The sequence below is a fragment of the Metopolophium dirhodum genome, chromosome 6 (genome assembly GCF_019925205.1).
Source record: "Metopolophium dirhodum isolate CAU chromosome 6, ASM1992520v1, whole genome shotgun sequence".
Taxonomy (NCBI): domain Eukaryota; kingdom Metazoa; phylum Arthropoda; class Insecta; order Hemiptera; family Aphididae; genus Metopolophium; species Metopolophium dirhodum.
Genome location: NC_083565.1, coordinates 21,716,087 through 21,967,256, shown reverse-complemented (window position 1 = coordinate 21,967,256; position 251,170 = coordinate 21,716,087). Strand labels below are relative to the sequence as shown.

The 251,170-nt window shown below is 30.2% G+C and overlaps 2 protein-coding genes across 2 annotated transcripts; one reads left to right on the top strand and one right to left on the bottom strand.

Moving 5' to 3' along the window:
• The first annotated feature begins 21,638 nt into the window (after positions 1-21,638).
• LOC132947280 (potassium voltage-gated channel subfamily H member 8) lies at positions 21,639-233,672 on the top strand. The gene is made up of 15 exons (XM_061017541.1): positions 21,639-22,305; positions 32,418-32,503; positions 74,687-74,920; positions 104,010-104,147; positions 133,440-133,573; positions 147,746-147,974; positions 189,753-189,916; positions 197,393-197,606; positions 222,825-223,004; positions 223,806-224,005; positions 224,106-224,355; positions 224,636-224,943; positions 226,450-226,619; positions 228,236-228,344; positions 232,718-233,672. The coding sequence occupies exons 2-15, from the start codon at positions 32,428-32,430 to the stop codon at positions 233,528-233,530; spliced, it is 3,219 nt and encodes a 1,072-aa protein (XP_060873524.1). The 5' UTR covers positions 21,639-22,305; positions 32,418-32,427; the 3' UTR covers positions 233,531-233,672.
• Positions 38,094-42,597, bottom strand: LOC132946397 (uncharacterized). The gene is made up of 2 exons (XM_061016387.1): positions 42,425-42,597; positions 38,094-39,123 (listed from the first exon to the last, which is right to left on the bottom strand). The coding sequence occupies exons 1-2, from the start codon at positions 42,443-42,445 to the stop codon at positions 38,602-38,604; spliced, it is 543 nt and encodes a 180-aa protein (XP_060872370.1). The 5' UTR covers positions 42,446-42,597; the 3' UTR covers positions 38,094-38,601.
• Positions 233,673-251,170: the final 17,498 nt, after the last annotated feature.

Genomic DNA, 251,170 nt, shown 5'->3' with positions numbered 1-251,170 from the left:
GACGTTTAAGCACAGATAATGTTCTTACCTAAAATTTGATAATTGGTCAATACATTCTAATTTCAAAACTAACAGAATACTAGTGATCGGAAATTTGTATGTCGTTCGTGTGTAAGACAGAGACAACAAAATGCAAGAGTAGCGTCCTCTTAAACATTTTTCTGAAATGATAAAATATATCCAAGAACCTGACAAAAAAATATTTTCCATTTTGTGTTTTTCATACTTAATATAAATAGCTGAGAATTCATCTGTATACAATGTATTTGTGACTTGTGTATTGCTAAGTATAAAGCTTTATATATGTATTTTGGATCTCGTGATGTTTGTTATTGAATCTCATTTTGGTAACGATCGTAAAACCAGTTTTCGAGATTGGTAGAATGGTAGATAGAATGTAGATTGTAGGTAATATACTATACGTCTATACGCACAATTCTCAAGTAAAATATTAAACTTGTCAAAAATTTACCCACCGTCGTGAGAAATCACCAACGATGACAAAATGTTTAGTCAAAATGTAGCCGGCCGATAAAAATAAATCGAAAATATTTACTTTTTTCTTCATCTTGAAATTCGTTTACGGAAAAAATACATATAATACCACTCTCTTTCAATAGAAAATGCATTTTGGCAGTCTGTGATTCAAATCCGACGGACAATAAAATACTATCTGCCTTCAAAAATATTGCACCCACCAACACCTACCTACTTCATCGCCATTTTATCAAAGAGAATCCATTAGTCAGTACACAGTTTATTTTTATTTTTGATTTGTTAAGCCTTTTTAAGCTCTTTTGACTTCCACCTGTAAAACGCGCAACCTCATATTTATTTTAAGAAAATCTAAACGTTTTTTATGATTTTGTGTGGACCATACCGACGTGTACCTACCTACCAACATATTTCAGAATTTTTACGGCAACGATCTGTTTACCGGTGTCTTTTTAAAGGTCAATTTTTCTTTACAATTCTATACGATTTGTTTTATTGGCTGCAGGACGCAGGTATACCTAAACGATGTTACAATGTCGTAATTAAAAAATAAGAACGAATAAAAGTTTAATTATTTTACGATCACAGCACTCAGGCTCAGGGGCAGGACACGTCCTATTGCTTTATATTTGATAATTACATACTACCTATACCTATATCGGTGAATAATATTAAAGAGATGAATAAAAGAAAAAGTTTTCACAAGACTATGCTAATATTTCCCCCCCCCCCTCCTCTCAAAAACTAAAATGACGCCACTGAGGTAAAGGTGAGATTAAAATCAAAATTTATACGTGAGTTGTTTCTGAATTAATAAACTTTGTAGTTTGTATATCATAAAAATAATAGTTCTAATAATGGTTTTATGCAGAATATCAAATCGATATACCTAAAAATTTTACATTATATAGTAGGTATACCTACCTAGATGTACTCAGGCACGTAGCCACCGGGGGGTGTTTTTAAGGGTTAAAACAACCCCCGTCAGCTATATAATCCAAAAATATGTTATGTGCTAAAAATTATTATTTAATATTACTATATTAGGTATAGGTACGAAGAGATTTTTACAGGATACCAAAATTGTTATTAATTTATTAAACAGCAGTTTTAAATTGTTGATTTGTGGATTGTGGCACTAGACGTTAGCTACAGACTACAGGTGTAACTTTGCAGCACTACCTATACTAGTTCAAAATCAACATTTTCCGTAAAACCTCATTCATATTATATTTATATCATCTGAAATTTAGGCATATACCTACGTATTAATATAATAATGTAATTATTGATCATATATAGACATACAGTATGAATCGTTTATAATGACACCGATTGTATAGTGACAAACCGAGTTAAATTACCTAACCCAAAATTAAAGGTCCCAGCAAGATTTTATATGCTAATTTTTATCGGTTCTTATGACGTTCTTATATCTAACGACATCCATTTTGGTGAATTTAGATAACGTAGGTATTATACCCATCTACCATCTATATAACAAGAACAAACGACGTGTTTCTAAGTACCATACGAGGTTAGTAGGTACAAAATTACAGCTGCATAGGTTCTTTGTCGGTAAAATGCGCATGCTGAACATATCCTTTGAAATTGTTTTTGTGTACATTATTTATAAGTCAGCGACCAATCACCGCGTGTTGTCACACCTACGTTGTTTGTATATTGTTCGTAAATGTTATACGGAAATACTTACCTACGTTATAATCCACAAAATATAAATTTTATCTTATTAATATACCTACAGCTGGGTGATTCGCCATGCATGTTTCACCCCATTTTTCTTTATTAATGAAATTATTTAGATTCTGATTTTTGGAATTTTTAAAAACTTACGGATCATTTTTTTAAATCCTTCAATTTTTTTGTACTTTACGGCAAAAACTTGTTTTTCAAACAAACACCCCCATTTTTGGCTATACATTTCTCTGAAAATGTTGACGTATCACCAGAGACCAGAGTCAAAATTCGAACGAATAGTTTTTTAGTTATTTAACTTTGTGTACTAAGGTCTAAGGATAATAACATATTGTTGATTTAAACAACTGTGGTGATTAATAATAATCTATCAACATTAATAATTTGGAAAAACGGTCCAAGTATGGTAAATTGTTGTTACAATACAAACTACTGTTTTTAAAATACTCTTTATTTACTTTTATTATTCGACAGATATTTTTTTTTTTTGAGAACTTTCGTGCATCTAAATCAACATTCGAACTAGTAGTTTTTGAGTATAACTTTGTGTACCTACTTAGGATAATACGTATATGGGAATTAGCTAAGTAGATTTGGGGGCTTAGATGATTTGAAAATGTTAGTAGTTAGTTGTTAGTACTAATTACCATTGATCTATCAAGATAAATAATTTGTAAAAACTATTAAGTAGGTATACTGATAATAGTGAATAGGTAGGTACCTACTACGTTATTAGGTACTTATAGTTTTTTATTGTACAACTATATTTTAAGGATTATTATCCTTATAGTATACACATTTTAATAATTCAGCAACTACTTATTAAAAATTTTTTAAAGGAAAAAATGGGGGGCGATTATGTTGGTGAATCACTCTTGCTTGGTGAATAATATACCTATAATAGGTATTGACGTATTGTACCTCGTACAAATTTTCTAGTAAAGTTATACATTTTAACAGTCATAATGTCATAATTCATAAGTCTTCTCGTTTTTATTGAACATTTTGTATTTTATAAGTTCATTAAATAACTATATCAATACATTTTGTCATGATGTGGGTATATAGGCAGTTGCATAATTTTACCAGTCGTGCAGAATTGCACGCACAACATACAGGGAGAGGGGAAGAAAAATTTTAATTTCTCTGTAATGCAAACAGGGTTTAAAATAGTTATTAAAAATTACCTTCTTTCTTTTGCCTTTTTTTTTTTGACATTAGGATGGTTTATCATGGGGGGGGGGGTCGAGCCACCCTTGTCTTCTATACATACACCATATTATTATATATACATACAAAACCATTCCTCCGCATTAATTAGTGTTGATAAAACAAAATACAGAGTACATATACATCAAACAAATCGTCGGGGCTTTCATATTTTATTTTATTTATTAAAAAAAAACACAAATAAAATATGATCAGTTGTGGTTAATAATTAAATGTAAATTACTCTTGACTTATATTATAAATAAACTGAAAAACATAACAAATATGTTCAAGGTGGAATTAGTATGCAGAATAAACAACTAAAACATTTTACCATGTGATATACCAAACCAACATAATATATTATAATATCAATCATCAGTTTTTTTAGTTAAATTATATTATTTGCAATTATTACTTATAAGTTATTCGGTCACAACTTACTTACAATACATATTAATACGTTAGTAGAAGATTTAAATTAATTAAATTTACGATGTACTGGCCGTTTTTCACCATGCAAGGTGAAATAACACGTAATTATCGAGGAAATGTTCTACGGGAACGCGAGCTGAAATATTTCAGTGCAGCATAATATCTATGCACCGCTCAACCGCTGAACTCGTTAGAATTTCGTTTCACAAAATTTTTAACTGCATGAAAAATGTTTTCTGCATTTTTAAAAGGACCACAAAACAAATAAAAATTTTGTTTTTATAATTTTATAAATTATGCAGAAATGAAAACTAAAATGTTGACTTTTAAAAAAACGTTTCCGATCACTCTTTCGAAAGAGATCTGCGTCAAACAGCGATCGTACGTATACTTATCATACTTCACTGGTGCGCAAAGATTTTTGTAATTTCTGATCAATCCCACTACTTTATTAAGTTCTATATGAAACTGATTTTTTTTTGTTTCACAAGCCTAAAAAATTTTTAAACTATAAATTAAATACTTATTAGGTTTTTTTTACATCACTGATATTATGCAAAAAAAATTAATTTTCAAACATTTGAAATTCATAATGATCATGGTAAATATGATAAGTATATCTATTGAATTATTGGATTGAGATTTTTGGAAACAATTGAATAATAAATTAATATCAATAGACAATTTTTGTGAAAGGCCAAGTATACTAAGTGATAAGTATACTTATACAATAAAGCTTGCTAAAATGATATTTATACTCTGAGAACATTTGCCGGTGATTAAAATTTAATAAGTAAGAATATTCGCCATGCCTGCAGATCTTCTTTAGCACCAAAATAACCTAAAGGCACGACATTTTTATTACTATACCAATAGGGGGGGGGGGGGGGGGGGTCGTTCCATAGGTAGATTCCATTCTCTGGGAACGGTTTGAGTGTGATAATACCCCGCAGTACAGCTATATACGCTGCAATCGGAGGCGACCATCGCGCCGAGTCTTGGTATCGGTGGTTATAGGCGAAGGACCTGCAGGCCTTTCCGGAACTTTCGGATTTTCGCGTTGGCCTACTATATACGGCTATGCAGTATGCGTCTCGTCACACCATCGTGGAGGGTGCCAATCCTAAAGCAAGTACACCGACCTGGGAAATTTGAGGCGGCCGTGGTGGCTGGTAATTCGTGACAATCATTATCGGATACTGCACCCCGGCGGGTAACGGGATTACGCGGAAGCGCCGGTCTACACTAATATTACCAATTACGATCAATCGAGCCGGCTCCGGTACCCGACGACTGCATCAAGAGTGGCTATATATATAATATACGAAGCCGCCGACTGCATATGACCGCGTCGGGACCCACACCGCACCCACGCCCACCACATGGCGAGTTGTATGTAATATTCGCCGAGCGTGCCGGACTAGATGGATCAATACAACAATGTGTGTTCGGCCGTAGGTATCACTGCGCCTCATCGAAGCCTGGAAAAATAAACCACAATATCATATTATAATGTCGCGATGTCACAGTATAATATAGCTTCAAAATCTAAAGGTAACGACGACTGAATGCCGTCGTCGCGAAGGTGATCGTTTAAATCACACGAAACCGCGGCGGAGGAATGCGCGACCGAGACCTGCAGCATCTGTGGTATAGTGATGTCCGCTGCCTGCGATGTACTATTATTATAAATAATAACGTGTCATTGTGGCAGGCTGTGCATAAAAGTTTTGAAATACCGAAGCGAAACCGCCCACATGTCGAGGGTTGATTTTGGATAGACAATAACGCAGTAACCCGTCATAATATTTAGTGTGCCATCCGCCCGATTCATTTCTTCAACGTGAATTATTATATAATACTATATTTTACGGTTGTATAATATACCTCGCTACCTCGGTACCTAGCTAAATGAAAATCTAGCAAAAAATAACTCTTTTTTTTTTAACTGTGAAAAATGTTTAATTCAACATTTCGTATCTAATTGATAGTTCAATTCTTAATGAACTATCAACCAACCCTCTGGCTATCATAGTTTAGGAGAAAAGTTAAAAAATAGAAATCTCGGGACTGTTCTACGTTTGACGTGTTCATCCTGCAGTGGCCGGTGTGACGTTCACCGTTTCGTCATCCGGCACTATCCCGGCGTCGCCACGTCCATAGATAAGCAACCGTTCCTTGGGTGTAGCCATCATCTGGCGGATCGGCTGCTTCGGGGTCGCAATTGGAGCTTCGACGACACGACGCCGGCCGTGACGGAGACCGAACTATAATGGGTGCTATTGGAACTCGGACGTCAGCAGCGCCGGACCCGCGGGGACGAAACGTTTCAGGGTTTGGCGGTGCGAGACTCTGCTTGGCCGGTCCACCGGACGGACGCCGGCGGGGCGCCAGGGCGAAAACCACGGATAGTATTAGGTGTCACAGCGGTGCGTTGCGTTACGGTCCGCCGATTATCGCTCTTTTTCGCCCAGTGGTCAGATCCCGCCGCCCGAGTAGCGCCTCTTCCGGTCGCCGCCGATTCCGCAGCACGCCGTCATGGTCGTCATCGCGTCCGTGCAAACGCACCCACGACTCTCGCCCACCCATTAAGATCGCCCGTTAGAACGCTGTATAGGACAGTGGTTCTCAACCTTTTTACTACCCCGGACCACTTCGATAATATTTTATAGGTCGCGGACCACCTTAATTGTACGAAGACCTTTTTTTTGTTCATCAACAAGAATAAGAATACACAAAATTAATCAAAACATGTTCATTTTTATTACTTTACTATATACTTATTACTATATTACATTTTATCGAATCAATAATGTAGATACGAAACAAATTGGTGCGATAGTATACGGGTAATATAATATACTATAAAATTCCCAACACTATACTAAAAATAGTTCAGATAACAACACAATACGGACCGGCATCTCTTTAATCGCGGACCGGCACCGGTCCGCGGACCGGTGGTTGAGAACCACTGGTATAGGTGACATGCAGATGCCCAAAACTTACAGACGCCATCGGAATCTACTCGCCTTAACGTATAGCCCCACCACCCCTATGCACTGCCTGGATTGACGTCTTTTTAAAAATAAATTATATTTCTGGTTTTTTCCCGACAATTTAATGACGAAATTGCTATATGCAAAAAAATGAATTGTAGCACTGTAACATATTATATACCTGTTCAAAATTAATTAAAAATACTCTTACATTGAATACTTATTGGCTTCAAAATTTGAAATGGAACATCCATACAAAAAACTTAATAATAATAAATTAAGACAACTATTATAAACTTTTTCACTGTAGCGAAAAAAAAAATAAGAATTTTATTAGAATAACATGTTTTGGATTTACATGGTTAAATTTTTAATTGAATATAGGAACGGCATAATAGCCTGGGGCGGCCAACTACCAACTTAAAACATAATATTTTATCAATTAGACAAAAAACATTATCAAAATCATTTCAAACAAACCAATATCATTATTAGAAGTATTATAATATATTGAAAATGTATACAAAAATTAAACAATATTATGCTTTGTTTACAAAAATTATTTATTTAAAACAAAAATTCAAACATATTATAATTTAAAGAAAAATTATTTTGAAATACTATTTGTAAGCACCAAAAAAAAGCATCGATATGTCATACTCACAAGTTACAAGTTTAGTTTTATTGTAAAGGTTTCTAAATATGATTAACTACAAAAAAAATATTAGATGGTTAAAATTATTCAAATTGTAAATACAAACTTAAACGTTGGTTTAACAATAAATATCGTTGAGAATACCAAATAAAAAAAAATGTCTCCGTTTTGTGGAAATTACATAATAGGCATGTCGTATGGCAGTAAAACATATATTACAAATTACGATATATTTTAAAACCGCGGAGTTTAGCAATAGCAATATTTTAATATAATATTTTGATATTATAAACTATAATGGTGATTTATATTTTATCAATTTACTATGCAGGGTATAACATATTTTTTTTGACAGAGGTAAGTGTTCAAGGTGTTTTATAATGTGATTCGACGGATTCGCTATGTACATTCAAACATTAATTTTAACTAGCCCCATCTATTTACGATATTTTACTAATTATATAGATTACTGTGCATTTAAATCTTATTTTTTTTCGAGCTGCATATTCACGATATTGTGGACTGTACCTACACAACCACATCACCAATGATTTTTTTTTACTGTAAGTCACGTGGAATATAGTGTATGATTAACATAATTTTTTTTTGCAATAAGTACACGGATAGTGTTGTATTGTAATAGTAATGTAAATTCGCATAATATGCTCTTTTTCATATTTATCTAGCGTGTCCCGGGTATTTTGATACTACTGATTAACTCCAGGTATATATCGACCTAATAATTAACATCTCTTTATTTATTGGCTCTTCTGCAATATTGCCATTGGTTTTCAACGTTTCTAGAACATCATGTCGAAAACAATTTTCCAGAAATTCGCAGATTATTGGTGAAAACACCACAGGCCCAAAACTACAAGTATAAGGTACTTCAACATGACGTGTGCAGTGTGCACCAGACAAATACAAATCTGTGTACTGAGAATTCCTCTAGAAGGCGTAGTTAAGATGAGAGTTGTTTTTACTTAATTCTTGAATAAAACAATACTAATCTGTGACTAATATAGACAAATAATACAAGAGTCTTCTATTCATATTTCATATTATTTATGATTATTTTAATATTTATTATAAAATTCTTATATTATTATTCATATATTTTTCCACGTTCGGTAAAAATAATAAAATAATTTTGTTAAAACAATAAAATGTTTTTAAAAAAAACACACATCATTGTAAAATCAATACATCACCTCTTATTGCTAAGAATCTAAATTTAATGTTAAAAATAAATTCGAACTGTATAACATCTATTTAAAAAAATAAATTAACTTTGCAGTAAAATGGATTTCACTGTGTATAAATAATATAAAATAATAATATAATTGAATAAACATGTGTTTAACATTAATGTTTTAGTTAAAAGCAAGAGTAAACGTTATTAAATTATTATTGAAACTTTATTATTTATAATTTTTAATACTAATGGATTTTATTCATCTGGTGGATAACGAACATTAATACTTTAAACTTGGATACTATTAATTTTGTATCATAAATGAATCAGAACACCGTAACGAGTATAAGATAAGTATTATAAAAATATGTACATTTAAGCCTTATAAAAGCGGTTGAAGAATAATACAAACAAAAATAATATTTAAATATTATAATAAATAATAAAAAATTATTTAAATTTTTTATATATAATAAATTCATATATTTATACAAATTAAATATAGATATTATTTATTCGTTATATAAGCAGTAAGTATAGATTTTTTGCTTTTTTTATTAAAATATAATTACAATCTATACACACATTAAGTACAATAAGTAATTTTGATTTAGGTTACAATACATACATAGCGAAACTGACAGATTGGGAGAGCACTCATTTGTGCCACCCGACAAATATAGCTATAGATAATATTATGTGTTTATGGAAAAAGCATAGAAAAATAATATATTATTAGGTTTTATTTTTTAAAATAATTTATTATTCAACTGGCTGATTTAAATTTTTACTATATAAAAAGTTGAAAAATTAACTCCTATTAATGTTTATAATATCGTTGAAAACAATATTAGATATTATAACGCCAACTTGATAATTATAGCTATAATAATATAGTAGGCAGAGTTACAACAGGTGGTGTGTTCAAAAATCGATAGGGGAAATTTGAACGTGGATATTTGTTATAAATTTATACCCTCATTGTAAGTTGTAGCTTCTATGTGATATTTGCTTTTAAAGATTTGTGATTTAAATTCCGACGATATTCCGATAAAGTAAAATATTTTCTTGCGAGTAACAGCGTAGTAAATTGTATTATTATAAGGGAAATTAAATATAAATTGAAACAAACTATAGGCGCTTTTTAAGATGATTTTGTTATCATCGGGTGATTAATGAGTACGGATTGTGTTTTCGTGCTCATAAATATTAAACGCGTCACATTTATACGAATAATTAATAATATCTGTACGCACTTAAATATAAATCAATGAAAACGTTTTCAAAAAATGTTTAAAAGTAATATAATGTAACTTTATTTTATTCTCAGATATAATATTCGACTGTGGAATTGGCGAATACGCCTATAGTACATAGCACCGGCCGCAGTGTCGAGTGATTATAAGAGAAAAATCAGTTTAACATTTACGGGGAGCAATCTGAGTGTGTATTTATGCAGCAAAAGTGCAGCGGAACACTATATAGGTACTATAAGGAAACGTTATCAAGCGTATCGGAATAATATTACAATAATATTGTGTAGGTATAGGTATACTATACAATAAACTATACCGTATAGCTTATTGTGGAATGATACAATATAGTATAGGTATATACTGCGGTAGCGGTATAATAATAATAATAATAATACTGTACAACTTCGCTATTATCTACTTAGGTTCTGTGATGGGTATAAGTCGTACGATACTGTTCGATAAGACGCGATCGCGCGCATCGACGGTCCGATTGAGATCGGTTTAATGTTATTGCATTAATTTGCAGGACATTTAGAGATTATGAAAGCGAAAAAAAAATTTTTAAATATCGTCAGAACGTTTATTTCCGACGTCGAAACCTATAAAAAACGGCGCGATGGACTTTTGTGTGAGAGTAAAAAACTAAAAACAATTTTACTGTAAAATAACGGCTGGTGGGAGGGGGGGGGGGGTGGTGGAGATCGGTAAGTGTATGAATCGTTTGATTAGATTTACAATAATATATTATGCATGATATGCACTATTCAGCCATATAATATAGGACATGGTTATAATATTATAATGACCTGTGTAGGTATATATGATATACTGTAGTGTAGCTTATTGTGGCGTAATGTAATAATATAGTAGGTATAGACAGTAGTGGTAATATATAATATTACACTTAAAATTCTATCGTCTACCTACGTATCTATATAAATATTATTCTGTGATGACGGGTAAGCCGTACAATTTGTTCGAGTAGTGATCGCATTGACGTTCCAATTGATTTCAGTGTATAGGTACTTATAATACTATTGTAATAATTCGTGGTACATTTCGAGATTATTAAAGCGAAAAAAAAAAATGCAAGAACATCATCTATAAATACCTACGTTTTTTAAATGCCGTTTTTTTTCCTCCGACGAAACTTAAAACTGCACTATCTAATGAACTTTTGTGTAACAGTAAAAATTAAAAACAATATTGTATTGCAAAATAACGGTGGCGAGGGGGGATGGGGTAATCGATAAGACGTGTTAAGTTGATTAGATTTACAATAATAATACGCTTATGCACTATTCTATTATACAGATATATCATAATATCGCAGTGTATAGACTATAGGTATATTTTATTATAATATATAGTTTAGGTACAATATATTGTAGTTTATTGTAGGATAATAATATATACATATACTATATTATTCACTAATACAGTATAGTGGTAATGATAAAACAGTGGTGTAGCCAGGGGAAGTTTTGTTTGTATGAGTGATGGGGGGGGGGGGGGGGGGGGGTGCCGCAACCCCACCAGAAATGTTGAGGAAATTAAAAATTATTTCTACTGCCTATGAAAGTTATACTGGAAATACAAATTTTGATAGCCGTAAGGATGATGCGCAGAAACCCAAAATAAAACCTCGACATTATAGTATGCTAAACATGTGGGGGACTCTAGCTATAGTCAAACTAACTCTGTGTAAACACATTATTATCCGGCATAAGAAAAATCCAGGCTACGCTACTGTAATGTGATAATATCGTACTAAAAATTCTATTATCAATCTATTCTGACATTTCGAGATTATTAAAGCGAACAAAAAAATGCAAGAATATCAACTACTTATACGTTTTTTAAACGTCGTTTTTTCGTCCGACAAAACTTAAAAAAAAAAAAACGATCCGGCTTGAATAAAAACAATCGCAAAGCAGTGAGAGGGGCCGGCGGGGGGAGGGGGGTTAATCGATAAGTGTGAATCGCGTTAAAGTGATTAGATTTACAACGATAATAATAATATGTTTATGCATTATTCAACTGTATAGGTATCTGTTGCGGTTAAACAACCACAACAATTCGCGTTTTCATCATCAGTCAACCCGTAGTCATTAGTAGTAAATCGTTGTGTCTATGTGCTGTAGTTGTTGATGTTGTTGTTGTTGTTGTTGTTGTTGTTGCTGACCAATAAGAAAATTATATTGACTTTGTCTACGTGAGGGATGAGCGCGTGTGTTTGCTGTAATGGCGCGTGGTTGTGGTTTAGTGTTTTTTTTTCGTTAAAATGTTCACTTATTTTTTTTTCGAAATGTAACGTAGTTTAGTGTAGCACACCTTACAAATACCTGCAAGAAAGACATTTTAAGTATTTCGAGTTTTAAAAGTTATAGTTAAAAACACCATGATAAAACATCGTGATAGTCCCGACTTCTGAATAGTATAACTGTTTAGATATCTTCAGTGTGTTATATTTAAGTATATATAGGTAATCAACTTATTGAACAAACGATTTGTAAATAATAATATTTGGTGAAATATTTTTTAGATTTTATTGGTTCAGAGTAAATTAAGAACTTACGTGGAATCTTGTTTTAAATTTTCAAGCTTTTCGACTTAGCATACATTTTTTTTTTTGACTCATTGAAATAAAACAAAAAAGAGTCAAATATTTGAAAATTACACCAAATTGTGTACAAAATTATAATGTAAAAATGTTGTGGAAATTTCAAGTGTCTACAGTTACCTATTAATTTTTTGAATAATTACAACAGAATAATCTATTAAGTTGAAAACTGGTTTTGCGTAAAATTTCCCGTTTTTTCTCAACTTTTCTTTTGTTCTTAATTATTTTAAAAAGTATTGGGAATTTTTAACTTTGCCCTCCCAGAAGTTCCAACTAGATATAATTTTCTACCAGAAAAGATATATTTAGGTTGAAAAACAAGCATTTTTTATTCTATATAAATCGTGTACGAAAAAAACATTATTGTTAAATCAGTAAATTCATCTGCTCAAAACCTAAAATTCCTATTATAATGATTGTAAAATAGTTTTTAAACCGTTAAAGTATAAGTTTTTAAAATGTATGATTGATTCTTGTATGAATAAAATACTATACATACCGATTATTATTACCCTAAACAGCCTAAACTTTAGGGCGCAATAAAAAAAATTCGAAGTGCAATATAATTATAGACATTCTTTACTTACTAATAATGGATATGGATAGACATTATGCATTCTTATAGGAAAACTTTTAAGTCAACAAATCTAAAGTTTTCATTTTACGTTTTTTAAATTCAAAAGTATTTTTAACATATTAATAAAATATTCCAGAATATATTTTTTATATTTTAATATTAAAATGGTACTTTCCAAAACCTTTTAAGAAAAAAAAACATAATATTATTGAAGAATAACATTATCTTGTTTTTTTTTTTATAATTTATGTTTTTATCTTTATAAAACCCTAGTTTTGAAATCCATCGCACAAATCCATAATAGTTACTCGTTGGCTCTCAATGTAAATCCGATTCTGAAAAGTTCAAGCCTTATGTACTTTTCCATTGAAAAATGTTCAATTCTAAACTTTATACATTTTATTATTGAGAAATATTTTCTATCCCTATAGAATATCCAAACTCATAATAAAATGTAGAGATAGGATCATAGAACTGGTGCGAGGACTTGTTTCGCTTAGGTCACATCGGAACAGTTCAGTATTATACTAATATTAATTATCATAATATTGTTTTTTTTTACAATTTGAAAGCATCGATAAATCGTTACATTATTACGTCTAAACCAATTTAAAGTACAACACGGGATCTTAATAAATGGCGTTTTTGAAATAATTTTAAAGTTATCAATACCAACGGTTTTTTTTTTGGTTTTTTAATAGAAAGTCTAATTGTATTGATAAAAATATATCACTTGGTGATCAGATAATAATTAAACATAATAATGTGGATTCAGACAACTACTGGAGGTCCTTAGATAGGATAATGCATTATTATGATTGATCGAAGGTCACTATTTTTGCACGGTTGTTACATGATTGAAAAAAATACCATATCATAGAATTCTTACTAACAGATTACTCGATAAATCAATGTGTTTGTCCTCATACATATTTACTAATATAAAATTGTACCGTACGTACCTAATAGAGTTGGCATCCTCGTCTACTTTAAAATAGTCAATTAATACGGGGGACATCGCCCGCAATCGTTTGGATTTTGGAAACACATGAAAAAAGAGTAACTCGTGGTAGGAAGCTGCCAAGTTGGTGTACAAAACATGAATAATCAATGGCAAGTTGCGAGAGAATTCTTAGAAAGTCTAGAAATAAATTCTAGTCTGGTGTATACAATTTATTTATTCACAAGTATTGACACCCCCCCCTCCCCTACAATATCCCCCCGATAACATAAAAAATTATATAATATAGAGATAAAATTTTATAATCAATAATATAGTTGTCATATTATAACTCAGCATCACGATTGTAACCGGTGGTATTATATACAACTTATTTTAGTTCATCTGTTCATGGTAATTATGATGCACATAATATAGGTAGGTGCCTATCATTTTGTTTGTTTATAACAATATTTGATTTTTTAGAATATGGGCTACTTATTCGGTTATTGGACGTTAAAACTGTCCAGAGACAATTTATAGAAATAACTCAGTCCCTAAAATTGTGTGTAGTAGGTACGACACACTTTGTGTAGTACGAAAATATGTAAATTTAAAAGTAGTGTGTTATTCTAATTAAAACTTTATAATAATATTATGTATAACTTTATATCTTCACATTTTTTTTTTATATTTTAATTGTTTTTTGCCAAGCCACATTTTCATTATTATCTACTACACAGACACACTGCAGTAAACAATATTTTGTGTTCTTACGTCTTATAGTTATTATTATTCATTGTTAGCTATTGAGAGTAGCTATTTTTATTATTATCAGTTTAGTAGTGAACGGTTAGGTTAGGTATACTAGTGTTTATCTAGAAATAATTTAGATTTGACCGATCCGGGACTATGTGTGTAGTATGAAAATTGGGATATTTTAGGGACTGAAATAACTTGTGTAATATTGTTCTGGAGAATAATATACGTATACGTATCTAATGATTTCGTTAATGGTTAAATCAAAGAATTGAGCTGTACACTGAAAAATAAAAATAATTGTACTTAGGAATTAGGACTGTAAACTTCTGGCCGAATCAAAAGAAACTTTTTAAACAAAACCTGAAGTTTTATACATTAAATGTATTGCTATAATATATATACACACACACCTATACATCACCCAAATGATTCAATCCATTGTATCGAGCAGTTTTTTTAAAACTTTTAGACGAACCCAATCTATTATGTTGTTACTTTTTGTTTGTTTAGCTGTTATTCCGGACGTTCCGAGTATGCTTTTCCAGTGTTACATTTTGAATGGAAATACAATATTTTAATAAATGTACAGCGAACATTTCCTATTGGAATTGGAGGGATACGTATTTTGATGAGATGTGAAATTCAAAATTTCCCCAACAATGCTGGACAGCTCGGTTTTTAATCGAGGGGTTTATTGATTGAAACACTATCTTTGCAAATGTGTGCAAATGAAAATGTCGAATACATATACCTCCTACGCCATTGACGAATTTGGAAAATCTGTGTTGAGCATTCATGATTCTTCAAAAATCATTCTACAACTTATCTAAAAATATATTCTACTTATTTTTGATAATATATGTTAGGATATCAATCAGCAGATAATTACCTATACAAATTTATTCAACTATAATAAATTGGCATGTGTATTTTAGGTACCTATGGTTTATATTATGTTTTGTATATATTTATATTTACTTAATAACATTTTATAAATTAAATGATAACTACGATGTATTGTTAACCGTAACCAATATAATCGAGTAGCCTGATTATTTATGTTATGGAAATTATGTGTGTTTTTTTTATCTGTGTGTCCGAAGACAGTTTTTATAGTATAATAAATACTTAAATCTTAAATTTCGAGGGTGGTCTATGGTAGAAATTTGAATCCTACTTTGGGAGGAGGGTCAAAAGAGAAAAATGATCAGTAGGTACTTTTCAAAATAATCTGGAAGAACAGGAATTTTGATGCAAATCCTGCAGTATTAGACAAAATCGGTATTGTTTTTTTTTTACCCGACAAATATTTATACCTATTAACATTTGCTAGACATGACATAGTTTTCAAAATATTAATAAGGCTCTTTTTTGCTATTTATTGATATTTTAACTTTTTGACTTTTAGATTCTGAGCTGAGCGAGGAATGTGATGGTTTTACAATGATGTTTATTTCTTTTTCTTTTTTATTCTGTAAACACTTTTTCTCCCTTTAAACTTGCTCAAAAGTATTAAGTATAGCATTTTTTTCTGAAAGGTAATGTTCTTAAGCTGGTACTTTAGAGAGGTAATTTTTCGATTTTCGAAACGCTACTCGAAATAAAAGGGGTTAAAGGACGTACGATTCAACGATTTTATAATATTAAATAATTACGGATGACGTTTTCTACCAGAAATATTGCTTCAAATGAAAAATAACAAGAGATATTTTTTGTTGTATTTTGGATTTTGTTTCTTACGGTTCAAAGTTCGGAAAATTTTAGCCATTTTTGAGCTATTTATAGACATTTAAATTTTGGGAGTTTTTTTTGTTGTAATTCGGTTAAAAACATTCGTAAAAACTTGAAATTTGGGTTGTTTACTAATATTAGATTTACCTAGACATGGTAAATTTTTCAAAACATTTGAGCGACTTATGAGATTTTTCTTTTCTTTTATATTTTTTTTCATTTTTATGATATTTCCTAATTATAAATTATAATTATAATTATATAAATTTTTGTTAAGCTGTCTTTAAAACGCTTTGTTTATCACCATAGAAACGAATAAAATTAAATAAAAAAGATTCCCTCGTCCGCTCAGAATCGTTTTTTATCAAATGCAACCATTGCATTCAAACCGAATACAGTAAAATCACACTATCCTGTCCGAGGCCCGAAGGGACGATGGATAAACATCCACCACCGAAATGCGCTGACCTAATTTTTTTAGCTTATAATGTACCTAGGTAGGTAATATTTAAATTTCTGATTGATAAATCTTGAACTAGGTTCCTTATGATATTGTGCTGTTATTATCGCAATCAAAAAATATCATATTACACAATGTACATAGTCACAATTTTTTTTATAATCGTATGTAGTTCAAATTTCGACGGGATTCGTCGAAATCTGAAAATCAATATCAATATAAGACGTACATATTTAATACAATATCCCTAAAAACATAGGCCGACCTATATGTATAGTCTCCGCTCTGTAACGTTTTTCGTGTGCAATGATTTCTCATTGAATATTAGACTTTAACACATCCATTGCAGTGACCTATACTCAGGGTCCACTCAACACCTAGAGTATAGAGTACAGCTAACCGAATTCTGTGATTTTAAGGTTTGATTTTGTTGTTGATAATTTTACATTTAATTAATTTAATTAACGAACGAGTCTTGGGTGAATTCCACTGTCAACTCCGACAGCCTGAAAATCGATATAGTGTGGTATAGGTATACTGTAATCATTGGAATAACGAGAGTAAAAAATTAACCGTCGATATATTCTCCGTACCAGCTGTGGGAGACACATTGCATTAATAGATTATATATAACAGAATAGGTAGGTTGTAGATAGCGTGTCTTACAGCGAATATCGGTAAATCTGGCATTGCTATCGCGTCAATAATGGTGTACGCCGTCCGCTCAATTTAACAATTTTCTCATTAATTTGTCACAATAGTATTATAATGGCAAAACAACGACGAATAATCGAGTAATTAGCTGATGGATTCAATATTTTGGTAATATCATGTCAAATAAATAAAATATATAATATGTACATCATTGTGGCAACAATAGATATCTTATAATGTATTGAATAATATATTATATTATATTGAACATGTGTTTATGCATTTGGTAAGTAGGCGACAAGGTTACAAATTTAAAATTATTTAGAATTTTTTAAAACTTTTTGTTTTTCTCTTAGTCCATTGTTGTTATTATTTTATATTTTATAACTTATGCTCGAACAATAATCACGATAATAGAAATAACACAATTCATTCGTTTTGAACAAGTGCTATTTTTTCGAATTGTTAATATTTTGTCTCCTTTGGTCTTTTGTTTGTCACGTGAAAACGATTTGATTGTTATCACGTTAGTCAGTAACGGTCGTTGAAGTGAATACGTTTAACTTTGCGATAATAGTGCGACAGCCGTTATCAGCCGTATGGACCGTATACTTGCTCAATGTTTTGATACGTCACGTAATAGTTAAAATAGTTTTAAACGTTTTTATTTTTCCTTATTTCATTTCGGATATTAATTGTTGAGATTGTCGTAGAATAATTGTTGATCTTGTTACCCAGTAGTGCATACATTAAAGTCACATAATACGCGTCATACAGTAATATTATTATGATTTAATGTAAAAGCAAAGATGGTTATTATTCTTTAAATAAAATTAATTTGTCGTGTTTAATTAGGTGCATTTTATTGAGTTAGTAATTAGTAGTAATTAGTATATAAACAAACTGTAAATAAATCAACTCGGCCGAGCTTTTGAAAATGCATATGGCTTATATAAATATAAAATTATTAATTAATGTTAATTTTACTCGTACCTACCTTTAGCAGTATGTGGATTTACTTTTATTATTCATCAAAGTTCTGTTATTATTAACTTACGTGGAAAATGTGACTAAACCTTATTATTACTTTTTAGAGTTATTTTCGTTGATACATAGTAATAATATGTTATACATATATAATATATATTATATTATGCAAAAATATACATTTAAATTCAATTAGGTACGTAGTTTAACAGGGTAGTATATGACGCGTGTACTAAATTGTATTATGCAATCATTTTATTATGAACAATTTGGATTTTGATTTTACAGAAAAAAAAATAAATATGGTACAGTGTGATTATGTATGTATAGATATTACAAGGCAGAATATTTGAAAAAATGTTTACCCATTTAACTGTGCATTCGATAAGAATAGCCATTTAATTACACAATATAATATAGTTCCATATTAAATGCATATAGGTATACCACTTACCTATATAATATATCTGCAGTACACAAGTATACCGTAAATAATTACATACCTAGTAAAAACCAAAAACAAATAAACTAATATTCTTCGCACGTAGAACGCAGTACATAATCTAACCAGTTAACCTACATGTTTATTATACGACAGTTTCTGTTATGGGTGAGCTACAGGTAGGTGCGTAAAAGTTTTGCGATCATAATATTATTATCATTATTCAATTTAATTGAAACTATTAACGCAGCCAAGTTATTTCAGCACCCTACAAGAATTTTTTTCGTTAATAACGCTTATACAATTGCAGCACTATACTTACAGTGTTGTTACTTATCAAAATGGCCATTTTTTTTATCGTGGTTTTCGAAAACCATTGGGATTTTTAAATCTAACTTTCAATCGACGCAGAGAGACACGGTAAAACGAGTTTGTAGAAAACTTTGTCTTACATCGAACAGCAATAGTTAATATTATATTATTTCTAAATTTGCGGTGTAAATAAGAAATAAATAAAGCGTTAAACAGAATAAAGTATAACGACGTGTAATATAAATCGTTTATTTGACGAGATGTCACGGTTTTTTTAGTACCTACAAATAAAAATTTTTCACATTTTTGATAAAACGATTTATATAAAACAACGCGTTTCTCTATTTGACGTTTTCTCTGCAAATGTATACTACCTGTTAGGTATATATTTTATTCAAAAACCACCGAGGTCTTTTAAAATGCACGTTGGACTGTTCTGTTACAATAAACTTCTTATATTGTGTTGTATGTATTTTTTATCAAGCAATATAGATCACGTGGGAACGAAATGGAGTGTCGCGTCGTGTTTGCCATTAGGTCTATTCGAAACGACGCAGTCGGACTCTGTTTGTCGTGCGGACAACACAACCGCATCAATGTGCCACCCCGCATGTTAAGACTCCAGAGTAAAGGCATATTTGGCCATTTTGGGGGGGGGGGATTAGGGGGCAATAGCCCCGGGCGCCAAATTCAGATTTCCAAAAAACGGTGGCGGTACTTGAGGTTCAAGTCAGCTATTACCAATGATGCGTTTTTTTTATTTTTACTATACGTTACGTTAATTGTCTTGCAACAACAAACAAGTTTGGAAAGCTCAATCTGCGAGCGTGCTAAATTCCCGGTTTCTAAACGTATTTGAACAAAACGCAATAAATTATAATAGGTACAATTTAGGTACAGTAACTGCGGACGATAAATAAATATAAATCAACAATATAGGTATATATCAACAATCGTAACTATCTACTATCTAGGTACTGACAATAAATAAATAAAAACCAACAATCGTAACTAACGGACCGTACGGACGGACGGACACAACGGGGATATAAGTTGCAGTGCTAAACATATGTCTAGAAACCTAAAATGTATTAGGTAATAAAATGTTCGCGAAAACAAAATAAAATAAATGTCGAAAGTATAAAATGTTCAGGGACTATAAATAGGTATATAGTTGTATAAACAATTTGCAATAAGACTCGTTTTGGAGCGCGCAGATTTGACAAATATTATCGTGGGGTTATTTATGCGGTATCGTGGGAAATTACGATACCACCTAGCGCCCCCTTGTATTTGGTGTACTTGGGGTTGGGATTGGGGAGTATTCCTATTCTATATAAATAGGCCACTTTTTCGTTTGGCAAACCGCACGCTACACGAGTGTCCAAGGTAATCACATCATAACCGGTTGGGAGAAAACTGTATGTATCTCCTCGTACAGTTGTTGTAGTTCTATCATAGGCAAACCCAGATTAAGGGGGGTCCAGGGGGGGACCACTGCCCCCGGGCCTCGATAGTTTATTTAGATTTATTTAATATATTTATTTAGGGGCCTCAGATTTTTCCATTACTTTTTTCGTTATAGGCTATATAACACCGCATAAATCACCTAAAAAAAAAAAAAAAATCATTTAGCGAGGAAAAAAAGCTTGTAAATTATAATTTATAAATAAAGTGATACCTATGTAGTTATTCATTATTTATTGCTATGTCCCTAACATATAATATTTACCATAACAGGTGCCTAATGTAATAAATAATACATACAAAATTATTTTTTTTTTTCGTACAGGGGCCTCGTTTAAAACCTCGGCCCCTGGGCCTGAAAATGTCTCAATCCGGGCTCGATCACGGGACGTTACGACGATAATAATAGTATCGTCACAATCGCTCGACGACGAACCGACGAGATTTCTTACGTCGCTCCGTCAGATAGTGTTGCCCGTACACAACAATACATAATAATATAATAATAATAACGTACACCGACGGCGGCGGCGGCGTTGCCTAGGGTTGCACGGGGGCTCGTCGGCGGCCGGCTGTTGCTACCGCGTCCACCAGCATCAGCATCAGCAGCAGCCGCCGCCGCCGTCATCGTCGTCGTCGTCGTCGCCGCCGTAGCCACCGCCGCCGCCGTCGTGGCCGTAGTCGTCGTCGGCAGTATCTCGTTAACGGCGCTGTGCACCGCACATAGGACGCGCCTACAAACGCTCGCGACCACATCAGCGCCCGCTGTCGACGCCGCTGCTGCCGTTTCCCGCGTGCTCATCGCCGTTAAATCTGTTCCCGCTTACCACCCCCGCAGCCGCCGTTTACTCACCCGCACGGGCGACGACGACCGGGGTTGGCCGCCGCCACCACCACCACCACCACCACCACCGCCGCCGCCGCCGCCGCAGCGTGATCGTATAGTGACGTCGTCGGCGTCGTCGCCACTGCCGCCACTGCCGCTGCAACCATGACGACTGTTGCACACTCGGCTGTCGGTGCACCCGCAGTGATGCGATTATGACGGTCACCTGCTACCCCCCACTCCCTTTAAAATACGCGTCCCACTCGACTCTATATTATCATTATTATTATTATTATCATTATCATTTTAATTATTATTGTTATTATCGTAATCGTTTTAATAATTCGAATTTATTGTTTATATATAAATAATAATATAATATATATATATATATATTTACAATATATATATATATATACATACACGCACACATTATATTATTATACTATCGTCTTCGCCGACGCCACTGCGGCAACGATCGGCGCCACTTCCACCGCCGCCGCCGCCGCTGCCGTCGATCGCCGCGTGATCCGTGCGCGCGCGTGTACCATATTCTCTCGTCAGGTAAGCCCCCGAACCCCTTCTTGCTTATACTGATAGCTGCTACCATGATAATACTACCTGTTTGATGGTGGTATAATAAACGCCGTAACCGCCGTCACCACTATAATACCTCCACCGACCACCGTGCCAAAGCCATAACCGTACACTTCTATTTTACCGACGTCAAAGCTGGGTTAAAATTACAATAATAGTGAAAAAAACAATAATAACCTGCCCGCACACGCTCAACTGCACGGATATTTTTTTTCTATTGGAATTTTTTTACGAAACTACGGTTCGGAGTTTTTATGAAAAAATTTTAAGAGATGATGATCATAATATTATATGGAACAGCACATGAGACGAGTTAACAATTCATGCAATTCATAGATTCAAATAATAATTGATATTAGATAATTTAAGTTTCTATAGAGTGTAAATGCAATTAATTATATGATTTATGTATTATATAATTTGCAATAATCTACTATTGAAGGAAACCAGAAGCCAAATCAGTCAAGACCTGTTGAACGAAAATGTATTATAAAAAATATTTACCGAGCTTATAAACGGACATATTAATACTATAAAGTTTTAAGTGTTAGAAATTAATTATTAAATTAATAACGTGCAACAAATCTTCGTATGTAAATAAAATGTTGATTCGTCAAACGCTTTACTGTGAGATTAATTTTTACTTTGAAGTTGACTAAACTTAAAAATAATAATTCGGGAATTTATAAAATTATGATATTTCATTAATTATTTATAATTTTTTTTTTGAAAGTTAAGTTGTTGAACTAAAATAATTCATTTTTTTTGTGGATAATACGAATTTCGTCAAAGTTTGAACATCTAACGCTTTAAAAAAAAATATTTTTTGACCATGGATTTTTTGTGTTATCTTTTAATTGCTTGAAAAAGAACAACTTTTGAGAAATCGATTTGTATTCAATCTTCCAAACTTCTCAATTTAGAAAATTATTTTACTAACATAAATCGAGAAAAACTGAAAAAAGTCAAAAAAGCTAAATGATGTCTGGAAATTGCTCAAAAAGAGTAAAAATCTTTGGATAATTAAATCATCTCTAGCAAATACTAATCTAAAATATTTAGTGCACATTTAAAGTCTCTGTGGTTGTTTAATATTGAATTACATCAAAATATAAAAGTATATTTTTGAAGTTGAAAACCTATTACGTTAACATTTCTGTTTTCAGTATTTTTTTTTTTTAGTTTTTCCGAATTTTTTTTATAACTACTGGAAACTTTTACTTTTGACCCTCAAACTCAAAGCTAGATCTAATTTTCTACCAGAAACTATCCTCCAAATTGAAGATGTGCTTGATAAGTTAAAGTATGTATACATTTGAATGACTTTTACAAACTTAAAAATTGTAAGAATATAAGTATTATTTAATACTTTTGATTACGTTTAAGAATCGTAGGAATGTTTCAGATCAAATCTATACCAAAAATATATTCGAAAATACACACAAAATACATTAGGTATGACGTTATATTATTAGGTATGTATTTACCTACAAGTACAATGTACATTATTATTGTAAGCTATGAGATGATTATTCAATCTCCCTTGGTCAACCACGGTACTCGAATAATAATATGTTACAATTAATTCAAATTGCAAAGTTTTAATCTTTAAAATATTCGGCATACTTGGTATTCATAATACAAAAATTGAACCATTGTTATCTTTATAAGAAAGCTTCTACATCAGCTTTGTTATTTCGACATTATACACTGTAATGGTGTACCTATACAACTTTAAACAATTTTGAGTAATAATTTGGATCTTAGAGTATTTTGCTCTCTTGAAACATGATTTCGTAACGGCGGTTGGATAAAATAACTTTTGGAACTCAGTTTTTTCTCTCAAGAGACATTCAGACATACCTGAAAAGTGAATGTAATAAATTGAACTAAAACTTTTCATCGATACTTCTGTTAACTGGGATTAAAAACATATACACAGGCGATTTGGTCGGATCGAGTGCAAATGAGACTACCTATATATATAAAAAAAAAACACTGTTACTATTTTATACGTTATTCATTTCAATTTATAAATTATATGAAAATGAAATTTTGTTAATAAATTATGTTTTACGTTATGTTTTTTTCAACGATATTATTCATCAACTTTAAAATGTTCTAGTGAATAAAAATTAAGTGGGTATAATACCGCTTCTTACCAAAAATATATATATATAAATACCTAAACTTACATATTTTAATATTTAAGACCGAGCTAGAGCACCTAGGAAGATTAAGGTGGTATCAGCACACTATATTATTATTATGATATAGTTTAAAATATATATTTTTGCACCATGTTCGTAATTACGCGTAGACGGTACCTACTTATATAAAATTAAAAACAAAAAAAAAAACAATATGAGCAATTGAACTCTTGTCGCAGATGTAATTCAAATATAAAATAACATGGATATAGGTAAATAGTTAAAATATTCTTAGCAAGTATGGAAACGGTTCAACATTTGTTATCATTAACGTCATCAATAGTTATTATTGTTGTACATGAAAGACACAAACTTAGCGTTATACACGATTGCCCACCTTAATAATTAATTAATTTAAAAAATATATATTATTTAGTATAGTTATAACTATCTAATGAAATATTAATACGAGTTTTTACAGAATTGTATACATTTAAAAATAAAGTCTCTCGTGGTATTTGCTTATGGAAATTAATGCGCCGTTATTAATGAGTAATGACGAATTAAAAGACATATTGACTATCAAATAGTAATAAAAAATATATAATAGTTTTAAAAATATAATAGCACTTACTTTAATTTTTATTTAAATAAATAACAATGATGAGTGTGTTTTGTTTTTACCAACATTAGTAATAGTATTATAGTTTTAAAAACATTTTGGCTTTTTTTTTGAACTATTGAAATTTTCAACATTTTGAAATTTCTCCATTTATGCTGATAAAAATATGTTATGAGTTAAATAGTTTGAAAATTTAACACAATAATTCTCATAAGATGTTTTGATAGCAGTTACATTATAAGTTATCCACAACATTTTTTTTATAACTGTTATTGAAGCTCAAATTTTCACAAAGTTGGATACCTATTAAACGACAATTACTCTCAATTTTTCCTCTAATGGTTTTATTTTGTTTTAACTTATAATTGAAACTTTTTGCTATTAGATGGTATTATGTTCAATACATACCTAATGACATTTTTTAAATTTGTTGACTAATTTTAACATTTGTTTATACCTCTACATTCAATGGGTCATCGCCCGTTGGTATTGACTATTATAAGTCGTATGCGATGTTTTGGCAAAAACTAGTTCAATCCACCCAATAAATAAAGTGGGTAGGTACTAATAATAAAACAAATGTAAAATAACATAAAGTATATTATGCTTAGAAATATTATACGATGACCACCTGTCTCCTTTGTTTATAATCGTTTTTCGCATACAATGATTTATCGTTAAATTCAAATTTATCACATCCGTTACCGGTGACCTACTCAACGACGAGTTACACTTTAAATCGAAACCATGAACCTATTGAACCTATAGCATTTAGATACCAGTAGATACCGCGAAGCGAGTTTCGAGGTTTTTATCGTTACCATCTAAATGTGAAGTCCTATAATAACTTTTCCGTTAAATGGTAATAAAAATAAAGTGCGTTAGGCGTATGCGGTTAAACATTTTCTTATTTCCAGGATGATTAAACATTATTATTGTATCTTATATTTTGATTACCTATAGGTAGGTATAAATGTTTCGGTAGATGAGAACAACTAATAGGACTTAAAATAATAATTGCCATAAAAACAATACATCAGGCTGTGTGTGTACAATACAAATTAACTTTGGTCAAATATGTTATTTTCAAACACTTTTTTTTTCTTTTAAAAATAATTTGTTTAATGAACGGATCATTTGATTTTTGTATTATTTCATATACGATTCAAAAGGTTAATAATAATATGTTAAGAGCGTACAGATAAAACCGTATGCACTGATAAAGTATAATGTAACCTTATTTATTCAAATCCAATTCCGTAATGCCTATACCTACTACAACTATTGTGTGTCTGTGTACTGTATAGGTATACTAATACTATAATATTGTGTGGAATATTAGTAGTTGGTTAATGCGAGTATGCGTTTATACAAATATTCTGTTGTGTTTATTATAATATTAAATTTACCATTATATTTTAATGCGTTTCTAACTGATATAGTAAACAATATGTCGATATACGGATGTCACTGTTTATAGTTATTATTTCTGATGTTAAGCCGAAAATCAAATGCCCATATATTTTAAGACGCATTGTAATGAAAAAGGTGCTATAAAAAATTAATATATCATATAAAAGCCAACAGAGTAAATAAACCGGGTGCTGTGTATACAATGCACAATACCTATACAATATTATATAATATTTCTATTATACAGGTTTATATCGCCTCTTTACGTTCATCTTGGCGCAGGACAGAGGTGTATTATTACTATCAGAAAATTAAATGCAACAAATACATCAAAAGCGATTCGGAGTGAAGCTCGCAAAAAACCAAATTTTGCCCTGATTTCTTAAACATTTTTGGAATTTTTCCACCTTGATGTAATTTATCTTTACTATAACGTTTACAATGGTTATATTATTATGGAACTTTTTGAGCGTTTTCAGTGCTCGAAAAAGTGTCCATAAGAAATAATCGTTGTAAAACAATAAAATCAATAATTGGTACGCATTCACTTCACTTATAGAGCTTAAAAGAAATATTAAGAGCCCAATAATATTATATGAATTGAAATTCAAAAAAAAAAAATATGGGAAATTTATTTTACTTATATTCATGTTCTATGGAAATTCATAATCACACGATACGTATAATGGATTTGAATGATTTAATCTTATTTCTTCCGTATACATCAATTGGAATTAAATTTCAAAAATCAACTTTCAAGTAGTAAACTCGTAAAGCAGATGATGAACGATGAGTGTAATATAATTCTCTTATAATAATAGGCATAGTTATTTTTGTCATTATTAGGAATAAACGGTTTGTTGGTAATATTTGTATGATATTATGAAACTTAATTTTAACAGAATAAAATTTGAAAACAAATATTATACAGTACAATTTTTCATTTGAATACGTGCTCAGTATATTTTCGTTTAGAAAATTGTGTGGGATATTGAATTACAATACATTTTTGGCGTATTTATGGGACGACGAAACGTTTTAATGTCTGATGCGTATAATATATTATATATATTTATATAACATTATATTCTTTAAAATAGTAGAAATTGAAAAATATATAATAATATATAAACTTACTTTGTGAATTTCGTCTACAAAGCATTTTGTCTCCCCTCCCTAGTCCGCGTCTTGTTATATATTTTAAAAGTACTTTATCGGGCTAACAGGTTGCCGATTGATTAATGTCTCGGGATTTGGGCTGAAATCGACGATATTGTCTCCTTTCTATATCTTTCCTAAGGGACATATACCACGTGCCGAATAAACGAAGAAAAATGCTTTGTTATTGTGTCTCTTTTCTTTAGCAAAGGATACTCTTTATTTCGCTGCAATTTTATCTCTATCCTGAAGACCATTGCACAATCAGCAAATTCGTTACGTAGTATCTGTTCCAATTAGCACAGCAGTGTTAGACCGACACACGTACTATAGCCACGGTCAAGGTTTCAATTTATGCAGACTAAGTGTGTAAAGTGTTTGAAAGACAAAAATAATGCATAACAAATAATACTTAAGGTGCTAAGTTAAATAATTGTTATGTAAACTTACTAATGAATGTAATAAACATCTAAATAAAGATTGTTCCAGGTAGGTACTTATTGTGTTATAATATACTTATCGATTAATTTATATGATTCATATCAAATATCTTTCTCGTTACGTCTTTCCGTTTAGAGACTCCACTAGACTTGTATTAAATATTTTTAATAGGTAATATTGTGTAAGTATCCATAATAATTTCTACCTGTTTTATAGTGTTTTAAATTATTTGGTTTTTTCGATTCCTATAATAATTGTTCTATAAAATAAAATATTTAAATCAAATAAATAATAATATTGACCTAAATTAAATATAGAATTAATTTATCTTAGTTATTATTATATTAGGCTTACATATTATGATAGACAACTTATTATATGTATTATCTAACCCAATGCGACGGCAAAAACACAATATTGCCGTGTGTTCGCATCAAGATTTTTTCCCTCATCACCGTCATTGTCTTTAAAATGGTTTTTATTTAAATTTAACGTTTAAATGCTATCTAAGATTGTTAATTTATGTTCAATTGATGTTCATCGTTGTTGCGATGATGTTGTCGCCAAATCAAAAATCAACTGAAAACGCAGTGATCATATTATATTAATTGCTTAGTTTTACTTCTTACTAATACGACCGACGTAATTTTATTTATTTATAGAATATTATATATAGTAATAGTTAAAACTACCTATTTTAAGTTTTAAATTTTATTTATCGTATTTTAATCAGATTGAAGTGGCGAATGTATTAACAAAGATTTTTTTTTTTATATCATAATTCTCTCTAGTCAAATGAGACTGTATTTATATACTTTTAAATACATTTTCAAAGCTTTTAACCATTTATTATACCTACTTATTACTCTTTATTATGCGTAGGAATTATTTATTTACACAAAAAATGTTTTCAATGAGGTAATAATTTGCAAAAATAACGTTATAAAAAAATGTACTCACTACTTACCATGACAGTGTGTAGAACGGGACGCTATATACTATTAAAATGAAAACTTAACTTCCATCAAAATCTTGCCCATACTCCATTCTTCCTTAAATCAATTGGTTTAACTATGTTTAAGATTAATATCCGACATAAGTACCTACATTCGTACTTTTCACTATAATCATTATATACATTTCACAAAACAAATTATTATTGGTATAGGTTATTTTTAGACCTGTGTGGCTGTGTCTACTAATTCAAACTATACCGATTTTTCATAAACAAATCGATTGAAAACTGTTTTCGGATATGGTTTGTTAGAGAAATATATTACAAAACTCCTTAAAATTATTATTATTATTTTTTATTAGTTAAATCCGGTTATGTCGTATAGTTTTAATACTTACAAGAAAAAGGGCCCAATTTAATAATAATATTATATAGCTGCGCCTTAACATTAATCACCATACTAAACAATATATTCAACAAATTAAATTATTATTTTTGATTTATGAGTTGTTTAAAGGTTTTCATTATATTATATACGTTATTATAATAATATTGAACGTAAACGTGTTTATATATACGCGTACATAATACATACAAATTAATTTAAACCTGAGAAAAAAAAATATTTGGAAAGCTTAAACAATTTGTGACATTGTCTTTTCAGTTTTTGATCTACTTATTGTTCTCTTGGTCTTTTTGAATGTTTAAAAATGTGATTTGCATGTTTTGAAAAATAATTTGAACATAGTGTCGAATTAGCAGGTTGAACGAGCGTCGTTATTAGTTGGTGATTTGTTTTGCCGTCAGATTTTCTGAATAGACTGACTTATGAATGCCTTGCACTTATAATGATTATTATTTGCGTTCGCAAAGCTTCTTGTTTCTATCGTTAAAACAGAAAAAAACCACAGTTGCCAGTTCCGCATGCCTTTAGCTTAAAATCTTTCCGCGAGCACCTACCAAATTCCGTGAGCGATTCTGTTTTCGATTTTTCCGAAAAAAATTATCCGGTCGATTAATTAGTTTAATTAATTAGTTCGCGCTCGAATTATTAATTTACCATTTTTATGACGTTTTCATCACAATAAGTAGGTATGTACATTATTATGTTCTTTAAGACATTTTCTCATGCCAAATTAAATCAGCTTTATTGCGAGTATTATGTACCTAATATTTTTAATTCGGATTTAATACGCAGACACTTAATTTAAACGGTTTTATTTAAAGTAATGAAAGTTTCGTTTTATTTATTTTAAATGTAGGTACTTTACAGCAATATAAACTATGATGGTTGGTTTTCGTAAACATTTTTTGTTTTATTCACTGATCGTTAAGCATATAGTATTGATAAAAATATTTATATACAACTTGGTTTTAAAATATTAAACAATAAATTCTTCATTAGTTAAAAAAATTAGTTTGCATTTTATCATGCTACATTAATTATATATAATAATACCTAATTTGTATTGTTGTTGGATGGCATGTAATATTTATGAAGATCTTACAGGCATAATATACGACAGCAAATTAAGTTTTTCCAACTATACAAAAATGATTAAAAATAATAAGAGATGCGCAACCTGGAATTTATAAAACGCACATGTCACTCGTTTCAAGACCCGACGTCTCTGAAAACTCTGTCTGATCTAATCTTGAATATTGGCCTTTGATTTGGATCAACTTTCAAACAGACCGAAGCTATTGAATCAGCACGCAATTGTTTTCTGAGATGTATTGCATTAATGTTCAATATCAATAGGCGGGTCCATGGCTCTTGCCAAAATGTCCCGAATTTCCTTAATATATCTGACCGCTTAACTAAAAGGCCATCTTATTATCGGCTTCTTGATTTTTACTCAATCTAATATCTGGTATGATCGACCTCCCCGAACTACAAATCTCTGCACTTATCAATTTTAAAACAAACAGGTACCTTCAATAGAAGGAATTCAGATTCTTTCTAGTCAAATTTCTCTAGTAAAAATGATCCACTAAATAATTATCTACTGCTAACCACGTCCTATTAATGCGTGTCGGTAACTCATAATATATTATCAATTTTTAAAAATTAAATTTCTAAATCCCCAAGCCAAGTGTTGTCATTGGGTGACTACTTTTCTCACGTGTCTCATGTCATAAGTATAATATATATATCTGCATACAGGCTTATTGTAATAAATAAATTACAGACTGTTTGTTTTCAAAATAAGGTAAAAATAAATAATTAAATTCAGTAGTTTTTATAACTTCAACTGAATGTCATAATAATTTATTTATTTATTGTAAACAATAATATTATGTTACTGCATTTTAACGTTTATACTGTAATAGGACCCAGAGTCCGTTTGTATGAAAACAAATAAATAAATAAATGTTTATTATATTATTCGTGAAATTTCAAATAATTGAACTAATTCCAATATTATAACAACTATATAAGTATTTTGGATTAGGTAGATACTATTTTGTATTATTGTTTTTAATATTATCAAAAAAAATGTAATAGATACCAATTTATTACCAGTGAATACTGGTAAACATGGACTGTATATTATGATAACGATATGATCCAGGGAACAAATTATAATTGATTTATTTCCTTGACACGTGAGTGTATACAATTTGGCGTATAATCACTAATAATCTATGGTAATTAGAAGAATTTTGAGTCTTGGAATTTTCTATTTGAAACAGATAACTTTTGAGCTGTATTTTGTTAGTTAAAAATTGTCAATACCTAGTTTTGGAATTTATTTTTTATTTTCCCGGGACTTCAATTTTGTATTACCTATACCGTAAGTTGAGTTTGTTGGCTATATAAAAACACTTGTTTATTTTGGGTTGAGGTAACTGCAATAACATACTGTACAGTGTAGATCTAAAAAGTAATATCTGACCCAGTTTTGTATCGGCCTAAAAGTATTAAAACTGTTGTTTGATTACTATATTACTGTAATATTACCTTACTACCATAGAAAAACTTAGAATAATAAATATAATTTTATTTAAAATCGTTATGATAGTTATGGCTTTTGGATTTTTTGAGAAAAACGTGGTAAATAAAATATGTAAATAATTGAAATAATCCAGTTTCGGCAAAATCATAACTGATTACCGAGTTAACTGTTTTGCACAAATTTTTTTTGGAAAATTGAATGATCTATCGTTGCTTTTGTATATTTTAAAAACACTAATAGTCACCGTCCACAACTTCAGTTTCGTAGTTTTTTGTTTATTTCTTTTTTTCCCAACTTATTATATTATAGTTAATAACTTTTTTCTTATATAAAAATTTCTACAGCTTTTATTAATTACACTTTGTCAACTTTTTTTTTAGGGTATAACAAATGCCTGCCAGAAAAGGATTATTGGCGCCTCAGAATACATTTCTGGATACAATCGCGACACGGTTCGATGGCACACGTAAGTTCATAATATTGTACTTATAAAATACTAAAAGTCATGAGGTATATTTTAAGATAATTGCCCATAGTTAGGTATGTTTTTATTGATATATTTTTTAACACATGAAATAAAATATGTTAAATAGAAATAGGTAATCTATATATGAGATAAGCCAATTATGTAGAATGTAGACAGATGATAATGTTATTTAAATGTTATCAGTGAAATTTTCTTTTTAAAATGGATATTATTAGCAAGCTGCATTATGTTGAATAAGTAACCCATCCCCACTCGGAATAATTTTTCCTTCGATTTTTTGTTAATGTTTAGTAAAAATAATTTAATATAAAATATACGAAAATGTATAAATAACATAAAATCCGATAAAAGCCAATAAAAAATTGTATTAGGTATCACATGACACGAGCTAATACTCACATACTTACATAATGTTTGGTATTTATTTAATACGTTCCCAGCGCGGAAAGATGTTTGCGTTTTTATATTATTATATAATATTCTTTTCGTATTTTGCAGGTAATTTCTAATAAAATATAATGAAAAACAAAATATTGTAAAACAAATTCGATTTTAGTCAGTCCAATATTCGATGGATTCAGCTCTTTTGTTCAAACAATGTTATTAATGTCATATGCCTGGTATGCAACCCTACCCATGCGAAAACAACCTTTCCGGCGGATTCCATTTATCCTTGTCTAGTGAGCTACTTCGGTTCAACCATCTGTCCTCCTGGGGTTTTGCAAAATGTTGTTGGTTCTTTTTATCCCAAACGTATTTCTCGATAGTCATCAGTCAGAATACCAAAACCATTTTGTCGTTCATAATATTTTACATTTTCAACAAATGATTTGTTGTCTTTTGGACGTTCACACCAACTGCTATTATTTATTTTTTTTTCATTTAAGCCTCAATTTTCCACACTTTGGCCATTACATTATTACTTTGTGTAAATATATGCATTAATATTTAAAAATAATTTGTGCGACGGGTTATAGGACAAATTCTCACCGTTTTTGTTGAAAAAAATTAAGTTCTTCTATATTGGATGCAATTTTAATTTAAAAAAATCATTGTGAAGGATACATGTTATCATATTATTGTTAGATATAATAATTATTTGGTGTCGTGTTTAATTTTAAATGATGATTTCGATAAAATCTATGGATGTTGACATGTTGTCGTTAATCTAAAATACACTATTTTGATTAAGATGTAGGTTATTATTATAATAATATATCAAAAATACTATATCTATATATTATACATAGGACAATTTCAAAATTGTCACCATTTTAATACCAAAATAAAATTTAATAAATTCATAGTCAGTTCAATTCAAACAGTACCTACCTATCATAAAATCTATATATTTTGTAATTATTATTTTTTTCCATATCTAAATATTAATATGTCAAATTATTATTATAAAACTATTGTTTTCTTTTAACTGTGTTTGTTTTAATCTAAATAATTTATTTTGATTGTCACTCGAAAATTTCTTAATACCTAATTATATAAATATATTAATAAATTCTAGAAATTGTTTCAAACAATAAAAAAAAAAATTAAAACAACGGTCGGTTTCATAAAAATTATTCCTTATTTGAGAATAATTGTTTAATAATACTATACTTGAAATGCACCGAATGCATATAGTTGATTCGCCCATGTACCAAGGTTAGGTTCCTGAATATATGTAACAATATAAATTATAATATTATAGAATAATGAAGTATATTGTATTCAGTCATTCTTTTCCACCACATTGCACTCTAAGAAAAAAGCAAATTAAGTTTTAATAAAGTTTTTATGAGTGAAAAAAATTAATTTACGGCAGAATTTGTATGCATATTTTCATTAATTACGCTTCTATAATAAAATAAGTTAATAGAGAATAATTAAACGCACCTTTGCAAAGTAATGAAGTAATTTTCATTGTTAAATGATTTTCACCAAGATGATGTAATATATACCATGACTTTAAATATATCTTTATACAAAATAGTAGGTATGATAATAATATTATTAAATATGTTATCCAAAACATTTAATAAATAATAGTGCAAATGCAAAGTATGATAATATTATGTTTGTTTATAATAAATAGTTGTAAAAAAATCATCCATATTGTGTTAACAATACAATTAGGTAGGTACCTCTACTTTTAATAACTATAATATTTGATATTGTATCTATTGTTATTTACAATGATCAAAACATATAATTAAGATTAAAATCAAATACATAATTGTTCGTATCACTTATAGGGTCTAACGTACTAAGAGAAACGACCTATATTTGAGATTAATATTTGCAGATTAATCTAATATCAATAATTGTGCATACTATAGCAAATTAAAAAAATGTGCTATGCATATTTTATTTAAATTCAACACGTATTGTATGGTTTATAATCCCACACTTTTACCTATCTTCTCTAGTTATCTCGATCAAACAGTATAAAAACCTTTTTTGGTACAATAAAATCTATGATATAGTGAAAAGACAGTTTATTTTATTTTATTTTTATTTTTATTTTATAGGAATAATACTCGTATATAACTTTAATTTACAGCCATACATATATTGAGGTAGGTAAATAGTTTATGTTTACCACACGTTAGAAAAGCAATATAATGATCGAAAAATTACCTTTAAAATGTCCAAAGTACCAAATAAATAAAATGTACGATCTATGTATAGGTAACTTTATACCTACGGCCTACGGTATTTATATTTTATAAAAACGTTTATAAGAACATTCCTTCTATTAACGAACATTTAACAATAATAACTCATTAAAAAAAATCCCTTTCATTTTAAAATGATTACATATTCCACCACTTTGTTCAGTCTAAAAAAAATATAACTTATTTAAAATACGTCAACTTCTGTTGTAATTTGTATTTTGAACGTTCTCAAATAAAATAATTTTGGTCAAAATGTTTGTAATTTTCAATGTATTTGTTTTATTATTATAATTATTATTCTGTTTTGAACTCGGTAAAATAAATTAAAATAAACATTGTTTTTAATATTCACTTATATGATGTTTAAGGCGTATAATAGTAAATACATATTTTGATTAGGTTTAAAGTGACATCTTAAATACTGAATTGTGTAAATATTTAAACTTAAACGGTTGTAAACAAAATTTTGAATAGCGAATTTTAATACTTTCAGATTAAAATTACATAGAACAGCTAGGGGATTCCAATGTTTTTTTTTTAAAAGCAGGTTGAATCTGAAATGCTTTTCAACAAGCCGGGCCAAAATTGTTTGGGGAGGCGTAGAGATTTATAATGTGATTGAAAAAATAGAAAAGTAATTGTATTATCTTAATTCTACTAAGGAAAAAAATAATTTTATTATATTAATTGTATTGAGCTCGACTGATTTACTCGCCACAACTAGAATATAATATACATATATAGCTAGGATCTTAGAGGTGAAGATCAAATTTTGTTCGGTGGCCTGGTTCAAAGAGCTTGCAAAAATATATATCTAAAATAATATAAAGCAGTGGTTTTCAAACTTTTATTAAACACGGCACACCGTGCTCCTTACAACATTTCCACGGCTCACTGACCTTTTTTTTTGCACTAAATTAGATGAACAAAATTGTTTTGAATTATAACTATACACATTTAATTAGAACTATATTTTATGTTCCATATTGACTTTTTATCCGATTTCAAATGTTAGTAATAATAATTATAAAAATTATTTAATTAAAATAAAGCGAAACAAATAATAATACAGTATCGTGTCTTGTCTATTATTTAATAGCAAAACCACAATTAATTGGTGGTTTAAAAAAAAAAATAAATAATAAAAAATAAATGTCAAGTCTCCGTGATCAATATTTCCTAGGTGTGTAAAACGTAAGTGCCTATACGTATTAAAATACCATTATAATATATTATATTATTTTGAGCAATATGTTACAAAAATCTATTTTACGATTTCACTGAACCCAATTATAACACATTACATAAAATATGATAAATCCATGTGGTATTATATAATTCACTAGGTACTAGATATTAATGCAAAATCAAATATGTAAGGCACATTAAATCAGTTACATTTAAATCATCATGATTATAGTTTAATTACCAATTAATATGCGAGTAATGATCATTATTCATAGCCCATAATATTATTATGTATCATAGCCGGCTCATATACCGCCCAGGTTTAGTGAATAACTTAGGTATTGCCATTGTTTTTCGTCACTTAATTGTATCGTTTAGAAATTTAGCATTTACATCAATTATAAAACCTAATTATAAAGAACCCGAAAGTTACGTTATATTGACATATATGTTTTCAGATGTTCAGACTTAAAATTATATTATTTTGTAGGTACTTACCCTTTCATTAGTTTTATTTTTTGTACACTTTAGATTTAAGTTACCTATATCATTACATATGATGTAGGTACACAATAATATTTGATGTATAATTTACATATTGTAATATTGCGTTGAAGGCCATTAAATGTAGTTGCTTTTTACTATCGTAAATTGTATTGAACTACTAACACGTATAGTGAATAAAATATTTATTAAGATACATTTATGTACTTCAGTAGGTATCTATACTTATGTACGAAAAACTTGCATAATACCTATTTAATTTATGCTTTTGATTCAGAAACAGAATAGTCACAAAGAAAAATAATAATTTAATATATTTTGAAACACGAATAGTTACAATTATCATAAAATACATACACGATTTATTTTGGTACTTATGTTATACGATGTTGTATATGACTTATCAATACTAATAAAGTAATAACATATTATGTATATCGGTTCAAATAACTTTTCACTTTGTGAAAATAAAAATTATACCTATTATTATTTTTTTTTTACCACAGACATTAAACAAACAATAAATCGTTCATATTATTATGGTTAGAAATTATTGTGTATAGATTTTAATTTATTTGTCTATATATGGGTAGTCTTTTTATCAATAAAGTTCGGTACACACATTTTTGTTTTCAATAGTTAAATTATATCTACATTGTTTAATGCTTTTTTGTTACAATGGAAAACGTTCGGTAACATAAATTCTTAAGCACCTTAATTGAATTAATAATGTCATACATAATATGTTTATTAATACACATATTATGTGATTAAAGCCAATAAATTGAAATGTTTTTCCTGTATTTTTCGCTTATTAAATTTTGTACAAAACATCATTGGTATGTATTTAATATTTTCTATTATGCATTGCAAATATTTGTCGTATAAAGGATGTTTGAAAAGCTTGACGATTAATTAACTCGAATTAATTATTATATATACTCACGTTTAAATCGTAATGGCTGAAAATACAGCTGAAGTAAAATCTATACCCTTGAACTTTGAATTAAAAAAAGTCATTACAGTTTATTTTTATTCCATAGTTCAATTAAATTATATCAAAATCATATTAATTAAGATTAATAATGGTATACTATATTATGAAGTAGGTACTAGCTATACACGTACCTACCTATAAAATGTTATAATGAATCGCAAGGTTAAGGATCATACTTTGGTCTACTAACAACGTAATAGATCGCAAGTCGTAATAACAGCCATTTATATTAAATATTACATCATACATTGTTTTAATAATAATAGTAATAATAATCGTAATAATAAAAATAATAATAATAATAATATTATGCAGTAGTAGTAATATTTATAATAACAATAATAATATTATATATAGTGCCTAATAATAATATTTTAATGTTCATATTCGTACGTCGTACGCGTACTTATCGAAATATATTAAATTATCTTATGTGCACAATCATTATAATATCATACCGACGCAGCCAAAGGTAATATTGCTCAAACGCCATGGTTATAATATTAAGGCAGGTACGCGATATTCGTCAATAATAATAGTTAAAATAATAATAGTTGTCAAAAAAAAAATAAAAAAAAATACAGTTGAACGTTCGTAAAAAAAAATTGTAAAAGCCTACGCGAACGATTATTCAAACCGGAATGTTTTATTATGCGAAGTTTGTCAAAGACACAACGACGACAAAAAAAAAAACTGCCGTTCACATTAATATTGATTTAGAATTGCCCGCGGACGTCGATTTCGGGATCCGCTGGATCGACGACATTATCGGCCACCGATGGATAAGTCGGCACTGCATCTGCAGACTCGTTGCCGCTATCGTTCTCGGTTTCCGTCACAGAGGAGTCGTCCAATATCATCGTGACGTCGTCATCGGGGCTGGCGGCGGCGTAGCCTTCCTCTGCAGGTTCTCCTTGGTTTACGACCGAGGTTATCGGTACGTAACCACTGGAATAATCGGTTTCCTCGGGGGTGGTGGTGGTGGTGGTGGTCGTCGTCGTCGGCGTCTCGGTAGTGGATTTTTTCGTCAACCCCAGTTTGCTCTTCACCCAACGTATGACACCGCCGTGAGTACAATTTTCTTCATGTTTCGCGATTTTCGCATGGACGTTCTTTAGCCAACCGCGGATACCGTGTTTCACCGTCGACGCGGTTTCCTCTATCCCGGACGCCACCTCTTCGGTCGGATGTCCGATGGTCTGCACGACCAACACGGTTAAGGCCAACAAGGCAAACACCTATATGTAAAACCAGAAATTCGTTAATACTGCACGTCATGGACACCATTATAGGCGGCCGATAGGAAACTCTACTAAGACGTGGGAGGGTTAAAAATTGCATTCTCGTTACTTCGAGACCATTCCCCCTCTTCCGCGCACCAGATTTAATCTACTCCTTCAATTTATATTTTTGTTAGTTCTTTTTTTATTTTTATTTTATGGTAACTCGATAATTGTTGATTATTGCTATAAATATATAATTATATATTATATTAAATATAGCTAAATAAAAAATACACCAATGGCAAACTTTTCGGTGGTGAGGTAGTGGCGATCTACAGATATCTCCTTCAAACACGCGCCACTGATTAGGTGAACATCGCACACTGCGTGTACGTACATCTTTTATTATATATATTATAATATTATATCGATATGTAATATTGAAGGTTGTAGCGATACGATGAGTAATATCATTAATATTATTAATATCATATTAATATCCAGCAGTGTGTTTTTCTTTAAATTCTAATTATTATTACCAGTGCATGATGGTCAGGAAATTTCCAGATCGTTTACATTAGGTATCAACTGTCAAGGTTCTACGCTGTGTTTAAAAACCTGTTGAAACTGTATTTAAAATGAAATAAAAAAATTTGACTCACTGGAAATTGGGTATTTTATATTTAAATTTCAAGGCAGACATTATTCGCCTAAATAATTTTAACTCACGTGGGAACTCGTTTTTATAAGAATATAGAATAATATCATTCTAACCAGTATTACGTTATAATTTTAAATATAAATTAATGCGATTTAATGCCTTAATGGTATGTGTATAAACTACAAAGGTAATGAAACTATGATAACTTAAATTGTGATTATCTAATATTAATCAGAATTTTTGCTTATGAATTTATAGTGTTTAGTCAATTAAAAACGAAGACTAGTAAAGCAATTTGTAAAAGTCTGCCTATCGTTCGTTTTGTTTGGTTATAATTTATTAGTTCTCTGTAGCGAAGCCCCACATTAATTGTTTATTTTAATTTCTCTAGGGTGTAAAATAACCACACGAGTGTATTGGAATTTTTATTATGACTTTTTCTTAGCTTTGATTCTATTATGTTGATATTGTAAATAGCTCGTTTACACAATAATTGATATAATAATAATATTATTATGATACAAATTATTCGTAATAAATTATTTTTGTTTTGTATTTTACGTCGATACTTCATGGTTCATAAATTATATTATTAGTACCTACTAATAATAGGTACCTACAAGATAAATAATTTTATTTTACAATTTCATAAATTTAATTTATATAATTATAACGCAAGCGTTGAAAATTGAACGTGGATTACAAATATAAAAATAATTAATTTCTACCAACTATTATTATATATTATTACTATATAATCAGTTGTTATTGAATATTATTATTTTGTGTGCAGTTAAAGTTTATTAATAAGTCATACATTTTGATCTCTGTTATCTTATCGTTTTGATTTTTAAAATAACTAAATACTTTTTTAAGCACTGTAGTCTGTAAGATATGTTTATTATAATAATTCTATAAAGTTTTTCTCATATTATTATATAAATTAAAATAATTACCTATTATAAAGTATATTTGTATAGGTATGTAATTTCTTAGCTAACAATGAATAATATTATAGATCGCATAAATTAGCTCGTTTTAATTGTTTAATCCTTTTTTTGTAGCAAAATCAATACCATACTGGCTAAATCTGACCTACTTTTGTAATGACACTGATTAATCTTTTTTTTGGAGATGTATCCAACTAATTCTAACATATTAATATATTATAATATTCAAAATGTGTCAACACATAGCATGCTATTACAAGTTTGATATTATTTTAGTAATATTAATTGTTGAAAAAAATATAGTGTGCTATTAATGGAAAAATATACTCTTATTTGTGACGGAAAATATAGGAACAAATATACAAGTAACATAGTGTATTAAAAGGGATATCATATAAATTATTTTCATATCTTAAGAATTTTTTTGGTTGGTAAATAGCTGCAAACAATTTATCAATAGTTTTATAATTGGACAATTTTATTATTTTACATCTCAAAACACGAAATGAGCACAGCATTCGTTATGAAAATTATTCGATAGAGTTGCAAGAAAATCTATTCATTTTATAACTTTTGTTTTATTAAAATTAAATTTGCATATCACCTGTTGTGGAGTTATATTCCATAACAAGTCGTTCTAATATATTTACAGAAGTATTATATTTTATAATACATATAGTATGAGATTCATATACAAAGTTTCCCTTAGAAGTTTGATAGTAACGTATATAGAAAGTAACATAATAGTAAATCGCGCCCTCGTCTCAAACTTATCTTTTGATATCCATATTTATTTATTGCTACCTACATATATTTAGTAATATCAGTAAAATTATTTGTACATATAGTGTAAATGAGAATTTATAATAGCAAAAATACAGTTTTTATCTAATGGTTACAATTAATGTTCAACGAACGATAAACGTTTTTTGTTTTACATTTTCGTTTTAATTATTCGTTCAGTAATAAAAAATTTAAGTTAATATTGGCAAAAATTCAAATAAATAGTATATCTTATAATATACGATTTTTTTTATTTGATTTAAATAATAAACAGAAAAAATATTCAACATTTCATGTATTTTCGTTATCAACTGACTAAATAAGTATTTGATAGATTACTTTGGTTTTAAATTTATTTTCATACTAAATTACTTAATTTATTTTCATACTAAATTACTTAATTTATTTAGTGTAAATATATAACTTTATATAACGTTATTTTTTGATTTTTACTTTCTTTAATACAGTTTTTTGTCTTTTTTGCCGCTAGGAAAGCTGGTGTTTAAACAATATAATTCCTACTGTATGATGAAATAAAATATTGTTTTTATAGGAATTTAAATAAAAATTTTTTTTTTAGAACTTTTCTTTTTTTGGAATGCTTCACATTTTATGATTAAAATTTTACTATGTCAAATGTAAGTACTTAAGTTTCCCTTAAATTAATTATTAACGCGATATCTATGGATGCAAACATTGATGGTATAATAATATACCACTACCGCTCGTAACGTTAACCGCGTGTAAAACGAACGATGAACATTATAGAATATTATTTTTTCAAAACGATCATCGATGTCTTTTTAAAAAATCGTAATATTGTTCTATTATAGTTCTGAATAAACATTTGAAATTTAGTATTTATAATAGTATTATAATATATACTAATGAACAACGTAAATTAGTAATTAAACACACTTACGGCGAATTTGTTGAACATCATCTTAATATATTATTATTATTCTGTCGTCGTCGTGTGGTGCGAAATCGAAAACTATAGCGATCGTCGTCGGTCTTAATAATATTATCTGCGTATGGGGCCGTTTGCGAACTGTTATTATCCGGCAAAGAACGTCGTCTTTTTTATAATAATCGCCAACTACCGTGCTCTGCCCTCTTGTCCTGCACTTCGGGTCCACCACTCTCTTACCGGCGGCTATCAGTGCCACTCGCCGTTTATGCTGTTACGCACACAATTTTCACACACACACACACACACACACACACACACACACACACACACACACACACACACGCACGCAACGTCATGTCTTGTACGATTTAATATAACGAAATAACTGAATCGTAGTTTTACCGATATTGTGTGCAATGTTAGATTACAATATTATATATAATAATAATATGTTCCGTCAGGTAAAGGGGAATTGGCACGTCAACAGGTGGCTGCTGGACGGCTACGAAAAATCGGGAGGGGGCCATGTATACAAGTTCGCGTCATACGATTTAAAATTGGAATTAATTAATCATATAGCTTTACCGATATAATTATATTATAATTTATAATAATACTATATTAGATACCTATCACAATAATAATATCGTGGCCCGGTGTGGCGCGGCGGTGTTTGGCTTTAATGCGTGATAGATTCTGAAGTCGTCACAGGTTAGATATTTTACTGCAGTCAAGCACACACAAATTTCCTGTACTCGCAGACTCGGATATACGCACAGATACAACGTATTATGTCTTTAGATTTAATAACGAAATAAATGAATCATAGTTTTTTACCGACGTAAGGGTACGATACATTTACAATAATAATAATATTATATTCGGGAGTGTACGTGCATTGACACAATTCACGGCTGCTGGATGGTTATGAAGTGATCTTCAAGGGGGGGGGGGGGTTGGCACAGACTCACAGAATATACGACTTCGTGTAACGATTTAATAACGAAATAAATTATTCATAGTTTTACCGATATTATTATACATAGCGGTGGTTGCGAATCAAGGTATAACCGTGTCCGTACGCAAAGCTGTGCAGTATGGACAGGGAACAATAGTGATCCCGATAAATTTGAATGGAATCGAGGGGAACCCTTTAAACACGCGTACAGAGATTTTAAGTCAGTACGCTAATCCGGTCGCAGCGACACCGGATAGCCGGGTATTAATAATCCGAGATAAATAAATAAATAATATTATATTGTTGTACCGCGGACTAACATTTTATACATTATACGTCATATTGTTCTGTATTATATAGTATATGTATAGGTAATTATAGGTATAGGTACAAGGTACGTGACTGCCGAATGCATTTTCGAATCTCGCGTTTCGCCTGACGAGAAAATAAAAAAAAATGGATAGATTTTATCGTTTTGATTGCGCCGTTAAAGTACACCTAGTCGTATACGTACTAGCTGCATGTAGACAGGTTTTATTAATAATTAACGTAATTAACATCAGACACATTTTACAACGGTCTTATTAATATATTATTATTATCAGGACGATTTAGATATGCAGCATACGCAGATGTACCTATAATATGTCTGTCGTGTCGATGACGATAGGAAATGAAATAGGAAACGGGCATGCCGAATAATTGCGTTTCAGGAAAAGAAAAAATGAATCGTGCAAATCCGATGCTATGTTATAATGAAAACTAATGAGTAGATAAGTACTTATCTAAAGTTTGACTTTGACCCGATCTAATATCGATAAGTATACAAAAAAGATAAACCGACATTTACCGAAAATCAATAACTATGGAATTGTCTATTTTGTATTTAAATTATTAAAATAGTATATGAATTATTTTTTTTTATTGATCTCAAAAAATAACCCGGCGTCTAAGGCTAAGTTATGGTCATTACAATGTTTCAGGTGATACATTTGAGTTGTAGGAATGGGGTGACAATATAGGTATAACCTATTTCTGATATTTACAGTATTTACAATATTTACACATGTACTGATAGAATAAAGTTATAAAATAAATAGAAAAATATTATAGAAAACAAACAAAAAAAAAGATATTATTAAGGAGATGCGGTGCTCAGTGCAACAGTCGAAAATAATGCCCAGGAAACAGAATTTTTATTGGAAATTAAGTTGTTATCAAGTGTAATATGAAATTTACCTATCTTTCTCTTTTTTTTGTAAAAATTATGCAACTTGATTTTCCCAGAGAAAAGTTAAAACCAGTGTTTTTTTGCCCATTCGAATGTTGGTAGTTATCTGAAAGTGATTTTACAATGTGCTTAAGTCCATGTTTCGACAAGTAAAATTAAAATAGTCAGCGAAAAGAGAATATTTTACTGGTAATGAACAACTTTTGGTTAGGGATTGGATTTTATTCCATACATATTTCGTGTCGGATTTTTCATTGATACTGCTTGTGAATTTTACCCAATATTTTTTTTGCTGGATTGAATCAAATATTTTGTTCTAGCTTTGTGTTTTTTAAGTTATATAAAATTGTCTTGAGTTTTGGATTTTGGAATGATTTTAATTCCGTAGTCTTTGATTGCCTTTTTATGTTTTCATTCCACCAAGGAACTTAAGATTTTATTTTTTTTTGGATGAAGCTTTACCCATTGTTAGATTTGCTATTTTGACTATTGAGTTACTAAATGTATCTACTAGCGAGTTAATATTTATGGTTTAGGTGTTGTTTATATCTTTGATTTTTTCTTCTAATAATTCACTGAATAGTGGCCAATTGGGCTTTTTAAATTTCACAATTCATTAGTGTTAGAGGTGTCATTAGACCTTGATATACAATTGTAATGATAGGGGAATGGTTACTACTCGTAGGATTATTGTATACCTTCTATTCCAACCTTTGGGATAAGGATGCATTTGAAAATGTTAAGTCGATGTTGGACCATATTTTTCAATGTTTAGACTTTAGATGGGTGGGTTTGTTGCTATTCAATAATATTATCGCTTTCTAGTACTTTGTTAATTTCTTTTCCACTGCTATCGGTCATTTTGGAGCCCCATGCGGTGCTGTGGCTATTAAAATCCACGGTTACAATAAAATATGTGGGTATCTGATAAAGAATATTTTCTATGTCCATTTGAGTAAAATCGTGTTGGTTAGGTAAATATATGTTACATATGTTTAATTATGTGTCTGTAAGTTTTATTGTTAAAGGTATGGCTTCGAGATGGGTATTTAATGTTTAATTTTTCGCAGGGATATTCGGTTTTAGCATATATTGTTACACCACCACTGGCTCGTAAACCATCAGTGAAATTATTACGTACTATACATATATATTCGTATTATACCCTGTGTAGTTATATAATTTCCCCATCAATTATCTTTGAAATTTGTTTCTTGGAGACATATTAATTATGGTTGTATTTCTGATATAAGTATTTTTATTCATTGAATTTTGTTGATAAACCCATTCGTATTCTATTGCAATATTCTATACATTGTCTTACAATTTTTTTTTAAATTATAAATGTTCTTGGGGTTGCAAGCTTTTGAAGAGAAGGTTAGCTTATTTTGTCAATTTGGTTTCCTTTACTCGATCTGTGATTTTTGGACGAACCATAATTTCAGTTACATCCATTAACGTTGGTATATCTAAATTTACTTGCTTCTCCATGTTAATAGAATTGCTTGTGAAGTTTTCGACAATATATTGAAATTTAAGAAGTGATAGTGGGTGGTTGTTATTGTTTATGAAGATCTCTTCAATTTGATTTAGTGGATTTTCCAACTTAGTATCATCTTCATTTGAGAAAGAGTTTGACCGGGAACCAATTTTTGCTTTTTTTTGTAACAATAGGTGTGGATGGTACATTTGTTGTGGTAGATAATTTTAGCAGCAAAGACTTTTCAGATATAGGTCATTTATTATTTTTGTTTTTTAAGATATATTTACGAGTATTTGATATATTATTATGTTCAATAATTTCTTGGCTGGATTCAGTTTGTTTTTCTATTGATTGGGATGTTGAGGGATGAAGTCAATAGGTCTGCAGGGGGAGTTGTGTATTCTAGCCAGTCCACGAACTTGTGTTACACTAAGACGTCTAGGAGCTGTAGAGGCTGCTCTATCCCTTAGGTTTTTATGGAAGGAAGAGTGTCTTCTATTAGTACTTTTGAGGTAGTATCAAGAGCGTTGATATTGTTAGAATCGATCAATTACTTTTTAATTTAACTTCGTTGTTTTTTTAGAATTGGTTGTTTTGTGGTCAACCGATTTGCATAAAAACAAGTTATTTGATCATCAATGAAGAAAATTCTGAATAGGTTTTCGTTCACATTAATTAATAACTAGCTTGGAATCTTGGGAACATCTTCGTGATTGCGGAATATTAGCCGGTGAAAGCTCATTATGTGTTCTATCCTTCTACATTCGTTCCGGATTTTAGGTGGTTAATTTGTTAATTAGGTTGGAATAATATCTATATTTCTTAGGGCGTCTAAAATTGCTTGGTTAGGAATACGTTAGATATTATAATAAATCTCTTGGCCACGTTAATAAGTCTACGTATTTGAATAACATGATCGTTAATATAAATATCGTTATTAAAGTTTGCATTAAGTTGTCCAAGATTATGCGAAATTAATATTGTTATCTGTTTTGTTTATTAATGTATTATTGAAGGTATGTGTTATATTTACTTATTTGTGATCGGGAGTTCGTAGAAATAACATAATTAGTGAGAGACGGCGATTGTAGTTGAGGCGTGCGTGTTATCGGTAAGAGAAGCATGAGATTTTAATATTTAATTTGACTTACAGGCAGAGTTTAAGGTAATTTTTTATGATAACGGTAGATAACCTCATAAGGAATCTTGTGTTACATTTTAAAATCTTACATTTAAAAAGAAACATTTTTATAAATATCTAACTTTAAATAGTTTGCAAATTTTCGTGAATTTTACGTGTTTTGTCATTATTTGAACTTTAAATGCTTATAAAAAAAAAAAAATTGTGACTGGATTTTTAATATTTTTAAAATGTCATTGTAAAAATATATTAAAAGCCTTGTATTAAATTTTTAAGCATTTTTACCAACTAATATTCAACTAAAATTTTATTGATATTCATAAAAAAATAACTAAAAAATTGGAAACAGAAAATGTCCGTTAACATTTCAAAACAAATCAAAATATTTTGAAAATTTTATCTTGTATAAAAAACTCTAATATAAACAACCAGTGAAAGTTTAATGTATCACCGAATATTTTTTTTTAGAGTTACACCAAAAACCAAAATAGATTTTGTCGGAAACAGATTTTTTTGGGTAAAAAATCCCGGTTTTCCTTAATTTATTTTTGTTTTTCTCGGCGCTTAAAAAAATTACTGGGAATTTTACCTCCTCAATGCACTAACTAGATTAATTTTCCGATCGAAAAAGATATTGAAGTTGAAGCATTATTTCGACTACCTACTTATCGTTGACATAGACACACAAAAAAATAAAAAACATTGTAAAACAATACATTTATATCGCTCGGCTCAGAATCTAAAATACATTAATGTATGGTATATAAATTAATTTTAATTTTGGAAATATTATGTGTAGGCTCAGTTGATAAATATTTTTGTACATAACTTCGAATCGGGTTTGATAAAGTGACTAGGTATAGTATTGCATTACTAATGACTTGATTTGCTTTCGAAATATTTTTTTTAATCTTTAATTCTCGATATAATATTATGCATATACTTCAAAGTCAAGACGATAACGCCATTATGTACTTTATTTTTGGTTTAATGCCATATTCTTCGTTATTAAATTATATACGCTTTTTTTTATCAAGAAACCTATTGTTCAAACTGTGAGCATTTTTTGTCTGATATTGTAGCAATGGGTTTAAACAGCAACCGGAATTTAGAATTTTCTTTCGATTGAAAATTCCATCCATTTAATAGGTACTTCAATAGGATAGTAAAATATTTAAATTTTCTGAGTAGGTTTAGGTACTAAAAATAAGGAAATATAATTTATAAATTACAGAAAGATATAAAGAACTGATGGTTATGTAATTGTTGAGAAATAATAATCTATATAAAATCAAAGTACTTACAACTAAGAAAATATTGAAAATAAGTACAAAAATGTTTAAAACCAACCATTTTTTATTATTATATCGTTTTTAAACGCGTATAAGTATTTCTGTTTTTAAAAACAGGACTATCCCTTTTTGGTTTTATGTAGGTAAACAAAGATTTTGAATCAAGTGTGATCTAAGTTTTATTTTACTTATTCACATGATATATTTATATATATATATATTTAGAACTATTAATGAATTCATTCTATAATATTAAAGCAAACATACTATTATTATCCTAAATCAGCCGTTATAGGTACTAATTACCAACTTAATTATGAAATACAACGTTGGTGGCTCATAGTCAGTGGTCGGATTAGATAAGTATTTTTTTTATCTAGATAAAGAAAATGGAACTTAGATGTATCTAGATAGATATAAAAGATAACTTAACTCATATTTATCTAGATAAAAAAAAAAGATACAATTTTTTTTAAACGTGTTTTAAATTTAGGTATACTTTAGTTAGGCACTAGGAACATAATAATAATAATAATAATAATGATATAAATAAAAATAATTACATTATTTATAAACCATAAACTAGGTTTGAGAATCTGTATAATTATTTAAAATGCGTTTGTACAATTTCACGATTTTAATCAATAAAAAATTTCTCTAGATGAATTCATTTAGATTAGTAAAAAATTTATCTAAGATGAACAAATAATTATCTAGATAAGTCCGAACACTGTTCATAGTCTAGCGTTATGATCAAATTATAAATTATATGTTTTAGTTAAGAATACAACGCATAAAACTCGTGAAATTTTTTTCATTCAATATTTAGCTACCTAGTATCTAGTAATAAGTTTGAAATAAGTGTACCTATTGTGGTTATCATAGTATTCAGTCAATATTTTGTTTTAAAATAATTGAACGACTATTAAAAGTAGTTATATAACTTGGAAATAGTTTGTATAGATAACATGACGTGTTCTGTTTTAAGGAATACATGTTTTACTTGGATGATTTATCAAATCTCAATTATCAAGATAAAGACGGATACGTTTTGATAGCCAAATGCAATAAGTACTACACAATCAACATATTTTTATGCTGATATTACAGTATTGAATAAACATGAAAATAGGTAATTATTTTGAACAGCGTGGTTTATACCGAGTGGTTCAAACCACTGACTTGGTATTTATTGTATTTTTGCTGTCTGTCGTAAAACTTTTAGAGCTGGAGACAGTTGGAAAATCACCACGTGAAATGCTCATACTATTACGTCATTATAATAATATTTATAATAATATACAATTATATTTTATACTTAATTTAAAATCGTTTGAATTAACCAAACAATAGATATACTTAAGTTCAATGAAAAACAAGGTGGGTAAGTGTATGTCACTCTGCTATACCGTAAATTACAAGTGGGTCACTGTAATGGATGGTATTAAATTTGAATTCAATGATATAATAATATCATTGTATAAGACAAACGATACTAAGCGAAAACGGTCAGTCAGCCTATGGTATTACCAAGTATATTTGATGATATTATTGTGAATAAAGTAATTTATATATAACCTATTTACGTGGAGCCTTGTTATAAATTTTCAATTCTTAGCTATAAAAGTTGAACATTTTATACATTTTTAACTACAAAATAATTATTAAATTTTAAAATTGATAAATTTTGTTAACCTTTTAACTTTAAATGCTTATATAAAAAAAAAAATTGTGCCTATGTATTTTTAATATTTTTCAACTGCTATTGTAACAATATATCAGGAGCCTTGCATTCAATTTTCACGCTTTTTTACCCAACAAAAAAAATTTTATTGATATTTATAGAAAAAAAACTAATAAAATTGAAAACTGACAATGTCCGTAAACAGCTCAGAGTCAAAATATTTTCAAAATTGTCTGGTGTATAGAAAATGAAAATACAAACATTCAGTAAAATTTTCATGTATCTACAGTTATTTGTTTTTGAATAACAACAAAATAGCAAAATCGTTACATGAAAAATCGAGTGAATATCAAATGTTGTAAAATTTTAATTTCAAACGCTCATAAAAATTTAATTTGACTTTCTTGTAGAAATTTTTTTTTTTGATAAAGGTAGACAAACTTTTGGATAATCTTGTATTACATTTTCAAATCTTAAAATTAAAACAAAAGAAATGAATTATGAATTCTCGACTCAAAAATAATTTGCTAATTTTCGTGATTTTTCCGTATTTTATCAAGATTTGAACTTTAAATGCTTATAAATAAAAACTGTGACTAAGGATTTTCAATTTTTTTCATCTGCCTTTGAAACAATAACCTAAGAGTCTTCTATTAAATTTTCAAGCTTTTGTAACCAACAAATAAAATTGTATTGATATTTATAGTAAAAAAAATTAAATAAAAAAGGAAACTGAAAATGTCACTAAACTCAAAATAAGTCAAAATATTATGGTGTATAGAAAATGCTAATATAAACATTCAGTCAAAATTTCATGTAACTACGGTCATTTGTTTTAGAGCTGCACCAAAAACCAAAATCGATTTTCTCGAAAACAGATTTTGCGTAAGAATTCCCGTTTTCCCTTAATTTTTCTTTTGTTTTACACGTCGCGTTTGAAAACTACTAAGAAATTTTTACTTTTGATCCCCCAAAGTACCAACTAGATTCACTTTCATATCAGAAAAGTGACTGTTGAAGAAAATCCAAGCACTTTTACTGTCCTAAAAGGTGATGAAAGACACAAAAAAAACCACACATTATTGTAAAATCAATACATTCATCGCTTCGCTCAGAATCTAAAATAGATATGCATTGTTATATTATTATGCATTGCTACGTAACAGTTCCCAACTTTATGAAATGAAACGATTGGATATCTTGCAATAGCAATATTGCTTACTTTAGTTTACTATTGGTATAATAATATTTAATTATATTCAATTGATTAATTTTTTACTATGTACCTCGTTAATTATACGTTTTTGAATTATGTAGGAACTCTGTAGGACACTTCAGGTAAATTACAGTTACAGAACTTCAAAGAGCTTTCAGATAACAAATGACTTTACTCGTATTCACCTGCTTATTGACTATTAACTATTTCAAAAGTCATATCTATTTCGAGGAAAAATAATAGTTATTTGAGATTTAAAACCACGTACATACTTGCTGTAATTTTTTTTTTTATTGACGTTTTACCAATTTTTTGTCACTTTAACATATTATATCTATGTTACGCTAAGAATTTGTGTTCGATGGAGAATAACCACATTTCTGTAGTTGGTTTAAACCCGCATAGATAAATTACTTAAACTATTATAGATACTTATAAATTATAATATTGTAGTGCAGTTTCTTTGAGTATTTTTTGCAATAAATGCGAATATTTCTCTTTTTATAAACGAGATACGACGTTTTGTTTAATCAACATATAATTGTTGCCTATTACCGTATTTTAAAATTCCAATTTCATTTTCGAGGTCGTCCATGATAATTCTTTGCGATTTTCGTAACGTACTACCTAATATTCGGTATTACTGTTTAAGAACCGCATACAGTAATAATTATTATAAATTCAGCCCGCGAAATATGTTAATAATAGGATAAAGCTAAGATGTACATAATTTACCTATACTTGTAAGTTAAAAATGATAACCAAGACTGTTGTAATCAACAATATTTTTTAATACTTTTAATTTTAAAGAAATTCATATCTGTATAGGTACCTACTTGAGAAGTGGGTACTGCAATATTATAATATTTTATAAATTATAATATAATTATAATTATAATCTTATACTTCGATTTATTCTCGTCATTAAAATGTACTCGTTATAATATGAATCTTATCATGCAGTGTGGATGTTAATGATGCAAATACGACAACGGTCAGGTCTAAATTTTAATACCTAGATAATAGATACACCTACGACCTACCTACAGGACCGGATTGGACAAATTCGGCCCACCGAGTTGTCCATACTTTACCGACCCACTTTAATTTAATACAATATTCCTTGTAAGTTTCATTTATGTAAATTTCAAAAATATCAGAAATACAAAGACACGATTATTTTATATGTGTTTCAATTTCAAATTTTGATAAAATTCATCAAAATTTCGAAATTGTACAAACTATTTTTCAGTTAGAAATTCATAAAAGTTTTTCTTTTCATAGCTAACATTAGAAATGTTGATAGTCGATAGACGACTCTCCACAAATATTCCTAGCTTAATCAAAAAAAAAAAGTATACAGGACAGCAACATTAATTTTTTATGAGCGTTTGAAATTAAAATTTTTATTGTTGTAATTCAAAAACGAATAAAAGATACTTGACATTTTCACCAAATGTTAAAATTGCCATTTTATATAATATATACTATTAAATGGTGTTTAACTGGAAACAAATACTCTTTTACTGAGCAAAGCAATTAATACATTGTCAATTATATAAATATTGTAATAATTACATTTATAATAGTATATACAGTCACAGTAGTAATATATAATAGTAATAAAATCTCAATCATTAAGCAGTTCACTGTGATAATGTTGTAAATATTGTGAACGTAGTAAATTGAATTATTAATGTTAGTAATATTATTAGTTAAAACAAATAAGAAAGAAATACAACTATTAAATTATGTTTAACAATACATATCAATCATTAATACAATGCAAATAAATGAACAGCAGTTGACAGTGATATTGAGTGTACAAAATGTTATAAATATTGTGAACATGGTGAAATTGACTTATTAATGTTAATAATCTCATTAGATAAAAACAAGATTTTAAAATTACACAGGACATATTAGTAATTATTAATTCATGTACTTTTGTATGTTCCAAAAAAAAGTGATAGGTACAATTTTGAAATTTTTATATTAGATTAAACTACCTATAAGCTATATGTTTACCTATGTGGCTAAGTATATTGTATATAATATATTTGTCACACATAAAAAATAAAAATAATCTATGGTTTATCTTAAGTTTTTTGTTCATTAATTTAATTTGAATAAGAGATAATATTATATAAACAACTAACCAAAAAGAGATCATAATATCAATATAGTAAATTATTTCAAATTTCAAATCAATAATCTGCCATTTTACTTTAATATTATAATTTGAAATTTACCAATCTATAAGTTATAACCAGAGTTATAATGAACATTTCTGAGTTATAACTTTTAAATATTTTGGACAGGTCCAATATTTTACGTGTCATCAAAAAACAAAATAACAATTATATGTGTATCTTTGTGATGACTGATGTTGAATAAAAATAGTTACCTACCTATTAATTATTATATTATTATCATAAAATGTTTGGTTCCTGCATATTTTCCACATAGCTTAGTTATGCTTTTACTCGAATAGTTGTGCTTATGAACATTATCAGTATTGTTAATATATAATATAGTATTTACCATTTGGATACCATACTATCTACTAACCTAGTAATTAAATAATTTAAAGTGATGTATTTTATTAAGTATAATGTTTCAGAATTATATACGATTAAGTCACTTATATTCGAATACTGAAATCTGAATAAATCATACTTAGTAGGTAATTTGTAACTTGTTGTACCTAGTACTTACAATGATCAATAACAATACTCATAATACTCATAAGTGTATATTAAAATATTTAGCATAAGAAAAATTAAGTGAAAATGTTTAAATAGAGTTATATACATACTATACATGTTTTTATTTGAAAATATTTAGTATTTGTAAAATACAATTATTTACTGTAGGATACATATTTTAGCAATGCATTTTAAATATATTTTACTATGTTACCAATATTAGAATTTTACAAATACTTTTATAATTATCTTTTATCATATTACTCGCTGAATTACCCGGTACTGCCAGGAAAAAAATATGATTGTTCAACTATTGTTAGGTTTAAGTGTGTAGTACACTGTGGAAGCAATGTATTTTTAAGTGTAAATTATATTTTAATATATAGCCATCTTAACCTAACCTATCTTATTACCAGAGGTCTAATCTATGTCTGCACCAAAGTTCATCGTAATCGGATTTAATTTATATACCTATAATATAGATAAGACACACAATATGATGAAACAAAATCATTATTTTAAATACAATTTTGAAGTTAACACTAACATTGGGAAAATATATATAAAAAAATAGCTAAACAATTAAACGATAAATTATTATAACTAAGGTTATATTATTTTCACTTTGCCTACCTAAAGCATTAAAGCTGGTTTTCCATTATGAAAAACCTCTATCAATCACTATTGACTGGCAGCGAGTCCAACAAAAACTACTAAATGAATAGGTATACTAAAATAAAGCATAAAATTAGATTCGTGTTCGGTTCGACTTAAAAAATCAGGGTCTATTATCTGTATGGACTTACTTAAATAACTTACTCATTTACATAATATTGCTCGTATTATTTTTCAACCCACTTCCTGACCACGTTCCCTTCTTCGACGTGACCCGCCGCCGTGGTCGGATTATCATCCGCTCCCGAACCCAGCCAAATGGCGGTAACTGTGGTGGCAGCCACACTCACCGCCGGTGGCACTGCTAACTCCACGGTCGGCTCCGGTTCCATTTCGACCGGTTCGTTGTTCTCGGCCATAGGATTCACGGTTTCAGTTTCTTCGAACTCCGCATCATTAATGGGACCGTCGCGAACCCTACTACGATAAGGTGCGTTCATCGTCCATGTCGAGGTAAAAATACGGTCGAGACGACATTTTATGTGACACGAAAAAAGTCACCGATTCTAAGGAATGAGTAAAGTTAACACGTTGATAGACAGCACGTCGTGCTTTTGAATTCGTGGTTTTTAAGTATACTTCGTGCCATGAGACTATGAGAGAATGCAGCCGGCGGCGGACCAAAACTCGTCTTTTTTCGCGCATCCCCACCATTTTACCGGCCAGATCGCCACCCGTCGGAGCGCGCCGGTTTCGGCGGCAGGTATATACCATAGACCAGTGGCCGCATGGAGGGAGAAATTTGGCCTCAAGACGACGGAGCGCCGTCATTTGGATGCGCGTGCAGGATGCATTCTCTCGTGACACGGAGTTTTTTTTTATAGTACGTTTGCTGTTTGCATGACCGCTGTAGCATTCGAATTCTAAAACGCGGTATGTGCATTATATTTTTAGGTTATGATATTATTTGTTTTATCATATGGTTTATAACATGTTTAGGAACACTAATTATATCACGTGCGCTCGTTCGGCAAATCTTGTTATCTTATGATAACATATTATTCTTTCGACCACCACGGTTTAAGCGGGGGTATAAAACTCTGTGCAATGGCTGAATCGGGCGGTTGTGGCCTTGAACACGGTCTCCGGGAGGCGTGGCATACGTTATCAATTTAAAAAAAAGTAAACAGTGGAAACTGGAAACAACCCGATCCCGCGCAGAATACCCCTTTTAGGCGGAAACGGGTTTTCAATACGGGTATAACATCATGTTGGTGTACGGAAACGGTTACATTGCTCGGACTTCAGATCATAGGTAAACACTTCACCCATCAGCTGATCGAGTTTCGTTTCTATATTGTTCTATGGTTTAAGATATCTTAAACCGTGCTTTCAACATTGTTCTATCATATTGGGAAGACAGATTATTGATTAACACTGGGAGCGCTGTTAACGCCGTTCGTACTGATGGTTAGACGGGTTCCCCCCTACGTGGAGTCAGGACTCGAGTCGGGAGATAGTATATATTCTCCCGACATTTCGCATATATTTTCCTCTCAGTGAAGTGTATTTGAATGTATTTGATAATATTAATAGAACTTGTACTTACCAATGTATACAGTTAGCTATAAAAGCGTATAAAGTTTCGATACCAAAATTCATATATTATAAAAAGGAAAATAACCAAAATAAAACTATATCTATACACCCCGAATCGGAAGGTACAAATTATTTCCACCAGAGCGCGTTTTGTTGATCTGTTTTCCCAATATTCAAAATATAAAATAACGTATACGAACAACGTAAGTAGGAACCTATTTTATTATTTTTTTTTAAAAAAAGTTTAATGCACCCTATTATTATTAATTTATCATTTCAACCTGTGTTCCGAAATCATGAACAATGTCAACTACGGTCAAAACATCAACACTTAGGGCCCGTATTACAATCGTTAGTTTAACGATTGCCTTTAAGGGCCCGTTTTACAATCGTTAAACTTAGGTTAAACCACCGAATTCGGCTGGTAAAATTAGTGGGTTAGGCGCAACCGAGGTTTAAACTATGATTGTAAAACAGGCCCTAAAGCTGCGCGTCTAGAGCGACGTAAACCGATATATTCGATGTACTATATCGATGTAATCGTATATAATTCGCTTGTAATACGCGCATCTCCCATGTCTCTATTTAACGGGGTAAGTGAAAAGCATTTTCCGTTAATAATTATTAAATCATAGGCAAAAATCATGCTCTTATACGTGTATATATACGCGTATGAACGGTCGGTCGCCAGCGTCATTTCTTTCATCTCCATTTCTTCAACTTGTGACTATAATATGAACATAATATTATTATTTTCAATCATCGGCCCCTCATGACTAAACGGCCTAAAATTTTCGTGGCCCAGTGAGTTTTAAATAAACAATTTTCTTAACGCACGCCGCCGCCGTGATGTGCTTCACAATAATTATTATAGTATTATCCGCCTTTAATTCCACCGACGCTTAATATACACAGTGGATTAAAAGAACAGTGCTTCGGCTTCCATCACAGATATTAAAACTTCTAATACCTAGGTTGAACTTTCAATACCTAGGTATACGTCTTTCTTTGCATAACCATCACATTGCACAACGGTACTTCCTTTTTATATATTTTCTTTTTTACATTATTGAAACGAAGATTATGACGTGAAATATGTATATATATATATATATATATAGACTGTGAGAGGGCTGCGATAGGTGGGGGGGGGGGGGTCGAGTCGTCGTTCCCGTATTATACACATGCCCTTATACATCCTGTCAACCTTTGTGTGCCATTAGGTCGATATTCTTATACATAATGGGCAACTTTGTCAATCCTTCTACCTTTTCCAACCTTCTCTGTTTACTTATACATAAAATCGTTTCTGAATCTCGTTACCGAAATTATTGTGCTTGAGAAGTTCCAAATGAATAATATCCATCCTCCGTGTACTACTTTTGATGAACGGAGTAAAATATTTTTTATCGATGATAGGTACCTGCTATTATACAGTTTTTACTTATTATTATATACACTACAAGACGTGTAAAACGTTCATTATTATTTTTATGTCACAATAGGTGTGAGCATATATTTTTAAAGAATTTTAAAAACCTTTGCGTCTATTGTTTTGAGAATTTCGTCGATTTAAAACTCGAGTTATAGTTGGTATTTAAAATAACTACCTATTTGTATACTGATATATATCTCGTATTTTGTTTTTGTATCTTAAGCAAAGCTGCAATCAATATGGGTAAAATATTTGAATCAAGAAAATGTATCCTTCTTTAGTGTATTGTTTCGTTAAATATTTAAATCATAAGCATAATTAAACCTTTTACAGTGTGATTAAAAAAAAAATAATATATTTTATGAAATACACGCCATGACTTCTTAAAAGTTAAAAATACAGCTTTTTTTAAAATCAGCTTAATAATACCTGTAGGAAATTTATTTAGCCGCTGGTTTGTCTTATTGTCCGTTTTTGTAATAAATCATTTAGATAGGTACTCAAGTAAAATTATTATACATTGACTTTCAATCGAACGGAAATTGAAAACATGAAAAAATCAATTTCGAGTCTCATAAGTTATGCGAACGCCGTCGGTGTCTTATATTTTTTAGAAGTAGCTGCACGTATAAAGGTACAACACTGGTGTCCGTATTTATATTTCTCCTCTTCTTTTTTTAAACATTTTTTTACAAGTGTTTGTGTCTTGAAAATACTTTATTTGCCTTTTTTTTTAAAATCTTATTTCAAATGTTCCTTATTGAAATTCCATAATAATACCTAAGTAATTTTAGTATAATAGATGATAAATAATAATAATTTTATTATGAAAAAAGAATAATAATCTCAAATAATCCGAATACATTTTTCGTGACTTATTATCGTTCATTGTAGAATGACTGGAATTATTGGAAACATTGCCAACATTTTAGTAGACCGACGAAAGAACTGTTTTTGATTTACTATACCTAGGCAGTAGGTACCTATTGTTAACGATTAATTAATTTCTCTTTTTAAAACTTTCAACCAAATATACGACGACGTGCTTTCGTATTTACGATTTCCATTATGTTATTTAGATATATTAAACCTATTATCGTAGTTAGTTAATTTTTCGTTGAAAGATAACTAACATTAGAATGCAATTTGCGAAATCTCTTTATACAATAAATCAAGTAGTTTAGCCGTTATTCACTTCATATTTAAAATACATTCTCTGTCCTCGTCCACTAGGAACCCTAAATCCATAAGATGCTATCATCCATCTTAATATTCTTGGTTTAGTACGCAACATTTCTCTACCTTTCTATGCGTTTACCCTGTTTGTTGGTACTCTCGTTCTTAATGTTCTAGCCTTTCATATTATACCTCCTTTCAAAACGCTACAGGTGTAATAAATTTAGCACATATATTTTTGCCTGTACAAATGATACCTATAGACCGAGTGACTATGGTCTTAGATTTATTATTATGTCGTAATATCAAGAAGAAAAAGGATCAATTATTTCTCGTCGACTTTTTTGAATCGAATAATATAATACAGTTTCCCATATTATGACATTTAGTCTGACAATGCGCGTTTATAATATTATGTTGTAGTATGTTGTAGATCCTTTAAACAATATTTTATATACAGGGTGATTTTTTAATTATACCCATTGCTCACCCTATTTGTATGTTTAAATTATGTACTGTGACCCAGTCGGCCTATTATTATTGAAAAAAAAATCGGCCCTATACTATTAAAAATTACAACCTAAACTTTTAGAATTTTGTTTTAGAATTTTAGTTACTCACCAATCACCATAATCAACAGGTGATAAATGATTTTAAAACTAATATTTAATAGAGATAATATTAATTTGTTTGTTATTTTTATTGTACCTACTTTAAATCATATACCTAAATCATTGATACAATTTAGAGTATTAATGTGATAGATAGATGCACCATTTTTAGTTAAGTACACAATAATTTAAGGAATACTTAATTAATTGTATAAGTAGGTGGTTATTCATAGTAAACTTATTTACAACTAATAACTATTTATTTAGTTGTATTTGAAGCGGCCGATCTTAATGATTATTATTGTACTGGGTCATTGACAACAGTCATTTTTTTCTTTTTACATATTTTCAAGTTGAAACAATTTTTTTCGTATATTAAAACAGTATATTTGTTGAAGTACTTCGATTTATTAAAATTAAATTTTGGATGAGCAGTTTAATGTTTATGGGTTTATAACCACGGGCCCGGATTTTAATTCCCTAAAAACTATCCAAAATGTTCTAAAAATAGCAAATAGGACCAAATGTTTTAACAATTCTTGAGCAAAAAAAATTTTAACTCAACGAAATAAACAAGATATTGATGTAACACCAACTGCCAATTAGGTAGTGACTTGTTGGGTACCGGACGCATATAACAGCCGTTGAACTGTAAATAGATAAAGACGTTACCGACGTATCGAAATCATAAATAGTACGATCGATAAATTATGAATGGTTGGAACAAAATGTTTTAAATTAGGTAGGTACTAATAATTAAGTTTAATCTAAAAATGTATATCATGTATAAATGTGGACTAAAAATTAACAAAATTACCTAAAATTTTCAATAATTATTGCTCCAAAAATGCCAAAACTGATAAAATGAAAAATAAAAGTTTAAGTTTTCAATTCTTTAATGTATGAAACAGATTTTGTATTTGAAATACATTGCTGGGGACTTTCTAAAAAATAAAGCATTTTGCATTAAAATGCGGGATTTATAGTTATAAGTATTTACAGTTTAGTTGAGCGGAGTGGATCGTGTTGGTCAACTACGACTACCTACTACCAAAGTGTTCTAAATAGGAGAGTTCCTAAAAAATCGTCAACAATAATAATATTATACCAGGTGGCTAATTTTGTACCAACCCGGGAGACATAATACGACACCGGTTCACTGTGCAATTGCACAGTAGCAGTGCCCCCCTGATTATGCATAAATTAAAATTCTGATTTTTGAATTTTTAAATACTTTTGAAGCAGGCACGCCCGAAGGGGGGTGGCCAAGTGGTGCAGTTGCACCACCTGAGAATTTTAATAATTTGGATTTTTCAAATAAAAAATTAAATATAAAAATTCCTTCTCTGTTAATTTATAATTTTTGTCCATGATTATGTCCAATATAGTAAATACCTATATTATACCCTAATGAACCGTCGTCTGTCAAATTTTAGTACCTATAGGGTACAGTGTGATAAAAATACGGTAATACCACGTGTCTATTTTGGTCACTAATGATATTATTATTAATTTAGTTAAAGGGCCTCGCTACAGCTAATTTTTGAGGGGCAACATTTAGGCAATTTTTAATGAATTACAGTTTACAATAATATAAGTTTTAATTTTACAAAGTGTTCTGTACGATCTATAGACAATTTTCTGGCGAGATTGGGTTTATCAGAATAAAAATCGGACTAACAACGTAAACTAACTTTAATTTTGTTAAAACTTAAAGTCTTTTGAGCTAAAATTGACGACAGTAGCGAGGCCTCTTTACTGTGGTACATTATTATGGGTAGGTATCCACTCATTATAATAATATGTATTGGTGTATACTGTATAAAAATAAAATATTATGATACTATAATTATTTTTGTACACTTATAAAACTAACACTATGAATTGCTTATTGTATTGTTATACAATTATATTCATATTTTAATTGAATTGTAAAACAATTAAATTTAATGCTGAAAATTTCAATTAAAATTTTAAAATAAACTAGTGATGAACCACCTAGTTAAAAAAAGTTATACACTACATAAAATAAAAATTTATTTCCATTTAAACTCCAAATCTCTACTTGGATATAATATGAAAATGAAACTAATGTAGGTATTAATAAAGTTGGACTATAGTTCATTAAATGAAAACATTTTTTCAAACAATTAATTATTGTATATTAGAATTTTAGATTCTGAGCGAAGCGATGAATGTATTGATTTTACAATGATGTGTGTTTTTTTTTTGTATTTGTCATAACCTTTTAGGACAGTAAAAGTGGTTGGATTTTCTCAACAGTAACTTTTCTGATAGGAAAGTGAATCTAATTTATTACTTTGGGGAGTCAAAAGTAAAAATTTCCCAGTAGTTTTCAAAAGCGACGTGAAAAACAAAAAAAAAAATTAAGGAAAAACAGGAATTTTTACACAAAATCTGTTATCGAGAAAATCTATTTTGGTTTTTGGTGCAACTCTAAAACAAATGATCGTAGGTAGGTACATGAAATGTTGACTGAATGTTTATATAAGCATTTTCTATACACCATAACATTTTCCAAATATTTTGACTTATTTTGAGCTGTTTACGGACATTTTCAGTTTCCATTTTTTTTATTTTTTTTTTATATAAATATCAATACAATTTTATTTGTTGGTTACAAAAGCTTGACAATTTAATAGAAGACTCTTAGGTTATTGTTTCAAAGGCAGATGAAAAAAATTGAAAATCCTTAGTCACAGTTTTTATTTATAAGCATTTAAAGTTCAAATCTTGACAAAATACTGAAAAATTACGAAAATAGCAAATTATTTTTTAGTCGAGAATTCATAATTCATTTCTTTTGTTTTAATTCTAAGATTTGAAAATGTAATACAAGATTATCCATAAGTTTGTCTACCTTTATCAAAAAAAAAATGTCTACAAGAAATTCAAATTAAATTGTTATAAACGTTATAAATTCATATTTTTACAACATTTGATATTCACTCGATTTCTCAAGTAACGATTTTTTTATTTTATTGTAATTAAAAAACGTATGACTGTAGATACTTGAAAATTTCACTGAATGTTTTGTAAGACAATTTTTAAGGTTTATTATCTATAGTTTAAACATTTTAATAACTCAGAAACTAGATACTCATTAGAATTTTGATTTATCATCATTTTTAAGAAAATCATCTGCAAAAAAAATTTGCAATAAAAGAGTGGTTCTAATTTGAAAAAAATAGTATAAAAAATATCGGAATTTTTTTAAAAACGATCTTTAAGGTAGGTATACTTAACAGTTCTAAAAATCAGAATTTGTATAAATGCGTACTGTTAAAGTGCAGATTGGGGGCGGACATGCTAAAAAAACCCCTGCGTATTTTATTATATTTATTTGATATTTATCGTGAAATAACTATAATATTATGTTTATTAGATTCGAATGCAATCATCATCAAAGTCGTCCGTCTATTTACATGCATAAATAAATTGTGTGTTGCGTTTCTCGATTGTTAGTGTACCTATATAGTCCACCGTACCTGCAGAAACGGACGTAGAATATTATAAGCTGGAAACAAGATTTCTCGAACGCCATTTCAATTATTATTTTATAATCTGATGGGTTTAGATAATAATAATTAACACAAAGAAAATAATAACTTTTGCACTAGAGACAGATACGGTCGTTTATTTAAACTGTTATTAATGCGCTCGGTACATGTTTACGTTATTAAATCTTCAGCACCTCTTCGGTATCATGCGCTAGACTTATCTTTTTCCTTTTACTCATATCTAATGAACATTTTCAATGAAGTTTATGATTAATCGTGCGTATACCGCGTACGTATTAATGTTCGTATCTTAAACGTTCAGCAAAGAAAATCAGAAACATTGTCGTCAATAGAAAATCCCGGATACGTCCCTCTCTCTTTGATTAATTATAATAAAATAATTGATGCTTAATTAACATTATATTAGTTTGTATTGAATAATAAACTCCATCGCTGAGCATAATGTATATGGAGTAGGTAATAATAGTAATATTTACTTACACTGAATATTCTAAAAAAATCAAAATTATCATTTAACTACAACTACTATGCAATAATTAATCAATAATAATAATATGTTCCACAATTATTTATAAATTAAACGAGTTATAGCTGATTGCGAGGAATTGTTATATACCAGACAAAATCACAGCTACGTAATAATATTATGTAGGTAGGTACCACTAAAAATGTACGTCAGTTATTTCAACTGAACCATAAAATCGTGTCGAATGTCCGATATCTTTTTTTAAAACGCTCGTAAATCGGTAATACCTACGAACGGTGTTAGGATTCAATAATAAATATAATTATATAATATAATAACTATGGCTGTGAATTAGTAGGAAAGTGCATTTTTTTTGGTGATTGTGAAACGTAGCTTTGTAAGTACATAGTTTGAATTATGTAACTACGAATCCATTTATGAAACTTTTATTTTGCATTTTTAGGTCATATTTTCCTGTTTTAATTCCTATAATATCAAAATAAATATAAAAATTAAATTAAAAACCATTTTAAGTGAATTTTATACTATAATTTTTGGCAATTTTTATATTGCATTTTTTTGCATTTTGAGTGCATATTTTCCAATGGGCTACCATCATTGGGTTAGGTTAGGTTCCTTCTCGTCAATCAAACCACATATCATTTACTTATTGTATAGCTACTAAATACAGATTGTAAATATACATTTTTGTTCAATAAAAAAAAGTGCATTTTTTTTGAAATTTTTAAGGTTTTTTAGTGCATTAAATTCACAGCCCTGATAATAACAATACGACGTGTGTTTCAAACAACTGAAAGTGTACGCCAATCTATGGTGTCTCAATCTGTTTTTATTGTAAAGAACTAATCAAAGATTGCCGCGTCGTGGAAGCGGATTAAAATGTCTCGAGCTTTTGAATATTGTGGACATAAAAGTTAAATTAAATGTATTGTTACTCAATTCTAATGAACTCGAATCGTTTGAGTTGTTTGTACACAGTCATCGGAACTGGCATCGTCGGTCGTTTCGGAATTGCTATCCGTTGGCTGATGCGTATATACAATATAGTATATAATATGTACACGTTTCCTATAAAATAAATTATGTTTTAATTTAAAGAGGGGTGTTAAGGGCGCGATGCCAGATTTGTCTATTTAACGAGAACCCATTATGGAAATATATTGCACACTTAACCATTCGGAGCCAACGGTTGCCAATTTAGTGCTTTGTTGTCGGTAAAATGTTTGCCGTCGATAGCTGCTCGTGCGGATGTATATGAGCTTTCCGTTTTAGCGATCCCCGTGAAAAGTACCTATCCATAACAATATGATTAGGTCCGTCAAAATATCGTATTTTATAATTTATTCGATATTTATATCGACGTAGGTAGGACGACACACAGCGTTATAGAAACGTAATTTAGACTGGAACGAATCGGTCGTTTTTAGACACGTAACCCACCTACCTATACGTCGAGGTGAGACTTCTATAATACAAGATAGGTATACATTATTTTCGTTAGCATAGGCGCGGTGATGACCTTTAGACGTCGTCATTTCAGTCTTTTAAAAAGACTTGAAATCGTGTGTTTATAAAAACTATCGCATTATTATGTTGAGCGTGGCGTTATTTTTTTTAATCACAATAGGTTTATTTTCGCGGGGTACAATATATAAATTAAAATCCAAATATTATGTTCAAACACGAATGTTACATAGTTGTTGTATCTGCACGCAACCGTGCGTATGTCTCAAATGATAATACAAGCGAAATAAGTCTTTGAAAAATATTTCATTATGAAAATGAGAAAATAACATATACGAGTCTTTGTGAAAAAAATCATTTCTGTGATGTATGGCTGTTCGTTAACGTTTCCTTTATTCGTTTACAAATTCAATGGTCAGGAGTTTACTGCTATACTTTTTAGACGATTTCTACTGCCAAAACATTTTTGTAAGCCTCCTTTACCAGGATAACTTCTTTTCGGGGGCACCTTAAGGCGTGTACAATATACGTTTTTTTTCAACGATATTTTTTTTGTGTTTTAATTTTCCTACTTTATAATATGGTACCACTTATTAAATGAGATAATATATTTATTAGTTGCTTGATTTTACATTATAATAGATTTTAATCAGTTTTTTTTAACGATTGTGGTTTGATTGTTATAATATTATAAACTCTTATAAAAGAAAGATATAACAATTATTTTTTCACATCAAATTGTATTCATTGAATTATTTTCCCTGGGTTTATAATAATATTAATGAGTCATATTATTTCAGGGTTAAAATATTAATTTTTCGTTTTCACTTATAATACTCTGATGACTAACGTACCAGTAAAAAAATAATTTAATGTTTGCAATATATTTTCTCAAAAACTGAAATATAGTTAAAACTAAAAAAAATCTCTAGTTTTATTTTGTTATAAGGATTGAAAAGTAAAGTTTTCACGAAAAGTTTTAGAAAAAGTTTAAAATGCAATTTCTTCAAATTCATTTGTATCGCATTGGTTGTCAAAAAATAAAATATTTATTCTTATTACCTACCTATACCTTTTTTACTATTATTTCAAATATAAATTTGAAATTATTAGTGACAACAGAAATGTGACAATCAGGTCAAATAACGTGCATAAATATAATAACACGATTAATTAATAAACACTGTAAAGTAATGAGCAAACACTGTATGTAAGTTTATTAAAACAAACTACTTTAAAACAATAAATTACAATAATACATTTAAAACTTAAGCTCGTTCATACCGAACAGCATTATTTCCTTCACAACGTTCGCGCAATTTAGTCGAATTCAACACATTCGAATTTACACGTTAATTTCGTATTTTGTCTCTTCGTTTTCACAGTCGAGTTATTTCTCTTCTGGGATAACTAATAAATAATAATAACAATAATAATAATAATAAACATCCCAAGAGTGACAACTTCTCTAGCAGTCTAGCAACGTACCTGACTGACCGTGAAATGAAACTACTCTCCTCCGTCCATTATCTTCAATAAGCTTTATTTGATAATAATATATTTTTCATCGGGTCCAACGTTTGTACAGTATTATAGATAAATTATTATTGTTATAAAAATAATCCAAATTATGTAAAGGACTCGTTCCCTAACTATTATAACTTTATCGTCGATCAATTTCAGACGACCGTGACAGTCATTAGTGTTACGGTTAATAGTAGATAGTAATAATTATGATTTAATTTTTTTGGAGATTTTTAGTTAGTTGTTTAGCTTATTAATACGCATTTAATTTACATCCATTCGATGAAAGTTTATATTTTGATAAAACAATACTACTAAACAGAGATTTAACAATGTGCCATTGCAATTTATAAGCACATAATATTATTAATAATTCTAAAAGCAAAAAACAATAATTGTTAATTGAAATAATTTATTATTATAATGTTCTTTTCTTAAAAATTATCCCTTTGATAATCGCAATTTAAAGTGATAATCATTTAATAAAAAAAACTATATTTCTTTTTATCTGATCGGAAACATTAATAATTAGAAAATGATCTCGATAAAACTTTCAAGACCAAAAATGTGTCGGGAGTGAGTTTTATATATTTTTATATTTATATTTAAAAAAAAAACACAAAACGCACACAATGAGCGTTTTCCCACGGATTACTTTTGTTTTTTTTGAAGGCTGATAAATGACATAAACCTAATTCTTTTTTTTAACATTAATCTAATTAGTTATCCGACATGGCTCGTGCCAAAAAGGCTTTTTCATAATACATTTTGGAGACCTATAGTGTTGTACAACTTTACCATTATAATTTATTTCTGAATTATTTTAACTACAAATTAATAGTATAAGTACAATGACAATAGTATAATTGTAACAATGTTTTTAATATACAAATAGCGTGCTTAAAAAATTAGTACATTACTTTTATAATTTTGGTAACTAAGTTCGAATAAAATAAATTCCTCGAAGTTTCTGAAAAAAATTATAGAATTTAATTTAATTTAAATTTATTACTAAGACCAGTGCAGAGATATATGTGCATTTCCAACTGTTAAATATATTTCGAGATTCAAATCAAAGTATAAAATAACTTAATATAATTACTTAAATTGAATTAGTATTAACTAGTATTTAAAATTTTTAATTTCTCATCCTTTTTGTGACTTATCGACATATTTAGATGTTTGTTTGATTTATAATGTTACCAAATAGTCTTGTATTTTGCCTGAGTCTATTTTAAACAAATGATTCCGTGTTAAGCTGTTTAAAACTGAACTATATCATTCCATGATAAATCATACAAATTTGATCCATTCTAGTATAATTATTACAATTATTAAACTATACCTATTCAACTTGTTTAAAATTTACAGACGTAAGAAAAAACCATATTTTTAATTTTAATTTTTTATTTTAATTACTCAATTAAAACCTAAGAAAATAAAAACGTAGAGTAATCTATCTGTAGCTTTGTTCTGGACACCCTGTAATCGTGACATATTATACACACTGTCGAAGTTGATTTCGACATGCGTTATAACGAATGATTGATGAACCTTATCCGAGCAGCTATGAAGCTCTCATTTCCCTTAGAACATCGATACCGGATATTTTCTTCCTCGGGACCCTCCCCGCACGAAAACAGAGTGAAAGTACACACAGTAGACTGGGTCTCGTTAAGAGGTCAACGACGTAAGGGGAAAAAACCTTATGGTCGTTTTTTTCTCCCGCTTGCTGTGTGATTTTTCACACCGTTTTTTCACTAAATTTCACGAGTTTTTGTGCGATCAGTAAACGTCGTACTTTTTGACTCAGAAAAAAATTTATGCCCGCACGATTAGCAATGAATGATTTCGGTTATTAGTTTCTTCAGAAAATAATTGTTTTCGATTTTTTGGCGAAAAGTTTTTGTAAAGACTTCACCGAATATAATATTTTAACGTGTATAATATGTAAATCGAACAACCATAATTAATATGATAATACGCATAATAGTATTATTGTTATGATAGTTATATTATGGATACTGAATTTTTTTTTAAAATTTATTATAATTATAAATTATTTCTTTGTCCTTTTTAAATATTAAATAAGGTTAAAATAAAAACAAATTGGTAATATTATATTTTGTATTCAAAAAAAAAGTTTCTAGTTTGAAATATTTAAAGATTATAGGTATTCTGAAATTTATCTCAAATCCAAGTGCCATTACACAATATTATGGCATACAAAAATGTTGGGTATTGTTTATCTGATATGTTTTGTAAAACAGCACAGTCAACTCTTAAATATTCACTCATTTATTCTCATCCTGAAACGTGAAAATAATATTTATAGTTTCTTTATCATCAACAATATTTTATCGAGTAAAACTGAATGTCTAGAATTTATTATTTTTAAGACTACCGGGGTAGACATTTTGCTTACAATGCCATGAGAGAATATTAGCTAAAGACTAAAAATTACCGAGGTCAATATTCAATATTTTTATTCTGAGTTAAATCGGCGTTGAGAAAATATTTGAGTTCTCGAATCCTAATTTGTTCGACATACCTAACTACTACGTGTTAGTATAATTTTTAAGCAAATTCTTGTAATAAAAGTTGTGGCGGTGTATTTGTTTAAACATTTTCATATTATGCTATAAACTTATAAATATATTAATTTATGTAACTAAATAATTCAACTAGATAAAGATAAAGATGAATACTTATTTATCCGAATAAAAAAAAAGATGCAATTTTTTTTTTATGAGTTTTAAATTTAGGTATATTTTAGTTGGGCACTAGGAACATAATAATGATAATTATATAAATAAAAATAATTACATTATTTATAAACCATATATTTGGTTTGAAATTTTTATAAATATTTAAAATGTGTTAGTACAATTTTGCGATTTTTATCAATAAAAAATGTATCTAGATGAATTTATTTAGATTAGTAAAAAAATTATCTAAGATGAACGTTTAGATACCTTATAACTATTTATCTAGATAAGATAAAAGATGAACAAATAATTATCTAGATAAGTCCGAACACGGCTCGTTAACATATGTAACACATATTAGTTGTTCCTTTAAAATCAACCTTTGAAGTAAATTGACTTTTTGTTACCTGTAGGAATACCATTAGAAAACTTATTGTTATGGCAGTATGACGCGGACGTCGCGTCGTCCTTCGTTAATCCTGTCATAAATTAGTGATGATAAAAAAAGTATATATCTAATAATCTATATATTAATACGTCATAAAATATTCGCTATTAAAACATTTCGAGGGAAGTGTATTTTATTTATTAACCACCTGATATTCATTGTATTATGTTATAATATGTGCAATATTATTAATAATTAATATTATTATATGACAAAATATTATAAATTTGCGTTTGTAGTTGTTCAACAGTTATTTCTTACAATATTATGATTTTTATTTTTACACAATAAGCTGATATTCCTAACTTTTATATTTATACTAAAAATTACGTACCTGTGTCGATATTTTTTTTAGTCTGAGTCATCGGCATTAAGAAAACATTAAAGTTCTTGAATCCTAATTTGTTCGACATACCTTTGTGTTGGTATAATTTTTTAAACGAGTCCTTGTAATAAAAGTCGAGACTGTGTATTTTTGTTTAAACATTTTCATATGTTATAAACTTATAAACATATTTCTTCAAGTAGGTAACCAAATAATTCAACGTGTGTTTTTCTCTTCTCTTGACTCTAGTCATAGCATATATAGGTGCCCCCTTTTGGACAATCACTCGTTAACAAATAACACATATTTAATTAATACCTTGGTGGTTTTTCCTCTATATCAAAATATTATACATTTTTGAAGTTAAGTCGCCTTTTTGTTACCTGCAGAAATACCATATAAGAAATCGTATAGATATTACAATATTAATTGTTATGACTTATGGCAGTATGACGCGGTCGTCTTCCTTCCTTAATTCTGTAATTTACGAATAATAACAAAAAAAAAGTATTAGTCTGTACAATAAGTATTAATACGTCATAAAATAATAATTATTATTGAAACGTTTCGATAAGGAAGTGTATTATTTATTGACCACCAGACACCCGTTGAATAATATTAAGATATTGGTACCTACATACCTACATACCTACAGTATTATAAAATGGCAAAATTTAATATTATAAATTTGTTGTTATGTAGTTTAATAGTTATTTCTTACACTTATAATTTTTGTTTTTGTTTTTTATACAATAAGATTTTCCTAGCTCTCATACTTTAAACAATAATTTGTTATTATACAGGATTTAGTAGTTGAGAACTCGTGACTGAGATTAAAGGGTTTTCTTTTAAATCATAATTTCTTTAAATAATTAATGTATAATATTGTAATATTATAATAACAAGGGTATTTTTTTCGAGTGACTGTTAGAATTGGATTAATTTTTTGAGCGAATCAGGAATGTTATGAAGTTTAATTAGTAAATAATTATACATATACGTTTAAGTGGTTCTGAGTAAGGTTATTATTAAATGTATAAACAAAAATGCAGGTATAATGGTATATAATAATATGTAAATGTAATAAATATGTTTAACCAAAAACATTTTCTCATATCATCTAGAATAATAATATTAGTAAGACTAAACTCACAAGTCACAAGTCTCAACGTATCTTAGAATGGAGGAATTATCATCGAGGTACAATATTGGCTTAAAATTTTTCAAAATTTAATATTGTGTATAATAATTAATAATAATAAACGTAATGGCGACAATTAAAATTACAAGTAACAGCAAACTAACTAAAAGCGTTAGGTTGGTCAAGATTTGAACTTTAAATACCCTGAAAAAAATTACACCCGTTTAATTTTCTATATTTTTAAAAGTAAAAGTACTGAAAAGTATCTACAGTTATTTTTTTTTTAATCTCGACAAAATCGATTTTGTCGAAATTTGGTGTTGCCTAAATATCTCATATATATATATATATGTCAGTTATTTCGTAGTTTTTTTTATTTTCTATAGAACTGAAAACTTTCTACTTTTGAATTCTTAAAAAAAAAAAAAAATTAATTATAAATAAAAAACACACTTTGGTGTAAAACTTAATACCACTCCACTCAGAATCCAAAAATTAATTGTTTACTTTTCGATAATAATAGTACATTCAAATAATGATTAAATACCTAAACATTTTGTGTCACACTATGAAACTACAGGTATAGGTACATAGCCATTAAAAATTAAAACATTAATGATCATGCTGATGATACCTTGAGTTTTGCTAAAAAGTTTATTTTGAAATAACGACAAGTGTTCGGTGTTCACTGTTAGAACTTAAAATAATTACTTGGTAAAAATTATGAATGCAATAATCACATAATAATATAGATTGATATGGTATGGCATATATTATATTTCGACACATTATATTATGAGGTTACGTGTTGTAGTTGATATTATCATATTCGTTTTACGTGTAGTTAATGACATAATATATGCACAAATACAAATTCCTAATGACCGTTTTTAATTTTTTGTAACTGGCTTGCCGGGTTTCTTCATAAAACGTTGTTGCCTTTCTTTTTCGTTATTAAATTAATTTTTCAAAATGTTAATTATGTAGCTGCTACCTATATATTGGTCGTAACCTTTGGCTCTGCCGAAATCGTCTACAAGGTGAATCACCGAGCACAATGCTCATCCCCTTTCAGATTCTCAGCGGAGCGATGAATGTATCGATTTTACAACAATGATGATTTAGACTCTTTTTGTTCTATATTAGGTGGACATAGTATATTACATTTTCGATTTTTTTTTTGATTTCGTTGGTTTTTTTTGCTCGATCAAAAAGCTTGAAAATTGAATACAAAACTCCTCATTAGTTGTTATTAAAGCTCATAAAAAAACAAAAAATGAAGATAATATTTTATTTTATAAGAATTTGAAGTTCATTTTTGGACGAAATTAGATATTATGTAGACTTGTAATTTAACAATGTTATTCGTAGGAAATTGAAACTTTTGCGTGTATTATTTTATTTTATATTCACGGTGACATTTTCAAAATATTTAGATTCATTTTAATCCATAGCTCACTACAAACCTATTCACACCGTTGTATGGTGGTATCGACTCAAAAGTTAACAACAATAATAAATTATATTAGTAATAATATTATATACTTCGTAATAATTTAATATTAATTATCTATGTATATAATCGAATGTGTGTTGACTGACTAGCCTAAACTATGCTATCCAGAGACTTGACATTTTCGTGGCAGTCGCCTACCACCGTATAGGGGATGCACCAAGAAAGGGTTTTCCAAAATTCTCATTTCAAAGAGGTGCTCATAAAAAGATTTTGAGATTCACGATGGATTTTAAAAAAAAAATTTTTATTTATAAATAGTTGCTATTGGTTACTGGGACAGACGAAGTAAAATCATTCATCATAATTTATCATCGCGTCTATGGCCTCGAATAAACAAATTATATCTTAAAATAAATATGAGAGTTTATTAAGAAAATTATTCATCTAAATGTTTGTTGCCTGTATACTCAGAAACTACTCGACTGATGTTGACGAACATTTCAGAAATCGTTCTTAGAGATATCAGAAAAGTTTAGATAGTACTTTGAACCGCGGTCGGAAGTACACCAAGAGGTATAATATCTGAACTGAGGTACACTAAAACCGAAACACGCCAATATAATGCCGTATTTCATATGAGTTGTTAATTTTTTCCAGGGTGAAGTAGGGTCATACCGCTAGTATTTAAATAAAAAATGTGTGCAACGTTTTCGGCGAAAACTAAATCAACCTACCATAATATTAATACTATAATAAATCACTATATATATGCATTATATAGAGTTATACAAGAATATAGCAATATCGGAAAACATAACATCAATTAAGCGGCAGCGTTCCCAAAGTTTCAGTTTATACCCCAGAAATTATACCATTATTACCAGTAGTAACCAATACGGAACTATTCTGACTTATCACTTATTACTATGCACCTACCTACTAATATGTAGGTAATTGTCATAAAATAAATAACATTTATTATTTGCTGTTTGGATTTTGAATCGTTCGTAAAGTTTTAAATTTTGAAGTTTGAAAAGAAGTTTATTGACATAATAATATATTGGTTCAAACTAAACAATTACAATAATTATTAATTTTAAATAACTTATAATTTTTTTTAAGTAAAAAATAAAATAAAAAATGACTCGTTCGTGGTATAAAAATATATTAAGCCATACCTAGCTTATCATTCAGGATCGCTAGGGAAGGCTAATCAAGCCTATCTGTTACATATTATCTTTGAACTTATAATACATAAATTATAGTGACTCACTCAATGATGAGGTACATTCGACACCTTAAAACTATATAGAAAACAGCAGAGCGGTTTCCTACTTTTCCTCTCATTTACATTCTGAACGGAGCGATAAATGTATATTTCTGTAATGCAGTTATTCAAAATTTGATTTTCGGAAATAATAAACATACTTAAAGACCACAGTTTTGAATACTTTAGACTGTTTTGTACCATTTAAGGAGTGTTCTATGGCGATACGAACTTCAGTTTTCTAATGAAAACAACCCTTTTTTACTTTAAACTATTCAGCAGATAATATTTTTGAAAGTTTGTATGTGTATACCTTAATCAAGATTCGAAAATTTGAACTAATAGTTAGCTTCTGATTTCTTAAACTTTACGTACATAATCTCGGAAAATGAGAAATTGGGAGGGGTAAGCATTCTTGGAGAAACACACTGTAATAAAACATGGCTCGTTAATATTTACAAAGCAGTTTTTTTTTATTCATAATATAATATAAATTATAATATTTTATTATAATAGATATAACATAATATTTTAATAATATAATAAAATATAATAATGTGTTGATGTAATTGTATACAAATATATTTAGTTGAATGGCTAGTACCTACCGCAAAACGTTTTTGTTCTGATTGAATTGGAACCTTATATAAATAATTACCTACGCCATAATAATTGGAGCTGTGTTATAATATAATAATATTATGTTGTAATTTCGTATGTTTATGGTATATTATATAGTATGTGTTTTGTTGATTTGCAGATAGTAATTTCGTGCTCGGAAATGCTCAAGTGCCATCACTGTATCCGATAGTGTACTGTTCAGACGGATTCTGCGAACTCACTGGGTTTGCCCGGGCGCAAATTATGCAGAAGGGTTGCGCCTGTAAGTTTCTATTTGGACCGGACACTAGTGACGATCACGTTGCACAAATCGAAAAGGCATTGGAATGCAAAGCTGAACTAAAATTGGAATTGATTTTCTACAAAAAAAATGGTGAGTCGAGAAAATAATATAAGGTTTTCTTTTTGTTATTGTACGATATATTATTATTACGACCGTCATAATTAATCAATCAATTAGGTATTAAATATTTCACCTGCATATTATTTTAGTTTAATGGGAAATATTTCAAATTTTAGCTGATATCTTAAAGTGAATATTACGATAATTATTTTTACGTCTAATAAGTCTAATAAGTTAATTCAATTGCGCGATAAATATATATGCGTGTGTATAACGCTTATAAGTATAGAATAATTCGTGCACTGTAGTGCACAGTGTACGTAATACTTAATAACATGTATTAACCATATGATTAAAAAATGATTTAAATTATAAATCTTGCACGTGTTTAGTGAGCGGTTTATTTATTTATTTTTAAATCGTTGTTTCAGCATACACTTTTGCTATTGGTATTACTTCAGTTTTCTGCGGGTTGCCGTTAAATTTGGTGACCGTTAAAACATATATTTCGACCAAATTTATTAAATTACATTTCGTGTTTAGTCATTCTATGAAATATTTAATGTTTCCGTTAATATTAAAGTAATACAATATTATTCGGATAAGACATTGCCTGGTTCACGGTTAAAAAAAAGCCCCACTGAAACATGGTTTCTAAATACGTATATTCTAATAAGAAAATGAAAATATGATTTGTCTCAATGCTTAAATATAATATTAAAACAACGAATTATTATCCTCGATAAGATATAGGTATGCTACTTCTTGTTTTCAGATCAAATTTTGTCGTGTTTGTTAAATTTTAATCGGTAAAAACTAAAAACTATAGGGCCGAGTTAACAATCGACCTTTTTACTATCTACCCGAAATTTCGAGGTCCAGTTAACATCAAAAAAGATAATCCTGGGTTGAATTTTCATCTGCCCATGGGTATAACATACATATACGACATATATGACACTTCGTATACATTAACATTTGACGACCACAAGAGTAATTGAGTGTACCTTAGAGTAAGTCGCTACTAGCTTATAATATAAATTTTACTTCAGAATAAACAATATGACAATATCTATTATTGTATGCATTACCATACCGAAAATAACAATACTTTTAGATTCTGAGCTGAGCGAGGAAGCTAGTGGTTTTACAATGGTGGTTATTTTTTTTTTTATATCCTGTATGCAAAATTTCTACCAGATGGAGTGCTTCGATTTCAACATATTGTTCCTTCTTTTAGCAAATTGGATCAAGATGGTACTTTAAAGAGGTCATTTTTCGATTTTCTCAATAGTTATTTAATGACAAGGGAAAAACTAATGACAAATTACGAAAAACTGCTTAAAATGGGATTTTAATTTCTAACGATTTGTGTATCATCGTAAGCAACGAATAAAAAATTATAATATTATAATATTAATTCTACTTAAAGGTTATAATAAATAATAAAAATTTAAAAATATAGACTGATAAACTGGCTCCGCTCAGAATCGTTTTTTTTATACAATGATATTATATCATTGAATTCAAGTTTAATACAATCCATTATACATTGTCCCACTTATAACCTACTGTACAGCAGAGTGACATTTACTTACCCGCTTTTTTTGAATATGAAGATAATATTTTACTTAAACTTACACCTATGCGAACGATTATTTATCATTCATCATTTAACTGTGCGGTGGATGATGCACATTGTGCTGACTGCAGACCTTCATCTAGACACCTAATATTGTTGTTCATTTTTTATAGTCGAATCGTCAAGCCCATTTCACGTAAATACGTAATAAGTTATAAATGTAAACAATATTAAAATTGTTAATACAAAAAAAGAAAATATTTATAATTTTTTCCCGATTCGAATACAATTTTGACTGAAGATGTGCCGGTTGAGATTTTTATGCCAAAACCTGTCTTGACAGTGCTTTTTCTATGGCTGATCAATGTTGATGTAATCGAAGAAAATTTATATAAAACGCGAGGATTCTATGATAATGTAATTAATTAAAATGTAAAATCCACAGTTTTAAAAATATGGCCGCAGTATTTTATCATATTTTGAAAAAAGTTTAGAATGAAAACAAGATTTAGTGTACTCCTGCGCATATTATGCACATCGTCGTTCATTTTGACAACATAACATAAACGCCGATAAGGAAAATTGTGTGTACCATAGAATAACAGTTAGTAACACTAACTGTTACTCTATGGTATTTACAATGTTCATGATGTAAATTTAACTTAAAAATACATAATATAACAATATATATTATTATTTATAATGAAATCAACAATATTTTTAAGGATGAAGATAACAATATCTTAAAACCTAGAACTATGTGATCAATTTATTTATTATTTGAAATTTAAACGTAAACGCCGAAGTTTAGATTCACTATAAAATCATCAAGAGTAGATTATTAAACACGAAGCATATTATGCGTCATTTGGGTTTATTAATACTATAACATTGAGATTGGAACGACACATAAAAGGTAATCTTAAATCTGGTGAAAAAAGTTGGAAACGATTAACCTGTTTCTTCTAGAGTTTTGGGACAAATAATAATATTATGTATCACTATTAAAACTTAAAAAATAAATTATGCATCATTAAACTTTCGTCTGGAGAAAAGTGAGTACAAACCTAACATCAAAGCGGGTTCCTTTATGGGACAATTCATCAGAAACTTATAAGATAAGTATCTCAAGGAATAAGATTGTATATTATTCAAACTGCTTATGTGATCAAACTGAAATGGATTCCATGCACTACCTATGGCGTCAGTATCGAAATATGAAAAGTGAAAATGTTAAAAGCGTTTTTGTCTTATGCACTTTCCTCATTGTATATTATTAATTGGTTGGAAAAATTTAAACTTTAGATGGACGGTGTCAAATGACATGGTGGTACCCCGCAAAATGTTGATCTACTACTCCGACCATCAAATTGTAATCTGAAATAAACAAAAAAAATACCCGTCGTATGATATAAAATATACTATGTTATAGTAGAATAAAATTGAATGTGTAATACATTATAACGAAGTCGAGTGAGTTCGATTTCGTGTGACAAAGTGAATAATAGTGAAGTTCTTATAACCGAAAACATGAGGCTTGAGCAGCTTAAGTGCTGGTTTTAGGGTGAAATCATAAATCTTTTTACCCTCTCACAGCTGTAGTATACACTATAGATATATTATGTTGTAGTACACACCATTTTATCGATGTCATAACATAAATATAGTTATTGTATTGTATATTCACGGTTATAAGAATTATTAATGATTACATTTATTTGATATTTAAAAAGAGAGAAAAAATAGCAAAACATTTACAGCAAAAATCAAAAGATATCCTATACTCACCTACTAGATGTGTTAAATTGTCAAACGTAAATATTTTACAAATAAAAGGAAAATACTTAAATACTGATTTTCCAGAAGTTTTTAACGCGCATTTCATTGTATACGTCTTGCATACAGCATGTCAGCATGCGTATATAAAGGATATCCTCCAATCTATTATCATATTTAATGCAATATGTAAGGAAAATATTGTACAAAACAAAAAGCTTCTTAATGTAAAATCATTTGTTTGAATCGTGAGTATTGAACTTTTTTTTACTCGTATGAGGTGGTGGCTCAATTCAAACGTAAGATATGAGAAAATGTTGAACGTATTATGGGCTAGGCGAAAAACGTAATATTATTATATAACTATAGCCTATACATGAAATTATGGAGTTTGAGCTCGGAAAAATATTACATTCGTCCTTTCCAAATTGCCCATTCTACGCTCATGTTATACATAAATTATCATATGATATAATATGACGAGTATCGTTCGTTCAACGGGTACAACACATCTATCATCAGAAGATGTAGTTGTGAGCAGCCGTGTGCAGAGGTTTAAACGTGAGTCGTGAGAAATACGAAGAAATACGTGGAAATACGAAACAAGAGACTTTGACGAACTTTTGCGACGGGTTCGCAACGTCGTAAAACCAGCATTGCCCCGTGAGATGAAGAAGGACAGTGGTGGACTCGATTTAAGGGCGATAGACGGTCGTTCCAGGCACGTATAATGTGAAAAACTCGGTTGCGCAGATCGCAGACAAAATAATAATACAGTCGTGTCGAGATAACTCGAAAAACTTGTCAATTAGGGTTTTTATTACCCTCGAGGTTAAATTCGAGTTAAGTATCTCGAATAATACAAATTTTGAAGCGATTTTTTTTCACCTACCCTTCGAGTTATCGCGACTCGACTGTAGAATGTACAATTATGAGATCGGGCTTATTGTGGATCGTGGAATGTGCGTCGTTCGAACTCTGTGAAACCCTGCAACTCTCCCACGCATTTCTCTTAAATTGTGCACGGTGTTCATTTACCCCCGCCACCAAAAAAAAAAAAATTGCAAAGGCCTAGAGTCATTTAACCATTTTCACACGGTCTCACACAACAGGCAATTCTGTTCTCCATTCATGTGCTGTTGTCGTCCTTGGCGCGAAAACTCGGCATTGAATGTGTTACCTATTGTATTACGACCTTTAAATGAACTAAAAACCACCGAAAAATGCTCTAGAACTATCTGATATTACCGTTAAAACACGCCATTTGACCACAGTATAATTTTATAAAAAATAATAATTTTTTTTTTATTACAAAACAAAATGTAATACTAATTGTATTCTAAAGAAAGTGTAATAATATTCGATGATTGAAAAATTATGACGAAATATTCAGTGACAATCATCTTTGTATTACTTCTAAACATACAGTAATGCGTGGAACTAAGATTATCTTAAATTAATATGTTTGATTATACATTAAACTTAGGTACTATTTTACACCTGTTAAACGATGATTAAACATTTTAGATTAACCAATTTTACACCAAAACTTAAAATGTTTTTCGAGGGAATATAATGATAGTCGGCGCACCTATATTCTGTACAGTTTTTCGTCGGAAAATTGGAATATGTGAAACGAGCACGTTCTTGATATTATTATATAACGTGATGGCCCGAGGCCTAAAGTGTGTGTAGGTTTTTTATTCGTTTTTTTCTGTATTCGTGTTATTATAATAATCAAAGTTTAGCAAGTTATAATATCTCGCTATTACGAAAAAAATCTCAAACCGATCGATCAAAATGTGGGCTTGAAAGGGTTTTAATATAAAATATTTACTGTAATAATTTCATAATTTTAACACATTAAAAAAGTACATATTAAGCTAAAAGCTTATTCCGAAAATAACTAATGATTTAATTAAGTTAACGTTTTAACTTAACTTTGGATTTTAACGCATTGATTCTCTTGATTCGTTATTGGTAATGTGCTTGATCTCATAAACTTGTAACCACGGGTTTGTCTATAGAGAGAGTTGTACTTTGGTATTTGATCACCCCTATCCTTGTATTTTCAATCGAATGATTTAGATTTGAATTTGGCTATTTGAATTTTTATATGATCTGAAATTATTGAACGTACCTATGTTATAGTGAGTGTTTGACAAATACAAGACATAATATAATATATTGTATGAATTCTTAATATTTATTGTTCAGAGACGGGTTACATATTATTTACCTCTTTTTTACTATCTGTCTCTATTACAATGATCCCGGGGTAACATCGAACGTATTTTCTCGTTCACTTGTAAAAAATAAGAGTTTAAATTTGTATAGCCGAAGGTATCCGAGCGTACATTATATTTAAAATTATGTGCACTAAGTGAATATGAGTAAAAATCAATTTTCTGCTTTGATGGCTGAGTCAACACTCGACTCCTTTTTGAAGAGCTGAAATAAACTCTCGGCTACGTAAATACTCATGGTACTATTATATAGATAGGTATCTTGAACGATTGGGAAATATTATTGTTTGCTACAGCTAGTCATCCGGTCACTTCGTTGGGTTTTGAAGTATCCATGTTCCAGTGAATTGATGAGTATATTTGTTGATATTATTGGTACATAACTGTGTTCTGATTCTTTTTTCTGACGGTATTCATCATTGAAGATAGTTGAGATAATTTTCGATATTCAACATATTATTATTGTTAAAACATTTTCAACGCCATTTTTATTTCATTTTTATTTTCGAAGGTTTTCACCTTCTCAAGAAGAGTTCAAATTTAGTCACTCGATGCATTAAACTGCAATATTAAACTATTCTTGAGTTTTTAGACTATGCCCAGCAAACTTGCATAATAGATGTTTAATTAAGCGATAATTTGGTGTGGTGAATAGAGTGACTTCTTACCTACGGATTGGAAGTCGTGTTTTTGGGCTGATACGAAAAGTACTTTGTCACTTTATCACTGTCCAAAATTCAGTCGGTAATATTCCGGGATGTGTATTAAACAATGAGAATCATAGACAATGAGACGAAGAAAAACATATAATGCACATATGTTTCCCATGATGGTAGAAGTTTTAGATGCCCCGGATTTTAGCCATCCCACAGCAATCACCAAAATTCCATCACGAGTTTAAGGTGATCTTGGCGTCGTGAACCTGTAAATTTGAATACTTCCTATAGATCTATCACTATAATATACATATTATGGTTTGATAAAGTTTGATGATGTTTCCACGATTTTAAATCAAAGAATTCACAGTTCAAAAATAATAGATTACTATTATTGAGAAAAGTATCAAATCTAAATAAAATTTAGAATTTAGAAATTTATAGATTTGAATAAAATAACATAACGTACAAATTATTTTGGTAATCTTTATTCGATGATAACGACGTCATTATTATTATTTTTTATTTGGCACGGTAATGTACCTATATTGTCTACACTTTACGCCGTGTTACACATTATGTTAAAAAAACCACATTGTGTTATATAGTATCGCAATAATTATCCTATGACGAACAGATGTCAAAGTTCATTAGACTCGGTGTAATTTGACCATGTATGCTGTATACTATTATTATTATATTTTGTTATAGAGATTATAAATCATTATCTATAAGATTAATATCTCGGACATCAAGTTAATAACTAGCGATAACTAGCGAACAAATTATTATAGTTATCGATCAATTATATATCTGTTATCCACGTCATTCTGAAAATCGTGTTGAACGTTAGTAATTATTTCGAAAGTTTGTATTTGAAGATATTTCACTTTGAAGTTGGCATGACTGTATCATAATTAAATACTTGACGTAGGTATATCGAAACTACAAACTATTGCCGTATTTTAACGAATTTGAAGTAAATCTGAACAATTTTGTAGTGATTTTTATTTTTATGTTATTCAGTCTGTATTGTAAGTGTATACCTTTATTTTATAAAAGCCATTCCGAAAGTATGAAGAACACAGGTACAGGTTAGGTACTTAGGTACCTAATGAATAAGTTATGATATTATGCTCATTTAATGGTCACACTAAATTCGTATAGTATTAATTAATGTCACATTCTATTCCGTTTAAAATGTTTAAATATTTATAATTTTATTTACCATGTACCCATTTATGTTTTTTTTTTTTAGTATAATAGCTCTATAATATAATATGTATTTATTTTATACTTTACACTATGTTTCTGTTATTTATTTTCTTAATTCTTAGATTATTCTTATCTAATGAAAAACCTTGGCCGAACAAAGTAATTTTAAATTGTATTACATTTTCACTAATGGTTATAAAGAGAAACAGCTCCCATTGAAAGATCCTTTAATAAATAACTATGAATGTAAAGTTAATACTGTACAGTTATGTTGTTTGTTAAAGGTACTATGTATAGTGTATTTTAATGATTGGTACTCTAAAATTAATTAAAAATTCAAACTTTTATCGGCTTAAACGTAATTTTGTTCTAATTGATGTGCCGTAAAGGTCAACTGTTTCGCATTACTTATTAGTTAGGTATACTATACCATAGTATTTAGAAATTGATGAGTGTGTTAATCGAATAAATAAATAAATCTGTTGGTATGTTTGTCGAGATTTTAATGAAATATTAACTATGAAATTGGAAAAGCAATCAACCATTCGAAATTTACTACGATTGTACGTGTGTTGTACTAATAATCATAATATTTTTAGAATGCGCTATTGTTTGAAACTATTATTTGAAAAATGTGACACATAATAATATAATACCTATTCCGAAAATAATGCTAATATTTTCCAAAATATGAGACGTGTCAGATTTTATAATACTAATTTTACTGTTCTATGACAGATGGATGTATTATGAAAAGCTGTGAATTCAAAAATCGCAAACAACTGAAAAATTATTTTAATGTTGTGATGAGTTATTAGAGATACTGACTTTTTTTAATTATATGTAAATAACGAAATGTATTAATACGATAAATTAAAAAAAATAATAAAATTGGTATATAATAAACACACATTACATACAATTACTGTTGAGTTTAGGATTATTTTTGTAGATCGATCCAGACAAAAATGACTACCTACACTGCTAAAAGTCAGCCTTATATACAAGTGACAGTGACCTATTAACCTTGTTATTGCAAAATGTATGGCGTGATTCGCAATTTGTGAATAACAACGATGTTGTTATTATTTACACAATTTTATGTTACTTTTTATACAATATTAAATTATATTGAACACACTCCCATGTTGTAATATTTCAACAGCGATCATTTTTGTCTTATTTTTTCAAATCTATCTTTTGGAAGTGGTTTAGTGAATATATCTGAATTCTGTTCTTCCGTCTCAATGAACTGTAGTCGAAATAAGTTTTCTTCAAACTTTTCCCCGATGAAGTAGTACCTGACGTCGATGTGTTTAGTCCTTTTATGATACTCTGAATTGTTCACAAGTCGGATTGCACTGTGGTTGTCCGCGTAAAATGTTGTGTGTTCGCTCGTTATACCGTTACAGATTTCCTTGACTTATCTATTGATCCAAACCAAACCTTTGACTGTTTCGAATGCCAAGATATATTCTGCTTCGGCTGAGCTGAGCGTTACTATGGATTGTCTCTGCGCTTGCCACGACACCATATAGACCCTAGCATGGACGTCTTGTCTCTAAGTCCCCTGCTTAGTCTGAATATACTAAATAAAAAAAACACACGTAATTATAAAATCAATACATTAATCGCTCCGCTCAGAATCTAATTTTTTTATCGTTATAATTTTCAATTTTTTTTTTTGACATGCGTTTTTAATTACATATTTCAGAGCAGAATATTTTTCTGAAAATAAATTATTGTCATGTATAAAAATTAAATTCTGAACGAGTAGTTAATTCGTTATAACTAATAAGTATTAAAAAGTATAGATGAGCTGAGTGGAAGGGCACAGAGGTATCCATTAAAATGTTAATCCACTATACCTCGTTCATAAAACTTTAAATATTTATGACTAATTATAATGGCTGTCGATCGAAAGTAGATTTTCATATTTTTAAATACTCAAGTTCTCAAATTATTCTTTCGGATATGTAATTAAAAAGGTTTTCTGTCATTCATAAAAGTAGATGACTTTAATATCGATAGTGAATTGTTAAACACAATATAATTAAAGATTAAAAAGTGTTTTGCAACAACTTCAAATACTTCGCTATACCTACTCCAAATTATGTAAAAATAAATATTTACAGAAACGTTTCTATACTATTCAAAAATCGAGATTGCGAGTGTTTGCTTAAAATGGTGGCCCAGTTTATTTTATAGTAAAATATCTTAACGGTGTTTTTTGTCTATATTATGTTTCTACACGGAAATTTTATTCAACCATTGGAAGTGCACGATTCCCGAACTGAGTTGCATTTACCGTTTTCCAGTATTCATGAAATCGGCATATTATTGTGAATTCTCAATCCACGGTCCGGGAAGAGTTTTAAAAGTATTAATAAATGTAAAGTTTTCTTTGCTCTTAAACGAGTTTTAGTTTTTATAAAACATAAAACATATTAATTGCCGTACAGCTGTTAAGTTTAAATAATAGGTGCCACGTCCGAGAAATGTAAATTTCTATAAATGTTGTAAAAATGAAAATCATTTTTAATGTTTAAATCGGAGTGTACAATGTTCGAAACGAATAAAAAATAGTTATTCAGTAAAAATATATGGAGTGAGACGTACTTAGCGAGTGCCCATCATAATATCTAAGGTGAAGACTTGAATCTACGACGTAGTAGAAATTATTCTCTTGGATAGTAATAGGAAAAAAAATCAACGTTTTTCTATATTGTTCTCGCGTTTTATCGCCGTCGTTGCTCAAGAATTTCCTAATGTTATTTACCACTGAAACACGAATCTAAACTTATATAATATAGTGACGTTATTTCCATATTAGTGTAAGGAAAAAATAATAGTTTACAAGCCCATTTCGAAATAAAATTTTGTTAAACTGTGAAATTATAGCCAATTACGTGTCTTACATTTCCGGTTACGCAGTGGTTTTTTCCTCAAACCGTCGGATATCCTTTTGGTTGGTTTTTACCTGCGTTATCGCATAATATTATAACATTGTGGAGTAGAGATGGTCATTCACCTCATTCTTAGGCACTGTATTTGAATTTCAAACAAGTTCAATTGTGTTGAATCAACAATTTAACAATTTGAAAAATTCGTTTTACTAACTCGAGTTTTAAATCATTATTATTGGTTTCTAAATTGTTAGCTTGACGGTGGCTATTGGGTATGACGTTTTTCAAACGAATTGTTCAGTTTGTTATTTGTTTTGGTTTTTTGCGACTATTTTTCCACAAACTTAAATTCTTTTACTTAGTTTTCATCTCATTCTTAAATATTTATTTGAATTTCAAGTGCAAGTTCGGTCGTGTCGATTTAATTTTTGAGAATTTGTCTAACTGACTAGAGTTTTCAACCTTTGTTTGGTCCACACATATTGTTAGCCTTAACCACGAATTTGGTATGACATTTTTCAAACGGATTGTTCAGTTCGTTCGTTTTGGTTTTTTGAACGTCATTGTATCAGTTCTTATAATAATTGATTGTCGATGTTTTAAGAATATTATACAACGTTTTAAATAAAAATTATGGTGTAACACGTAATTTATGTTTCATATTATTTAGGATGTGTACGATTGTAGTCACAATAGACATTCAAATCGTATTAACCAAATAGGTAACTAGAAGTAATTTTTTACACAATATGTATAAATATCTTTATATCTACATGTAACTTAATGAGAGACACAGCTAGAATTGTAAGAATGTTTTAATTGACGAAAAACGTTTATTCTTCATCAATATTGTCAACGAAATAATGGGTCTTTATTAAATTTAAATTTTTAATTGGTATTTAATAAACGATTTCTTTTTTTTACTTTTTATAGAACAGTCGACTCCATAATTAGTATTTAATTATAAATAATATAAATAAATCCATTAATGAAGTCGTTTAGAGCTATTTTTTCAATAATAGTTTTATAATGAAAGCTTTGAATACTTCAATTTATTATTCTAGTTAGTCGTAGTCCGTAGATATCAAATACATCATAAAAAAATATTATATTCAATGATGTTAAAATTATAATTATTGTTTATACATTTTAGGACATTGTGGAACTTTAAATTATTACTGCGTTTATTTAAAAGTAGATTTTCATAATAATATATCGTTATAAATAAAGATTTTATTTATAACAGGTTCTAAAACATAATAATTTATCTTGTTCATAATAATTGTTAATCATTATCCACCATAGCGGACATATTCAGCATCCAGAATATCGTGGGTATAATTTACGACATTATTTGAAACCATATCTTCATTAATCATAGCTCTCGATACTTATATATCACAAAAAGAAAAAAAAATGCTCTAAATTCATATGAGCGTAATAATAATAAAATAATTATGGTTGTTAAATTTTTCATTTTTGAACTTTAGTATAGCGTGGGTGGACTCAAAGAATTTTTATTCCAATTCAATTTAATTTCTAAAACTACCTGTTTACACTGCGTTTAGACGTTTCCCAGAATATCGTGGTATTATTCCAGGTATACATTATGATAAACATCTGATCGACGTTATCAAAAGATTAAATGTCTTGGAATTAGGGAATGGTGATTTTGTGGCGTAATTGGTTTTCATTTTCTCTAAGGCTGTATTTGTATAATATTACGACCTTTCATGTTCATCCTCTCCATTATATTAGTATCTACTTAATACCCTGTACAATGTTCTGTTCCAAGCATTATCCTTGTATATTTTAGGTATAACTCAACAGAAAGTGAACACTTGGTATCCTACACACGACCGTGAAACTTTCTATTGCACTGGTAAAATATGTAATAACCGTGATCAACCGATAGAAGACATATTATTTTAATGTTTAGACCGTGATGAGTGCACAGAAGACATATTTTTACAAATATTTTCTAATTGTTCAATATTATACATAATTGGTATATATATATATATATATATTGGGTATATTTATGAACAGAATAAAAAATAAATAACAAAAGAAAATTAGCAATAAGCAATACGTTGGCGTTGTATAATATAATATTGTGACCATTAGTTTAATGATCGATACATTAAAAAGTATAACACTATAAATTATAATGGGGTAATAAATAGGGGATTACAATTTTTTGAACAATTTTCCGTACAATAGTAATTCTCACATTTCATGTTACCCTTTTGTTACCTAACAGACGCGTTTGTTGTGGAAACCACTATATTATCAACTATAATTAAAATTATTAAATGATGAACTATACATATATTATGTTTTCAGCAGAATACGCACGGTTTACACACATTTTGGTATATATGAATAAAAAATATTGAACAAACGGGTTTTATTTATTTAAAAGTATATGCAATTTGGATGAGCGTAGGAGTGAACACGCGTTATATACGCGGTCACTTTAGTTTTCCAATTTTAACTTCAAACGGTCTTTAAGCATTTATTTAATATTAATGTATTATATCCCGATTCTATTATGAAATTAAAAACGTATAGTAGGTAATTTATACTTTCCCGTGTACCATAATTATAACAATACAATAATACAGGTATGCGCATTTAAACGACATTTTTATTATGATAATAATATTACGCGAATACAACAATTCTATTTAGGATAGGCAGGTACTGCAGATGCTTTTATACATTTTTATTTTCTTTCCATAATTCGTTGGTCTACCTACTGTATAAAAAGAATATTGACAAAAATAAAACATTTTTTAATAAGAAATTAAAATTGTATATCCCGAGAGATCAAGTGCACAGATATCGTATATGATCATCGTTTCCGTTGTTTGGACTTATTGCGACTGTATTAAGTAATAATATTCCTTTACATCAATATAATGACAATAAAAAAGTTTTGAATAGGTATCTCTTTTGTAATATTTAACATTATCCACTGGATAAGTGCCATTGAATATTAGAAGAATACGCGGTTATACATGTATATCGACATAAAGTCGAAGACAATTCGACGCAACCGTCGCGAATATCTTTTAAGCCGCCACGAAATCCCATTTCACTCACTATAAACCAATTACTGCGTGATAGAAAAACTTTTCTCTAAATCCCTTTTGAAACTTATTTATCCACCCCCCGCCACTGATGATTCAAATTTTCAGTACATGAAATTGTTTCGCTACAGTTTTCCATTACACGTACCTACATAACATATTATAATATTATACGATTTCGGTAAGCCTGCCGCTGTAGCAGCGGCAGGCTTACGGTGAAAGATGGTTGTTTAGACATTAAAATATTGCTATTTTTATCTGTTTTCGTTATTGGTTTCACTAATGATCGATGTAACAAACTATCCGATTTCCACCTAGTTTTCATTTTAATAGGTGTTTGCACTTTTTCTCCTCCGCGTCGGTACAGTAATAAAACGTAACCCATCGCCTTTTTTCCGTCTTAAATTTTTTTCCGTGCCATTAAAACTTTAGAATTGCTAGGTTCTTTTGTGATGGAATGAAGATATATATATATGAGTGTTTGTATGTGTGTGTGTGTATGTATGTGTGTGTGTGTGTGTGTGTGTGTGTGTGTGTGTGTGTGTGTGTGTGTGTATGTGTGTTTAGAAAAAAAAAATACATTGTATTGTTTTTATTTACTTATATTTTTGCTTTCAAGAGTAATAGGAGAATGTTTCCCTTTATTTCTTCTCGAATTTATTAAGAGCGTTTATAAACCACACACACATACAATAGCGCACATTTAATAAGAATAATTTGAGACAAAGATTTTCTGGAAGAATATTACATAGACCTTTTATGGAAATGAAATTTGATCAACTTTGAGGGTTCGTTACATTGTTGTTCGTGCACTTGTATACTGTTTATTAGTTTGTTTTGTGTATAGAAAACACAAAAAGAACAACAGCTAAAGGGACATTTATAGATGTTCGTAAATGATTTGAAATACATTTTTAAACATTTTGTTTTTGTTTTTAAATTATTTAGCGCTTCATTGGTGTGGTTGTTAATTGCATTTTTAATTGAGTTCAATTGTTTTCATTTAATTGAAATTTCGGTATAAGCACCGACATCAATAAAGATTATAAAATGTATAGTTTTAATAAAAAAACCAAAGCAATATTAATTAAGATTTAAAAAAAAAACTGGGAATTCACTCTGCTGTATAATAGTCATACGCATCACGTTGTTATATTATATAATATACCTCGTTCGTCACTAATTCACTGAAATGGATGTGCTAAATTTGAATTTAATGTTGAATGATTGAGTACGAAAAACCATTCTGAGTGGAAACTGTCAGTCAGCCTATACTATACTAGGTATATTTTATGATATATTTATTTATTTTATATTGCTGTTGTAGTAAATTATGTAGTCGGCCTCTATTTTTAAAGATATTTCATACCACTTTATTAGTAGTTATATTTCACCTTAAATAATATTTCTATTTGTAAATAGGATAAAAAATTCTCCAGCTTGTATATTATAATTTTCAGAAATAATAGTTATTAAAATCAAAATGATTGTGCATTTTTATCTTTCTAATAAATTGTTTGAATTTTTTGAGTGTACCTACATAACAAATTACGCAAATATTTTAACTTCTTATGTTTACAAAACAAAATTATGTAAGCGAATTTTTAATTTATTAATATTACAATCCTAACAACTATTATAGGTAACTACCTATATTATAGCTTATATTAAATTGTTAAACCTCGGGTGTTGGCATTTTAAAATAATACGAATTTCTATTAACTTTACACAAAAATTGCATATTTCAATGATTTTGATAAATTTTATCAACATTTTAACTTCAAACGTTTTAAAAAAATGGTGCTAGTTTATTTTTGATATTTTTAAGTTAATAAGAGTACAACTTATGATGAACCTTATATAACTGCATTTTCAATAATTTTAAGATTAATCATTTGAGAGTAAATATAAATAAATAGATTAATATAAGTGTTGATATTTTTTTTAAATTTCACTGTTTATTGAAAATAATTAACAGTGGAATGCTTCAACAATGATGTACGTTTCTATGTGATTTCTACTATCTGTTCTAAAACGTGACGACAGACGATGTAAAAAACACACTTTGTAAAATCATATTATACATTCCTCGCTCCGTTCAGAATCTATAAATATTACACACTTCGATATATTTTATTTACTAAACAAACTATTTTTTTGTTTTTCGTGTTTTATAATATTATGATGTGTACCTCTACTACCTAAGTAGTAATAATCAAAATAATTTTAATGTCTAAAATAGTTAAAGATTTTATGCGATCGATGAACAATTCTACTTTAAGAAGTTTGGAGTTAGCCGAGTAGCCATTTGTAATTTTCCAACGCGAACTTAACAATATTATTGCTATCCTTTGATATTAAATTATTTACTTATCCTCGAAGGTATTATATAAATGATAGCTAACTTAAATGTAGGATGTATGGGTACCTTGCAGCGAGCCCGTATCAACTTCAATCACATACATGAATGAAATGATAACCACATAAAAGCAATTATTAGTTATTGCTCTAAATAACTTCGCATCGGCATTGCACGGCAAACACGGGTAGGATGATGCAGACTAAAAAAAAAATGAGACGTTGATCCGTTTTTAATTTGGATTATGAATTAAATTAATACGTCAGTCTTTCCATAAACCTACCTACTATATTGACAACGCATATTCTACAACATGCAATATTGGATAGTGAAGTAATGTGAAGTTCCCTTGTCTAGAATATAATATAATAACATAACGCGTACCGTCGGTTATATTATAACCAATTTATTATTTAATGCGTGACGGACAAATTCTGATGTGCGCTCATTGCAGATATCGAAATATCGAAAGTAGATTTTTGATAAAAATGTTTCTTTTTATACATTTGATAAGTTCGATATACCTAGCACGCAAAGAATGTTACACACGTCCACGGTTAATCTTGAGAAGGGTTATAACATGTGTTATATCAACTGCAGTATCCCACCAATGGTTTCGGAATGTTATCATCAACCTCCTCTAACACATATTATTATTTTCTGACCCACACGTATATAATTCTTTAGTGATATGCGATTCTCAACTGGATTCCTTCCTTGGCCTTATACCTATAATGTGCACCATAATATTATATACGCACGGCAAGTGAGTCATCTATCACTGGTAAAAACCGTGAATTTATATTATTTTTTATAAGCAACACCTATAGTAACTTTTTTAACGATAAGATACCTGCACCCACGAAGAAAGCGACGTGGAATTTGTGCACTTATTTCGCACAGGCATCGAACGAGGCTGTGTTTTATTTTTATTTATTTACAATCAATAATAAGTCAATCACTTAAGAAATCGATTCCAAGGATATATCCCAGTATTACTATTATTTTTTTTTATCGTCCACGGTTAATCTTGAAAAGAGTTATACCATGTGTATAGCTGTTGTACCAATTTCAGTATCCCACCAATTGTTTCGGAATGTTATCATCAACCTCCTCTAACACATATTATTATTGTCTGACCCACACGTACATAATTCAAGAGTGATATGCAATTCTCAACTGGATTCCTTCCTTGGCCTTACACCCATAATGTGCACCATATATATACATGGCAAGTGAGTCAGCTGTCACTGGAAAAAACCGTGAAATTACATTATTTTTTATAAGCAAAACCAATAGGAACTTTTTTTATGATAAGATACCTGCACCCACGAAGAAAGCGACGTGGAATTTGGGCACTTATTTCGCACAGGCATCGAACGAGGCTGTGTTTTATTTTTATTTATTTACAATCAATAATAAGTCAATCACTTAAGAAATCGATTTCAATAAAGATATATCACTGTATTACTATTATTTTTTTTCGTTCAAGTAGTTTCATTAATTGTAAGTGCTTATAAAACAAAAATAACGCGTAATGCGTATAATAAAACATGAATTTTAAAACTAAAAAAAATTATAAGTAAACAGTTTTTGAAAATAACTCAATATATAATATATAGTGACCCAGACGTATTTGCTGTCGATCGATTTGTCGTTTTTAATACTATAATTGTTGAAAATTATAACCATATAAGATGTAGGTACATAAAATCAAAAGGTTAGATTATTATTTAGTAATTTTCCTCACATAGTCTAAAAATGCATTAGGTACTTTATGATTTTTTTCATCGAGCACACAAATTACTAATTAGTGTCTGACATACGTCGTGATTTAAATCACACCAAAAAATTAGTCATTCGATACATTTTTGTGGTGTAAGTTCGTATAATAATGTCACCACAATCGAAGAAAAATAATCACATTACGCAATCGCTTCAGTATATCGTTTGATAAGTTTTTTTTTAAACGTTTAATTCAATATACTTTTTGCCAGTGATTTATTAATGACCCACATTTAATTAATTTAAGTTTAAATAATATTTACACATGTACGTAATACAGTCATCAAGTTATGTCGTATCAGCTAATATATAATATTATAAGCGATGTGCAACCGACAACCGTGTATAGGCGTACTACATAAATATAAAACAATTAGTTGCATTTATTATGCAAATGTTTGTTGTGCATTTTTATTTTAGTTAGGTCATACCTCGTCATTGTTTGAGTGTCAAAGCATATGTATAATATAATTTATTATATCTAAGTGTTTTCGTATATTACGGAAAGCGTAAAAATAAAAAAAATGTATTGCTTGTGTCGACGATGAATTAGGTTTAACCAGTTGAATTGGAAAATGTTTTATTTTGTTTTCAATGAAATATTAACATATAGTGAGCGTTTTATTTTTTATCCAAAAGATCTTATTTACATACGTCTCATATTATTACAGCGTGTATAGGATATAATAAATCAAATTTCCTTTAGTCAACCGGCGTTGTGAAGAGCGGGGGGGGGGGGGGGCATAAACTTGTCTTTCAATAAAATAAAGTGCTGATACTCTATATAGTTGAGCGGGTATCTTTAAAACGGAAAGAAATGATAAATCGTTGAATCCGAAAAAGATCAAATCCGGATTTCGGTTAACCAAAAAATGGTCAAGGATCTTATTTTTTTTATTTTTAAAAATAAACCCCGGTGCTTATGCTTACATCTATCCGGTTGTTTTACCGCATATCGAAAACAATAGACTCTATATAGGAAATTTAAAAAAATGAGATATTATATTCAAACGTTTTGTTTGTTTTATAATATTATAATATTACTATATAGATACTAGCCCAAAAGGGACGACCCCTGTCGGTTGTTGAAGAAAAATGCACACTTTGTCTTTAAGCCAACAACCTTCGTCTTTTATCCGCTCGTGACGGGTTCTAAAACGGTAGGAATATGACGTCACGTGAGATTAATGTTTATAAAATAATTGATTAACGTTATAATATTAGTATGTGTGTCGCATGCAGACAATTAGCTTGTTGAGTCCACGAACCGTAGGGCTAATAAAATAATTTTCCTTCAGGTCGGATTGGACCCGGTCCCAGGACGAGTTTGTCCCCCTCCACCCCCCCCCCCCCCCCCCGTTTGCCGTTTCTACACTATTTGCCGTGTCGTCGGCACCACATTTAAGTAAGATCAATAATTTGAATATAATAATATTGTATAAACAAAATTGAAAAAAAAACCACAAAACGAAATTTTCCACGTGCCTCTATCGTCATCGGCACCACATGTTATTATTTTAAGTAGAACTACTCGAATAATATTGTATAATAACCGAAAATGAAATAAAAACCCACAACTAAATATTAATCATGCCATGTTCGATATAATATGTCGATAGTAATATTATAATTACGACAAGATGTGAGATTCGTGTTAAATATTAGAATTTAAAATAACCATCTCAATACTTATTTTTATCATCTATATTATGACTAAAATATAATAACATAATAAATTATGATATTGTAATAATAAAATGTTTTTATTTTTTGGTATAAAATTCCACGATGAAAATATTACGTTCACGTGAAATTGCGTTAACGTCGTGGATGTTTACCTCAATAGCTCAATTTACAATTTCCAGAATGAAATTTTCTAAGTACTACTCTGAATAGTTTTAATTACCATTTCTCGGAACACGGTTATTTATCCTTGAAACAAATTGCTATGGAGCAGTGTTATTTTTGAAAACCTTCCTTACTAAATAGGTACATACATTTAACACACTGTTATTAAAATGGAATAAATCATATTATATAATATAATTTACATAATATAACTTTTGTTGGTACACTATTAACATTTAACTCGATACCTACCTACAAATCGTTTTAAAATTATTAATTTATTTTTATTTTTAAATAATAATTATTATTATTCGAACTCGTTACATTATTTATTAGATTTATGTACGATGTTCAAGATTTATATCCGACCTTTGTTACGAAATTAAAAATGTTAAACATTTTAAAATGAATGTTTTCAGAGTATATATATTTTTTTTGTACACGATTAGAATTGTTAGCTCTTAATTGTAAGATTAAATCAAACTTTTACTCATCATACTCAAAGAATAAATTATTCAGAAGAGAATGTAAAGTTTTTACTATAAAAGTAATACAATTATGATTGAATGCGTGGTTAGAGATTCTTAAAATATAAGAGCTTTGAAGTTTCTTAAATTAGAAATACCTAACTAGGTAAACTTAATTAATTACGAATGGTTAAAAAACGTTCATTTAAATCATATTTATACTTACATTAAAATATATCTCGTTGGCATACTTTTGAAATTAAGTATTATTTATGATGATTTAATACGCAAAATGTTTTTTTGTTTTAACAAACATTAATTTATTATACTATTATGTATTTTATAATTGAGTGGCTGCGGCTGTTTATATTTTTAGAAATTATGACATAATATCTTTTCGTGGTTATAGTAATGTTTAAGGAAATTTACATTTTATATAAATCAATTTTCATTTATAAGTAAAAATCATACCTATATAAACGATCTTCGTAATGCCTTATAAGTTATATTTGAAAGAAATCAGATTTGCTAATTTTCAAAACTTAATTATTATTATTTATATGCATTTAATCTTTTATTAATATACTGAAGTGATTGATAAATTAAAATAACTATTATGCCATTCTAAATGATAAATGAAAGTAATGTCTTAAAAAAAGTTATGATAAATATAGGAATGTTAAAATAATAAATTAGGTAAATCATGCGTGATTTTACTACAAATATTATTTTTGAACTTATACTAATAAGTTATCGCTGAAAAATGTGACTGGGTCGCAGCTGCTTTCGTATTTTGAATTTATTTAACTTATGAATAAATTTAAATTACCATTTAAAGTTGCAACTTAAATAACATTTTTTGAACCTTCTTACACGATGGCAAGAAAAATGTTCTTACAAAGATATTATAGATAAAATTACTAAAAAATATTAATCAACCTATATTAATAAGATAACCGTTACCTAATAATTGTCTTACAAATGCATGGCATAGATTCCAGTGTTCAATAACTTAATGGTCGATAGAGAACCGCTAAATATTAATCTCAATGAAATATAATCATTTTTTTTTTTTACTTATTTACTGTCAAAAAAATATCTTAACCGTATCAATTTATTCACTTTGTCGATACGAAATGATATTATAATGTCGTTTTGTACGAATGTGTGGCGCCCAATGCCTATAAGTATTACTATGTTCATTGCATCGGTAAAACTACGTAGGTATTGGTTTTGTGGAAAACGACTACTTACCTATTCCAAAATTGTTCACTCAATAGAACCACAGAGTCTAATCACGTATCGACAAGTTATAAGACCCACTATAAATAACAAGACGGTTCGATGGATTTTGATTCCAGAATTACTTATACCTACTCGAAAAGCCGTCTGCGTTTCTGTTTTATCGAATTTTGAAAATCGTTCGTAAACACGTCGTTAAAAACCGATAGTATGCAGTAAATAAAATAATGAATATTATTATTATGTATTTACGTGTGTATGGCAATAATTTATGTTTATCACACTGCAGTTACAATCATTTCCGATCGGAAGTGTTTTTCGGATATTGTGATAATAATATTATCATTGCTCTCGAATGCGTGCAATAAAAATACACGACTATCGAGCCCCGAGTTAAGGGAAATGAAACTCGGATTCCGTATAGTTCATACCGTTCAGCTTTTTTAATTTGTAGGTAGGTAGATACTGTAAATATATGACCGGCACATTAATTGTGATTACGGTTAAGAGATACCTCTGAAACCGCCATTTTAGTCGTGTATAGACTTATACTTGTGCTATTAAACAGTTACTACAATCCATATAACAATATTATCTTACACGAAAACGTTAAAACTATTTTATTGTAATGCGAAACGCACCGCGATGACTACCTATTTGAATAAAATATATGATAATATTATTTTGTATACCGTACATCGGTGATCGAGTATAGTAATAATATTTTAAATATTACCTACCTATAATATTATAATTTTTTGAACTAAGGCTTCGACGGCTGAGGTCATTAGCCTGTTATTTTGGGTGGTGTATTTAAACACGTGTAGGTGTGGCAAGGATTTGTCACTAAATATCCGGGTGGTCACCCATCCGGGAACAAGTAACTCCGGCCGGTGCGTACATTCAGAACACGGTTCGTGACTGAATGCAAACAATGCACCACACCACACCACCTTCAATATTATATTATAAGTATCATTTTTGACGTATAAATTAAAATCTAAAAAAAAAGATGTTCCATTACGATATTAATATGTATAATAATTTAGGTTAATTTTAATACCTTATTTCAGTTGTTTAAATATTATGATTAACAATAAACATTTGAAAAATAAAATCATCTCCTCCGTTGTCAACCGTGGATCACTGAAGTTGTATATTGCAGGGGTTTGCCAGCGATATAATGGAAAATAATATGAATAGGTAGCAGTAAAATCGTATTAAGACTCGAGCCACGTGAGTCTATGATGCGAGCTTCGGTTTGGTCACCCCTGGTATACTGTATTGTTCGGCATGTACCATGGTCCAACGGACCAACCATTATTCTTTTTTAGAGTCGCGTGTATAACAATCACGAATACGATCATAGAATCATTACAACGTTGAAAACTTTCAATTAAACGAAAAATACACAGGACATTAACGCCTCATAATCAATTGAACACAACAATAATTTCCGGTGAAAAGTTAAGACCGATAACGTAAAATGTTATAAACAGTATTTTATTGGTAAAAAGTATCCCCGTAACGGGAACTCGATTAATTTCGTTTGATTTTACCGCTCTACTTTTGTAGAAAATTTCGAATTTATGATTATAAATACCCGAGTATAGTATAATTTTAGGCATCTATTTTAATTTTTAATTTAACGTTTATTTTCGATATTTAACGATGTACTATATTTTTAATTTATCATACTGAAGCATTATAATGTATTTATTGAAATTTAAAAGTTCAATACAATACTATGGAAACTTCACGGAATTGTATTGTGTTTTTTAGAAGATTTTTTGGAGAATTATAAGATTTAGATAAGAAGGAAGAATCCACTAAACAATGTATCAATTAATACAATAATTTAAATAATGAATTTTATTGTCATACATAATGGTTAAATTTCAATAGATTAGAATATTATGATTTGTAAATGATTTTCAATTCAAATTTAAATCACACAGGTATTTAACATTATTTAAAATCAAAATATTCAAAATTTTTCAAAACAAAAAGTATGGACTTCCTACAATAATATGTTAAATGAGTTTTTTGTAAAGCAATATTTCTAAAAAAAATTGTTCAAAATATTTTATTTTGCTGAAAACAAAAACAGTCGTGACTGCAGCATATATTTTTAATTGAATATTTCACCTGCCACACGACAAAATTATGATTTTTCACTCGAGATAGTACTCTACTAACTGAGTTATTAAAGTTATTACTTAAAAACCACATTGTTTTCTGTAATTTTCAAACCACGTTTTTCCGTAATTCTGTCCAACGTACTTTATTTAACGTAATCCAATTCTGAGTAGGGTGAGTAACCTAAATATTCGGGACAAATGAATTAAGGATTAGTGTGAAACATACCAAATGTGGGGACGCGAGGGTTCATTATAAAGTATTTTCGGCCGCGGACCAGTTTGAGGTTAAGCGGTCAATAAAGAGCGTATTATAAAAAGGGACAACCTCTAAAGCTACAAACTGCAGTAACTGCGTGTAAATTGACCCATAGCGGCTACAAAGATTTCCTCTACAAAGAAAACAACACACGCACAGACCTCTTTAAATACTCTCATGGTCAATCCAAATTTCAAATTTTAATATTCAAAATTGATGTTTAGTATAAAATATTAATACCCATTGATATGACGACTCAAGTCCCAAGTAATTTTTATGAAATAGTTCTTAATGCGTCGTAAACAATATTAGAGTTTAAAAACCAGTACCTGTGGTACTATTCCTACTTATACCGCTATATTTTATGAACTATCTTGACAGCTATTCTATTCATTTATTTTTGACCTAGTTGTGAATTATAAATGTTTTTGGTTGTTAACTTTGAGATATATTCACAATTCGCGTATAGACATAATATTATAGTACGATAAATTAACAATCAATGTTTAAGTTAAAACGATTATGGGTTAATCTGTTTTTGAGTTATGATTTAATAATATTATAGAAGATTCAAGAGTCAAGACAAATAAAAATTGAATTGTATTATTGTTAATAAACGAAAATTTAAAAATGCTTTTGTTATTCCAAAGGGTAAAAAAAACAAAATCACCGTTCATATAAAATTATTGAAAAAAAAAACTAAAAAGTACAGTTCATGCTTGGTTCAGCAGCAGCAGGTGCAGTTGTAACCAAGTCAGTATGAGGAAAATCAAGAACGCATATTTTTCTACAGATTATTCTAACCGGGACGGAAGTAGAAAAACTTGGTGGCAACAAAATAAAATAAAATTGTTCCACAAGTAATAATACCAGTATATTATATTTTATCGCTTACATTTTCATGCTGTTGCGTCCGAATAATAATTTTTTTGTCGATCGATTATAATTTAATTTGTAATCTTATAATATAATACGCGTTGTTTATTGGTATAATGGACTGAATTGTAATTACACAAAGTGAAGCGTATCACATATACTATATATAGCAATAATACCTTCGAATAATAAGTTTTGTAAGAAACCCAGAAACTAAAGTTTGCAATTTTCCAATTGTCGAGTCGGATAGAATTGAACTGATGTCACAATGGAGACCCGGCTCCGTGGACAATTTCCCATCTGAAAACCTATTCTTTACTCATCTATAGAAAAAAAAACTTTTTCTAGGTAACCTTTTTCTCTATAGCCATTGAGATACCAACTATCGATATCGAATAGAATAATATCATCATCATTGTAATTCTTGCTTTGTAGTAGACGCAAACAGCGTCGGCAGACATATTAAAGTAATAGGTACAATTATTATCTTATTATTGTGGCAATCATTTTTAATTTTGAACAAGTCAAAAAATTACCAAATGCGGAACTTAATAATAGGTACAGTGATTACGATTACAGTTAGATGAAGACATATTAATTTACACTATAACGTAATATTTTATTTAGTTATACGTTTTCTACAGTTAATTTATTATCCAGTCAAAAACGAGTTATAGACGTACCCATTATATTTATATTGTTTTCACCATTGTTCATCTCATTGGGCCTTATTAATTTTTTCAGTAATTATATTTTACTGTTCTACTTATGTTTTAGATTATTTGTTTTTGTCAATACTTTAAGAAGACGGATAATTTAACATTTTAAAGTTATCAAATTCCCATTTCTAAATTAGTTGTCAAGTTATTTGTTATTTTTAAATATTTTGATTAAGTTTATAAGACAAAATATTAGAATAATATAATATACACAATCACGTACAAAATATTTAAAAATTGAACTAAATGTTTAACAAAGTTACTTAATTATTGAAATATTCAAACGTATTATTAGAATAATACTTCATTGATAAGAAATAAGAATTACAACAATTTAGTTTAGTACACTGTAGTAAGGCAAAACATTAATGTTTATAGCATTTTTCATTATATAATAACGGAACAAATAAAATAAATGTTCATTACTCCTTCATAATGAATCGGTAAGCTTAAAACTATAATATAAAAACATATTATTTCATTTAAAGGTATCAGTTTCTGTTAAATAATTGACTTGCTTTTAGTAGGTAACCTACCTGCTTTTATGCTATTACTCTATAAAGTATAGTAGTTAAGTAACTACTTTTTAGTTGTAGTAATATTGTTGGTTTACGAGACACTCTTAACACTTCAATCATTTTGATAATTCAATTATATTTAAACTAGTGTCAGGGGGTAAAATCATATTATTTCATTTTGTACGAGTTGATGAATTTCAAGAATTTCGTATTAAGGCCGAACATGAGTACGCAATATTATTATACCTACTACGACTTTTTATCTCAACACCATTATATTAATATATAGTGTAAATATGAATGAAATATCGAATTGAATCATTTTACACGTCTTAGCAAAGGAAAAAAATAAATATATATTGGCATGTATTTACTATTTGTATGGCACAGAAATTAATGTTGCGTAAATGGATTGCTTGTGAATGCAATGTATTAGAGCATTATAATATATCTGTATAAAGGTAGGTACCTATACTAAACCCTACTCAAAGTCATACTTTCTCAGCGCCTATATTTATCTATTATAAAGATACTATATATAATATATGTACGCAAACGTAAATTATGTTAATTTTTATATTTAAATTTGTGTGCCATGTGTGTGCGTGTGCATTACCTAAATCATAGTTTGTTCAGTCTTCAGTGTAATAATATGTGTCTTAGTTATATGAGCTGGGTGGTGATAAATTTAATGCACTAAAAAAACCATAAAATATGCACTCGCTCATCCGCCAATATACCGAGAAATATGAATTACGACTGTAAAACATACACTAAAATCATATTCGTAGACATTCGGTCGGTCGAGTCTCATCTTGTTAAAGTACTACAAAAACTGTCTGTAATATTATATTGTGCAGATAAGTTTTTGATGATTTAAAAATATATAACTAGTGTCAGGGGTTAAAATCATATTTAATTTAGTAGTGTTGATGAATTTCAAGAATTTCGTATTAATTTGTGATATGAGCTGGGCGGGGATAAATTTAATGCACTAAAAAACCAAAAATATGCACCCTTTCATCCGCCAATATACCTGGAAATATGAATTACGACTATATAACATATACACTAAAATCATATTCGTAGACGCATTCAATTGGTACTCGGTTGGTCGAGTTGCATCTTGTTAAAGTACTATACAAAAACTGTCTGTAATATATTGTGCGGATAAGTACCTACCCTCGAATTACTTTATTAAAATTGTTATTATATTTTCTAGTTCAAATTCTATTCGGTGGGATCGTTTACACTTTTTTTTATTTTAAGCTTTTAACTCGACTATTAACTACTGTCTGCGTAATGACGAAGTATCCACTTTTTGTTACTTTTTATAATTTATAGATAATTAAAAAAACGCATTGATTATATTATTAAATTTACGATAAGCAATTTATATGCGCCTGCCATTATCATTAAATTTTAAAATAATAATCGGACAATTATGTCGGATTATATTTCATTTGCAATGGTAATTAATAAAGTACAGAAGTTCTATAAAAAATAATTAATATTAAAAACGTCGGCGGCGGGCCCCGTGGTTTCGCGACATTTTTTATGTCGAAAAGTTTTTTTTTTTTTTATAATTATTGAACTTACTTTCTTTGTTTTTACTATACCTTTTCGTCTTTGTTATCACCTCGCCAGCCATTAATTAATGGCTACATTTTTCGTCGAAAATAAAACGATAACATTTAATTAGGAAAAAAAATGTCACTACTGTGTCTATACCACCATCGACACGCTGTATGCGTTGCTTATATTATATTAATTGTCGTAGAATGGCAATAGCGATTCCGCGATTGTGTGCAAAGAGAAGCGAACTGATGACGAGGGGAGAAAAAAAAATTCTAAATAATTGACAGTAGTGGCGGTGACGTTGAAACACAACGGTAGCGGTGTACATTTGGTACTCGTTGTCGTCGTCGTCGTCACCGTCGCAAGTCTCCGACACAGGATTTACTGGTAAATGAACGATAAAGTCATTAGAGGCGTGCTCTGTTGTTTGCTGCTGAATAAATCAACGATGGGAAACAAAAAAATAATAATAATAATAATAATAATAATAATAATGGTAATAAGGCCGTGGCGTAAAAGTCGGACGTTTACACGAAGTGAAATAATTTACAGATGTTTCCGCCTTTCCATTTGTGTGCGTATATATATATATATATAATATACGTATAATATAATAATATTCGTTTTTCTTGATATCCATGAGACGTAATGATTTAATGTCCGGTTTTTTTTTGTTTTACCCCGACGATAGCGAACGTCGCGATCCGTCGTTTTACCACAAACACAGACACACAGTACTATAATATATTAAATATAATATATATATATGTAGACCTTGTCGCAAAATAATTTATTGTAATATATATTGTGGTTTGAATTTTACAATTACAAAATTATTTATTGTTCCGTCAGCACGCGACTCGTCTCCGCGGCATAATATTGTATTCAATTATCGTCAACTAAATGTCTTTAGGGACGACACTGTTCACTTCCAAAATGGTTTTATTGGCGCCGGTGGCCGCCGACTGGCAAAATTCAAAAACTTGAACTACATCGCAGTGGCAAATCTGCAGCCTTGAGTGGAGAATTATTTAAATACTTAACTGTACACTACGCACGCGCGGACTTATTTAAATATAATTTAAATTATTTTAAGGATTTTTCTTTTTTTTATTATTATTACTATTAAAGTAGACGTCCTAACCATAATATTATGTTAATTCGAACGGGGAAAAAAAGGGATTTCGCAAGGGGTTTTTTCGGTTATTGGAACATTATTCTCCAAGGAGCAACATATTGTGTGATTTACAAACGTATCTCACTCTCATGATATACATTTATGCACAAATATAAAATAACAAAAGATTGTACATTGAAATGATTGAACAAATAAATTATGGTTTATGAATTAATTATTTTTTTGTTAGACAAATGTGGCATCGTTAAACTATACAAACTCGTGTTTATAATAATAATATGAACAATGGTACCTAATATTACATTTATAATACATTTTTATTAAATTTTGATATCTTTAAAACTTGCTACTAAAAATATACTTTTAAAGTAACTTACGTCTACGGTATACCTACTTAAGTTATTGTGATCAACACATTTTCCCGTATCATCATATAAATATTAAAAATAGGTTTGATTAAAATAATTATTCTCTGGTCAATATGGTTAATATTGGAAATAAGGTACCTAACTCATCGTCTACACTACCGAAGATTGACTCGAACGGAACAACGGTATACCTATACCAGCTAGACAATGAAATATTTGCACGTGTTTAACGACAATGATTCGTCGGGTCTACCGTCGATTTGAACCGTAGTCTGTTTGCCTGTCTCGATACTACAGAAATAACATTTTGCCTTGTACTTAGAAATCAATTTTGTTCTCTTTGTTTAGGATCTCCGTTCTGGTGTTTGCTGGACATTGTGCCGATCAAAAATGAAAAACGAGAAGTGGTGTTGTTCCTGGCTTCGCATAAAGACATCACGCACACGAAAATGGCTGAAATGCACGTGGGCATGGACTACGATCCAGGTAATATAACAGTCGTCGTACAATATTTAGATACATAAAACGTCCCGTGGGATTTAAGCTATTCCTATTGATGTAAATGTATATTACGGACGGATATCCATCGGAGTTTTCGGTCGAGTTAACGGCTTAAAACAGCTATACAAATATTTATTTCCCGAGTGCATTTGGTCGGGAAGTTTATTTTCTTGGGAATCCAAAGATATATATCTATGATGTTCCTAATTCTAATATTGAAACGCCGATCAAAATTTATATCGCTGGAGCAGCATTTTGCAAAAAAAAAATTAATTAAATATACATATATATATAATAATATATTTATGTATACTTATAATATGTACATGGATTCTAAATAATTTGTCATTATACATATACTGTATTATTTTTTATGAGCATATAATAAAGTGTAGTTTGCTCAATTTTGTTATCTCTTAATTTATTATTTCTCCTGTTTGAAAAAATACTAAATACTGCAATTAAGTTTTTATTTGTATTGCCTGATCTAAGGTATGGAAATAATGAAATAATTATAATGATCAGTTATTTAAAAAAGTTTTCCTACCTGAATATATTAAAAAAAAAATGCTATAACTTTTTGTACAGACATTTTAGATAGTATTTTCAAAACATTTTTTAGCCGCTGATGTAAAATAAAAAAATATTTCATTAATAAGATAATAATATTATTAAAACTATATAAATATGATTTTCAAATAATATAATAATAATGGCATTGTCGCCAACAAATAATACTATAATAATACAATAACATTATTCTACTCAGTTTCTAATTAAATTATCATCATTAAATAACATTAGTCATTACAAATAAAATGTATTTATAATATTATTATATTATTATTTTGCTACCTGGGTATGTAGGTATGTATCATGGGTATATTGATAACCCACGACATTTAAACTGTTTTTAGAAATACAATTATTAAAATGTTAACTGACCTATTCATATTTAGTTATACCTAGTCATATTTTTCGTTGACACGAGAAATGATTGGCATTTATTTGAAATTTACATTGCGTAGATAATCAACATATAGTTTTCTCGGCAAACATAAAAATATACATGTGATATATTTAAAATCGATGAATGAAAAGCAATTTCGAAGTAAATTACTATTACTTACTTTCATTATACGTATAATGTTCGTCCCATGTACATTATGACTTAATATTACATCGTATGTTGCATAATAAAAAAATTATATGACCTATCAATTGTTGCAGTTTCGTTTTGTGCTCAATTAAATTACTTAAAAGGTTTTTTGAGAATTTGTATTTATTATTATATTTTACGAACGCTGCGACAAGCATTAATTTTTCAGGTAAAGTTTGATTAAAAATAAGTATAATATCATGAATATAGAAAATACGAATTACAAATTGAAAACTATATTATACAGTGAGTAACAACAAATAACGTGACGGAAAGTATCGAGGTCAGATTGAAGTAGGAAAGTCTTTTATGAGGTACAGTTTAATGTCATTGGCAAATAAAAAAGTCGTTCGCAAAAGAAACACAATTCAATAACAAGTGAACAAACAAGACGGAAAGAATAGAGATAAGATGGCTAAGGCGTGGGTTACATAAAATGGTATGATAATGGTATCGAAGAGGTTATCGTTGATAGAGACAAATCGTATTCATGTGATAAGGTATGACACAGGCCAGGAGAGTATAATGGATCACCGTTGCCAAGATTATCTAGGTTATTTATTTGAAGCCAGTGGTCATCTGCATTGAATGCTTTTCTAAAGTCGGCGAATGTGTAGCATACATTTGGAAATCAACTTTGAGACTATCAATCTACTCTTGATGATAGATTTCCGGGCTAAAATCCAAGCTGACTACTATCAATAATTATGAGAAGGTCGAGAAGGCTCCTGATACACGAGTCAAGGCGTTTAAAACATTTAGCCAGATGTTGGAGAATGTAGATGGACCTATCACCTATTGTTCGAAAACATCGGTCGGGCCACCGGACTTTTAAGGATATAGGTTGAGCAGGTTTTCCACACGACGGGATAAATTCCTTCGTTTTGGAAACGTCAAAAATGAAGAAAGATAGATAAGACGAGAACGACGTACGGTATTAGTAACATAAGTGGGCAGAAATGTTATCTGGTTCGATATAATGATTGTTTTATTAATGAATCTAAAGAGGAGAGGAAATTAAAAGATTAGATTTTGTCATGTACTGTATTAGAAAGGAGTAGGTGCCAAAAAAGGGTTGAAACTGGGGAAAATAATTTATATACTATATGGCACGGAGGGCAATCCGTTACCTCGTCAGAAATATTAACAGTGTTGCCACCTATTTATACATTCAACACAATATCTGCTTTAACGATTAACCTCTATTAATCAAGTAATCATAATAATATCATTCGTTTGAAGTTAATAATGCCATACATTATAATCACATTCGGGTATCACATTCAGTTTCTGTCGGTACGATGTTTAGATTGTATCGCTTTTCATTACTGTGCCAATTATTTTAACGAAACGATATGATTGTAATATATTATTTTGAACTCTAGTACAATATACTATAGTGACTACAGCGCAAAATGTTTTATGCTGACAATATAATATATAATTATCTTTGTAAAAATAAAGATTTTTTTTGTCTTCTTTAATATTGTCGTTTAGAGAATATTTCTCTATTTAATATATTTTAATCGTTTTCATCATTGGAGTACAACGAATTGCAAAATCGATCGATTAAGTCGTATCGAATTAATTTATGGTTTAAAATTTAACAACGTTATAACGGAAAATAATGAAAAAAAAAATAAACGAAATCAATAAATGGAAAACGAAAATAATCATTAAACAAATCATAATTAATGATTAAAAATAAATAGTAAACGTAACATAAAAATGTTTTTTTTTTCGAAATAACCTTTGTGCTTTTTTTAATTTAAGCTCAACATTACTATTGTTTTTAAATCTTGTAGTCTATATATAAGTATGAATCTTATGAGTTACAACTATGAACAATTCAAAGTTGGCAAACCTTAGTTAACAGTAATTTATATATTTGAAATACTTTAGGTACCCCTATTTGGTTGATAATTAATATTGAATTTAATAGTATATTAGTTTCTTTCTATAATTCAAACTTCAATTAGATACAAAACTGCAAGCGCGTTGTTTGGTGTGCCTACTTATCTACTAATAATACTTATATAATATTAACATTATTATGCCATTCCAAGTTGTATACTCGTTATAAATATATTTTTTTAATAAAATCTAATATTTCATCTTTCATTCATGCTATAATGTTTAAGCAATATTTGAAATCTAACCTAACTTGACCGTTATAGCTACTTACTAAAAACCCTAGGATGATTGAAAATAACCTATTCTGGTCAAAAACGTCTACTAATTTGATAGTTATTACCTAACTATACCAAAAATAACAATATAATTTATAAAAATTAAAAATTAAACAGAAAACAGAAAAGAAAAATTGAAATATTGTTTAAAAATAAAAAAATTTTAAACGGAAAAAAATCAAATAACGTTTGAAAGTACAATAACGATATACATTAAAATTGTATTCTGTAAAAGCGATAAATTTATTTTAAATGTAATCCAGGGTTTAAATAGCTGAACAGATATAAAAATGGATTCTTAACTATAATATTATTCAATGAGTGTTACGATTGTTAACCCAATTAAAACGTACACATATAAATCGTATAATATATCAAATATATCGTTATAAGATATTATTTAGCCACGCAATAAATAAAACTGTATTATATCCGGGCAAGTGGGTTTTCAATAACCTAATCAATATATTTTGGTAAATTTTTTATTCTGTAAGTAGGTACCAGTTTGTTAGATACTCGTTTTATTACGGCCGGATGGATAATATTATTCTGTCGGTAATAGTTGTAGTTGAATTTTTAGAGAGCTGTCTCGTAAGATTGATAAATTCATTTTTATTGGGCCCCGACGGACAGCTCTAAAATATATACCAATTATTAATTCAAGCGGAAGGTTCATAGATTTACTCGGGAAATGTGTAAAATTCATGTTATATTATAATATTATAATATTATAATATTCCGATCTATATCACTAGTTTTTTTTTTCGAAATTTATTCAGTTATAGGATGAGACGAATATTATATTGAACCAACGTTTAATCATTATGTATAATAATAGTTGCAATTTTTTTTTTAGAATTGTGAATACTTTTACTTTTTTTTTGATACTTATAAATTATAATATTTCGAAGAGAGCGGTACAAAAATAAAAATGTATCAAATGGATTTGGAGTGTGGAATATAGAAAAAAAAAGTTTTGTTTTGCGACAATATATTATATGACACGTACTATGTAGTACTAATTTTATGATCATTTAAAGTGTAATACGGCTTATGATGATTAGTAACTATCATAATTCAAAGAACCTTGTAAATATTTAAATTTAAAGTAAATAGTTTGAATGGGATTTGTTTTGTTCTTAAACAGCCGAAGTTCTATACAGCCATACTGTAACGTACAAATTAGTCCGTGTCTTAAGCTTTGAACCTGTTAAATGATGTATCTTTATTTTTGTTGCTGAATTTTTGATATTTTAAATTTCTTATCTTCCCAAATGATAATAATCTTAACGTGATGACATTTGTTCGAATAAAAATAACGCTTGTTGGTTGTGTGCCGCGGGGTCCAGTGTCAGTTTTTGTAGTGATATTAAATTCGAAAAACAATGATAAATCGTCGCATCCGAAAAGCGATTTTGAGTCTAAGCTGGGTCAAACCGAGCGCTTGCTAGAATTTCTTCATTTATTCGACACTTTTTTTGCTAGGTTTTCCTGGCGCTTAGAAAATCGAAAAATGACTTTTCAAAATTACCACGAAGGCAAGGCCGCCGATACTCTTATCTGCGTAGGACTACTTAAAACTTTTGGATCACTCTACTGCACAAACTATTTTAACACGGTATCTTTAAGACGAATAGTTATACATTAAAAATTAAATGAAAATTAGTATGTAGGTACGTATTAAAATAAAACTATATTAAAGTAAAAATGATTAACCATTATATTTTATCATCAAATGATTTTTTTATCTAAATAGTTAATTATTATAAGTGCAAAATTGAATTATCCAAAAATATTGTATTATAAGTAATGTAAATATTGTTAATGCTGTTATTATCAGAAATAGGTTATACCTTATATTGTCACCCCATTACCACAACTGAAATGTTTCATCCCTATAAAAACACCTGAAACATTGTAATGACCGTAACTAAACAGACAAATATTGTCCTTGAACCATTCAAAATCTAAAACTAATATTTAATTCTTTAAATATTACACATTTTAGTCTTCCAACTTAAATATTATTTTTCCGTGTGATTATAAATAACTTTTAATTTTTACAAGTATTGAAGTGACGTGAAAGGTGCTTATTTCAACTTTTTCGAAACTTTTGTAGTTTTGTAACCGCTAGATTGTTGGTATATTTTAAATCATATCATTTTTCAGTAATTAGTAAAGTGTATTTTCCATTAATCAAAATAGTCGTAATTCAAGCTGTTTTTCAAATGTCATGAATGTCAGTGTTGAGAATTTGTGATATAAAGTTTCATTGCAAAAAGTTAGTAGTCTGGAATAGCATATTTAAATATAACATCCTAACTAATAGAAAGTGTAGAACTTTTATTAGTATCTATATACACTAGCTTAGTTTATTTATGTTTAATTTTAAATAATTACATTTCAAATGCATTTTTTTCTGGAAATTGTTTTACAGAGAAATAGTTAATTAAGCGGGTACCTAGTTATATTATACTAACTTATATTTCAAAGTTAATTTAAAATCCATAATAGTTTTCAAAAATGAATTCTATTAATGCAATTTATAAACTTTTATGCCTAGCTGATAGGGCTTAAGAATGAGTAAATTCACTTTATTTTGATGATTAACTATGCCATCAGTTGTTTTTAATTAGATTTTTTCCAATAGAAAATAAATATTTAAAACCATACTTTCATTGTTCCACTTAGAACTTTACAATATAGATTATAATCTTTAAGTTATTGAAGGAGTGTGGTGGACTGTTATACCTAGTATATTTTGTTTACATCATTTATTTTACCGATTTTAAGATTAACAATTAGAAAATATACCATGTATATTACCCCGTTTTTGAATTTTTTTATGGGCAATGAACAAATAATATTTCAACTTGATGTATCTGAGTATATTTGAATATATAAAACTAAGCCACCGATTCGATTTAGTGTCTAACGGTATAATATTATGTTGAACAAATACATCAGACACAAATATGAACTCCATACTTATCTCTGGGATTTATGAATGTTTTAAAAACTCGTAGGAAAAATTTAATCGAAAATACTCGTTAACGTATGATTTAATTTGATAGTATGACTACGTTAAAAAAATATAACACACAAACAATTATCTACGTGTAGAAAATATAATAAATTAGCCGAACGGTCAGGGCACAGCCCATACTATTGGGTCTAAAAACTTGAAATTGTGCACTACCGATTTTAAGATTATTTTGCAGTTTTTGGTTCCTTGCATAATATTATAATGTAAGCAATTGTCAAGAAGAGATTTCGGGAAATTAAGCCCTTAAGGTGGAAATAATTGGGTATCAAAATTAGTAATACGATTATCACGCTGGGTTGGTTGTGCGGATACATACTTATCTAATCGTCGAGAGTTTTTTTCTTCAAATTTATAGAGCATGCACTGCCAGGAGCAGGTCTTAAACTCAGTAAGCATAGACACAAATCTCGTCCCAGGTACGGTTGGCAAAAAATAGACCTCCCCCCGTGGAAAATACAGCCGTGGTTCAATAAGCCTTGTTTGATTTTATGCGGTGACCGTTTAAAAAAATATTCTACGATATACCCGGGACTCAGCCGTGATTAAAATGTGTGTTGATTACATTTGTTGTTAATTTTCCCGGTCTGAGGTAAACCTAAACCAATTTACTCGTGAAGTTATTACGCCTAAGCCGAAAAACAACTACCGACGTATTTAATCCACCGCAGGCGGATTGTCCGTCTCGGGGAAATTCGTCCACAAAGCGAAGTGCACAGCGACCGAGTTGACCATAGATTTTTTTTCCAGGCCAAAGACTGGTAATACCGCAGATGGGTAATATTATAATATATTGTGTAAGTGTAAAATTATTGACGATTGCCGTTGGGCATTGGATGTATGATAGACGAATTGAATTGAACGTGGTAAAATATTTTATTGCAACCCGAAAGTTAGTTGTTATTATTATTTTCTCGTATCGCTTTTGTGAAATTTTACTGATTTATTATTTATCCGGTCGAATCCAAAATCGAAATCACTGTTTTTAACCTGCACAGATGTATTATTATCAAATAAAAAATTTACAGCGAACAATATTCTATTGTAATCGTCACGGAGTAGATATTTTTATTTTTTTATTTTTTATTGATCTTGGCAAATAAGGCCATTAGCTATTTTTTTTTTTTTTGTAGGTTTTTTGTTGGTAGGGGGAGGAACACGTGTGTGTTTGTTTTGGCAGAATTTTTAATTTGGGCACCCGTAGGTATCTGCCATGCCCGGGTGGGAGATGGCGGCACTTGTTCTCTGGAGACCGTGACTTGCTCGAAGAAAAATACCACCCATGGCCGAGGTATCGAACCGGCGTCGGTGTGCGTCGCAACCGACGCCTTAGTCCGCTCGGTTACTCCATCCACCTCAAGTAGTAGATATACCGTTACTGCTACCGTGTAGTGCTTGTGCTAATATTAATTATGTTTTTTTCTTACGGACTATCGGCGTGCAAATAAACGTGCAATTAAACTGATTAAACTTATATCATATTCATGTTTACGTTAAGTGGTAAAATATTTGGATTTGTTTAGTATTAGGTACCTATTGTTTCATTACCTATGGCGTATTATGTATAAAAATATTTTTTTTAGATTGTACACATTTGTTGGTATACATTTTTAGTAGGTAGTAATTTATGAGTGTAATTATTTATTGGTAGATATATTGGTAGATACGTCCTACCGTTTATGCGTTAAACAAAATTGTGAATTTATTCGATTTTACCTCATATAACTTTGTTTTGCACATTTTCACATGTTTTGGAATTTTTTGCACTATTATTGAATGCGTACTATTGCAAATTAAATGTATTTCATGGAATTGTTTGTGAATTAAATTCACAACTACTCTGATCATGACGGATCGACGTGTTTTTATTTTTTATTACTAGTCGGTGGTTGAGTTTATATTTTTTTTTCTAACGAACCGTCCACTTATAAGTTATATTTATACAATGTACCTGGTTACAATAATCGTTAATCAAGCGCTGCTTATAATGAAGTTTGTGGGTATATTAAGTATGATAGTATCTTAACGATTTGGCAGGTTTTGTTATCAAAACTAAATGTATTTATATATATATATATATATGTACGAACTATTTGATTAATAATTATGACGGTGATGGGGAGGGGGTAGGGTGAGAATGGAGTTTACCGTTTCGTTTGTTTCGAAAATTCTTTGTACACCATTTACGAGGATAATGTTGATCAAATAGCGATGTATTAATCTTATGATTATCTGATGTATTGCAGTGAAATGTCACTATATTGGTGGACGAGAAGAAGATAAGACAAATGTGGTTTCCCGCTTACTCAAACACGTGGAAAAGATTACTTTATCTTATAGTTCTACCGACGTTAGCCTAGCATAAAGCCCGAAGCAGAATGTATTATTAAAAATATAAACCTATATGATTATAGGGAATCGATATTTGTGTCTACTTTATAGTGTCCATTGTGACGGGAGCATTATTTAGATTCAGAGCGAGAAATCTATTAGTTTACAATGGTCTTCTTTTTGTTGTGTATGCTCTCAGTTTTTGGAAAAGAAAAAAATGTGGATGGTTTTGGGTAGCAAATTCGTAAATTGTATCAGTAACCACCTCAAAGAAGATAACAAAAAAAAAATCATAAGAAAATGGATATAATATTACTGCTCTAGATCAGTTTTTGAAAAAATAAATTTTGTTTCTATCTGGTATTTCTACAGGAACAAAATCGTCAAAATCACGAAAATTCGCTATAATTATTTTGTAATAGAATGCATACAATTTTAAATTTCAATACCTAAGGCTTGGGCATTTAAAAACAAGCTTTTTCATGATGACATTGGTTCGGGAACTTATGTTGTTCGTATAGAAAATATCTAAAGATATCACAAATACAATCAACAAATATTTTTATCGATACGGTTTAAGTTCAAATTTTGATGAAACTATAGATATTTAAACGAAAAGTAACGATTGTTTGTCGGACAATTTGAATTATTTTGTTGTGGTCGAAAAAATGTCAATCATAGGCGCTCGAAAGTTTTTGCCTATTCAACTTATTCAATTATAACAAATTGCAACTTTAAAAAATATATTTAGATTGATTTTAAGCTGTGTGGGTATCTACACCATGAACCCACCTATCCACACCATGAACCCACCTATCCACACCATGATTCTACCGCGGTACACTGTAATTGTAGACTTATGACTTGTGGATACACGCGATGCTTTTATAACGCTATTCAACTTAACCGCATCAAGAAAATACTAATAATAACATAATACTATTTAAATCTAAGACAGTATAAACAATCCTCAGGCATATTATAATATTATCATGTTGAAAAACTAAAAAGAAGAAGTTGAATATTTTAAACATACGAGTATAATATTATGTATTACTCTATACGTCATATTATTTATCATTCTATTACAGATTTTTTTATTAAAAAAAAATTAAATTTACTGACGACGATATGCGGTATGGATCGGTTTGAGTTTATTAATTAACTCTATATTATTATACGGAATAATACTGTAATAAATGTAATTTTTTTTGTTACAATTTGAAATGATTAGTAAAATATATATGAATATTATTATTATACACCTATACGTATGTCATACGATTGTATTCATAATAATGCATAATTCAACGAATCGTTTACATGTTATATGATTTGAAATATTATATCTCTGGGACAATAACGTATTCGGTCGTAGTACGCGAACGTATCGGTCAATATTTGCAGTATTTATTAAATTGGTCGCATAAAATGCATTACATTATAATAATAATATTATATAATACATGATGGTACCGAATCAGAATCCAATATATTATTTCCATTGTTTGTTATTTAGTGAACTATGAATAAAACGCACTCGCGTAAAAAACGCGTACACGACCGAACTCCGTACAATATATTATATTATAGTCCTGCACTATACACATTGTTATATTATTTTTTTAAATGCTCTGAACATCCAAACGATTGTGCTGTTTTTTTTTTTAATGATAATCCGACTCGTGCGCGATAGTCGATATTCTCTGCGAGTCTACACAGTAATAATATGAATATGAATACGACTACGAATAATACGAATAATAACGGTTGGTATGGATTAAAACGTCTTATCTTATTGTTTTCGTCCGTACGACGGATTAAATATTTTACTGTCGACCGATAAAAGTTTTAAGAGTTTTGTGATTTTTTGACTAAACCGCGTCACACATTGTATTATATTATATTTTATTACAGCAATTATTATCCGTTTAACGATAACAAATAGCGTTAATAAAATATATTAATAGTTATGTGAGTGTCTTACGCAGCGTGCTGATAATCGTAAACTATTCTGGAACGTTCAAACTTTTAAAATCACTATCGAGTTGACAACTGTTGCATCGCGTCCTTATCAATTGTATCGTTTGATAATAATAATAGGTTTCTATAATATTATATTACGCCTATAGAACGATTACACGTGTACAGTGACCCCACAGTTCCAGTGGCGTACACAGGTGTAGGGTTCTAGGGTTCTCACCCCCCCCCCCCCCTAAAATTTCTTCCTTTTACAAAAAAATATTATTTACCAACATTCAAATACACAGAGACGATCAACTGTTGGTCATTTTTAATAGATATAAAATAAATTGTTAAATATGACAAAGAAGTCGATAATCATAGTTTCAGTTTTTTTTTCGGCTAATTTAGAACATTGCTAAACGTTTTCCATAGTTGTCGTATGGTGTATCACCATGACGTATCATCGTCCATCGATTATTACCACGTTTGTGTGACCCGAAAAGGCTCTGTATACCAGATGTCCAGAATAAACACTCGACAAATAACTGTTCTAAATGTAGACTAAATTTGAGACTATAATTATAATTTGTTATAACCAATCCGATAAAAACTGTGTAGCAAAAAACCAATGTAAATTATTTACTCTGGTAAAACTCTAACCGAACTAAAATCCTGCGTACGCTACTGCACAGTTCTTTATATACGAGTTGTTATATAGTTTTTAAAACGCGTTAGATTATAGAAAAAATAGATTATGATAAAATAGAATAATCCGACTGATGTGCGCTGAAGTCGATGATATTCTCCAAGTCTATAATATAATAACAATAATATATGAATAATAAAGCAGTACCGACAATTAAAATCTTACCTATTGTTTTTATCTATATACAATGGATTATATATTATTTGTTATTTACCTGTCGAGCGACAAAAGTTTTAAGTGTTTTAGTTGCATTATACTATAATTGTTCCGTTCCTTGTCGGTTCTATAGTTTTATGTATTATATTTTTTTACCAGAAACACCTATATCCAGTTGTTCTAACACACGGGGTGCGTCGATGGTTCCCTCAATAAATTAGTCCATTAACCATTCAAAAACTGGAGGCATTTCGGCGATCGAATAACAATTTAAATCTAAATATGTCGCTGATAGGACTGTAATCTTGAGGCGGATGGGCAATGTATACACTTTGTCATATTTTCAAAACGCGTCAATATCCAAACTATTGTGGTTTTTTAAGGGGAGGGGGTGGATACCGACAGTTTTTCAAGAGTTCAATATATAGGCAATTTTCCATGTGTTTGAATTCGAGTCGTGTAAATGTGTGCGTGGTAGTAAGCGATCATTATTGGCGAATCAGTGGTGACTGTGTATAAAATAAATGGCGGAGCTCTCCCGCACGTACACGCACATGTCGATAACTCAGCACTTTACACACTAATTACAAATGTGAATTTTAGTGAAAACCGAAACTCAGTTTCGTATTTCTAATAATAATATGGCTTACTGAAAGACATTACAGTATGAACTACACTCGTCGTACACATTTAAGAGAAAAAGTTTATCTTGGCCTGTGTATATATATAATATGAGTCGATTTTCGATATTTTATTTTCAATGTCTAATTTTTAGGTCTAAAACTTTTGTTATTTTACTTTTTGAATTTGAATCATCGAGTTTAGTAATTAAAATATCGAAAATTGACATTTAAACAGGTACAGTTTAACTTATCTTTTACAAAATTGATGATAGGAGAGTTATTACTGTCAAACCGCTCAACAAACCATATTATCGGAAATACAAAAATTCATTTTCATAGCATTTTTCCACACTATTGATACCACTCAATAATAATATGACGACAATCCGACCGGAGTGTTGTAGTCACGCGCGCCGAATTTGATATTCTCCATAAGCCTATACAATAATAATAATATGAATAATAACAGTACCGATTGATATTTTACCTGTTGTTTTCGTCTACACGGTTTAATATAGTAAATATTATTTTTTATTGATCTAAAACAAAACATCGGTGACAACGGCCATTAGTTGTTGCTTTTATAATAATTACAATTATATTTTTTCAATGTATATTCTTATTTATAATATTTAAATTAAATCGAGAAATTCAGATTTTCTTAAAAAAGTTAAAATTTGGTAGGTAGTGTTTGCGTTCGGCCCGAGTGCTACGTCTAGGGTGTTGGGAATGTTGACTTCTAGTTTGAGTTTAAGTCTAGTTCTTCTGTATACTGGAGGCATTCTGTAAGGATATGATGGTTGACTGATAGTTCGGTACCGCAGGTGGTGCACATTGGTTTTTCATCTTTTGCCATGAGATAATATATTTTATTGTCGTCCGATTAACCGATAAACGTTTTAAGAGTTTTGTGATTTTTGACTTAACGGTCGTATTATTATAGGTATTATATATATTCCGTTAGTTCCTTTTAATAATAATAGTAATAATAATTATTAATAACTATTTTCGTACGTTCAAATTTAGTCGTCAACCGTTGCATTACATAATCAATTGAATTTGTATTGTTTAAGGATAAGTTTTAGGTTTCCACAATATAATAATAATATTATGTATAGATCATGTACACGTGTAGACAGTAGTTCTATATTATGCACGTTGCCTATATTATTTTTAAAACGCGTTGAACATCCAAACTATTTCGGTTTTTAATGATAATTTGACAGGTGCGCTGTATAGTAAAAGCATTCGGAAATTGATATTCTCCAAGTCTATAATACTATAATGATATGATTATATGAATAATATTTGATAACCGTAAGTACCGATTAATACGTCCTTATATTGTCTATTCGCTCATAAATCCGGAGGGTATAGCTACGATGGATTGTAATATAATAGTTTATTGTCGAGCGATTGAACGATAAAAGTTTTAAAAGTTTTGTTGTTTTTGACTGAACGGCTCGTACAGTTATATAGATATATATTGTATCCCTTTCATTATCTGTTTAACAATACTAAATAACGTCAATTAATATCAATATTTGTGAGTGTCTTACGGGTGCTGATTATCGTAAAGTATATTATTCCGTTCAAACTTTTAAATTTACTATCGAGTTGTCAACCATGTTGCGCATTACATAATCAATTGATTTTTTATTGTTTAATAATAAGTTTTAGGTTTCCATACATTATTGTTACGTATAGATTACCTTATAGCCGAGTTACGTATCCACCTGTTGGCATGGCAACCGCAATGCCATTTTCGATTTTAACATTTGGCGACAATTTCTTTATGGTGGGTATCATAATAAATTATTCTGCTTAATGTCTACATGTTTATTTTACAATGACGTTAAATTAATCAAATTTTTTCACATGATATTATCTATAACGTTCTACTATAGTAAAAAGCTATACACAATTTAAAAGTGGCTTACCAATAATTATATTACATAGGTATAGGTTCATATAATAAGTAAAACATTGAAATACACTATTTTTAAACACAATATCTATAACTTTAAAGTAAAGTAAAACAGTAAATTCTTCATAATACTATCCGTCTCAATGCAATCATAAATCACGTCAGACATAAATCAGACACTTAAATATTCAGTTCAAATATTATACGGAGTGTTAGATCGAAACGTTTGACAGAAAGACCTGACAAATTTAATTAAATTCCTATATCTAATAACTTTTGTTCTGATCGGATTTTAAAAAATATTGTCTAAATAATATATTATTATTGACGTTTATGTAAAAACAAGAGAATATCACTCACAACAAAAGTTTTTACACAGTATAGTTAGTTGTTAAATTTTGTCGGTTATTTCTGTTAAACTTTTTATGTTTTGTAACATTATTTTCACGCAGGTACATTTAATGTTTTTGAATGATATCGGTACCTACTGCCCAATATTATATGATGTATAACAGGTCGCGATATTTTTATACGCAAGTGCCACTTTTTTAAATTTTTATTGTTGTCATAATGAATAATTTACAAATTATTCGTTTCATCAGTTAAATACTTCAACGACACCAATCACGGTCGATCACGTCACGTACAAATGTTTCGCATCCGATGACAGTGCTCAGGTTAAACGGACTTCATCTGTTTCCACGGAAACCGCGCGATGAATCAAAACCAGACGGTTGCCCTCGATTTAGCCTCGAATAAAGTTTTAATATTTGTCAACAGGACATACTACAATTATACAGTGCAGTTGTGCAAAGTTTAGGCGGACGTTTTTTTTTCCTATATCGATGCGTATAGGTACCGGTGAAGAAGGCTCACTATATATTGGGTATTATTGCATTTTAAGAGAACGTTTTATAAAGAAAATTTGTAAATGTAATTTCTTTTTATTAAAAACCAAAACCCAATAAAATATTCGTAAAACAAATACAAGATGAGATGGACAAAACCTAACCTAACTTATAGCCTAAAATGGATGTTCACACTTTTCGTTTTCGTATCGTTAATATTGTCCCGTGTGACTTTTGGTATAATAATATAGTAGAATTAATGAGCATGCGCAGTGGTCGTTTAGTATATTATACAGGTGATATTTTAGATTCTGAGTGGAGCGAGATATCTAGTGGTTTTGCAATGGTGTTCATTTTTTTTATCCTGTATACAAAATTTCTACCAGAAGGAGTGCTTCGATTTCAACATATACTATCTTATATTTTAGTAAATTTGATCAGGATGGTACTTCAGAGAGGTCGTTTTCTCAATATTTATGAGTTAGTTATAGTTTTCCACGGGAAAAACCACTGACAAATTACGAAAAACCGCTAAAAATGGGATTTAAATTTCTAACGCTTTGTTTATCACCATGGGAACGAATAAAAAATTATAATATTATAATATTAATTCAACTCACAGGCTATAATAAATAATGAAAATTTAAAAAATCCAGACTGATAAACCCTCTCCGCTCAGAATCGTTTTTCTTATACAATGATATTATATGATTGAATTCAAGATTAATACAATCCATTATACATTAACCCACTTGTACCTACGGTACAGCAGAGCGACATCCACTTACCTGCTTATTTGTTACTTTTGCAACTGCTTAAATAGCGTTGGGCAAACAAGTCAAAAACCCTACGATTGACTGATGATTACAACTTACCAGGAACGTATCCAAGTGCGGTTTGATAAATAGTACAATAATATTTTAGATTCTGAGCGAGGAAACTAATGGTTTTACAATGGTGTTTATTTTTTTTTTTTATCCTGTACACAACATTTCTACCAGAAGGAGTGCTTCGAATTCAACATATTGTGGTACCTTATATTTTAGCAAATTGGATCAAGTTGGTACTTTAGAGAGGTCATTTTTAGATTTTTTGATTAGTTATTTAATGCCACGGGAAAAAGCCACCAACAAATTACGGAAAACCGCTAAGAACGGAATTTTAATTTCTAACGCTTTGTTTATCATCATATAAACGAATAAAAAATAATAACATTTTAATAATATTACAATATTAATTCAATTTACAGGCTATAATAAATAATAACAGTATAAAATATCCAGACTGACAAACCGTCTCCGCTCAGAATCGTTTATCTTATACAATGATGTTATGTCATTGAATTCAAGTTTAATACGATCCATTATACATCGACCCATTTGTAACCTACTGTACAGCAGAGTGACATCCACATACCCTCTTTTAAAATGTTATGTTATACACCGACTAAAATCGATCACGGCAAACGATAGAATTTTCAACCTTGGATTACGGTTATTTTCACTAACCACTGTTTTTTTCGTACCAAGTCAAATCTTCGATTAATTTTACGTCCGGTAATATCTAAAGGCACGTCATATTTAACGCCGATTGGGTATACGGACAAATTCCACGAATTTAAATCTAATAAAACTCATGTCTATATCGATTTAAATAGGTAGGTACCTACGTGGCATACTCTTATAAACGCGGTCAATCGCCGCAGAAGTCTCGCACCCCCGACGCTATGTGTGTGTAGCCGGTGCTTAATCTCGAAACGAAAATCATTCGATGTTTTTACCATTTATTATACACGGGTACCGATTTAAATTTATCAACCTAGCTGCAGCGAGTTGCGGCGACGAAGCCTCTCGCGAGCTATTAAATATATGCATCCGACGATAAATCTTGGTGGACGTGTCGTTTCTTCGGGCGAGTCGGTGGTTTTTCGGCTGCACAGTCTGTTGCTGAGTAGACTTCACCGCCGAAATCATAATCATAATAATTGAACGGGCAATTCCGTATAACGTTATCATCATCAATAATATAATATCAAAGCTTACCGGTGGCGACGGCGGCGGCGGCGACGGCTGAACGTCTGTCGCGAGTCCTTCCCTCATTGTTTCCCATAATAACCGCCGTGATCCACCGCCGCGTGATGAGTTTTGATTGATGACGCTTATAATACGTTATTAATTATTACAAATCCTCGTATCTTGATTATACGCACTTGATCTCTGCGCAGTTCTCGGTCCGGTGCGAACATCGTTAAAATCAAATTCGAATAATTATAATACCACTGTAGGTAGGGGGTAGAAGTGGTGTATTTACGGGGGAAGTTGGGTGGGGGGGGGTTTCGTTTTATTTTTATTTATTTATTTATTTGACGACATAATAATATGCACATATTGTATACACTCCTTATCCTTCTGTAGAATACGAAGCTCGTCCCACTATTTTTTTTTGTATCATCCATATAAGAGTTAGGTTTGTTTTAATTTTTTCCAATTCAGAATAAGCTGAATGTTTTGGTCATTGGCCATTGCAATGTCCATGTGGATGCATAAGAAGTGTCGGATGAAATTGCCCGGAGATGCCGAAGAATGGATATTGTTTTATAATTTTTTAAATTTTAAAATTGAAAATGAATAACTGTGAGACAGGGCGTAACAAAGTGACAATCGAAAACCGTTTTAGTAAAAACACAGCATGACGTGCACCTTGCATAAATGCAATATAACGAGTAAAGGAACCCGGGTCCAGGGGAGACTGCCGACAGTTCAGTGCCGATTTTTTTTTTCATGATTTCATCCCCCAGACGGAAATCGTAAATACGCCACTGGACTAGGTAGTTGGGCAGACTACGGAGAGTAAAAACGAAAAGCGTACATACGACGAGTCGCATTACACGATGGATACGTGGTCATACGAATACCGCGAATTCGTATATCATTATAATTTAATAATAACCGTTGAAAATAAAATATTTTAAATTTTAAATTTAAAAAAAAAAAACGATTTATACGTTTGCGTTTTTACGTCAATGGCAATGTATCGTTTAGGTATGCCGTCACGGTGCTTCAGATTATAAGTGAAGCGAAAGACCTATCGAATGGTGTACGCACTATATACCACGCGATAGGTCTTACTATATAATATGCTATAAAGTAGTAACTGCTACTTTTTTTTTACGAAAGACATTCAGAATGTTCGTGTCAGGTATTTTAATTATGGTAGAAAATTGAAAACAGAGTTTACTCTTTGAGAATGTCAAAATTAGAAAATTCTCGCTATAATAAGTAGTATAAATAGAACTCTGGAGAAAAAAAACCGTGACATTTCTGTCCAGTCTTAAATGATATTATACAATATAATCATACTAATTGCTCGGTTATTAATAAATATACTTATACTAGTTACTTGTATACAATTATTTATAAACCATGTTATACTCGATGTAACAATCTTTATTCATAAATAATGTTATTTACGAGCACATAAACAATAATAGGTATATGTTAAAAACGTCGTATGCACTGTAAACTCTAATGATATATCATGTTATAATATATAATAAACCGAATGTGCACTACTGCACTCAAAACCAAATGACGTGATGACTGATAACTTTGTCATCGGGTTTTACAGTAGATAACTGAAACTATCCTATTTGCAATTTGTCCAAAAATTTAGACCAGATAAACGGAAAACTGGCACCGTGTTCCGTTTTTATATTATTATCTAGCATAGTTCTGTATGTAATGTTTGCGGATTAATATTAATATACTATTTAATATCTATCGCTTAAAAATGCGTTCATTCTTACGCGAATAATGGTATGTACTACGATAATATTTTAAGCGTAATGTTGTAATGAGAGTAGTGTTGACTGATAATAATATTATTGCACGAGAAAGGAGTCACTCATTCGGGACATTTTCAACGGTGGACGAGGTTGGGGAGGGGGGGGGGATGTTAATATAACAGTTGAAATAATAAGGCTTTAAAAATAAGAAATGTGATTTAATTTTCCGACGTCGTGCAAACTATTTCGACAGAAATTATTTAGATTTAGGCGTTTTCCGAGTCAAACGTAGGTATAGACTCTGTTATTGCAGGACAATGTTTGTTTAGGTTCAATTCGTTTTAATCATACCAACAGTGTTGGCCATTATTAAAATATTTCCAACCGTCGAATACTTGACTAGAAATCGATAGGTTATATAATACCTATTACATAGGTCGGTAACGCAATAATTTTTTTCCGCCGAACTCGTCGAAATATAATATACGCGCAATGGTGATCAAAGCTAAAATTTACGATTTTTTGACCAGTAAAACAAAAAACATGTTACTGCATAGGCTGCAGGATAACGTATACGCATAAATTGAAATATTCGACGCTTTGTAATGTTATTTTCAGTATGACATTAAACACAGTAACCTCACCCGTAATGGCGTCCTATACAGACACAAAAACAATTAATTGAAACTTCAGCTTACACTCATCATATTATTATTTTATACACAGAAATTAAATGATGACAGTTAAATTTTAAACAAAACCGAATTAAACATAATATTTTCTTACATTATATTATACGCACTTACGCCGCGAGTAGGTGGTGAAAGTACCGAACGTATGCTAAAAATAAACGGTGGTAGGCGGTATAGCTTAAATATTAAACAAAAAAGTCGTTCAAATTTGAGGAGAGTATGATTTTAAAACCGTGTATTAATTTGCATTTTTATCTTATTTGTGAAGTGTGTGTTTATATAACCCTGCGTTAATTTATTCCAGTTACATAATTAATTATAAAAAATATATAGGTACCGTTGTAATATAATCAATGTATTATATATACACGAAAGGATATTGGACCTTTAGAAAATAGGATTATGTTAAATTGGTTATTTCCTTGTAGGGCATAAAGAATAATTCGAAAAAAAAAATCCAAACAATACTATTGTAATTAAAACTTTTCTCGTAATACCTAATGAAAACTTTAGAATTAAAGTTGATTATGAATTAAATTATTACACCGGCCACAATAATTATACCATACAACCTGGATAAAAGTCTATCGATGAGCTAAAATATAACAACCACTCTCTGTGTAGATTGACTTTAATTAAAATTGTATTAAAATTTTTTTAAAAAAACACAGAATAATCGTATTAGAAGAAAACATCGAATTTGAAAATTAAAAAGTTGGTTGGACAGATATATTAAAAATGGGGGGGGGGGGGGGAGTTAGGAAGCCGCTCTGCTGTACAGGTGGAGTTGAGTGTACCTCGTCGTTGAGCAGGTCAAACTATTAGTGTGAAAAATGCATGTGTTGAATTTGAATTCAATGAATTATTTTTCATTTCATTTATGAATTGTTTCAACACACAAAATGTTTTTACAAAGTCGAATTCAATGATAAATCATTGCATATGAAAACCTACTCTGAGCGGAGACAGACTGTTTGACATATAATACTACGTGTACATTATCGTATATCATATGGTCAAAGATATTAATTATTTTAGGAATTTCTTTTACTATTATAGTACCTAATACCGTATAGGGTACCCAGGCAATGGATATAACTAATCTAAATATTTTAAAAATGCCAACGCGTATAATAAAATAAAATAATATACATTTACATATTTTTTGCTTTGAATAATTATTATATATAATATATATCATATTAACACCAATGTTCAAAAAAATAGCACAATATATAAATTCAACAGTTCCATAAGAAAAAAAAAATTACCGAAATCGGAAATTAAAATTAAATATATTTTATATCACTGGTAAAAGGCCAATGCGATAAAAAAAAAAATAAGTAGTTATTCATATTCTTTCGTCTGTATAATACATAATATAAACAATTGTTGACATTTAAGTTTTCAGTTTTTTACTCTTAAATTGTATTTTCATTCTATCTATATCTTAATCCGAGTAGGGACAAATAGACGTACAAAAATATGATAGTTAAATTGATAAAAATAAAAGTAGTAAAATTAATAATTTATATAAAAAATAGTTATTCATATTATTAGGTTTTTTATTTATGATAACACAATCTTAGTCAAAATGTTTTAGTATAATAACAATATTAATGAAGTGAAATATTTTGGGTGATTTCACGGAAAAATTATAAAATTCGGTAATACGTAGTATTCAATAATAAACTATAAGGTACGACACGATGTGGGGTAATTTAATTTGTTGTATTATGAACTTAGTAATTGGTTTTATAATTTATATTATATAAACTAGAACTAAAATATATTTATTTACGTAGAACCACCAAAAATAACCCACTTAATTTCAATTAATTTCAATATTAATAATTTTTAACATTTAAAATATTAACTTTTAATAAATATTTACTTAATACGGATAAATTACGGATCATTTATTTTATAATAATGTGTTTTCATCTTTTCATTTTTACTACTGATGTTTTTATTGATTGATTCAATATTTTATTTATTTTGTCCATTCGTTCCAGATCGATCTTAATCATACGTTTAACTGTATTAGGAATACTAAATTGTTGTCACCTATAAAAAATGAAATACAAAAAAAAATCCATCAATTTGTATTATTTTATTTTTACATTAATCAATTTTTTTTCTATTAAATGGCTGTATTGTGTAAGGAAAAAGTATTGTTGTGGATGCCAGATATTTCAATATTATACAGACCCCGTTCTCTCTTATATATAGACATATAGTATAATATCATGATGTGTCCATCCCACCATTTTTAGGTCCACCAACGTTACGATTCTATTTTTAATGCACACGTCATATTTTCTATATATTTGATCGGATATAATTCTATTTACCATTTACCTAGTCGATTGTCGTTTCAAAGTAAACAAAGCGTGCAGTTGAAAAAACGCAACTTGTTAGAATATAATGTACGATTTAAACAATATTTAACTTAACATAATATAAAACGAAATATTTTATATAAAACACTTATCAAGTCCGATACAATGACCGCGTATTTCCTACTAGAAAAACACGCTCAATACGAGTACGATTGATTTATAATAATAACATAATTGTGTAACAATCGATGATTAACATTGTTAATTATAATTGATATAGACAGTTGAATTCCGGTCAGTGATTGGTTATTGTGTACCTACTAGTAGTTAGTTTAATCGTGGATGTTTTTTTGAAAAAAAGCAATTAAGTGATTCAGTTAAGTAGGTATGCGTACAACCATATTTAAACTGTAATATTGTATATTATGAATATAAGCTGTGAATCGAGATTTTCTCTTAAGATTACATACAGAGTAATTTACCGATAATGCTCTCCTGCACCTTTTAGCCTGACGTGACAATGCATTTATTGTAATCCCGATTTTTTAACACTTTTCATAAGTACAACAAAGACGAGTGCCCCGTGGAGATACTATACATTTTTTTTCTTCAAATATTAGAACCAAAATTTTTTATTGCCAATTGTAACGCAAATGATTTTTCTAAATCATCTTAATTTGAACCAAATAGATTATGAGTCATTTAACACTGTGCAGATAGTAAAATTTATAATTGTCCATTGGATAATCCTTAAATAGTATATAAAAAACTAAGTAATTGAAAACAAGTCACGGTAATACGGTATACTTAAAATTTCCAAAAATTTGAATTTGAATTAATTCAGTTAAGATAAGGATGTTTGTATAGGGAAAATCACCCGTCGTTATATTATAATAAGATATAGCTTTAAAATACATAAAAATTGGTTGATACTTACTATATTATAATGTAATCGACAAATTTTTGACATCGCGTTGTTTTAACCGAATAAATATTTGTGTTTTGCTAATCATAATATTTTAAAGTGTACCACCGCCTGCAGCTTACGTTTTAAATGGGTACCTATAAATAATTTTTTTTCTTTCATTACGGTAACTAAAATAAAGATAGGTAGTTTAATATTTATTGACGTCATTTTTAAAAACTTTTATCAGAAAGTTTGTAATGAAAATAATTTAGAGTATGCGTATAATAAAGTTTCAGATAATATATTTTTTTTAATTTCACATTGAACAATCATTTTTGATAGAGCTCTCATGGAGTTCATCTGATTTGTACCAAAATTCATTATGATAAGAATATCAATCCAATCTTTTGAGTATTTTTAAGTATTTTATTATTTTTTAAATATCTTCCATACGACATCTACCACATTTAAAATATCCTAATAGGTATTATTTATGAAAAGTACGACTAATGAGATATTATTTAAAATAATTTTGTAACCATATATTTTACAGATAGAATATTATAGTGTACTATCGACGTGGTAATTATTACCACATGCAATATTGTAAATTATAAGTGATCATGAAAAATAATAGGTAAGCATCCTGGATTAATGTTCGTTTTTTAAAATATAATTTTTTAGACAAGTAAATATTGTTTAAACATTTACGAAAAAAAAAACTTAGCTATATTAAAAAATACTTTTTATATTTTATAAGAAATAATAATAATTATTTTTATTATTAATAAGTACCTACTTATTATTATGTATTAACATATTTTATATTATATCTAACGATTCTTTTGTATGAGTTTGAAACTTTTCATTGTTAATACTTAATACCAAAACATTATACAAGCAATAGCTTTTCAAATCATTAATGCTTCACTTTCTTCTAAAAAGGCAATTATTATTTTCGAAAATAAATACCTGTTTATTATTTCCAGTTCAATAACATCCAAAACTCATATAATATGCTAAAAAGAAATAACCGCAAATCCGTGTTTTTTAGACCTACAAAATAAATAAATAGTCGGTCTGTGTATTTTTATCCGCCATAGTCCAAAATCCTTGTTATTTGACAAACATTGCTTGAAAGTCATTTACGTGTTTCTACGTATTTCTTTGGAACTGCGATTTTATAACTTTGATACATTCCTTTAAGTTGAACGGTCGACACGTAGCATTCCCGAATCTTGAGTCAATGTGGCGTGTTTTTGTTTTCAAACTAATATTTTTATACTTGCAAACAGTAGGCACCTATTACAAAAGTAAATCATACATGACGTTAGCGACTTCTGTTACAGTCGGAATTGTTGATTAATAATTATTCATATTATGTGTATGGGTTTTAAAATACTAATATTATAAGACCGATACGTTTGAGTAATATTAATGACATTAAAAAAAAAGGAAATATAACAGCTTAGTGTACCTATTTATAGTACCTACTACTTTATTCTCGAAGATTATACATATACCTAGGTACTTATATAAATCAAATTAATCCAAGTATTTTAGTAATCGTCATCACTGCAGGGTGGCTTCTTTTATTAAGTAATTCCACAGTCATAATATTACTCAATTATCACATACCTATTCTTAATGAGCCTAAGAGATCAGACTGTATATTATGATATATTATATCTTAATAATAAAATAACAAGGTGTAGGTCTAGTTGAAATTTGTTTCGAGCTGAATATAAATCATAAATGCATAGTATTATTATGTCAATTTGAAATATCATAACGCATCTAATACTCTGTAGTCTGTATTATGATCGTTTTGTTACCTGTTACAATTTTTTTTTTAAATTTTGTTTTTTCAACTACCTATTTTATAGTATTTTTCGTAATATGAAATTGTACGAAATATTTTTGTATCTATTTTTATGTACTCATACATCATAAACGCTGTCAGTATTATATTATTGGAAACAAACTTTCAGAAAAATCTATTTTCATACCAGAGTTTTATTTAACGTACTTACATAACTAAAAACCAACAATACGTGTTTTTGACAAGTTCGGAATATTTTTATATTTTATTAACACTACTCTTATTTTACAACTTTGGTGATGATATATTAATGTTCTTCTTTATTTCATTATTCATGCTTTATTTAACAACTATGTCTCAAACAAATACCATTAAAGTCCAACAGTCCAGTTCATTGCTACAGTAAAATGTTTGAACACATATGTCTTTATTAGCCGGGTAGACTTGATTTGCAAAACATTAATTGTATATTATGTATAGGTACTATTTATATTTTTATAGTGGAATTTTAATGCAAAATATATTAATAATTTTGCTTTTTCAGAACTTTGTACAAAATATCTTGGAAGTCTACTGCCTATAATCTATAATCGTTTAAATGCATATTTAAAAATTAAAATACGAGAAGCTTAAAGTATTACAGATATGCAATTGTAATAATCTTGTGCCTTTAATAATCATTATATTTTATGACCACTTGAAATGTTTAAAGCTATACCTATACGCCGTAGAAAATCGAGCTCTGGCAATTGTAATATTTTTTTTTAACACAACGCTTCATTAATGATTTTAAATTTTCAAAAATAAAATAATATAATCATCACATTACAATTTTAAGCTACACGACGGACGAATCGATAACAGTGGCAAATCCGTCTAACTTTTTATACAATGAATAAGTTTAACATATTATTGAAGAACATTTTAATTTGGCACATTTATTTTTGATTTTTAAAACCGTGCAGTTATTTTATTCTAGAAAAATTATAATAATATTTCAATTTTGTAATTTTATCTTTACATATAAATTAAAACACTTTGATAGCGCTTAACGTCAAAACAAATTAGTGGTAAAAATCATCAACATTACTGACATTCTATGTCTTATCTTGGTTTATTTTCTTTTGATGTGAATTCAACGTTGTTTTTTTTATAAATAATTAAACGTTTAAGACCAGCGCTCATAATCCTTGTTGGTTTTTGTTAACAACGTACACGTTATGTTAAATGTTCAGATTTAAATATTATATAGCCGGGGTGCAGGCAGGATACAAATTATGATTAGACTTGCGCGATTAGATTGTGGACGTAAGACATGATACGAATCGAGTTTTGACGGTCGGTCGTGGTGTATTTTTTTAATCTTGACATATTTTGATCAAAGAGGATTTTAAGATTGGAATGTTATTTACGCGGTAATAGAAAAAAGGAACAGTACCACTGAATCAAGTTAAAATACCTTGTTTGAGACGAGGATTATTATTATTTGCAAAAAATCGCTAACTTCCAATTTGCAAAATTGCTGGCATTTTTCTACAACAAGAATGCAATCGATAACCTTATTAATACTGGAGATTTCGATTGACGACACACACACACACACACACACACAACAACAACGACAACTGAAAATGTGTTAAGACAAAATATTATAGGTATTAACGTTAAAATAAATAAAACAATAATTAAACATGATTGTTAAAAATATATTAGGTATTTGATTTATAATAATTACTATATTAGTTGCGCGTACAAGTCGTTTACAATATTTACAATAATTATGACCATCTTTTGCAACTTATATAGTATTTATAACTACGGGAATACGTATTCAATTTGTACATAATATTATTATACATTCGAAGAATGTGTCGATCTCAATTATACGAAACTTGGAAATTTAGCGTTTAATTTATAAATTCAATAATGTCGGGGTGACGTGGTTTAATTTAATTTTTCACAAAAAAAAAAAATAGGCAGATGATACATTTTTTTTCGCCCTTTAAATGTTTGAGCAGTGACATTATTTCTGAGAAGAAAATGTAAATGTAAATTGCTCTGAAATCGTGTCAAATCATAAGTTTACTCTTTTAGAGGTGTATTCCTTTATATAATTATTACTTACATTTTGAATTATTTATTTCATATTTAATCTATAAATTTATACTTTAGATTCTGAGTGGAGCGATGAACGCATTGATTTTACAATGATGTGTTTCTGTTTTATTTTTATAACTTTTTGAATCAGTAAATTAGTAAATAATCCTTTAATTTTCAACTTTGGAGGTAGTTTCTTGTAGTAAATTGGATCCAGCTGATAATATAGGAAGGTCAAAAGTAAAACAAATACCAGTATATTTCAAAATAATCAGGAAAACAAAAACAAAATTAAAGAAAAGCTGGAATTTTTACGGAAAACTAGCTTTTGACCAAAACAATTTGGTTTTTATTTGGTGTAACTGAAAGTAAACAAATAGCCGTAGATACTTTAAATTTTCATGATGATGACAAATATACAATTCAAAGTTTACAAATACAAAATAATGTATAATTGATTTCTAATAGAATAAAAAATTATTTTTTTAGATTCTGAGCATATAGCTGTAAGGTTTTTTTTTGTTTGGCTGTCTACTGTCTATACAATAAGTAGGCAAAATAATGCTTCAATTTTTAACATCTGTAAGTTTTCTGGTAGGAAACAGAATCTAGTTGGTGCATTCTAGAGGTCAAAGTTAAAAATTTCCAGTACCCAGTGCTGAGAAAATAAAAAAAAAATAAGAAAAAACGAGAAATTTGATTTAAATTCAGTTTTTGATAAAATCAAATTTGGTTTTATGTGTAGTCTTAAAAAAAATAACTATAGATACATGACATTTTTACCGAATATTTGTATTAGCATTTTCTATTCATAACACAATGTTATTTTTGAGTTATTAACTAATAGAATATATAATATTATTATCTCTTTTCAAAAGTCAAAACTATTTTTAAATAAAAAATAAATTGATTTCTCCTCACGATACTACAACAAACGATTTGTCGATTTTCATTACATTTCTGTGATTTTAACATTAGTGTTCCATTAATGTGCTCTTATATATTAATATCTACTACAAAGAATAACATTTATATCAGTTTTAATTTTTTTTTTTAAAACAACGATTAAAAAAAGTAAATCAAATGGAATGGTCAATTAATATTCGTATTCCCTTGTGGACTGCAGTTGTTGGTAATAAAACGTACCTACCACCTGAGGTATATGCGATATCACGATGGGTACTTTTAAATCGAAAATCATTAAAAAAAAACTTTAATTTGACCTAGGTACTATTTAGCGAGCGAATGTAACACGCGAGTAGCAGGTACAAAAAGTACATACGTTAAGCTCCTACACAATAGAAAAAAAGTACATAATATGTAAGCTCCTATACGGTAAAAACCAGGTACGTATTATGTAAGTTCCTACTCGGTAAAAACCAGGTACGTATGTTAATTCCTACACAGCGGAAAAAGGTGCATATGTAAGTTTTTACACGGTAAAAACCAGGTACGTATGTCAGTGATACACGGCGAAAAAAATTAAATATGTTTATACGAATTTTCAAAAATGAATATATTATGATGATTAAAAAATATAATAAACATTTTTCACATTGTTTTTACATTGTTTTTTTTCTTATTTTATTTTAATTTTCATATATTTATTAGTGAAAATTCGTATATGTATACATATTTAATTTTTTCCGCCTTGTAGGAACTTACATTCGTACCTGGTTTTTACAGTGTAGGAACTTATTATTCCCATATACAGCTGCTGTTTTATCATCGGCTTGGAAGTTAAACCATAGGTGCCTAATAATAATTATATACGTTTAGCGGAGACAACTGTTATTACGGAATAAAGTATTATCGTTAATTAATTTATAATACGGGGTAGTATCATATTATATCAGTACCGTTACAACAGGTGTCTGGTACTATTTTTGCGGTTTTTATAAGTTGACGATGTGCGCCGCACGAATTTACTTCTGGCTGGCATGGCGCGTAGTACTATAATAGTTATTATAATATTTATTCGTTTTTCCGATGAACCACGAATAGTAATCACTGGCTCGGTGTGCAGCCGATGCGGTTGTCAAATAAATAAATTGAATTTCATATTTCGGCGCTCGTACGTGGAATGTGCGCTGGCAACGGAGGACTGCACTCGGCGTATGTACACGCGTACAATTCGATACAAAACCGTATTTGATTCGATGTTATGGTAATAAACATTTTACTATGACGAATTTCCATTACGTTTAGTGATACGCATTCCATGTCAAAACTCGAAATCCGAAAGGGGAGAAAGAAAAATAAAATACGAATGTCGCGTGTATTCCACAATATAATATGTTATGTATTTTATATGAAACCTTTATGCGTATTATACGTAATATTTTTCACGCGGCGTCTTTCATATTATTATTATTATTATTATTCACGACGCTCTTTTATCTAACGACGACCGACCGGAAGTGGAGCACTGTTCGGATTTATAATAATATTATGTATACAAATATAATATAATATATAATAATATTATTATCATCATTTAAACGCCCACGCTGCACTACGCGATTTAATATGCTACAGACTTTTAGCACTCGACACAGCCGTCAGCCGCGTGTGTTAAGAGGTCCACAACAACTACGATAACGAAGATTTATCGTCGATATTTTTATTATCATTGTTGTTATTACATTGTTGTCATCATCGAGATTCGTTTTTTGTGTTTGTACAGAGGAAGCCGAACCCGAAGAACCCGAACCGGCCAGTAACACGTACGGACGGCGGAGGAGCAGAGCCGTACTCTACCAACTGTCCGGACATTACAAGAGTGATAAACCGAAAACCGGCAAGCTGAAATTGAACAACGTGAGTTTTGTTTGTTTTAGTCAATAATCTGTACAATGTTAATTTTACATCCGGACATCCGGTGATATGCGATTGCGCGTATCCCTTATCATTATTGGTACTTGGCACGATTGAGTACGTCTATGTACGATTGCGATACACCTTACCCTTGAAAACATCACGAGTTAGCGCGCGAAAACCAGTGCACCGTTGTCGTCGTAATATTATAGTTTTACTATTTAATACCATTTTTTAATAATTTCAAATAACATTTTCCACCGTTTAAACCTGTTTGAAATTCAATCAAGACCGGCATTATCACACAACATCGCACTTGGACCCAATTATAAACCTAAAATAGACGTAATCAATTTTCTCAAAAAAAATCTAATTTATCTAATATTGACTTAAAAAAAAATGTTGTTTTATTACATGTATTCGTAATGCCATAATATAAAATGACTATAGAACTAATGGACCCTGTATTGACGATGTTTATTTTCGATCAATAAAAAATAGGAAATTATAATATTCATTTTTCAACAGTTCATATTTTTAAAAATAAACATATAGGACATAGGTAGTAAAATACCTAGTAAATTTACAGTCGAGACGTCGAATAAAAAATGTGATGATAAACAATGAACATAGAAATAAATATTTTTAATTCTTTATAATTTAATGGAATTAATATATTTACAAAATAAACCCAATAGTACAGTAGATTAAATGGTACATATTATATGTAATATGTACAAAATGTAATCATAAATTATTTCCTTGGTATGGTATATATAACCAGTCCCTGATAGTCCATTATCGTATATTTTAAATTGGTCATATTATATCAAATTATAGTAGCTAGTAGATGTATTACATGGGTAATTTATTCGATGTCTTTAGTTGGAATGGCTTTGATTATATTTTTATAGAAGATATTAATATTCGTTTCAGCATTCATTTACTTTCATGATTTAATGACAACATTTGTATACCGGTGGATGTGCATTGCACAATCAAGCATTTAAAGTTCGGTGAAAACTCTGGTTCATATATCTTATTGTCATGCAGACTTTAAAATTAGTTAAACGTTATTTTACGAAAATATTTTCACGATTTCAAACAACGACAACGTTTCACTAGGTTCAGTGGTAGGTGCCGACAACATATTATACGCAATCGTAATAGCTCAAAAGGTCCGTTCGCAATCGTAATTCGACCCAATATATTATTATTATCATAGTAAATTTAGCGATCGTTGACGGCAGCACGCGGTTTCGGTAAACCTTGTTTATTTCTTTTACATCGATTAATAATTTACCAGACAATTATTTTTTACGACTCTAACTGCTGCGAAAGAAATTCAATATTTATGTTTTTATAGTTTTTGTTCGACCGACTATATCATTATATTATAAGCGCTATTGACTTCGTTTGATATAGACCTGAGATATCTCATACCTGGATGAATTTAACGTTTTTCCTCAACAGTAATAATTGTTAAAAAATAATTTTCCAATGGTACATTCAAGTGTACGCGAACTTGTTTTAAAGTATTTGCTCGAATAGATCCACGGGAAATTAGGACACTTTTCGCTATAATCATCAAATATTCTTGAATTCATAACACAATAACTACGTCAAAATAATGATACTTTCAGGATGTGCATTATTTAATCGGTGTTAAATAAACATTAGAATTCCCTTAAATTAAAAAAAAAACTTCTCTGATGGATAACATTAAATATGTCCAATCCAAGATAATAAATTCGAACGGTTCACAGAAAATTAAATAAATAGAATTCCGATTGCATATAGGTATAATTAGCTATCGGTGACTAATCACATAATTATTTTGGAATTACCAGCTATACACAAATTTAATGTAATTTTTTTTTACGTGAATCACGCGAGAAATTCAGGATTTTTTTTATCTTTATTAATATAATGATTCATCGTATGTTATATGTAGGTACATAATATAGTCATTAGTCCACATAACAATAAATGTTAAAAATTATAATATGACAAAGAAAATAATTCAGAAATTGTGAATTGTTCTTCTTAAAAGCCATGATTAGAATTCATAGCTATAGTTATTCGTCTATTTTAACTAATTAGAAACTGTATTTTTTTCTAAAATTTTTTTCCTTAAATTGCATATATAATTTTTGCTTGGAAAAAATAACGAATTATAACGAAAGTCAATGTTTAGTGAAAAAAAAAAAACACTAAACCATAATTTGTTAAGTCAAAATAGGTCGAGTTATGATTGCTAAATATATTATAGTCATTATTGCCCGTAATATGTTCAAGCACAGAAATAGTATGTAATAATAATAATAATAATCATAACACGTCATGATTGAAAATCAGGACCATAGATTTATTCAATTGCCTTTGAATATAGAATATTGTTTGTGTATATTCTAAGCCCGGTTCTATTTCGTTCATAAATAGACTACCTACAGCACAATATACTAGATAATATAAAACTACTCGAGCACACGAAAACCAGATTTTTAAATTCTGAGCAGAGTGATGAAAGTATGTCAAAGCGGAGGTTTTACAATGATGTGTGGGTGTTTTATTTTTTTGCGTACCTGTCATCACCATGCAGAGAGCGGTTAAAATTCAACTTTGAGGGTGGTTTTTAGAAAAAAATTGGATCTTTCCGGAACTTCCGGGAGGGAATGGTGGGTCAGAATTAAATCATTTTCAGTGATTTCTCATATAATTGGGAAAACAAAAAAAAATTACAAACAAACGAGAATATTTACGAAAAAAGATTTTTTTTTTTTGTCAAAAATAAAGAACCGTAGTTACTTGAAATATTGACCAAACATATTAAAAATATTATCATTTTATTTTCATACAATTCTTTTCAAAATATTTTATACAATATTAGAAATGTTGACGTTTTTTCAGTTTCTTTTTCAAACTTGGTTGGAAAAAATTTTTTCCTGTTACAAAAACCGTGTAATTTTTATACAAAGTTTCTTATAAGTTATTCTAATAGAAATAATTTTGAAATATATATCAATAATACGGAACAATTTTGATTTATAAGGCTCATTTTAGAAGTTAACATTTTTGAAGGAATTCACAAAAATTCATGAAAATTATTTTTTAATTTAAGGAATTTTAAATTTTTGTACTTATTACTTGAAAATAGAACACAGATTCTTCATAATTTATTCTAATTGGAATTAAAAAAATAAAGCATAAAGCCACATAATGTATAAGCATTTGAAGTTAATTAATATAAATTAATAACTTTTTTTCCTCAATCGATTTTTGTTATTCCGTGATCAAAAAATATTGATCATATCTTAAAACGATTTATTAGCTAAATTATAAATTTCTATATAAAATTTCAATAGTACTAAACAAATTTTAAGCTAATACCTATAAAAGCATCAACAATTATATTTGTTTTTTGATAAAAAATGATTTATTGGTTAAAAAGCTTGAAAATCTAATACGAGGTAGGTCCTACCTCGTAAGTTTTTATTTTAGTGAATAAATGAAATATGTCTTAATACTATAAATCATATAAAAGCATGTTTAAAATTAATTTTAGTAATAATTAGTGATATAACATACATTTTTTTTGGCTGGCCTACAATTTGGTCAATATTTCAATCGTTTTGAATTTTAAAATATACGGGTGCTCACTCAATACAGTGAATTTGTGTTGGTCATCCTGGCTGTAGTTGTATAGAGTATAAAATATAATCAATCCGAAATATCGAAACATACGATATTATGATGATTGGTACAAAAACATACGACGTCAAAATTGTAAATCCTGACTTTTGTTCTTAATTTTTTTAAGAACAAACCAAGAAATGAATTGAAAATTTGAACAGACGTTTTATACTTTATTTATCTCTATCTTTTATAAATGAATGTCAAACGAGAGATTTAATCATCAAGTTAAGAGTAATGTCAATAGTAATGTAGATACATTAGTATTGTTCATTGATTTTTCGAATCAATGTAAGTGAAGTTACATTTCACTTACAAAAGTGCCCACAACAGAAACATTATCCTTATACCAATGGACATCAGCCAAATCCACGGTTACCGTGGTATTCAGTCGGTTCCAAAATCCAATATTATTTATTGTATTATTATTGTTTACACATTTTAAATGTATTTCGTTTTATTTGAAAACCAATTTTTGTGAACATAATAATAATATTATCGTGTGCACATTGTCGTATATATTAATATTATCATTATTAATATTTTAGTTGCAGGTAAAGGTTTATACATTTATATATAATATATATTAAATACTATCACGAGTATGACATTGTTCACAGTTAGCGATTCACCGCGTTTAAGGTCGCGGATTAGTATTCGTTTTATTAAATTACTATCATTATGAAATAATTTTTAAAAAACGTTTACGTTGATGTTTTATGCAAACAATAGCTACCACGTGTGCGGTCGGACTATTGAAATAAAATAATATTATCTTGAGACTTAAATGTTTATAATGTGTACCTAGTACTACCTACATATTGTATGAATCAAAAACATTCGGAATTCACGTGATTTTTTGCGTTGTTAAAATACCTGCATTGTTTGGACTTTGGATTTGTGCTCTGTAATAATAATATAATATACAATTTAAATACAGATTATAATACTATGGAACAAAAAATAGAAATGTCGATGTTAAACTCAATTTCAAGCGACCAATTCTTGATTATACCCAAGTTTCAAATTTTACCGACTAAAACGCCAAAAGTCAACAAAAACTGCTCGGTATCAAACATTTAAAAATTATATTGTACTTTTGCGCAGAAATGCACCTCTATTGCCTACACATTGCGCCGTACATGGTTTTATACGAACTAAAATCCTGAAAACAAAATAATATGTTGCAGTGACTGTGTGTGTTCGAATTCGTCTCGTTTCGTTTGCCTGGACTTGTAGCGTTTTGGTGTGTTGTTAAATTGCTATTATAAATACGAAAATGATCAATACATTGTATAATATAAATTTAATAGGTTTATACCATTTGAATTTAATGTTTATTATAGTATAACCATAGGGTTGCGTTTCGTCTGACAGTATCAGCGTGATACGATAAAAAATACGTTAAACCGTGCATTTGCGTAATGGGAACATAATATTATTATTGTTTATTATTTATTTGCGATAAATTATCGAATTTAATTAGGCCGATGGTATTTATATTTACAACGAGGATAGTCTCGTTGTAAATAATCATCGACGCGGTGGCAAAACGGGAAAATACAAATATTTCACAAAATATTTCGATACGTTTTATTAAAACTCGACACGATTTATCTTATCTCGTCATTATACTGCCTATTTTTTATTCTTAAAATCAATTCATTTTTTTTTTATAATCCATACTTAACCATAAGTATTTTTTAATGACGTCCAAACAATATAACGAGAGAAATTATTAAAAGCCATTATATTTTATTCATCAAAATAAACCGTATTATGTTTATGTTATGACGGGAAGATCTATCCATATCATTAGATCGTCGATGTTGATCATGTCAAACTCAAAGTATTAACTGTGCCCAATATATTGAATAGTAACTCTATGGGAGCCGGGCATAAATATGTATCGAAAAAAAAACATTTTAGGCAAATTTTTAATTTTATTCATTGCTTACAAATTACAATAGTTTAATATTATATACAATACATAATATTAAATTACAGTTTATCCGAAGATAAGACACAAAATTAACATAATGACGCATACTTCTCACGAACGTAGTTATGACACGAAATAAAAATTATGCCATTTTTTTTTTATATTTATTTGCACTATTAATTGTGAATAAATAATTCAAGGTTTCGTCGCAACCGAGAGAAGCAAAACAAAATTCTCAATCTCACACAACACTATAAATTAGCGTAAAATAATTATTTTCGAGGTATTTTCTGAAATAATAAATCGATTTTTCTGATTTCTTGACTAAAATATAGATTTAACTAGTTTTTAAATAAAGTGTGGACTTATCTGGTTGTTGCAATGAACCTTTGCTAACCGAGGGCCACAAATAAAATCAGCTGAGGGCTGTGTATTTGACATGCCTGATGTAGATCAATTTATATATAGGTAAAATTAACAATTATATAGATTACAGCACACGTGTGGAAGTAACACTGTTACATCGCTATGCAAATCTGTCAACAATTTCGCTTATTTGCGTATCAACCTGCACTAGCACGAAGCGTTTAACCCGTATCATTATTCTATATGGTAACTAAGTTAAAATCTATGAATAATATTTGGGTTGAATATTATCTATTATACTACATCGAACAATCAATTACCTGCAGTTACCTTTTGAAAACGATTACAATTTACGAGGATAATATTGTATTACCTATTTTATGTTTTTTTTTAATAAATGCAGCAGCGTTCATTAGTCATTACTCTAAACTCCTTGATGACACGTTTCCCACATAAATATACAGAAATTCGATAATCTTCTCACGGATAAAATTAGTTCTAAAATACTCCGAACCACCCCTGTCGAGAACGTTGTGTGAATAACTTAACGTTAAAACGCAAATTAAATTATAATAATATCGATACCTAATTAATGAGTTATAGATTGTGCTAACACTATCATGCTCCGCGATATTAATTATTAAACGTTTTGATACTAATGCTGTGTCAATATATGGATGAAAGGAAACCCGACAGCGATTAGTTTATTTTTATTTACCCGTGTCGATGTAGTATATATTTACATACAATTATGAATTAAAAAGTATTTTTGTGATTTTTTTTGCTAAATTAGTTCGTGCACAGCTTTTTAAATATTTTGTTTAATAATTACCAACAACACATTTTTTCGAATTAAATTTAAAAGTTATAAATTATTATATTCTATAATATTTATAAAATATAATAGTAAATCTTAAATTTTCCGAGCTTAAAAAATCAGGTTTTTTTGAATACATCAAGACTAGGTACATACTATCAAATAATACACAATTACATACCTAATTAAACAGTTTAATTTTATAACTTTGACTCATAGTTGAAACTTAAAATTTCAAAACCCAACGAATGTGAATAACGAAATTACCGAAATTATTATTATAAATAATATTAATTTGCGTTCGATTATCTAGATAAATAATTATCATAATTATAAAATAAATATCGTTCATATTTAGTACCGAAGTATGTCCAGCGGACTTTAACTTTAATTTAATTTTTTTTTTGGTCCAAAGAAAATACCTATATAAGTAATGATACAAAATATGTATTATAATAATCTAGGACTGTGTGTCATATTCTTATTACATCTCATTTATTCCGTTATTGTGTGCTATAACTTATATTTAACATCGCAACTGTATAAATTAAGTACATAGTAAGCTATGTTAAACGGAGGGGAGTATGATAAATTGTATTTTCCTGTTATAAATAATCGCGTATAATTTTTAATATGTAATTTAAAAATCTCATAGATGTACATATTATTTTTTTTCAAACCGCTTTTGGTTTCTATACACAATTTATTGTGATAGCCGTTGTAGACGATAATAATACAATACAACCTACCTATAATAGCTTGCCATAAACATCAAAAAATAATATAATACAATGTGTTAATGCCTTATTGGACGAAAAACGTCAATATACCTTGTTTATATAAAAAAATGTTAGTATGTTTATTATTATGTATATACAATGTGCCAATAGTGTTATAAGGCTATCTATGTATTTATTTATAATAATACACCTCTAAAACGTATTTAACAATTTTTTTTAAAATTATATGAAATTACACATAATATCATGAAATGAGCGGTACACCTACGTCACGCATAATAAGTTATTGGTATATTTCAAATAGGTATGTATTATTATATTTTATACTATGAGCGTTTAAACCATTATGGTCATAAAAACACAACCTGATATAACTGTGTGTACAATTGTAATATAATATTTAATTTACAATATTGATGATTTTATAATAGTATATTAATTATATCATCACTACCCCATTGAAACGATTATTTTAATCACATGATTTGTATGCGGAAACGTATTTCCCTCCGAAATTTTCAAAATAATTGAAAACTTACTAGTCATATTATCGTCTTCTCATATTATTATTATCTTCAATGCAAATCACAATATTGGATATAAAAGATAATCGATTGCCAGTTTAATCTAACCATACTGTATGTAGGTACGCCCTGCTGTTTTCTTCGTTGTTCGAATCATTGCGAAATTTACGTCAAAGATTTAACTATCTATTCTGCAGTATTCGAGTCACCTTTAGGACGTTCACATTAAGCGTAGACCTAAAAAAATAATAGTTTACATAATATGGGTCAGCAGCTCTCGACCTTTTATATCCGTGTATAACTTACCGCCGTTTGAATATGTTTACGTACCACATAACATTTTTTTTTCTGAAAACGAAATATCACAATATTATTATTAATATAAAATAAACTAATAATATTTGATAATATGAATAATTAATTACAAATACTCGTACCATAGGTGGAGGGATGCTGGTACAGGTAAAACATAAGACTCAATCATTAATATATATTCACTATTTAATTTCCTTTGTATAAAATATGAAAGTCAAAATATATCCTTCCATCAGTAATAATTATTATGATTAAAATTTTATTCATGACAACTTTAATAATAATTACTAAATATGATTATCCTTCTGAACTCGTAAGAAAACATCTGTTTTATGATATAACAATATTATATTCACTATCCCTAATTTCTTGTCCAATCCGCTATTATAATACGAGCCGACACTGAATGAACACTAACTGAAATTAGAGTCAAAGATGACTTTTATTATAACTAGTAGATTCCTTTTCGAATCTATATCATGATTATTAATAATAAAATGTTAAATAATATATAATATATTTTAACTTATTATTTTATTTTGAAAAACCATATAGTATATAATTATGGTTCAACATTTCAAGTTTAGCCTCCGTCGAAAACTTTTTCAAACCAGAATTGATATCAGTCCCTCAGACTATCTCTCATTTAATTTCCTATGTAAATATCAATCGGTTTACCGATACATAATTTATCGGTTCTGTCAGAAACTTCTCTCAGTTCACTTTTTACTTAATTAGTTTATAAAATGTGAATGTTTAACTTCCTCGATTCATCTGACGTTTAGTCTTTGAGTGCTATACACATTGGACATTTCATTACCTATTTCATCTTTGCTTTTGTTATTGGTTTTCTTTCTGTGTGCACCTAAACTCGACGAACCATAGGAATATAATTACTACGCTTAGTTTTAAACCATAGAACATTGTAAAAATAAATGATTTAATACGTATATATACTCACACATAAATAATAATATATTTTATTGTCTAGAACACCATTGTTCGTTTCACTTTATTAAAATCACGAAACATCTCGTGGCATTGAGTGTTAACTTTCCAGAATTATAAACTACAAAAAAAAAAATAAAAAAATAATACATAATGAAGTTGTTGTTTGCTAGGATAATATATACTATGGTGATTTAACAAGCATGGTCACCCCTATTATTTCTTTAATAACGAATTAATATCGTTCTGATTTTTAGATTTTTTAAAGATTTTTAATAGAACCAATTTTTTATTTTTTTTCTTCACCTGAGGCGATACCAACTTATTTTTAAACACACTTTACTGGTAATCTGCTAAACAATTAATGACTTGTTGGAAATGTTGATGTAACTAAATTAAATTCGAATAAGTAGATTTTGTTAGTTATTTTAGTTATTTAACTTTGTGAAATAAGAATGATAATTGGTTTATGATAATATAAGGCTGGAAGATGATATGAATATAATCATGGACATTAAAATACTAACCAATTAATATTAAACTGTACAGTTTATAAAATTTTTTTGAGCATAAGAAATACTGATTATATATTAAATCTATTTAATTTATTTGTAAAATCATCTTTAAGGCATAATAGGTAATAATATGATCTTTAGTTAAATACATATTTAAAAAAAAAATTTCTTGATAGAAGCAACCATTTGCTTAACAATTCACAGTGAAATAAATTGGTTCACGTTTGAAAAAAAAAGATATTTGAACCGCCGCAGAACACTCCTCAAATGGTATTGAAAAATCCAAGCAATTGAAAAACAATTGATCCTCGATTAGGTACGCGGAAATATTAAAAAAGTCCGAATTTGAATAAATTGATTGTTTAAGGGAAAATGGGGTGAGCATGCTTGGCGAATCGCCTTGTAGTATTTATCTATACCTTCTGAACAATATTATAATCTACACAGTGGTAAAATTACGTAGTCGGCAAAGAAAATAATTATGTTAGTAAAAATATATATTTTTTTTTTTTTATTTGGGTAACCCGCGGCAACATAGGCCATTGGGTGTGGGGGAGGGCACTGTAGGTTTTTAAATTGGGTAGGTTGGTACACGTGTGTGTTGTGTTTGGCAGAATTTCTAATGGGGCACCCGTAGGTTTCTTCCGTGCCCCGGGTGGGGGGATGGCGGCACTTGTTCTCCGGACACCGTGACTTGCCCGAAGAAAAATGCCAAGGTATCGAACTCGGGTCGGCTGCGTCGCAGCCGACGCCTTATTCCGCTCGGCCACTCCGTTCCCCCTAAAAATATATTAATGGTTTATACCATTCATTATTAATATTCACCAAAAAAAAATATTGTCTCAAAAATGTCGAAAGCGCGTTATCACTGCGCATAATATAAAAATATCGTCTACTTCAAACTACAGCTGCAACCGATGCGTAGTTTACTGTTAGAACTCTAATGGCAGCTTTAGGCCAAACCAAATCACGAATTTTTTAACGTTTATCACAGCATAGGTTTTTTTGTACCAGACCGAAAAAATTATAACCACGAAGGGATGGTGGTAACGGGTAGCATAACTTCGGTAGCTGAGCCTATTCACAGTGCTACGCGATCGTATAATTTTGCCATTGGAATGTTTGATAAAATATCACAATAATATTTATATATTGCGAGATTCGTCCTATAGGTATGCATAATACCGACACCAATAATAGGTACTGACAAAAAAAAAGCTCCATCATAACGGAAACATATTATTATTCTCAACGCGATTGATTTATTACGTTTTGTGATTGAACTGTGCAGTCCTAAATCAATTAAAAACCGAAAGCAAAATAATCAAGAGACATTCCGCCCCCGATTCTCTTCTTGGATAAATACTTAATTTCGTATTTGTTTAGAGTAGATACGCGCATAAAACCGAAAATCATTAAACATTTGAATACCTAACTGAAAACAAATAATTGCCATGCTCTAAAAGCGTATTATTATCAGCTGCTGCTTATACCTACTTAAAGTTCGATTACAGCCCCGCGATAAATCAAAGTTAATTTTTGTGTTATTTATCACCAACACTCAGCTAGGTAGGTAGCATTATTTATTATTACTTCGATAATAATGATAATTTATTAATTTCCCCAAGGGCAATAATAAAACATGTAAACGGCAAGTATCCAACAAAAATACCTTTACAAACATGATTAATGATTAAAATATTGTTGTCTCGGTAAAATACACAATATTTCTTACATAGTAGCGATGTTTGTCTTAAAATTATTAGGCATACATTAAAAATATATAAACCATAAACTGTACCAAGTTTGTGCAAAAAATTGGATTAATTTATTTGAATAAACTCTCTATAAATTTGGTTTATGAAGATAGTTTTTAAAACAATATCGAAATAAGCTCATTGCTTATTTTGGAATCTGAAGTATACCTACCTACATAATAATATTAAAGTAAATCGTTTCAAGTCGAGTTATGAGACGTAACTTGTTTTAAAACTATTCACCATTGCATTCACACATATTCACGTTCATTATTATAATTATTTCAACATAAAAATGTATGACATTATTATAATGAACATTTTAGGAGAAAATTCAAATTTAAGCGCATTACGATTATTTGCACTAAATGTGCACATAGAAATCGAATACCTACTCAAGTGATACTCTGTATATACATCTCAGTAAATTGATTAGATTATGAAAATAATATTAGAGATATACCTTAGTATAAAATATATTTTCAACATGTCTATACTTTTATTCGAATAAAACGTCTACGCAAATACAATTTAATTTTTATATTCATCCTGGAGGAAAAACATTTATTACATTTGTTCTTTTAAACATGCACGTTCAAATTGGATACATTTACAAAATGCATACTGAATAAAAATTTCACAAGTTTAAACGTTTCATATTTTCCTTCGTTAAATTGTTGAGCTAATACAATTTAATGTATACACTATTTCTACAGAAGTAAATATAGGTATATAAAATATTATTATAGACGTTTTCAGCCGATTTAAATTTTTATAAAAATATATAAGATAAATATTTTAATAATTTTTAATGGACTGTTGGATTAGAGTGACGCATGTCTTAAAAACAACTCTTCGCGTTAACTTGAACAAGATAGACAATATTTTATATACCAATTAATTTGGTTATGGGTTATTGCAATTTTATACGGGGTACCTACCTACTCGTTAAATTGAAGCAACAAATTGGAACGTTTCTGTAACATATAATTTCATGACTATACAGTGACTCTTGGCGTTGTTGTATCCACGTTTTTTTTTCTATCACTATTTCGAACCAACTGTTACACGATAGAGCCTGATCGTTTGTGAGATTTTTTTCGAACATTTTAAAGTGTATGTAGGTACCTATCTATATTCATTTTACAGTGGTGGAAACGAATTGAAGAAATGCCTTCGTGACCAGAAACCTATCCCATTTCCTACGTTGTTATTCTCGTTGAATTACCATTAATACTATTCAAATGCCTAGGGATCAACTAGCATTATTCATTTTGACGTTTGACTCGTGCCCTGGTTTCATAGTTTAATTTCCTCTGACGTACGCTGCTTAACAATGTCTTCGAAAGACGTTTTGCAAATTCACCTGGCGTCATGTTATTAAAACGGTGTCACGTTTTCAATATGTTTGTATTAAATTTCCAACACATAGAAACACACTTTTAATTTCATCCTCATACGCACATTTCAACACAAAGGTCATAATAATATGCTGTTAGAGCGATGTGTGACCGGCATAAGAAATTCACCAGCAACAAATTTAATTATTTTTGTTACGCTTTCATTGTGTTACACGAATCGCTCTAAATTTATTTGTGTAAAATTAACTAATTTTTATTTTTTACGTTACCGCAGCAAAACGCTAGAATATTATACGTATCGTTTTTGTTCGTTTGTTTATTGTTTATGGAATTTTCCAGAGTTTTGATAAAAACCTCGATAATTGGGAAATAATCGCAGTTTACCCACCAAGGAACCAACACTGACGTTTAAACCCTTGGTGTAGGTATAAACAGTAATAATATTAGGTGCAAGTGGATACATTTTAAGTGGAAGTGCTGATATTGCGCAATGATTGGTATTTTGATTTTCGAAAAACGCCACGTTCGTGTATGTTCCCAATCTTGTAATTACATATTATCAATATAATAATAATATTATAACGATTGAATATTATACTATATTAAAGGATCTCGTAATTGAGTGAAAATGTTGGGAAATTTCGTGGTAAAAGGGGATTTCTAGTTGGAATTCAAAGTACAAAGATAACGATACTTTTGAAAAAGAAAGACGAATATGCCATTTTTCCGATACGACATTCTTTTCCGAAACTCAAGACTTCTATGGTCTGCAGTGGTATATGCAGTCGTGGGTACTGCAGCACGACAACGAGCTGGCCGGTGTACGAAATCGAAATATCTTTTAAAAACGGTTTTAGCCCTCTACGTGAACGCTAACACGGCTGGTCGTGGGCATCCCTTTCGCATAACACATTATTACGCCTGTTTTTCAGAAATCGAATTTTTACTCTTACACGCCAACCGTATTATACCTAGGTAACACGACAACGAGCACCGCGCCTCCACCACCTGTGAACCCGCGACAGACACACGCGAGCGTCCAACAACCTCGCGCGTAATCGAAAAAGTCGTGTGAATTATCGCGTATTGTATTATTTTGTCGTAGGCGCCTCCTATTATTTGCCTATTTATTTATTTCGTATATTATTATTATTGTTATTGTACTGTTTGTCTTGCGTTTTTTTTTTTGTTCCACAGACGTTGTTGCAGGGCTCGTCGGCGCCGTTACCGGAATACAAAACGTCGGCGCTGAAAAAATCCCGATGGGTATTATCGCACTACGGGGTTTTCAAGACGTGTTGGGATTGGCTGATACTGATAGCCACGTTCTACGTCGCCATCGTGGTACCGTACAACGCCAGTTTCGTCAACACGGACAAACCGTCCATGGTCAGCGACGTGGTCGTCGAGTCGCTTTTTATAGTCGGTAAGCCCCTCTTCATTAATCATTACCGAGGTATTGTGCCACATATACCATATCGATTCGCCGACCTCCACCCCCCAGCCACCCGGCCGGGCTGATTCGATATATCCACTTCGGGTTCGAAACCCATATATATATATACAATAAACGATCATATCGTCGTGCCTGTATAGTTTCACGATAGTATATTATTACATTTAAACCGTAAACGAATCTACGGTCGCAAACTTATACGTCGAACAGATACGTTTATTTTAAACATTTATATAATATAATATACCCATACTATAGGGGTACCTACCCGTAAAATAGTTTCAATATTGATTTTTTTTTTTTTTTTATAAAAGTGATGACATATCGCATATAAATATTAAACATTTTATCTGTTTGCCAAAAACACAAACGTATTAAATGTTGCGTCGTGTATAATTATTGGAAAATGTAATAATATTATACTCAGAAAAAATTGCCCACCACCACATGGATCGTGTGGGTCAGTTAAAAAGTAATTTTCAAAATTGTAATCCGTTGAATCATGCAATATTTAAAAATGCAAATTGTTCCGCGGATCACAGTAAAAAATAATATTATGTATACTTACATGAAAATTATTGTTTTCATAAAATTGTTATAGTACTAAAACACAGGAATATTTTATTATGATTAGGTACTATTTATTAGTTACGGTATAAAAACAGTCATGCAAATGTCTTAACCGGCGTGCTACTCGGTCAAAGTTTATTATTTTAGGTGGCATACATGCACCACACTGTCATCAAAAGACTAAAACGTCGTATAATCTCTTTTGTCTTTTACCCCGCTGAATTAGCACAGTACTGATATTATACCGTGGTCGTCGGCCACGCAAATATAATAACGTTGCACATTATCTAATGTACGCAATCTTTATACCCGACTATATGACTAAAATATTATGAATAATGCGAAACGATGATAGTGCACGATAAATCTCGAAATGTATATGTCACGCCGTAACTACGTTTTTCACCAAAGTTGTACTTAAATCTTCTAAACCCGTTCATTACGCATTTTGTACTCGAAAAATACAAAAAAAAAAAAAAACACCAAATAAACGTCGTGAGACATAATGAAATAAATTATCACTATTCCCACGCGGAAACTGTTTTATTTATAAAATGTAATGTAATATCGGTAACTTTTTGCGCATGCTACCTTTACGACTTTACGAGCTACTCTCGTAGGCCGCCATTGGGTGATCCCCTGATACATTGTGCATTGGTGAGACGAGTCGTCTCCTGATCAACTTTCCGGTCTGTCATGCTAACTGTTTTCCGAGATTTATGAGACGGTTGGCATGACAATGTAGGATGCTCAAAGTCGCCGCGGCATAATTCGCTACAGGTTGTTCGAAGGAATATTCAGTAGTTTCGACTTTTTAAGAAATTCAAGTTTATCGTACGTTTATATTGTTGTATTAATATGGGCGTGCTTTGCAGGATATGCCTGGAGCACCCGAGGGAATCATTGGTAAAATAATCGAACAACATCTATGAATGTCGATATTTATAGTGTTATAGGTACGCAGCGTATTTGTTATTATTACTGTATCATTGGGTTCGCAGCGCAGCCGATCGGAAGTTGACTCGATGATAGATTTCGGTGGATTTTGAGTGATGAATTTGGGTATGACTGTAAAGCGAGTGCGTATATCACAGCACGGACACGAAACACGTACCTAAATGAACACACCAGTACACAACGCTCTGCGTCAAATCGATAACTTACCAATAATAAATTAATGATGAAAAAAAATATTTGTATTAACATTACATTTTATTATGCCATTATAATATTATATGATGTATAAGTAAATACTGTGGCTTGGCGTGGGGTGGTGGCTACAATCAGACGGGGTTGAGAGTGAGTAACGTCCGCTGCCACTATAGTTCCCGGATGGGTGACCACCCGAGTTCGTAGTGGTAAAAACCTTGCCACTACGTGTTTCTAACCAACCGTACCAACCCTATCAACCTTACAGGCTAATGACCTCAGTCATCAAAGCCTTCATAAAAAAAAGTAAACACTATATCTAATCTATACTATTATATATACATATTATAATATTATAATACGATATTGTCAAAAAAAAAAAAGAAAATCGTAATTTTGAGTTTTATTCTATGTATAAGGTACCTACAGGGCCGGGTTGGTTAAGCGAACTGCCGTGAAAATGCTACTCGTTGGGCCGCTTGAAGTTTGGGCTGGTTGTGTGAGTGTGGGTGAAAATAAATTCATGATTAAAATACGATTAGCAACCTGTAAGCTTGTCACAGTTTTAGACGTAATTTTTGGCAGTGAATATTATGTAAATGGGCCGCTTAGAAGTACAAATTTCAATGGGTCGATACATACTAATCCAGCCTTGGGTACCTATACTGGCTATACTAAACAATCTAGAGAAATAGCTGAGCACCTATATCCGTTTTATTCAAAAACTAAATTGTAATATTTATCAAGGCAAGCCCTAATATTAACATTGTGGTTAGAACTACTACTAAAAATATCTAACTAATAATGGGTGTCTTGTTTAATATTTTATCAAATACATCATGAATTATTATGCTACAAAATATAAAATACGATTCAGAATCATAACTCAAATAGTGTCTATTCTAAAATGTTCAAAAAATTATTAATGTTTATTTTACAAGCAACATGATACTACCTACCCAGTGATGGTTTGAAATATTATTATTTTTGTGCTCATGAGTTTGGTGTAACTTATAACGAGGGAAATATCACTTAATGTTACTTAGGCTGCGAGTCCCTGAAACGAATTCAAGTTGGTAGATTGTATTAAAAATATATCTATTTAGTTTTATTTAAATTCGTTTATTAATATGACGTTTGAATGTCAGTTTTATTAATTCAGTTAATTAATTGTCCTATAATATATTTATCTCCAAATACTGTTGATGTTTCGTGATCATATTACTTGGGAACCATTTCACCAATTAACGACAGAGGCAGCAGCCGTTAATTAAATTACGTCCAGGGATCAAATATAAGGGGGACTAAAATATGGTTTTTACTTAAATAATTGGTAAATTAATTTGAAACAATAATGACAACTGATTGAAATAGAATTTTCGTAGGAAGTGAAAACAAATTAAATATTTTTATGCTAAATATAATACTATCGTACACGTTACGAATAAAAAAATAAATATCTCCTATCGAATTTGATTATTATCACTGATGATAAAAACAAAATATACCTTTAAATTATGTTTTAATAAAGGTATACCTCCTAATCAAATAACGTATATTATATTTATTTTTTATCGTGTGGTTTGTTATGCGTAATGATTAAGAACTATACGAGCTGGTATCTGCGGAAAACTAGATTTTTCTAATTAGTTTTTATTATTATTATTCTTATTAAATTACACACGAACCGAAAGGTTTATTAATACAATAGAGTTGTATGGATATTTTATGATCAATACCTACCACGAATATTCATTACCCTTTAAAGTTTATTCATCCTATTCTTGAGTTCTATGTAAAGCTTACGTCGAGTTCGAATTATTAATGTTGTGAAGTGTAAATCAGAATTTAATGAATTATTCAATTATTTATCACCCTGCGAGGCGTTTATGTAATATATAAAGTATATACAATGGTCTATGTGTTCGTGCTGGTTCTGAGATTTACCCAAAATTAATGGTCGAAACGACAAAGTAGTACCTTAAACCCTCGTGCAAAATGTGCAGGATTGCGGGTAAAATTCCTTGTTAAAAAAATGATTATCACACTATGACATATTATATTATGAACACAAAACGTATACAACAGTTTTTTTTCCAAATCAATAAGTATGGAATTTGATAAAATAAATTTATAATTTATTAAATATTTAAATAGTTCTTTTTTTCCACTATCATTTTTTCACAAAAATTTACTCACGACTTCTTACATATTATTATTTTAACGAACTGTATTATGTTCACTATATTTAATAAAAACAAATTAAGTGTGTGGTAGTTGTAAAAATTAATATCTTTTGTATTTTCATATACATATAAGTATCTATAGATACGTCTTATATGCTTCTTAGACATTTAGTTGATTCGTATGCATCGGTAGGTATATTGGCGAATGGTTTAAGTTTCTAGTTCGCAGCCCGTAGGACTTTTTTTGTTATTTTATGTGAGTCGGCATACAGTTATAAACACTGAAACTATTAAAAATCGTTTCGACCTGAAATTTTTACAAATCGATTGTGAGTTATTTTTTTTTACGACAGTTTTAATTTAATACCGTATTATCTTTATTAAACAAATTGACATATTATAGTTTTGTCGATGAACATAATGTGCAGCATTATTACATTAACAGAAATTCCTAATAGTAATATTTTAAATTATTACCTAATAATTAGGTAATTATACTTACATAATTATTATGTTATTCAATATTATGTATTGATTTATATCATGTGGTTGGACTATTGGTAGAAATTTAAAAATTCTATCCATTGGTGATTATATTATTTCATTATAATAGTGAGTATATAAGGTATTTGCTATTTTTTTCGCTCCTGATTAAGTCAACATTGCATGCATTTGTGTACCTACTTTATGTTTGTAGGAATAATCGCAAATTATCATTGTTCCTGCTAAATTATTGTACATATTATTCAAATCCATAGGTTTATGCTATTTTATTCACTATTGTTATAATTATACTTGTGATACAATAATATATTCATTTTTTGTAAAAAAAATGTGGTTTTATACTTTTGTTGGATAAACGATTCGATCAAAAAATCAGCAATAATAAAATATGTATGGTGAAATATAATGTTAATAATTAATATAGAATAAAATATGGTTAAATTTGTTAAATTTACATAATTGTGGTATATTTTATATTTTACTCAATTGTGACCCGAGGCTTATTATTTTAATATATTTTTTTCATCAACAGTTGTATTGGTTTTTAATTCTATACATTTTTCAGTGGTGAAAATTGCCATTCAAACATTCTCTAAAGACTACTTTACTCATATTTGCCTGAAAACCACTCCAAAAGTCTGATCGTGTAGTTGCATATAAACCAGCGGGAAATCATATTGATTCATGGCAACTCTCCACAGGTTTCTTTAACTAAATTATATATGAGCAATTGAAAAGAGTATACTTGTATGTACCAACCATATGTTTGTAGTTGTCATTTAAAATATCAGTTGGATATGTTAACCTAACTGGAAATTCACAATTGAATAGAAATTTAATTTAATTTTCCTCAGAGTACATTATTTTCCAAATAAATATACTGTTATAAAAAAATATGATATGTATATCTGTTATAAATTGTTTAAAAAATAATACATTTTTTTTTTAAACTGACGTTTAGAGAATATTGGGTTGGTTATGTTTTTTTTGGATATTATGTATATCAAAACTTATAATCCTTTCAAGCAATTTGTGTACATAAACCAAAATAATAATTGTAAATCATATACAACTATATAGGCGCATTTGCAAAAAAGTCGTAAATCGTGATTTTTATAAATGTATTTGTAGTTCAAACATAACATATTTTTATAAAAGATTGTCAAAGATGTTTATTTTGAGATTTTCGAAATAAAATTTACTCAGCATTAAAAATAACTCGCATTTAATAATGCGCAGTACAGCTGCTATTAACACGACATTTGTTTATTTTGCACAAATAAGCCATAAAATTACGTTGAATATCTTTTGAAAATGTAAAAAAACATGTAGAAAATTGGGCTGCCAAAACACGTTAAATTACTTTTAAATTCATAAATTATGAAGTCAACGTTTGAAGTATGTATGGCATTAATATTTCAAGTACAACGAAATAACTCAAACGTAATTTCGTTAAAATATGGTTTTTTGAGGGGCGTATATGTATAGTATTTTATTTTATAATTTAACGTTTATTTTAAATATAAATATACATTATATTATAATATGTTGTATTTTGATGTTCATAAGAATTATGATAGTTTTTGATTTTTCATCTCCGATATTTGGTGCATGCTACAAACAGTTTCACTGCTATAACATAGTTCTCACGCATATTTTAAAAATCAACATAATACGAACATTTCATTTAAATATTTGTCATTTTTTAATGTCATATTTGAATATTTCAAAGAAAAAAGTATAACAGTTATAATCAAACAAAAATAAGAATTATGGTTAAAAAAATTTTTTATTAAAATTCGATGTCAAAAGTTGAGAATAATTGTGGATGACGAAGTGTTTCAGACCTCAGCCAATGTTCATTATTCATAATATTATTTTTTTATGTTATGATAAAATACCTATTATTATATTATGCATAATTTATTTGATATCGTCAATATACTTAGTTAATAATTATAATAAGACTTGGTTAATTGAATGCTTCTTTTTTGATTATAAATAATTAATACCCAAAATATAATATATAAGCTATAACGTTGTACTCAAAAAAATGTTCTATACTTATTATAATTTATATTATAGTATTTTGAATGTTAAATGCTAATACCCAAATCTGAATTCATCGTAATCAACGAAGTAATCAATGATTTTCTTTATGAAAACAATTTAAAATTAAATTAATTGTCTTCAAGTTGAGTCAATATTCAATATTACAAACTATTATTTACCTATTACAATACTAGATTAATAATACTTCCACACTGTATACTTATATTATATTGGGACTGAAGTCGTTTACACATTAATATTTATAAAATTATTATTAATTTAGCTAGTTTTGTTAATATACAAACGATAAAAGCACATCGTATATTGTGTGCTATAAATAATAACAGATACAGGCGTGAGGCGTATCAGGAAGATACGACGGTTATTATTCAAATTGCACTGCGTAATGTGGCAGATACACCCTGTACAATAAATTTGATATATTTTTTGAATTATAAAGATAATTTAATATCATAGGTATAACATTGAACAGACGTACTACTGTAAACACTAAACGCCGAGAATGATATTATACCTATCACGGTTGTCAAAATACTCATTAAAATGAATACGAGTATAATATGGGTTGAAGATGATTTTTTTATAATAAATACTCACAAGTACCCCTATTGTGTATTTTATCGATCATATTATAAACTTACTGCTATTACACAAATTCTAAGCATCGAATAGTTTTCAATAGATTTTACGATGATGTAGCTCATAGGCGTACTCATGTGTCCGACCGCGCTGCAATGGCGAGACCTGCAAATTTAAATCGACTGAAAATTTGTAATTAGAATATTTATTTTATGCAGAGAGGAAACTAATATAAATTAGCAACTTCTAAATTCGAAAATTACTTTCGTCCAGATCTGCGAAATAATTCCGATGATGAACCGGCTTATTTAAATCTATATTGTTTTAGCCCCTAACCTAATATTATATTATAATGAAATTGTATATCATAAAATTTCATTTAAAGTTGAATTTTTTATATTCCTTGTAGTTTTTTTTTTTTGAAAATCGGTGACATTTCTGTTACCTATTAAACTGTTAACATTTTAAACACGTTTCGTGTGTTAAAAGTGTTCTAAGATATTCATGTGACATTTCATAAGAAATAAGTAGTATAATTGTATTTTGTTCACAATTTAATTTTCAGTACCTACCTAAGCAATTTCAAAAAGAAAAAAAACACTTTTGTAAACTAAGTAACTATGTGATGATTTATCATTGTTTTCAAATTAAAATAAAAAATGCCACATTCTTTTGAACCGAGGCAAGCAAATCCAGGTTGTGTAATATGTACAATCTTTTATTTTGCTGAAGTTGATTTATGTCTCTTTGATTGAGTGTCACTTTCCCTGTTCAATATATTTAAAAAAAATTTAACACAGAATCACATTACACAATATTAGACAACATATTACTATCGATTAAATTTTAATAATATGATCATTAGACTACTTCTTATTCAACTTCTTTTTCGATAATTATAAAAAAATACTTGTCATTAATAATCATCAGGAGGATAGTTAAATAGAGTCATGGAGAGTCTTTTGTTTCCCTACCTTTCTACGTTCTCGTTATAATATTAGCATAAATATACAGGATAGGTAGTTTTGTGATTTTGTTGTTTACTTGTGACACTTGTGTAGTCATAATATTATGTATTTATTTTTTAAATTATATATTGTAATAATTTCATTTAAATTGTGTACGCTATATCTCAATGGTTTTTAAATCGATTTTTTTTTTATTACATTTTAATTCCTATTCTAAATTTGTCAAAAATTAAAGTAATGTTTTGTCTTATAACAATACAATTTTACATTGAAAAACATGTTACATATTTAATGACATTATAAGTACTTATATGTCTAACATTCTAAATGTAAAATGTAATGAAAAATATTTATACCCCTCATGTATTAGTTGTATCGTCTAATTATATTATTCATGATATGAGGATAAGTTGTATTTAATTAATAAGTAATAACTTAAAAGGACTTACATGGTACTGCAGGTTTAAAAAATAATTTTTTTCTTAATTATGCTGACTTTTATTTACAAATACTTTAAATTTTATAAATGAATGCATTAAAATATTTTAAAATGTACCATTTTGCAACGTAAAATTTACGATACTTTGTATTCTATTCAGATTTTTACCAAATAATTTATCTTTACCTTTTATATTTTACAAGGTATACCTTATTATTTTTATAATATAATGATAATTACGCTTTTCATAAGACTAATATTATAATATAGATGATAAATCGAAATAAAATACAAATAAGGTCATTAGTAAGCTTTATACCAGTTTATTTTTAAAATTTTTAACGAAAATATATATATATAATATATATATACATTTACATCTGGTCATAATTTTCTATTATCCGTCAGCACCCATTACACGTCTCTTTCATATCAAAAGTTACTGTCCAACCACGTTATTGTATGTACCTATATGTATATCAGTGAGGGTGTGTGCCGTTAAACAAATGAAGAAACATAATATTATACACTGAAATAGAGAGATGAAGGAGAGGGAGAGAGATAGATAGAGAGAGAGAGAGAGAGAGAGAGAGAGAGAGAGAGAGAGAGAGAGAGAGATAGATAATGATTGTGTGAAGCAGGCTGAGTGACAGAGTGTGACTAGAGATATTACTGTGTTGTTTTGTTCATCGGCAAAGTCCATCAGCCGTGAAAACATTTTGCTAACACAAACGTAACACACAGTTAATTGCACCCCTTTTCCGCGGACTTACCGCCACCGGACCATCTAAATTGCATACGTAGTACGCCATTTAATAAATCACATCCACCGCTATAATAATAATAATAGTAATAATATACTGTGGCTCGGTCGTCGGTCGTCGCACGAGACGAATGTCTCTAAATTCGATTAATATAATTATATAGGTAGACAATTAATTGCAACCTTTGGAATTTAACTCAAAACAAATCAATCAAAATCAAAATTTTTTTTTGTCTTCGTTCTAAATTATTTTCGATTTGAAATCACTTCCCTCATTCAATTACATATTATATCTAGGTATCAATAATATTTTATTTTTTTTAGCAGTTTTGCTAAAATCTTTTGGTAGGTAGGTGTATTATTGTTTGTATAATGTTGTCGAATCAAAACTATTACAGCTTTAAAGTAAAAGTACTTATTTTTCAGTAACACAGTAGATACAAACGTATTAATTGTTTATACCAAATTTCATCAATAAGTATGAGTATTACATCAAGTCTGAAGTTTTTGGAAATGTGTTAAAAAAAACAAAATAAAAACAAATACCTATTATATTCATGATGTTTTTTTGGTATTATAAATCAAATCGATTAATCTATTTTAGAAATAACAAATAGTAAGTATATATATTTTGTGTATAAATATTGTAATTAATAATTATTACAATAATGATAATTTTTGTTACTTTTTGTTTTATTTCTACATCTGAAAATGTAAAGAAAAACTGTGTAGTAAATAAAACTCATAAAGTCTTAAGCAATATTATCAAGTTCAAATTTTATTATTTTAAGCAAAATATTTTATTTTAAGTCTTTAATTATAGAATTATGAGATTGTAATCATTACTCAAGATTAGACCTTCAGAGTATTTAGTTTTTACAACTTGAACATTTTATGATTGTTCAAGGCAAACAAATCACTTTAGTTCAGCAGGGACAGGATAACCGCAATTTATCTAAACATTTGAAACACTACATTTACTCAATGCAAATGCGATTGAATTTTTTTTTAAACAAAAAATCACTGCTGTCTGTGAGAATAGTTAAGTGCGTATTTATTCAATTTATTCGAGAGTTCAATCCATGCAAGTATAATTAATGAATCATATTATAAAACCTTTTACGGGATAGTATATGTAAATAAATCATAAATGTTTATAATTCGCCTTAAAGTATAATATTCAAATAATGATATTTATGTTGATTTTAAGCGATTTGTGAAGATAACCGAATTTAGCGAACAAAAATACAACGGTAGCGTTATAATATACATATAATTTACGTTTAACTTTAAAATATTCTGGTTTGAAAATAATGTCCATCATTTGTAAAAAAATGTAATTAGATTATGTTTTGTTTTTTTAACGAGTTTAATATTATGTTATATAATATTATAGTACTATGATTACAGCGGAAAAAAAAATAATATTTACTTGTTCGTACAAATTTTTATAATTATCGAGTCGTTAAAAATATATCTGATATAATTACTGTGCAAGACACCTAATAATGTAATACTGATTGAACTCGTTAACTACTCGATATTTAAATTATTTCTTATAAGTATTGAATGACAACGAAAAAAGTCTACACCCAAAGTGTCCAAAAAATGTTTCTGAAATAAGATACACATGATAATTAAATTATAAAAACGTAGGTACCTAAATAATTACCAGGGAGCCCATTAAAAATTACCGAATTCCCCTTCAAAGGATTCGCCAATAAATTTTTTCCAGGAAAACGATTGGCTAAAATTGTCTCGTGATCATAACGAGATTATTAAAATAACTTTCGAATTAAGTCCAATATACAGCGTAGGTACTTATTTACCGGCCTTAGGCGATACGGATCGAAATCAATAACGGGAAGATTATATTTGTCTACCTATTTAGTTATAGCGTACCTGCCTATTGACTGTTATCGAAATGGCCAGTATTCGTAATAATAATAATTTGTATTAATTTTTAAACCGAAATGTGTCGCTTAGAATTTCAAATGAAAGCAGACGGAATAAAGTACCTGGACGAGCGCGTGCGTCGAATTATTTCATACGATTTCGCTTTCTGTTTCCGATCGAACTTCATCATAATGTTCCGCATAGTAATAATTATACGCCACATGTGTGTCGAAATGTGTTATCTTTACCTTCCACACGCGTAAAACACCTCATTTACGATGCATAGACTCACAACTTTACGAGCTATAGATTAATTGTATTAGAGCTGTACCTACGTATATTATGTCGAATTACTTGGGAGTTAAACGCGGTATCAATAGATTATAATATTATAATCTTTCCATTTTGAAATTTATAACACTGCAGGACACGGATTACCTATCACGATTGTTATAATAATATAGTCATACAGGTGGTAGGTAATATTAATTGTTGTAATGAAAAAATAACAAACACAATACTGTCTTGCAAAATCGTATGTATTTATTGAAATATTTTTATTTTTTTATGTACAATCGAAATTCATAGATGATCATCATATTATTATCAAATATTCATAACATGTCTCGTAATATTTTTTATCAGTTCTTTATTACTCGATCGTAGCTTGAAACAACACAATTATTTCTTGTCAAACAAAGACGGCTTATCCGCTTATGGAATGTTGCTAAAAGTGGTTTTGTCAATATCTATATGGAAAACATGTGGTAAACAGGACTGCTGAAGGGTTTTTTTTTTTTACGCGATGTGTTAAAAATAACAAAACCAGGGAAGTCGCTATCTGCTGTATAGTAGGTTTAGAGTGTATCTCGTCATCGTATAATAAGTCACAGTAATGACTAATGGATATTGTGTTGAATTTGCATTAAATTATCATTGTGTATACGAAAAGTGATTTTGAGGAGCGCAGACGGTGTGTCAGTCTCAATTTCTAAGGTTATTTTATAATTTTATAGGTAATTCATATCATTCTCAGTAAAGCGGCAGGTTGAACGAATTTTTGCCAAAATGTCCGCATGCATCATTATCAATAACTTTACTTATAAGTCAATATCGCGTACTTTAAAACGGCGTTGATAAGTTCGTCGCACAATAACAGCTTAAAAAAATTAGTCAACATATTTGGAAAATGTTATAAAATTAATTATATAATATTATAATAAAGGTTATATGCCTACAAAAATAAATAACTGCCGATAATTTCGAACCACTAGAACATGTTATTTTTAAAATTACAACGAAAACACCATTATTGATTTAATTAAAAACGTGTGCGTTGTTGTATTTCATTTGGTGTTCCCCGGGGAAGAGTGAGGGGTCTCCAATGCCCTTTGAACTTTTCGTTAATAGTACTAAAAGGCGTGTTTTCCGCCATTGTCACTGTCTGTTATTTGCAGATGACTTGAAACTGTTCCATCATACATGGCCACAGCTGACATTGATTGTCAATTATCACAAAATGGCCTTAACGTGTGGCTATATAATACACTGGCTAGCCCTGAATACCACGAAGTGTCACTCTGCGCCCGTTCAATATAAGTGTTTTGGATACAGCGAGCCAATAGTTTTCAACTACAATTCTGGTGCTCCGTGTTTGAGCATGCGCAATAGGAAATACGCGCCGTCACATGAATAACATAATATTAAAATAATATAGCTGTTTAGGACTTATAGGAGACGCATATTATATGATGTAAAACCGTACCTACCAGTTATAATAATATTATATGTACCTACCTAATTGTATTCGTCGCTGAAAAAAATAAGTATTGTAATATGCGCAATAGCATTAGTGATTCGTCGCCGAATAATTAATATGTACCTAAAATGTAAATTATGTAATTATTACCAACGAATTGTCGAGGTCTAAAAAAAAAAACATTTAGTTTTATGAAGCCGAGTTTGAGTCGATTGGGCGTAATATAATGTCTCCTAAATATTAACACTCACAGGAATCTTAGGGCCAATAGTTTTCGATAGTGTTTGAGCATAAACGCATTAGACAATACGCCGTTAGATAGATAGCATAAAATACATAAGAGACAATGAAACATATACCTATCGTACCTAACAGCAATAATATTATTAGAGATGTTAAAATACGGTATTTATTTTTTTATCTTGTTTTTTTGTAATACCTTAGTATACCAGTAATCAGTTTTATACCGTATCGATACTTTAAATCATCGGAAATTGCAAAAATAGGTTGTAAAAACTATGGACAATTTTAAAAAGGCTTAATAGTTTCAGAAAACATATTTAATTTAAAAACTACAATAATACAAGAATTATTTTAGAGTAAATTAACATTTAAAGTCATGGTACCGATCCTGATTTATCTAGTACACTCGAAATAATTTTAATTAAATACAATGTGGTTGCGATATCCATTCATAGAAAATGATATTCTCAAATAGGTCAAACCTATCAAATCAATTGGCTAATATTATTGTATACTATGTGCATAATAAACTCTCATATTTGAATATTGTTTATCGCTGAATAAATATATGTACCATGTATATTATACTATTATTACCAACTCATTATGGAAGACTAGTAAACTGAAATACGTTTAGTTTTACGATTTTTTCCGAGTTTGAGTCGATCGGGTCATATATAACGTCTCAATGATACATATTCGTCTCCCAAATATTCTAAGACCCACGGGAACCTTAAGCCTTGGGTTTGTGCGGGGACTCATTATAATTTACACGAGAGAAAAGTGGAATCAAGTGGATTTTAACGTTGACGAATTAATATATTTAATTTATTGTCGTGCTCTGCTAATGCGTATTACTCGATAGTACTGAATGCCAACCCTCAAGACAACTCTACTTACCCGTTTTCCACTCGTCTCTCGGTTAGTACTCTTCACCGAAGACGTCTGACAGAATCGTACGATTTTGTTTGTTTGCCTTTACCGAAAATAATGATTCACCTGATCTCCTAAATGTCATCGACTTCAAAGTTTCGTCTTTTTACTCGCAATAATAATTGCTGTCTCTTTTTATTATCATCCCACCGATAATGATTGTGTCGGAATGATGCAACTCGTCAATGTGTCTGTTATTCTTTTGATTTTAATTTACTTTCGAATAATAAACACGCGTAGAGTTTAACGATTTCCATTCCTACCTAACCTAGGTAATAATATTTTTTTTTATTTAAATTAATATCGAAAGATTACTGGGCCTCACTGAGAAAAACTCGTGGGAGGCCCAGAGTTATCTTAGATTATAAATAATTCTCATTGTTTTAGGTACATATAACATTTTTTAAAAGACAAATTATGAGTTTTTCATAAATAATTTCAGTATATTACGATTGTTAATTAGTATGTTACATACAATTTTAAGTTTTACACACATATTCATATCGAAGCCAGTAGGTAATTTTTTTTTTTGAAGATGGGTAGCGGTAAATTAACCAAACTATTGGACATCAAGTTAAATATCTGTGTTCCCAAAAAAATAGTTAACTTTTCGGCAACTAGGTTTTGAGGGCCAATCTAAGGAAAATTTATAACGGGAAAAAACTATAATTTTAAAAATGAATTAAGTATAAAGAGTATAAATACGTTTTGATGTTTTTGTATGGTTTCAGGTTTGATAAAACAAAGTAAATGCGTGGACTTGTATTGTATACATTTATACACCAAAAGCAATAATAATACACTTTTAAATAAACAGAGTGGATCGAAATTAAATTTGCTTTAAAAGAAAAATATAGAGTATAAAATCAAAAACATGAAATGGTTAACTACAGTTATAAAGTTCTTACAATTTATATATTGTACTAAATACTTAAACATAGATAATTCATTAGCCATAAAACATGTTCCACTACAAATATTATCAAAGTTATATTATCCCTTGAGAATTTTCTTATTATAATAAAATTCTGCGTACCTATTTTTATTATCATTTTTTTTTTTTTTTGATATCATCAATAAAGATATTATTTTTTAATGGGTTTTAATAATTTAAAAATTAATATGAAGATGATGAATAGAATAATAAAAAAAAGATAATAATTAAAGTTCAATTTAAAAATACACACTTTGAAAATATATACTAGGTATTTCAAAGTTAAATACTTAATGCGTATTTCTTCAATTTATGCTAAGTAGAATGTAATATCTATACATCGCATTATAGCTGAACCTGTATAATTTTGTTTTTTTTTTCGATTAAAAATAGATATTAAGCTTGAATAACATTTTAATAACTAATAAAAACATTAAAATAAATTTTTCATTTCTTGAATAGTAATTTATGCAAAATAATTAATATGTTTTATATATATATAGATATATGGGTAAATTTTTAAGTTTTGAACTGAGCAATGATAGTATTGATTTTACAAGGATGTGTGTGTTCTTTTTTATTATTATTTGTGTCACTGTACACAAAAGAATATTAGAAATAATGCTTTGATTTTCAATTTTAGTAACTTTTCTGGTGGGAAATTGTAGTTGGTTGAGCATTTGAGAGGGCGAAATAGAAATTTACCTGTAGTTTTTAAAAGCGTCGGGAAAACCCAAGGAAAAACGAATAGTTATAATAATATATAAACGAAGAATAACGATTTAAGTCGTTCTGTTGTAATTTAAATATATTATTACTGGTTACTCTAAACATATAAAGCGTATTATTATATTTTATAAACAGCACTTAAATCTACAACTGGGACCGGGTGCTGCTCGGTGGTTCGCCTCGGTCACCAACGTGTTCTGAGATCGAGCATCGGTCGGTGTTGCTAGTTCCCGGATGGGTGACCACTCGGGTTTTTATAGAGACGAATCCTCGCGCCACACACACCTGTTCCGCAGCCTAAAATCATGATTCCTCTACGAAATTCCAACGCACAGAGTTGCCGGTCAATCAATAAAAAAATTTTATAATTTTATAATTATTTTATAATAATATTGGTTATCGAACATATTATATACGTTTTAATATGGTGCAACCATACCGTTTAGGGTCGAGTCCACTGACGACGCTTTTTCCGTCGCTGCCGTCCATCGCAACTTCCTCTTCGACTTCGGCATTGTTGTACCTTCGGGTTTTTTTGGGGTTTTATGCAGGACGCACTCGACGAAACACCGGAATCGGATGCGTTCATAATATCGTTTTTGTTTTAGCTTCCATGTCAGCCGCCATAAAAGTAGTTCATAATTTATGTTTCACACACTATATGGACCGTTCAAAACAGAATGACAGGATTTTACGTGATTTAAATATTATCAAAACTAGACGTAATATAACGAGATGTTTAATCTGCTCAAAAATTAATAAAATACAGGGGGTATCGATTTTTTTTTTAAACTAACATTAAGCTAAATTTTGAATTGAAAAACAATATAATTAGGTAAGTATATACTAATTTTATGACAAAGTTTATTCAGATTTATTTTAATACAATTTGTTGTAGTTTAATGCAGTTTATGCATATACCTAGTATAGTAATTAATCATATTGTACGGTATTATCATGTACGATACAATAATGTTATTGTTGATTATTATTTTTATGAGAAAAATAGTCAACATATTTTTTTATATTAGATTTAAGTCGTACTGGCAATAAAAGTTACATTTGAAATCGGGTCTATACTATTATTATAGTTCTGATATAGAAGTACCTAGGTCATATTAGAGTGTTACGCGAGGGTTTACCTATTAATCACCCGCCCTGCGTGATAAAGCCAAGTCATACAACTCACATCAGATGAGTAGAAACCCCATGGGATCATCAACAAATTTTTCTTCCTCCAAAACACCACGTGTTATTCCACAGCAGGTGTGTGTACGTAAAATGAGAACAAAACTGTTTGACGGATTATTTTATCTGTGAATATGTTATAATACGTGATATTGGCCCTCATCATTTGTAAACTTATCTATATTTCAAAAATGAAAACCGTTAGTTATAAAACCACTACCATGGGTCTCTCAAAAGTAATTTTTTCATTTTTATTGTTCGAGTAACACATTTTAAGCAAAAAATATTCATTTATTTTACTTAGTGCATTCGACGATCATACGCTTACTAAGACCCATGTTTTCATATTAATACGATTTAGTTTGCGCTTATTATATAATAGTTTAATGTGAAATGGATTTTGATCAATTGCAGTGTGTGTGTTTTTAAACGTTATATTATTATTATTATATACCTGTGAAACTAAAAACTGTCGGTCGCCATTGCGATTTCCTTGAAAAGCAAAAAAAAATCGTTATTAGTAAGTTGGTTAAGTTCACGGAATTAAACATTTAGATTAAGTTTAATATAAGTATACAAATATATAAGGTAATATATACGGTTTTAAAATAAAAACTGGATTCGAATAATCAATATAATTGCGTTTATTTCGTTGAAAAAAAATGCACACTTTGTAATTATCCCACTTGCGTTTGTTACGTACGCGACTACCTACTTGTTTTTTAATCAAAATGTTCCGGATAAGGAAAATTGGTTTTTTTCATACATAAAAACCGTATTTTTTCAACCCTTATAATAATGTATAATATCGGCAAGCTTGTTAAAACAATATTACCTTAAAAATCAACACTTAATTAAATCGATTTTCGGATTCATATACAATAATTACCTATAGGTATGTTAATATATGCCGCCCGCGTTCTTCTAAGCGATTTTAAATTTTAACAATACACTAATCCAATTGTATCAGGTATTATTGCCGTTACGTTTTGTAGGTCAATATGATGGGTAGTGTAACATCTTAAGATCGAAAGTTGAAAAGACCCGAGTATGATAATAATATTGGTTAAGTATTAATTATATTTTATACTATTGTTGTACCTGAATGCGTTTCGGAGAAATCTGACAACGGCCTTTTATGCTGTTAATGTGAATCCATAGAAACAACTGCCGTTAAACTTAAAAAAAAATCTGATTTATGAACATGATAATAATAATTATGCCAGTTGAAATACACTTCGTTGCACAAACAAACAAAGAAATTAAATACAAACTCAAACATAAATATACAAAAATAATAATAGTTTAAACACAAATAGACGAAAACCTCATCAGACGAGCCCCTGGAAATCGGTATTATATACAAACTTGACGCAAGTTACGTTTTTGTTAAATTACTCCTCTCGAAACATTTAGCATTTAGTTTACAAGTTTAGTCATTAAAACGTTCTCGTTTACAAACTTCAAATTTTCAGAGTAACTTTCTTGCCGACCGTTAATTTTTTTTTTTACACACTCAAACCTAATAATTAACAACGTTATACATTGTGAGCTGATATTATATCCGTTGTGCAACTTATATAATCATAATAATATATTCACAATATCCATTGTTGTTTACTATTATCGCTAGTATAATAATATTACGATTTTAACACCGAAATGTAATAATTAATAGTTAACAAAATATTATGCCCACGTCATTTTTTGGTCAATTATTTGCTTAGGTTATATAACGAAATATATAAAATGCATTTCACCGACCAATAAACAAAGAAATCTCTCGTTACAGTATATTTTGTTAATCGGGTAAATTGAAAATGTGACAAATCTTTGCAGAATCGTTATATTTTCATCGAATCTTTTCATTCGAAATAATACAATTTTTTCACCATACCTACTTAGTAAACCGCTAAGTCTAGCGTGTAATGTCTTGAGGGCAAAATCGAAAGAATTCTTTGATATATCGTAACGAACACGAGTATGTGTCTGTGTGCGTGTATATATATATAACGAACTGGAGTTTCGACAAACCGATTTTTATGGCGAACTTCCTCTACAAACTGTTCGGTCTTTGTAGTTTTTCGCTATAGTATTGGTATCCTTGTTTGTCTTAAAGCTATTCGTTTTTTTCTTTTTTATTGGGATAAATGCAATATATGACAAGAGTCGTAAAATGTTTTTGATGGAACCGTCAAGGGCTCTATGTCTGCGCCCCTCCGTGAGACATCCGAAAAGTCATTCGAACGTTCCTCATAATACAGTTCACGTACCTATCATATATATTACATACACACAGATTTGATTGCTCCCAGGTATATATAAAAAAAATTATGAGGTTAAACTGTTCCGGCAAGACGAGTTGACTGTGAAATAAATGTACTAATACCATAATAATAGATCATGGTACCTACCTGTTATATACCTGCAGTATTAGTTCTACGAGTTGTGTTAAAATGTTCGTACTTCAAGTGACGACGACAACTACCATACCTACCAAATAATATAATAATTGTAATATTTTACAGGTTTCCGTTTGAGTTTAAAACTGATACGGCTGAAATACAGCTTGTGAAATTGAAAATGACGTTCAAGCGATATCGTTTTAAGATAACACTTAGGGACACCTGTGGTGCGCGCAACGTTGACTTTATAATAATATTGTGTCTACAACTTTTCTAGTCGAGCAATAATGTAAAGCACACGGTATATAGGTAATGTGAAGCGGGTATACTAATATAAAAAAAATATATATATACATATAAAATATCTGCTTTTTCATAGATTACGTAAAGAATTAACATATTATTACATTTTCATTGAGTGCCTAGCAATATAATATTATTATTGCATAACATATTGAGCGTAGTGTTTTTTTCGAAAATATGTGTCTTGTATATGCGTATGTATCCAGAGAGCCTACTGTATCTAGGGGACAACTAATTTAGGACATAATTATAATATATAACTCGTTGCCCTGAGAAAATAAATATGTTTTTTTAAAGGAAAATATAGTTAATATTATATACCTTCGAGCGTACATTTATTTAGTAAGCAACTCTGTTTTAATATTATGTTATACTCAATATGCATATAAATGTGGAGCATTTAAACATAATTATACTATTTACTATTATAGTTATCAATCAATTAATTTGTATATAATATAATTGTCTGTACAGTCATAATATACATAATTTAATATAAAATATCAGCTATAACCTAAAATCCGAATTTTCATATTTTATACTTGACACGTCGACGAATTCTTCTGGCATGATTCTGATACTCCGGTGACATGCCGCAATGAGGCCAACCCGTTTGGTTGTCTTTCATCGAACCTGTGCATCATCCGGCACAGTCATGCTATAGGTACCTATTGAGTATAAAGTAGATATTAGGTATCTACACGTTAATTCACAGGACTTTAATAATAACTGTAGTACTGTACATAATGTCATATGGGTAGTGTATGAATTCAGAGTACTTATCCCATTTTTATTTTCTCACAATCAATATATTGGTTATTTGACTTTTTAGCATAAATCATATTATTATTGTTACACTTCGTCATTTGTCATTACTCGTCACCGATAACGCTTTTGAACGCAAACTACTACGGACGCGTGTGTTTTCGACATCATAAGATTTACCCTTCTGTGAACAGATATTTTCTCGGAATGCTGAAAACTTATTTATATAAAAATATCGCGTTGGGATCCACCCCCGTCACCCCTTCAACCAGTATATAAACACGCCTTTGTATCGATGTGATTGACGTACCGTGTTCACTAAACATTCAAAAGCTGACTTACCCACCTACCGTATACATTGTGCACATAATATACATAATATTATTAAGCTCTTCCTATAAAACATATTATTATTAATATCATGCAACGGAGGACGCACATCATAAGCAAATATCGTAGAAATTATTATTAATTCGCCCGTAAGTATGTTGATATAATAAAATTCATCCGATAAACTTTGTAAATTCAATTAACGAAAATAATGAGTTCCACGCCATATGATATCATACTCGGTCGGAGCTTTCGGTAAGCCAGCGTAGTAATAATAATGTGAACCGTTTGGTCTGAACTGTCAAATAATGTACGAATTTAATATTTAATATCTATATAATAATGTGGTGGTGGGCTGATGATCAATCGACGGTTTAAAATCGTTTAAAACCGGTGAGGTATTAAACACACCATTGTATCTCGGACAGTGTGTCTTGATGTTGACTTTCGATTATTATTTTCCTTTTTCCATATTATAATAGTGCACGAAAATATTATGATCTCCCCCACTCTGTATAATACATTATGTAGTACAACAATGACGACGATATTTACAACGGTAAAATAATATATGGTAAAGGTCGTCGTATTTTAAATATTTAAGATAGATACCGACTTTTTACTCGGAAAATATAAACATACACCCTTTAAAGTTATGAATAATTTTATGTACTATTTAAATATTTAATTATGAAAAAAAAAAGTTTATAATAATAATTGCACGTGCCACTGCGCCAAACAAATAAAAACCAATTATATAATATATTTATAATTTTATAAATGAAAAAAAAAAATACAAATATTTAAAGTAGATATAAGTGCCCAAAATGCGATACTAATATTTTTTTATACGGTTTTATTGTAGCTATTATAATATATTTAGATCAACGTGTAAAGAAAAATGAATACAATAACTTTTTAAAGAAACTCGTGTAAACTATATAACTATAGGTACCTAACTATATGTTCGATATTTTATAATATTATGTAAAAATATTATAATATACAAACGTTGATAACCAGCCGTCCAGTTTAAAATTTCAATAAACGTAGGTATATAGGTACATATGTATAAATAATAATTTTATTGGAATGTATAGGTGGAAAAATAACGACGCAATTTGTACTAATGATAATAATAAATATTGAATAATACAAAACAAAATACATAATATGTAGGTAGGTATTAACATGGGTGAAACTATAAGGATCAGGCGATGGATTGCATGCCGACTTAATCGAATTTAAAATTTAAATGGAAATATTATTTTGCAATAATCAGAGTTCGTTTTTTGGCCTGTCCTAATAAAATTGCTCAGAAAATCAGCTCACAGCGGCGATCGTTTCGAAAAACAAATAATAATAATAATACTTAAAAACGACATCGTAATATTATTAAAATGTTATTAACTCCATTCGTCGTGTTACATAAACTCACTAAATATTTTATAATACAATTATTATTATCATAGCCTTATCAGATGCATGTGCGAACAGACAGCGTCCAAGCGATAAGATATGCGTATTGCGTATTACATTACTATTTTATAATAATATATGTATGTATATATTTTTCACATTGAATTCCCACAGTACGATATTATTTATAGGTATTTGACCCTTATACAATAATCCAATTTTTTTCACTATTGTCTCACGTGATCGGCCTTTTCGAGCGGCCGTCCACCGTAAATTTCGTCGGTCTGTCATCGTAGCACGCCTGCGGGCCGTATTATTATTATTATTTTTTTCTCCGACGAAACGTCACCCCAGAGGACGTCGTTCATAACCGCACGCTTACCGTTTGTAACCGCACGCATATTTATGTACGCATAGGTCAATACCACACCTTTTTTTTTTGTAGGCTCAATGATTCGAAAACTCGAATGTTTGCAATTAAAATTAACTACATTTTGAGAAAAAAACATCGATATAATATTATTATGGTCAGAAAACATGTTTGCGGTAAACTCATTACAAAATAGAAATGATAATGCCCGCTTGTAAATTATTATGATAATATATTTTAAACAATTTTTTTTTTTAGTGATTTAAATTTTCACAATACACTCGTCAATATATTTTGACATATGAATATTAGTTAAAATATTTAAAACATAATACCTATACAGGGTGATCACCAAGCATGCTCTACCCCATTTTTCCCTTTAATAATGAATTTAAACAAATTTTGATTTTTGAAGCATACCTACCTATTTAAAGACCATTTTTTAAAATTCATGAATTTTTTCGTACTACTTAAGTCGTATCCGGTGACGATACAAACTTATGTTTTTCAAATAAGGACCCCCCTTTTGACTTTAAATTATTTAGGTAGTGGATAATTTTTTTTTGAAAATGTTGATGTATAACCAACCTATAATTCAATATTCAAACGATTAGCTTTTGTCAGTTATTAAAATGTGTTTGGTGCATCAGCCCGTATATAATTTATATTTATTTATGTTATAATTTGTGATATCAAAACATATAATAATATTATCTTATCAACTTTTAGCTTTTGTGGTGTATATAACACCTGTGCTTGTGTTATTAAACTTTCTTATTGTTTTATTAATAGTGCTAGCGCACATAACGGTAATTTATAGACGACATTAACGATTGAAAGTGTATTGTTAATGCTCTATTTGCTTTCTTTTCAAAATAATAGTAAACTATAGTATCAGATGGTTGCCACTGCTTACAGCTTATATTATAATATGCTTTCAATTGCTTAATTTCTAGTTATTTTCTAGTAGTAAAAGTCAAACAGTTAAAAACAGTAAAACCGTGACAAAAGTTGACGTGGATAATAATAATTGCAGTATTATTATTATAAAAGGAAAGGAGGAGGTTTATACGTACCTACCTGCATACAATTATAATATACAGGGTGTATCTTATGTCATTGTACGCGGAGTTTTTAACGATTATGGATCGATGACATAGAATTTCGTTAAAACGAAAAAAGACGTGTTTCGTTATTTTGAACAGGCAATTTTTTTATAACAATTTCAAAACTTTTAAACACGCAGGTGTACCAATAGCAAAATCAACTTTATTTTTTCAAATGGTAACTAACATATATTTTTTAATGGATTCCGGTAAAGCTTTTTTTTCTGAAAATTTTGATAGTCATATCATCAATTTTGGTTCGCTAGTTTATTAACTATGGTTCTCTAAAGTTTAATAAAATATGCATTAATACTTTTAATGTAAATAATTGATATAGGTTTAATTTACAAGAGCTAAATATTTTTTTCTTATAACTAACTTTTATAACTTGAAATTTGAACCATAAGTCGCCTATATTGGTAGATATTGCATGCAAAGTATGAATTTAGTATTTGAAATCCTTTAAGAATTATTTAATAATTGTGATTTAAAATAAACTTTCAGAAACAAAATATAGTTGTTACCATTTGAAAAACTAAAGTTGATTTTGCTATTGGTACACCTGCGTGTTTAAAAATTTTGAAATTGTTACAAAAAAATTTCCTGTTAAAAATAAAGAAACACGTCTTTTTTCGTTTTAACGAAATTCCATGTCATCGATCCGTAATCGTTAAAAAAACTCCGCGTACAATGACATAATATACACCCTGTATAATATATATGACATATGTGTACACATTAAACGGTCCGTTAAAATGTTAAAATTGGTCTGCCGGAAAGCTCGCACACTCGGAAAAAAACTGAAATTACACCCCCGGATTTGATAACCACCGACCCTAGAGACGTATTCAAATGTTTAACGGTTTGTCTCTGTTCCTGTTTTTTTTTTTTTTTTTTTTACCTTACTTGTCTCATTCTGAAATGCTTACCCAATCCAACCTTACGAATGTTATCTGAAAACTTTTGCACATTTGTCGCCCACGCGGGAGTTGACCTCGAAAAATCCTACGGAGAATAATGACCGATGTAGTTTATTCCATACGAATGATTTCCTTGTATAGGGCTCGCTTATGGTCGTAAACCGATCTGATAATACACGCTATACCAGGTAACTGGTAAATTATTATTCAGAAATTAAAACAGTGAAATAATTATTGAACCAAGTATACACTATAATATTATTGTTATCTATCAAGTAAACTTTCCTTAAACGTTGTTAATTTAATAACGCTATTCTCGACGTTCAAGTTAAATTTTATTTTCTGATTTTTTTTTTAATAATGCCCTTGTATAGAAAATGCAATAAATATTAAAAAATATTTCTAAGGTATATATTTCTCAAAAGCAGCTGACTATATTAGTCCGTATAATAATATTATATTATAATATATAGCAATATTATTGCATTACGTTGTGTGTGTATCTTATGTTATACTATTAGGTATACATATACGATAGGCGTTATCCATACACATTATTATTATATATTATAATAATACAATCCTGTTTATAATAACACTTGACGTTTGGATGGGAAACAATGCCAGAATGTGTAAAATAAGTTAAATGGTTTTTGACACGTTCTATATTATTATATTATATGGTATTATTATATAAAACGTCATTTGCGCGACACGAACAGCCGCACAAGAGTGATAAGACATATTGCCGAACATAATAACTGCGTGTGTCATCCGAAGGAGTTATGGATCTCCGGTATCGCATTCCACCGAAAATCAATAAGAAAAAAAACCCATTGTGCGTGTGTGTGTGAGAGAGAGAGGATGTAAGTGTCATGTATCGTACACGTTATTAATATAATATGGGTACTTGTATAAGTTATATAATAATAATACAACATTTTCATTTCACCCGTTCGTCGTTACACAATGAAATCCCCCGGCAAAGGACGTTTTTCGCTCACGCGGAATACAATACAGCACCTATAGGCACCACCTGTAATCTGTATGAAACAATTTTGAACGCACAATAGGTAACCGTTCTCAGGGTAGGTAGGTATATATACCGCATGTGTAGCTTTGTCATTAATACTTGCGTATATATACAATATATACTATACTTATATATTATATAAACTATATTGTAATGAACGTTAACTTTTCAAATTAAAACAGATGCGACGGATATAAAAATAAATTGCGTTATTGTAAAAAGTACACTATGATATGCGAATTATACGTCGTCTCATGTAATTAATGAAATAAATAAATTAATCTCCGACGTTGTTGACTGTTTTGTTTTCACATATATTTTCACCAAAACGTAATCACGCGTATCTCATAACCGTCCGGCTGACATGACCATCGCATGATCAATGACGATTAGTTTTTTTATTCATTGCTCAACTATATTATGCTTTTTATATTGTCCGACGAAAACAGTATTATTTTTAATAATATTTTACTTTTAATTACTTTTTTTTTTAAAATTCTTCAAACGCGCTTATCCGTCGGCATCCGTTTACCTATACCCACACTGCAGGCCACGCGTATCTCGCGCATATTGTGCGCACGAATCGTTGAAAACATTAAAACGACCGCCGCCGGCAGATAATTATGAAAAAAATTTTAATGCGAGAAAAAAATCGTTTCCACGACTAGCGATTGCCGGCGATCAACGGGTGGCTTTTATGCGGTTGTGTCGAAACGCGTTGTTATTATTATTTTTTTAAATAACAATTTCGTTTTTAGACCGTCGTAAAAAGCCGCCGACCACCGTCGTTTAGAATTTAGAAAGTGTCAGAAACTTTGGGGTTCCAATTTAAAGACGGCCTATTGTAATATCCACCAAATTCCTCGTCATCGCCGCCGCCGCGCGGTTCAGCGAGCTTTTGATTTCGAATAAATGAGTTTGTTATCCCCACGTATATTCTTTTTATTATTATTATTATTATTATCATTATTATTATTTTTTTTTCACGTTGTCGAGCATCTTGATGTTATACCCGCGTCCCGCGAACACGTATCACATTATTCCATAGTGATGAACACGGTTTTTCTCGTTTACATTTCTGTGGATAATCATGTGCCGTTGATGTTCCACATTATTATGTATTTCTCGCCACAAAATAATATAATATCATATTATATTTTTCACCGCCACGGTGTGCAGTTCTATTATATCATTTTTTTTTTTTCATTACATTAAAAACAACTATCCCGCAGGTTTGGAACATTATTATCGAGGTTAGAACCATATTATGCAGCAGCTATTGTGCAGTGTTAGCGCATGCACCAATTCGAATAATAATATATAATGCGATATTATGTTATACTTATTCGAATAAAAACATCGTCAATATTTATACGCGAATATTATTATATTTTTCGCGTGTGGTGGTCGTGTGAGGGACGACACAGTGTACCTACGCCTCGCCTATACACATACGCACAGCGAATAAAATGATTTTAGGTAAAATTTCCCATGGGTTCAATAATTACAAGTGTCTTAAAACAAGAACTTACACCGTGCAGTTTTTATGGTGCACGTAAACTTCAACCCCGACTCCGACCGAACACCCCCCCCCCCCCCTCCCGAATCTCGTCTCGGGTCCCATCCACGTTAAGTCTTTTATTTTTACAGTTATATTTTCATTATTCCGTTTGTTTATGGCCCGACGCGATAGAAATATGTTACCGATATAACCTTATCGTATATGTGTGTATACAATAAAGGAGTTTCGCGTGGTGTATAAGGATATCCTTGGGATTTCATTTTGAATGCAATAATGTTGATCCAACAACTTTTATCGAAATTTTTTACTATACATAAAATGCGAGTTTAGCATTATCAAAAAAAAAAAAAAAAATATTTAGATGCACAGTTTTTTCACTGTTCCATTCTTATATTTACAATAATATTCTTTTGAGTAAACACATAGAGTCAAATAAAGAATCCATATTGAATATTGAATACAAATCAATATAAAAATCATATATGTCGATAATGGTTTTTTTTTTTTTTTATAATATCATTGTTATTTTTGCCGTTTTGATTTATTTTTATATATCCGATAGAGTCTAATAAAAAAAAAAACTAAATCGAAATATAATAACATAAAGTCCGACTCGATGGGTGAAAAAAAAAAAAAAAAAATTAGGAAATGTTCGTGGCAACGCAACGTCTTTAGAATAGCCTGCTGCGGCTGTATAAAGTTCACTATGACGATTTAAAAAGCACATCGATCATAATAATATTATTACGGTAGACAGCTGTTATATAGAGCGAGTATATCATAATAATAACATGTTATGTATGGTGTTATACCTATTTCTCGACAAACTCGGTGCAAGGAAATAACGCGATTCAAAAACGTTTAAGAACCATCGAATGGTATTTCACATAATATTCGCTATTTACAATGTAGCTGATACTTATAAGTACGCGTACCTATTATGTGTCAAGTGCATATTTGCATATATAGTTAAAAAAAAAATGGTGCATTATTATTATACGCGTCATGTTTGATGTAACAATATATTATTATTATCGAATATCATATATATACCAGGCGATAACATTAAAGTTTCATTATTTCGAAAAGATTGCAGTACGTTTTCGAAAATATTATTTTTGTATAATTTGAAGTCATTTCAAGACGACATTTCTGAAAATAACATATATTATATTTTTTTACTATTTTCTTAAAACGAAAAAGAACGTTTTTTTAAGCTTTTTACTCTTGTGAACGGCACAATACATTTATAATTTCATATTCCGAAGCAGAATATTATTTGGAGTATTTCAATCCATAAAAATCGAATTTCAGACAAGTAGTTCATTAGACAGTTGTATAGTTATAACTTATAAATATTTAAACTTTTACTTAGCGGAGTAGTGGACAAAGTTTCCCCCCTGGGTTCCACTCAACTCCGCTCGTCAAAATTGCAAAAATGCTTATAACTAATGAACTATAATTGTCCGAAATCGATATTTTTAGATTATTGAAAATATTATACTCGGAACGATGTTCTACTTCGAAATATAATGATATAAAAAAATGTACGGTTAGGTTTCTCGACAATCTGCAGGCGCCGGCAAGAAAATAATTCGATTCAAAAACGTTTGAAAATCATCGGATCGTGGTATAATATCCCGTAATATGCGCTGTACAATTTAGCTGGTAACGTGGTACGTCTAAGTACGGTTACCAATATACCTATAGGCCCTATTAACCACGTGTCCCGTGATATTCGCGTAGTTAAATCGTACCTACATGTTAAAATAATACATGTTCGGTGCGACAATATCGATATAGTCGTGACACCACCGGAGAGAGAAAAAAAACTAACTTTTAAGACGTACAACGGTTGTACACTTGAAAGCAGTAATGATAGATTGGTTCGCGGTGTTGGGTATTAATGCGTCCGTGGGGTGAAATGGGGTTGTGGGTAAATCGCACTTGTCAGTGTCCACCTCGGCGATAAGCTAACGTCGTCGTCAAATGCCAAATCTACTAGCGGGGAAACTGCTAACCGCATAAAACGTGCGCGGTGTTTGGTAAAGGTTTTTATGTTTGCCTCATTCAAATCCCGTGAAATTTAAATCGAACACATTTTCCATCGGCAAATGTCAAACGCAATACCATTATTATTATTATTATCAAAAAATAACAATAGGATATTATATTCATTTTAGCGATACCGTATATTGACCGCGCATCAGACATTCAGACGTCTCATAAACGCCGCATTTAATTCATAATATTATAATTGTGCATCATAATAATATTACTATCATTGTTAATATAGTTGGGCTCATTATAAAACGTATTGTTATTACGTTTAAACAATACGTAACAATAAATATAATATAACTGCGGCGTGTGCGAAGTGACCTATACGGTTGATTTGCTGTCCTAATACTGCAGTTACAACACGCGTACACGCTTATACGTTATAATATTGTAGTAATTATTTTATTACAAATGCGTAATAACGACGTATTGCTTCATAAAATTATAATATTATATAGTCATTAATTTGCGATTTGCGTAATGCTGAGATACATAATATCATCATGTTATACTAACAATATAGATATTATTAATACTATTATATCGAGACGATAGTGATATTGTATGGTCGAGTGTCAGCTGATAATATAGCATTTATTATTTTATTACGCGTATAATTTTCAATTTAAATGCGTTTGAATGTAAACCACAATCAACGGCGTTTATCTTATTAAGGAAAGTAACAACTTTTTAATTTTTCACTTTTCTCCGGACTACTTTTTTTCCTAACCAATTTATATGTTAAAATATTCGAGTTATTAATACCGCACATTTTTACCCCGAGGCGAGCAAACTACTTCTGGACGGGGTTGAAAAAACAAAAAACACGAATTGTCTAAAATAATATAATATATCGTTCTACATCTTACACGTCCAAAAACAATAAACATATGCATAATATAATTACCACGATATCATGCGCGGGTACTATGCGCGTACTCAACACAATAACACAGCCGAAACGATGGTACATAGGGTGTCCAATAAAATGCGCAACTTTTAAATCTGCTGCCATTTTTTTTTAAATTTTGATGGCAGCCCCGTTCTTATCATTTCTAGTATCTACTAATTACTAAGATTTAATTAGTAGTTGTTGATAAAAAAAATGATAAGAACAGGGCTGCCAACAAAATATTTTTAAGAAAAATGGCGGCAGGTTTAAAAGTCGCGCACTTTATGGGACACCCTATAGTAGTGGACGATGTATTTTATACCGTAACTTGTGTACGATTTGTGCTCTCACGCATACCTACGTAATATTATTATTATATTATACGGGGCGCATAGAATAAACAAACAAAAACGGTCGTGCACTGCTCACACTGCACGCACGGAAAACGGAAGTGTACTAATAGACACGTCACATCCACCTTATATATTTAATATCGTGCTGTAACGTGTAATATAGTTGGGACGATGTGCACGCGTAGGTACATAGATTTTAATTATTCACTTTACAATATATATAATAATATATAATATCATACGCTCACTGCGCGCAAAGCTCATTCGTAGCTGGAGGTAGGTAAGTGATCAGTGTGCGTGTGTGTGTGTGTGAGTGGCGTAAAGGGGTTGTGGGTACATCGGGGGTAGAACAGAACAAGGCGAAAATCCCAAGTGTGGTGCTCATCCGAAGTATATAACGCATAGCTTCGTTTGGCCCGGGTCGTATATAATATAACTTCAAAACGAGTATATTACATTATAATATAGAATCCATCGCGCATCGCCGACCGCGAAATATTATTAAAGCGCAGAGATCAGCCGCAGCTGCTTTTATATAATAATAATTATTATTATATAATCTTTGTATTATATTGTTTTTTTTATAATTCAAACACGTGGACTCTCTAAACGCTCCAATAGCTGTGATTATCGATAACGACGAATCCATAATATTTTCAACAGTTCTTACCTGCTCACCGTTTTAGCAGAATTTAAATTTCAGATTTCATAAAGACCCTATAAATTAAAATCCATTACGTGCGAGTGATTCACAGTATTATAATATTGCCGCAGTAAAGGAAATATGTTTTTATTTTTTATTTAATTTGATATTTTTATTTATTCTTCTGTACATGTTCCCCTCCACGAGTTCACAATTATTTGAAATACAAATCCATTAAACGGTCGGTGCAATTAAATAATAATTACAACATATTTTTCTCGTATAACTATATAATATAAATATAAATAAAGACATATTTTTTCTATATTTCTATGTAACGTGATAACATATTATAATAAATCGTGCAATTAAATATTACAGCATATTATTATTAATATAAAACAGTAAAATTAAAATTAGCTATAATTACTAAAATCGGCATCCAATTAATGTAACAAGTCTACAATGAGTAGCGACAAACAAATATTCACATCATGACGTACTTATTTGATATAAAGCTCAAAGAGCTAATTATTATACTTCCTCGGTCGATTCATTTGCTTCAAGTTCCAAGTAGCGACTGTCAATTACGCTGCTATATTACGAAAAATACATTTTAAGTGTTAATATTTTTGCCCATTCACTCTCACACATAATAATCCATTGAAACGAACAATTTTTCGGAGAGAATTAATATTTAAATATTATGAGATCCAATATGACTTATTAGACATTATACAGGATCATACAGGTGAGCATTTTGATTTTGAAGTTGTACCGTATGACCTAGTCAGCCGTATAACTGCAGTCGGGAGTGTAGGTATGTATTCTCAGTATTTTATTTTCACCATTTTGCCTGTCTGTCATCTAAACTACCTAATATGCTTATAAGTTATAAATAATAAAACATTAGTTCAATAATTAAATATCAAAATTTTCGAGAAAATACTTATTTCCAGTTAATTTAACTATAAACGAGGGTTGACATCTTAAATTGTTTAATGAGTAAAATTATAAAAACATATATACAAGTTGAGTACCTATATGTCTATTAGAAAATATTAAATTGATAATTATGAAAGGTTGTTTATATAAAACAATGCATTCTTAGAGAAATTCAAAATTATTTTATTATTTAAAAATATCACTTAATATATTATTATAAAAATTATCACCCTGCAGTAGACGTTTCGTTAAAGTAATATGTTAATATTCCAAAAAATTACATTTTGATATTTTATTTCAAATGCATAAACCATGTGATGAATATAAAATATGAATACGAGTTTAATATGAATATTATTATTATTTTTCCAAATTATTTATTTTAAATATTAAGTTCAGTTTATTTTTTTGAATGAATTAAAACTACAATTTAATAACTCATTAGGTACCTATATTTAGGTTTTGCACTTTTACTCAATAGAAAATTATTAACCCTCTTTCGCGGGGTATTAAATAACCAACTTGGACGAATTGTTATGAAAAAGAAAATTGTAAGAAAGGAAGTAATATTACTTAGGTACCTAAATAAATTCGTGATGAGGTAACAGGTATACGATAGTGGTTTCATTTCTGCAGAGTAAGGAGCAACTTTTGGTTGTTGCATAAATTTTAAATTGTATATTTTTAATGGAAAACCCACTTTTTTTTATTAGATAGGAGTAGAACTTATTTCGCAATTTTGTGGCATTTATTTTATCGATGTTTCGACTCGATAGTTTATTGTATACACTTACACACTAAAACTTATGCAAATTAACAATTAATGTTATTAATTTATTATTTACAACCACTTAGGCACTCTCAAACGCTTGAAATGAATTAATCGAATTTATTATTTTTTATTAAAAAAGAAAACGAACTTCACTATCAACAAGCCGAGTTCGTGTAAAGACAATTTTCTTTCAAAGACTCGTAAAAAATATAATATATGTGCATATTTAAGGTTCTAAAAGCATATAATATTCTAAAAACAAATCGACAATACTTTTTTAAAAAATATACCTATATTTCAAAGTCAAATTAGTCGTTTCCGACTGCTGTGTGTAGGATATATTATATAGAACGTCAAAAACGGTTTCGGAGTACGTTTGTTCACAACAGTTGAAAATATTACAGTAGTTTCCGACTTAACATCGTTTTTCAATTTTTTTTTTTACCTCTGAGTTTCTAAGGCCCTATGAATCGTGGAATCTATAATATTTTGTTTTATAACGATGTATTATTTTTCTTAGAAGCAACTTTTTAGATAAAAATATATACCTACTGTATTACTCTATTATATACTATATACTATATAGTGTTACAAAATCCTTCAGATGTTTAGCATATCCTTTATAGATTGAAAATTTGGAAAATATTCTATAAAAGTAAAAAGTTTATGTAAAATAGGTAGCGGTGAGATTTGTCGCAAACCATCCGGACTCAATAGACTGATTGATTATTTTGATTAATATGCCATAATTTAATTAACGTAATATTAATATTATAGAAATTATATTGTCAACAATTATGTATTTTATAGTGTGTTGGTTTAAATTGTCAAAAATCTAAACATTTATCATGTTTTTTTATCAGACTTCACAAAATAAAAAATGTAATACTTTATTTGATCTCGAACACAGTTATTTATTACAATTATTTTGATAAGCTTTTCATGTTTAAGATTTATTCAAATATTATTATCATATTTCATATACTATTAGAGATGTATTATTATTATATTATAATTCAATAGTTCGTCTGACATTTAACCTTCCAATTGGATAATATAATAATTAGTTGGATAGGTATAGGTATCACTGGCCATATGGAAAGTTCAGCTCCGCCTCCAACACTTGTTATTATAATTGTTGTTTTTACATTCAAGTCCAAAAGATCACTCATGATAATCATAATATGTCTTACTGTATTGGCACAATATTATTTTAGTGTTTCGCGTCACACCTTTACTAGACAAATCGTATAGAAATGATGAAATTAATTTGTTTTGTAAACTGTAATTTCTTTGGTAATATTATGTACATTGTACACGTCAAGGCAAGCTATTTGAAATCATTATATTTACATAATTTTGAGTCGATACCTAACCCTGGAGAAATGTCGGTGCATTTCTGCGCTGCCTACAACACTATCTAATAATTAAGAACTAATTAAGAACTAGTAAGAAATTAGATTCTGATAGATATAGTGTAACCGTTACAAAAATAGTCTGCTTAAATATTCGGAATGTTTCAAAAAAATCTAAATAGTGAACTGAAAAAAATGAGTAGGTAGGTATTTAAATACAATTTTAAGCAATATGCATTTTGTTTTGCAATTAGTTAAAAATATTATGCCGATTCAAAAACGCACATAAAATGACCAAAAAAATGAACATATTATATTATTGATAAAGTAATCTGCCTGTATAAAACTGCAGCAATAAATACTGTCTAGCTACCAAGCACGTTCAACAAGTCGCCTGTATTATATCTCTACCTATATGATATAATATAATATACATACATACCCTATTATTATATTTATAATAAGGTGTAACAGAAAGTCCTGACAGATGAAATAACTTTTGTTCCAATCAATATTAAAACATTGTTTTGTATGTTTAATTTATAGACACGTCTTAACCTTAAAATACAGTATAACATTCATTTTTTATTTATTAATACTGACAAATTTTTAATTCAAATCTTAGCCAATTCGTAAATCTAATTTTAGACAAATTGTTATGGTAAAAACGCTTATTTAAGTAAAGTAGCTATTTTTACAATTTTCTAAAATATCAATATTATTTGGAGTAAATATTAATTTGAAACGTAATACCTATTACTTTTTTTTTCAAAATATTCTTTTCGAAAATTCCTCGACATAATAATTATTTTTCTGGTGGCACTACTGAGTGCCCCCCTTATCTGTCAGTCTCGCTATGTAAATAATATTTTAAATCAAAATTACTTATTGTTCAGATGTTGAATAGATTGTAATTAAATATATTTTTAATAATAATAAAAAAAAATGATTTACTATACATATCATAATATACTATTGTTGTCGTACGTTCAACTGTAGTATCGATTTTTTATCATTGTTTGTCAGGTCTTTGTGTCACACCCTGTATGGGTTCACCTACGTTATTGTTGAACGGTCGAACCTGCAGTTGTGAGCAACAATAATTATTACTACGATTAGGACGATTATATTATGTACCTATTTACGCGGGTAAACTATAACAATAATAATTATAATATACCATATAAGTCGTAATAAGTATGTTGTATAGTGTTGTTTACTGCACGGAAAAAATAATAATAGTAATAATATCGTTACGCGAAACAATAGGACGACACGCGATTATGATCATGTACCTACCGCTCTGCCGTGAGTTCGTTCGGTTTTGCACACTCGACGCGAAATCGCGGATATTGTGCATACGCATCCGATCCCCGAAGGGGAGGGGGTGAGGGGGTGAGGGGGTGAAGTACCTAAGTTCAAGTGCGCGTCGTCTGCCTGCAAGTCGCACGCCTCTCCGTCGGTTTTCCGAGATATTCCATATGCGCATCGGTATTCGATAATCTTTCCGGAAGACATATACATACCTTGCATTGCGACTATATTATTGTTATTATCATAATATTACAACATAATATATTATATAATAGCGATAATGATAATATTAACAACGCGAACGTCGGCCACCCGACTGCCGCGTGAAATATTTACGGCGTACGACCTGTTGCTGCCGAGAACGCGTAAATTGTGATAATAATATAATTATTAGGTACATCGTATTTTTAATGATTATTGGAACGTTGGATTTTTAACCATGATAATATTATTGTGTTTTTATGGTACCTGGTGCACACCAGGTCGACAACAAACGACGAAATCACCGTAAAATATAACACAATCTATTACTATATAGTCGATAGTAAATATTATTATGTTATTTCGATTCTCGACAAAGGAAAAATTTGGTCGATTTGATAAAAATAAAACATTGAGACGAGTCGACTCGGTTTTAAATTTTTTTAAATTTAAATTTGATTTTCAAAAAATAGCAAGTTGTAAGTATCCGTATAGGAAAAGTTGTTGCCTACGTATAAAATATAATTTATTCTCAAAATGTACCTATCATAAATTATAATAAGGCGACATAATAATATAGGTACAGTGAAACCTCTAAGTACCGGACACTCTCGGTCGCTAAAATGTTGTCCGTCATTCGGAGGGTTCGTATTGTAGACTGTTTGTTTCCATTAAAACGTACGCTATCGGGAGGTGTCCATTGCAGGGGAAGGATTAACTGTGTACCTGTACGTAGTGTTCAATTTTTGGGTTTACGATGATATACGCACTTAGGTCATATTTTAGAGATTTTGTTATTATTATTTGTGATTTAATTAACGCTTATTTTACTAGACTGCATTAATTTACGGAAAATTCTCTCTGTTCGAGACTTTTTTTTTTCTCGCATTCACAAGCGGTGGTCCTAAACTTGTTATTATTTTGATTACAAAGACGAAACCATTATTTCAACCGTGTGGGCAGTAGATTTTTTAATTTTAATAAGTGTTCGCCTTTTTATGGCTTTAGTAATTTAGAGAAACATAATTTAAACCAAACAAAACATATTATTATTATTATTATTATTATATACCGTCCATAAAGAATAATACTTGCTGTTATTTTTAAGCATCCGCAAAAGTACAAAATAGTATACTTTAATTCCGTACGATAAGAATAATTATTTGTTGTTGTTCATTTAATGTGTATAGGAAACTGAACGAAGAAATTAAAACGACGGTCTCAGTATTATACGCGTAACACTGATAAATATTTTAATATTAAGGGCAAGGAAAAAAAATAAAAAAATCGCCGGCAATAACGTATTTAATTAAACGAAATAACAATATACAATGTGTCTGTAAATGTGCGATGAAAGCATTTTTGCAAGTGCTAAACGAAAAATGTCAGAGGATCCGTCTTTGCAGCTCGTGATAAAAATATATATCAATATATGCATAAAACTATTATTTAACAACAGGAAGCCGGATAAAACTCTGGTGTGATTTTTATTATTTCCCTCTCGCGTAAAATAATTAAATTTTCACCCAGGTAATAATAATAATAATGATGATAATAATAATAATAATAATAATAATAATAATAATAATAATAATAATAATAATAATAATAATAATAATAATAATAATAATAATAATAATAATAATAATAATAATAATAATAATAATAATAATAATGGACACTGCGCTTCAATCTGAAAATATTTAAATTTTCTATGTTTTTACCGCTATAATATTATTATGATGATGATGAAACGTTATTGGTGAATTATTATTATTACATTCCTGGGTTTATTGCATTCTGTTTTTTCAGAGCATACCTAAACCTAGGTACACGGCGTACACAGTTGATCACCAGTTTAGCTAGTTTGTTTGGATTCCGATCAAAGCTGCAGTGTTGAAGCAATGCAAAGTACATTTTTTTTGTAAATTGTATTGTTCACCTATAAAACAACACAAATTAATTTGGTGGATAAGATAGGAATCATGAAAAAAATAACGAACAGTTTCAACAAAGCGAAATATGGAAAATATCCATTGTTTGGTACCTACTATATTTTCGCAAAACCCACCAAGCTCTTGCGAGGGTAACATTTTATAAATTTAAAGACACCTTCAAATTGTTTGTGATAAATTTGTAATTTTTAAATATCTATCGGTTTAAAATATACATAAATACGTCAAAATATATCGTTCATAATTATATAACATCATATTTCTATAAGTTTATTGAAATTAAAATTTTGTTCAATACTTTTTGCAAAAAAAAATAAATACTCCGTACATTGGCTAGTAGAGTTGTAATATTGTGGTTTTTTTTTAAAAAAAATATAATAATATAAATAATAAAATTTACTACTCCTCGGCCCCCTCCGTACACTATTGAATAGTAGGTACAATGACACGTGTAATATTGCATAATAAGTTTAAATACGCGATTCTACGCGTTACAATAACGTGCATTTAGGGAAAGATAAGAAACAATCATTAAGTGGGTACCTAGACCGTTTTTATACGATTTTTTTCTCATGATATTATTTTGAAATACCATAATTTTTCCTAAAAAAAACATAATATAAAAAGTTATGTTTATACTATTTCGTATATAGAGAATAAGAATAAAGCTATTTACGTTATTATTGTTTGTTTTTTTTTTTACATATTATTGTCAATTATTTTGATGGCTCGATCGATTTTTTAAAAAACAAAACAAATCATAATTAACTATCGAAATAATTTAGATTGAAACTTGTAGTTTTCATAAAAAAAACTTAACTTTATCGATATACCTATACCATATTATAATATAAGTTATTTCTCTGGGGCGTAAGTCTCGGATCGATACGCTAACGAGCACATTATACTTTTGTAACGTTAAATTTTTTATTGAACCAGAATATTATTAATAATAATTATTTTATAATATTATTCAAATAGTTTTTAACGGATAATATATATATAATTACAGGGTGATTCACCAAGTATGCTCACCCCACTTTTGTTCTTCAATAATACATTTATTCAAATTCTGATTTTTGGAATTATTTCTAAGTACCTTTATAGGTTCTTTAAAAATCATAATATTTTTAAATATTTAAATTTGTTTTTTACCATTTAAGAGGTTTTTATCCAGTGTATGGGGTTTTTATCCAGTGGGCGATACATTATACTTAATTTTGCTCAAATAAGAAGTACCCTTTTTACTGGAAATCGTTAATCGGATAGTTTTTTCGAAAATGTGGAAGCGTCAAAATCAAATTTCTAACGATTAATTTCTGAGTTGTTAAACTTAATGTTCAAATGTCGAAAAAATAACTTCCGCAACAAATCGTAAATAAAAAAGGGTGCTTCTCATTTGCAACAAAAAAAGCTTTATATCACGGCACGGAACGCTCCGCATTAAATAGCATGACGTACAAAATCTCAGGATTTAAAAATACGATTCTTTACCCTTTAGCAGTCGTACTGGAACCGTCTCGAAAATTCCAAAAACCAATTGATTCATTATCGAAGCAAAACACGGGCGACGTTCACGCTCGTCGAATCACCCTGTATACAACATATCGATAAAACTTGTAATCAATTTGTTTTCTATCGCGAGCCGCTTTAAAGCACGTGCAATTAATAACGCTTTTGTATACACACAAACACACACACACACACACACACACACACACACACACACACACGCACACGCACACGCACACACACTAAACATATTATTTTACACATACAGTGACGAGGTTCATTAAATCGAATTCGCGTGGGCTTCAAACGTTGGGCACGCTGTAGGTATATTATGCCATAGTCTGACGAACAATAAATAATAATGTAGGCAGGCACATACGCTATACGTTAACATCACGAGCATGTGTCGTGCGCACAATTTATATAATATTATATTATTGAGCGTATGATTATAATAATATAATAATAATATATAATACCGTTAAAAGCCATAAAATGTACTTCAGCTATTATCTAGACGATTGTGCGTTCGCGTTTATGTCTAATAATAACTAGGGCCGAGCCTATCTATAATGTATTACCCAGACAGCATTTTGAAATGATAATATTATAATAACATTATAATAATATTATTATAATCACGAATAGTATTATTACAATGTTATAATAATATTTTTAGTAAAAAATTCTATGAATGTATAGGTTTGTTATATATTATAATATTAAATGTATACCTAATACAAAAATTAAAATTCGTACTTATGTATACAAACATAGGCAGGTAAAGAAATGTTAAAAAGTTTATTATTAATCAGACATACACAATATAACATTGTGCATCAACTGCAATATAAGCTATACGTTATTATATTGATTTCGATTGCGATGCATTTCGTATTTTTACAGCTTATTCAATGAGGCCTAGACTTTGAATTATTGTCAGTTTTTGTGTATCTAAGTATTGTTTTATCGAATCCTCTCCCAAAAACTAAAGTTGACAGAATACACGTATATGAAAACTAAAATTGTTTTTATAATCATATATCTGTTATTGTTCGACCGTTGAACGGAAACTGCCGAATTAGGATCAAAATGTGTTGCGTTGCTCTTTTATTTTTTGAAAGTTTCAGCAAAAGTATTTTACTGCATTTATTCAAGTCCCCTATCCCTAGTAATTATTAGTTTTGGCAAATGGATCAAATTTCAACGTGACTGGGATCTTTAAAAAATATTATTTACTTTTTTACTCGAACGATGATCAATTTGTTTTTTTTTTTTGAAAAATGTACTTCTTATAGCTTCTCAATTGTGCGACGGGGATGTGCATGTGGCATGTACCATGTATCATCTAAAATAATATATATTAAAAGCCACTTCGTATTTTACTGGATCAAATATTTTAACACAAACACATACGAAAACGTATTTATTTAATTTGAAATTTATGTGGAAAATAGCGTGTTATGTTTATATTATGTATAAAAAATGTATTTATTACGAAATATTATGAAAAATAAAAGTAAGCTTGTTTTGTTGAAAATCTTTTAACACGGATTTTGTATATTTTGTAAAAGTTGGTTAATTAATGAACTTTATATATTATTTTACACGTCATGCGTTTGTATAATATATTTTAGCATTAAATTATTAACACATGTCGCACTACGAATATAACATTAGGGTTCTGAATTTGATCTCTTATCGTGAAATATTTTGATACAATATTCGAAATAGTAATATATTTACATATCCTGATATACCTAGTCGATTAGTAGGGTTGATTAGATACAGAGATTACACGTCATGTCAAACATTGATAATGACTGATTTATGAAACATTTATCATCGTTGATAGTTGTAGTAGTTTCAGAGACTGTTTTGTTAATGGTTATAACTTTATCAGTATTACCTAATCAATTATCAATTTAGTCTCACTGCTTGCTAGTTGTACATTTTTTCGAAGCCAAATTACGGCGTCAATGTTTGTAATTTGATCAAATGCATTTCACTAGGTAGATACGTTTATTATAAAACATCAAAAAAATTTTTATTTTAGATTTAAAATGTTTTAGGACGTTATGAGTTTGTGACGTCTTATTAAGTTATGTTTATTTAATTGTATATTTATGATGATTGTATAAAGCAACATATTATTGCCGGGTTGCATGAAAAATTAATTAATTTAATGGTTCAATAAAATGTTACGGACCAATCATGGGCCACTAAATCATGTTTAAGGGACCATTAGCTCACTATTGATTCAATAAATGTTTAATGATTGTTCATGCAACCCATATATTGTTTATTAATTGTAATGTTAACCGTTATTAAAAATATTTAATAATATTAAATCGAATCGCTACATTCAATTAATATTATTTTTTAAAAATGTCAACTGGCTCTGAGTACAATACATATAACAAGATATTAAAACATTTTTAGATTCTGACCGGAACGATGTTATGTTTTTAATTTGAGATATACTTTTGTTTTTCGCATGAATAGAGTATTAAAAAAAAAAAAAACAAATTTTGAAACCCTAACGATAGTTGTACAATCATCGCCTAAAATGTATTTAAGTATCGACGCGGCGGCTCGTGTGTCGGATCCATATTGCAGTTCTTATATTATATAAGTCTCGTGTTATTGTATTTTGCAGATATATTGTTCAATTTCCGGACGACGTTCGTCAACAAAAAAGGCGAAGTGGTGTCGGATTCCAAAACGATCGCCTTCAATTACTTGAAGAGCTGGTTCGTGGTAGATTTATTCGCCGCTCTGCCATTCGACCTGTTGTACGCGTCGGACGTTTACAGCGGAGACGTGAGTATATTATATATCGTGTCGGAATTACAGTGGTGCAGTGTGCGTGTTTCGTAATAGTTGTTGTTGTTGTTGTTGTTGTTGTTGTTGCTGCTGCTGCTTCTGCCGCCGCTGTTGTTGTAGTAATGGTGGAAGGATATATTATGGTGGGTGGGGTAGTGTGGTGGGTATGTACCTATAGCGAAGTGCGCGTATAATACTTCACGCCTAAAGTACGTAGAAAAATTTACGATCTTCGCAAAACTCTCGACCGCCGCCGTCCGTCCCGCACACCCGCCCGCCTCGCAAGCCCGACACATTTGGTTCACCCTAAATATATCTGCGAGCGGTTCACAGTCAATTTACCTCCAAACATGTGAGAAATTTAACCGTGCAACAGCCATGAGAGACGGCGACGCCGCCGCCACCGCCGACGGTCGCTCGAGCGAAAAACTTTATACCCCGGTCGCCGGCGCGTTGGAAACGAAAAGTTTTTTTTTCCTCCGTTCCCCGCATCTTGCACACCATAGTAATAATAATTCTATAGGGTCCCGCCTTAATGACATGCCCATCCTTTCAAATATAACCTCCACGCGGGCAGCGACGAAAATATTATTATTTATTTCAAAAAGTCAACTCGCGTGGATAATACTCGTGTAGATGAGACACCTACGTGCTGCACGAGCTAGAAACATCGAAATAAGAGAGAATAATAATAAAAATATAACGGAATATATAATATCGATGTGCTTTTTTCAAAAAACAACGTTTTCAGTTTTCTCCGCGGTAAAACTGTAAAAGTATAAACTTATGTCGTCGATCGAACTAAAAACAAAATCGAATTAATTAAAATATTTAATTCCTCGCGGTTAAAATATTATCATTGAAGCGTTTCATATTTAGCTAACTCTTTACCTAAACCGTGCTATAGATTTAGACTAATGCATATTTGTATATTATAATATAATATAGCTTTAGTACATTATGTAGCTCCATTTGTGGAATGCACCCATACTACAGATAATGACACAACTTTTAAATCAATATAATCCAACATTTTATCAGTAAAATTTAAGTATTAAAGACAGTTTTACAAACAGTGTTCTTATTGCATCACTTGTTTTATACATTTTTGTTTGATACATTATAAGCTAACCATAAACATTACACAAGAGTTCATATTATTATATAGAAACTGTTTTTTATATTATGACGAATATTGAATATTTTATGGTTAGAAAATTGTACTACCCACATGCAACCAATTTTAAAGTTTAAAGTCATGTTTATAACCATCAAATAATTTAATTAAATTTGGTGTCTACGACTTATATTAACCTAACCTTTTATAGAAGGTACACTAATAATTTATAAATAATAAGCTATTAGAAAAATATTTCGTATTTAAACGCATTCATGATTTACAAGTAGTAAGCGCACACACAATCATCAGGTTTTATACATTATAACGATGTCTAAAAAATAGATTGTCCATCCAAATTTATTCATATTATTATATACAGCTGTTAATAGGACGTTACATTTACATTTGTCACCTCCGTCTTACAGGTGCGTAACATAGTAAATTTAGCTCGGAAGATCACGTTTAGCTCCGTTAGTTAAAAAATTATAGTGTGAATCGATCTATTATAAAACTTAATGGTGAGAACATTATCCGTGTTTGTATGTAGGTTTTTACGATACTTAAATTGTTTAGCAAGTTTTGAGTATATAATATGACGTATATTAAAAATGCTCATAACTCACTTAAAAACCGAATTATCGTAGTAAGCCCACATAGCTACAATAAGCACAGGTAATGTTCTTACCACCAAGTTTCGTCATAATGATTCACTCTAATTTTTTAACTAACCAAGCTAAACGTGATTTTCCGAACGTAAATTTGTTACGCACTTGTAAGACGGAGACAACAAAAACCAGTGTCACGTCCTCTTAATAACATACGTAGGCACCTACCTATATATGTTTATTATATGATTGTTGATTTTTCGATTATTTTTAAGTACACGCCGACATCCATGAATTGATAGGTTTAAAATATAATATACTATATTATACCTATAGATATGTATCGCCAATGGTAAAAACAAATGCAAACTTTCCACAACTATATATTGGTACGACTGTACGAGGTTTATTGTTATATAATAATTGTTGTCCTGACCACGGATACGACGTGAAACCGCAGGACAAATACAGTGTAGCTGACGTCACTCCTATACGGCTGGATTCTCGGCGTCAAAATGTCGCGTGCTTGTGCGACGATTGCGGTGTCCAACTTACCTTGTTTTAAACTTTTCAAGCGATGAGTGACGATTGATTCTGGAAATGCTAAAACAAGCACTAAAATAATCTAGATAAATTCAAAAAAGCTGAAAAAAATGCGTACCTACTCATTTGTTTATATTATGATTTATGACCATTGATCATTGTTAAGAATGCGCACGCACGAATATTGATAGAGATTAGCGAAAACTGAAAATATAATATTTCAAATATGTATCGAAGGCGGTAAAAACAAAATATGCAAATTTATTGTCCACAACTATATTCTATTGATACGAGGTTTGTTGTTCTATTGTTGTATTATACGTTAAATACGATATAGAACTGTTTGAAATAATAAACGAATACAACACGACCAAGATTACGAGGCGCGTGGCTGCAGTCGCAAGTTCATATAAAACGAGAACTGCTGCAGCTGTGTATCAGCAGTTACTCACTTTTTCTAACCTCCACTTCGATAGAGAACAAACAGTGGGACTCCATCGACCGAGACCTTACCTGACCACGAATACGACGCGAAACCGTGGGGCGAGCACAGCGCACGGTAAAAGTTTCAAGTCTCCATGAACAATATTTTTGAATTGCAGACATGATAAATAAAATATTAATTATTCTTCGTTTACTATCCAATTTTGACATCAGTATCGCAAACGCTCGTAAAACATTATTTTAGATTTACGTTCAACTTTTCTCATAATTTCAGTATTAACAACCTATGCTTTTATAAAGAACCATTGATTAAATATTAATGGTAATAATGACAGAGCATACATTTTTGACATTTATTTGTTTTATGGCTGGGGGTCGTTCTATAATTTTGCGCGACACAGAGAACGTTACCATGACGTCATCGCGTTGAGCCTGAGAGACTAAAATAATATAATTGTATTTTTCCGACCGATTACACGTTACACTTTCCATAACAACCAAACAATAACAAAGATGAAATTAATGTTATAAAGTTCCTATATGTTGCCTCTAGCAACCGATGATTAATTAACCGACGATATGGTTTCCATAGCAACCTCATTATACTTTTTTAGATTCTGAGCGTAGCGATAAATGTATTAAAATTAAAGGCATAATATAGATTTACTGATGTATCAACATGCTCCTTGATTTTGATCAACATGTAGGTATAATTAAAAAAAAACGAAAATTTTAAATTTCTATAAACAGTTCAAAAAGAATTAAAAATATTTTACAAATGATACCATATAATATAGGTAGCAAATTCTATCGCTGAGGAGAGACCGTGAGGTTACGAGGGTATAACACTGATGTTATTGTAGTAAACATTGTTTTATTTCTATAAACGATGGGGGCCAGATGAGAAGTAATGCTAATTCGGTTCCTCCTCTGGCTCTCGGTACCACGGAAAAAAAAAATAGGTAGAAAATTCTAATACCTACCTAGGTATGAACATTCGATAAATGTTTCAAACCATTATTTGTTTTTTAATCGCAACAGAATAACAGGCGATATTTTTTTTTAAACTGGTTTTGCGTAAAAAAGTCCGTTCCACTTTGTAATCATAAAATATATTTAAGTTACCTGAAATGAAACACATCGTTGTAAAATCAACACACTCCATGTGGAATATAAAAAAAAGAGTTATACAGGTTTTAACTTTTTATGAAATGCTGTTAAAACAAAACAGACTTATTGATTGGTGTGAAGACTCTACAGTGTAGAGTGTAGATCATATACATACAAACTAATTTATAGGTGTAAACTGTAGACTAACATGAAAAATCAATCAAAAAAAAAAAAATTGGAAATGTTAAAAGATTTTTCTTTTCTATGTCGTAGAATTATTATTGAAGTAAAAAAGATATTATTGAACACAATCAATATTTAATAACATATATAAATATGCGCCACCTTATTTTTTTAGTTACTTATCTGCTGAAGAATAAATAGGTATAACACAAATATGTTGATGTTTTGATTAAGTATTTGGTTAATTTAAATTGGATTCAAATGAGACGATATTTATTAGAATTAGAATACCACGACGTGGTGAGTTTAAATACTCAACATTTTTAGAATTTTCAGTTTTTACTTTTTTTTAGTAAAATACTTAAATGTTTAATATATGATTAAACTATTATTTTAAACATGGTGGTTTACCCAGTATCCTCACCGTTTAATCACTTTAGATAACTAAGCTGATTTTATATTTTTAATTATTCGTATTTAATATCGTTTATATCGTTACCATAAACGAATATTATATAATATGTTTTTATTTCCAAATAACCACAAATATTATCTGGTATCTACAAGAACTCAGTAGTAGGAACTACCAGACAGTAGGAACCTGTATTATTTCTGTTGACATTTCGATTTATAAACATCTAATATACTTGGACCATAGAACGTCATATAATTTTCAATCTAGTAGGTTAGGCATGGTCAACTTCAGTACAAATTTGAAATTATTGTAGTTAATTTCTTCATTTGACCTTCTAAACTCCGTCAAATTTTGCTTATATAGGTACATTTATATATATGTCTTCAAACGTTTTTAATGAAATTTGTCCTTTCTCTGGTGTTTGGTGATGTTACCTATTGTCGTGGCTTGTGTGCGTATAGATAAATAAGGGCATTGGAAAACTTATTTGACTTTCAGGTCTATAAATTAAATTTGGTATCGACAAACAAACGCTTACGAGAAAGGATTCACAGTGGATTAATTTTCTTAATACAGAAAATGTTATTACAGCTTATCTTATTGAATCAATCGAGCTGCCTTGACAGAATCCATTGTATTTCGTCGAGACTACTAGTATAGGACTTAAGAACATAATCTAATAAGGTATATATTATTTGAACTTGTATTGTATGATACACAGCAAATTGATAATATAATACATTAATACTTGAGAAAAGTATAAAACTCGGGGTCGTAATCCTAAAAACATACTCGAAATTTTAGAACAACATTTACTATAAAAATTAAATACAATAAGCAACAACCAACAACATTATATGCGGTCAAACTGACAACATATTTTTATTAAACCATAGCATAATCAGATCAATATTAAAATGATGTACATTCTAGAAGTTACTGATTTCAAATTGGTCGGTTCAATAATATATCGGTATTCAAATCATGTTGATGGATGATTATTGAAAATGTTATTTATACAGATTATATTTTGTATAAAATGTATTTTCACTTAGAAGAAACCTAATTTGAAGGATAATTATTTTAGAAACCCAATTTTATGCATAAATAGGATTACCCTTAATATATAATGTCCCAGACAACATTTTGTAATGATAATATTATAATAGTATTATAATAACGTTATACTAATATTATTCGTTATAATAATATTATTAAACAAAAGATTATTGCTGTCTGGGGTATTTCAATTAAACTACAATATGGACCTAATACAGTACATATACTACCTAACTTGTACATTTATACCTATATAATTTAATTCTACAAGTAATATATGACATTTATCATATATATAATAATGATATGCATAATCTTATTAAAATATTTATTTCAATAAGATTTTTCAAACATTAAAATATGTCTTTCACTCATCTTGTTTCGTGTACAATTTAATTTTCATGACTTTGATATTTCTAATCAATTTTAATAACAAATGATTTCATCCAATAAAATATTCGTAAAAAGATATTTTTTATACCCCAGACACGTATCCACTTTTTTTCCCGATCAAATTGAATAATATTATATTCAAAACGCACATAATCGTTTATTTTTTGGAGCCTTAACAAATTTAAGCTCTTAATATGGTATAAATAAGACTATTTTTCACAATATTGCATGAAGCGTGGCATGTTATCAACATTTCGACGGAATGTTGTTATTTATGTATCACAGACTATAGAGGGATGAAAAAAAAAGTGGACGAAAAAATGAAAGCTTTTACCTATCAGTGAAGGAGTAATAGAATTTGATGAAAATAGATAGGTATGGAAAACGATTTTAAACTACTTTAACCCAAACGCTTTACAATAGGTATATCTATTTTTCATATTTTATTGGTCCATCGTGTTTAATATTTAATGGAGAAATGAAAAGGCAATACATAATGTAGGTGTAGAAAAGGATAGAATATATATTTTGGTCGTATTTTACGACGATACGTATATTATATTTCTTAATAATAATTTCGACATCAATATACTTAGATATGTACCCACTTAAACCATATTATAATTGTATTTTTTTCACCCATAATTTATTGATTTCGTTGTGACATTTTATTTTTTCAACTGTTTTTTAATGATTATGCGTATTTTAAAAACACGTATGATGTGTAAGTTGGTATACACTTCAATAATGTTTAAATCTTATGGTTCTGTATACTTGAATATTACAAAGAATAACGTATAGTAAAAACATAAGTTTAGAACACCTTATATCCCCCCCTCCCCCTAGCCCATTCATATGTCCATCCCTTCTTTTGTTAGTCGGCAGTACATATATTTATACGATTGATTGTATTACGATATTATAACCACTGTCCAATTCAAATTAAATTTCGTACTAAGTATTAATATAGAGTATCAGTTGCCAATATTAAAAATTAAGTTCTTACCAAAATATAAAGGTTACCAAATAATTATTTACTTATAATTATTGTAGAAAATGGAATTATATAGGCTATCGCGTTGTGTTAAAATTAGGATTATTTTCCGGTATTTGGCTAAACGTTGGCGGGCATCGTATTATAATATGAGTTTTTATAAATAATTTAATTTTTTTTTATTTTTCTCGGTGCGATGGAAATTCAAACGTTCGTTGCATTATAATGTTCGCTTTATTTTTTCTAAACATAATATTATGCACAATATTATACTATAATGACTAATTTTCAAGCGATGTAGTCGCGAAATTTCGTGTAAATTATGGATTAACATTATTACATGGATATATTATTATATACAAACGTATCTAATGGTGTCCCATAGCCGGAGACGAAGGTATGCGCATACCTACCTGCCTACTAATTTGAAGTAATAGGATAATGTAGATTCCATTATCCCACCGCTTAAAATTATTAGTTTATATCTTCTTCGCAGAGAACCCCAAACCTGTAATATAAATGTCGTTGCTCTGACTGTATATTTTTGTTTAACAATTTTACGAACGTCCGTCTTAAGTTAATTTAATTTTTTTTTTTTGATTTCCAGGAAGCCGGTTCGGGACAAGTTCATTTGTTAAAGCTGACCAGACTGCTGAGGTTAGCGAGACTGTTGCAGAAGATCGACAGGTATTCGCAATACGGCGGCATGATTCTCACACTTTTGATGCTCCTGTTCACATTAGTTGCACATTGGTTTGCGTGCATATGGTATGTGATCGCCGAAAGCGAACGCCACGAAAAAGGAAGAGATTGGGATCTAGGTAAATCTTTGTTTAGTATCGTACGTCTAGACTTAAGGGGATTCGAAACCGTAATTTTCCGTTTTTGTCTAACACGCACGCGACATAGGATTTTAGACTGGTTCTATGTCAAACAGATTTGAATTTGTCGTCAAGTCTACTTAAAATCGACCTTCCCACATTTTTGATTTTTTGATTTTAACTTCTCCGAAAATAAAATACGTCAAAAACTACTCATTTGTAATATTACATTTTTAGGAATTTGGGGGATAATATCAAAAATTGTGGAAAGGTCGATTTCAAATAGACTTGACGATAAATTCAAATCATAGGTGCCTATATATGTTTTATATATTTTAGATAAACTATCCACATTTCTACTGTTTTTAATTGTATTTATTCTTTTGGGGTTTTAAGATAAGAAGTTATGTTGAGCTTTAAGTGTTGTCGAAGACGGAAAAAAAAAGTTATTTCGTCTATTTATTAAATAATAATCGTTACGATATCAGAATTGCAATATTTTAAAACGCTGTAGGAAATAAACATTGACTTTGGAAAATGCGTATTTTAATAACAATTTAAAATTTTTAAAAAAACGTACGTATAAAACATTTGTTCAGATTTTCACACAAACAACTACAACACATAGATACTATAATATAATATTATGTTTGCTGCAATCAAAGATAGTGTCCAAATAAATTGATTTGATACTTTGACAAAATTTGTAACTATTTTAAAGTTTTAATAAATAAATACCATTTAATTTAAAATAAATAAATAATATATGATATAATATATTTCAAAACGTTCTATTTCCATTTTACACTTTTTTGAGAAATCACGATTTTAGATTTTTAATTACCAGTGGAAATAGTACGTTATGTATTTACCTCAATTATATCCCCTATCTTCATACTATGGGAAATAGTACAATATATGGCCTACTTTGGAAATAGTGCGTTTGTACGATTTGAGGAATTGGTACGTTTTGCATCAATTTGTCAAATGAACAAACTATTTAACATGGGAAATACTACGTTTTTACATAATTTTGGAAATAGTGCTTTTAGACAAATTTTGCCTTTGGAAATAGTGCGTTTTGCGTCATTTATGAGTTTCAGATTGATTTTAACAAAAGAAATAGTACGTTTTGGAAATAGTTCAATTTGACCACGCCATACGATTCCTCGTCCATTTTTACATATGAATCCATGTATAACTCAATTTTGGCAATTTTGGAAATAGTACGTTTTGAAATGTCATCCAACATTTAATGTTCAATGGTTTTTTTTTTTATCCCAAACGACTCTGAATTAAGTTTTAAAATATTTGTTACTATCGATTCTTCGATTTGTGAGTATAATTATATAAAACTATTTTAGGTTTAATAATATTATAATATTATGGAAGTAAAATATAGTTTCATAAGGGTGCAATTTACTTTTTAACTGACGTATTATACCTAGGTACATAAGCTATATAGGCATAATCTACTGCGTTTGTTTGTGATTTGTATACATATACTACGTGAATTGCGTCTATCCATTTCATCGAAATATGTTATATTTATTTTTCCTATCGGAAATTAGGTTCTCGAAAACTTTGAATGGGAATTTATATGAACAAAAAATGTTTTATACATAACTAAAAACTGGTAGAAAATTATGCGTTTTACTTACAGCGAGATTTCAATGAAAACAAATTATATTTATATAATACTTTCAAGGATATTTACATTTCTAAAGCTAAAAAAACTCAATCAATACTAAATAGCAATGCATTTAATGCTGATTCATTTAAACTGAATGCATGCAGCAATATTGCTATACACATTAGTATTATGGTAAATCGGTATTCATTCAAAAAATAAATAAACAAAATAAACCCCAAAAATAACTTTTATGACGACTGACAAGAGTAACTTTTTAAATTGGTTTTAGATTAATTTTATTCTCCTTGACATAAATATTTTTTTTATATTGATTTAATAAAAATATTGATGCAGCAAAATCTTAAAATATTTTCAATATCTATAAATAATTGGAAAAGTGCATTACGTTATTTTAATTTTGTTATGTATTTAAGAAAACTAAGTAAAATTACTTACACTCATTAAACTATCTAATGACGTAAAGTTTTCTACATTCCTCTTTTTTCTTCTATATTAAATGCATTTCTTACACTTGGTATTTTTAAATAATAATCCTCGACCTAGTGAAATAAAGTGAAAAGTATATACATAGTTTTTAAAAACAATAAAACTAATACTTATATGAACTGACCAATTAAACTGAATTCGTTTTTCTATGTCAAAATATAACATATAAAATCTATTGTTCGATTTAATCTAGTGGTGATGATAATGAATATAAAATAAACAATATTTTTTAAATATGCTTTAAAATATACAAATTTATTTGTGTATCGAATTAAATAATAAGAACCGACATATTATCTGTTAATTAATAGAAGTGTATATAATGACATACAATAAAGTTTTGATAGGTAATTAGTTAAACCTCGCATTTTTTAAAATCAGGTCATTAGGTGGCAAGTGCATCAATTATTATATCATCAATTTTAAAGAGGATTCAACACCAATATCAGTAACAAAAATAAATAAATAATTAACATTCATCTAAGGATTTCCGTCCAATTGAGCAGCTGTAATTTTTTATCGGTATATTAAAATATTATGCATTCTTGTAGAATGACGTTTAGACATTACTACTAAGGTAGATTCTAGTAAGTGTAATATATGGTAGAAATGCATTTTATGTTATAATATATATTTTTATATAACAATTTAATGTGCCTATGTGAGACTGTGTGTTTAACTATTATAATAGGCAAGAAAAACTGTTTACTTTACTAAAAATAAATACAATTATTAACGTTTATATAACGAGTCCTTCTAACGAGCATTAGAAAAAAAACCACCTTTTTGGTCAAATTTTATACTTTTAAAATAAAACGTGTTCAACCTTTTTTGTCTTTTTTAATGAAAGTATCAATTTATAAATCAAATATTTCCCAAATTATTGTAAATGTTAATTTGATTTAGTTTTATTTAATTAGTATTTCTCATTTAGAAATAATTTTTTTAACTAAAATAATCTTGACAGTTAATGTTTGTCTTTATTCAAATATTTAAATATGTACACAATTCTTGCTCACCTGCTATAATGACACTCCACCAGGGTGAACCAAAACTGTAAAATATGCATTCGTTTTAAAGCATTTCGTATAAATCCTACTGCAGGAATGAACTTCTAACCAAGTCCTGAACTTTGTTATGTCTGTTCACGTAATGCATTCTGTACGAATGTCGAAATTTAAATTATTATTGTAACGGTCCCTTCCCAATACGTTTATCTAATAAAAAAAATAATACTTACCGAGACTATCGCGACTTGTTGGACTGCCGCTTCGAGGGGCATTTCTCGTGTTTCGGGCATAACGTCTTCGGTCAGATTCGCGTGTTTGCGGTTGTCCAATAAGTGGGGTATCATCTATTTGTGAGCAACGCCACTGCTGTGTTGAACAACCTTGCGATTTGTAGCCGTCAAGACTCGGGTACGGGATCTTGAACTTGTTAGGGTCTAAAGTTAGACTAGCCGTTTTGAAATGGAAACTCGGTGGAAACGACGAACTTGTCTAACCTGCATACGGAGACACGAGTTCATAACTAATCGCGACCTACGGATCAATAGCCAACACTTACGGTGTGAACAAACAAACTAAGTAATAATAATTAAGATCATAAATCATAATATAAACCGGAAACGGTCAATGGACAATTATTATAGGCAATAAGGCTGAAAATGTCACGGTAACTGGAAAATATTATGGTGGGGGAATCTACGCGGGCATCAGATTTTTTTCATAAAATTTGTTTTTTGAGATTATAACTAACCACTTGGTTTACTTGCCCGTACTATAAAAATAAATAAACAAATAAATGTATTCATTTTTCATAAATATTTTTTAATTGTGCAAAACAAAATATAATTTTTAGATAACATTTAACGAGAATTATTTGTCTTCGTCACCCACACATATGACCATGTTAGTAGGTATGTGACATTTCAAAATCATGTGAATAATGTATATAAATTATATAACAATATTTGAAGTTTACTCTTTAAAACTCAATATTATAGAACAAACAGCTTTTAATGAAAACTATGTGTCCATCTACATTATAAACTAGTCACTCAGAGATGTCTAGTAAAATATTAAATAGGTACCTACCTTCTATTCTCAGAATCTCGAAACCTAACTTTTTAAATAACATTAAGTAATTACACTTTTTCAATGACCAAACATATCTAGAGAAAGGACTTTTAGACAACCTTAAAGACTGTATATTATATGGTGTTTAATTTTTCTAAAAGGTATTTCAACTTTAAAATCAATTTACAAAGTTATTTATGATCGATTTACCTAAATATGTGTGTTGTCGTGTCTCATGTGTAAAATACACACATAACAAACATTAGTATAGTGCCTACGTTAAAATAATTTGCATTAAAAGAGATACAAAAGAAAATCATTCAAAAAAAGAGTCGTTTCCTTTTTTCTTCACAAATATGAAACACCACCAGTATTTATAGTTATGTACATACGTAATATCGTAGAAAAATTAAAACATTCAATATTATGGTAAATATATACAGACATAAAAACACATTAACTTTTAATATTAAAAATATAACTGTTTAGGTCCTGGTCAAACTAACCCTATTCAAATCAATAAGTAGGTATCTCATTACATTTTAGAGAATTAAACTTGTAAATCAAATTTACTGTGCGGAAAATTAATCGTATAAATATATACAGGGTGAAGCACCATAAATCTCCGGAATACAACACGGGCCGTAAAAATACAGGGTGATTTTTTAAACAGCTCGCCCCAATTTTTCACTTTAATAATACATATTTTATTCAAATTTTGATTTTTATCATTTTCAAGTATAGCCGAAGACGGAATTTTAAAATTATTGATACTGTTTGTGCTACTTAAGAAGTGTCCAGCGGTGAAACAAACTTCTATTTTTCACGCGAATCCCCTTTTTTTATTTCAAACCATTGAACGTGTGATTTTCTTGACAATGTTGATGTACCTAAATCAAAATTTTAATAAGTTGTTTCAGAGTTATTAAAATGTTAGGATAATAATCCTTAAAAATGGTGTGGGTTCCTATTTGAAAAACAAAAGTTTGTGTTGCCACAATATCATCCTTAAGTGGTACCATTAATCTCTAGTATTTGAAAATATGGTTTTCAAGTGTATTTAAAAATTACAAAAATCAGAATGTAAATATAATATGTACCTATAATTTAAGAGTAAAAATTGGACTGGCATGCTTAAAAAATCACACTATATGTATAATATATATATGAAAAAATTAATATTTCAGATTCTGTGTGAAGTTACGGGTGTATTGTGGTTTCGCCTTGGAAACGAAAATATACTCTATCCGTCTTTTTTATTGTCTCATTGTTGGAAAAATAAATTTTCTAAAATATACCTCCAGTTTCTCGTCTATATTTATAGCTGGTACTTATATACAATAACGTATTCCTACATATTTTGATCTTGCATACATAGTTACGCTACTAGTCATAACTCATAACTTTATAACCATTGTTGGCGATAAGTTAAAGTTGATAGTACACGCATATTGTGTCTTCTGAATTTAACTAGAATATAATCTTAATATTCATCTATTTTTACATAAGCCTCGTGACGAACTTGTACTTAAGTATATTATAATTTGTATAGAACCAATCGTTATATAATATAATATCGATAAGGGCAATGAGATTGTTTCACAACTGATATTATTATGTGTTATACAATGCGTACAATTAGAAACATAATAATATATGTGCGTCCTTCGCGTATTTATAGGTAGTATGAAGGTACTTTGATTTACACGAATAAATAGAATTTATGGAAGTGACGATAATATTCACATTATATACAGGAAATAAACGAATGAATGGCGTTCTTCATTGGTGATTGCATTTATTGCCTCAATTTGACTATATTCACTGTTCCAGGAAATTATAATAAATTATTATGTTCGTATTGTCGTCTCTTTTTATTGTACAATAGGTAATAACTATATAATAATAATAAAATATTAGGCACGTTGTTGGAACCAAATAATGTCGACGTATTATTTTAAAACTCTAGTTCGAGTATATTTGTTATATGAGCTTTAAAATTATATTTTCACAGAAAGTGTATCGTAAGTCGTAACCGACGTGAGATCATAAACAAACGTATTATATCCAATAATAGAAGACATATAGTACGAGACGTATACTATACATAATATGCACAGCTGTTATTGGGTTACCTATTTATTATTTATTTTATAATAATATTATTATGTCTATGGATAAAAAAGTGAGTTCGTATGGAAGAAAAAAAAAACGTTTTAAAACTGTTAAGCATATTATACGTCTTCAAAACCGTTAAAATAAATGCTGTAGCTAAATTCTATATACCTACCGCACCTACCTACATATTATTATTATAATATTGAAACGCGAATGAAAATATAATGTTTTGATCGAATTCAATTTAAAAACTTTTCACACTCACGCGGGTACGCTTCTTTAAGACTTTTGAACTCAAAGTTATACCTATATGAACCGTATGATATTATTATTGTTATATTGTAATATCGTAATGGTGCAGGTTCAACGAATTTCGACGATTTCTGCAGTATAGTATACGAAATTAATTAATTAATTAACACGCGTAATTGGTGGTGAGGGGGGGGGGGGGAGGCGAGGATCAGCGCTGAAGCCCGGACAAAGATTATACAATATGTGGCTGGGAAGTAAAAAAAAAAAAAAAACAAAGTCAATTTGCCTAGCGATTAAATTAATTTGCGTTCAACGTTACTATACGATCGTCCCGAAATTAAACCAACGTCGTCATTAAGCCGTTTTGCAAATTCTCGACACAGCGAAATGGCATTACACCGGCGTCCGGATTTATGCGCGTCGCCTGTTGATCGTTAAGTACGACGCGCGGACGGGATAGTCACGCGTAATGAATATCAAAACGGCAGTCACGATATGTCGTTTTTCCGTATAATTATATTATGGTGAGGCCGCCGCGCGCAGGGTCTATGGATATTAAATACTACGACGGTGATAGTACAAATAATAACTGTACCACAGAAGTCAACACACATTTTGGAATCAGAATAAGAAGATTTTTTTCGCATTTTTTTAACGGTTTTAAATTTTAAAGTAATCTTTTTTAGCATTTCAGGATTTATGCGCGTCACCTGTTGATCGTTAAGTACGACGCGCGGACGGGATAGTCACGCGTAATGAATATCAAAACAGCAGTCACGATATGTCGTTTTTCCGTATAAAAATATTATGGTGAGGCCGCCGCGCCCGTGAGTCTATGGATATTAAATACTATGATGATAATAATAAAAAATAACAACCGTACCACAGAAATCAACTAACGCAATAGTCCATTTTTCGAAATTTTGAGTTAGTTATATAGTCAGAATAATAAGCTTTTAAACGCGATGCTCGTTTTATAACATACAGACATTTTGGATACAGAATAAGTACATTTTTTTTTAATTTTTTAACAGTCTTAAATTTTAAAGTCATTTTTTCATTTTTAGCGCGTTTCAGGATGTATGTGCGTCGCCTGTTGATCGTTAAGTACGACGCGCGGACGGGATAGTCACGCGTAATGAATATCAAAACAGCAGTCACGATATGTCGTTTTTCCGTATAATTATATTATGATTTATGGTGAGGCCGCCGCGCGCGCGAGTCTATGGATATTAAATACTACGACGATAATAGTAAAAATAATAACTGTACCACAGAAGTCAACACACATTTTGGAATCAGAATAAGAAGATTTTTTTCGCATTTTTTAACGGTTTTAAATTTTAAAGTAATTTTTTTTAGCATTTCAGGATTTATGCACGTCACCTGTTGATCGTTAAGTACGACGCGCGGACGGGATAGTCACGCGTAATGAATATCAAAACGGCAGTCACGATATGTCGTTTTTCCGTATAATAATATGGTGAGGCCGCCGCCGTTGACGATACGTGCGCGAGCGAGCGAATCTATGGATATTAAATACTATGACGATAATGATGAACAATAACAATTGTTATAATATAATTTTGAGTTAGTTATATAGTCAGTATAATAAGCTTTTAAACGCGATGCTCGTTTTATAACATACACACATTTTGCATACAGAATAAGTAGATTTTTTTTGCATTTTTTAACAGCCTTAAATTGTAAAGTCATTTTTTTCATTTTTTAGAGCATTTTAGGATGTATGCGCGTTGTCTTTTGATCGTTAAGTAAAACGCGTCTCACCACGATTAAAGACAGTATGGTTGCCCAACGAGTCTAGAAAAGTGTCTACCCAAATGAATCTCCATATAATTCAGTATTAAACAGCTGGATATTTGCAGTTACGTTTCAAATGTAAATAATTGTACTTGCGTGATAGGTAGTCAATATGACATATATAAGCGCTAGTGCTCAAATCTCCAGCTGCTTAATTTAACTTTAATATTGTTTATAGAGATTCATTTCGGTAGACACTTTTCAAGTATGGGAATCACGGGCTGATGGGTAACCATACCGCCACGGGGTTTTTCATCAGGTTTACTTAAATACAGTTTTGACAATTCAAACAAATATTAATTTAAGAAAATAAAATTCGTAAATTAGCAAACTTGTACACTTACTGAAAGTGGCAACAATGTAACATTTTAAATCCGACGAGAAAATACTGATTTTTGAGACCCAGAAAAGAGTATCGCTGAAAATTATTTCAGTGAGACCAAAAATCGATTCCCGTAATAAAAATTAAGTTTTTTCGTATTAGAAGTCCATAGTATACATTATGTAAATAGATATTATGTAACAAAATAAGTAATAAGAAAGAAGTCTGTATGTACATTGTACATACATTTATCAGGAGCAAATAAGGAGTATGTCTGGAGTATAGATCAAAGAGCAGTAAGTGATCTGGCGTTACTGCTTTTCTTCCTTTTTAAATCACATATTAGAAGTACGCATCACTTTGTTGGCACATAATATTGTGTCATTGATTTCTGCAGAAGGATTTTGGCTCATTGACTGTTACTCCAAATAAAAGAGTATACTTGCTGGTTGGTGTAAAAACTTATAGGTAATCTATGTAGTATGTTATAATATTATACCGTAAAATAATAATAACCTACAATATTGTACCGTAAAAAATAACAATAATCATAATTATTACTATTATAACTCCAGCCGTCGAGTGCACGCGCTCACGGATAATATAATACGCAGTCATCAATTTATTGTTCGCCTCTTTATTTGTGGTGGTGGCGATGGCGGCGACGGCATTTTTAGGATTCGCACTCGAATAATAATAATATGTCCGCCGAGAATACATTGTGACCGTGCGGTGCGACAGCGCGCGTTGTGTTTAATTTATATTATAATATAATAATATTATTATTGTAACACTTCGCGAAACGTACCATATAATACACTAAAACCGTGTGCGATGACGGGCCACGGTGGGTCTCCGGGGGTGGGTGTGGGGTGTATGTTTATTAATATATATTTATATATATGTGTGTAAGTACAATGAAATGCATATATTCATGAGGAGTTGTGACAAAACCAGCGCGCGAGGGTGCAGGACTAAAATTAAGGGTACACGCAGATTGTCGAAAAACAAATACTCAGACCTCTCCCCATCTCCACCCCCGCCGCGATCTCAAAGTCCACCACCACCCCCACCGCCGCCGCATCCCTAGTCGGCCATAAAACACATGTAAGTATATATATTTTATGTCTATTTATATGTGTGTTTTTGTATTAAATTATCATATCTTCATTATAGTCCGCGCGGCATACCTACCTACCTAGGTACATAATATTATTATAATAGTCCCGAAATGATTTCTACCCTTTGTCGGCGATACTCCGGTAGCGGTTGGTGGGGAGGGTGGATCAAATGTTCGACCGTGCCCCCTCCCCCCCCCCCAGCGGACTGCAGCGCCACCGCTTATAATAGGACGTGTCGTCGTCGTCGCCTACAATTTATTTATGTGCGTCGCGATTTTCTTATTCCCTCTTAAGAATATATTTTTTCAATCCCATTGTGCCGCGTATTATATTATTATAATATTATACAGTCACACTGGTGTTCACGAGTACAATGTAAGACCTTTTGGAAAATTTCTGTCGTTAACGCCTCCGCCTCGTCTGCGCGGCCCGCGAGTCATTCTCGGCCGGAATAATCGTCGGCAGCTCTTGTGCGGATTCAGACGTGAACGAACTACGCTACGCCTCTGGTGCAACGACGTTGACGTCCGGGACGGGAAATAAATATCGATTCCGTTCTAACGGCGCAGCCCAAAGTACCTATAATAATAATAATATGACACTATAATGTTATTATTATAAGCTTATAGCACACCTGTATTGTAAGTAATTTAGTAAGCCGTCTTACTTCTCAGAAAATGCGCCTTTGTCTTAAGCCCGTACATCATAACATATCGTTATTATTATTATTTTTATTAATTTATAAAGTTTCCCTGACACTGTCATCTAAACTTCTTGCCTCCCAAATTACATATTTTTGACATCTGGAAAATATATAACAATAACAACAGTAGTATAATAAGTCAGTAATGATGATAATAATATTATTACAGTGTTTAAGAATGTGTGTGTTTTAACAATAACATTAGTAGGTAATTATACTATTATTAATTACAAAAATTAAGAAGATAATACAATATTATAATAGAAGGTCATGTGGGCGTCCACGGATGAGTCGGCGTACTTTAAAGTACCTAGAAGGTGAGCCACTATTGGTCTGTAGAATTTCGGACTGTTAGAAGAATTGATGTGATTGAAAAAAGCTGATTGCTAACTTTTTTTTATGCACTCAGTTATTGTGGGTAGCTGGAAGTCTTTGTGAAGTGCAACATCACTAACAAACCATGGATCATTAGATAATATTGTCCTCAGTTTGGATTGAAATACTTGTATTTTATGTATGTGGGTTGTAGCACGCAATTATTTCTCATATAAAAGTAATGGTCGTAGGATTTGCTTATATAGCATGAGAGAACATCTCCAGCTTTATGATGTTTGTCGGTTGATTAATGGGAATAGTATTTTTAGCCTCTCGTAGCCTTGTTGTAATTTGAAGGTGATATGTGGATTCCATGTTAGCTTTCTGCCCAAAACCACACCAAGGTGTTTAATTACATCGAGGTTACGTGTCCAAGGTATACTATTATCGTAAAGTTTTAAATTCCTTTGATTTTTGGGACAACGGTTGGTGAAGAGGACCGCTGTGCTTTTTTGAGGGGCTTGCCTACAATTATTTTCCGTTTTCCTCCCCATTTTTGAATTTCGTTGAGATAACATATTATTATAAAAACATACAATATTACTAGCTGATTCCGCGTACTTCGTTGCCTTTAAAAAACCAGCACTCTTAAAAAAAATTGTGATTGTTCAACTACTTTTGAGTTTTGGGTGTAACTCGCTGCAGTAAGTGCGACTCAGCCACTCTGGTAGGCAATCCGACTACATCGGATCGCGGAAAATGTGTGACAGAATACCAAGTAGGCAATCCATCTGCTATAAGTACAACTCAGCCACCTTGGTAGACAATGTGCGAAAATTCTAAAAAAAAAAAAAAATGATTGGCTTCAACAAAAATATCTCTAATATTGTAACGACTAAAATAATAAGATATAAGACTTAATTTTTTTTCAATTTACGAATTTCCTGATTACTAAGTGAGACCTTTTTAGACTTAGTTAGACTTGAGGCTTTCGTTCATAAAAAAATATTTTAAAAATTCAAACAGGTAGGTACTATATAAATGTTAGAACTTTTAATTAAAAACCGTTATGGTCTTGTAATGTGTATCCCAGAAATATTAAAACTGTTATTAATGAAAGATTAATTATTATGAGTCGTTTGATCATAAAAAATACTAAAGTATGAACACAAAATGAAATATTTTTTAATTTCACTTTAATTTTTTTTTTTTTTTAAAGTAATTTAATATGCTTCTGTAGGTATTTTCAAACTTAGCGTTCGTTGTATGATACGCGAGACGTAACAAAATGTTATCAAACAAAAAAAAAAAAACTCATATATTTTACGCAACTATTACTTCACACAGAAATAAAAGTATTGTATAATATTTGAATGTACACCGCAGTGGTTTCGAAAACACACGAAGACCCGACCACTTCAACGCACACAGATATTATATTGCGTCTTCTATAATATCCGTTGATAGTTTTTCCACGCATCTAGGGTTTTCCGCTACTTGATTTAAAACTAAACAATTTTTAAATAAACGTATGAAGCTCCGTTTGTAAATATTCTTGTACATTAAATATTTAGAGTGACTCTTAAGTTATCCAATTTATCTTTTGTACAGCGTAACATTTTGAATATAAATGTTTTATGTATAAAGTTGATGATTAATGTTACTGTAGAACGTTTTTTTTTCATTTTAAATGGATCTAGTGATCCTATATTTTTTTATAGTGTGGCATTTTTACTGTTTATTATAACTTTAAAATATTGAGTTCTTCTTCCATCACTATAAATTCTATAACATTTTTAACCGTTTTCTATATTAATTCATCATATTATACATAATGTTATATCAAAATAATAGTTATTAAAGAAAGAGGTACATATTATCTAAATATATACAAAAAACGACAGTGCAGATATGATTGTTTTTCATAAAAACAATAATAATTGTGTTGTTATAGAAAACTACATGTACAAATATTTAACTAATTGGAATACGTTACGTTGATAATTTCGATGAACATCAGCAAAATGTTATTAAAATTTATTATTACATTAATATCATAATAATAAATGTTTATTTTTAAAATGTGCGGTGAACGTGTGTAGTTAAACACGCGTAACTATTATAGCTAAATATATCTTTAAAAAACGATTTTAAAAACCGAAAGAGATATAGCGAACGCGTGACACGTGTGTATGCCTTATTACTCGCGTTATTTTTTGTTTCCTATATATTTTGTTTTAAATATAAATATGGAATTAAAAAAAAATTAAGACTACCTACCCGCTGCGACTGCTGCGAGTGAGTATTATAAATCGGTCACGTACACGATTCGGGTCGACCGACGCACAATTTAATGACACTGCCGCCGCCGCCGAGTGTGGGTGGGCAAATTATGCGTGAAAATATTATGCTTGACCACGCGTTGTGGGTATAACATAGGTAACGATATTAAAATATTGTTTGCTCGTCGTAATTATAATAATAATAATAATAATAATAATATGGCCGCATTGCGCCGCGAAGATGCGTAGGTACAATAAAAATATAATAATTATTGTTATAAGTTTTAACGTCGCGTGGTGATGAAAATAATATAATAATGCCCATCGCGCGTTTGCGGTACGAATTCTTTCAAATCGTTTTTTTTTTTTTGAAAAAATGTTTTGCGAAGCGAATGTGTTCTGTTTGTGTTGCGCACTTTCATTACGTAACAATATAACCGGTAATAATTATTAACAACAATGTACCAAAGAACTTTCAAGTTTGAGTTACATTATGCCTCGGGGTAACGCACCTTTGATTTTTCACGCTCAGCAAAACAGCTATGTACCTAATATTATAACAGTGGCGTGGTGAACATTAATAAATTATAAACCACGATAAACAGCATAATAATATATATTTCAGTGCCTACCCGTTATCTTAATCCCTTATAATATAATATATTATTGTATAATTATTATGTGACTGTAATTAATATTTTAAATTTTTATTAACGTAATTGCTCACCACTATAATGTATCCAATCACCCCCCCTCCCCTCCCCAAAAAAAAAAAATAAAATAAAATGTCCACCACGACGCCTATAGGCTTTTGCCAAAAAAAACTCGAACAAGTTCTGGTTCTGAGATTTTTTTAGATTTGCATATTATATTTGTTGTATGGCTAGTCGTTTGTTATTATTGTTAAGATTTAAGGGTTGTTCCATGATTTTCATATTTTTATATTTTAATATACCTATGTATTATAATTCAGAAAAATTCGGGGGGGGGGGGGGGCTTGGCTACGACACTGCGTGCCGGGGCCATGGGTGCATATAGTGCATACTAGTTGCTTCCTGTTATAAATATGTTGAAAATGTATTTACAAATTGCTTCTCTACCACGTGATTTTATGTTATTATTATTAAAAACTGTCTCTAGGCAGCCCTAAATATTGTATCGTGAATAAAAAGGGTCTAGTCCTAATGTTGCTTCCCAATATGATAGTAAATGATAAAATTGTTTACACAATATAAAAGAAAATACCTACTATTAATGACGATTATTTAAAGTTGAACTTTTCAAGTAGAAATGTATGAATTTTGTAAGTAGGTATGTATTGATACGATAATACGAGTACACTGATATATTATTTTGTGAAATAATAAAACGATGACAGTTTAATGTAACAAGTACGTTTTTATTATAAATAACTTAATTATAAAAGTCTCTTAAGCCTTAAAATAAAATCAGGATTTTCCAATCGTTATTATCTATGTACTACAATGTACGAAAAAAGTGTTGTGTTATATTAGCTTCATTTACATAATTTTAATTATCAATTTAATATAATAATGTTGTTATGTTAATATTATAATATCATATATTTAGGAGATATTACTTCAAACTTTATTAGTTGATTTCTTATAGAAGTTGTAATTGATAGAATAATAATAAAAATAATAAAATTATTATCATTAATATAGTATTTAGATTAGGCAATATTAAATAGGTAGATACTACATTGTAAATTGATTTACTCGGTATATTTCATCAAATTTTAGCCGATTTTACGAAGCACTTCTTAATGTTTCGAGGGATGCCTATAGTGCGCAATTTTTAGGAGCCAACTTGTTTATAATTATTATGAAATACGGACTAGGCTTGATCATGCAGGATGCAACAGGTACACCTTTTTATTTGATAAGGATGGGAAGGACATTATCGTTGTTTTGGAGAGCAACTGGAATCTGTACACCCTAGGTACTACCGGTTACGACTAGTTGTTATCGGTTAAACACGCACATTTTTTTTTTGTGATGCAAAAATCATAATATTTTTTTAACGAGCTCGTCGTGACGATTTGTACTTTATACGGTCGCCGCGTGTCACGGTAACGTTGGTCTCGGGCGATGCAGCGCGCACATTTCGACTAAAAGCACTGTCGGAAGCATATTTATTTTTATTATTTTTTTTTTTTACTTATTTATTCTTTTAATGACTTCTTCTCCGAATGCTTTTCGTCGTCCCACAAAGGTCGTTTGTCCAAAGATCTGACGCATGGACAAAATATGAAAAAAAAAAAAAAAAACACAGAAACAAAACGTTGCGAGACTATCGCGGACTTCACTCCGGGGAACACGCGACGTCTCTCGTCAGAACTTTCCATTTATTCATTTCGTTTTTCGCTCTTTTGTCTTATACGGCCGAGGTGATGCCGCAACCACGCAACATTCAGAAATCAATTGTTCGGATACAGCAGACGGCTCTGACGGTTTTCCGCAACGTCGACTACTCACCCCGTTCCCTTCCACCACCACCACCGCCACCTGATCACGAAAACCCCTCCACCCCCCCCCCCCCCCCCCATAACCGCCGCTCGGTGGTTATAGGGTTTCGACGTTTTCGGCGCCGAGAACAAAACGATTTCGAACGTTTTGAGTGTAATAATATATATTTTATGCGCCGCCGTCGTCAAACCGCTTCTGGACGCGATGACGGCTGTCTCTCGACCGTTTCTAGCCCCACGTCGTCGGGATAAGTCGTTTGTCTGCGCGCAGGTACCTATATACACTCTGTGCTACGTCTCTGTTATAATATAACAAACTAAAATATATGATAACATTCGGTCGGACTGCCGATATTTGAATGCGAACAATAATCGTCGATATACACAATGTGACAAATGGTCGCGCCGACAGAAATGTTCGTATTTTATATTATATATTTCGCGATTCGTATGCCCACCGCCGATACGCGCCGAGTGCCTATAATATTAGGCGTACCCGTGTATGTGGCACGTACATCATCGTTTTTATCCACTACGATAAATCCGGTGCCGTGGCCGGTGGAATCCAAAATTCCCGGACATTATAATAATGTTATTTTGTCCTACTTTTATATTATTATTATATTGTATATGTGGGATACGAAAAAACGCGGACGCATAAAAACTGAACCTCAGCACGCTATATAATATGGTTCAAAACATATATAACATAAAATATGTTATTATGTCGGGAGTACCGTGGACTGCACTTTCCTGCTTTATAATAACATGAGTGCCTACCCTCTATAGCTGTGTGCGTATAGTATAATACACTATATATTATACTATGTACGATGTTGATGTAACGTAAAAAAATTCAACGCTTTTTATTGTTTATTTTTTTTATATTTTTTAAATATCCCCACGAGCACGGCCGGATGTATAATATGTGCGTACTACGCGGTACGAAACGGTCTTATACATACATCGAATGAAATAATAATAATATATCGAATCGCGTATTATAGATCTCGAATCGTCGTGTTCACAATATCATAGTGTAGGTACCGCAGGTCGAACAAATGCGCATAACTTTTCGAACAAATACTTATAATAATACTGATGAACGATTCACACGATAAGCTCAGCTGTAAGTAGCGTACCTACTTATAAGCGATTTGCAAAAAAAACCTAGACAGCGAGAGCGTGGACTAAGGGCCGATAAATGATTGTTATTGTTCACTGAAATTATAAACTCACCGATCAATATATTACACGGTCCATGATTCCAGGGAAAAAAGTCCTCGTTGAAACATGATATAGTTATGACCGGTAGTGCTGTAGTATTGGGGCCGTGTAATATACTTAGAGCCGAATTACACATCAATAAAAAAAAAAAAAAATATTATATTATAATAAAACTCATATGATTATAATAATAATATCACATTATGAATTGTTGGCTTCTCAAACTTTGCAGAGGACCTTTTTATCGGTTCATCGTACACGACCGTCGGACGTCGGAGTATGCGTAGATCACGATGATATACATGATTCGGGCGCAGTACGAATAAAGATCGACGATTATTGAAATATCGACGGGGAGTTAAAAATACCGAAAATCGATACGGCGATAGGTATATGAAGTATCGACGGATTAAATTAACGTGGAACCGTGATTAAAATACGTTTAATAATAAAGAATAATTAATTTTAAAAAAAAATGTACAATTTTCCATTCGTGTGACAACTATGCTAGTGAGAGGTATACATCATATTGTTGCTATGTGTTCTGTCTCATCTTCCGATAAACTGTAATTGAATGAGTATTGTATAGTATTGTAAATAAAACCCTATAACCTACCTACCTAAAAATTTTTTTCGATACATTTTTATGTTAGGCCCGTTTAGTAAACGATTCAATTTATTTGGCCCAGTTATTAGGTACTTTGAGTTTGACATGCTTGACAGGTAGGTAGGAGTACAATATTAGTCGTCAAACTGGTATAATGAGATTAGTGTACCTATAATTGCGATGGTGATGAAAACCATTTTGGTTATAGGTACGATTCTTGAGCTTTTGGGTGGAATCTCATAATAATGTGTTATTGGCTTATTGAATATTTTTTTATTGAGTGAAATTTATCAGGTTTTATAAATTAAGTAATTATTGTTGATAATACCTATGTTTTATTAATTTATATTTTTCATTATCGTTGTTTGGATTTGTCGACATTTAAATATTTCGATACTGCAACAATGGTCATAGTTTCGACCGTATCGATAAATCACGACCACGAGAGTTAATTAGATATTGATTTTATTTATTTTAAGTAAGGTTATTATACCTATTCACGTTGATCGTGAATTTTTAAATTCTAATGAGTATAAAACACTAATATTCCTATTTTTAACGATTGCCAACGAATTAAAGTGAAAATCACAGTCAATATAATAATATGTAAGTCATAAATATAGTAAGTCTAATGTCCGTATATGCATATTAATGTAATTATCCGTATACGGATATTTACTAGTCAATTTAAGTGCCACATATTATGTCTCAGTGACGGATCCAGGGCTTAATAAGGGGGGGGGGGTGGCAAAAGTTCAAAATGTTCCAAAATTGGCTACACGATTTGCTTAACACATTGTAAAACAAAGGAAAATTATGGTGATTGGAGGGGGGGATTCCCCCTTTGCTACCCCCTTGGATCCGCCACTGATATGTATTATATAAGACATAGTAAAGTTTAACATGTCTTATGTGACAGACATACATTGACTATGCATACGAACATTAGGCTTTTTCTAAGCTATTACCATTGGATTCAACACGAGTATAGCATAATATAGTTTATGGTCATCTTTTCTACCTGAAGTTTATATTTAAAAAAAAAAAAACATTCTTTTTTGATTTCTGAGCATACCTAAATCAATCATATTTAACACATTTTTCTACTAACGGTGTCGTAGTGATTTCTGTACTTTTTTTTCTCAACTACAGGAATCCACATTACGTGTCTGCAGATATTTAATATATTTTACAATATTAGAAATATTACACGTCATTTTTGCATAGTAAATCAAATTTTACAAAAACCCCACAGAGGAGGGAAATATTTAGGGATTTTGACTTCCCCGGTCCCCCGACGTACACGTTTCTAACCTAACTCGCAGCCGATAAGACCTTAAGTCTTAAGTGACGAGAGATTGCATATTATATCTTTAGTTTTAAAAATTGCCATGTGACGCAACTTTGAGAATTTAACCCGTAAATTATATCTATTATGCGACTATGCCTATACAACTCCATTCGTAACGTATTAACTTTCCAACTTCCAAAAATCTGCGTATTTGCATCAAAACAATGTTGAAAATAAAAACGTGAAAATGTAACTGCGTAGGGCTTAGGGGTAGGTACCTAAACGACGTCGTTCTTATTTATTTTGCGCATAAATTTTCATTTCAGCTTCAGTTATGATTTCCCGTATTTTGCGTTATTATTTTTAATTTCCAAATAAAACAATAATTTATGTTAAACATAGTTCGTGATCCGGTGACTTATGTGATATAACATTCCCGATTTCGCTTACTTCGATAGAATTAATATAAAGTTTGAAACATGAATAATTCATTGGAAAAACAAATAGTTTGCGCAAAGTTTGTCGTGCAATAATACAATGAGTTATTATACTTATTATTTCACTACATTGACAATTTTAAGAGATTCTGTAGGTATGTATATAATATTATGTATTTATGCGCATTGTATAATTATTGTCAAAATTGCTTCTTTAAACTATAATATATTTTAACAAAAAAAAAAAAATAAATAAAATTGATGAATCAAAAAATATTTTAATACGTTTTTAATGAAAGGTAGAATAATCATTATGTTATTGTTCTTATATTTTAGCGCAGTTTTTGGTTGTTTACATTATTTTTGATTTGAAATAATTTCGCGTGAAAACAAACCTTTAAAATGGATGGACTCTATTTATACATGCAAATCTATGGCAGCATTGTTTTTCACTCATGCACATATAAATATATATTACGATACATTTAACAAAGACACAACTAAATGAAAAACAAAACAACCAGTTTAAATAAAATTACCAGTTTTTAAAAATTTTGAAGCCAGCTAAAAATAATGGTAAGTCTTAGATCTCGAATAAATATTTGCTTTTTTTGCGCCATTATATTTTTTATTGCACGAACGACTTACACTGAACTGTTGTTTGTTTGTCGTCATAATAAAGTTTGTGCCTCAATTACCTCGATAAGTTTTAGAATAAACATTTTATAGTAAGTAATAACAAATTTTTTTTATAAAGATGAGCTAATAAATTAGGTACATAAAAATAAAAAGATACGGAGTTACGATGATGATTGAGTAGGTACTGTCAGAGTCGACTATTGGGTTCAACTCGACACATCCAGTTGCAATATGGTTATAATTTTTTTAGCTTTTCAGGCAGGATTTTGTCCTACAATACTTTTATTGTATCTATGCTTGAACAAGACCTGAGCGAATCGATGGTTCCAATACAATATGCGTACTTTTTTAAGTGCACACACCCTCGAATATAATATGACTGCATCCGTCAGTTTTTATCCAAACGGGTTTTAATACATTTCCACACGTCATTCTTTATTTTTATTTTGTCGACATCTTTGTGTTCAAGCTAAAATGCATTTTGAATGGTTTGAAAGTCTTTAAAATGTGCATCATAATCATTACAGTAAAATATTTTGCCATATTTATGAAGTTTTCCGGACAGTGAAAAATGAATAGAGTTATTGAGGTACCTTATTCGTGTTGAATAAACACCGTTCGTGGTACAGTTTGCGTTTGACGGATTATCGGGGGGAATTATCGTTCAGGGCCGTCGTAATGTATTATTATATTTTATTTGAAAATATTTGTTAAACATTAAAATATTATACAAGATTATATTGTAATATTTCCCCATTGTCTGCGAAAACACCGTTTAATACTCGCACAAGCCGCATATTATCACTGTGAACATATTTTGTTTATAAATACCTACAAAAGATAGATAAAAATCTAATACAATATATTATAATAAATTATAATAATAATAACATAACATAATATTATATTTTTTTTCCGTTTTTATAAATCACATTAAAAATTTCATACATCGGTTAGAGAATAGGTACAAAAGTAACATATCCTTAAAAATCAAAGGCACTGCTCGGGGAGAGAGCGACCAATAGAATTTATACATAATCTATAGGATAATATAGTACTTTATTGTATTATTCGAAAAAGGCCCGATTGCGGTTTCGAATTCGGGTAGCCCTAGTGCCTCCCAGATTACAAGTGGTTGCGACCAGTTGCATCTTTCGTTAAACATTTTCGGGTTGGTACAATTGAATTGCCACGCGTTTGATCCTCGAATTTCCTACCATGAATTTTTAAATTCCTACTATTTTAAATAGTAAAGTTGTCTATATTTTACTGGAATCATCCCCTATAGATCAATTAATCGATTTCTAGTTTGAATATGATTTGAAGTTGAATCTCAAACATTGATCGAACGCACAGATGACGGTGTAATACTATTTCAATAAATAATAATAATACAATAAAGAGGAGAGTCACAGATGGGTCCAAACTGCCAAATTAACTAGTAATAAGAATTGGTATAAATAATAAAAAAAAAATAACATAAATTAATTAATCAAATAATTTGTACAAAACACTATAAGATTTTATTGTCATCAATTTAAGTTAATAAATTACTATACTACACTTATTAATAATTAATGTCGTAAAATATTTTTGAACCTGTTTTATGCATAAAAAAAATTGATATACCTAATGATCGATAGTATACCTAATATCGATGCATAACATTATAATCAATGGGAGGCAATTCGACTACACCCATTTGGTGTACCTACTGGAGTTTCCTCCAAAATCACACAGAGAGATTTTGAGTGAAAAAAGATCACTTACCTAGATTTGGGAGGTAGTTCGTGTGCCCATTGTTAAGGGTACCTACAATATACTTATAAAAAATAAATATTATACAATAATATGGAACTTCGTATACCATCATTACTACAAAAGGGGGGTTGAAATTAATGTTTTGCCGTTTTTATTTAAATTTACGTCATACTATTTTATTTATATTATGGCAGGTAGGTACTCGTAGACATTTAATTGATATTACTTTTTTTTACAAATGTGAAAATATTAATTTGTAACTGTCGTTATTAAACAGCCAACGAGATAATAATACGATATGATGACATACTATTATAAATTATTCAAATTATAAGCAATAAAACATTAATATTATATAATAATAATATGCAGCCTACATTATTATGATTGTCGACTGGCGTTATTATTTAAACGTCCGACGATAATATTATAAGTATGTAGGTAGGTACGAAACTATGAATGTATGATAGACACGTCATCTTAAAAATATAAGTATTTTATATATAAGTATCCGTATTCCGCCCTAACACAGTGTGGGTCTTAACGTATAATAATATTGCTTATAAGCAAGTGAATATTAAAGCGAAATTTAAATTTTACAAATATTGCTAATATTGGTTTGTCTTATTCACTAAACATTTCGAATAGGTACTTTTATTCTTAAACCACTATGGGATTAGCAACCTAAAAACACCGGGCCTAAGGTAATAGCTTACAGTATACAGCAATGTAAAATACTATAGTTAAATAAATAATCATAATCATGGTTTTTTTACCCCATTATTTTGTTTTTATGTGCTTACCGCAGTACAACCACGTCCCATCGGCTTAGCAATGTACCAGTTTATCCGCTTTCTTATATTAATTAATGAACTAGAAGTCTAGAAAGCACCATTCGCAAGCCCGGATTAAGACCTTTAGGGGCCGCTACTTAATCGTGGGCTACTTAATAAATGAGATAAATGAGCTCCACCCGTCATCTGAAAAATAAGTATAAATATTCTAAAAATAGACAATAGTTTAAAACACTGCGGTGCGTTTGGTGATGACATGGTGGACATATCTATCCGACTTGGGCGCATATTATACTAAACGGTGTATAATACACACTGTATATTATATACGTATAATACAGTTTTTATTGATTTTCCCAAGAATAAATATGAATATAATATTACAATCACAATATCATATTATTATTACTATTACTTGTTATAAATTATTAAAGTATTAGAATTTCAACATAAATTTGTTGTTGGACTGAGTAGGTATACGTTTTTGTTTCATGCCGATTTTTCGTAAGGGTTTCACTTTTTTCGCTGTCGTGGTTACTGTTATTAACAAAAACATATTTATATGATTCGTAGATTTTCCTTGTAGAGGAATAACAACATCGAGTAGCGTGCTATGGTTTTTTTCTCGGTTTTTTTCTCGGTTTTCCCTATAAAACGTAGTAGGTATACGGAAAAAAGGGACAAAAACCCTCTTAAAATAATAATATTTTAAGTTAACTGCAACACTGCGTGGGCGAGCTGGATTTTCGTTGTTTTTCGTATATATGGTACATGAAAACGGTACGACTCCGACGCGGACTAAAAGAGCCGATTGAAACTAATAAATTCAATTTTAAGTTGTACGTTCGTGTAATTACGACCCGGTCCCGTGTAATTTAAATATAATATATATCACGAGCGGGCGTGCGAGCGCGGCTCATCTGCACTCGGAAATTCAACTATGCGATGCTGCCCTGGGTCTCTAATAAAACCTCTGTCACAGTAGCTGACGTGTGTGGGTGCGTGGGTGCGTGGGTGTGTGGGTGCGCGTGGCCGAAAGCTCTGTCGGGAGGAGAAGCCGGTGGGGGTGTCGGCATTTTTAATCATGTGATTCATCATGTTACTTAATAATTATTTATTTTGCGCAAACAACGCGCGTGTGGTACAATAATAATGCGACCGCGACATATAAAATACATGAACAGATGATGACGTCCACGTACGAATAATGCTCGTACGTTATATTATATGAAAATTACGGACAAATACGGTTTTTTTTACCCCGTTTACGAAGCAATAATATTACATCGACGGTAAACAAAAACCGTAATATTTGGAATATTCGATTACATAATATACCTACAATATTAGTATCACCGTCATTATGTAACGTTCGATTTTCTATATTATATTATGCAAACCATATTTTATACAAAGAGCAGAACACGTGGCCGCAGTAACGTCGTGCACCGCATTTATTATATATTTTTATCTCTGAAAAATCTACATACCTATACTTGCCATAATATATGAGTACTGTTATATCATGAACTATTGAACTACAGTATACAGCACTCGAGTATACTTGAAAATAACTTTATCGTATAGCCATGACGTATCAGACGTACCTACCTATATATTTGATAACTGAAAACTACTGCAGTGAAACATAATATCGAAAACGATTCTCGGGCAGGTGGTCAAAAAAATAGTCATCGGTATTATAATATCTTAAGTCAATAACTGCATGTGGGTTTTCCGGTATGAATTATCGATATTTCGTTAAATATATTCCATTTTTTTTCACAGCATAATAAGTAGTTGGTGCTCAGATTTAGGCGAATCGGTACCTACCTATCGAGTTTATCAAATACAAATGGCTTTTTCACGTGGATGTCATGAATTGGTACGATCATGATAATCGTGTTGTAAATGCTACTAGTTTGGTTCGTTTAAGCAGGACTTTCTGATCTCGTGTTTTTGTTTTACAACAATGTGTATATTGACTGAAGTTTGTTCAATATCCATCAAAAATAAATATGATAAACTTTTTCAACGTGCTTTTTATTTGACATAAGCTCTTATATAGTAATTTATTGCATTTAAAAGTCTTAAACATCGAGAACAAAAAACTTATATCTTTACAGTTATACAATATTACAATCCCAAGCGACTCTGAATAATAATAATATATATATAGGTACCTATAGAGAACTGAAATTTCTTTAGCCAACATTACCGAATATTATTAATCATTTTAATGGAATTCATCCGATCACAATATTGTATGACTGCACTTAAATCTCATGGAGCGTAAATTATATTAAAAAGGAATTAACTCATAAATACCCAAATTGTATTTCTAAAAGGGAAAACATGTTTTACTTAATCGGCTCGTACCGAAAATTGAAAGTTTTTTTTTCATCAATACGTATTAAAGTCTCAAAATATAACCTAACCCTTTTCGACCTGCACGTAGTAATAAAAAAAAATACGCTTACGCAAACACAATAATATCAGTATATTTATGTGATCGTTATACGTATGACGAGCGAAATATCATATCAACAGTTTAAAACTATAAAATATCCATATATATATATTATATCTATTATCATTAACACAATAAGGGGGTGTCTTGGGGGGAGGCTTAACTCACCCCACCAGTTTTTTAATCGTGTTTTAGTTTAAAATATAAATTATCAGAATCTGTGCTGCAGCTGATATAATTCTGGACTCCCCAAAAAAATTTACCCGGTTACGTCTACACCTATTACTGTCATAAATATTGTAACTATATAATTGTTATTAAATGTCGTACTAAGTCTTATAAATCTGTGCAGGGTGGATGAACACTCTCGCCGAACGTCTGCACAAGGACGTGGACAACGTGACGCACTCAGAGGCGTACATAACTTCGTTGTACTTCACGTGTTCCAGTCTGACCAGCGTCGGGTTCGGTAACGTGTCGGCCACCACCGGTGCAGAGAAAATATTCAGCATCATCACGATGCTGATTGGAGGTAAGTCCGAAGTAATGGTGTTAAGTCTCGTTCGACGTCGTCTCATCGCGTCTGCACTTGTACAGACACCGGGGTTATGACGTAATCATTGTCTCCCCCGTGATTCGGTTGGGTATTAAAGTGGGTTTTAGTTAAAAAGCGAATATTACACCCTAGCTGGACCTTTGTCGTATTGTCTAAAACTAATAACTACGGTCAAATTTTCGAGATAGTTCTAAGTTCGAGGAGAAAAAACTAATTCGAGTTATTAACGATTTCGAGACGGCTGCAAAAACCAATAAAGTATTAGGTATGGCATTTGAAATGTAATTTTATATTTCAGATATCGATAATAATTATTACTAAAGAGTCAACTGTAAGCTTTCGTCTAAGCGTTATTTTTTTTTTTTTTTTGTAAAAGTAATAAGTACGGTAAAATCGTGTTTATAGATACGTATCCATATAACCGTATCCGTATTAAGTATATTGTAATAAAGTAATTTATTTGCTTAATATTAATTGTGTAAACTAATTGTGCATATATGATTTTATTAATAGCATCACTCTGTTATACACGACGGTTTTAAAATGAAATATATTTCTCTATTCAATAACTCACCAGACCCTGCAAACATATTATGAAGTAGTTCTTTGAACCCATCAATCGGGTGTGGAAAATATCTTTATATTATTATTATTATTAACGTCGGATTAACCTCGATACTAACCATAATAACTCGGGACAATTTGTTTCCATTGGACCAGCCTTCAGGTATACTGTTGTTACCTAGTTTTAACCAGCCGTGTTATATACCACTGTAGCGCTCATGCACGCCGTGGTGTTCGGTAACGTGACGGCCATCATCCAGCGCATGTACTCCCGGAGGTCGCTGTACCAGAGCAAGTGGCGGGACCTCAAGGACTTCCTGACGCTGCACCAGGTACCCAGTGAGCTCAAGCACAGGATGCAGGACTACTTCCAGACCATGTGGTCGCTGAACCACGGTATCGACATACACGAGGTAATTGCGGGCAGCCGTCCGGGGCGCGCCCCGTCTCCCCCGCCCACCAAACCTCTGCGGTAGCCGTTTCGCCCATTTTAATCGATAGTTTTTGTTCCAGACGCTCAAGGAGTTTCCGGAGGAGCTCAGGGGCGACGTGTCCATGCACCTGCACCGAGAGATACTGCAGCTGCCCATTTTCGAGTCCGCGTCACAGGGTTGCCTGAAGTTGTTGTCGTTGCACATCCGGAGCAACTTTTGCGCCCCCGGCGAATACCTCATCCACAAGGGCGATGCGCTCACGTCCATCTATTACCTGTGCAACGGGTCCATGGAAGTCGTCCAGAACGGCATGGTCGTCGCCATTTTAGGTAATCCGAGCGATCGATAGATTTTTTTTTAAAACACCCGTGTTCGGTGAAGGTCATATCTGCCATTGGAATTACATTACGCCACACGAATTATAATAGTACACAACGCAGTGACGTATCTTTTACGAGTAATGATAATATTTTAATATTTATATAATATTCATTCCGATACCGCGGTATGCGCTTACCTGTCCGGTAACCAATTAGAGGGACTCTAGCGCGGGCCACATACCATCGTAGCGATCGCGTACTTACGTCGGACAACGTGTTGTATTTACAGGCAAAGGCGATTTGGTCGGATGTGACATTAGCACGTGGCTGGGCCAAGGCAGCGGTTCAGGTAACGCGGGCGTTGTCGCCGGTGGCGGGACCACCGGTGGCGGAGCAGGAGGTGACACGGTGGTCAAGTCTAGTTGCGATGTCAAAGCTCTAACTTATTGCGACCTAAAGTGCATTAATGTGCTCGGGTTGGTAGAAGTTTTGCGGCTTTACCCCGAGTACCAACAGGAGTTTGCAAACGACATACAACATGACTTGACGTACAACATACGTGAAGGATACGAGGCCGAAGTAATTAAACCTCACAAAGTACATATTTTGTTTTAATTGAAAGCATGATATTATATTGTTATTAATATTTCTATAATATACTCACTATAATATGATATGATATTTTCGTTAATAGCTATTATGGAATTAACAATGAGCCTACATTTTGCGTTGAACCAATAATGCTCTAGGCATGTCACACACAATCGCTTCTTAAGGGTTTTGATATAATGAAATGTTAACAAATTATTTTGAAAAATTAATGTTTATAATAACCAACACAATATTATGTCATTACTATTACTGGAAATTGCATGGTTACAAAACATTGTTCCTCGCCTGAATGTACCTTGAAAATATAAAATTATATGTCTACAAAGATCCTACTAATAGTCACTCGCCCATTATAGGAACCCATTCAAACTATAATAGAGCCTTGAGTATAATTAAATGGTAACTTTATCAATGCCTAGTGCAGAATACATTTTTTCACACTCTAATATGTCTCTTTTATATTTAAAAAACTAATAGGTACTATTATAGTTCTTAAACATAAATATTTTTTTTTTTTTAAGTTGACGTAATGTTTAAAAAAAAGAAATTATCCGACATAAACGTATGATTTATGAAATATTGAGTAAAATTTGTAGTTTTAAAATATATTAGTATGGATGTGACTTTCAGGGTCTTTACCACTCTTGAAACGATATTTCAGTATAAATAGCAATAGTGTGTGACAGTCCGTAATATAATGTCGAGTTAATTTTCCAAAACTTTTAACGGTCAATTATTATGATATAATATATTTGCCGAACAAAATTACTATTTCACGAGTATGACCTACGTAGGTATAAGTATTTTTCTTTTAAATTTATTTAAAAACTATTTTTTCAAGTAGAAATTTATAAAATTAATTAAGTGTGATTTATCCTCACACTACACATTTTAAAAGACAAAAGATAGTTTTGTAAAGTTTGTTAAAAACATTCTCTTCTCGTAACTTTCAAAATCATTGTTAAGTGTATATTATTATTCAATAAAATAGGTCAAAAATATTTTGTTAGTGATCACTAATTAATGATCAGTAATTTGTAATTGCTTTTCATTTTAACGGATATTTTTCTCTCATTGAAGTATAATTATTTTAAATACTTAAAACTTATACCTACCTTTTTTTTTAATTTTTAAGATTCAAACAAAATACTCATACCTAAAGCATGTTTCACTAAAGATATTTTCGCTATTGATTATTTGGAAGGTGAATTGATAACTATAGTTAATGTTCCGTACTTAAAACAGAGACAACCAATTATTTGTAAAAAGAAGAATGTCTAATTTTTTGTAGGCACTTTTAAAAAACCAACAAGAACACTTATTATTGAAAATAATTTTTAGATGTAGATTGAGAGCTCTTGACGTTGTTTCTCATAATTTCTGTTAACATTTCTACTTGTTGTGTTCCGTAATATTTATTATAACGAATGAACTAGCATAATTCAATTTAAAAACCTTTTTTTCCTTTTATTTTGAACTTAATTTGCGTAGGAAATCGATCAAAATGGTATTACGACGTTGACGTTACCATCGATAAGCGAAGACGATGAAAACTTGCAAGAAGAATGCGATGGATCTCCGAAATCGCCTCCTTCTAGATCACCGTTGCACTCCAGTTATAGTCCGAGCAGACATAACCTCACTAAACTATCTCAAAACAGGTAAACAATTTCAAAATATTAAACTGGCCGGGTAAAATAAAATAATATACATTGTGCAATATATAATTGTGTGCAAAATGATTAAATCGACGGTGGTTTAAAAAAATAACCATTTCAAAGAGTCTTCAAAAATTATAAAAAGTGACCTGGTTTTTATTATGTCGTAAAAACAGATGGTTGTGCTGAGAAAAAAATCAGCAACAATTCCACGGTGATAATAATATAAAAGCACGAATAACAATAAATAAAATGGTATCTCGTACTTACATAATTGTACTTTTTTTTCGTAAAAATTCTATTCGCTTTCAAAACCTTATCAAGTAGGCGAGATAAAAAAATAAACAGAACTCGCATTAATGAGACGATCATAATATGAATATATTATATTTCATATTTATATAGCTTATTTTATTCATAAAAAAAAACAATCAGAGTTAAGTACGTTTATTTTATGTAGATGAATTTTTTAAAAAAAACACATAGTTTAAAACAGTACCTTGCTATAAAATATGTATACGTACATTTCAAATACTTAGTTATCCGTAAATCTATGTATTACTATTTATTTTTAATTTTATTATAATCTATAAACAGCACTCTAATGTTTAGGTTTGTACATGTCATCGTATTGTCTCGTATTTTAAAATATTTAAATTGTTGTCGACGACGTTTCAAGCAACACCAAAAACCAAAAATGTTTTATTAATAATCATAGCCATCATAGCCAATATAATATTATGTGTACTTGTTGTATGTTTCTATATTATATTTTGTCATATTTTTCATGAAATATATATTATTTTGTTTGAAGTACAAACTTGAAGTACCCTCATCTCAGAGATACTTCACAGTCGATAAAATTCCCGGCAGTACATTAGAGTATAGTTGACCACGAGTAATATTATACCATTAATTGCTACCTAAACGTTCACGCTGTTAAGTTATACTTTCGAGGATCCCATTAGGAGCCGTGTTAAGTGTTTCTTTATGGGAGGTGTGATCAAAATGTACAAGTAAAACTTAAACTTAAAACATTGTCGCATATAATATTATGCATGACGACGTGTTCGTGTTGCAAAACAGCAGTTCAGGTACCTATATAACATATAAAATTGGAAGTTAACTTAATCGTGTATTCAGAGTTATATCAGTACAGACATTTTCACTGCACTTGTACCTACCTACCATACTCTCGTATAAACTATAAACTGTAATATAATATTATGAAAATTCAGTATAAGTACCTAGGTATCGTTATTTTTAATAACAAGTTGAAATAGTTTTGACTCTGCTGAAAAATTAACATTTCATATCGATATTTTTGTCAGACCTTACGTATATTATTTAATTCCCGTAGGTATAACAATTTCGCTAAGTTCATAATTATTTTCAATCAAAAATGAAATATATTTGATTGCACTATTCTTGTTTTAAATTAGATACGTATTGTGTAAGTACATACACAGTTATTGAGTTATTTTTCTTAAGATTATCATACTAAATAAGTTAATTAAATTAATTATAATTATTATATTAAGCAACGATTTGAAATAAAATAAAAAATTATTAAATTCGTATACTTTGATCGTAGTAAAATATATATTATATGCTTATAGATCAAGAACGCTGCCTCGAAGTGATATCGAACACAGAAAAGTCAATGTTGACAGACTGGACACACAAGTTACTTCACTTCATTATCACGTCGCAACTTTAAGTCAAGAGGTAAGTCATACACACACGTCATGGTAAAACTTTTACTTTTATATTAATTACAAATGTATAATTGTTATTGTTAAAAAAATCATTTGAATACATTTATCTAACGATTCTGGGAGAGTGTGGTACAAAATTTCAAGATTTTCCGTCTATTATTTAATAATGTAAAATATATTTATCAATCCTCAGGATCGTCAACTTACCACACTCTCCCTTACCTAAATAACAGTTGAAATTTTAAACATAGCACGAGCTACCAATCTAATACGTAAAAAAAATTATAGTAATAAATTAAAATGCAGTCTTTTGATAATCAGTTTAATATACCAAAATCGCATTCTACTTAATTAGACCTGGCATTAAAAACTACATAGGTATACACACCTATATAATACATATTATAATAGAAATACAATGATGTTTAAAACTTGAAACTTTTAACGAACCCTTATTTAATAAGCTATTGATGAATAATTGAAATTAAATTACGTTTCGGCAGACAAGTAGGTTCCCGCTGATGCTATTATAAGTAAATATAAAAGTAACTTTACGATGGAAAGTGAACTTTCGTTTTCCGGTATTGTTTTCCTCCAATGACTGTTATTTACTTTATTATGCGCGTTTTGTAGACCTACTTATATTATATTATATTTGTTCGTATTCAAATAATATATATTATTTTTTAAGACTTGGTTATTATTTTCACGAAGTGTTGCGTAAAAAATGTAACGATGCGCGAATGTGATACACGGATTAGTTCCTCGGAAACGTAATTGAAGCATCATCTCAGTGGATCAAATTTGGCATGAATTATTTATAATCCATCGTGTGTAGGTACAGTGTGCCGAAATCGGCTATCAGATATTATTAATTTAATTTATCATATAAAAATCGGGTCTTCATACCTTTAAATATGTACCTTACGTTTTACTTGCAATGTGTATCGTTGAACAGACTGCAGTTATACTCGTACACGATTTGGTCATTTTTTTTTTCGTTTATTTATTATTCATTTTGTAGGTATTTCGTACAGTCGGACGTTCTGTATTTTTGTTCTAAATTCGTGAAAACAAAATATGCTTTATAATTTTAAACAAATAACAATTAGTTTTTTTTCAATAATAAAATACAGTTCCGTTTCACTTTGTTTCATTCACGTAGATATTATACGTTTTAAGGTTTTTGTCTTATTATCTATATTTTTAAACCGATGTCATTAATACATCAATACATTAACACACGGATTAGCTCCTCGGAAACGGAATTGAAGAATCATCTCAGTGGACTAATTTTGGCGTAAATTATTTATATATCTTATGTAGGTGCAGTGTGCAAGAATTGGCTATCAGATATTATTTTAATTGTTTATAAAAAAAATTGGGTGTTCATACCTTTAAATGTCTACCCTACGTTTTGCTCTCATCAAAATGTATTCTTGAACACACTAGTACACAATTTGGTCATTTTTTTTTCGTTTATTTATTATTCATTTCATAGGTATTTCGCACAGTCAGACGTTCTGTATTTTTTTTCTAAGTTCGTAAAGACAAAATATTATGCTTTATAATTTTAAATAAATAACAATTATTGTTTTCCGTATTAAAATACAATTCCATTTCATCTTATTTCACTCACGTAGAAATTATAAATTTTAAGGTTTCTATATTATATCTACGTATTTAAACCGATGTCATTAATACATTTGTATGTAGGACGGACGTCTACATTATTTAGACAACTCGTATCCAAGGCTATATTTCATCAATAACTATATTATAATTCTGAACATAGTGCATTTCATTAAACATTATTTTAGCCCTTGGAAAATATAAATTTTTATCCATATCTTATAAATAATATTATACATTTTTCAAAATTACCTACGTTTTCTCGTGGATCGATGACAAAAAAAAAAATATAATAATAAATCGTTCAGGGTGTTTAAAAAATCCGAATACCGTTCGTAAAATGACATCGCGATTGCGATGAATAACAAAATAATATCTGAAATACAAGTGACCATTAATCGTGCACTTAACGACCAGAATATTATACCAGGTCCTATACCGGTAACTCATGAAAAAACGCGCACATTAAATTATCATTTGGTTATTATAATATTTTTATTATTATTATTATTATTTGTTTTTATATTATTATTATTATACCTTCCTGACCGACTTAAGTAAAAACAAAAATGTGTAACAACGGAACGGTAATAAATTCAAATAAGTGCTCTGCAGTGTTTATAAACGTGAGGCGTTCCAATTTCCGACGGAAAAAAAAAAAACGATTATAACAATAAATTTGCATTCTAATTTTGCTAAACGTTTTCAAAACTCTGCGCAAGGCCCCGCTGTAAACTAAAGTTCTTAATTGTACGAGTGGAATTTATTCCACCAGAAACGATATATAGTAATATGCAAAACTTTCGCGGCGTTTACACACCGACACCGACACCGTCCGTTGTTTTGTCGCGGAAATCATTTAGTCATATTATCGCGAGTGTATGCCGCCGCGCCGCCGCAGAAGTGACTGCGTTTGAGTAAATTTTATACAAAGTTAACGGACGTACTTCTGTGCGCTTCGATGTACGGCGGCCATGAAAAATTGCAACCGTACATAAACATCGTTTTCGTTTATGCGCGATATTATCGTTTTCAATATCCGTAGAAACGACAGAGGACCTACCTGCAGCTGTATAGTGTAATTATGTCGCAATAAAAAAAACCTGTAATCTTATAAAAAAAAGAAAAAAAGTCCTCCCCAAAAGGTCGAAAAAATCCACTTAGGTATATACTATACCTTCGCGTATAATCCATACTTATATAGGTGCCTGCGTTGTATCGAGTTAAATTCTGTCACTTTAAATATTATACTTCGCGTGGTATATTTAGGTAATACTGGCGTAGGTTAAACGCCCAACGTACATAATAGGTTGTATATACCTTCGCGCATGGGTCGACTACCACTATGTTTGGGAAGAACTCACTCACTCACTCTGCTTTATTATCGAGCACATTAATTTTTATTCAGAAATTAAATATAGGCGACTAATTACTATAGTATAAGTATGATTCGGAATGGTCATGATGTCTGGGGTAAAACAATTTTAAAATTTTAAATAGTGTCTTTAATAGCTAAAAAAAAGAGGGTAAAAATATTTTAAAAGTTATACCATGCGTAGAAAATTCTAATACGAAAATATTTAATGAGAATTTCAAGTATCTACGGTTAATTGTTTTTGAGTTACCTACGACAAAATAAGAAAATTTAATTTTCCGAAAATTGGTTTTGCTTAAAAATACTCATTTTTCTGTAATTTTCACAATTATTATAAGAAAAATACTTTTTGAAAGAACTTTTTACTTTTACTTTAACCTAACCCTTTGATAGCCCTCCACCCCCAATGACATTAACTATCTACCAGAAAAAATGTAAAAGTTTAAAATCCAATTTTCTAGTATAAAGTGTCTCTAGACACAAAAAGACACACACTTAATAATGTAAAATCAATTCATCCATCGTTCCGCTCAGAATCTAAAATATTCAAAATCGTATTATACTGCTTTTTTTCACCTTGTACCATTGAATATTTTGTATGGTATAGTGTATATGTTTCTATATACATCCTAAGAGTTTTAAAATTTATTTTCTCGAAATATTTCATTTATGAGACAAAATAGTTTATTATGACAAAAAAGTAAAAGTGTATAGTCATAAACTTATAGCAAGAGAACATATTTTGTAAAAGTTGGTTTTATTGTAACGAATACTAATTAATAACTAATAAATAATGATCAATAACCAGGGACCCAATCGATAAGTTCTAAATTAACCAGTTATACCTACAATTAGTCCATTACCATTAGGTATATCGTATAATATGTATTTGTATTAGAACCTACCATTAACCGCATTATCATACCATGACAGAAACTCGTAAACCTCGCAGGCTGATAAAAGTCATTCTCATCATCGATCTGCTTTGTATGTATAATCAACAGTTTTTTTAATCATATTATTATTATACGGTCGAATCCTAATAATAATATTTTTTTCACAATTCCATTGAAATATTTTAATTGAAAAATGTCAAGTGAAATATTTCAGAAGCCAATACATAATAATTATTACACACTATTATATATTACGGACATTATAATATTAAGGTCCTTATAGCTGCAATTGATCGATTCGATTAAATTATTTAAAATTGTGAAAGTCCCCCCCCCCCCCCCGAACACAATTTCCCGCCACCGACTCACTCATGCACACACCCACGGACACCCACTCATAAAATATATATATTATGCACACGTCATATCTACGTCATCGCGCGTGCCTTTAAGTGTCTAAGTCCGAACGATCTGTTTCAGGTGAAAAACGCCATACAAGCGCTGCAGGAGCTGGCGACGACCAGTTCGAACGTCAGGTATCCGTACTCGTTGCCGGCCAGGTCGAACCCGGACCTGCCGGAGAACGTCAAGCGGCCGCAGATGGCCATCCTGCAGCGGAGCTCGTCGCACCCGCCCGAGGTGTTCGGCTGGGACGGGACGGTATACGACAGCCCGGCGCACCAGCCGCACCACCCGTACCACCACCACCACCATCACCACCTCCTGCAACACCAACAACACCTCCAGCAGCACCACCAACACCACACGTACCAGCAATCGAGCCAGCAGTGCCTGCCGTACCAGCAGCAGCACACCGGTGGCGGCGCCGTTTACACGCATCCGCCGTCGTCGTCACCGCCGCATCCGCACCAACAGCTGCAGCTCCAGCAGCCGCGGTACTACCACAGGCCGTCGGTGGCCAGCACGGCGGACGTGGCCGTGCAGACGGACGTTTCGGGCGTGGACGTGTTCGAGCGGTTCGTCAAGGCGCACCGGACGCTCGTGCTCGAGTGGCTCAACGAAAGCGACCACGTGGCCGTCACGGTGTACGACGACGAGACCGCGGCCGCAGCCGGCGGCGGGAGGCGACCGAGAAACGAACGGTCTCCGTCTTCGTCGTCGTCCGCGGCGTCATCGTGCTCGTCGCCGCCCCGGCAGGCGCGCGCTCCCGCGGCCGACACCTCCGACGGATCACCTCCGGCCGGAAAGGACGACGCGCCGCGGGAATGGTACCCCCGCGGCCAACCCCCTGGTGGCCACCGTCAGCGAAGACAGTGGCGGCGGTGGGGGTGACAGTGGAGGCGGCGACGAGGACGACGGCGGTGGTAGTGGCAGTGGCCACGAGTCCATCGAGATGACGCGCATTGCACCCGCCGGTGACGCCGCGACCGCCAACGCGTCCGGTTCAATTACTACCCTTAAGTTCCACCCGTTCGTTTGACGATAAGACTGAACAAGACACACATACACACACGCACACACACACATCACCAGTGGAGGTCAAAAGATTTTGTCAAGGGTGGGGGAGGGATTTGGCTGAATTTTTAACGCACAATTTGACTGTCGAATATATAATTTATGATTATCAGATCTTAAACGTTGAAAAAAAAGGTCACCGGGGGGGGGGGGGGATCTATCCCTCTCACAACACCCATTGACGGCCACTGACGCACACACTTATAGGTCGTAATTTCACGTAACGCAATACATTATGTTATAACATGGGAACATTATCGGGGGGGGGGGGGGCTGTATTCATTAATAATGATAATTGTGTTTTCGTCTTTTTCGTTACGATGTTTTTTTCATTCGTCGCCGCCAGAAAATATGGTCCTGAACGCGTTTTCGCGGCCGAGTGTGACATTTATAATAATATTACGTCCTGGTTCCTATTTTTACCTCCGTACCTATATTACTGTATTAATACGTTTAGTATCAGTGTGCAGTTACAGGGTGCTTATTTTCTCGTCGCTGAACACTCCTCTATACAGTCCTTGATCCCTACCTCTACTTTAACCTCGAGACAAACCTAAACGCTAGAGCCGACTTTCCTCTGCGCGCAGACTTTTATATTGTTATACCTAGGTCACGATATTTTAAAACGATTTATAATATAATAATCGTAATAATAATATGTAGGCATCGGAGAAAGTCTGGGGGGGGGGGCGTTAGCGCAGGTGTCCCCGTTGGTATCAAAACGAAATAGTGATATTATTATTACATATACGGCCTAACCTATACGTCGTATACGTAGGTATTATTATATCGTATATAGTTACGCGATTTGCGAAAAAAAAAAAAAAAACGTTTCCGGATCGATCCGTGTCGCCGGATATCCAGGCATACCTAACGGGGAGGGGGAAAAAAAATCCGATACAAAAACGAATTAAGACCCGGTGACGGTCGGTGTGATTTAAACGGACAAAAAATAGGCAGGTTAACCTAACCTACCTACGTGGAAGAATAATCACCTTCAAGTAGGCCGCGGCTGCATGCGTGGTATATTATATTAGGTATAAATTGAACAGGGCACGAGGAATTTTATTCTAGTGATTTATAGACCATAGTGATTTATGCACACTCCATTCTATGTTTTCTCTTTTTGGTTGTTTCGCGCTCTGTCCGTCGTACGATTTAAAATCGTCGGTTTTTTTGTTCCGTTGTTTTATCGTTGTTATTATTTTTTTTTGCATTCGTAATTTGAAATACAACACTCGGCGTGTTTATTTTGTTTTTTTTCTATTCGATTCTACGCGGAATTAACAACAACAACAATAATACCTACCCGTGTCGTTAGAAAATTTATGTTTTTCAAAGGAAAATGTTTGGAAAACTTTTTTTCTCTACACACGCGCGTCTGTGTGCCGCGATGACCGCGTCCAACGATTTTTTTTTCGCAAAACATCGCATGATAATAGTGATAAAATAACACGACACGATAATATTATTATAATAGTACAGTTACGTGACAATATATACGTCCTCTCGATTGTTTAAAATACGCGGTTTTCGATCAATCAGAGAATAACAATAATAACATAATACCATCGTCACGACGTGTGACACAATGATAATAATGTTATTATCACACATCGCGCATTGACATTTAGACGCGGAAAATAACTTTTTCGACGAAAATCGGTTCGGATTCTTTTGCGTCGAAACGTGCGTCATAATATTTTCTGTAATATCATTATTTTCGCGAGTGTGAGACCGCGGATGCGCGAACGCGTTCACGATGGAATATAATAAATTAATATTATCGAAATGCCCGACAGCGTCGCAGTTGATTGTTCCTGGTACAGCCTATACCGGTGTGGTACCTAGTTACCAATGCCCACGAGTAAACCTCTCGCGACAAATCGACAATGATAATAATAATAATAATTGTGATTATATTACACACTCCAATTACGTATTCCCATTCGTACGCGGCACAAGACGCCCTCTGTTCAATAATAATTAATAGCGCCCACATATATTTCGATATATCATAATAATAATAATAATAATAATAATAATAATATTATTACCTATATAATAATATAATATTATTATTGTCTGCCAGGCCGCCGCCGCCGCCGCTGCTACACTGTTGACGAACGTCTGTTGTTCGTAATCCAATCAAATCTCATCTGCAGCGACGATAACGCAGTATTAATAATATTCTTCTTTTCTGTCGTAGTAAAATAATAATATTATATTATTATTATTATGCTGATGCGGGAACAAAGGGTTTTTAACTCGACGCGTGTGGATGTAATATCATAATAATATCATCAATAGTGGAAAACAGATTTTTCGCGACTCTTCAAAATTAAATTTATGAATACCGACACGAACCATCAGCTGAGACTAATTCTGAGGTACGATTTGGTTAAAAATCCGTAATTCGTCGGATTCGGACTGTGCGCACAACATTATTATTATTATTGTTTATGCCGTGGAGGAATAGGCATCGTCGCGATACGCACAACCGCTGTTTGATTTAATATACCTACATCGGTTTGAACCATGGTTGAAATAAATAGGTTATTGCATAATATAGACTCCGATTGTTATCATCAGAAACAAAATGGCTGCGTAAAGGGATATCACAAATATCAATTTTTCTTATCATCAAAAATACGCTGACAAATTCAAAATCCCGCGCATATATACTCGATTATTATTGGCTCCCTTTACGCTGCCATTTTCGTTTCTATCATCAAATATTTGATCGAGAAGGAGTATAAATGCAATAACTTTGTATACTTCAACCCCGGTCTGAAAGCCAATAATTTATTCACTTACGATGATAACTTTTTTTTTCGGCGATATTTTTTTAACAACCAAAATATACCGTCACTGTTGCGCAACAAGAGAGAATTTTTCAAAATAACGTTTTCCAGAAATCCTACCTTCCGCGGTAAGCCGTGTCGTCGTTATTAAGATGTATTATTGTATTGTCTTATATACTTGCCAGACTATTACACGTACCGTACAAGTTCGATTGGCAGACGAAATTCCTTCGTCGGAAAACCTTTTTACTTCTGCGTCCGAACCAGAACGTAATAATAATATTATTGTGATACTTATTATATTATAGTTTAAAACTGAATTTTACGAAACCACCGAGATAAATGTAAACCCTTAATAGTCTGTTTTCTAGTTGATGACGCGCAAAAGGCTAACGACGATTTCAGTACGTCATATTTTACAAACGCGTTATCAAGACGAAATCGGAAAATATTTATTCACCGTCACGCCCATTCGACTTGAAAACAAACTCGGGGCGATCATTATACATTATAATATCATTTTATTATTATATTATTTTATCGGGTCTTGCGTTCGAAATGTTGCGTCACGTCTCTGCCAGCAATTTGTTTTCGAAAAATTGCTCGAAAAATTCGAACATTCGAAATCTGTAGTCGTGTTTTTTTTTTTAAAAATAATCTCACATCTAAAAATTACAATTACCCAACTAGTAATAATTACCGTGTCCCATCGTTTCAGCAAAAGCATCGTTAACAATATAACATAATATTATTATTACCTACGAAACGATAGTGGTTAGGTTAGGTTAACGATATAGGTATGACGGGGAGAGTGCACGGCCACTGCTGCACCGCGGCTGCGGTCAAATGGATTAAAGTCGTATGGGTAAAAGTGGAAAATCTTCGCACGCGTTTTAACTAAATTATATTATTAGTATCTCGTGTGGTGTGGAATCGCAGTCGAGTTGCTCTCCGTGTGCTTACGGTGCGGGATTCCCCAGGGGAAAACGATTTAATGGTCGAATAACAAAGTTTGCGGTCGTTTTTTTTCTTAAAAATAATCTTAAGTAAATTACACTCGTCCGCGTCTGTTCGGAGCAGATAAGAAGAAGGCTACTCGCGATTGTTATATTTTCGAGTCTCTTATACGATCGCCGCGTGCTATGCGTACGCCGTTAAAAACTTTCGCGACGTTTTCACAATCGTGTAAAATCACTAAATCAATATAATATTATTGAGCGTTTTTCGAATACCTCACACGAAATCCAATCATTCTATGACGAGGTAAACACGACGGACACCGATCACGGTTGTGTGCATCGTGTTGGCGTATTCACAACAGCAATATCGATCTGACCGCAAACGGCGTTAAACCGATAGGAATATTATGTGGTCGTTGTCACAGAAGTATTCTGCCAGAAACGTTCGTAATCCACCGTTTGTGTTCCGAAATCCGTCGCAGTCATAAACATAAAAACAATATCGAAATTTCATGGCACAACAATATAATAGTCGTCTACACGAGAAATGAGTTCGCGTATTGTATGAGAAGATCTGGTACAATTTGATTGGTGGGGTTGAGACGGATGAAGCCTAACGATTTTCAAAACGACACGATTCGACGAGTACAGCGATATTTTTCATACAGTTTATTTTTGAGATAATATAGCAGACGATTACATATTATTCTATAGGTAGTGTTCAACCATTCAGTCCGAGTGACACACTTGCCAAGAAAATATCCTAAACGCTGTTCCATAATATTATTACGATGTTCGACACCCGCGAAAAGGAAAATTTCAAAATTATTTTTCAAACCGTTTTTTTTTTTAATTTTTAAAAGTCCTGGGCTAACCACCGACCGCCAGACGGATTCAATTCGTCTTAAAAGCAGTCGGTTTTCGATAGACCGAAGGTTTGACGACCGACACCTATAATAATACCTACGCAATACGTTATAATACCAACACGACGTTCCAGACGTAATTATTATAATGGCTTTTTCGCGTAATTTCAAGAGTGATAAATAATGAAACTAGAGGAATATTCTCCTCTACTATAATACGACTAGCGGTAATCCACACGCGCAAGTACATCACGAGCCCTTTTCAATATTTAACGTACCATATTGTTAAGGAATATTATTATACTGTCATCGCGCCTTATGACGTTATTAATACATTTATTTTACACAAACGATTTGCACACTCGACCCGAACACAGCCAGCCCCCTCCAGGACCACGTGCACCCCCTACCCCGCCACTCAACCACCTGCCCATTGCCGCCACCGTCCCACCGTAACTGATCTCTTGAATACGATCGAAATATCATTATTATAATATAATAAATCAGACGGAATATCATTATATTATTATTAGAATGTGTCGTAGCAGCGCTCAGTATTTAATTGAATTATTTATTTCCTTTGCGGTTTGATTAGGTATATTAGGTATAGGTGGGTACCAGGTAGGTTAAGTATAGGCGGTAGTCGTTTTCCGACGTGTTTGGCGAGATGGTATTATAATATGTTTGCTATTCACGAGAATATAAAACAATGATATAGGTTAGGTACTCGTATCATCTTTCTTCTACGTTTTCCGATTTTTCTGGTTCTATACAAATGGTAAAAAACAAAAATACAAAAAAAAACAAACGATTAATTCTTTTTTTTTTTATTTAGAAGCACCAGTAAAAGCAGTCGTGCTGGCTCGGTTTTTTCCGCTATAATCACACACGAGTGGTTTTAGCATGCACGATACACTTTACGTTTAGAATTTTTTATTCCGAAAGTAATCAGCCTATATATATATCATTATGCGACCGGGTTCTGTTCTGTTCCGAACATTTCTTTCGCCTTACGTTTCCATTTCGCGTTTGAAAACTTGAGTGGGTTAAAACGACCGGGCCTTCGCGGGGGTGATTAAAAGTTACCAACCAAAAAAAAGAAAAAAAAAGAAAGATAATTTGAACAATACCTTTTCCGTTTTTATTTTTCCTAGGATGTTACACAGGGTAAACATAATATAATCATTTATTATTGTGATATAATTACTATTCGTATTTTAAGTCTAGCTCTATAATATTATAAACTATTGTATATTTGATCTAAAGCACTATTATATTACATAGATGTACATAAATATAATATATATATATACATACATAATATATTACCTATAATATGTATTTATTATTACAATAATTATTATAGAATAACATTATATTATTATTTAGAATGTTATATTTAAAATATTATCGTGTCATATATAATAAATTATATTATGTATTTATATATATATATGACAAAGATATGTGCGTAAATTATATTTAATATAGTGTTAGTATATTATTATTATAATAATATAGTTAATATTAATATCATTATTGTTACTATTTGTTTAAAATCGTTCATTCATACTTGTTTTAAATTGCACACGTTATTAGTATTGTTTAATCCCATTGTTTTGTCAACATCTGCAGCGTTTCCGGATCAGAGAGTTTTGTTAGTTGTATTAATAACCGATAGTGATTTCTAGTCACGAACGTTGATCCGGAAAATGAGTAATACGTTTTAAAGTGTTTTTTTTCAAAATCCGACGGGACTTAGACGCGGAAGCCTATAGTAAAATTATGCATTTAACACAAGGCGTAGCAGTGCTCAAGAACTGGAAAATTAAATGACCCTATTAAACCTTCAGAGTCTGAAGTATATAATATTGTATTCGTATAAGATAATGCATCAATCAGTATGCCTGTACATAATATAATGTTTGGACAATCACGTATAGGTCATCGTCCTTGACCTATATTTTATATAATTATATTGTAATGGCGCGTAATTGTTTACGCGTATATTATAACATAATATTGTATAATATTATTATTATTGTGCTCGTGATATTCATCCTTTTCAAATGTATAATTAAGACTATTAGTGTATTGTGGTCTATATATTATAGCGTATAGTATCATAGGTATATAAACCAAATTAACGGCAGTTGCACGTGTATAATAAGAAAAATAATATGTCATTCAATTTCGCGATTACAGTCATTGTTTGTACGCGAGACTGCTATTGTAAATTAGAGAAACATTGAAAACTCCACTATCTTCTCAAGATACACCCTGTGCCAATGTAATATTGTACATAAAAATACGCTCTACGGGCATAGTGATCCTGTTCTGTAGAATCAACCAAATTTGATAATTTTTTTTTTTTTAACTAACAGATAGTAATATTCTACAGGCCGCATCGAACTCCGTTTTTCAATATTTTAACCTCAAGCTTTATAATAGTATGTCTTCAAAAATAATACAATTTTAAGCACTTTTTTTATATATGTAACTATATTATACCATTATTTGAAATAAAATAAAATCAGAGTTTGGTGTGGCCTGTATAGAAAGTCTTCTTCTTTCAGATGAAAAAATAGTTATCGAAATCCGACAATTTTACAAGGGCTGAGAATTATTACCGTGAAGTAATTTTTTTCGATATCAACCCCCCCCTCCCTAAATAGGTATTGGGTGAGTAGATTAGTGGAAAATTATAGTTATAAAGGTGGCAACTAAAATATAAAACGTAATATTCAAGTTTTATAGAATTGCGAACAATTTAAAAAAAACTGGCCCCGGGCCCCTTATTGGGGGACGTAACCCCCGCATGTGTTGTCTCCGTCTCACAAAATATTTACAACAAACCAAAAACTACTAAGCGCGGAACAATTTTATTCTCTCTGTATTGATAGTAGAATGACCAAAATTTATAATTAATAAACAAAACTTTATCTGTGTCGTAGTGTATTAATATTTTCTATGACACTAACCAATAATTTTTAATACTTAAATAAACAAAAAAAAACCTGATGTTCTCAAACTGATAACTTTAAATGAATTTATGTTATCCAATAATTATAAAAACCCTACGACACAGATAAAGTTCTTACGCGTTGTGGAATTTCAGTAATTTTACTATGAATGCAGAGGCAGTAAAATTGTCCCATGCAAAACAGTTTTATGTTGTAAATATTTTGTAAGACGGAGACAACCCATGTGGGTTGGACACCCTCTTGAGATGATAATAATGATGTGTACGGCGTGCCGAGTGTGTAGATATTTATATATATAGAGAGAGAGTAGTTTAATTCAATCGAAGTTATATTTGACATTAATTATTATTTATAGAGTTATATTCATTAAAGTCACTACAATATTATCGTACAATTACAGAGTTTCGAGGGTATGTGCCGCAGGCGGATAATATTATAATTTATAACTATCGAATAATACGAATGCGAAACAAAGCAAAGCTGTGAAATAATATAATTACGTGCGAGGTTTCAAAATAAACATTTACATTTTTGTCGTCGTACAAACGCCGCACTGTTAGAACGTAATAATATCTCGTAATAACAATGTAGGACGTAAGTAAACGTAAAATGTGTCTAAGTCATAAACTGTCATTGTACCTATATAGGAGATAATAATAATATCGTATAGGCACGTCTGTATAGTAATAATTAGCGAGTTCAGTGCAAAACCGTACAATAGTAAACAGTACTTACCTACAATGTGTGAACAGACATTAAGAGGCGCCGTGTATTATTTGGATATCGGAGGTCGCGTCGACGGTTTTTCCGGTGTGCAAGTCTCCAACCGAAACGTTTGTCCTCTCCGAAATCCACACCAAGTCTACACTCGCCACAATCACCGATAAATAATCGACAGACAATTCTAACAAATATTGACGTCGTGACTACCTATGTAGGTAGGTGATAAATCGTTCGCGATAAACGACCTTGTGCATTCAAAATATACAAGTATATTTTTAAACATTCATTATTCTCGATTTATCATTAGTCATTACTCATTACCGTCAGCTTTCATGTTTAACGTCGTCGGCTTATACTCACACCTATCCTCTATCGTGTAGAGAACCATTCGAGAACAATATCAGTTGGCTATCGTTGTCGTAGATATTGGTTACACAGTGTAATCTTACAGGTGTCTTTGTTATTGTATGCGCGTGTGTAGATAATTTTCTGTTTTAGATTCTCTCAGAAATATAATATATTTTACATACGGTGGCGTATTCAGAAGGGGGGGGGGGGCTAAAAGGGCATCATCCCTCCTATCCTAAAGTCTTATATAATAAACGGCAAAGTACAAGCCATGATATCAGTTCTGAAGATGGTTTTGAAGAAACATTTTGCATAATATTATCAATTATTTATAGAGGTTATTACGGTTACGGGATATAGTAATATTACGACCTAGTATAAGGTAACGGATATAAAATTCTGATTTATTTTGTTTAACCCCCCCCCCCCCCCACAATTGAAAAAAACCTGTGTACGCCACGTCACCACTGTTCTCATAAAGAGCCCGTTTCACGTTCGCTAATTGTTTAAAATTTTCGGTTTAGTTCTTCATTGTGTATTTTGCTAAAAAAAAAGAAAAGATTCATCGCAAAAATTGAAATATTGACTTTATGGTGATATCGTATTGAGCCTGGTGTTTTCGATAGGTTGAATTTGCCGAGAATTTGTAAGTTGAAGTGCTTATTACAAATGTCAAATGCTTCGTAAAAAGTATTATAATAATAACATATTGTGATTTGTGGTACGCAAAAAACTAAATAATTATTGTCGTTTGTTAATTTTTCTTTATTTCCAACTCGCGTTATTACTAATTTATTATTTATACACATTATTTACATTATACAATAATATGAACGGTGTACCTAATATTATAATGTTATAATAACAGTATATTATGTTGAAGTTTATGACTTAGATTTTATGGAATTTTCATTGTTTCTCCGATACACAACAACATTAAAAATGTTCACTATTTTTGACGAACATCGTCAGCATTATTTAAAGTATTCAAAATATTACATTTATTTAATAACACTGCTGCAGGTTTCGAACTAAACTATTATTGTATTTACACCTTCTCTCCGGAACTCTTCGTTCTTGTACGATATTATCTACAGTTTACGACGATGTAGATTTAATTTAAAGTAACAATATTGAAAACAATATTATATAAATATAATGAAAAAAAATTGTTTCTAAGTTGAAAAAAAAAACCAACCAACCAACCAATTCACATAATAGGTACTATCATCATTTTATTGTTATAAGTGTAAAAGTATCTAAATGTTGGTATCTAACTGTCTTGACTTAATTGTATGCGCAGCGCTGTAAAATGTATTATTTAATAGTTTAACGAACTATAATATGGTTTAAGCACCGTTTTGTCCGAGCTATTTTTTTGTTTTATTTTTCATTGTTATTGTTGTTGTTATGTTTCCTCGCTGAATGACAAAAAAAAAAAAAAAAACAGAATATACGCGTATTGTACGTAGTTAATATTATTATTACAATGTTTATACACGGAAAACGCCGTCAATTAACACTCTACTCTTAAGACATATTATAAATTATATTATACAATATTAACCTATTATTTTAGTTTTGTTGTTTAAAGTGACCTATTAAGTTTGGATGATACCGCATTATAACAGTTGTTATTTTAAAATATATATAATATATTATTATTATCTACCATTTCCAATTTTAATTTAAAAAAAAAAACGTCTGTAGATATTAATTCTGTTGTAAACGATTATTATTATTATTATGTTTCTTATTATGTTATATGGAAATAATAATAACGAATGAATAACGTTGTTTGTATAATTTGTTATCCTGTTTACCAAATGACAAATTGTCCGTGAATTTGTATTGCAGTTTTCCTATCCAATTTTTTTTACATTGATTATCATCCCGAATATTTGAAAACAATTATTATTATGTTTTTTTTACTTAGTTAAGGCCACACATCGCTTTTGGAGAGGTTTGATGATGTGGGCGTTTTAATGACATTCTAAGAAAATCTAAATTTTAAATGTATTATATATTTTATACTAATTTAAAATAGGTACCTAATTTATAAATGGCCATTCATTTCTTACGTCAGTAGTACATTGATTGATGTTGGGTTATTACAAAATTATACAAAAAAACGGGTTTGTGTAGAAAAAGATTGCTAACTCTGTAGTCAAGAAACCATATTATATTCACTATAATAGAAGAAAAGTACTTTTGCTTTGCAATGTCGTTGTTATTTTTTCAATATGACAATATCATGAACGTTTTGTTGAGGTAGATATTATTCTAGTTTAAAAAATGACTTACAACTTATTTTATAACAACTTCTTTTGTATTAGTGGTATCAATAAATAAAAACGGTATTGAATGGTTTAAAGTTCTCCTCTTTTTATAGTGAAAATGTGAGTTTTTAAATATAACTAAATTATAGCCCGAGTAGTTCTTGCCAGAGGTGGGGCTGGCCGCCTATAATCGGAACTTAAGGTTAAGACAGGTTTCAAGACGTCATAATATGACTTCTAAATAAATAAATTTTTTTAACAGCCATTTTCAATAAGCTTTTTTTTAAAATTTATTTCATAATCAAATAGGTAAGTACTAATAGTAACTATTGACAGTTAAATAATAAAGGACATTTTGTTTACAACATTAATAATATTATATTAATTGTTATATAAATATTCACTCCAACAATATAATACGTTTTAATTATGGACTTTGGAAACTACTTACGTTGTTTACCACAAATTTCACGACATATAACTAGTAATCGGCTGAAGTTGTATAAATAACTTTTGCATCAGATGAGTAAGTAGGAGAAATGTTTCAAATTAAGCTATCAACATTTGGTATTAATATAATTTATGTTTGTGTTTTATGTACTTACTATAATAGCTAAAACTATCACGTTAATATGTCCACGTTAAATTTGGAATAGATTTGTAAACTTGTTTAGTAATTTAATTGTTACACCTATATTATTATAAATAAAATAAAATAAACGATGAGTATGCATTTTGTATAACAAAAAACAAACCCACAAATAAATTAAGAGAATTACTGAAATTTATTTTTATTTTTACCTCTAAATGTACCGACAAGATTCACTTTCCTCCAAAAAAATATATAGAAGTTAAAGTCAAAAGATAGTCAAAGTATTTATACTGCTCCAGTAGATGGCGACAGACACAACTTTTTTTTTTGAATACACATCATTATAAAATCAATACATACATCGTTCAGCTCAAAATCTAATATGTCCATAAAATATACTTCAATTCATTAAATTTGTCAATTTATATAATAAATAATATTATAATATAATAACGATTTAAAATATATTTTATAATTAATACAAATCAAGCAGAACGAAATGAAAAATCATTGGTGACGATGATTGGATTTTTAATTACTATTGATTTCACTAATGAATGTTTTTGGTTCTCCTCAAATTCTATTTTGTTTTTAAGCTAACATAATAATTAAAGTTTGGTACAATAAAAAACTTCATGTTTGCAACTCAGTATCTATTCACAATTATTACAATAAATTATATAATTATTACAATTTACAATAACATTTATCAATTTCAAATTACAATGAATATCAATATTATCATTTGACTAAAATATAATTCCAATAATATGTCAAAGTATGTATATTATATCATAATGCGTGAGAACTTATGCTAAATAAAATAAATACTATGCACGATAAATAGGTATAAGTATTGTATTCAAAAATGGTATTAGATTATGAGAACAAAAAACAACAAAATAATATTATCTTTTAGTCTATGTTATGATGACTGTTGCGTATTACAGTTATACATTATGGAACGTACGTTTGAAATTCAGCTAACAAGTGATATATTTCACTAATAGTTCACCCACGTAGTCGTATCGAAAGTGTCAGTTGATGTTATGTTTTATTTTGTCAGTGTTATAGGTACTTAATGCGTCTTTGGGTATAAAGAAAAGTCCGTCGTACTATTTGACTACAACTTTACTTTGACAGACAGTTTGATTAAAAATCAAATACTGTGGGAAAAATTCTACGGTCGCTGTAACAATATTATATAATATTATTGTTTAACAGTTTATCGGAGAGAAGTCTACGTGTTCAAAAAATAAATAAACAATGAGAAATCAATAAAGATGCACGTGGTGAAAAAACGGTATTAAATCAGCTAGTAAGTATTAGCCGTAAGCAATAGTTTACCTATATTATTATTACTGTTTTAAGTTATAACGTCCATCGATATGTTTATATTTTCATGGAAACTGAATTTGTTTTATTATCATTTGCCAATAAATTACAATCGTAATATTTCTATAAATCTTACGTCTTATCTAATCTTGAAAAATGTTTTAATTATTATTAATAATCCTTGTTCTTTATAATATGTATATGTACAATAATACATTGATATAACTGTATTGGCAAATGTGAAATGACAATGACAAATATATTTTTCTGAAATTTTCCCGAATTTTCTCGGCATTTTGATCCCTACTAATATTATTATATTATATTACATAATATAATTATCCATTATTTTTCTATTATTCGTTTTATTAACGGTAAAACAAGTATATATATATTATTGTTCATCTTATTGTAAAAACCTAACTACTAACTATTATTGTACTATGATAACTTTTTTAGCTTAAACTGTCAGAAGTTATAATAATATATGATTCATATTATAAGTCATAATCACTACCTACCTATATTATATTCAAAATATACAATGGCTATAACTATGGCGGATAATGATGAATAATTTTCTCCTGATAAGTCCTATGAATTCTATGTCATAATTTATTATTTCAAATGGCTTTAAAATAGAAATACAATCTGATATTATTTCCCATTCGGATGCGTTTAAACAATTTTGAGCACGAGGAAGAGATGCCATGGTATAGAGGACAGAGGACTTTTAGTATACAAAAGTTTTTCAATCATTGCCAGACTAGACAATTCCATTTTGTAGTGCCATATTGCTCAACTTTTAATATAGTTTGATTCATTTGCAATTGGAAAACTTTTAATTTTCCTGTAGCATAGCTGCTGCAGTGTTTAAGATGCTACTACTGTCTTACGTTTTATTTTAAAATTTTCTTTACTATGGGTATTTCCGTTTATTGACTTATTCACGCTTAAGAATTAAGTCAAGTTTATGTGTCACACATTGACGATGCCATTTAAGAATATGTTCATTTACAGAATTTTTAATATTTGACTCGTTTTCAGATACTATACAGTTACTATTTTATTCGAAAATAGGCCAATAATCAACAATATTTGTAAGATCAGTAGGTAGCCATATTTTGACCAGTATGACTGTCAATAACTTCTCTCGTCGCAAGTTTACGATGTATACGGCAATATATACGATAACTGAATTAAAAATGTCACGTGACAGTTGTAGAAGATTTATTGCAATCGGATGTTCACATATCCGTTGTGAGTGCAGTGACTGATATAAATCATTTATATTTTCGAGCAATGGTTTTAATTTGGATGATTTAGTAGGTATACCTACTATATTCCTATGACAATAATTTTGTTGTTAGTATTTTTATACTGGGAACAGAATACAGGTTATAATTTTTTACTATATTCTATCGGCCCAACGTTTTACGCAATATTTAAATTCCTTTTGCACACTTTATTGCACGTATAAATTATTATTGTGATTTAAACCGTAGACATACATTGAAGAACATAAAAGATTTTATACATTTACAAACAGATTTTCTAAAAAAAAATAGTATTTATTATTATTTAAACAATATAATATTTTTATTTTTTATTTTTTAGTCGTAGCTCCTAAATGATTAGATATTTAGATTTCACAATGTGTACCTACTGCAGTGATTTTTGTGCACATCGCGCGATCCGTACAAAGTAGGTATGAATAGATTTGTTATACAATTCGCGATGTGTACAACAATCACTGTACAATATTAATGAATACACTTCAAAATTATCTAAATGATTTTACATTATTACACCTACTTCATTGTTCAGAAATATAACTTCAACAGACTTTCATACGGACTACAAGCTGCAGAATTGCAACGTTTATTAGTATGATTACACGATAGCAAATGTGACACTGTCCGAGAGTTTCCTCCCTGGCTGAGGGCAGCGGACAAGACGAGGTGATGACGTGGGGTCGAGATTTGTGACAGTGCACTTTTGGAGTGATCGGTGGTAAGTCACCGATACACGTTCTCCGGCGGCCGGCGCTAGAGAGACTACGTCATGATGTTCAGCGTGCGATGCACTCTTCTCATCGGACGAGTCATATATTCTGCACTTACACTGATTATCGGTACATTGTCATAATGCGAATTTTTTGTATGCCATAATAATTATTAATTAATACTTAGCACGCCATAGTCTACAGATATCGTCCAATTGTTAGACTTTATTACTCTAATATCTAGATGGGTACTTTACTTCATCGAGCGTATTGTCCGAAAATATTGTATAGTATGAAATATAAGTATACTACTGGAACTTCATCACATATCATATCGTGATGTTCTGCGTGCGATGCACTCTCCTCATCGGACGAGTCATCTGCACTTATACTGATCACCGCCGACACGCGTGACCCCATCGAGTACCCCCCCCCCCCACATCACCACGATTTGTCCGATACCTTTTTTTTCCTTTAAACTAATTATATTTATTGTTTTTTGCAACTTCAATTGTATTGTGTTTCATTTTTTCGGCATAATTGTTATCAAAATTGTAAATCACTCATTCATTCAACATGAAATGCTTGATAATTTTTCATTAAATTATGAAGTGATAAATTCATTCTGTTTACACAGTAAAATGTTGCTTCTTGTTTTTCGCATTAAAGAGTACGATTTTATTTATTTCTACATAATAATGGCCACACTGAACATTATTATGTTCACGTGCAGAGAGTGTGGGACCCATAAACAATATTAATTTAGAACAATAAAATATAATGTTAGGTATGATTATTATTAATTATGTTATATTTTATAGACTTTAAATAGATCAAAAAACACCCGGCCCTAGACGGTCCCATAATTCGATTATTCAATCGACCAATCGAGAAATTTCCCGATCTCCCGATCTGCCAGTCTGCCCCTGGATGCGCCTTGCATTAAAAAAACGATTTTTGTTGGATAAAAAGATTTATGAAAAATATGCAATTTAGAACATTTTCTTACCGGGCCCCACGTAATATTATAAAATGTTCATGTCGTTAGAATTGCCTATATCAAACCCCTTAGAAAACTTTTAGAAAAATAAAAGAAGAAATAATATAATATAACATAGGTAGTTAAATAGTAGTTAGTTATAAAGTATATTCATTTTATCCACGTATCAGCAGCTGATTTTATTCTCACATTAGCCAGCGTGGGAAGTTGTTCTTTTAAAAATAACGATAACTGCAAGTCCCGCCAAAAAAATCAAAAACCTTTAGAAATCCAGTTTTCATTGGCCAAATTGTCCAATATATTTTGTTTGCTGCATAGTGCATTGTGCATACCTTGTATGTGCATACAATGGTTCAAAAGAGACGATAAATTATATTTTTTTAGAGTATGTTTAATACTTTTTTAAAAATAGGTATTAGTTGATATTCACAATGTTAAACTCTTCAGATAGTTTTCGTCGAAACCATAAATTCTTTTTGAGTGTTTTTCGACAGTTTTTAGTAGGTAGTTGACTAAAATTTATCATAGGCGCCACCCCAAACTATTATACTTCATGTAATTTGAGATTCAACAAGTGCTAAGTAAAGTATTCTAATTTCTTTAAAAGGTTATATTGTTCTATTGTTTTATTAAATAAATAATTTTTTATCAAGTTGATGCAGACAGATTTAATTTGATTAGGTACCCATTTAGTGTCATAACACAATTATATAACAAGATATTTAAGAATTCTGACAACATCGGCTGATTTACAGTGATATAATACTTTGTATCTTCAATCTTAATAATTATTATCGTGATAATATGAATCATGAATGACTTAAGACTTTAATACGCCGTGAATAGTTCCTTGTCATAAATAAAATTGACAGACGTGATTAAAATCAATAGTTTATAATGTTTATATTGCAAAATTAAAAATGATATATGTATGATAAATAATTTAAATAAAAATGTACAAATATCAAAAATGGATGTAATAAATTAAAACAAACTACTAGTTTAAGCCTTGAACCATCTTTAGGCAATATATAACGATGTATAAAAAATTAAAAATAAACACACACTTTTACTATGTAATAATAAACGAATAGACACCTAAATATTAAAATTAAACAAACATTTAAAATTTGAATAAAATATAAAATCATTAATCATTAGCAGCAGTATTTTATTGAGTAAATTGATAATATTATAAAATGGCGATAAGTAATAAGTATAATAAATTCGTAAATTGGCTGAATCTGTGTGTTATCGTCCAGTGAGTCGACGTGTGGACTCGATTTTAAAATGAACTGATCTAAGAGTGGGTTGGAACATTTTTCCAGTTTATGTATAAGGATTAAGGACAGGGGTTTAGGTGGTAGGATAGTAAGAGAGAGAGAGTCTGAAAACTGATAAGAAGGATCGGGTAGTGATCCAGCGATATCTCATTTGGGTCGGTTATTTCAGTGTTTTGTCGAGTGCAGTTTGATTAGTGCGATATCTGATCGGTATAGAAATGCGTTGGCTATAGTATAATATTATTATACGCACCGTTGTCTGAACAGACGAGTCCATCC

Excerpts from the sequence above, each read along its gene's own strand:
- LOC132947280 (XM_061017541.1), top strand. The coding sequence starts at position 32,428 with ATGCCTGCCAGAAAAGGATTATTGGCGCCTCAGAATACATTTCTGGAT. Across the intron at positions 32,504-74,686 it reads GACACGGTTCGATGGCACAC|ATAGTAATTTCGTGCTCGGA; the intron begins GTAAGTTCATAA and ends GTTGATTTGCAG. Across the intron at positions 197,607-222,824 it reads AGGAAGAGATTGGGATCTAG|GGTGGATGAACACTCTCGCC; the intron begins GTAAATCTTTGT and ends AAATCTGTGCAG.
- LOC132946397 (XM_061016387.1), bottom strand. The coding sequence starts at position 42,445 with ATGATGTTCAACAAATTCGCC. Across the intron at positions 39,124-42,424 it reads TGATGTTCAACAAATTCGCC|GTGTTTGCCTTGTTGGCCTT; the intron begins GTAAGTGTGTTT and ends TTTTACATATAG.